Source organism: Staurois parvus, unplaced genomic scaffold (genome assembly GCF_062004578.1).
Source record: "Staurois parvus isolate SC_StPar_1 unplaced genomic scaffold, SC_StPar_1.0 ptg000047l, whole genome shotgun sequence".
Classification (NCBI taxonomy): Eukaryota; Metazoa; Chordata; class Amphibia; order Anura; family Ranidae; genus Staurois; species Staurois parvus.
Genome location: NW_028317843.1, coordinates 3,663,557 through 3,951,914, shown reverse-complemented (window position 1 = coordinate 3,951,914; position 288,358 = coordinate 3,663,557). Strand labels below are relative to the sequence as shown.

The window sequence follows — 288,358 nt, the reverse complement described above, 5'->3', positions numbered from 1 at the left end:
AACACAAGACGCATTAACTTTCTTCTCTTCAAACAACAAAGTATTGCAGGAAGCTATCGCTCGGGCCCAGGAGGACAACAAGAAGGCGTTTAACAAGAAACAAAGAGGGGATCTGGTGCTGCAGCCCGGGGATAAGGTGTGGTTGGCAACAACCAACTTGAAAATGCTATGTCCTTCGAAGAAATTGGGACCTAAATTTGTGGGGCTTTTTTGTGTGAAGCGAATGATCAACGAGGTGGCATATGAGCTTATCCTTCCTGAAACGTTCAAAATTCATCCAGTATTCCACGTGTCCCTGCTTAAACTAGTGATTCCAGATGCCTTCCCAGAACGAGAATCCAGGCCTCTGGAGGCCATAACGGTTGAAGGACAAGAAGAATTTAAGGTGGAAACGATCCTGAAGTGCCGAAGGAGAGGGGGGCCAGACCCAGTTCCTAATTAAATGGAAAGGCTATGGTCCTGAGGACAATTCCTGGGAACCAGCCCTCAATGCATGCGCAGTAGAGGCCGCAGGTGCATGCTTGGCACCAATGACAGTGCAGGGCGCAATATTTAAACGGCCCTGAGCTGTCATTCAGTGCCTTCTGGTCTATCCTGTATCCTGTATTTGCGAACCTGTTTCTTGTAATGTGCTGACCTGGATTGTACCTGACCCTGCTGTATTCTCCTGCCCAGACCCTTGCTTTGCCTGACCTCTCTCCTGGATGCCCCTTATTGGACCTGACCTCCTGTTGCTGACCTGGCGTGTGACCTGACTATTCTCTGCCCGCTGCTTTGTACCGCACCATCCCCATAGTTACCGACCCAGCCTGCCTGACCCTGTACGTGCTCAGCCATCCATCCAGCCATCCATCCCAATGGGGTCTCCCAACCTCCTCATATCAGGCTCTTTCCCGTGGGAGCCCCTGGCGAATACCCCTACCACTGACGGGTGTCCTCAGTAGCCACGACCTGGTTTCAGGGTACTCCAAGTCCATCCCCACCATCAGGGGCCCTGGTGAACAAGTACTCTGGGGCTTAGATTCCATGCGCTGGGGACGCCTGATCAGTGGAGTGCTAGTGGTACCGCCGGGCGGTCCCTTATAGTCGGAGCCTGGGATCGAACCTGGGCTTTCTGTGGGGAGAGACAATGTTTCTTCTCACTTAGCCACCTGGAATGCTGGACAGCTCCCTTGACAATTCTTTGGATGATACTGCCGTGGCCCTGTTTTTTCTTGAACCTTGAACTCCTTGCTCCTCCCATGAACTTCCTATATAAGCCATGCCTCTGCACTTCCCCTTTGCCAGATTATTGTGCCTTCCCAGCCAATATCCTGCTTACTCTGCCTGCTTCCGTCTACAGCTACGTTACTGACCTTTGGCTTGCTACTGACTATGATTCTGCCTCATCCTATCTACTACCATTTGTGACCGACCCTTGGCGTGTGACTGACTCCGCTTCTGTTTGATCCCTGAACTGTTTGATCCGCTTTTGGCTTCCAGCCTATTCATTCCCTGGTGGGGTGATCCTGAGATCTGCGACCTGGCATTCACATGCAGCCAAATCTTCACCATTAGGAGCTCTGGGGAAGAGCGGAGGATGCTTAGACCCCGCACCTCAGGTGAGCCTGCGTCATTCCCAGGGTGGACCGCTGGTGTACCAATCCTGCTGGTTTCAGGTAAGCCTTACAACTGCTGTAGCAACTGGTCTCTGAACCTGACCCAGACCGTGACAAACTGTTTTGGTGTTAATTTTGGTGCTGTCCACGGGTGTGGGAGAGATTGTCACTCCTGGCTCTGAGGTTTCTTATGTTTCCCCAAATAAGAGAAAGGTGTTGTGATTGGCTCACAGCTATTACATAATATCTGGGCCAATCATTGAACCCTGTGCCATGTGATTAGTTGTAGCCGAGCACAATAATAATCAAGCTCTCATTAATGAAAGCTATTGGTGAGAGCTAAAACTCTTGCTTTTACAAGCAATCATCACTGTCATAAGCAATAATAGTGTAAAAAAAACAAAAAAACTCTGATCACCCCCTCTCCCCCAGAGTAATATGGTGACACTGAACTACTCTGATGACAGGATATAAAAAGAAATGTAAAAAAAGTATTAAAACATTTTTTATGTATACATTATTTTTTTTATTTTTATTTTTTTAACATAAAATCATTTTAATGTCATCAGTCAGTATCCCTGATCACCGCCACACCACTCAAAACCAAATTTTATTTAATTTCTTAATTTTACAAAAAAATGTGACAAACCATTACAACTTCAGAAACTTGCCTTTTTACCAAATACCTCAGACTGTCTACTTTCCAAAAAGGGGTCATTTAGTACTGTCCTTAAATCTTAGGGCTTCAAGAAATGAGGCCAACAGTTAGTACATCAGGACTGATCAACTTTCAAATATATATATATATATATATATATATATATATATATATATATATATATATATATATATATATATATACACCGTATTTGCCGGCGTATAAGACGACCCCCAACATTTCCACTCAAAATATAGAGTTTGTTATATACTCGCCGTATAAGACTACAACCTCTTTCTTTTTGCTGGTGCCATGATAGGGTTGATAGGGGTTTGACTGCTGGACATTTTCTATGCTGTATTGTACTGTACAATGGTGCAGTACTGTGGTTGGCTGTATACAAAGCCTGATTGGATTGGTCCCTGCTCCCTGTCTGCCCTCCCTGTCTCCATGTCACTACCATGTCCCTGCATCTCCCTGTAATTGGCACTAGTGCGCAAGTCCGCATGTGCGAGCTCTGAGTAGACAAGGGGCGGGCCGGAGTGCCGCTGCTTCCTGCCGAGCAGAACGGGCCGGTCAAGCCGAAAAGGCTGGCACCCCTGTATCGCTGCTGATGCTCGCCACAGCCACGCTGATGACCCGCCACGGCTGGTATGTAGAATGAGGTGGGCGGGCATCGGGAGGCCACTATGGGCACCGGGCGAGTATCGGAAGGCCACTATGGCAGTATGGCAGCTATGTCTATCCCAACTGAAGTGCACCCGGCGTATAAGACGACCCCCCCCACTTGGAGGCATGTTTTTCAGGGCAAAAAAGTCGTCTTATACGCCGGCAAATACGGTATATATATATATACTATAACTTTCATACAGACTAAATAATATACACTGATTTGGGTTATTTTTACCAAAGAAATGTAGCAGAATACATTTTGGTCTAAATTTATGAAGAAAGATTATTTGTTTGCAAAATTTTATAACTGAAACTAAGAAAACCGTGTTTTTTTTGTTGTTTTTTTTTTTGTTTGTATAATAAATAAAAAATCCAGTGGTGATTAAATACCACCAAAAGAAAGCTCTTTGTGTGAAAAAATGTTGCATGACCGCGCAATTGCCAGTTAAAGTAGCACAGTGCTGAATAGCAAAAAAATACTCTGGTCATGAAGGGGTAAAACCTTCTGACATCAGGTGGTTAAAGCTCAACTCCACTTTTGGAATAAAAAAAAAAAAACGAAAACATCTATTGTCAAAATGCACGCCTCCTTTCTGGCGTTGGCCCTATGAGAAAAAGTGAAGCTAGTCATTAAAGTGGAGTTCAAGTCAAAACTGAAAGATTGAAAAAACTGAAGGGTCAGTCTCCTGAAGACGTCATTCTGACAAAAAACGCCAGTGGTGGCTTGCACGTGAGGTCATCAGGCATCACGAGGCCGACTGTGATCGCCATTTTTTTTTTCTTTCTATACTGCGAGCTATCAGTCTGCTACGTTTTTTATCTTTTAATGTTTTAATTTTACCCGCTGACTTTGTGGGATGCAAGATTCTGTTTTCTTCTTGCTGGACATAATCTTTTTGAGGATTTAAATAAATGGTGTGAAGACTTCTATACCTACTTCACCATAGAAGTGCACTCTTTCATTATTTTCTCTTGATGAATTCCTGCTGGAGCCTTTATGCTGATTTGATGACATCAGTGGAAGAAATTTAATTGGCGTGTTTGACCATTTATAACTTAATGGTCCAACATTTTTGATAAGAGGTGTCTGGTAGCAGGGAGCATTGGGTGTTGGATTTTGTCTGCATCACGACACATCTAAGGAACAATTCTTTGCACAGAATTTGAGGTGGAAAGTGTACCTCTAAACATGTTTATACTGGGACTTACTGGGTTCACATTCTTCATGATGAACTGTTTTTTTTTTGTTTTTTTTTTGCACCTTAAGTTTCACTGATACATTTGCACTTTATACTTACGCACTTTAAATTTTTTCTGTTTACAAACGGTTTATTGAATGGAATACAAAATACAGGCCAATATCCAATAGAGAGGTCTTACATTTTCTATCCATATGACAAAGATCTATTGACGACATAAAAATGAATGCAAGGCCAAGAAGAAAAACAAAAAAAACATAAATTGGAAGAATAAGGAACTCAAAGCCATATAATGCAATGACTGTATGACAAGAATATATAATAAAAATTATGACTACGTATTAACAAATCTTGGTAAATGTGCGCTGTATATTAAAGTATAAGAGATTGGGCTGATAACCATAAGTTCAAGGTAGTTGGTCACAGATAAGCATCCAAGGGGTCCCATCTAGTGGCAAAAGCTGGGATAGAGTCATTCAAAGTATGGAAGACAGGTTCCATTATCATGATGGAATCAATTCTCGCCAGAATTTGAGAAAATGGAACCACCGGAGATCTCCAGTTAGCAGCTATTGCCCACACACAGGATACATAAAAGATGTGGATTTTTCTTTGTACAGTGGGTGGGATTCCCACAATAGGAGCAAATAACAAACCATTAGAGATATTTAAATGTATAGGGTGACCTTTGATTTCAGAGGACATTCCCGAATACGTTGCCAAAGTGGAGTGACTACATTACAGTCCCAAAAGATATGAAGGAATGAACCCACTGTAGAACAATCACGAAAACAAGTGTTGGGTACTGCGCAGACCATAGAATGGAGACAGAGCGGAATGTAATACCAATGAGTGATAAGTTTCAAGGCGGTTTCTCTGAGATAGATTTTGTACACTTGCAGAGATTTGTTAACGTAACATTCCAGTCCTGATCTGACAGTGGCAGATTGCACCCCCATTCCCATTTAGTGAAATAGAGGGGTTTTTTAGAAGTATAGGAACCCAAGAGTTGTTTGTAAAGTTGGGAGTTAAGATCTTTACCTCTAGGGGAGCTATTATACATACTGTACATTCATATTCAGTGGGGGAATGCACTTTATACACTTTATTTATATATTTGAGGATTTGTTTACATTTAGCATTCAGTTTTTTTGCACTTTATTTATGCATGTGGAAATGTATCTATTAAGTTTACATAATGCTGCTTTTTGTTATATCAAAATTTTAAATTTGCCCATGATTACTATGTTAAATATCTTTAAAGTGATTCTAAAGGCTTACTTTGTTTATAGAAAAAATAACAAACATGTTATACTCACCTGGTCAGGGCAGTGGTTTTGCCCAGAGCAGCCCGGATCCTCCTCTTAAGTCCCCCGCAGGCTCTCCTGGCCCCTGTTGGGTGCTCCTACAGCAAGCAGCTTGCTATGGGGGCACCTGCTGCTCTGTGTTCACACATGGAGCCAGGGCTCAGCCCCCTCTTTCTTTTCATTGGCTCACTGGCTGTGATTGACAGCAGTGGGAGCCAATGGCTCCTGCTTTTGTCAATGAGAAAAGGGAGTCCTGGGATAGCCGAGACTCCAGTGCACATTGCTGGATTGAGAGGGGACTTAGGTGAGTATTGGGGGGGGGGGGGGCTGGGGGAGCTGCTGCACACAAGTTTTTTACCTTCATGCATAGAATACATGAAGGTAAAAAACCTTGAGCCTTTAGAACCAGTTTAATTTTGATATTATTCATTTTCAGACTTGATGTATGTCTAGCTTAGAAAGACTAATCTGACCTAGACAATCCGCAGTCCTCTGTTCTTTACCGACAACTGTTTGCCTGTTCAGCTGAATTGGGCAGCTCACAGATACTTCCTGAAATTGTTGTCTGTTTCTGTTACACAAATCCAGCAGAGGTTTAAGTGAGCCCACCAATGACCTTCCCAGTCCTGCCCAACACTGCCCCCATCCCTCCTAGCCATTGGCAGAATATGCATCAGCTCCTCCTTTCTTCTTCCTAACCACATGGAAGGAAAATATATTTTAAAAATATATTTTGACATAATTGAAATGCTACAATTTTGGCCGTATTCTCTCTCCCTCTCTCTCCCTCTCTCTCCCCCTCCCCCCCTCTCTCTCTCTGTCTCTGTCTGTCTCTCTCTCTGTCTCTTTTTTTTTTTTTTTACAAAATATATGTCTTTAAGAATACAAATCTACATTTTTGGAATGCATTTACAAATATATGTAAATATGTTAAAATTACTTTTTTATGTTAAAAAAAACTGAAGAATATATTTAAAAAATATATATTTTTAAAAATAAGCAATTTATTGAATATGGCCAAAATTGTAGCATTTCAAATATATGCCAATATATTTGGGAAGAATATTTTTAAAATATATTTCAAATATATTTTTCGTCCATATGGGAAGCCTCATTTTGGCTTGGAGCTTTGACAGAGAACAGCCATTGTAAGGAGAAGTCAAAGATCACTGGGCACAGGTCACCTCCTCACACCTGATTTAAACCTTTAATTGCCGTACTACTGTCTGCATTGCATGGCAATCATGGGTTTAAATCAAGTGGTGAGGAGGCCTTTCACTGAATGTTTCATGCTTGATAGATACTACACCTACCAACCATGACAGGGCGTATAACTCCAGCTGCAGCTGTGACATGTGTACACACCTGGTCATTGCAGCTAAAGGGGGTGCGGTGGGGGTGGTAAAAACATGTCTTAACTATGGAGATTTACCACCTTCCAAACTGCAAATGTAAATGAACCCTTACTGTTCTGAGTCCTCTATAGGGCTGCTTGCACACTGATATGCTGTGGTTTACCTGCACCGAAGGTGCAATGCAGTGCATCTGCGACATTCCTGGGTTAGCTACACTTTGCCATAGACTTCTATTATATCCTGCAGGTGTGGTGCACTTTCTGAAAGCACACCAACACACTTGCATTCAGGAGTTTTGGTGCACATTCAGGTAGTGCACCAAACCTGCTGGATATAATAGAAGTCTATGGCTAAGCGCAGCAAACCCGCAGGAAAGCTGCAGATACACTGCATTCGCGATGTGGGTAAACCGCAGCACACCAGTGTGAAAGCAGTCCTATACTATTATGCCCAGTGTATTGCTTCATACTGACCTGAAGATCTCTTCTATCTTGCTGCTGGCATGTCTTTGGAGTCCGCTAGCCGGGATAAGAGGTGGAGTGCAGTTGGTATCACCCCGCATAGGACAGGATCCAGTGCTACAGAGGAGGCATCAGCTTGTGTGGCTCTTGCTCTGTATTACAGCTCCAACCTTACAAGTAGTCCCTCTGCATTGCACTTTGTTTGATTCTCTGGGATGGTGGACCAGCAAGCCCAGACAATGATCTACTTGCTGTGCGTTACACTCCCACTACAAGGCCAAGTCACGTGAAGTTTTCTGCTTGCTGTGCGTTACACTCACACTACAAGTGAAATCATGACGTTTTCTGCCACTACAAGGCTGAATCACGTGAAGTTTTCTGCTTGCTGTGCATTACACTCCCACTACAAGGCAGAATCACGTGGAGTTTTCTGCTTGCTGTGCATTACACTTCCACTACAAGGCAGAATCACGTGGAGTTTTCTGCTTGCTGTGCATTACACTCCCACTACAAGGCTGAATCACATGAAGTTTTCTGCTTGCTGTGCATTACACTCCCACTACAAGGCAGAATCACATGGAGTTTTCTATTTGTTGGGTATTACACTCACACTACATGGCGCAATATACTACAACAATTACATGGAGTTTTCTGTTTGTTGGGTATTATACTCACACTTCAAGGCAGAATAAGGTGGATTTTTCCACTTCCTGTACATTACACTCCCACTACAAGGCCAAGTCATGTGAAGTTTTCTGCTTGCTGAGCGTTACACTCCCACTACTAAGTAGAATTATGTGGAGTTTTCTATTTGGGTATTACACTCATACTATAAGGCAGAATCATGTGGAGTTTTCTGTTTGTTGTGTATTACATTCACACTACGAGGAATCAGGTGGAGTTTCTGTTTGTTGGGTATTACACTCACACTACAAGGAGGAATCGGGAATCAGGTGGAGTTTGTTTGTTGGGTATTACATGTACACTACAAGGAGGAATCAGGTGGAGTTTTCTGCTTGCTGCGTTACATTCCCACTACAAGGCAGAATCACGTGGAGTTTTCTATTTGGGTATTACACTCGCACTACAAGGCAGAATCCTGTCACTAGCCTTTAGTAAACATGCCCACTTGGTGCTCCTAGATTCAGAAGGGAGAGGGAATGAAGTCATGTGATAGTCAATGGATACTGGAAAATAAAGGTATAAAAACCTGGAATATTTATCATTTTTGGATATGAACTTAGCTTGCATTAATGACTGCAGGGGAGAATTTAAGTATTATGCTTTCCTTCCTCTTTAAAGGTGCAGAAAAAAATAAAGTCCAGACTTGCTTATTGCAGCTGGAGACTTTTCATATGTATTTTTTATAGTGTGATCACACTTTTATGTTGGGTCCTTGACCTAGCGGTATAGATATACATAGATTCGCATTTATGGCACTACATCCTTTGCTTTTAAAGTGGTCATGTGAGTAGCTTTTCATGTCTGCATAAATACTTTTCTGTTACGATAAATATACAGCCACAATTTTGAAGAGAGTTGTACCATTATGGATATAAAGCAATGTTTGAATGTGTTCCCATTCCGAGATGATGTCATTGGTTTGCTGAAGACAGGAGGAAGAATTTCCAGAGTAGCCCAACCCCCCTCCCCCCCATATTAGGCTCACTCGTAATAGGTCACACGGAGAGGCTGCAGCACGGGGCTGACTTGTGTCTTACAGGGTAAGTGTTGGGGAATTGGCCATGCAGAGCAAAGCAGCAGGTTCACTTAAAGTGGTTCTAAAGGCTGAAGGTTTTTTGCCTTCAGTCTTTAGAACCACTTATCCCCACTTATATGCATCCCCCCCTTATACTCACCTGATCCTGATCCAGCGATGTGTATGAGAGCTAAAGATCTCCTGGGTCTCTACCTCCTTATTGGCTGAGACACAGCAGCGGGAGCCATTGGCTCCTGCTGCTGTCAATCACAGCCAGTGAAGAGAGTGGGGGGCTTGGCTGAGCCATGCTCTGTGTGTCTTATAGACACACAGCGGTGGCTTGGGAGTGAGCACGCTTGCTATGGAGGCAGGGGGGAGGGGCCAGGTGTGCTAGCGGGGGACTCAAGAGGAGCAAAACCATTACACAGAGCAGGTAAGTATAACATGTTCATCATTTCAATAAAAAAATCAAACCTTTAATATCACTTTAAGATATCTATCCCTACCATGTGTAGATGTACCTGAGTAGTCAGATATAAAACAGGGTGAGTTGTTTCTCTAAATGTAAAGAATGGTCACTCCATAAATATCTGAAGTACTATATGCTTTTGTATGTGTTGGACATTTTTGCCCTTATTTTGTTTCCTTTTTATTGAACATGAAATAAGGTCTGAACTAAAGCAGAGGTCAGTGTCAATCATGGGGGAAGATGTTGGTGCTCCTTGTTTGTTGTACATACATAACATACCTTCTCATAGGTGTCTGGACAACTTAATGCTAAATGAAAAAGCGTCACAGTGACACAACTTTTTGTTTTCCATGACCTGCATGAATATCTAGTCAGTGTCTTATAGTTATGTGAAATATGTGCTTTGTCTTATCTTTATGTGCATCAGTCCAAATAGTAACCCATTGTCACCCATTGCTACCTTATCACAACAATTTGTATTAATTCCCACAGTCTGAATCTGAGGCCTAAAATAAAGCCATGCTTCTGATAAGATGCTGTTACTACAATGGAAAGGTCATGTAGGTTCACAGAAAGCTGTGTATGTGACCTAGGTGTGCTGTACAAGTTCTGTGAATAGTGTGACACCTTAGTAGTTTTTCTGTGTTCAGATAGGTAGTTGGTTAATTTTTGTAAATGTTTGGTTTGAAAAGGATTGCATTACAATATGCAGTGTGCCTTACCAGCTACAGGTGCTGCCATACATCATTTTATTATTAAACCGGACATTCCACGCAAATGGAAGGTCCAATTCCCTGCTCAGCCAACATGTAAATAAAATGGTTACATTAAGGAAATAACATTTAAAACTCCCCTTGCTCCCAGCTTCCTAGGGAAGAGGAGTGAGTGACATCAGATTAGCACAATAACAGTGCATAGAGAGCTTCATGGAATGGGTTTCCATGGCCGAGCAGCTGCATCCAAGCCTTACATCACTAAGTGCAATGCAAAGTGTCAGATGCAGTGGTGTAAAGCACGCCACCACTGGACTCTAGAGCAGTGGAGACGTGTTCTCTGGAGTGACACATCACGTTTCTCTGTCTGGCAATCCGATGGACATGTTTGGTGGTTGCCAGGAGAACAGTACTTGCCAGACTGCATTGTACCGAGAGTTTGGTGGAGGGGGGATTATGGTGTGGGGTTGTTTTTCAAGGGTTGGGCTTTGCCCTTTAGTTCCAGTGAAGGGAACTCTTAAGGCATCAGCATACCATGAAATTTTGGACAATTTCATGCTCCCAACTTTGTAGGAACAGTTTAGGGATGGTCCCTTCCTGTTTCAACATGACTGTACACTGGTACACAAACCAAGGTCCATAAAGATGAGCAAGTTTGGGGTGGAGAAACTTGACCTCAACCCGATAGAACACCTTTGAGATGAATTGGAGCGGAGATTGCGAGCCAGGACTTCTCGTCCAATATCCGTGCCTGACCTCACAAATGCACTTCTGGAAGAATGGTCAAACATTCCCATAGACACACTCCTAAACCTTGTGGACGGCCTTCCCAGAAGACTTGAAGCTGTTATAACTGCAAAGGGTGGGCCAACTCAATATTGAATCCTACAGACTAAGACTTGGATGCCATTAAAGTTCATATGCGTGTAAAGGCAGGCGTCCCAATACTTTTGGCAACATAGTGTATATACATCGTTTTATACCCTAACAAATAATGCTGCAGCCTTGGCTCATATGAGCCTGCCCAAACACTGTGTGTAGGGAAAGGGTTCTTGGAGATGTAGTTCTTAGGAAAAAACTGACCAAGATCACCCTGATGATCACTCATCACAGGATATGCTCCTGCAAGAATTGTACAAGCTCGGGGGGTGACTGATTCTTGTCACATAGTTTGGGGACGGGCGCTTCTGTTCTATTTGTAGCTGGTAGTTATTCATAGAACACTTCTGTCTTGAATGTATGATGTTAAAATAATTTGAAAAACTGTTGGAGATGTCTGTATGTTTATCCCACATTTCTATATAGGACACTTAAGATTTTTTTTCTGCCTATCTTTCAGCCTTAAAGAACTGTTAAGAGCAAAACTAACAATGTTAATGGAGAGACCAGCTGAAGGTGCACTGCAAAGGTATGGAGTGGTTTTCTGAGGCCTGAAATTCAAAGTATATTTGTATTCATTATTTTTCAAAGTATGCTTCTATAGAGGTCCATCCCCTGAAACTTGTTGGCTGTACTTTATTCAATACATTTTTTTTATTACTATATCTCTAAGCTACGGGACCTTTTTTATAACAGGCCCTCCTTATTCCTAAAAGTGTTTTCTGTTGAGTGGTCCATTCATCGCAGGAGGCCACATTCCATACTGTTCCTTATCCCAAAGTTACTTCCACAAAGGAAAAATATATCTTTTTTTATTTACATAAGCTATACCATAGTACACTCCACTAACAATTGCAAAAATGTGAATAAATAACACATTTATTTAATATTTATTCACATTTTTGCAATTGGTAGTGCAGCACGACACCATTTCTGATTTGATTTTATTCTCTGACTCAATGGTATGAGTATGTGTAGAGAGTAAGTGAACCACTAATTTTCAGTTTTTATTTACACAATTTTTATTATTTTATTTTCACTATTGTATTGATTTTACTGCAATTTTATTAGTGATAATATTTAAATATTTATTAACACTTAGCATACACCATAGAAGCTCACAAGACCCCACACTTTAGTATACCATAGTACACTGGGCAGCACAATGGCTAAATGGTTAGCAATTCCACCGGGCACTACTAGGGTCGTTGGTTCGAATCCCAGCCACGGCACCACCTGTCTGGAGTTTGCATGTTCTCCCTGTGCCTGCATGGGTTCCTCCGGGTACTCCGGTTTCCTCCTACACCCAAAGACATGCTGGTAGGTGAATTGGTTCCTGTCTAAATTGGCCCTAGTATCTGAATCTAAGTTAGGGACCTTTAGATTGTACACCCCTTGTGGGTTAGGGACTGATGTGAATGTACAATATATATGTAAAGCGCTGCGTAAATTGACGGCGCTATACAAGTACCTGAAATAAATAATACATACTGTGCACTACAAAATACCAATACAATATACCATAGTACACACTGTGTACTGCAAAGCACATCTTCCTGACCTTGTCCTGCACTGGATAGTTTAGCAGTCTGAATATACTGTAACCTGCTGATGCTTGGTTTAGATAAGGAAACAGGTAAGGCAGGGGCTAAACTAAGCACACTATATTTGGTTGCAGTTAAATTTTCTTTTACGTTTAGAGATTGAATTCTTATCTGGATTAAGACTGAAGTTTGTTGATCGAATTACTTGCGTCTTTTGTCACCTTTTGTGTGCTCTGCTGTGTTTCACAAATACCGATCCTAATATACTGTAAGCGGGAATATTCCTTGATATTTTCATTTGTACCGATAAAATGCAAGGTGTGATCTGGTACCCCTCCCCTATACAAAATTGCTGCATAATATTTGAAAAATGTACTTTTTAAGGAACAATGTTGATTATGTTCTTGACTTACCCCTGTTGTTTACCAGCAGTGTCTAAGTGAGGGTGTTGAGCCACTCTGAGAATTATTCCTTTGTTCTCCAGTAATCCTGCCGGAAGAATAGTTCCTTGGTCTCCTCTTCAGTTAATGAACTCAGAAGTGCTCAGCTCAGAACCTGACACCTAGCAACTACATAGGGTGCTTGTTAGCCCATTATGATCGCAATAAAATTTAATAGGATATTAAAAAGTGTTAGGCCTCATGCACACTTCCGCTATCAAACACAAGTTTTACTAGTGTTTGACTTTTTTTTTCCTGCACCTAAATGGCCCTCTGTTAGTCTGTGTTCAAGCACACATAGGCTTTTAGATGCAGTTAGAGGTAGAAATCTGAAACCACCAAAATTGTGCTCAGGAGAGGAGGTTTTGGGCTTGATGTGTGTAATCGTGTTTAAACTCGCATATTTCACTAGACACGTTTAGCAATTGAGCATTTTTTTTTTTATTTCAGTGGCCAGAATAAAATAATATGGTCTGGCCATAAACTCTTTTGCAACAATGCGGCTCATGCACATTTTTGATGCTGCTTTTCTCCTGCTAGAAAAAAAAAGCATTTACCAAAGCCCCAGTGTGCATGCAGCCTTAAAAGATTGAAATTAAAATAAGAATAACCGAAAGAAAAATGTACAAGCAACCCTGCATGCACACACCCAAACATAAATGAGTGCACTTGTGTATTTAAGTGGTGACTGCATCACACATGTTCAAGTGTTACTAAACTCCGGACCCCGCATTCCCTATATCTGGTCTCCCACAGTACACAGAACATGGAAATGCAATTATTTTAGTAAATATAAACTGCCAAATACCTTTTCTCATCAGCTGTATATAGCAGTCTTGTGACCTATCAGTGTCCAGCAGAGCACTGGTTAATCTTGCAGGAGGAGTTTTCATTCTCCCCTGATTGTACTATGAGGCTGCAGGAACCCACTCCTTCATCTGTAAACCCATCACTTCCTCTTTAGGTTCCACCTCTTCCTATTAGAGCACAAGCTCAGATGTTGGTTTGAGACTGCAGACATAGTAAAGGAGATGGTCAGAGACTGCAGACGTAGTACAAGAGATGGTCAGACTGCAGACATACTACAGGAGACGGTCAGATACTGCAGACATGGTACAGGAGATGGTCAGAGACTGCAGAATTAATACAGGAGACTGTTAGATACTGCGGTCATACTACAGCAGACGGTCAGGGACTGCGGTCATACTACAGCAGACGGTCAGGGACTGCGGTCATACTACAGCAGACAGTCAGGGACTGCGGTCATACTACAGCAGACGGTCAGGGACTGCGGTCATACTACAGCAGACGGTCAGGGACTGTGGTCATACTACAGCAGACGGTCAGGGACTGCGGTCATACTACAGCAGACGGTCAGGGACTGCGGTCATACTACAGCAGACGGTCAGGGACTGCGGTCATACTACAGCAGACGGTGAGGGACTGCGGTCATACTACAGCAGACGGTGAGGGACTGCGGTCATACTACAGCAGACGGTGAGGGACTGCGGTCATACTACAGCAGACGGTGAGGGACTGCGGTCATACTACAGCAGACGGTGAGGGACTGCGGTCATACTACAGCAGACGGTGAGGGACTGCGGTCATACTACAGCAGACGGTGAGGGACTGCGGTCATACTACAGCAGACGGTGAGGGACTGCGGTCATACTACAGCAGACGGTGAGGGACTGCGGTCATACTACAGCAGACGGTGAGGGACTGCGGTCATACTACAGCAGACGGTGAGGGACTGCGGTCATACTACAGCAGACGGTGAGGGACTGCGGTCATACTACAGCAGACGGTGAGGGACTGCGGTCATACTACAGCAGACGGTGAGGGACTGCGGTCATACTACAGCAGACGGTGAGGGACTGCGGTCATACTACAGCAGACGGTGAGGGACTGCGGTCATACTACAGCATACGGTCAGGGACTGCGGTCAGGATACGGTCAGACACTGGATAGACAGGATACAGGATATGGTCTGCCAAACCCGCCCGAAACCTGCCTCTTCCTCCTCCCTTGTCCGAGCACTGCCAAGCCTGTCTCCCCCAACCGAGCACTGCCGAGCCTGCCTCCACTGCCCTAGCCCTGCCCGATCACTGCCTCCCCTGCCTTAACACTGCCGATCCTGCCTCCCCCGCTTGAGCACTGCCTAGATTGCCCCCCTTCTCGAGCACTGCCGAGCCCGCCCTCCCACCTGAGCACTGTCAACACTGCCTTCCCCACTCGAGCACTGTCAAGACGTGACTGGTCCCTTCTACCTGGGGGCGGCACAGCCCCACTCTGAAAAATTCCACCTAAGGCAAACACCTTGTTTGCCTCGTGGCAGATATGCCCCTGGGAATAACAGGAAGTTGAAGCCACCATCAATCCACATGTAACATCTCACTCTCATTGTGTTTAGCTTGTTAGTGGGCATGCAGGAGGAGGGAGTTGGCTGTTCTTTACTACTGTGCAGGGATCCCCTATTGCCCAGGGGCCCCATGAGTTGTCAGTCCGCCCCTGCTACTGTGTATATGCCCACATGTGTGACTTGATAGTCGCTTAGGCTGCTCAGATGTGATCAGGGAAGGAATATTCAGCATAGAAGCACACTGAGAACTGAGCATGTGCGCTAGCTGCAAATGCTGCCCTGCAGAAATCCCAGCTGCAGTGGGGACATGGACAGGGGAGAGGAACAGTGAACAGCAGGTTGAACCAGAAAACAAATCCCATAGTCACTGAGTGAGTATGGTCAGCATGTAACATAGCATTTCTTGATAGTTTTTTTAATAATGTGGGTTTAATTAAACTTTAAGGCTTAACATGTTTGGTATATTATGTAATAAATGGGTAAGTACATTGTTTGTCCACATTCATTTTAGTATATCCATCAATTCATTTTAGTATATTTTTTTTTAAGGTAGATTTATTAAAATAATGGTAAAATCATACAAACAATATGTGAAAAATTGCATATCAGATATAGCCACTTGGTACAATAATCGATGTGACGTAATGGACCCTATGTCACCTGAAAGGTGCCATCCAAAGACCTAGACAAAGGCTAATGGGTTTTTTTTAGGGCGACCCTCTTTCTCAGAGCCAGATGAGGAAGAGGGTTGTCCTTGAAATCTCTCCATTGCAATCTCCAAGTAATAGGCCTTTATTGCCTGTTTAACCAATTGCTGACTGCCAATTGTACAAAAACATCCTTGGTTCAATTGGCTATAACAGGCTCATGGCTGCATTGGGATGATACCCTTCAATTATTTAGGTTTCACATTTCTGCTTTAACAGAAAGTAGGTTGGGTGGATGTTTTGTACTTTCTACCTTATCTTTTGGTAGCACTTACAAGAGATATATAGATGTCTTAACACCTCTTGCAGGTGCTGTAAAAGTTGTATAGTTATCCAATCTACTGAGAAATGATAAGCAGGTTAAACATCATAATGTACATTGTTTTCCCTGCTGTACTTGCTATTTCCTGAACTTGAATGACTCCTTTTTAATACTTTTTTTTCCCCCCCATCTTTTAGATGTAATTAACGAGAAAGGACTAGAACATGTTACAGTTGATGATCTGGTTGCAGAGATTACTCCCAAAGGCAAAGGTGAGTCTTATCTTTGGTCTGTACACCCTGGTGCAGTTTGTATGTACACTCACCAGCCACTTTAATAGGTACACCTTGCTAGTACTGGGTTTGACCCTCCCCCCCCCCCCCCCCTTTGCCTTCAGAACTGCCTTAATTCTTCCTGGCATGGATTCAACAAGGTGTGGAAACATTCTTCAGAGATTTTTGTCCATAGTGACACGATAGTATCACGCAGTTGCTGCAGATTTGTTGGCTGCACATCCATGATGCAAATCTCTTGTTCCACCACATCCCAAAGGTGCTCTATTGGATTGAGATCTGGTGACTGTGTAGGCCATTGGAGTACAGTGAACTCATTGTCACGTTCAAGAAACCAGTTTGAGATGATTTGAGTTTTGTGACATGGTGCTTTATCCTGCTGGAAGTATCCATCAGAAGATGGATACACTGTAGTCATAAATGGATGTACATGGTCAGTAACAATACTCAGGTAGGCTGTGGTGTTTAAATGACTCAGTTGGTACTAAGGAGCCCAAAGTGTGCCAGTAAAATATTCCCCAGACCATTACACCACCACCACCAGCCTGAACCGTTGATGCAAGGCAGGATGGATTTATGCGTTTATATTGTTTACGCTAAATTCTGGCCCTACCATCTGAATGTCACAGCTGACTCATCAGACCAGGGCACATTTTTCCAATCTTCTATTGTCCCATTTTGGTGAGCCTGTGCAAGTTGTAGCCTCCGTTTCCTGTTCTTAATTGACAGGATTGGCACCTGGTGTGCTCTTCTGCTTCTGTAGCACATCTTCAGGTTTGACGTTTTCTGCATTCAGAGATGGTATTCTGCATACCTTGGTTGTAACAAGTGGTTATTTGCATTACTGTGGTATTTCTATCACCTTGAACCAGTCTGCCCAATCTTCTCTGACATCAAGGAATTTTTGCCACACAACTGCCACTCACTGGATATTTTCTCTTTTTAGGACCATTCTCTGTAAACCCTAGAGATAGCTGTGTGTGAAAATCCCAGTAGACCAGCAGTTTTTTTTAAAATACTCAGACCAGCCCGTCTGGCATCAACAACCATGCTATGTTCAAAGACACGTAAATCCCCTTTCTTCCCCATTCTGATACTCTAAACTTCATCAAGTCGTCTTCACCACGTCTAGATGCCGAAATGCATTGAGTTAATGCCATGTGATTGGCTGATTAGCAATTTGTGTTACCAAGCAATTGAACAGATGTACCTAATAAAGAGGCCGGTGAGTGTATATACACAAACGGGTCACTTCTGCACACTCTAGAAGATAAAAATATATCTGAATGCAGTTTAATTCAGCTAAACCACTTACACTAATTTGGTATAAGAAAGAATAAGTATCAGTCTGCACTTGCCTTGGGTGTTAAGTCAATTCATAGTCCAATAGTGACAAAGAGAACTACTATTGTGAGTTGCCAATTTTGTGGAAATAAATTTGTTTTTATTGTTGCACTTAGATGGCGCTGCTTCTCTCCATTTTATAAAATAGCTCTACTTATGATTGTGAATAAATGTGTACAGTGGGTAAATAAAATAACCCCCTTTAAAATGATCACATTATGGTGCTTTGAACCCTGAAATGAAGACAGTTTTTTTTGTTTTATCCAGCTGTATTTAGTGCAACGTATAACATCCAAGTGAAAAATATAACACCAACATGTCAGAAAAAAAATCAGAATCACTGAGTTGGAAAAAGGATCACCTCCGTGTCAGCATTTTGTTGAACCACCTTTTGCTTTAATTACAGCCTTTAGTCTGTTGGGATAGGTCTCTACTAGCTCTGCACATCTAGACTTTGCAATATTTGCCAACTCTTCTTTGCAGAACTGAATTTAATGGTGACTGTTTGTGAACTGTCAATGGGGTTTGACTAGGCCATGCAAGGACATTCACCCTTTTCTCCTTCAACCACTGTGTGGTCATTTTTGCTGTGTGCTTTGCGTCTCTGTCTTGCCGCCTGTCTCCACCGATGACTCATCAGGGACCATGCTAACAGCTGAATGTTAATGTTAAAATTTGAGGAAAAAAACAGCTTGGGGTCCCCCCCAATCCATACCAGGCCATTTGGGTCTGGCATGGATTTTAACCCCTTTACACCGGCCGCACATAAATGTGCGGCCTCCTGGCCTCTGGGTCTAGATGTTGAGCGGCCGCACATTTACGTTCATGTAACAAACATTGTAAGCTCGAAAGAGTAGGGCCCTCAAACCCCTTGTCTTTTGTCTTGTTACTGTATTCTCATGTACTGTCCCCCACTATAATGTACAGCGCTGAGCAAACCTTTTGGCGCTATACAAATGTATAATATGTGCTGAGAGCGCGTGCTCCCAGCACACGTGCGGTACTCACGGAAGGGTCCTGGTCCGCTGTTTCGATCGGGACCTTTCCCGATCATGTGACCGCCGTGACGCGTCACGGCGGTCACATGATCTCTAAACCACACCCCACCTGCCCCACCTCCTGGCGTCTGAAACTCTTAAAGGGCCGGGAGGCGCAGGCAGGAAGGGGTTAAGAGCAACCCCATGCCAAAATGTAAAACACATGGGGTCCCCTCCAAAAAAAAACTATCCAGATCTTTAGGTCTGGTATGGACTTTGAAAGGAACCCCACGCCAACATTTAAAAAAAAGTCATGGGGACCCCATGTTGAGGGCATGTGGCCAGGTATGGTTCAGGAGGGGAGGGGGGTAGCACTTGCTTGATGCATGCTGGGATAAGGGTCTGGTATAGATGGGGGGGCATCTATACCAGACCCTTATCCCAGCGTGCATCAAGCAAGTGCTACCCCCCTCCCTCCTGAACCATATCTGGCCACATGCCATCAACATGGGGGAGGATGTGTGTGGGTGTTTTTTTTTTTTTTTTTCCCCCCCACAACTCCCATGTGTCTCTGACTAAAATAATTGAATAATACCCTTGCTATAGGTGTAGTTCATTTATAAGCCTCACAAAGCCTAACTGGAAAACTCTCAGGATGTTTCTAAGTGAGGCCTAGTCATTGCTGCTGAACTCCACCATCACAGGAGTGAGCTTTTTCTCTGAATCAAAGCCCCTCACGTGCTCTTTCTGTCCCAATGCAGTAGCTCTGAACACAGCATCTGAGAGCTCACTCCTGTGATGGTGGAGGTGAGCAGTAATGACAAGGCCTCACCTAGTAACACACTGGGAGTCTTCCCGTCAGGCTTCAGGAGGTATGTAAACTATAACAAGAGCATTATTCAGCTTTAGTCAGGGCTGCACAGTTTATCTACAGACACCCCTTATCTGCATAGGCAGCTTTTTGGTGAACTATCTCTTTAAGGAACATGTACCTTACAAATCAGAGCCCATTCCACTAGGGTTGTTGGGCATTTCGGCATCAAGCAGCCAGATTTGCAAGGCCATTATATGGTCCTCTTTTCACACATTTTCCAAGTTCTACCAGGTGGACTTTTAGGCCTCAGCTGATGCGAGCTTTGGCTGTAAGGTGATTCAAGCTGTAATCTGAGTATTCTGTTCAGATTCTTTAAACCCTTGTGTTTCTTTTGGGCCTGTTGGCAGTTCCATGTTGCTGTTTTGTAGCTCACTCCTCAATTCTATTGCTTTGAGATGTCCCATGGTGTATAAATACCAGCCCTTTGTACTGTACGGTTAAGATAATAGAAATTTTGATTTACCTGTCCATTAGAGTACTGTACAGGACTGTGAGCGTCTTGATCACTCTTTATTGCATGCTAAAAAAACTGAAGCCTTATGGAGCAGGCGGGGTTATGAGATTTTGCCAGTGTGTAACAACCTGAAGGTAGTAACATAGTGTATAACCCATGGTTTATTAAATACCAATCCTGTGTCCTGTATGCCAAGATAAGGAATTTATGGGTAGGTCAATTTTTCCTATTCTTTTTTTTTTTTTTTTTTTTTAATGTCTCAAAGTTTCTTACATGGAGATCCTTCCAGTAACAGCACTGTTGCAGGCTGGCAACACTACTCTTCTATCCCACAAGTAGCAGCAGCGTTGTCAGCTTGCCATGTGTGCTTCTTCAGTTACCTGTTGGGCTTCCTGTTTGATGGCTGCCCAATGGCAAACTGAAGGAGTGCACATTGCAGGCTAACAATGCTGATTCTTCTATCATAGCCTTTTGAAAAATCTTCTATCCAATGTTTCTGTGTAGTAACAAATGTTTATGTGTTATTCCTGAGAACTAGTCATTGTTTTCCGGTATAAGCCCTGGTGCCTGATAGTGTGAAGAAGGAGCTTCTACAGAGGATAAGAGCGTTCCTAGCCCAGAATGCCAGTCTCTAGCCTACCTTTGTGTTTTTCATGTGAAAAATGTTGTTTGCACAGTTTCTTTTCCATTACCATTTTTTTTTTTTTTACATAATTTGTAGCATGTTTTGACAAATTAAAATTATACCAAATTCATACACTTTTTTTCTCTCTGTACTTCTTAAGATTATACTTAAAATACCATTTTATGAAGGTCATTTTCATTCACGTGTAGCAGCTCTTTTTATGTACAATCTCAGCTGCTGTGCTGCCTCATAGCAGACATTCAAATTTAGATTTTGTACAATTGCTTTTTGACAATTTTGTTTTACTTCTGTTGGGCAACCCAGACTGAAACGGTTCTTCCCCAAAAGCCTTACTATCTTGCTATTTGTATACTGCTACCCCAACACCCAATCTCCCTATTGGAATGGCTAGAGAAAATTGAGTGGTGGCACAAGTTGTGCATAACTGTTAAGCATGTGGACAGACATACAACACTGGACTCAGGGTTGTACATTGGTACTCAAACACATGTTTGTGCTAGTACCATCATACAACAATTGATTTTTATGTGTGGCTGTACACAACAGCTGTATATTAGGGCCATATACACCTGTGTGCATGGTCCCTAAAAAAGTGACTTTGGCCAGACTAAGATGATGCCATGAGTCTAATGCAGTCAACAGAAGGCAGTCCCTGCACCCCCAGTGATCGGACTGCAAAAATGTAAGGGCCCTTTCACATTGCAGCCTTCCGTTGTGATCAGCAGGAGATCTGTCCGCTGATCAGAGCAGAGCAGAGCGGATGACCAGTCCTTGACCATCCCGTTTCTCCAGAACAGACACGGACAGACCACGCTCTGCTCTATACTCCGCTGTCTGTTTACACCCCACTGTCTCCAATCCAGTCGGCTCAAACAGAGGAGGATGCGGTCCTCCTCCATTTTTTATTTTAGTGGGCCTGATCAGACCCAGAGGTAGACAGGTGTAAACAGACTTGTGTCAGTTCATAGGAATGCATGGACCATATGATCAGGTTCACCTGAAAAACTGACAGGTGGACCTGATCAGATCACCAGTGTGAAAGGGCCCTATCTTTCTGTAGCAAGTGGGATGCAGCAAAGATTTATAAAAGACTTTAGTGATTGGGTTTATATAAATTGTTAGGCCTCCTTCAACCATTTTCTGACTGGGGTACATAAAAAACATCCTGTCAGCAAGTGGTTTTACCAAGATGGTGGCTGCAGCCATGACCCTGGTACTTTGTTGGCTGGAAAAAAAAAAAATCTGCTGTCTTTATAATCACTTTTACAGTGCTGCGAAGAGCCGCCATCTGCAGTTATTTTGAGGCTTTCCTGTTCATCTGGAGAGCCCAGAACTGCAGCAAACAGTCAAGGAGGCTTCCCACAGAGGAGATGGAAGAACATCAATTCCCCCTTCTCTGTGACGGATGAACCTGTAACAATGATTTTGTATTTTCTGGTTTCAAAGCTGTTGCCAGGGAAGCAGCTAATGAAGGAGTCTAATAGACCTCTGATGTCAACAAAGAGTGCCTGTCACCTGCCCAAAGCTATCACATCGGTACCTTGTTACCAATAAAGATAAATGGTAAAATACATAAATTCAATTATTTGTTTATTTTCTAAACATTTAATTTAACAAGTTTAAATGCACCCCAATTCTGCACTCATACACACAAATGCAAATGTATGTGTAGCTCTGGTACACATATGTAAATGGTGATTGCACCACACATCAGAGTGAGAGTGATAATTCTAGGGTGCTAATTCACGAATAACTCCAAATTGATCACCTGTGAAGACTTTTAAAATGTCACCTATAGATGATTTTAGGTACTGTAGTCTGTTGCCAGTTCACACAATTGGGTATTTTGTGTTTGGATGCACTAGAATTCTTTTGTGTAGTTTTTAACTGAAAACTTGCATTTGATAAGTGTCTGCCCAAATATCGCGTGCATTTTAAATGCTTTTTGTTTCAGTAACAAGTTCATAATGTGCTTATTTGTACAGGTGAAAGAAAAAATGAAAATCTTTTGGAAGGACAAAGGTGTCAATTAATTTTAGATGTTCATGGCCTACATGGACTTGAGAATGGTTCATGACAGCACGTTCTACCATGCGTTTTATTTCTGTAAGAACATTGGGGCCCTCACCCAGGTGCATGCAGAGAATGGAGATTTAAACATTTGTCGAGCTCCCCATAGCAGATATATTGCTATAGGGCGGCTGCGCAGTGCAGAGTCGCATATATAAACATGATTCTGCACTTCCTGGTCACGAGTGTTCATGTGCACTGCTGGAGGGCCACAGTTGCCCACCCCTGGGCTAAGGGGAAGATTTGTAACAAAAAGTAGATAACGCTATCCATCCTCTGTTATTGCTCAATACAGCAGCCGGCATTTTGGGGCCCATTCATAAAATGAATGCTGTGGTGTTGAGTCTGCAGTAGTTTACTACATTCTCTCTCTACTGCGTTAAGCTGTCGTTGGAGGAGAAAGCTGGATAAAGTGAGGAAAAATAGCACCCATGCCAAGATCGGATTGGTATTGTGTGTTCATTGAGTAGCTTTTCCTCTAACATTCTGTTCCAGAGGACAAGTGAGAGAGAAGCTTCCCAATTTAACTGCTTCCCCACCACCCTGTAGCAGAACTGCTACAGAGCAGCAGGGCTGTGCAAAATCACGTGTACAGTGTATATATAGATAATTTTGCATCTCCAGGTAGGGAAGTGCGCCGCCCTGCCAGAGCCACCATTGGCGGCTACAGTTGTCGATCACTGGTTCCCGGCCAGAGCTTCCCCACCGGCACCCAACGTTCGCCAAGGAACACTGACAGAGGAGAGGTCTGTATACAAACACAGATCTCTCCCCTGTCAGCACCAGCATGTTATGTTATGCTGAGCAATACAAAGCAGCATGCTTGCATAGTAAAGCACACAGTTAACCCTTTGATTGCCCCAGATGTTAACACTTTCTTGCCCAGTGTCATTAGTACACTGTCAGTTTTTTTTTATTAGCACTGATCACTGTGTTAGTGTCACTGGGGATGTCAATGGCAGTTAGTCAGCCCCCCTCCCTCAGTGTCAGAATGCCTGCCACAGTCCTGGTATAATTCGCTGGTCACCGACCATTACTAGTGTAAAAAATGAATAAAGTTTATACACCGCCAATTGTAGACGCTGTAATTTTCACATAAACCAATTAATTTATTGGGGATTTTTTGTTAGAAAAGACATATAGCAGAATACATTTTGCCCCGCATTTATGACAAAATGTGAGGTTTTACATTTTCTAATGGAAATGTTATAAAGCAAAAAGTCACAACTATTTTTTTTTTTCTTCAAAATTGTCAGTCTTTTTTGTTTACAGCGCAAAAAATAAAAAAATGCAGAGGAGATCAAATACCACCAAAAGCTCCATTTATGGAAAAAAACACAAATTTAATTTCAGTGCAGTATTACATAACCTCGCAATTGTCAATTAAAGTAACGCAGATACGTATCGCAAAAAATAGGCTGGTCAGGAAGGGGGGGTAAATCCTCTGGAGGGCAAGTGGTTACCTTAAGTGGTAATCTTAATTTTGACAGGTGTCCCCATTTGTAAGATTTTATGCTTTTCCTGTTTCAGTGACTATCAACTTTCAGATTTTTCCTCTTTCTGTACTTATGACAACACTCCATGGGACAGGAAGTAAGAGCAAATTTCCAGTGGGGGAAAAAAGACACTAATAAAACCTGAAAGAGTTCCTAACCCTTCTCAGATTTAATTAAAACTTCAAAAATATTTTTGATGGGTTCCGCTTTCATATAAACCCAATTCGATTCTGAACTTTTGAGTAGTTTTCCTTTTGATGCAATAATGTAAAATTGGACTTCTGATGTAAGCAGTGACATTTGTTTGCACATAACAAGTCTTATTGATATAATCAGTGACCTGTACTGAAGTATATTTACTATTAATACAAAGACAGTGCTTCAAGGCATCCAGTGAAATTGTGATTTTAATGCATCTATCTCAAATATTATTTATAAATAGAATGAAATGGATAAATTTGTTTTACAAAACACATGCCATGCGGGACATGCTGGTAGTTGCATGACAGTTCATAACGTGTGACATTTACAAGCCGTCCCACCCAGGACTGTTATTATTAATACAAGATATTACGTATTTTCACTTTCAGCCAATCAGCACTGCATTCCAGTGTCATTGCATATACAAGGTTCTGGGTAAAACTTCACAACCCTGCACAAAGGTAATGGGGTCACAAGAGAAAGCAAAAGCGTTTGTGTAGTTTATCCATTAAACCTACGTTTAGTCAAAAAATGTCTTAAAAAACATTAGCACAAGGAACATTAGCTACAGTCAGTGTGAAGTGTTCCTTGTTCTGATGGATGCAGAATTAGTTGAAAGCTTCTGTCCTCAATCCTGCCCAATGAACCTGTCCTATACACTGACTATGACCAGTCTTTCTACCCCCGTTCTGCATTCGTAGAAGCTATATTATAGCTTCTATGAATGAAAAGCGATCTATGAATGGATTCATCCACCTGTCCTCCATTCATAGATTGCATTTCATTCTTAGAAGCTATAGTGCAGCTAATGAATGGAGGAGGGGGAGTGGAAAGGGCAGGCAAGATTATGGTGGGGGGAATCAGAGGATGGAATATTTAAACTAATTCTGCTGCCTTTAGCACAAGAAACATATCACATCATCTATCATATATTAACTATAAATAGTGTAAAGTCCAGTAAATTCAGACTTTAAAAAGTATGTGCCAGAGAAGCTGCCATTGCTTAAAGCTAGCTATGTAATGCATTTCTAGTGTATAGATCTGTTGCTGTATAAATGATACATATTGATGATAAAAGAAATCAGTGGAAGGACCAGAAGCTACTTGAGTATATATTATTTAAATAATAAAATTTGACATACTGATCCCAGCTTTCTTTGATCAAAAAGTACCTTTTAGTACAAAGTGTAGCACTACCACTGAAGGAACTGCTTGGCAATTTGGGTTCTCTGTTCTGCACCTCAACTCCAAGAACAACCTCAGCCCCTCTAAGACACCCAGTTGGATGAAAGTTACTGCATGCACTTATAGGAACACAAGTGTGGATACCTTTTTACCTTGACTGAATCAGTATGAGGAAGTAGACACAAGACAGTTTCATGGTAAATGAACTCAATGTATTGGTATGAGTAAGAATAGTGGTTTGAGCATAAATGAGCATACAGAAGGTAGGCTCAGACACAGTCTGTTAGATAATATATCGTATTTTCCGGTGTATAAGACGACTGGGCGTATAAGACAACCCCCTACTTTTCCTGTTAAAATATAGGGTTTGAGCTATACTCGCCGTATAAGACTACCCCTCTTCCAACGCACACCAAATAAAAATGAAAAAACATCAGATTTGATTTCAATATGGTATGCTATTTCAGTATGGTATTCCAATGATGGGACACTATTCCTCCCACTGATACCAATGATGAGGCACTACTCCTCCCACTGACACCAATGATGGGGCACTATTTCATCCACTGACACCAATGATGGGGCACTATTCCTCCCACTGACACCAATGATGGTGCCCCATCATTAGTGTCAGTGTGTGAGGAATAGTGTACCATCATTAGTGTCAGTGGGAGGAATAGTGCCCCATCATTGGTGTCAGTGGGAAGAATCGTACCCCATCATTGGTGTCAGTGGGAGGAATAGTGCCCCATTAGTGTCAGTGGGAGGAATAGTGCTCCATAATTGGTATCAGTGGGAGGAATAGTGCTCCATAATTGGTATCAGTGGGAGGAATAGTGCTCCATAATTGGTATCAGTGGGAGGAATAGTGCTCCATAATTGGTATCAGTGGGAGGAATAGTGTCCCATCATTGGTATTACTGGGAGGAATAGCACCCCATCATTGGTGTCAGTGGGAGGAATAGCGTCCCATCATTGGTGTCAGTGGGAGGAATAGCGCCCCATCATTGGTGTCAGTGGGAGGAATAGCGCCCCATCATTGGTGTCAGTGGGAGGAATAGCGCCCCATCATTGGTGTCAGTGGGAGGAATAGCGCCCCATCATTGGTGTCAGTGGGAGGAATTGCGCCCCATCATTGGTGTCAGTAAGTGGAATAGTGTCCCATCATTGGTATTACTGGGAGGAATAGCACCCCATCATTGGTGTCAGTGGGAGGAATAGCGTCCCATCATTGGTGTCAGTGGGAGGAATAGCGTCCCATCATTGGTGTCAGTGCGAGGAATAGCGTCCCATCATTGGTGTCAGTGGGAGGAATAGCGTCCCATCATTGGTGTCAGTGCGAGGAATAGTGCCCCATCATTGGTGTCAGTGGGAGGAATAGTGCCCCATCATTGGTGTCAGTGGGAGGAATTGCGCCCCATCATTGGTGTCAGTGGGAGGAATTGCGCCCCATCGTTGGTGTCAGTGGAAGGAATAGCGCCCCATCCTTGGTGTCAGTGGGGAGGAGGAATAGTGCCCCATCGTTGGTGTCAGTGGGGGAGGAACAGTGCCCCATCGTTGGTGTCAGTGGAGGAAAAATAGTGCCCATCGTTAGTGTCAGTGGGGGAGAGCAGCGGCTGCTCCTTCTTTCAGATTTTCGCGGGGCCGCTCGGCTCCGCCTCCTGGCTGGTGATTGGTCGGCTGTGTGACTTTTCAGTGCTGGCACCCAATCACCGGTGAGGAGGCGGAGCCGAGCGGCCGCGCGACCATCGAACTGAAAGGAGCAGCTGCGCTTCCTGGACCGGATCGTAGTGGGACCGGGACTGGGACCGGAGCCAGGTAAGGTACAGCAGCCCCTCTGCCCACCCCTGTACTTATTGTCCGTTGAAGGAGGAGGGGGGGGCGGCGCCACGCAGCCCCTCGAAAAAGTGCCTCCCTGACACCGGCTCGCCGTATACTGGCGTATAAGACGACCCCCGACTTTTCAGAAGTTTTTCTTGTGTTGAAAAGTCGTCTTATACGCCGGAAAATACGGTAGTTACTATGCTAAAGTAATTTCAAATTGAGTTCTGTTCCACTAGACTGGGATTAAAGAATATGTAAACACTCACCTTGTAAAACAACCCATTCAGTTTAAAATAAAAATGAAAGGCAAAACATTTGTATATACATATAAATACATTGTTTTCCTTTTTTATAAGTGATCATATAATATCTGTTTTCAGCTGCAGTTGAAAGGAGCAGGCAAGAATATGCAGTAAAGCTTGCTAAATATTTTGCAATGTATACTGTATACCTGACCTGGAAGGGATGTTTTTTAAAATTAAAACTGGAGTTTTAAGCAGATGTAAACTCCTTGTTCAAACACTTTATTGATTTAAGGGTATAGGACAAACAGCATGGTGCAAAGTCATTTGCAATACAGATAAATTGTATTTAAGGACTAAGGGCCATAGGGGTAATTCAAACATTGCAAATGTAAGCGGGGAAAAAACAAAAAAAACCCTCAAACAAAAGTAGGGAAAAGAAGAGGGGGGGGAGAGAAAGAAGCAGAGTGTGTGACTTCCAAAGGGGAAAAAGGGGGGCATGGGACCGGACCAAGGTACTGGACAACCCTCCGGGAGAAAGGGGTGTTAGGGAAGAAGCAACGATTCATCAAACCCCTGTGGGAGAAAGTGATCAATCCAGGGGGACCAAATTGACAGGAATTTGGGAATGGTATCTGTGATGGCAGCCTCCACTTTGGCGTGTATCATGGCCTGTGTCACCTTATTCCGAACCTCCAAAATGCAGAGTAATGGGGATTTCCAAGATTTAGCTATAATTTGTTTGGCTGCGGTTGTGATCTGTAGAAAAAGCTCAAATTGGAGTTTAGAAATCGAAGAGGGTCGCAGATTGAGTAAGGCGGAGTTTGGAGTAGGTGACAATGGCTTTTAAAAACATGTGGAAGATACTGTCCCAGAAAGTGTGGACAACTGGACAGGACCACCAGATGTGAAGAAATGTACCTGTCATCGCACAGCCTCAGAAGCAGTCTGGAGAGTAACCAGGGGTATACTTTGCTATCCTAGCCGGGACTAAATACGGGATAAAACCTTGTAGTTTCTACCGCTACTACATTCTGTGAGGAAGATTTGGTCACCTGCCAGCTACGGTCCCAATCATCAGGTGTCAGCTTGGAGCCTAAGTCCCTTTCCCACTTGGCAACATACGGAGGGCCGGAGGAGGATTCAGGATTTGTGAGCAAGGCGTAAAGGGCGGAGATGAGGCCCCGTCTATGCGGATCTTTCTTACAAGCGCTTTCGAAGATGGTCATGGTTCTAACGGAGCCAGGGGTAGTGGAAAGGGGGGAAAAGAAATGCTTGAGTTGAAGGTAGCGAAAAATTTCAGATGCAGGTAGGGAGAAAGATTCCCGGAGGGATGAGAAGGATTTAATACCTATATTAGACAAAAAGTGGTGGGCTTTAAGGAGATTTGCAGAGGACCAAAGGGAAAAAGATTTCTGAGATGACCAGGCAGGAGGAAAGGCTGGATTGCGGAGATAGGAGAGAAGGGGATTGTGGGGTGATTGGAGAGGGTAGCGAGATTTGAGCCTAGGGTAGAGAGATTGGCCTATAGTTAGACCAGGCTGAATCATCAGAGTGCAGTTTCAGAATCATAGTTATAATAGCCGAGATAGTTTCTGGCTTAAAAGAATGGCCCGACAAAATAGCATTAAAAGCATTAGTGAGGACGGGAGAGAGTAAGGGAGCAAATTTCTTATAATAAGACGCAGAGAGGCCATCAGGGCCGGGATGTTTTCTAATCTTAAATTCTTTGATAGCTGACAGGGTTTCAGCAAGAGTGATAGGCTTCTCAAGGGTTTCTAGATGTTGTGCAGATAGAGTAGGGAAAGAGACTGGCGAGAAGACTTTTGGCACGTGTTTGATCAAAGGGCTCAATTTGAGAATAATGGAGTGCTAAGTGTTTACGGAAGGTGTGGAGTATGCGAATTGGATTACTGGTATAGTCACCGTGGGAAAGTTTGAGGTGAATGGGTTTAGTGGTGCGGTCTAGTCTACGGAGTGAGAGAGTTAAGAAGGTATCAGGTTTGTTAGCCTTAGTGTAAAATTTATGGCGGGATCTGCGAAGGGATAACTCAGCCTGGTCCGATTAAAAAAAAAAAAAAAAGGTCAAGTTCCAAACAGGAGTGTTCAAATGCTTTGCGGTGGGAAGGGGATGGATTAGCCTGAAACAGTAAATGGGATTGATTGTAAGCTGCCTCCAGGCAGAGGCGTGTTTGTCTTTTTTCTTTGCTGAGGAAGGACAACTTACTAATGCAGAGCCCTCTGAGGACAGGTTTGTGAGCTTCCCACAATAAAAGTGGGGAAATATCAGGAGTGGAATTGATAACAAAGTAATTTTTGAGAGCATTCTCCAGGTCAAGACTGTGTGTAGGGTGGTAAAGTAGATTTTCGATAATCACCCAGGAACCATCAGAGGCTGGGGGGGACAGGGAAGAAAGAGACATAAGGACTGCGCAGTGTCTGACCATGGTATGGGAAGGATGTCAGAAGCGAGGAGTCTAGAGGAGGTGCTAGTGGTCACTAGAATATGATCAATACGAGAAAAGGAGTTGTGGGGGTGGGAGTAGTGAGTGTATCTATGCTTTTACTGGGTGGAGTTCCCTCCAGGAGTCCACTAAAGAGTGGTGGTTTAGAAGGTGTTGAAAAGAATTGGGGGAGGTAGGGGGGAGGTAGAGATTTGTCAAGGAAGGGGTAAATAACCTGGTTTGAGTCTCCGCAAATCAACAGGGTGCCGCTCTTGTGATGGTCAATAGTAGTCAGCAGGTGGGAAAGGAACGGAAGGGAACCCTGGTTGGGAGCATAATAGGAGACAACCGTGACTGGAGAGTCTAAAAGAGATCCCAAAAGGATCAGGTATCGGCCTTCTGGGTCTCCCAGCTGGGAATGAAGTACAAACGGGGCCGTGCGATGGAAATGGATAAGAACACCTCTACACTTGGTTGTCGCGGAGGCAGTAAAAACTTGCGGGTAAAGAGGGCCAAAAATGTGGGAGTAGAAGTAAGAGTAAAATGCGATTCCTGTAGGCAGATGATATGTGCTTTTTGAGACGCAAAAAAGCGAAAGGCCTCATGGTGTTTTTGGGGGACATTAAGATCCTGAACATTCAGGGTAAGAATGTTCAGGGGTCCCATGGTGGTAACAAAAAGATCTCGAAAAATAAATGTGGCTGGGGTTGAGTACTAATGGAACGGTCTCAAGGGGGAGGGTAGAAGAGGAAGAAAGGAGAGATAAGAGGGAAGAGGAAGTCACGCAAGAAAGGAAAGGGGGAGAAAATGTCAGGGGGAAGAGGATAGGAGGAGAACAGCCTGGCTTCCAGGACTGGGGCAGAGCAACCAGTCAGGGAAGTCAGGAACAGCCCACAAAGTGCGAACAAAATGATACCTCATGGGCTGGTAGTGAGGGCGCATTGGCAAACATAGAGGAGAAGCAGCATTAGAAAAAAAAAATCAGGCTTACAGACACCAGGGGAGCCGGAGCCTGTATCTCTCTGGGTGGAGAAGGAGGAGTCTGGGAATCTGAGCATGACAGCAAGAGTAGAAATAAAAAGGTGCAGGGCTGGGATGGAGTGTCTGACATGGTCAGATTAGAGACCATCCTATAACCAAAAGGAAGAACCAACAAACTCAGCCAATTTTGGCAAAAATACCCAAAAGAAGAAGTAACAACATTTTTGGTAATAAACTACACAGTAGGCATTACAGTGAGTAATAGGGGAACTAACCCCAACAGCAGTATAGGAAAACCCCAGCATACAGACATCAGGGAGGCTTGTGCCAGAAGCTCCCTGGGTAGCGGAGGGGGAGTCTAAGTACCCGAGCACACCAGTGGAGGATTGAGGATAAGGGAGTCAGGGTTGGGATAGCGTGCCAGGTGTGGTCGGATTCGAGACTAACCAGCAGCCAAAAAGGGAACCAACAAACGTAGCCAACTTTTGGCTGTAATACACAATAGAGAGAGCAACAACATCATTAGGTAGCATACTACACAGTAGTCATAACAACGAGTAAGGGGAGAGAAATGACCCTAACAACAGTAGGAGCATAATGTAAGGCACATGGTCAAGGGAAAGAAGCCCCGCCAGGTAGGCAAGTTGGGACAGGGGCTGATTAGGCCGGGAGGCTACATCAAGGAGGAAGGCCAGGAGGACCGAGCCCTTAAAGAAGGGTAACAAGGAGGCTACACCGGGGATTAGGGCTAGGGGAAAAAATTTTCAGGGACGATCATAAAGGGGATGTGAATCAATGGGGGTGAGCAGGGAGTTGGGCCAAGGCGGTCAAGTCCCATAGACTGCCAGGGTTCCAGACTGAGCCTGGAAGGATTGCAGACGACAGGAACATGAGTCAGTCCATAGAATCTTGAGGTGCAGAGGCAGGGGAGAAAACATCTGCGCTTGTGGGTGTTGAGTGGATTCGATACTGATGTGGTTAGGTGGGACTTCTGGGGCGAGCAGGAGGCGGATCTTCTGCGTGACCCCTCCAGAGTGTCCTGAGGAGGGTGGATATGGAGATGGCGGAGTGTGTCCAGAAGGTCTTCTGCAGTTCTGCAGATAAAGTCCCAGGACTGGTGGTTGAATCGAACTGCAAATGGAAAGTTCCAGCGATAAGCAATTCCATGTTGTTGAAGGAGTTGCAGGTGGGGTTTCATGGCCCGTCATTTAGCAATAGTGGCGGGACATAGGTCCTGGAAGAGCTGATAGGTGTGGCCCTGAAAGGACAAGGTGCTAGCTTTGCAAGCCGCTTGGAGGATTTGTTCCTTGGTGCGGAAATAATGAAATTTGGCAATGATGTCACGAGGGGGATCATTTGGTTTGCGTGGAGCTAGGGCGCGATGTACCCTGTTTAGCTCAAGGCGGTTAATCGGGATGGCGGGGGACAATTCCTGGAACAGGGCCGTAGTGGTGGAAAGGACATCAGTAATGGCTTCAGGGAGATCCCGAATGCGGATGTTGGAGCGATGTGCCCTATTCTCAAAATCCTCCAAGCGAGATTGAAGCATTAGGTTTTCATCTCGCAGTGCCTCAAATTCATCCGTGTGGGTGTGGACAGTGGCATCAAGGTTGTCTGCCCTGTGTTCTAGGTCAGATGTGCGGACCCCAAGATCACGGATTTCTTTAGATAGTTTGCTGGTGATGTGCATTTTCTCAAATTGCTTAAAGAGGATATGTTGTGTAGGGTCTGCAGTAGGGGAAGGGCTAGGTGTCCCCTCTTCAGTGTCAATGTAAGACTCAACTTCCGAGATGCTGCCAGCAGGGTCTGTCAGCAGGGCTGTGTAGGAGAGGGAACGTGCCTGTGCGGTGGAGCCGGTGGCCATCTTGGATGATGCCCGAGCCAGGGCTTCCTTGATGGGTTTTACCTGAGGTTGGTGTTTGGCGGCACCCCGGACCATCGCGTCGGGTTCCGGGGGTCCAGCTGATGAGGCAGGTGAGTTTGTGGAGCTGAGTAATGGCGGGAGAGGAGTCTATGAGGCTACTTCTCCCCCTATGCAGCGGAACCTCAGGTGAGCATATGCAGACTAGAGATCCCGCGCATGCACACTCCCAGCAGATGTAAACTCAATTTAATAATACAAAAAAAACAGTGACATTTAGTAGTACCCAAACAATCCTCTATTAGGGACTATTTAACTATTGCACATCAAATTAAATCGATCGGCTGTCAATGCACCAAAATGGTCGAAAAAATCAGGCTATGGTACATTACTGTGCATTGTGGCACACTGCAACACGTATGTGTTGCTTTAGTGCCTATGGATATAAATGGGCCCATAAAGTTGCACTCCAGGCAGAATTACAAAAAAGTAATGCAGCTCTCTGTTTGGCAGAAAAGACCATAACTCCCCCTCCCAACTTTTTAAAACTCCTCTTACCTAGTTTTGTGAGTTATCATCAAAATACATAGTCACACATCCAGCAAATACAGCATTGTCCTGCAGCAATCCCCCAATCTGCCTCTGCTGGGACTCATGACACAATCTTCTTTACAACATAAACAAAAAAAGGAAGCACTGCTAGCTGAAATTAATCAAATTGTCATACCCTGAGCATCTAATCAAACTATTTCACACTTTATCAAATTTCTTAGGACAGTTTCTACTGGCATAGGTTAATTTGTACAGTGGGAGAGTACCATTAACTGCAGCCTTCCAACCCGAACACAGTGGGGGGAGCCTGTGATTTCCACTTAAGAAGGATCTCCCTTTTGGCATAATAAGTAGCGTAAAAGACAATTTAGCACAAGTAGCGAAAATGACAGTTTAGCATCCACCAAGTCTGAGAGGCCAAGCAGTAGTATGAGGGGATCAAGGGGAACAGACAAACTTCCTACAGCACTAATAGCGTCCACCACACCTCTCCAAAAGTGCTGTAACCCGGGACATGACCAAAACATATGCAGATAAGAGAAGTGTCACACCTGGGGCACATGGCTGATCTAGATGGATTTAAACTACTATTCTTTGTGGAGTATAATATACCCAGTGAATGAACTTTAGCTGAAGGAACCGATCCCTGGCAGAAATCATGGTGGGAATGAACTGTAGCAAACAGTCCATCCTAAAAATTTGTTATATAGGGAAGTCATCTTAGAGGTGGTTAAAGGAGACAAATTGCAGTATAATGAAGACAGAGGTTTAGGCAAATCCTCCACCAGCAACGGGCCCTCTTAAGGATCAGATTGCACAGTAATCGGGCAAGGGAATTGAGCAGAAATAGCATGGCGCAGTTGTAAAAATAGAAAAACGTATTATTTGGTAGAGAGAACAAACGTTTAAGAACAATAAAAGATAAACGAACACCTTGTGGCATATTATGTCTATGCACTAATACAATATCAAGCCCATAGAGAAAGATCAGGCACAATGGACAGATGAGGGAGGTTGGGATTGCCCCACAGTGGGGAATGTGGAGAGAAAATACTGTCTACCCCATACTGTGCTCTGGCCTGATGTCAGACCCGCAGGGTCATTTTCATAGGTGCTGTGATGTAAGGGCTCGAATTGGGACCTCGATAAAGGAGCTTGCTGATCTCAGCATAAGAGCCCAAGAGAGTCGCCCAGTAATATACCAAAAAGTCAGGGAAGGCCAAGCCACCATGATTGAAAGGTAAGCACAGCGTTGTCTTAGAAAGCCTGATTGCCCCCCCCAGCCCAAAGAAACAAGGAGAGCATGCTGTCCAACTGGTTAAAAATGGAGATGGCAGAGGAGGTCTGTCGAAAGATGTAGGGATATTTAGGTAATAAAACTATTTTCAGTAGATTCACAAGCCCAATGGGACTGAGGGGGAGTGTGAACCACACTGCGCATGTATGTTGGAGACGGCCAAGAAGTGGGAAAAGGTTATTTGCAATATAGAAAGAAGGATCATGTTGTACCTCCACTCCCATATACCTACATTTGGATACTGTCTCTAAAGGAGCAAAAGGGATGAGTAGACAGATACCAGGGGTGAGAAGGGAGAGGAGAGACTTGTCCCAATTAATCCAAATCCCTGAAAAAGCACAAAAGGTGTTAATAATTTCTAGGGCAGCACATAAAGAGGCATCATGGTCACCAAGATATAATAAAGTATCATCTGTGTACATAGAAATCCATTCCTTCCAATCACCCGCCGGCAATCCCCTAATGGTTTCATCTGATCTAAACATACGAGCCAGAAGCTCCAAATCCAGGTCAAAAAGTCCTGGGGAAAGGAAGCAGCCCTGCTGAGTCCCCCTCTGGAGAGCTAAAGGAGGAGACAGAGTTCTACTTGTATGGACTCTAATTGAAGATGAACTATACAAGCAACAAATCCACATAATAAATATCATTTTTATGGTGGACCTCCCATAAGTACACCCATTCCACCAAATTGAATGCCTTTTCGGGCATCTAGGGATACAACCACTCTAGGATTTCCCTCCAAGACCATCCTCGAGATGCTCGTGAACAGTCTGCGAATATTTATGTCTATACGCTTCCCAGGCATGAAGCCAGTTTGATCATTGTGGATCAAAGTAGAGATGACACTACTCAGTCTCCTAGCCAGAATTTTTGAAAGAACTTTGGCATCAGTGGTAAGGAAAGAAATGGGGCAGTAGGATGCGCACTGTTCCAGATCCTTTACAGGCTTCAAAATAATCACTATCACAGTCTGTAGCATGGATAGGGGGAGTAACCCAGAGTCCAATGCAGCAGTCAGTGTTCGGTGGAGATGGAGGGACAAGTTGGTCCACATACACCTTATAAAATTCTATGGGCAGGCCATCAGGTCCTGGTATCTTGCCTGATTGGAGATTCATAATAGCCTTTTGGACTTTGTCCAAAGAGATCAATTCCTCCAGTATGTCCATTTTGCGCAAGCGAGAGAACTGGGCGATCTATGGCATCTAAATAATCAGATAACTCAGGGTAAGAATAGTCAACTCTGGAGGCATATAATGTACTGTAATAGTCTATAAACTGCTGATTAATCAATGCCAGGTCATGCAAAAGGGATCCAGCAATGTTTGTAATGGGCGTTTGTTCTTTCGCCAACCAAACCAACAATTTCCCATTTCTGTCGCCCACTCGAAAATGCATTGTTTCTGATAAAGAAGTGCCTGTCTCAAGTTTTCATTCTGAATAAGGAAAACTTCTCTAATAGCTAACTGCAAGGCGTAATGTATTATAGAGTCAGGATTGAGGGCACACTGGGCCTTCAGCTCCCACACCCCTGGCAGTCTGCAGTCTCAAGCTCCAGCTTGTGCCTATTGTGTACGCCCTTGATGAGAGCCTGATATTGGTTTCTAGTGTAGGCCTTGAAGGTATTCCAAACCACCTCTGGAGAGGCATAATTAGAATTTAGAAGCCAATACTACATCAGTGCCTCTCCAATCGGAGGTTCAACATCTGGATCCATGATTCAATAGCGGGATAGCCTCCAAAGCCTATCAGTGGGGGAGCCAGAAAGGTGGGGACGCAAAAGCACAGCAGTGTGGTCAGATATACCTTATTGTAGGAGAGAGATTTCCAGGACCTGCACCAGCTTGGAGGCACTAGCATAGATAAGATCTAATCTGGACAGCATTTTTATGGGTAGACACGTGACAGCTGAATACTTCTACCGCCACACATATTTGTTTTTTTTTGGTATATCTTTATTAATTTGTATAATACAAATTCACTTTAAACCAACATCATGCAGTACAAAATTTCCATACTTATTTACATCCCCCATCCCTGTATTTACCCCCCCTTCCCCTCCCACACCTACCCCCCTCCCCTGGCCGCATTTAAAAGATGGAACAATATCATATTTTTATATTGCTTCACCGAAAGCTCTGACTTATAAAATAGGCAAACCCACGGGTCTGTCAGTACACTAATCTTCTGAATCTCCTGTATGTATTGCATTATCTCCCTCCAAAACTCCTGTATTTTAGGACAATCCCACCAGATATGTGCGATTGTGCCCTTACTCCCGCATCTCCTCCAACACTGGGGTGAGACCTCTGGCCTTAGTTTATGCATCACATTAGGTGTAATATACCATCTTACTTGACAAATTCATTTCAACTATATTCATATTCACCGCTCCATGTATTAAACTAAACATTTTATTTTTTTGTTGCTCATTCAGTTTTGTTCCAAGCTCCATTTCCCACTTCTCCAAAAACCTTTTTTATGCCGGTCCCTCTATTTCAGTAAGGATCTTATAAATCCTAGACGTAATGTGTTTTTGTATTCTATTTGTACTATACAATTGCTCTAAAGGATACATTTCTTCCTCGGTCCTTAGTGGTTGTGGGAGCTTTGCAACAAAATGTCATATTTGATAATACTGCCATTCATCCAATGTGGAAAATATTTCTTTCTTTTTTTCCGAATCGTGTAAAGAACATAAAACCTCCTTCTTCACAATATCTTTTAAACATGCATTTCTATCATTTATCCATTTCCCTGAAATATTATCATTCCTGGGTGGGAAAAACTTAGTTCCCACCAACGGGATTGACAATGCGTTAAACTTCCAATCCTTCTGCCTGTGCATTTCCTCCCAAATCCTAAATACATTCCATGTAAAAGTGCTTGTGCCCTCATCCCAAGTGCAGAATTCCCGTGGCATCCAAATAAACTTATCTAATGGTGCCTTACTAAGTGAACTCTCCATTTTTACACAACCTTTCCTCTGTGCATTATATAACCCATTTTTTGTTACTGCATAAAACTTCATATTTAACTCTTGTTTTTTTGTTATTCCACACATATCTGAGTATAATTTTTTGGAGAATCCTAAAAAAAAGACCCCGTTAAAGATATTAGAAGCATATTAAATTTGTATAAAACTTTTGGTACTGTCATCATCTTAATAATATTTATCCGCCCTATCCAAGACAGCCTTCCCATGGAGGCTTTCCTCAATTCATCCTTTATTTCATTTATTAATGGGACATAATTTGCCTGACATAGATTTTTATAGGTGATGTTAATTATATCCTATATACCTCTTTTATCCACCTCATCTTTCTAGGCCCAATTCCTAATGTTCTCATGGTGTCAGTCATAAATCCCCAATCTACTCTATGGAAGGCCTTTTTAGCATCAACCGATTAAAATTATTCCCATGCTCTTTTATTCTTTTACAGGATAAGTATAGTTCTTAGGCCATTGTCCTCTCCCTCTCTATCCGGGATAAATTTTACTTTGTCTAGTATCTTCACATACAGCTTTGTATCAGCATTCAACAGAGATATAGGTCTATAGCTGGCACACTGAGACCAATCTTTCCCTTCCTTGGGTATCACTGTGATATATTCCTGCAGCGATTCCTCCCTCATCTCTGTCTCCTCTCCCAGTGCATTTAGTGTGTTCTTTAAACTTCTTATAATATCCCACGATTAATCCATTGGGTCTGGGGCTCTTTTCTTCAGCTGTACTCTTTAGTGCTAAGTTGACTTCTATTGATATTAAGCTATCTAAAGCTGTTAATCTAGCTTTATACAATCTAGGTAAACCGGCCTCCTTCAAAGAAATCTGCCTCTTCCCCCTCATCTCTTTTTCTGATGCCTTCTGGTTCTTCCCTTCTGCTCCATATAGACTGCTATAGTATCTCTGGAGTGTATTGGCGATGTCGGTAGTTGAATAAATCATTTGACCTTTTTTCGTTTTTAATTTTATCTATAAAGTTCCTTGATTTCTTTTCCTTCAACTTATTCATTAGATATTTCCCTGGTTTATTCCCCCACTGATCTTTCTTTTGAAACCCAAGTACATATTTTCCTTGTTTTTTGTTCCATATAATCGTTTAACTCTCTTTTTAATATTATCTCTTGTTGTAACTCTATATTTATTTTCTTTTTATGTAATTGTTCCAGCTGATGTAGTTCTTCCATTAATACCCTGATTCTTTTTCCCCGTTCTTTATCTCCACCCCTATTGCAATCAGCATACCCCTAATATAGGCTTTATGTGTTTTCCATACTGTGGTGATAGAAACCTCCTCGGATTCATTTAACTAAAAATATTGATCTGTTTCCTGCTTTACTCTTGTTTCAACTTCCGGCTCTTGTAAAATGGGCTCATTTAATCGCCACATATTTATTTTATTCTGTTCCCTTCCAAACCGTAGTCTCATAGTGACAGGGGCATGGACCGATATAGATATTACATCTATATTAGTTTTCACCAGAGACTCCAGAAGTCTATGTTCAGTCAACATATAATCCAGTCTTGAATATATCCTATGTGCCGCGGAGAAGAAGGTATACTCTCTTTCCCTTGGGTGTTCAATCCTCCAGGAATCCAACACATTGATTTAGCTTTTTTTTAATATTCTTTAGACTCCTGTCTCCCTCTCTCCAGGCGCACGATGAGGCATCCATCTCTGGGTCCATGCAAAAATTTAAATCACCTGCCACAATCATACTACCCCTTTTAAAGTCTGTAAGTTTTGCCAATATTTCTTCCAAATATACTGTTTTTATTAGGGCAATAAATATTTGCTAATGTACACTCTTCCCTGCAGGTTTCTTCTTAGAAATAAATAGCGACCTACTGGGTCTACCAGCTTTTCATCCAAAGTAAACTTTATATTTTTTCTAAAACCTATCGCCACTCCCTTTGCCCATCTTATTCGTGAGTCCGCATAATACCAGATTGGTAGATATTTAGACTATAGCTTAATATTTTAAGCCTGGGATATATGTGTCTCCTGGAGAAACACCACTTCCATAGATCGTTGGTATATTTCCGTATGTCTTTTTGTTGGAGTATTTAATCCTTTTATGTTATATGTCATAAAGTTAACTATATTCCTTCCTCCCATTTTTTTCTGTTTTCCTCCATGTATCTTTTGTGGGGGTAGAAGTAAACAAAGTTTTGGAACAAGAAGACCTTCCCTTTTTTCCCTTCCTCCCTCCCCCTGCTTCCCAACTTCCCCTCCCCATCCCTTCCTCTTCCCCTTCCCCTCCCCTTGAAGACTCCAATGACCTATTTTTGGTCCTTGAATCAATTGTGACCTATAGGCACAGTTGATTCCTTCTTCTGGGTAAGACTCTAACCACGCACGCCCATTGAGACCTCAATCTATCTTATTTAGATCTGAAGTTTGACAGCATGTTTGGCCTCCCTATTACCCGCCATGGTGCTTCATCTTCTTCCCTCACCTGCCCAATCTTCTTTATTACAGTTCTCTAGCCTGTCTAATACATATTTTCCCCTAACCTAAGGGCCCCATTTAGTTTGTCCTTGAAGGAGGAGTATTTTATCCATGAGGTATTTCCAGACGGATGGGAGGAATAGGGCTGCAGAGGGAGGTGAGAGGGGAAAAAAAAGGGGTATATTAAGGGGGGTAGGGAACACCATATTTGGGCCCACCACCTCCCAGATCTCCATCACCTCTCTTCCACGCTGTTGCCCCCCATCTGCCTATCTCTTTTTAGAGACTCTGCCATTTCTCCTCATCTAATCTTATATTCTCTTTCCCCCCTGCAGACCACCCACTAATGTCTAAAGTCTGTAATTCTAATTTTTCACAAAAGTAATTTAAATCTTCTGTGAATCTCAGTTTTGCCAATTTCCCGTCCTTCCACCAATCAAGCATGCGGATATTTTTATTCCTCATCTGATCTAACAATGGTTTCAAAGATCTTCTTCTAGCAAGTGTCTCCTGTGCCATGTCTGCAAAAATTTGCACCTTCGTCTCTCGATACTTTATATCTGGCATCCCGCGTAACTTCTTCCAGATGTTTTCTCTATCTTCATAGTGGTAGAACCTTACTATCACATCCCTAGGGGTATCTGATGGAACTTTTTGGGATCTTCTTATCCTATGCACTCTTCTATTTTCAATTGCTCTGTCTCTCTCCTTCCCATTATTGGATTAAACAATCTTCTCGTAGTGTCCCTTAGATCTTCTCCTTGAGGCATTTCTGGTAAACCTCTGATCCTTAAATTACTCCTTTTGTCTCTGTTTTTCTGATCTTCTAATTTATAGGATAACAATCTCTGTTATTTTTTCCTTTCCATTTGCTCTAATTTATTAATTACTTGCGCTTGTTTCTCCAATTTCCCTTCCGTTTCTTCTACTCGTGACAGGACTTGATCCCATTTCGCTGGTGTAAACCTGCCATTTCACTCTTTATGGAATTTTAGAATTTTGCAAACATATCAGCGATTTCCGCTTTTGTGGGCATTTTTAATTTTGCTTCTTGCTCCTCCTTATTTCTTTTTCCCCCTTTCACTCTCCAGCTTTGAGATTTCTTTCAACTGATTTCTATCCAATACCTCAAAAGATCATCTCACTTGACCTCTGATACAATTTTCCTCTCCATGACTTTCTGAGGTTAGTTCCACTGAGCTTTTCTCATGCAAAGGCATGTACTTTTTTATTGTACTTGTGTTTAAGTTCCTTTGACAGATCTACTCTTCATATTTCTCAAGGTGTGTAGAAGATTATGGTGCTAGGTACAGATTTACTTTTCAAATAGAGTCCTGAATACACTGTCCCATCCACCTCTGAGACCCCCAAAACACTGATATTATATCCTTGTGTCTCCCAGCCTCCACAGTAGCATACAAGGATTCAACTTTGGGGATTTACCGCCTCCTGCTGTTTTTGTGGTGTTTACTCTGGCTGGCCGTCGGTTGTTCTTTGTTTCCTTCCTGGGTCTCACAGCCTCTCATTTGGTGTTTGTGGGCTCCCAGGCCTGGTGGTCTCTGCCTCGGGTTTCCGCTTCTTATCTCAGGACCTGCTCTGCAATGCAATCTTCTTGTGCCATATACTGTCGCTGTCCCCTCTTCTAACTCTTCATCTCCACATGGAATCCATCACACTGTAGAGGGGATAAGCCAGGGGCCCATTAGAGAAGAAGTGGAGAGACTCCGTCCTCCTATCTCCGGCCCTTGGCTCCTAGGCTTCCCTGCCCGGTCACCTGCCGGGTCACGTGGGTCCTCCCAATCCTCCGCTCCTCTGCTGGATCCTTCTCAGCCTAGTGACAGACGGCCACCTCCTGTTCTTCTACTGCTTCACATCTCTCTGTCCCTCGGATCCACCAGCTGCTCAGGACTCCTTCACACCAAGGCTTCTCCACGGCAGGACAGGCAGATGGAGGAATCAGGTAAGAATCATTACTCGGCAGGCGCGGGAGCTCCTAGCCCATGCTGCCATAGAGCACCATGCTCATGCCCTCCCCAAACCTCACTTGAGAATGCACACATCAATGAATTGATACAACTTCGCCCGTGAGAATGTCTAAACATTTGTAATTGCAACAACTTTCTGGGCAAAGGGGTGCATTATCTGACAGAAATGCAGGAGTGCCAATATTTTTGGCCATGACTGTATATGTAGTTTCTTTTGCTCATAGTTTAGCCCCTCCCTGGTGGTTCATGGCAGCTGGCATACAGTGATCGTGCTCCACAACGAAAAAGCCGAAGAAGTTAGCTCAGCTTTAAAGAACCTCATTGTCTCGCAATCTTGGACCCTGAGCTTTGCGGGCAGTAGCATGCTATATGCAATTCCTTTTGCTCATATTTTAGGTTTAACATTGTCAGAAAATCTGTGCTGCCTCTGTGTAGCCACAGAAAAGCCTGGCAACATCACATGCTTGCTGTTTTCATAAAGGAATTCACCCTGAGGTCTTAATCATGATAATTCAGCAGTTTAAAGATGAAGGTACGAGGGGAGCCCCAGGGGGTCCAGGGACAGCTGGCATTTGGGGAGCCCACTCCACAACTAAAAAGTCAGAGACGTTAGCTCGGGGTAAGAGAGAGTGGAGTACGTTCTTGGTAAAGCAAGGTGGGTCAGCACCCTCAGCTCTCTTAGGGAAGCCCAGGATGTGGAGATTATTTCTCCTATTGCAGTTTTTCACATCTTCTGCCCTAGCTTCTAGGGCCTTGACTTTGATTTTAAACGTATGCTGCTCGGCTGCGATACAGCCTTGGAAGCTGTCGAGACTGATGTCTGTCTGATGATGTTACATTTTTGTAGTAAGCACCATCTGGCAGGTGTTAATTGCCACCATAACTGAGGCGAAGTCCACCTGGTCTGGTGCAGGAGAGGTGTCCGAGGCAGTCTGCATGGCCATCTCAAGCGAACCAGTAATCCACAGCTTCACACAGCCAGAGGGAACTTGTGGGTGTCCTGCGTGCTTACCGGAGGTTGGGGGTTTTCCCTTAGGCATCCCTAAGATGGCAGTAGTAGGTAGCAAGGTGTTCGGCAACCAAGGGTAGTCTCAGCACTCCTCAGGAAGAAAGCAGGATAAATATAGGTGGCAGAGCTCTCCTCTTTGGATCTGATCTGGTCGCCATCTTGGACACACCCTCCTGTCAGTTTGTTTGTCATCTGTTTCCCAATGGGCAGATTTACCTTCACTTCCTGCCCATTAGCCAAAACAGGAAGTGAGAGGAAATCCCTGCAAGTTTAGGGAATCCCTCGGAGTCCCTCAAGTCCCCATTACTAGTGTCAACTTATTATGTTTCTGAGAACAACCCAAAATGTGGGTTTTTGCTTTTACTTTCACTTTCAATTATGTTGGCAAAAATGACGAAAAGAGAGAGGGAATCTCTCTAACAGGTACACACACAACAATGAAAATCTGACAAGTGTTCTAATCCATTTCCATTTATGGACAATTCTGAATACCGTAGTTTTTCACCATTCTATGGTCACACGCAACATTGAGGTGTGAGATGTTTGGTATCTATTTACTCGATGCAACCTCATCTTTTACATTTTACCCAGAAAATTTGATTATATTGTGTTTGTTTGCACTAAAATTCATTTTAGTGTAATTTTTCTTGTAAATATGCATTTGATAAACAGCTCTGCAACACAAAAAATACTGAATTTAACATGTATGTGAAAAATTAAGAAATTTCCCCGGACGCAAAGTGGTTAAGTAATTGCATAAACGTTTCCTAAAAAAAGTTACAATGTATATAACTGACGTGGAGACCTGACTGTTCTGATTTTCTGAGAAAAACAGGAGTCACACTTTTATTATATTGCAAAATACAATAAATTGCAAAATAAGCAGCTCAGAGAACAGTTAAACTTACTGTATGTTTCCTATATAACCAGTGACCGAACAAACATGAAGGACATTCCTTCTCGGAAAAGTTCTAAAATGCATACAGAAGTTGTCATACGTCTTGTTTGCTTGACCTAGTCTTGTCTGCAATTGTTTCTGTAGAAAGGTGGGTGTCAGAATGAAGGTGACAATTCCATATAAAATCTGAGATAAACGAAGATGAAATAGAACTTCATTTAGGGCACTTTCACACCAGGTGAACTTTCCCGGAAACGTGCAAAATCGTCCCTTTTGCTGCACCACACAAAAAAGTGCTGCCTTTTGCAGATGGGCATGGGTGCCAATAAACATTGACACCCCCATGCATCTAGCAAACATGCAGGTATTCATGCCCGCCAAAACGCATGGTACTGCAGCACCATGCATTTTGGTGCAACGCAATTCACACGCACAGGGAATTACAATGAAATTCACACGCATAAGGCAGCCCAATTAAATTAAAGGGTGGCTCTAAAATGCAAGACGTGGAAAATTGCAAAAAAGCATGCACTCTTGGGCTCACCTACTGGTATAAAGAAGCCATTAAATTTTACAAATAAATAAGTCAGACCAAGCAATGTTTTCCTATCTTCTATTGTGCAATTTTGGTGAGCCTGTGCGAAGTGTAGTCTCCATTTCCTGTTCTTCGCTGACAGGAGTGGCACCCGATGTGGTCTTCTTTTGCTGTAGCGCATCAGCTTTAAGGTTCTATGTGTTGTGCTTTCAGAGATGGTATTTTGCATACCTTGGTTGTATCAAGTGGTTATTTGAGTTATTGTTGTCATTCTATCATCTTAAACCAATCTGCCCATTCACCTCTGACATCAACAAGACATTTTTCTCCACACAACTGCAGCTCCCTGGATATTTTTTTTTTTTTTGGACCATTCTTTGTAAACCCTAGTGATGGCTGTGCATGAAAATCCCAGTAAATCGGCAGTTTTTTAAATACTTAGACCAGCCCATCTGGCACCAACAACAGTGCCACGTTCAAAGTCACTTAAATCCCCTTTCTTCCTCATTCTGATGCTTGGTTTGAACTTCAGCAAATTTGTCTTCACCACATCTAGATGCCTAAATCCATTGAGTTGCTACCATGTCATTGGCTGATTAGCAATTTGTGTTACCAAGCAATTGGACTGGTGTACCTAATAAAGTGGCCGGTGAGTGTATTTTGGATAAATTAATATTTATTTATTTCATTGGTGAAAGTGCTTTGTTTTATACTTTTGTTAAATTTCCAGTGGTATTTATACACTTTATTGATAGCAGCTTCACCCTAAGAGATACGGATAGAGAGGGTTCTATGGCACAGATTTACGTAGCCTCCCTGACGGTATTCCCTAGCGTAACTTGGGGTAAAGTTTCAATACCAAAAGCGGTAACCACGAGCTACACTCGGGCTTACCATGCGGCGCTGCTCCGGCATCTGTTCTTCACTTACCTTGTCCTGCGCTCCCGCGATGTCCCTCCTGCAGTGTCCCCGGCAATGTAATCCGGCGGATACCGGCATCTGTCTTCTGGGTTCCGTCCCCTGCGACATTGGGACGTACGGGGACGGAACGGCGGGAAATTTGAAAATGACAAAAAGTGACATTTGCTCAATACACTAAAATCACATAGTAAAACATTACTGTATCAAACCATTTCACATACATTGTGTCCCGAGTCCTTTGTCCTGTGCCCTGCCTGCATTTTTACTGTTCTTTCTGCCTGGAAACTGAGAAACATCCATGGTGTCCAAAACGTGTCCCTTTTAGGTCAAAAGCGGTTTTATACCAGCTAGAGAACAGCGATAGTAAATCAGAACCACTTGCAGAATTGAGTGATAATGATTTGTGGGGAAATTCCTCATCAGACACTGAAAACGATTTTGCGACTTTGCTCAGCGATGTGCGAACTTGGCGCTCTATTTCAAATTTCAGTGTTTTTGGTTTGATTATATTCTTGAATGTATTATTATTATATTATTTTTTATGATTATTTAATAAATTATAATTTATGATTTCGTGTTTCAAATTTTATCATACTCGGAATGTTTACTAGACTCTTGTTCCGACAGATTTCAGTGAGTTATTCCTAAAAATTACAGGACTACAATAAAAAAAAATATTTATTTCCATGCAAAAAAATGTACCGCTTTGAGCACAGAAATATGGACATAATCAGACCGCTAGGGAGGTTAATGAATTAACAAAGGATTATAAGTGGCCGTTCACATATAAGCAGATTGGATACGGTTTGAACCACATCCAATCTGCACAACATGTGAAAAAACATTGCTTCCTATGATGCCTGTTCACATATGTCCGGTGCACTGGTGGTGTGGATTCAATGTAGATTCTTTGAGGTTTTTTATAAAGAGCCATGTCGGCTTTCTGAGCAGTGTCCTCAGGTTCAGGTGTAAATTACAAGCTATTGATTTCTATGGGAACCATTTCTTAACTGCACATGTGTGAACAGAACAAGATCCTGAGCTAACCCTGTCCTGAACCTGATGTAAACCTGATGTGAACTGGTGAACAACTATTATATCAATTAGCTGTGAAACTTGAGCATTAGCCTGGGTTCCCACTTGTGCAGTGCGGCATATCGCATGTAATTCGCACAGTAACTGCAAATTGCGCTGCATCTTTTTTTTGTGTGCACTAGAATTGGATTGCATGGGTATTCACACCTATGAGATCCGATTCTGCACATCACACTGCGTTTTGCTGACCAATTTCGGGGTGTTGTTAAATTAACATACACACCCGCAGTGGTTCGCCTGAATGGGGTGCAATTGTGATGCAGTGCGGAATGCACACAGAAACCGCTGTGAATTTCGTACCGCATCAGTGTGAACCCAGGCTCAATCTGCACCGCGCATGTATGAATCAGCTCTAAGGGTCTGTTCACACCGGAACACGTGTTTCATGTGCCTTTCTCGCACTGCATATAAATGTAATGCCCTTGCGAGACGCATGCAAGAGCCATTAATTGTTATTGGCACCCCAAACGCATCTCACAATCGCAGCGTGTTTGCAGACACCAAACAGCATGATACTGCAATACATGCAGTTTGGTGCAGTGCAGTCTGAAAAAGTAGTACTTGTACTACTGTTTGCGTGGTTCCGTGTGTTTGGCAGCTCATTCAAACAAATGGGATGTCAAAACTGGAACATGAGGGACCGCATGGGAATGCATGTGTGAACAATCGCATTCCAGTGTGAACTGGTCCTAAAGTAGAACCCTGGAATTTCTCTATTTTGGGCTAATTTTGCCTCAATGTGCCCCAATTTTTCTTATTTTATTAAAGTTTTTTTTGGAGAATATTGGTGGTACTGTGAAACAATTGGGATCTTTTTACTTTGCTGATTCCTTTTATGTAACACATTTCTGGTTGGATCGTTATTTAGTTCAGTATGTGTAACTCCTGCATCTACCGTATGCTTACCTGAGAAAGGATTCTGTGTTGTGCCAGACTGTCACATGTGAAGTATTATTATTATTATACAAGAGTTATACAGCGCTTTACAACATAAGGGCAGACAGTGCAATTACAATACAGATAATTACAGGAGGGATCAGAGGACCATGCTCATTAGAACTTACAATCTAAGAGGGAGGGTTAAGAGGTACAAAAGGTAATAACTCTAATATACAGTATACACTGCTCAAAAAAATGAAATGAAAACACTTTTCAATCAGAGTATAGCATTAAGTGAATTAAATTCCTGGGATATTGATCTGGTCAGTTAAGTAGCAGAGGGGGTTGTTAATCGGTTTCAGCTGCTTCAGTGTTATTGAAATTAACAACAGGTGCACTAGATTATTATTATTATTATACAATATTTATATAGCGCCAAAGGGTTTGCTCAGCGCTGTACAATAGCAAGGGGGACAGAACATGAGACAAAACGGTAACAATACAATACACGAGGGGCTCGAGGGCCCTGCTCTTTCGAGCACTAGATGGGCAACAATGAGACGACCCCCAAAACAGGAATTGTTTTACAGGTGGAGGCCATTGACATTTTTTTTTTTTCTCACAGTTTTTCACTAGTTTTGCATTTGGCTGGGGTTAGTGTCACTACTGGTAGCATGTGGCGATACCTAGACCCTACAGAGGTTGCAAAGGCAGTCCAACTCCTCCAGGATAGCACATCAAAACGTGCCATTGCCAGAAGGTTTGCTGTGTCTCCCAGCACAGTCTCAAGAGCATGGAGGAGATTCCAAGAGACAGGCAGTTATTCTAGGAGAGCTGGACAGGGCAGTAGAAGGTCTTAAACCCATCAGCAGGACCAGTATCTGCTCCTTTGTGCAAGGAGGAACAGAATGAGCACTGCCAGAGCCCTACAAAATGACCTCCAGCAGACCACTGGTGTGAATGTCTCTGACCGTACAATCAGAAACAGACTTCATGAGGGTGGCCTTAGGGCCCTACGTCCTTCAGTGGGCCTGTGCTCACTGCCTTGCACCATAGAGTTCGATTGGCATTTGCCATTGAACACCAGATTTGTAACATCGTTCAGCATGATTATTTTGGTGGTGGGTCAGTGATGGTCTGGGGAGGAATATACATGGAGGGAGGCAAAGACCTCTACAAGCTAGACAATGGCACCCTGACTGCCATTAGGTATCGGGATGAAATCCTACGCTGGTGCAGTTGGTCCTGGGTTCCTCCTGGTGCACGACAATGCTCGTCTTCATGTGGCGAGAATATGCAGACAGTTTCTGGAAGATGAAGGAATTGATACCATTGAATGGCTGCCACACTCACCTGACCTGAATGCAATAGAACACCTCTGGGATATCATGTTTTGGTCCATCCGATGCACCTCAGACTGTCCAGGAGCTCAGTGATGCCCTGGTCCAGATCTGGGAGGAAATACCCCAGGACACAATCCATTGTCTCATTTGGAGCATGCCCAGACATTGTCAGGCATGCATACAAACAAGTGGGGGCCATAAAAACTACCGAGTACCATTTTGAGTTGTTGCAATGAAATGTCAGCAAAATTGAATAGCCTGTAGCATAATTTTTTCACTTTGATTTTCAGGGCGTCTTTGAATTCAGTCCTGTGTAGGTTGATAATTTTCATTTCCATCAATCGATCGGGCATCCTTATGTTCCTAACACATTACCCAGTCCATATCAGTATAGATATCCAGCACGATATTTTTCCCCATTGAGATCTGATGTGTTTTCAAAGTGTTCCTTCAATTTTTTTGAGCAGTGTATATGATACAAAACGGACCGCCTGACGCCCTGCCTGGGTGCTTCCGTCAGAGAACTGCTTCCTCGCCGCTGGGACACAGGACCAATGTGTTTATAGCTGGGTATTGCACCCAAGAACTAGACGACACTAGCTTAAGTGCAACTGGAACGGTTTATTTAACAGAAATACAGGTTTTTATACTCTTCAAAAATAGGGACAGTTCCCACATGAACAATAAAAAGAAACAATACACATTGGGATAAACATTCCACATTGATTAGGTAAGGAGGTCAAGTTGACAAAAGACTAATCCCATCAAGTAGGAACCTTCAAGAAAACTAGCCAATAGATTGAAACAATAGGAGACTCAAATAACTCAATTAACAATGGGACACAACAGTAAACACATCACACCTTAATACCCTAACACACCCTAAAAGATTACAGCAAGAGACTTCAGCATCAAGTTATTTTGAGCGGATTATATTAACATCTATTTAGAGTCTCTGAGTGTAGGAGGAGGGTGTTGAAGCTGGTTTGGGCACAGAGACCCCAAGTCTGTATCCTGGACCTCCAGTTCACAGAGTCTGTGTGTTTTGGGGAGAATGGACTTGAATCGACTTGACTCTGAAGTAAAACTACTCCAAAAGGTCCCCCAGCCACACACCTCCGAAAGAATAGAGCACCCTCAAATGGCAGGAACCATAGTCAGTAGGCAAGAGGCTAGCCTGCAGTCTTCTCCAAAAGACCTTGTTCCAGTTGGGTCTGTCACAATATATATATGAGTGGCCTTCAAAAAGTTTTTGCACTTTTACATAAGTTTCGCAGCCATCTTCACCACAGAGTGACAACTCTTATATTAAACTGCAAGGTCATCCGGCTTGCTAGATTAATCACATGACACTTTCAGAAACTACCAGTTACTACTCCTCTCGCCCTCACCGTTTCTAATGAAAATAGATAAAAGTACAGAAACATTTTGAAGAACCCCCTTGTGTGCGTATGTGTATGTATGTATGTATGTATGTATGTATGTATATATATATATATATATATATATATATATATATATATATATATATATATATACAGTCAGGTCCATAAATATTGGGACATCGACACAATTCTAACATTTTTGGCTCTATACACCACCAAAATGGATTTGAAATGAAACGAACAAGATGTGCTTTAACTGCAGACTGTCAGCTTTAATTTGAGGGTATTTACATCCAAATCAGGTGAACGGTGTAGGAATTACAACAGTTTGCATATGTGCCTCCCACTTGTTAAGGGACCAAAAGTAATGGGACAGAATAATAATCATAAATCAAACTTTCACTTTTTAATACTTGGTTGCAAATCCTTTGCAGTCAATTACAGCCTGAAGTCTGGAATGCATAGACATCACTAGATTCTGGGTTTCATCCCTGGTGATGCTCTGCCAGACCTCTACTGCAACTGTCTTCAGTTCCTGTTTGTTCTTGGGGGATTTTCCCTTCAGTTTTCTCTTCAGCAAGTGAAATGCATGCTCAATCGGATTCAGGTCAGGTGATTGACTTGGCCATTGCATAACATTCCACTTCTTTCCCTTAAAAAACTCTTTGGTTGCTTTTGCAGTATGCTTTGGGTCATTGTCCATCTGCACTGTGAAGCGGCGTCCAATGAGTTCTGAAGCATTTGGCTGAATATGAGCAGATAATATTGCCCGAAACACTTCAGAATTCATCCTGCTGCATTTGTCAGCAGTCACATCATCAATAAATACAAGAGAACCAGTTCCATTGGCAGCCATACATGCCCACGCCATGACACTACCACCACCATGCTTCACTGATGAGGTGGTATGCTTAGGATCATGAGCAGTTCCTTTCCTTCTCCATACTCTTCTCTTCCCATCACTCTGGTACAAGTTGATCTTGGTCTCATCTGTCCATAGGATGTTGTTCCAGAACTGTGAAGGCTTTTTTAGATGTCGTTTGGCAAACTCTAATCTGGCCTTCCTGTTTTTGAGACTCACATCTTGTGGTGAACCCTCTGTATTCACTCTGGTGAAGTCTTCTCTTGATTGTTGACTTTGACACACATACACCTACCTCCTGGAGAGTGTTCTTGATCTGGCCAACTGTTGTGAAGGGTGTTTTCTTCACCAGGGAAAGAATTCTTCGGTCATCCACCACAGTTGTTTTCCGTGGTCTTCCGGGTCTTTTGGTGTTGCTGAGCTCACCGGTGCGTTCCTTCTTTTTAAGAATGTTCCAAACAGTTGTTTTGGCCACGCCTAATGTTTTTGTCATCTCTCTGATGGGTTTGTTTTGTTTTTTCAGCCTAATGATGGCTTGCTTCACTGATAGTGACAGCTCTTTGGATCTCATCTTGAGAGTTGACAGCAACAGATTCCAAATGCAAATCGCACACTTGAAATGAACTCTGGACCTTTTATCTGCTCATTGTAATTGGGATAATGAGGGAATAACACACACCTAGCCATGGAACAGATGAGAAGCCAATTGTCCCATTACTTTTGGTCCCTTACAAGTGGGAGGCACATATGCAAACTGTTGTAATTCCTACACCGTTCACCTGATTTGGATGTAAATAACCTCAAATTAAAGCTGACAGTCTGCAGTTAAAGCACATCTTGTTCGTTTCATTTCAAATCCATTGTGGATTGTGTATAGAGCCAAAAATTTTAGAATTGTTTAGATGTCCCAATATTTATGGACCTGACTGTATATGTTGTGTGTGTGTACATTGGAAATATATTCATATGGTACACAGGTTAGTACAAGGCACACGTGTTTGAGTACCTCCACTCTGCATTAGGTGCAGCGTGTAATGTATTATTGAACATTATAAGAATGTTTTTATATTTTAAAAAAATAAATGTGTACTTGTGAGCTACTATGGTGTTTGTCTAAACTATTACCATTAATTAATTTGACAAAACAAAACACAATATATGATACACCTGTGGTTCGCTGGCACTCACACCTGCTCATTAGACAGTGTTCTGTGAGAAAATTAAATATATAAATTGTGCCGCGCTCCTGTGTATAAATAATTACAATATTCACTATTTCAAATTACAATTCAAAAAATAAATAAATAAAAAATAAAATGATACAGTCAGGTCCATAAATATTGGGACAGCAACACAATTCTAACATTTTTGGCTCTATACACCACCACAATGGATTTGAAATGAAACAAACAAGACGTGCTTTAACTGCAGACTGACAGCTTTAATGTGAGGGTATTTACATCCACATCAGGTGAACGGTGTAGGAATTACAACAGTTTGCATATGTGCCACCCACTTGTTAAGGGACCAAAAGTAATGGGACAATTGGTTTCTCAGCTGTTATATGGCCAGGTGTGTGTTATTCCCTCATTATCCCAACTACAATGAGCAGATAAAAGGTCCAGAGTTCATTTCAAGTGTGCTATTTGCATTTGGAATCTGTTGCTGTCAACTCTCAAGATGAGATCCAAAGAGCTGTCACTATCAGTGAAGCAAGCCATCATTAGGCTGAAAAAACAAAACAAACCCATCAGAGAGATAGCAAAAACATTAGGTGTGGCCAAAACAACTGTTTGAAACATTCTTAAAAAGAAGGAACGCACCGGTGAGCTCAGCAACACCAAAAGACCCGGAAGACCACGGAAAACAACTGTGGTGGATGACCAAAGAGTTCTTTCCCTGGTGAAGAAAACACCCTTCACAACAGTTGGTCAGATCAAGAACACTCTCCAGGAGGTAGGTGTATGTGTGTCAAAGTCAACAATCAAGAGAAGACTTCACCAGAGTGAATACTGAGGGTCCACCACAAGATGTAAACCATTGGTGAGCCTCAAAAACAGGAAGGCCAGATTAGAGTTTGCCAAAAGACATCTAAAAAAGCCTTCACAGTTCTGGAACAACATCCTATGGACAGATGAGACCGAGATCAACTTGTACCAGAGTGATGGGAAGAGAAGAGTATGGAGAAGGAAAGGAACTGCTCATGATCCTAAGCATACCACCTCATCAGTGAAGCATGGTGGTGGTAGTGTCATGGCGTGGGCATGTATGGCTGCCAATGGAACTGGTTCTCTTGTATTTATTGATGATGTGACTGCTGACAAAAGCAGCAGGATGAATTCTGAAGTGTTTCGGGCAATATTATCTGCTCATATTCAGCCAAATGCTTCACAACTCATTGGACGTCGCTTCACAGTGCAGATGGACAATGACCCAAAGCATACTGCAAAAGCAACCAAAGAGTTTTTTAAGGGAAAGAAGTGAAATGTTATGCAATGGCCAAGTCAATCACCTGACCTGAATACGATTGAGCATGCATTTCACTTGCTGAAGAGAAAACTGAAGGGAAAATCCCCCAAGAACAAACAGGAACTGAAGACAGTTGCAGTAGAGGCCTGGCAGAGCATCACCAGGGATGAAACCCAGCGTCTGGTGATGTCTATGCGTTCCAGACTTCAGGCTGTAATTGACTGCAAAGGATTTGCAACCAAGTATTAAAAAGTGAAAGTTTGATTTATGATTATTATTCTGTCCCATTACTTTTGGTCCCTTAACAAGTGGGTGGCACATATGCAAACTGTTGTAATTCCTACACCGTTCACCTGATTTGGATGTAAATACCCTCAAATTAAAGCTGACAGTCTGCAGTTAAAGCACATCTTGTTCGTTTCATGTCAAATCCATTGTGGTGGTGTATAGAACCAAAAATGTTAGAATTGTGTTGATGTCCCAATATTTATGGACCTGACTGTATATATACTTATATCTAGTGTATAAAATACAATTATCTTCTGCTTATAACATCATAAATAAATACCGCATACTGTGCTGGTGACAATAGTAAATAGTGATAGTGATAAAAACAATATATATGAAAAAGTGCTCATAGACAGTCCTCTTTCAATTTAAATTATGATGGTGCAATCCCATAATCCACGTGCAGTGTGATTTTATTATGTGCTCACCTCAGGTTTTGCCTTATAAAAAGGCAAAACTAGCTTTTTGTCCTTATAGGACTGCTGGGATGATCCTCCTGCTTAGGATATTCCTGATGGCAAATGGAATGATTATGCTCGATCTTAATCCATCTGGGATCTCTGGAGTGATTATGCCTGCTGCTGATCAGGATTTGATGGCTGGATGGATATTTCGCTTTTTCTTCCAAAGGTCTCCTTCCTCCTATACTGATTTCTCTCCAATATATCACAGGATGATTGTATGAAGAAACAAAACCATCATAGTGCTTTATCCTTTTAAAATTAAGGCTTTATTTGCTGCTGCAAGTTCCATACAGAGTTTTTAGCATAGGCTTCAGAGTAAGGCAGTTTCAGCCCTGATATCCCCCTGATGAAGTCACGTGACCCAGTGACGTAACGCGTAGGGGAGGGGCTCTGACATCACGGCATTGTCTTGGACACAGCACAGCACGGCAAGCATAGCAGAAACTGCAGGACAGGCTGAAACTGCCTTACTCTGAAGCTTATGCTAAAAACTCTGTATGGAACTTGCAGCAGCAAATAAAGCCTTAATTTTAAAAGGATAAAGCACTATGATGGTTTTGTTTCTTCATACAATCATCCTGTTATCTGAATAAAAACACTTTGTACTTAAAGCAGAGTTCCACTCACTCTGTAAAAAAGTAAGTGAGCAGCTACAAAAACTGTAGCTGCTGACTTTTAAAAAAACAGCCACTTACCTGTCCCAAGATCCCGTGTTGCCCCTGCCTCAGCCTGTTTCACCGGCCGCCCTGTATTCTAGGCGCCGGCATCTTCAGTGTGGGCACCCAGCTGTGACAGCTTGCGGCTTCACAGCCAGGTGTTCACTGCGCATGTGCAAGTAGCGCTGCGCTTCCTGAATGGCCCTGTCATCTTCTGGGACCTGTCACATATCCCACAAGACTTTGGGGAGGGAGAGTAGGAGGACAACTTCCGTTTCTGATCACGTAGGTAATCGCAGCAGAAGTGGAAGCTGGTACCTCTCAAATTCGGGTACCCGTTCCCCCCCCTCCCCCCCGCTCCCCAAAGGTGCCAATCCTTAATGGGGAGCGGGGGATCAATCTTTAAAGCGGAACTTCCCCTTTTGGGTGGAACTCTGCTTTAAGGCCCCTTACACACGGGTTGACCAATTGGGCCAACCTGTCTATTCTTCAGGCAGACCCACTCAGACAATCCATTGTTCTCTAGGGGGGGGGGGGTGGATGTAAACAGACATATGTCCGTTTATACCCACCTGTATCTTATCCAATTTGATCTGCTAACAGAAGGATGGGGGATCCTTCCCCATTCGTCTAATGGACACTAGTAGAATATTGTTTAACAACAACACCAGGTTGCACTTCAGACTGTCCAGGAGTTCAGTGATGCCCTGGTCCAGATCTGGTTGGAAATCCCCCAGGACACCATCCATCATCTCATTAGGAGCATGGCCTGACATGCATACAAGCACATGGGGGCCATATAAACTACCATTAAATAACTACCAATAAAGTACCATTTTGAGTTGCTGCAATGAAATTTCGGCAAAATGGACTGGCCTGCTGCATCATTTTTTCACTTTGATTTTCGGAGTGTCATTGAATTCAATCCTCTGTAGGTTTAGAATTTTCATTTCCATCCAACGATGGGGCATCTTTATGTTCTTAACACATTGCCCAGTCCATATCAGTATACATATCCAGCTTGACATTTTTTCCCCATTGAGATCTGATTTGTTTTCAAAGTGTTCCTTCAATTTTTTTGAGCATTGCAATAAATGTTAACTTTTGGGTTTAATCCTGCTTTCATCCATAATATAGATTCTGTACAATAAAGATGTTGTTGGCTTTTGATATATGTGTTTATTTTTTCTGGAAGGCACATTAAAGTCCCATTTTTTCCCCCATCCGGTTTCTTTCGGGGTGGAGATTTGTTTGGTTTGATTTCAATACAGGGATGGTGCCTACAGAGTGATCTGAAATTGATATAGGACCCCCCCCCTTTTTGGGGTTTTTTTTTTTTTCAGTATTCACTACACAATCAATGTCACTGCTGTAAAGGCTTCTATCTTCACCCAGTCTTCCTTCTGGGTTAGCAAGCTCTGGCCATCTGACTGGCTGAGACGTGATGACGTCACTCCTGCGCATGCGCACAGGAGTCACAGGCCACGGCACACTGCTCTGAAGAAACAGCACTAGCATTTTCCAACTCTGCACATTTGGGAGAAACTAATTTGACCTACAGGTAGAAATTATTATAAGCTTACCTGTAGGTAAAAATGAACAAAGTGGGTTTATAACCACTTTAATTCAGCACTAACAAGTGTTAGTGTGCTTTTTGTGTGTTGTGGTGTGATGCGTTAGGCAGCCCATACAAAATGAATGACCTACAATGCAACTCAATGGGGTTGATTTACCAAAGGCAAATATGCTTTGTATGTGCAGTTGCTCCAGAGCTTAGTAAATGAGGGAAAGCTCTACTGACTTCCATCATCCAATCATGTGCAAGCAAAAATGCTGTTTTTCCATTTCTCTTGCATGTGATTGGGTATTCTTTGCAAAGTGAAGCTTCATCATCATTTACTAAGCTCTGGAGCAACTGCACTTGCAATGCACACAGTCCATTGGCCTTTAGTAAATCCACCCCGATGTTTGAAACGTGTGAATGGGCTCAACAAGTGCAGTACATATGCATGGGTCCTTCTGAGCAGTTATACATTTTAAATAGACCATGGGGTTGATTTACTAAGGCTCCATTCACACTTAGGCGTTTCAAATTGCGGGCAGAATCGCCTCGATTTTGCAAGCGATTTGAAAACGCATTATGGATATGTAAAAACATGCGTTCCAGAACCATTTTAGGGCATCGCGCATCCCGTAATTTTGTTTGTGCGATCACAGCACACTTGTCACAAGGAAAATTGCACCATGATCGCAGCAAAAATGCCCCGAGTTTTCAGGTGCCATTGAAATGAATTCCTCCCGCAATTTGAAAAGCTAAGGGCTCTTTCACACGGGCGTTCCGTATGTCCGTTTTTCATGTGTCTGTTTATGGATGAAAAACTGACACCTATGTATTTGTATGGACTAGCAGATGTAAATGGATGATCATCCGTTAACATCCATTTTTTTTTCCAGAAGAAAACCCTATTTTTCTTCCGTTAAAAAAAAAGGGAACGGGTGAAAAACGGATGTAAATGGACATATAGTCTGTTTTTGCATCTGTTATTGCATTGGTAAAGGATGTAAAAAAACGGCTGTAAAAACTGACGAGAAACTGATGAGAAAATGATGAGAAACTGATGAGAAACGGATCAAAAACAGATGTAAACAGATGAAAAATGGATGTAAACGAATATGAAAACAGATGTAAAACGTGCAGTCTTGACCCGTGTAGCTCCAATTAAAAGAAAAAAAACTGAGCTGATGAAAAAAAAACAGAACGCCCGTGTGAAAGGACCTTAAGTCCCTGGTCACACTGGGTGTGACTTGGCATGCGATTTGCATGCCATACGACTTGAGAATCGCATGGCAATTTGCACCCTATTGTCCGCAATTAGGACTTGGTCAGTGCTGCACCGATTTCTAAAGTACTGCATACTCTACTTTCGGTGCCATTTGCATAGACATCCATGTCAAATGTCTCCCAAATCGCACCTCAAATCAGCATGTCATCCGACTTCACTGTAAGTTGCACAATTTCAAAATCAGGATTGGTGTGATCGGGGTGTTAGTGTGAATGGAGCCTAAGGCTCTGTTCCGAATGCGTTTTTGCAGTAACGCATTACAGTCCATTTAACATGGTTTCCTATAACATGTTCACATGTATGCTTTTTTGAGCTGCTGTGTTTTTGGAAAGGGTCAGGGACTTTTTTAAAAGCAAAAAGCAGCATTTTTGCTACAATAGATGTCAATGGAGAATTTGCTGAAATGCATGGTAGTGCGTCTTTGCAGCGTTTTTGCCACATTTCGCAATTTGCATTTTTATTCTGCCCCGCAAAAAAAATTCCACTTTAAAAAAAAAAGAGCTGAATAAAATGCAAAACGCAGTAAAAATACATTAAAACGCATCAAAAACGCTTGTAGAAAAACACAAAATGACCTGCAAAAAGCACTGCAAAATGGACAAAAAGCAAACTGCATAGGTGTGAACGGAGCATCAAACTGGAGCGTACCAAATCTGCTGATGCTGTACATGGTAGACAATCAACTTCCAGGTTTTTGGTCAAAGCTTAATTGAACAAGCAGAAAATAGAAGCTGATTGACTCCCATGCACAGATTTTGCACTCTCCAGTTTTAGAAAATCAACACCTTTGCCCATTCAGGAAAAGTGACAGATTCTCTAACACCTCTGTTGCATCGGGTGCAACTTGGCATGCAATTTGCATGGCATGCGACTTGCAAATCATATGCCAAGTCGCAAACTATTGTCTGCTATTACAGCGGTCATATTGGTGCGGTTCCAACTGGTCGGAATTGCACAGATTCCTAAAGTAGTGCATGCACTACTTTTGGTGCAATTTGCATAGACACCTGTGCAAATCGGCAATTCACCTAACTATGAACTTGTGCAACTTCGCTGTAAGTCGCAGAATTTCAAAATCGGCTTTGATGTGATCGAAGTGTTAAAGGAGTGATCCCTCACCAGCTGATACTCAACTTCTGAGACTTAAATACAGGGTTCCTCTAGATACAGCTGTGAGCCTACAAATGTAATACACAAAAAAGATTGCACCAATTAACTCTGCAAGGCTAATGAATGTCCTATTAGAATATAAAGCTAAATGTTTAATTATTCTACACTCTTCCAAAGGTCATACCATGCATGCAGATTGTAAAAAGTGAATAGGACATTTGAGAGACGTCATCAGTGGTACAATGACAATGACAAATTCCATAAGTGATGTGAAGCAGTCACTGTGTCTGTTCGATGCCACGGGGAGCAGCAGTATATATACAGACAGATGAGTAGCGTGTCAACAACTCAACAAATCTATTATCCAACTCAATATTTCATTCACTTCAAAAGGCTGAATTCCATCAGATTTACACTGCCAGGTAAGAGGACTATTACGTGTGTGTATGTATATATATATATATGTGTGTGTGTGTGTGTGTATATATATATATATATATATATATATATATGTATGTATATATATATATATATAATATTTATTTATTTCATTTTTTTTCAGCAGTATTAAACCCAAAAGCAAACATTTATTATATTGCAGCGTACCAATTCTTACGTATTATTGCTACATTATTTTTCTTTTTTCAGGCTCTATTTCTTTTATTTTCACCAGTAAGTTTGTTGTTTTTCAAAAGAACAGGCTTTACTGCAGAGGTAGCAGTTAGAGGGGTGACCCAAACCATTTACTACTGACAGGAGTGCTACCAATGGTCAGTTTAATTTAATTACACTGTTCAACAAATTTTTATTTTTTGCCAGTTTTGGAAACAAAAGGATCGATTTCTTAATGAATTTCACATTCTGAGTTCAAATATAACAATGAAATTTGTCAATTGGCTCTAGTTTTTCTGTAAACGGAAAGTTTTCTACTATAGGCGTAATGACTACATAATGCACAATAATTATATAGATAGATGTCTTTCCACAAATATAAAGCAAGTGATATTGACTACATAACAAAGCCTAAATGGCATAATATATTGCATAGGATTACCAAGAAAAATTATAGCCATAAGCTAAGTTGAATCATTTTAATACTTAGGATTCTCACTAGTTTTGTCTTCAGTTTGTGTCGGTTTTGCTTCTCTTGGCTTTTCTCTTGTATTCGAGGAAAGGGCTATCTCTTACAACTGTCCAGCAATAGTCAGCAAGCATTGATGGGCTCCATTTACCTTGATATCTTTTTTCCATAGCTGCAATGTCTTGATGGAAGCGCTCTCCGTGTTCATCACTCACTGCTCCACAGTTTGGTGGGAAAAAATCCAGATGCAAATGTAGAAAATGAATTTTTAAAGACATGTTGCAACCCAGATTTCTGTAAGTCTGGATGAGTTTTTCTACCACTTTCTTGTAGTCTGGTGTTTTTTTCCATTCAACCATTGCTCCAGTGCCGTCCCACAAGAATTGCAGCATATATGTGGTGCCCAGCTCTTGTCCTGGTCTCCTATCTTGCAGCCAGAATACAAGTTGTAGGCTTTCTTAATCATTCCTGTTATCCTCCTTTTTTGTGAGATAAAAGTTATTTCACCGCAGATATAGCAGAAATTATCTGCTTTATTCACACAAGTTCGAGGCATTACTGAGTAGCCTATATAAGCATAAAACTAAATGTAAAGACGCTGTCGAACTACAATCAGCTACAGATACTGCAGCTTTTATGCAGTGAAGTGATGCAATTAAAGGCTAATATTGCATCATCTCAGTATACATGCAATTTTCTATTGGTCACCAGTATCAATTGCGCAAAATGCAGCTGAAGTTGCATCATAATTTTGAATGGCTTACGTCATTAGATGGGTGAATATATCATGGAAACTAGAGCCAATCAACATTTTTTAGGGTCATTTTCGTTTTCAGCACCCCAAAATTATGTAAGATTAGCTAATTTTATGCCCAAAACTTTTTACCTGTTGAACAGTGTTATTTAAAACTTGTATCCTAAAATGAAAAAAACTTGTTGTAACTGCTTATAAAGTGTTAACAGAAGTTTGGCTTCAGTTTGTTAGTGTATCTAAATCTGCTAGTTCATCTAACACTTTCCCCCCAGATTGACAGTGCTGAAAAAGAAAATTAATACTGCCACCACATCTAATGATTGGTATGCTGCAATATATTACATTTTTGTTTTTGGGTTTAGTACTGCTTTAATGACAGGTACTTGGTGGCTTAGTGCCATCATTTGTGGGCTGAAAAGAAATACTTTGGTTTATTATTATTTTTCATATTTATCCATATATATATATATATATATATATTATACTATACATGTTTTCCCAATAATCTTTGACATTTGTTTATTCTGACTAAAATGTTTTTTGTTATGAAAATAAATATTTTATGTTACTGAAGTAAGTAAAAATAAATTTTCATAGAAACTTTGCATACTCAAACAGCATGCAGTTACTGGAGCATTGCAGCATATAAGTGTACTGTATGCAAAAAACGAAACAACAATACCAATGCTAATTGTTTTATTTTTTACTGTGGCATTTGTCTTTTTGCATAAAATGTAAACCTCTGAGAACAAGCTCATCCACTCCATCAGTGGTTAATGACCATTTTGCTTTTTTAGGAGAAGTAAATATATTGTTGTTTCTGCTTATTGCTGGGATATCAGTAGGAATTTGTGCCGTTTATATGCCTCTAGCCATGGGGTGGGCCAGTAATTAAGCATGACATTTTGTTTGGAATGGAGGATGTTTGATTATCAAGGATTAGGGATTGAGTGTTTTTGAGAGTACTTACAATTTACTTATTTTCAAAAATATTCAAGGCTTATCTTTGAATTATTTCATTATCCTATTTGTCTCTAAAGCAGCAGCAAAGTTAAACTATAAGCTTACCCAAATGTTTCTGATGTATTTTAAGCATGCTAAAAGACCCACTTAATTCCTCCTTTACGTAGGAGACTTGTACAGCAAATTGCTCTGCCTGGGTTCCCTTCCACTAGCTGTGGCTATTAGACAGCCAAGATAGTCTCTTATGTTTGAATTTCGTTTCATGTATTTTACAATAAGCAGAATGCAGTAGAAGGAGTGTGTGGTGTGGTGCAAAGGTAGAGCCGGGAACAAGGAGGTTGTGTTTTTGCAGTGGCTAAGTGATATGAAAAGACACTGGGTGAGCCATCTCCCTTGGAGCCACCCAAAACTGATTGTTGGTTGCATTGATTCTTTAAGAAATACTATTTCTTCTTTAGGAAAGAAAATTGCTCAATTCGCCCATCAGCAGAGTAACTGTTGATGGTGGAATGCCTCCCGCAGAGCTATTGTGTTCTCTTGGCTGGAGCTTGGGGGGGGTGGCTGTGGATACATGGATCCATCCCTGTCGGGGGAACACAATAATTGCTTGCTAGAAATCCGACATGATAGTTGTACCCAAGATCGATGGATCAACTTGAGTACAATCAACCTGTGAGAAACTTACAGAAAAAGAACTAGTTGTGGACTCAACTGGAATAGGGAATTTTTGAATACTCAAGAAAAATTAATTCAAACAAAGGAGAAGACAATCACCTTCTCCTTTGTTTGAATTAATTTTTCTTGAGTATTCACAAATTCCCTATTCCGGGTTGAGTCCACAACTAGTTCTTTTTCTGCAAGTTTCTCATTGGCTTGGTGTTTAGGGACTTCCAGAATACGCATTTTTGTTTGATAGTATATATATTTTTAGGTACCTTTGAGGCTTCTTTTTGGAATTTTTCAGTACAATCAACATGCCCATACATTAATCGAATCTAGGCCGGTTATTGCTAAACCGATTAGAACCATCTATGGCTCCTGCTCTTGCCCCTGCTCCAAGTTCTCTCAATGGATACGTCTACTGCAGAGCTTAATGTATAGTTGAAGACAAATCTTTTTTTCCGATTTTGATAAGAGGTTTATGGGCCCCAAAAGGTGAGAAAATGGAATGGTGTCAGCAGAGGTGCCCAAATATGAAGGAGAAGCTGCGAAATGGATTCTCCATTGATTCAATTGTTATTGCTCACAGAATAATATAAAACACCGTCAACACGTTTCATGGCACTACACTGGCCACTTCCTCAGGATGGTGCATAAAACACTGATAAACAAAAAAATATATATGTAGGTAAAAACATATATAAAATGTATGTTTGTGTTTGTATATATATGATCTCTTACAATGGTTATCAAATTCAAATGATCAAACCTCAATAATACTCCATAAGTTCACATAGTAGTCAGAAGAACAGTCTGACAAAATATGAACAATATGTAAACAGGTAATATAATAATAATAATAATAATAATATTATTAATAATTTACATTATATAAGTAACTCTTTAAATTTCCACATGAAATTTAGTTTTGGATAGAGTGGAGAGGAATTGGAACACAAAGTCAGGTTTTTGTTTTGCTGTCAGTGTCCCAATTATGGAGACTCAACCTTACTATTTGTCTTGCTGACCTTTATCGCTGAAAAAAATCCAAAATTTAGTCACCAGAAGAGTAATAGAGAGGAACTCTTCCAATAGAGGGGAATTCTTCCAATGGGGATCGTGGTGACTACCAGGAATTCCTTCACTTTGGAGGGATTTCCTCTTACTTCCTGTTGTGGGTATGGGGCAGGAGGTAAAGGGAAAGCTCTCCAGTGGGGCACAGATGGAAAAAATACTCGAAAGAGGTAATAAATTCTCCCTTCCTATTTTCATTTATTAGGAAAACATTTTGCCTTCAGTGCTCCATTTTAAACTTTAAAAAGGTATGCCTATAAGCCAGAAAAGCCTCTTCCTTGTCCCTCTCTGATCAGGTTTGCATATGTCTCTGGGGCCTGACTTTCTGTGACTTCATGACTAGGCTCTGCCAACAGCCATTCCACTGTCCAATGAAAATACCTCATTGGCCAGTAGGTGCTCTTTTATTGGATGTAGGATTTAAAATGGAGCTGGACCCATAGGGTTATCTCACTGGTATTGCTATCCTAAAGTATTGATGTTGATGTAAATAATCTGGTTCCTGGACAGGCAGCTTCTACACCCTAGAGGGTCTCTGCTGTCTCCTTGACTTAAATTGTAATGTAACAGAAATTGAAATTGAAATGCCACACCACTACTGAGAGGTCCAGACACAACTTTATTCCAAAAAGCCTTTGCCTAACCTTCCACTATTAGAGGGCTTTTTTTCTGTGTGGCCATACAGTTGCCTTTTTGCAGTATCATGAAATGTCCTTAATATAACTGAAGGCAAAACTTTTTTTTAGTTGTGGATAGAGTGAAGTGGGATTGGAACAACTTTAAGGTGTTTATTGCTGTTTGCGTTCCCGTTATGGTCCTAGTGCCTATTATCAGCAAAAGTGTGAGTGAAGGAAAATCCCAATTTTTCACCACAACAGGAAAAGAGGGGGAATTTTCTAACGAGGACACTAGTTCTGGTGACCCTTGTAGCTACCAGGGATTTCCTCTGACTTCCTGTTATGGCTATAGGACAGGAAGTTAAGGAAGCACAGATGGCAAAAAAACTGACAGGGTTATAGCCTACTCTTAGTATATCCAAAATGGAAAATAAAGTTTACATTAATGTACCTTCTAAGAGTTGAAAGTCCACCATCGTCTGCTTCCACTGTGGCTCTGAAGAAGGGCATGCAAACATTTTGGCTACTCATTCCCCTAAACCCAGATAACAATGCTGTTGTCCAAAGTTGCCCCCTATGCTCCTTCATCCAGAGTGGGGGCACTATAATACAGAAGGTGTGTTACCAGCCAGATCACCAGGTGAAACCAGAGAGAGAAAGCCTAAGAAAATAAAACGAATGCAGCCACCACATCTAATGATTGGTAAACTGCAATATATTACATTTTTGGTTTGGGGTTTAATACCGCTTTAACTACAGCAGGGGCTGTGGGTCTCCAAGCAGGCCTTGAAGGAAAGAGCTTAGACTCAGTGCCAGGATAAGGTCATCCAGCTCCCAGGGCAAAGATGCCAAAGAGCACCCCCCCCCCCACCCCCCCATTCATGATGTGCAAGCTACACCCATCAGTCACTCACTTGTCTCCTGTCAGCCTTGTAACAGAAGGAAGGAACCATTGTGCCCAGGGGCAGCCACCCTTCCCACCTACCCCTTGTCCTGGCCCTGTGTTTAGAGTGCCGTCAAGAGAAATTAGTGTAAGATTTTTTGGGGGATGCCTGTAGTGGGTTATGATAATTTTTTAAAAGAGATAATGAAATAAACTGACCTAAAACATCTGTTTATTGATATTTAATCCTAAAAAAAATCCCCAAAAATATAGGAAAATATGAAAAACGGTAATTTTTTTTTCTTTCAAAAGGTGATTATTTGGTGAACTTCTTTTCTCTGCTAGACTTTATCTCTGTTCCTTTTCCTCTTCTTGTTTTCCTGTTTTTTTATGGTTTGGGGGGATCTGGGAGGCGTCTTCCATTTTTTTGGCCCTCTCTAGATCTACCTTTCTCTTTCCTTCCATATACTTTGTTTATATTAGACCTATTGTCTACCATTTATTGTTGTAATTTTACAGGTCTGTGATTCTCAGAGACAACATTGCTTCATGAGGGCTTGTCTCTCTGTGTGCCTTCTTTATGTTGCTTTTTTGTATGTATTTCTTATACCTCTGCATGTAATTGTGGGCCTACTGGCCCTATGCCTTACGTAGTGTTGCTTAGACCCTACTGCGGGTCTTATATGGGTATCTCTGTGTCTGTTGTATGATGTCCCCCTTTTTTTTGTTGTTTGTTATCACTTTGTATCATATGACTTGTAATGGTTTGTATGTTACTTTCAACAAGCTTAATAAAATCTGGTAAAAGAAAAAGGTGATCATTTGGCAGTAATCTGCAACATCAATCAAATGCAGGCACCTTTTTGTGTATTTCCCAACACCTCAGTATAGCTGAAACCCAGACCATCTAAATATGAAAATACTGACTTTAGGAATCAAAGTTGAAGGATGAGATGACCCCTCCTGCCACCCAATGTAACTAAGTTATATGGAACATGTCCATCATAGTGAGGTGTAGGAGGGGGAGGTCAGTGCTAGACACTGCAAACAAAAGGAAACAAATGAGGATGTTCCAGCCTTTAAAACAGACAAATTATGGATGATAAGCCCAGCAATTATCTCTGCTGTACTCAAATGGGATATCTGTAAATATATCCTGGTGCAGATGCTGGAGGAAAGGGCAGGGTACTTTACTGTAACAGTGCTTGCAATATGCACCCAGGACAATGGAGCACATGTAAGTGATTGTCATTTCTGTGCATGGACTATGGCTGTATAAGTCAAAACTTGTGTTTTAAATTTGACATTTTGCCCGTATTTGATAGCTTTGGGTTTTCTTTTCTAGCCCGTGGCTGGTGGTGGGCACTGAGTGGCAGTACCATGCATCTGGTGATATCTCTTCTCCTACTCACCATCCACTATACACGTAAGTTTGCAAAATAATTATTTTTGTGGCTTTTCATTATCAATATGAAAAAAGTGCTATTATATTATTAAATTCTACAGTACATAATAATCAAGAAAAATATAACAATAATAATATATTAATAATACTTTTGTAATAGATATACTTTTTAATTAACTGTTAAATAGTACTTCTTTATAATATGTTCTATTTGTTATAATTTTTTTTTTTTGCCCCGGTACTTACTAGTAAAATATATCCATATAGAGTTTAAAGTGGTTCTAAAGGCTGAAAGCTTTTTTACCTTCAAGCATTCTATGCTGCTATCAATCACAGCCTGTGAGGCGGGAGGCAGACACCACTGTGTCTTATGGACGCATAGAGCGGGGCTTGGAAGCAAGCACACACCAGTGCCCCATGCTTGCTATGGGGACATTGCTCAAGGGAGAGGAGCTGGAAGCACCGGAGGAAGAGGAGGATCAGCGCTGCTATGTGCATAACCACTGCACAGAGCAGGCGGGTATAATATGTTTGTTATTTAAAAAAAAAAAAAACAAGCATTTAGTATCCCTTTATTTTTACATGCATATATGAGTATATGTGCATATACACATGTAAACACTGTATGAAACATACTCTCGTTTTTTTGCACAGAAACTTTCTGCCACAAAAATCTGGTATTCATACATCAGTAACGTGCAAATTTGGCAACTGACAATAAAATAAAACATTTGTGTGTGTGTGTATATAATTATAGTATTTTTGTTATTAGCACTACTACAACTTCTACAACTAGTATTTTTTTTTAATTATTATTATTAAGTTAGTCATTTAAAATATTTTACTGTATTTTATTTTTTATTACAAATTATTTCTAAACTTTCCTAATCACTCTGATTAGGAAATTAATTAGTACATACTTTCTTCCCAGACCAGAAAGATACAAATCAGGGTTTGGTCACACTGGCCATGTTATTTTCCGTTTTACAACAAAGGCAAAATGCAGAAATGTTTAAATTGATCACTTTTTATATACAGTATATGCATTGAATTGCAGCACTTATGAAACAATCTGATATACTGCATTTTGGAAACATTACCTGTCAGAACCTGTTCAAGTTGATTGAATGAGATCCTTTCAAAACAAAGTGTAGTGCATTTGAATCTGCATGGGTATGCATGTCATTTCAAAGCACATTGCTGCCTATGTCATAGTGTGAAGGAACCCGGAGTTGATCCAGATCTTTGATGTCAGCACTAATCTGTTGCATTAGCATAAACCTTTCTAATTTAGTCGGCTGGTCATTGATAGATTTCATTGCTCAGAAACAAGTGTATCCACATATGATCCTCTGAAGTATACTTCAGATATTAGAGCATGACAGGCGATCTGATCCCTCTAATACAATTGAGAAGCAGTAACAAGAATAGTTAATGCAGACTTTCAGAAGAAGTAGTGGGTGAATCAAACATAAGTGAATTAACGCATGCAGACAAAAAAGATTTTTCCCTTACACTCACGGTAGTCATTAGGACATACATTATATAGGGAAAGATTTCCTAAAACTGGAGAGTGCAAAATCTGGTGCAGTTGTGCATGGTAGCCAATCAGCTTCTATCCTCAGCTGGTTCAGTTAAGCTTTGAAAATAAAGCCAGGTTCACATCTGTGCATCCTTGAGGGTTGCCTTTTGCACAAGCACGAGAGCCCATTAATTTGAATGGACTCCCGTGCCCCGGGACGCAGGGAAGAAGTACCTGCACTTCTTCGGAAATCGCAGCCCGCACGGGAACTGAGGTTCCCAGTACGGTTGCGATTTCCAGTGTGGACGGCGTGCCATTAGAGTTAATGGCACACGCCCGCGGGTCCCGCATTCCTCTGTGTGGTTGCAGATATTTGTACGGGTCCCACAGCAGCACCACCTGCACAGATGTGAACCAAACCTAAAACCTGAAAGCTGATTGGTTTCTATGCAGTGCTGCATCTGATTTTGACTCTCCAGTTTTAGCAAATCAACCCCTTACCTAAGGTTCACACCTAAGCATTTTCTACAGCGTTTTTCAGAAATGCAGTACAGTCCATTTAACACGATTTCCTATGTGACATGTTCACATCTGCGCGTTTTCACCCTGTGCATTTTTTGGAAAGGGTCACGGACTTTTTTGAACACAAAAAGTTGCGTTTTTCGTTCCATAGACTTCAATGGAAACGCTGCAAAAAACATGTATTCCGTTTAGCTGCATTTTAAATCTGCCTAGCAACAAGAAATATAAAAATAAATGAAAACCAAAACGCATCAAAAACACGTAAAAAATGCAGATGCAAAAACGCAATGCAGAAACGGCTCAAACGCAACCTGCATAGGTGTGAACCTTGTCTTAGAGTTGATTTATTAAATGCAAATAGGCTGTTCACTTTGCAAGGGAATTTTCTCTTTTCAAAGGAATTTTCCCTTAGCTTAGTGAATAAGGTAAAACTGCTAACTTCCATCATCCAATCATGTGCAAACCAAACTTCTATTTTTGTTTTTCTTGCATGTGATTGGGTATTCTTTTCAAGATGAATTTTCACCTCAGTGGGGACACAGACAATTCTAAAACATGGGAGGGGTTTTTATCCTTCCATTTTCTACCCAAAATTTTAAAAAATGTTAGCTTGAGCCTGGGTTCACACTGATGCGATGTAAAATTTGCAGCGTTTTCAGTGCAAATTCCGCATCGCATCCCGTTCTTGCGAACCTCTGTGGGTGTGTATGTTAACACCCCAAATTGGTCAGCAAAATGTGGTGCGATGTGCAAAATCGGATTGCATAGGTGTGAATACCTATGCGATCCGATTCTAGTGCGGACCAAAAAAAAGGTCCTGCACCTTTTTGGTGCGGATGCAGTGCGATTTGAGCCATACAAAATGTATGGCTCCAAATGCACTGCACACAATTTGAATGTGATTTGCACAGGAATGCAGTTCATATGCGATATACCTCACCGTACAAATGTGAATCCAGCTTTAGACTCGTTTTGAATCACTTTCTGTTGCTCTGATCCCTGCTGCAGCTGCCTCAAAAATGTCAGAACTTCTAAGCACGGGGAAGCAATACACTGCTCAGTCTCTTGGCAGTCATTGTCAAGTCTTAGTGCAGCCACATGGAGGGCTGAGAGATGTCTATAGCTGTGTGTAGCTACCAACCACCAGGTCAGCTGCACCGAGAATTAAGATGTTTAACAGGAGTGGGGAGGGTCAGTTAAAGTGTTACTAAACCCACAACAGTAAAATCAGTCTGTATATGCAGTAAAACATGCTTGTTATACTCACTGTGGGTTAATCCTCTGCCTTGTGTAAAAAGGCTGCTTGATCCTGTCTTCTCTGATCCTCCACTTCTTCTACTGTCCCCAATCCACCTGCTGAAAATTCTGCCAGGCGGAAGTGGTAACCATTCGGCCACTGTGCTGCCCCATCTCTTGTTCTGTAACATTCCCTGTCTCCAGTCAGTGGTCGCTGCAGCACAGCCATGTCTTTGGGCATGTGGAAGATGTCTTCTCTACCTTGGTCTAGAGTACAGTGATGGGTGAAATTCCCACAGCAGGGGCCATTCCACATCACAAGTATCCCATCATACCTTTTCTTCCTATCCCACAAATAACCCACCATGAAGAATTTATTTATTTATTACAGGAACCTATATAGTGTGGTCCATTTACCCAGCGCTTTACATTAATATTGAACATTCACATCAGTCCCTGCCCTCAAGGAGCTTACAATCTAAGGTCCCTAACTCACATACCAGCTCTAATTTAGACAGGAACCAATTAACCTACCAGCATGCCTTTGGAGTGTGGGAGGAAACCAAAGTATCCAGAGGATGCCCAAGCAGACACAGGGGGAACATGGAACCTCCAGGCAGATAGTGTCGTGGTTGGGATTCAAACTGACGACCCTAGTGCTGCCAGGTGGAAATGCTAACCACTTAGCCAATGTGCTAGAAGGAAAGAAGAAAATCAAGTGGAAAGAATTAAATAACATTAGTAGTTATTAAATACAAGACAATCAAATAATAATTGTATCTTGCAGTGATAAAGAAATCTTAGGTTCTATTTTTTTTTCTAGTGAGCTGCAGATTTCTAACTGAAATGTGCAAAGTGTCCACAATACCCTAAGCAGAGAATGAACTAAAGGACTTCTAAGGTATCGTATGTACAAATATTCATATATCCATATGTATTTATTTATCAACTCATAAAAACAAAGTACATATACAATCAATTCGGTAAAAAACATAAACAATGCTGTTCATCATACATATAATTACTCATTGAAACACATTATCTCCAAAAGGCCCCAAATACATGGGGTATATACGTAATTGGATGCAACCCACTTTTCTATTTTCTCCGTTCAATGCCTGCTTCTCAGGAAATGGTTTGAGGTAAGTATTTCATGAAGAGCAGATACAGGAAACATAAGTAAATATATACACAATTAAACTCAGGATAGCAACCCTGTTGGGAATTATTCTGCACTTTCCAACATGGGATCACAGAGGAGGGACCTAGCCAAAGGCCAAGGGGATGGGCAACTTTAGTGAACCATATATTGTGCTTAGCCTGTTTGTGCACCAATAGAGGACCTGCCAAATGCCCAGACAGTCATGTATATATTTACTTATGTTTATATGTATCTGCTCTTCATTAGATACTTACCTCCCACCATTTTCTGAAGAAGCAGGTATAAACCCAAGAAATGCTTTCAATATAAAGACGGGCGTGGGTTGCATGCAATTATGTGTAAAAATCATGTGTTGGGGCCTTTGGGAGATAATGGGGGAGACTTACTAAAACTGGTGCACACAAAATCTAATGTAGCTCTGCATAGTAATCAATCAGCTTCCAGGTTTTATTGTCAAAGCTTAACTGAACAAGCTGAAGTTAGAGGCTGATTGGTCTCTATACACAGCTGCACCAGATTATGCATGCATCAGTTTTAGTAAATGTTCCCCAATATGTTATAATGAGTAATTATATGTATGATGAACAGTGTTGTTTATGTTTTAACCAAAATGATATTATATGTACTTTGTTTGTAAGATTTGATAAATAAATACATATGGTTTTATGAATATTAGTACACATGGTACCTTAAAAGTAATTTAGTTCATTTTTGGTTAGGGTATTATAGAGTTATGTTGAATTAGGATGTTGGTACCATTTGAAGAAATTGATATGGATTTGACATTTTGCTTATCTTAAACAAAATGTACATTAAAATAACATATAAGGTAAAAATCACATCTACGGTCTCTTCCCCCCCCCCCCCCCCATTGCATTTGTTCTCCTACTGCTTGGTGCCCAGTGTGAGAAGTCTGTGCGTAATGCAGATCGTTTACACCTTTGACATTGTTTGATAAACATAGACATACCTTCATGTAATCTGATGGTGGAAATGCCATGTACCATGACTGCTTCTCTTGCCACATCAAGTCTTGGACGTTTGTCAGTCCTAGACCGTTTTGCTTTTAGTTTTTCAATTTCAGAAAGCAAGTCTGACTTGTTTCCCATGTTGTTATAAGATTGTATTCTGTTTAGAGCACTATACTGCCCTCATGGCATGTAACTATATGTACAGTTGGGCAGCCATTTAAACAACCTGAACTCTACAATTAAGCAGAAGAAACTGGACTTTTCTTGTATTTACATTTGCTGAATGTGTTCTTTATATTATGAAGCTGCAACACATTAAAAAATTGAGTATAAATACTAAAGTATCCATACAGAGAACATTACAAGGGACAATCATAAAATACTAACAGAGGTCCTGGTAGGAAAGCACGCTCATTGCAAAGTACAAGGTGAACAAAACATTGTGATATATCTAACTGAATATATACAGATAATCCTGCTAACAGGCAGTGTACCTACAAACAAGTAATGTCTCAGGCCTGAGTGTTAGAAAGAGGACTACTGGAGACATGGACATATGGAAGATGGAAGAAAATTCTTCTTCCTACTGGAGTTTCTTATGCATTTCCTGCTGAAATAAAAACCACTATAACTATAAAAGATCAGTATGTGGCAGCCATGAACTCAATACTTATAATATACAGCACGGCAGAACAAGCACTGTAAACATGTTATCCTTTCTTCCTTTACAGATGGAAAAGTGATGGTCTCTGAAATCATGCCATTTTATGGCAGTATGAATGGAGCAACAAGACTTACCATCAAGGGGCAAGGTGAGTATAGGGGGAAAGGAGCTGGCACAGGACAATAGCTTGTTATAGCTAGAACTGATCTTTGTCTATCTGTTGTCAGGTTGCAACATTGAATGTGGCCAAAAAAAATATCACTTATTGCTGCAGATTGTTGATTTGACTCCTTAACAGTCCACATGTGTCATTTATATTATTATTTATATTTTCTAAATAGAGCAACACCTTATAAAGAAGGTTTTTTTTTTTTTTTTTTTTTTTTATTTGGGATTAGAGTAATTACATCATGAGTACAGATGTGGGAGGAGGAAACCCAGCATGCACTCTCCAGAGTGAACTGCAGCAAATCCACTCATCCCACCTAGCAGATTATGAGTTATTGATAAACCTTCAACATCAGATACAAGTAGAAAAGTATGAGCCACTCTTTATTAACTATTAAGTCAAAAGCTGGCTGCACATTTTTCAATTTGAATGTACTTTCTCTGGACCAGGAGTACGCCATTCAACCATCATGATTGCCTTGCACTATTCCAGAGTGACAGGTGCACTTTAAAACTAGCTATAGACATAGCACATTGCCCATCATAATTTTTAAAGGTTATTTCTTATGACTATTCTTTGTTATAAAAGATCTTCCTATAACGAATGAGATAGCAAAAGAACAATTCCTCAGGGATTCCCATGGTTATTTCACAACACATGAAATGCACAAGTAGGCATGCCAGTGGTGATCGGCTATAGTACTCTGGAGTTTGGCAGCATAAAGCAGTTTAGTGGTGGGTTATCGAATGAAAGTGATATACTCATACTCATAAATGAATAGCCCTAACTGTACTTCCACACTAGATGAATAGATGAAAAGTCACTTTTTGTCATAGGGATGAGCGAAACGTTGTGACTCAGAATTTACACAGTTTATAGCACATTCCGAGATGACCCTTTAGAGAGCAAATTTAAGCAGTTGGTGAAATGAAAAAGAAATCCCAACCAAAACATTTTTTTTCACTTTTAGAATGGGCACGGCGAAGGGTTAAAATCAAGGTTGCATTCACCATAATGTCACTAATAGCTTAGCACCAATGGCATCTGAAACAATGCAATATGTAAATGGTTCTAATACTAGCTATAAGACCACATCCAGAAATTTATGATCAGTGACTAATACTGTGAATGGGATAAGGCTATACAATGTGAACCTTAAGCTTCAATTTTGGGAAAATTACTCTTTAACTTACTTTTTTGCATTTTCTATATCGAGAAATCCTTTGATTGTATTGTTTTGACCTACTGGACTTCAATATGGAAACATCAGGCAAAGCTCCATGGAAAAATTGATCGCAATAAACCCCCTTAAATAATAAAAAGTTTTCCCAAGTTGACATAACCATTAGCTCCACTTTAAGTTGAACCTGTATCCAGGCCTCAGACTATGCACACAATTGGTTGATTTATTAAAACTGGAGAGTGCAAAATATGGTGCAGCTGTATATGGTAGTCAATCAGCTTCTAACTTCAGCTTGTTGAATTAAGCTTTGACAAAAAACCTGGAAACTGATTGGTTTCAATGCAGAACTGCTCCAGATTTTACACTCTCCAGTTTTAGTAAATCAACCCCAATAGTGTTCTGAAATGCACTTTAATACAAATTCTCAATCACCTCTACAGCTATAGGCACCTCTGTGAAATTTGTCTAAAGAGTTTGCAACAGAGACACAGAGATATCAGCAACATTCAGTCATGAGTCTCTCTAATATAAACACACTGTGGGTGTCTGGAAGCTGATGGAAACCGACTCTAGGATCTTTGTTGTGATTACTTTACATTAAAAGCAGCTAGAGAGATCAGGGGTACCTCGTTTTAGATCTCTTTTACTGTTTGTTAGGAAAACATAAATAATTTAAAGAGTAACTTAACCCTGCCTAACCCCTTTAAAAAGGAACCTAACCCTGTCTACATCATACATCCCAATGACTCTCGCATGGAGAATCTTTAAGAGACCTGTGACGTGCCTGTGTGTGCGTCGCACCTCACAATGTCATCCTGGTCTAGGCTGGCATTTAAGAAACAAACAATACATAAATATATACAATTTTTCCCATTTTGAATACATTTTTGGGGGGGAAGGAGAGAGGACCTTCTTGGAATGAGTAAAGTTTCACTTTTAATGTCCAATGTCTGAGCAAAGGTGCACTTGGAATGGGGCTTTCATTTTTAGGCCTGATATGTCATTTATGCAAAAGTTCTTTCTGGAGAGAGCTATTTTCATACATTTCTAGTGAAAATAGCCTATATTTTCCAGACCTGTACTGTGTCCTCAGGTAATGTGTCATATCCCTATTGTTCCACTTCCAATACTGACAAGATGAGTCACAGAGACTTAATTGCACAAATTTCCGGAAGTATCACTTGAAATCACCTAGGAACCCATCTCTGCAAAAACTAAAAAACACCCTCAATATTTAATGTTTCTAAATGAACTGTCAGGCTTCATGTGTGATTGGTAAAATCTGAATAACCCAAACATACATGTTTTTTGTATCTTTGTATTCATTCTCCAGGCTTTGCAGAAGCCAACCAGTTTGACTATGGAAATGGTAATACCAACCTGGGAAACCGTGTCCAGCTTGTCTCCTCCACCCATTCAATCCCCTGTGATGTGGAGAAGGATGCAAGTCATGCAACACAAATAACCTGCTACACCAGGTATTTTCTACCCAATATGCACTGCAAACAATGTAGCTACACATATAAAATTCAGCTAGGTATTTCAGAAAACCTAGGTAGCATACAGAAAGGTTACACCCCTATCATGTTATTACATCTCCAGCTGGAAAAAATTCCCTTAAATTCCTGTCCTGGAGAAACAACAGGAAATCTCCCCAAAGTGAGGGGAATTCCTACCTTAAACAGTTGTCACACAAATATCTGTACCCATTTGATGATTTACCCTCACCTCTTACTCTGGGGACAACTCTAAGGCCTCATGTACACATAAATTCCCCTAGACGTTAAGCTCTCCTGGCAGCAGAAAAACACTGAAGGTGGCAAAAACGAATGTAAATGCGGTACTCAGTTTACCCGCATGAAGAGTATACCTTATGGTGCTGTTCTAAGCTATAGATGGAAGAAAAAGGAACCACACCGGCAAAAGAGAAGAGGGGAGCATGAGTCCGAGGAATTCCAGCTTCAGCCAATACAAGTGGAGGGATGGACACTGCTCAGCTGACCCCAGGAGTCCAATGTTGAAGAATGACCTCAGCTGCTGTTCTGGCTACGCCTTTTAGGCACCCTCAGAGGGAGTGGCAAGAATGGCGGCTGATGCCATTCCTCAGCATTGGACTCCTGGGGTCAGTTGAGCAGCATCCAACCATTCATTCAGTTTACCCACCTTTAGTACGTGGACGTTTATTCATTTGATTGGCCAGAGTATTTTCCATTGACGTGAATAAACGGCTAAACGTGGCTAGCATTTAGACGCGTTTACATGCATTTTTTATCCAAACTGCTCCTCTCCTGAGCATGATTCTTCTGCGTTCAGAAGATGAATATTTAACTGCCACTAAACTCTGCTGCTCCTAAACTCTGGTAAAAGCCTATCTGTACGTGGACACATAAGCTTTTACTGAGTTGAGTTCAGGGGGTTTGGCAAAAAAACGCCAAATCTCCAAAACTCACGTTTAGGAGTAGCGGTGTACATGAGGCCTAAAACTTGTATCAAGTATCTGGAAAGAACTTTCTGCACTGACAATATCAAAACAATCAGCTTCTTTCATTGTTTCAGTAATAATAAAAGGGAGAAGCTGTTTGTTTCTGTAGGTACAACAGAACACAACTGTATGTATATTGAATAATACCAGATTTCACCAGCAGGTAGAGATTTTTATTTTTATTGGAAATTGCCTTTAAATAACTGAAAGTAAGTTGCTGTATACGTGTTTGAAACATATACTGTATACGGACTCCTTTTCCTGGTAAAAAGCAGAAATTTAAGTGATACATTTATAGGCAGATGCAGGTATTCTTCTTTCTACAGGGGAAGGGGGAGTCTGTTAAGGGAAATTGTCTCCTTTGAGCAATAGCACTGCTATCAATCTGCCCTGTGAGGGGGGACAGAAAGGAAAAGAACCTCTGATCTCGTGCACATCTCTGGATCGAGATCGGGCTCCGGTAAGTATAAGAAAATGTAATAGGGTTGAAAACCTTTAAGGCTTTACAACCACTTTAAAACAATCATAACCTGGTAATTGGATTCTGACCCGCTCCTATTAGAGGCATTGCATTAGGCTTTAGGGTAGGTACATTGCTGTTTTACTGGCTGTGACAGTTTTTACTGCAATTACTGTATGTTTTTTGAAGTACAAATGTACTTGTAAATTTTAATAAAAATAGTTTTCAAAAACAAAATCGTAACCTTGAAGTAAAATCTTATTTTTTTTAAAATAACAAGCATGTCATACTTACCTGCTCTGTACAATGGTTTTACACAAACAACCCCTCTTTATGGGTCCCCCATTGCTGCTCCTGGCTACTCCCTAACCTGAGCGGAATGCCTGCCATAGCAAGCCACTTGATCCAGAGTCCATAAGCACACAGAGCTCAGCTGGGCTCCGCCACCTCTACACTGGCTGTGACTGACAGCAGACGGAGCCAATGGCTCCCCCTGTTGTGTCTGAGCCTATGAGGAAAGAGAGAGCCTCTGCTCTCGTACACAGTGCTGGATCAAGATCAAGCTCAGGTAAGGGGGGGAGGGGGAGCTGCACTCAGAAGGTTTTTTGCATTACTGTAGAGAAAGCATTAAGGTAACAAAAACTTCAGCTTTTAGAACCATTTTAAAGGACCAAGGCTATTTTTGCATTATCCTTTTTTTAAATCTCTGTCTGAATGGTGAGGATCCTGAATTAATGATATATTTTCAGAATATTACAATAACATTTAAAATAACTGTTTTTTAAGCGCACTGGTATCCTAACAAAAAATCACGGGTAAGAACATGTAGCATACATATTAAAGATGTGCACTTTTATTTTATTTATCCTGTTCAACGAACGAGCACACTTTTGTCAGTAAATATTGAAGAGTGTTACTTTCTCCAAACAGGCCAATGCCAGCAGATTACTACATGGTGAGAGTGAGTGTAGATGGAGTACCTGTTGACACCAGCAACATTTGCTATGGTTATTACCAGTATTGGTGGTGTATGTTGCGGGTAAGTGGACAACAATGTTACCTATGCTTTGTGATTTGCAGAAACTGGATCGTGTATGAGTGTCCTTCCAGCCAATGTATGTGAAGTGGTCATCATAGAGCACTAATGGTGTGATCCTCCTGTGCTCCTAACTAAAATACCTCTTAACCTTTGGGAGCTGCTAACACCTAATCATATACCATGTGACAAGTGTAAATCAGAAATGCAATGGTGCAACACTGACTTAATAATAAAATTAAACTATAAACTATAAACAATAAATGTGAAAATAAACGTGAACTTTATCCTTGGTGGTACTTAATAGTAAAATATATTATTAACCAATGAATTCAACCAAGTCCAAATGGGACTAGAAACCAGTGTACAAAGTGTACTGATCCACTAGGGATCACATGTGATATCAATAAGTGCTGTAATCAACCAGGTCCAAAAAAGGACTAAAATAAAGTGTGTAATGTGAACTGATCCACTCAGGGATCCAATGTGATATTCAAAAGGTGAAAAAGACCATAAAAGTAAAGAATATTGTAAATAAATATAGTCCAAATGGGACTGGATAAAGGTGAAAAGCAGCAAAAAGTAAATAAAAGATGAACAATGAATATAGAAGTGTCACAAATCCCTAAGTGCCACTCAAACACAGCAATCCATAGAAAACATCATTATCCATGTTCATGTGCCATGTATTGTCCCCCCTATTGTACAGCGCTGAGCAAACCCTTTGGCGCTATATAAACTCGTAGTAATAATAATAATAATAATAATTATCCCATAAATATGGATAATTTAATCAACCAAAAATATTAAATATATATAAAAAAACAAAACATAAAAATAAAAAATGCTTTTATAAATCCAAACTCCAAAAATGTGGCCAAAAATGCAAGGTATGAAAAAAAACGCACAAAAAAATGAAAAAACATGTCAGAACAAAATATATAATAAACACTAAACAAATAGGAAGCACATACGTAAAAAGTTCAAAGGTGCACAAACGCCAAGTGATCCAATGACTTTTCCAAACGTGCAAGTGATAAGGTGGATGTGCATGCCAACCAATGCGAAAGATATCCCAAAACGGCTAAAATGCCCCCTCACTTCCTTGCAGCGACCCAAACGGGCCAAAACGCCTGTAGGATCATAAAAAAGATCCTCAGCGCCAAGAAACTCCTCTGTGGATGATATCCACTCAAAACGAAGGTATCCTCTTCAATAATATACGTTTTCGATAGCAGGGTCCTCTCCAGGTAAGTATAGGTGTAATACAGCTAACTCACGTTAAAAGACATTAAAGAAGATCTTCCATAGTGTAAAACCTTTTTTGATCTGTTATAAATCTTAGTAAAGTCCAAAAATTCCCACTCACATTTTCACAGTAATGTATATGTATTTAAACAACATGCTATGGGTGTACTTGCATGGGTTTGGGTGTAGCAAGATGGCGTTCGCGCTGGAAATACGAACATGGTGACACAGTGCATGGCTAATGGTAGTCATAGACATTGAAGCAGACTTGACTGGAAGGCCTCATCTGGCCACCAAGAGGTATGTCTATCAATAAGCAGTCCACAAAATTGGAATGGAAACAGCGCCTGGTGTTGTGCATCACAGCACGGGTAAAATAATGGGTGGGTAAAGCAAGATTTACAAACTTATTTGATAAATAATTATGCAATGAAAATGGCCAGATTGGGTGATGCTCAGCTCATACATATATAGCCAAGGAAAATACCAGTAAATGTGAATGCAGACTGGTCGAACTTGAACATTCATTAGAACATGTCTTTCTGATTGCTTGTATTGCATCCAGACATACTCAGCCATGTCATAGGGATCTCCCAACCAAAAATAGTTTGACATTTCCTTTGCCTGCCTTCTGGCAGAAAAGCTGAAGACATAATACAATGTCTGCACGTTATGTTTAAGGAGATCTCTGTAAAATCAGCCATGCAGCATAAAAGTCTGGCCATGTTTATCTCCATCCTGTACATTGTCTCTATGTTGTCTTTGCTATTATATTCTTTACCTGGACTTATCTTTAGAATTTTAAGCTTCCCTTTTGTGTTGAATCAAAGAGACAGTCTAGAAAATTGTGGGAGTTCCTTGTTGTGACTTTGCCACTATGAACAATCTACTGGCTTCTTATATTTCTTGGGTATTTCAGTAGATCCTTTCCTCCTGTGTGTCAGGGCACAGTGAGACCCATCTTCTCCTAGGGCCCATCTGCCCGACATACATTGCATGGAGTGTACACCACTGGGTACGGACTAATTGGTTTCAAACTTCACCTCTTCTCTAATCTCTTTTTTTTAAGCTGTAGTATAGTATATTCTTTCAAGCGTGGGTTTGCAGACCTAACTACATTGTAGGTTTGCGTTCCTGCTGATTGATTACTATGTGAGCTCAGAATTCAGTTACAGTATATATTGTTATTGTCTTGCCACAGTAATAATTCTTCCTAAGATTTATTTTGTATTCTATTTTGTATTTCCATGAGCAACTGTTAATACGTTCTCTTTTCATTTTTAGACTCATATGGACTTTACCCCTGTTATAAATAGCATATCACCTTTAACAGGACCACCAGGTTTGTAATATATTGTTAAAATTTAATTTTAGTTAACCATCTAATAAATACAGTTTTTGTTGTTTTCAGGGAGATAGGCATATGTAACAGGGACCCAAATTTTAATAGACCCCCAGCTCTGCAGCAATCCCTTTTACAGAGACCTGTGCCATTCTAACACAATAAAGATAACCTGTCAGCAATTAAATATGTGTAGCACCCCACTAGTTACCTACCCCTGCTCTAGAAACTTGAGAAGTTTTTAGAAGACAATGGGTGGGGGTGAAGAGGGGTTGTGGCAGGTGCAGCACCCTTTGGTGCCTAGTGCGCTGTGGCATTAGAAAAATTATGCAATTGTTGTTTCTTTGTTTGATTAGACTGACTTTACTCTGTAATTCCTCCAATGCCACTCTATGGATGCAGTAGGTTTAAAGAGCACACCGAATACTTTAGTTAACTTCTTTAATAACTTCAATCTTCTTCATATAACTGCTTACAATGGCTTGTTTCATTTATCATACAGTAGCTTATTTCTTTCATATTACAGTGGTTTGATTTGATAGCTTATCTCGATAGGTTCAATAGATTCAATAAATTCGTAAGTTCGTAAATTCGATAGATTGATAAATTCACTTGGATTTATAAATTTGTTAGATTACTCTACAGTGACTTGATTCGTAAGTTCGTAAGTTCGGTGGAACTACAAGTAAACACATACAACAGTTTTTACATACAGATCTACCTGCATTACTAAACAATAGAGGAACACACAAGTGCATTAAATACCTATTTGGCCTTCTCTGCTTCCATAAAGCTTTTCTGATTGGAACTGTCTGTTTCCTCTTCTGTCTGGTGAGCATGTGTCTCTAGAATATACTAGCAGGGAGTTTTACACAGGCACAAATGTGAAACTGGCTGGGATTGGTTAAGGCTCTGTACAGTGTGAGGCTGTCTGTGATTGGCTCACCTTTAACTAACTCTTAAAGGCATATTTTCCTTTTCTGCTTCTGCTAACCCAATGAATATATAAATGTCATATAACAATCAAAGACATAAATTACAGCAATGATTCTGCTTTTGGCTTTAACATATATACTATACTAAGGTTATTGGCAGGTTTGGTATACACATATATGTGAACCATATTAGCAACCTAGGACTGGTCTTAGCTGGCCAGCTACAGGGGTTGATCTGCATACTTGGCCAATCCCCAAACAGGAGGCTTGGCATGGGGCCAGGACAGCCCTTAAATATGAGAGATGCCTGACCAGTAGTAGGAGTGGTATCAGGTGGAATATGGAGTGAGGGCTGGAGTTTGGAGCCTGGGAGGGGGCCCAGGAGAGGGGCCTACCTGCAGGCAGGAGCTGGGTGGGAGTATTTCTCAGCCTAAACTGCCCCCTGAGAGAGAATAGCCTTGGAAACAGGGAAGGAACCAGCCCAGCATAAGGCATAAAGACAGCCACCAACCCACAAGCTTGCAGGAGAGGACTGAGTGAGTAGTCCCACACCTCCTGGGCCAGGTGAGGGCAGTAAGGTGACCAACCCAACTAGCTCCTCGATTGGGGCTGCTTTTTCTACATTGGCAGATTCTGGTTCCCCTTGCTCATGGATTCCCTCAGGCAGCTGGGTGAAGAAGATAATTCATCTGGGGTCTAAAGTGCTGGAGAGCTCTCAAAAAAGAGAATTTTTTTCTCTGGACTTGTACATAGTTGCTAAGGAATTGTCCTCAAGTTGCAGTTCCTTGGGAATCCCATACATCCCTCAACCTTATCCAAGTTCAATACCCCTTAATAAGACACAAAAAAAAACAAGCTCAAGGGCTGTTTACTGTTTACCAGCATGGATGAACAGAAATGGTGTATCATATATGTGACAGAATGTTCATTCCAGTGAGAAAGGTGCATGTTCCCATCACAAAAGACAATTTTTGCTGCTCACCTTATAAATATGACCTCTGAACTAACAGGATGGTCATATAACGCTTTTCCTACTCAGGGTAAAACCTCCCAAGAGGAACCCCCTGTCCAGACCAGAGCTGGTGCCATTGGGAGTTTTTACCCTGAATGGGAAAAGCATTATATCACCATTCTGTTAGTTCAGGGGTCATATTTATAAGGTGAGCAGCCAAGATTGTCTTTGGCGATGGTAACAAGCACCTTTCTCACTGGAATGAAAATTCTGTCACATATATGATACACAATTTCCGTTCATCTGTGCTGGTGGTCTGTTTTCATATGAGGATATCTGTATTGGTGGTCCACTTCCACATAAGGATATTATGAATTTTGATGGTCTAATTTTGCATGTATCATTTGTTTATTGTATTGTGCTGCACTTTTTTGGTATTTATGTGGGCGGCACAATGGCTAAATGGTTAGCATTTCCACCTGGCAGTACCAGGGTCGCTGGTTCGAATCCCAACCACAGCACCACCTGCCTGGAGTTTGCATGTTCTCCCTGTGACTGCGTGGGTGTCCTCCGGTTTCCTCCCACACTCCAAAGACATGCTGGTAGGTTAATTAGCTCCTGTCTAAATTGTCCCTAGTATGTGTATGTATGAATGTGAGTTAGGGACCTTAGATTGTACACCCCTTGAGGGTTAGGGACTGATGTGAATATACAATATATATGTAAAGTGCTGCGTAAATTGACGGCGCTATATAAGTACCTGAAATAAATAAATAATGTCTTATTTCTAGGTATTGTGAAATTTGCCATTCAGTGTTCAGCTTGTAATTGGTCAGTTTTAGCTATTTTACCTAGATTGTGCTGATTTGTTTCTATATTCATTATGACCTATACATTAATGAGGACCTGTATCTAGTGCCCCGTTACCAAGCTCCATGTTTAAAGGCTTCTACACCCAAAAATAATATTTCGGCTATGCTTGGAGATGTGAAGACTAAATCACCTCTTTTTCCAAAGACACTGCCGGTGACATGCTGTTAAGTTCCTAGCTTCATCTTTCTGCTACCATTATTGCAAGGCTGTTCTGGGTGATTTGTTTGCATTTGATTTAGGTATGGAGAATGCAGCAGGAAGAGTAACAGTAGAGTCAAGAAACTCCAATGAATAAAGTATAACTAAAGGAAAAACCTTTTTTAGTTTTGGATAGAGTGAAGAGGGATTAGAGCCCCTGTTAGGTTTTCATTGCTGTCTGTGAAAGGGAGATTCACTCTTTTTATTTGTCCTGTTTAACATTATCACCAAAAGTGGAAGTAAAAGAAAATCCCAAATTTTGGTTGTCAAAAGAACAGGAATAGATAGGAAATCTTCCAAAGAGGGCCCTGGTGATTACCAGGGATTCCTTCACTTTGGAGGAATTTCCTCTAACTTCCTGTTTTGGCTGTGGGAGAAGAAGTGAAGGGAAATCTCCCCAATAGGGTACAGATGGTAAAAACTGACAGGGGTTCTAACTCTCCCTTATTCTATTCAAAATGAAAAAAATAAATGTTTTTTCCCTTTTATTTCTACTTTAAGTCTACCTGCGTATGTGCACAAAAATGAAACATTGGTCCAAGGTACAATGACTAGTGCTTGAAGTATAACTTTTGAGCAGATCATGATTAACAACCTCAATACCAATATATTTCTTCATTCCCAAAAAATTGTAATAAAAAATTAGATCACTTTGGGGTGTTTACTTTCCAAAAAGGGGTCAATTGGGATGTTTGTACCATCCTGGTGTTTTTATTTTAACAGAAAGTAAGGGAAATAGTTTATTTCAAAATTATTGGTCATTTTTCCTTTATATAGTAAAACATAAAAAATCCAGTGGTTATTAAATACCACCAAAAGAAAGCTCTATTTGACTCAACAAAATGTATATAAATTTCATTTGGGTACAGCGTTGCATAAGCATGTAATTGTAAGTCAAACTAACACAGTGCTGAAAACTGAAAAATGGCCTGGTAATGAAAGGGCACATACAGGGTGGTACATTTAGGGCCAGAGTTAGACCTGGAGGGCCCAGGGCACTTAAGGTTCAGGGGGTCCCTCATACACAGAGTTGGTTTACATTCTCAATGACAGTCACAGATTTTCAAAATGCATGACACAATGTCATTCTGAGGTCGTGTGTGTGTGCACACACGCAGTCATTGGCTACATTAAGCGTTCTATGCCTTCTACATTAAGTGTTCTATTTGAGCTACCAAAATTTGTTTTTAAAACATAAATCTATAATTTCAGAGTAAAAACATTTACAAATGATGGCAAGAAAAATATTTCTTCCCAAGATACATTTGATAAAAGAAAGTAATTGTTTATTATATATTTTATGTTTCTTATTTTATATATTTTATTATATTGTTTTATATTATTTTTGTATAGTGAGGCCCCTTCTGTCAAGGGGGCACAAGACAGTTGCCACTTTTGCTCCCTTTTAAATCCAGCACTGGATACATTAACTACTTGCCAGAAGCTATTGCCACCTGGATATATTGCTGTGTAGCCAGACAGTAGTGCCCCCAATACTCCTGGGCCCCATGATATTTGAAGGCATAGTCCAAAAATATGGAATTTTACTTCCTATCTGTAAATCATATTTTTTGCTAGCTAATCATGGTTGTATGGCATATGTTCCAAAAGATTCACTATGTTTACTATATGACAGAACATGTGTTTGCTTTTGCAGGTTCCATGATCACCATTGTTGGCAAAATCTATACTGATGTCTATGGCAGTAATACTGCTTTGAGCTCCAATGGGAGAAATGTCAGAGTGCTAAGGTAAGGATTATATCTTTTCATTCAGAACCTACAATCCATTAAGCTGTAGGAGCTGGAAACTAACAACAACTGGAGGTTAAAAAAAACTACAATTCAGGATTCCCTGCTGGAGGGACCCCAGTGGAAACATCTTCACCTCATCTCTGAAGTGACTGACAGAGAGAGACCAAGCCCAACTTTTCAGCTGAATTTTTTTGTGTCATCAGGTGACGGGTTTTTCATATATTGCAACAGAAAATTCAGTAAAGATAGGGGGAGATCTTGCAACTGTAGTCTCAGATATCAGTGAGGCCCTGATGAGGGATCAGACCTTGTCCTATTCCACTGAAAATGGATAACGTCTGTTTCTTATTCATGCTTTTTGCTTATTCATTAGCGTATTCTATTACATGTTGCTATTATCAGAGGGTGATCAGTACAAAACTTGAAAACTTTCAATAATGAAACAAATTAATTTGGTTGAATGTTTTGGCTTTTCTGCTGGAACCAACCATTCCTTTTTTAAGGTGATTTCTTATTGAATCGCCAATTTAGCTCAGTTATTTCTGAATATGACAGTTCTTTAATTAAATGATCAATGTGTCGGTTGATTATATGTGTAGCACTATCCTCTTTAGGGCCACTGGATTTGTTTTGGGTCCCTCTGAACTCTGCATGGTCAGGCAATATGCATTTTCCACACTTGCACATTGTGCAAGTCCTTGAGCTGGCTTTTAGTTGTTTTTATTAAGGGGTTAACAACTTGGGTGGGGTCTAGGGGTATATGGGATGCTCAGGAGCTTCAAACCTGAGGACAAACGTCTTAGCAAAAATACTATACAAAAAGGTGGATCAAAATTGCCAACTGTCTCTGTTAAGGAGCACTGAAGTCCCCTTGGTGTACCTCCTGAATTTATCTTCTTCACCCAGCTGTGCTGAGGATATCCCTGGGCAAGGGATTCCAAGATCTTCCAGTTAAGTAGTCCCGGATGAGAACTAGTTGGGTCTTGCACCTGATCCCCCTCTCCATTTATCTGGCCCAGGAATGTAGAAGTACTCACTCTGTCCTGTGCTGTTAGCTTGGTGTATCGAAGCTGCTTTCAGGCCTTTTGCTGGGCTGTCCCCTTCCCGGCTGACAGGTTGGCCTCCCTAGGAGATGGTGGGACAGTGGAGATCCTTCTGTCCAGCAATCAGCCTGTAGGTAGGTTCCCCTTCCTGGGTACCCCCTCCCGGACTCCATACTCCAGCCTTCCTCTCAGTCCATCTTCCACCCTACTCTGCACACTGCTCCCCAGGTTTTGCCACATTTAAGGGCTGTCCTATGTCATCATGCCTGGCCTCCTGGGGATTGGCAAACATCCCTCAAACATGCAGATTTGGGCCTCCTCCCCTCCTCCACCTCTTTCAAAAAGTTCTCTGAACTTCTGGAACAGTGGGGGGGCTCCAGACCTGTAGAGCCTCCCAGCCTGTACTGAGGTGAATTCACTTTCAGGTTGACTCATCCCAGGCTGCTACCCAGACTCTAACTAACAAAAAATCCTATTTAGCTTACCTAGAGGGCATTACATATGTGTTAGGACAGAATTAGCCTGATTAGGACACGGATGTAAGCAAAGGTTGGGTGATATACTTCTGATGTCATCACCAACCAAGCACAGATGAGAACAGCACTTGAATCCCCCATTAAAATAATTGTTTATATTGTATAGCATTAGCCCCTGTTCACAATAGCACAATTTGTTGTGTTTGCCATTGTGCTGCCATGCACAACAATAGAAATCTTATTATTCTCTGTGGTGCCTGTTTACATCAATGCAACATGCAGTGCAGTGCAATTTCTGAAAAGCTGCATTTTGGTGCTTCTTTTGGTGCCAGGCAGTGTGTTTTTGGCCCCTTACACTTCAATAGGAGTGAATGAATGTGTATTTTGGTGTAGTTTTGTGTTTAAAAGAGCCTGAAAAATGTGCATAAATGTACTATGAAATGCGCACTGAAAGAAGCGTGAATATGCAGCAACAGTAGTGTGAACCCAGGTTTATTGCTATTAATATACATATGTATAATTGCATTGTCTTACTTTCCAATATTATTATCTTCATTAACTTTGATTAACTTGTTATTTCACAGGGTTTATGCTGGAGGAATGCCATGCTTGCTGCTAGTACCCAACTCTGATACACTGTAAGTTTGTGGCCACAGCAGATTTGTAAAAAGAAGGAAATTGTATTATTAAGAATATGGAATAAGCTCATTTTAAAACAATAAATTTACCCAAAATTGACACTCAAAATTGAATTGGAGTCGATTGTGTGAATGACTTACTGCTGATCATTATCTATGGATGGGGAGGACTGGCTGGACAAACTACAATAACTAAAATTGTACATAGGTGACACTTTAAAAGCCTTTACAGGTTATTGATTTAGAGTTAATCAAAAATCATGGCCCTAGAATTAGTGCTCTCTTGTTAACGTTTGCAGTGAGACCTTACATGTGTGGTGCAATTGCTGATTACAGTTGCTTGAGGGACCTACAGGTGCGTTTGCATGTATGTGTAAGCACGGGGGGGAGGAATGTGGTGCTTTTATTTTTTTGTTTTATTTTATTTGCATTTATTTATTTTACACATTTGTTTTTTTTTTTTCACTCTATTGGTTTCACAAGGGGGCTAGCAAGCACGCATGTGTTAGTTTTGGGGCTTTGACAGGAACTCTTTACAGAGATAACGGGGGTCTATTGGACCCCCAATGTCTGCCCTGCCTTCCAAAGCAGCTAACCAAGCAAAGATTGTGCTTGTTTATCTGCTTCCTTGGCTGTTCAGCTCTGAAAGGAGAAGTGACAAAATTGTCATCACTTCCGTATTCATTTGTCACATAGGAGATCGGGGAGCTTAAGTTCCTTCATCTTCTCTGTGTGAAGCTGCCTTGACCATTTAGTGCAGTCCCAGGCTCCACGGACGGGAGGGGGGGGCTTTGCAGCACTGTAATTATTCACAGGTGTGAAGGTGCAGGAATTGAGCTGATCTCAGGTGTGAAAGTGAAGGAACTGGGTTTGTCTGGGGTGTGAAGGTGAAGGAATTGGGGCTAATCTGAGGTGTGAATGCATAGAAATTGGAGGGATTTGAGGGGTAAAGGTGCTCAAATTGGAGCTGATCTGAGGTGTGAAGGTGCAGGAATTGGAGCTGATCTGAGGTGTGAAGGCGCTGAAATTGGGGCTAATCTGAGGTGTGAAAGTGAAGGAATTGGAGATGATCTGAGGTGTGAAGGTGTACGAATTGGAGTGATTTGAGGGGTAAAGGTGCTGAAATTGGAGCTGATCTGAGGTGTGAAGGTGCAGGAATTGGAGCTGATCTGAGGTGTGAAGGTGCAGGAATTGGAGCTGATCTGAGGTGTGAAGGCGCTGAAATTGGGGCTAATCTGAGGTGTGAAAGTGAAGGAATTGGAGATGATCTGAGGTGTGAAGGTGTACGAATTGGAGTGATTTGAGGGGTAAAGGTGCTGAAATTGGAGCTGATCTGAGGTGTGAAGGTGCAGGAATTGGAGCTGATCTGAGGTGTGAAGGTGCTGAAATTGGGGCTAATCTGAGGTGTGAAAGTGAAGGAATTGGAGCTGATCTGAGGTGTGAAGGTGAAGGAATTGGGCTGATCTGAGGTGTGAAGGTGAAGGAATTGGGCTGATCTGAGTTGTGAAGGTGAAGGAATTGGGCTGATCTGATGTGTGAAGGTGATGGAATTGGGCTGATCTGAAGTGTGAAGGTGCAGGAACTGGGGCTGATATGAGGTGTGAAGGTGCAGGAACTGGGGCTGATATGAGGTGTGAAGGTGCAGGAACTGGGGCTAATATGAGGTGTGAAAGTGCAGGAACTGGGGCTGATCTGAGATGTGAAGGTGAAGCAATTGGGCTGACCTGAGGTGTGCAGGTACAGGAATTGCGCTGATCTGAGGTGTGAATTAGAGTGATCTGAAGGGTGACGGTGGAGGAATTGGGTTGATCTGAGGAGTGAAGGTGTAGGAATTGGAGTGGGGTGAGATGTGAAGGTGCAGGAAATGGGGGAATCTGAGGTGTGATGGTGCAGTAATTGGGCTGATCTGATGTGTGTAGGTGGAGGAACTGGATCTGATCTGAGATGTGAAGGTGCAGGAAATGGGGTAATCTGAGGTGTGAAGGGGGAAGACTTGGAGTGATCTGAGGGGTGAAGGTGGAGGAATTGGATCTGATCTGAGGTGTGAAGGTGGATGAATAAGAGTACAGTGCGCGTGACTTTCACTATATGCAAGAGTTAAGGAAGTTAAGGCATAGCAAACATTAAAAAAGGTACCTAGTACAAAGTATATAAAAATATATACGAGGAGATAACAAGTACAATTATAAAATTGTTTTTAAAAATGAAAGGTTGGCTTTAATAACAAGACTTAATATTATAGCATTAAAATGCAGCTTGTATTTTTTTCTGTAGGTATGGATTACAACTGGAAAGCACATATAGTGACTATGGCTCCATGATATGCCATGATACTGGCAGTTATGTTGGTAAGTTGTAGATTATTGTGACTTTTTCTTGTGAAATGTATTTATATAAGCAGGCTTTAATTATAACTAACAGCAAAACTTTTTTTTAGTATTGGATAGAGTGGAGATGGATTAGAACACATCAGTTTTCATTTTTGTATGTGCCCCCGTTAGGGAGATTCTCTCTCTCTATTTGTCCTGTTTATGATTATCATTGAAAGTAAAAGTAAAAAAAATCCCAAAATATTAGGTTTTCCCTAATAGTAGTCAAGAGTAAAAGTTCCAATGGGGACATTAGTTCAGGTGACCTGGGGGTCCCCAAAGAATTCCCTTAATTTTATGTTTATTTATAACCCTCCCCTTTACTCTATCCAAAATGAAAAGAGAGGTTTTGCCTATAGTTCTACTTTAACCAATGTTGATTTTTTTTTTTACAGGGCATCACAATATCAGCTTTATTTTGGATGACCATTATGGACGGTGAGTTGCATTCTACATTAAACACTGCAGCTCACATATTGCCTTCAAGAGAGAATGCTGCATATCAGCTCTACTCAAGATACTGCTAATTTGAGATTGGGGAAAGTAGGGACTCCTAGATGCCAGGTATGAAATAAATGCCTGACCTAGCCAAAATGGGCAGATTGGAAGACTAGCTCTTAACAGCTTTGGGTTTAATTGAAAGTTATGGAAGTGTCCCTGATCAAAAATTTTTCATTACCATTGATATTTTAATGATTGGCACCTTTTGTAGCTCTCCAATACATATAAAGGCAATTACCAAAACCTCAATGGTATAGCCCTGGACAGACCTGTCAGATATTTTTTTACTAATAATTTGCTAGTGCTATGCGACCTATACTCTGGGTATTTTGTTGTCAGGGCTGTTCTTGTACTGCGATCTACAGTATATGATGAAGGGCTGTTATTGATGGTTATGCATTGCATCTCTTCATGTCTTTCATGCAATGATCTGTCAATGCTGGAACAAGATCATCTAGTGCCTAGGGCGAAGACCCCAAATGGTGCCCCCCCCCATAGAAACATAATGTGTCAGCAAACCCCCCCCCCCCCCCAAAAAAAAATAAAAAAAAATGCAAGCACTATAGGGGACTACAGATGGTTACAGGATCGCAGACTGCCACTCTGCGGTGTTTACTTACTCACCCCCTACCCACACTCTTTGCTGGGAGAAGAAGGGGGAGGGTAAACAAATGCTGCACAGTGGGGATCCAGGAGAGCTGCAGTGGCAGGAGGAGCTGGAGGGAAGAGAGAAAGCACAACCTGTCCCTCCTCCCAGCTTTTTCCTCCTCCCCAGATCTGGCTTGTCTCCTCCAGAGCTAAGCTAACAGCAGTAGTGAAGCTACTACTATCAGCACTCCTGTCAGCATGTAGGTAGGAACTCTCCATGCGGTGCCCCCCTCCCACATCTCACTTGATACCACTGCATCCAGGGCAGCCGCCCCACCTGCTCTCCCCTATTGTCCCGGGCCATGGTCTATATTGTTTACTTATGTGCTCATTGTCTTTGTAGATACAAATTTTGAGGAGCTGTTTGTAAAATTAATAAACAGATTGAACTAAAAAGCAAAAAACAAACATTTCCAGACTAGTTTGCACATGCCAAACAAACTACACTCTTGGGTGCTTTTTAATCATTTTTCTTACAGCAGTTGCTCAGCAAGAATGTGAAATGCCCTGTCTAGTGTACATACATCAACCATAAATAGTGATTCTAAATAAGTTTATGAAAAATAATAATGAAAACACTGTAAGGACATTGCAATGCTTACCGCTCTCTAAAATTTAATCCGTGGTGGATCCCTTTTTAGAGGTCTGTAGAGCAACATCTAGTAGGCATTCAGGAGGCTCTATTGAAATGACTGTTTTTTGGGGGTTTTTTTACTGTTGAATGGCAATTTTACATTGTGGGTCTGCACTGCAAATGCGAGCCAAGCATTTAGCTAATAGTAGCGGTGCGGCCCAATTGATCTCAATGGACAAATTTGACAGGCAGTGTTGCCTGTCAAACTCTGCAGCCTGAGTCAAAATTACCAGGGCCATGAAGCAGAGCATTGCAGTTGTGGTATGTGTACAGCCTTGTTATGCTGTAGTGTTAGAATTCTGGTAGGCAGCCAGGGAACTGTAAAACTGTGGCTCAGCCACCTATTTTTACCTTCCTCCTGGCCGCCAGTGTGAAAGAACACAGAGTCCTAGTCACAAATAAAAAATGTTCCTGAACCAGAGTTTTTTTTTCTGTGATTTAGCAAAGTACTAGCTGTCTTGACACATGCAGGTCAATTTGTCCTGTATAGACCCATTATGGGAAAGCAGATACATCTTGTGTGGTCCTGAAATACTTTTTTTCTGCGTTATAGGAGTTTACCGAGTCAATCCACATACTTTGTATCTTCCCTCAATAAAATCAGTATGTTCCAGACCTACGCAGGTAACAAAAATAATTATTTACCCCTTTCATTAAACCTTTATTTAAAAACCAAACAAAAAACATCTATCCTGTACTCTATTATCCAGAGGTATCCGGGATTTTTCCTGCTTCTGGAAGTGTGCAAGGAGGCACAGTGATCACAATCAGTGGACAGTTCTTCGATGAGACTGACTTTCCAGCCAGAGTCCTTGTAGGAGGTACGTCCTAAATATTTATAGACTACCAGGAAAAGTGATTTAGAAATGCTATTGTGTGGGCAGCACAGACTATGGAATTGTGCCCTTTATACTATTGTACTAGTACAGCAACACATCATGTGTGCCAATATTTAAAGAATTCATTTTAGCATGATGACAGTAATATACTATAACACCAGTTAGTTCCAAGGCATTTGATATGGATTATGGGTCAGTACTAACCAGCAATATCACCCTACAGGGAACCAGTATTAAAAAAAACCCCAGCCTGCCCTTACCTGCTGTGTAGATATGAAATGCCAGTCCCTTTTACCTACCCTTTCTATTCTAGTCAGGACTTTTTTTCTCAGAGAATAGGTACAGGAACTTCCCCCTTCTGAGTGATTCTTTGTCTCCGCCCCCTACCCACCTCTGAGCACCATTCCTTGGTTCCATCTTTACCCAACTCTGAACACTGTCCCTTGGTTCTACCCCCTACGCACCTCCATTACCACCCCTTTTGGAGAATACAGAAGCAAGTATCATTTTGTGCTACTAAGCAATTTGTATGGAATTTGTTAATGATAACAAGAAAGACAGTAAAATTGATCCCCTGTATTGAGCAACAATAGACCCCACCCCACCAACAATAGACTCCCCCCCAGCAACAATGAACGTCCCACAACAAAAGACCCTCTTCAGCAACAACAGATCTCCCAGCAGCCAGCAACAATAGACCTCTCCCTCAACAGTAGATCTATCCCAGCAACAATAGATCACCCAGCAACAATAGAAACCTATGCAAAATAGATCCCCACCAGCAACAATAGATCCTCAAGCAACCAGTATCATTAGAACCTCCAGCACACCCCAGCTTTCTATGCCATTACATACATTCAGTGCTGGAGGTGCGGAAACTGCATTCCCCCATGTTCCTGCTGAAAAAAGCCCTGACTCTGGTCAAAGCTATTTCCCATTGCAGCCTATGCTTAGATCCTATACATATGCCATATGCATAGTTGTCAACAGTCCCTAATTGCCCGGGACAGTTCTGAAAATCTGACCCATGTCCCAGTCTGCAATTGTCCTGGGTAGAATCCCGAAAATTGGGGAGGGGGGGGTGTCGTAAAGTCGGAGCAGAGGACTATGGAGGACAGAGGCAAGCCTGCCACCCAGATGGAGCAGAGAGGCCAGCTGAGTGAGTGGGTGAACCAACTGACTCAGCCAGACAGAGCAGCAGCCAGCTCCATCTGTCGCCAAGCTCAAGTCAGGTAATTTAAATGCCTGCTCTAGCTGTGCATGTGATCTGGGGAGGGACTTTGTGCCTGCCTCTGGGGGGCTGTAGTCTTTTCAGTTTTGTTTTGTTTTATTTTTGTTTGGGGGGGGGGGGGCATTAGTGGGTGGTATAGGCACTAATGTTTGATGGGGGCCTTATTTTTATTTTTTTTAAATATTTTTCATTTTTTTTATGTAGCATAATTTAAAGCATGCCCATTTTTTTGTCACTCTTTGTGCGCCTCATTTCTATAAAATTCCAGTTCCTCCACACCCACAAATGAATACCCCCACCCTTAACTATCATAATCCTCTGCCTACACTGGCTTTATAGACATACAAAAACAAAAGTGTCCATAAAATTTATTTTTGTAATGTTGGCAACTATGCAAGGGCGCTGGTGACAGCTCCCGTAGTTCATTGATCTTCCTATACTTCAGTAACTGCCTGCCCATACGGAAAAGTTCAGGGGTGGTTCTAGCTCAGAAAAAGAGTCGAAGGATCATCTGCAAGTTGCAGGAACAACTGGGGCAACATCCAAGAAGGATTTGGCTGGGAGGCTCATGGAGCACTATTAGCTGGTACTGGAATGAGGCATCCAAATAGCTCATGACACAGTGAGTAGGCCTATGAGAGAAATTCTGGGGCAAGAGGCTGTTGCCAATTTGCAACCTTTTTCTTACTGGAGGAACTGTTCCAGACCTGCTGCCAGGGTTGTTTCCAGAGTGGGATTCCTCCTGTGCTGAGCTGTTCATAATATTCTACATAGATTTTTCTATAGAAGGTACAGTTAGGTCCATAAATATTTGGACGAAGGCATAATATTAGATTTTTCAGGTATTTACCAAAACATATTCAAGCTATAGTAATATAATGGATATGGGCTGAAAGTGCGCCCTCTCAGGTTTAATTTGAGGGTATGTACATCCACATTGGAGGAAGGGTTTAGGAATTACAGCTCTTAGGAGTAATCACCCCCCTTTTTTCAAGGGACCAAAAGTAATTGGACAATTGAATCAAAAGCTGTTTCATGGCCAGGTGTGGGCTACTCCTTTGTTATTTCTTCATCAATTAAGTAAGGTAAAAGGTGTGGAGTTGATTCTAAGTGTGGTATTTGCATTTGAACCTACATCATGCATTCAAAGGAGCTGTCCATGCAAGTGAAACAGGCCATTGTAAGGCTTCAAAAATGAAACAAATCCATCAGAGATAGCAGCAACATTAGGAGTGGCCAAATCAACAATTTGGTACATTCTGAGGAAAGAAGAATGCACTGGTGAGCTCAGCAACTTAAAAAGTCCACGGAAGACATCAGTGGTGGATGATTGCAGGATCCTCTCTATGGTAAAGAGAAACCCATTGGCAACATCCAGACAAGTGAAGGACACTCTTCAGGAGGTGGGTGTATCATTGTCAAAGTCTACAATCAAGTGAAGACTTGACAGGAGCAAATACAGAGGGTTCACCACAAGGTGCAAACCATTCATAAGCCTGAAGAATAGAAAAACCAGATTAGACTTTGCCAAAAAGCATCTAAAAAAGCCAGACCAGTTCTGGAAAAGCATTCTTCGATGGATGAAACTAAGATTAATCTGTACCAGAATGACTGGAAGAAAAAAGTGTGGAGAAGGCTTGGAACAGCTCATGATCCAAAGCAGACAACGTCAACTGTAAAACATGGTGGAGGCAGTGTGATGGCATGGGCATGCATGGCTTCCAGTAGCACTGGGTCATTGGTGTTTATTGATGATGTGACAGAAGACAGAAGCAGCCGGATGAATTCTGCAATGATTAGAGATATACTGTCAGCCCAGATTCAGCCAAATGCAGCAAAGTTTATTGGACGGCGCTTCATAGTACAGATGGACAATGATCCAAAGCACACTGCAAAAGCAACCCAGGAGCTTTTGAAGGAAAAGAAGTGGAATATTCTGCAATGACCGAATCAATCACTTGATCTCAACTGAATTTCACTTGTTGAAGGCAAAACTAAAGACAGAAGGACCCACAAACAAAGAACAACTAAAGACAGCTGTAGTTAGAGCCTGGCAAAGCATCAGAAAGGAGGAAACCCAGTCTTTGGTAATGTCCATGGGTTCCAGACTTCAGGCAGTCATTGCCAGTAAATGATACAAAACCAAATATTAAAAATGAACATTTTATTTATGATTATATTCAATTGTCCATTTACTTTTGGTCCCTTGAAAAAGGGGGGGATGGCTACTCTTAAGAGCTGTAATTACTAGACCATTCCAATTTGGATGTACATACCCTCAAATTAAACCTGAGAGTGTGCACTTTCAGACCATATTCATTATATAACTATAGCTTGAATATGTCTTTGGTAAATACCTGCATTAAAACTAAAATTGTGCCTGTGTCCAAATATATATGGACCTAACTGTAACTGTTCTCCAGATAGTGTCATCATTCAAGTTTGTTTAGTTCTGGGTATCCCAATGCCCATCCCAATGACTAGCCCAGCTCTGCAAACAATAAAAGCTACAAAAGACACTATCCGCTTGCTCATTGTGTGAAAAACTGAGAAAATGAGGGACCAGCTTAAAGTCTGCGCTACAATTATTTATGGATAAGTGTACTGCCAGCAAAGGTGGGAACTTATATCCTTTGAACGTTTCAGGCTGTAGTTCAACACACAATGCTGTATGACTAGCATGTTTTTGGGCATTGGGAGATGAAAGGCCAGTTGTTTAAAGGCTAAGTCCACATTTTAAAAAAATGCACATATTTGCACAGGAGAAAAAAATGTGCATTCATTTTTTTTTTTTCCCTGGGAGCCTACCATGCATTGCACACTTGGATCAGTGGATTGCGGATACAATGCCAGGCTCCTGCAGGCACTTCTTCCAGCTCTATGTCTGTACCCAGTTATAATACATACAAAATTAAAGTATTACTAAACCCAGGACCCTGCATTCACTATATATGGTCTCCCACAGTACACACAACATGGAAATGCAATTATTTTAGTAAATATAAACTGCTAACTACCTTTTCTCATCAGCAGTTAGAGCAGTCTTGTGATGTTTATCAGTATCCAGCAGAGCACAGGTTAAAGCTTGTAGGAGGAGTTTTCATTCTTCTCTGATTTTTCTATGAGGCTGCAGACCCTCTGTCTGGATAGCGCTGATTGGCCCTGTGCTGACCACATGCATCCTTCCAGGAAAAAAAAACTCTCTTGCAATACACACCAAACTGAGCATGTGCAGCCTCCCCCCCCAAGGCTCTGTTCTATCATCAGCTGGATTGGGAACAGTAGAAGGAGAGGATCAGAGAAGACAGATCAAACATCCTTTTTACACAAAGAGTAGGCTTAACCCCTTAGGTCTCACAGTGAGTATAACAAGCATGCTTTACTGCATATACAGACTGATTTTACTATTGTGGGTTTAGTAACACTTTAAACAATTTATCCTGAAAGTTATATTAACCCAAGTTTCCACTCACCTAATGGGCGTTTGTCACCGTAACCAAGAACTAAATAGTCAAGAAAAGAACCCTGTGACAGGGTCACCTGGATAGAGAGCAGTTACTGTAAATGATAATCAGTCATGGCTGGGTCTATTCAAAAATAATTGCATTTTACTAATAGCCCAGAAATGTATAAAAAAAATCACCTTTCTGTTGGAGAGCTGGAAAAAGTGTCAATGGACAACAAATGCGGGGATCACTGCACTTTGAGAACTACAAGTCTGTCCACTGCGGTAACAGATGGCACTTGTAGCTCATTCATTCGCATGGGATCTCTGTTGGGGAACCTCTGCAGATTGTTGATGCTTATACTGTACTGTATAATAATAATCTGTTGTCAAATGTGCAGAGGAGTAAAGCACAAAGCTGCAAAGCTTTGGTAGTGATTACAGGTGTCACTAGGCTTTGCATTTGCAACAATACATAAATCATAAGACTACATGGACTAATTTATAAACATTTTTTTTTTAAAAAAAGAAAATCACACATATAAAGTTCAACTGTGATCATAGTTGTTTGGCTGGAATTCCACTTTTGGATATGAATGATTCACAGGGGTTGTTAAGGGCAAATAGGCTGTTTTCTTTGCAAGATAATTTTCCCCAGAGCTTGATAATGTTGCAAAAATTCACTTTGCAAAGAATACCCAATCACATGGAAGGACAATTTAAAAAGACAGTATTTTTGCTTGCACAGGACTGGATGGTAGAACAGCACCTCATTCACTAAGCTAAGGGAACATTCCCTTGCTAAGTGAACCACCTGTTTGCCATCAGTGAACCAACCCCAGGATATCTTTGATATATTGCAGCCTGAGGTGATTGTAGCCGTATTAGTGCATTTGCGACAGAAACAATTGAGTACTATCCGTGATACTTTTTTATTTGCACTAACATACAATTTTGAGGACAAGCTTTCGGAGTATGTCCCCTTCTTCAAAGTCCAAACATTACTATTACAAATCACAAAGTTTAAGCAGAATGTTAGAAGGGATTGAGAAAAAAAAAGGCTACAGATAAGATACATCAAAATATATTGCAGCAGAACTCTGGTATAAAATAAAGATCTGTAACAAGTTTCGTTGTGTTCTGGCTGTAGGTCTGGAATGTCAAGTTTTCAGTCTAAATGATACAACAATCCTTTGCAAGACGCCACCAAAGCCGTCTGTGCTTCCTTCACTCTTTTCAGGTATGTCATGTCAATAGGTTTTTGCTGAGTAAACTAAACAGTAGAGTTTTCTTTGGGGTTAACATCAAACAAAAGTTGTTAGTTTCACAGTTTAGCAGTCTTCAAGTACTATTTCTGACCTGTCTTTATAAAAGGTGAGAAGTGTTTATATAAGGAAAACTTTTACATGAAAGTAAACTGTTATTTTAGAAAGAATGCCAAAGGAAAATACGCAGACTATGGGGAGGGTGTGTGATGGGAAAACACGGTGATAGCATGCAGAGATCGGAGAGAAAAAAAATTACAACAAAATTAAACACAAAAGAGAAGATATTGATTAAGGGCCCTTTCACATAGGCATACCGATTGGGTCCACCTGTCTGTTTTTCAGGCAGACCCGATCGAACCCCCCAGCCTCTTTTATGGATCGGTGGGTGTCAACGGACATGTGTCTGCTGACACCTGCCGACATCTGTTCCAATCTGCTAAAAACAGATGGATGGGATCCATTCCCCATCCACCTGGCGGATTGGATGGCAGTCGGGAGTAAATGAACAGGCATTCCATTTACATCCAACCACCCACAGAGGAGAGCAGCCTGTGTCTGTGTCTGCTCTGCGGACGCGGACAGGACATGGACCAGACATCCGCTTGCTCTGCGGGGATCTGAGCAGGTGGACTCCAACGCAGCTTGCCTCATGTGTAAGGGGTCTTAGGCTAGGTTCTATGTAGGTTGAAGATGATGCATTTTTTCAGCAAGTTTTGTGCTGCGTTTTGTATTTTTAAATGCGTGTTTGTTATGCATTTCGCATTTTTTTGGCTAATAGGAATGTATGACAGTTCTGTTCATGTACTGCGACTTTGAAGCCACTTTGATGCAACTTTACACTCTCTGGCACTCAAGTAGCATCAAAGTTGCATCAAAGTAGTGTAGAAACAGGGGCGGACTGACCATTTGGAAACTCGGGCACTGCCCGAGGGCCTGGGGTCAGTAGAGGCCCCATGAGATTCCCCTGGTACCTTTTTCATAGGCTTTTTTGAGTTTGGGCAAGGACACAGGGGCCCCATGATCCCCTATTGCCAGGGGGCCCCATGAGTTGTCAGTCCGCCCCTGTGTAGGAACCTTTATGTGTCCAAAGTCGCATGTTAGGGTTAGGGTTGAGGACTAGGGTTAGGGTTAAGGTTAGCAGTAATCATTAGGGTTGGGGTTAGCGGTAATCGTTAGGATTAGTGGTAATTGTTAGGGTTAGACCGCTAACCCTAACACTAACTCTAACCCTTACCCCATCTCTAACCCTAACAATTACTGCTCATCCCACCAATGACCACTAATCCTAACCCTAACAATTACCGCTAATCCTAACACTAACTCTAACCCTTACCCCATCTCTAACCCTAACAATTACTGCTCATCCCACCAATGACCACTAATCCTAACCCTAACAATTACCGCTAATCCTAACACTAACTCTAACCCTTACCCCATCTCTAACCCTAACAATTACTGCTCATCCCACCAATTACCACTAATCCTAACACTAACAATTACAGCTAACACTAACTCTAACCCCATCTCTAACCCTAACTATACCCCCTAACTTTAACCCTAACATTTAACCCTAACTCTAGGCCTTAACCCTAGCCTTAGCCCTATTAAATGCAGAACGCAATCTGCTGCAGGGAAAAAAATCCCTGACCTTTTAAAAAAACACAGCAGCTCAAAACGCACAGATGTGAACTAGATCCATGGGAAACCATGTTAAATTGACTGTAGTGCATTTCTGCAAGATGCAGAACGCACAAAATAACCCATAGGTGTGAACCAAGGTTAAGCATTGCATTACAGACAATCCATGGATAAGAAAATTTCCAATATGGGAAAAACTCAGCTAAAAAGTTTTATGTTGGACAGTCAAATATATCCAAAATAGTTCTGCAAAAATATTAATCCAATTAGACAACTCATGCAGGTATTACACCGTGCCTGACCTCACACTACCAGAATCCAGCATGGTTTGGGATCCATTCTTAGATAATTTATTCTTCTTTCAAAACTGACCCATTTTTAGAACTGTGCGTTTAAGTTTTTATTCATCATACACATCAAATATTTGTTTTTAAACATTTAAAACAAGGTGTTTCTTTTATGAAAAAAAGCTGACACTGCAACCAAAATCAAGGCAGCTTTTTCTCCTTGCTGGGTGTGTTATCTTTAGCAAAAAACAGAAAAAGCAAAATAGATGCAATCCTGTACAACCCAATGACAGATGAGTTTATTCCAAAAGGCGTCCCGTCCAGGGGTGTATTTACCACAAGGCAAACAAGGCATTTGCCTAGGGCAGCATTTTTCAGGAGGGGCAGCACTGCTCCCTGGAAGAAGGGACACACAGCATGGGGACCAGGTGGGATCTGAGAGAGACTGCAGGCTGCTTGACAGTGTACGCAGAGCCCCACTCTCATTCCCGGGGATGTCTGGAGCTATGAAAGTGAGTGTCTTTCTCTCTCTTGCCAGGGGGGGTCGGCTGGTGTATGGGGGTGATGGTAGTGGAAGGTGGTGTTGGGCAGTTTAAGTTCTCTTTGCAGGGAGGGAAGGGGGATGGTGTTGGTCAGTGTCAGTCTTTCTCTGTGGGGGTGGGGGGGGGGTGATGTTGGTCGGTGTCATTCTCTCTCCATGGGGGGGAGGGGGGATGGTGTTGGTCAGTGTCAGTCTCTCTCTGCAGGGGAGGGTGGGGGAGAGGGAAAGTGGAGTCGGTTGGTGTCAGGCTCTCTCCGTGGGGGTTGGTGTTGGTCATTGTAAGTCTTTCTCCGAGGGGAGGGGTGAGGGGGGGTAGTGTTGGTCAATGTCAGTCTCTCTCCTGATCGGTGTCAGGCTCTCTCCATGGGGGGAGAAGGAGGGGGGGGGGTAGGCCAATTTTTGTGTTGCCTAGGGCAGCACAAAACTTAAATACACTACTGGTCCCGTCAAGACTCCCCCACCTGATACGTTTCACACAGCCCACCCAGATTATTAAACTCATCATGGATGAAACACATTAGAAGGGTGGACTTTTATCAGTGTGTGTGTGTGTTTTGTACAACTGTGGAATGAACACACCCTACTTTGAATGCCCTGGAGTTCATCTATTTTTCCTTTTTTTGGGGTGCTTCTATTGCACTGGTTTTGCATAACATTTTTTTTAATGGGTGTATGAGGACAGAAGTGTCTTCAGTTCAGACTGCCTCTCTCTATTTGAGAATCCATACAGAGCTGTGCACAGCAGGGAGGGAAGTATGTCACTCCTCTGTTGTTCAGCTGTGTGTGTATTTTGACCTTCAGTTGTTCAGCTCTTTGAACAGGCTTTTCCAGCTATATTGTTAATGTTAGCCAGGTAAAAAAAAGTGTAAATGAATTCCAGCTGCTGCCTGGAAACAGTATGGTATATTTGTATGCAATATTTCGCAGCATCTTGATGGCAAAAAAAAAGGTAAAAAAAAGTAACCTTAATACTTTTAATACAATCTTAATACACTGGGAACAAATTACGAATACACTGTGATAATTCTTATATTCAGTAAAAATATTAATTATTTTTATTGGTTTTATGATGTCAGAAGAGAGCTATTTTACCTAGTATTCTTAAATAAATCGAATTTTCACTGTATAAGAATTGTAAGGGGGTTATTTACTAAAACTACATGGTGGTGTCTGTGGTGCAGATCTGCATAGAAACCAATCAGCTTCCAAGTTTTATTGTCAAAGCTTAATTGAATATGCTGACTACCATGCACAGCTGCACCAGATTTGCAACGGTTTTAGTAAATCTCCCCCATAATGTCTACTGGATGATCTCAGCTTAGAAAGCAATAGGAATGGCTCCAGTCCTGCCATACAAGCAGCCCAGTACAGGAATCTCTGGCTAGAAAAGCTCTCATGTGACACTACCCTTATATTACATATAATGAGAATATGAGTTTTGGATAAAGTGACTAATTAGAGCAAGATATTAATAAGATTCACACTTCATGCGAAGAGACATAGGGCAGGCCAGGATTACCAAAAAAATATTTTTTTCTATACAAAAAAATACTTTTTCCGTGTTATGTAAACAATGTTGCTCCAAGGTCCATTATATCACTAATGCAGACCATAGACGAGTCGTTTATTGGCTGAATTTTCGTCCACACAAAAAAACGGCCGATGATAACGCCGTTAGTGGGGCCAGCCCGTCGGCCGTTTTTCCCGGATCTCCTCATTTATTTTTATCGGTCATGCTGGAAAATCCGTGAAAACGGCCGTTTTCTGTGGACATTGGTGGCAGCATCGGCAACAGGGCTGACCGATTTTTCATTTATCGGCCGAACATTCGTCCGATAAACGGCCCGTCTATGGCCTGCCTAAACCATACACCAATAGAATTTCATTAGAAAATGCAACATTCTTTCAATCTGCCAACAGTTAGTGGGGTCAAAGCAATGTTAGTTTTCAACTGTAATTACAAGAACATTTGTAGTGGCAGAATGGGAATTTTGTTCTTAAACAAATGAAATTTTAACTGAATGCGGTTTTCATTTGAGAAAAATCATAAGAATTGTAATTAAACCTGTTTAATGCATCCAAATAGCAGGTCTGGATGAAATAAATCAGTTGACAATTTTTCAGAATTTCCATATGAAAGTTGAACCAATACAGTGGGGCAAAAAAAGTATTTAGTCAGCCACCAATTGTGCAAGTTCTCCCACTTAAAAAGATGAGAGAGGCCTGTAATTGGCATCATAGGTAGACCTCAACTATGAGAGACAAAATGAGAAAAAAAATCCAGACAATCACATTGGCTGATTTGGAAAGAATTTATTTGCAAATTATGGTGGAAAATAAGTATTTGGTCACCTACAAACAAGGAAGATTTCTGGCTCTCACAGACCTGTACCTTCTTCTTTAAGAGGCTCCTCTGTCCTGCACTCATTACCTGTATCAATGGCACCTGTTTGAACTTGTTATCAGTATAAAAGACACCTGTCCACAACCTCAAACAGTCACACTCCAAACTCCACTATGGTGAAGACTAAAGAGCTGTCGAAGGACACCAGAAACAAAATTGTAGACCTGCACCAGGCTGGGAAGACTGAATCTGAAATAGGCAAGCAGCTTGGTGTGAACAAATCAACTGTGGGAGCAATAATTAGAAAATGGAAGACATACAAGACCACTGATAATCTCCCTCGATCTGGGGCTCCAAGCAAGATCTCACCCCGTGAGGTCAAAAATGATCACAAGATTGTGAGCAAAAATCCCAGGACCACACGGGGGGACCTAGTGAATGACCTGCAGAGAGCTGGGACCAACGTAACAAAGGCTACCATCAGTAACACACTATGCTGCCAGGGACTCAGATCCTGCAGTGCCAGACGTGTCCCCCTGCTTAAGCCAGTACATGTCCGAGCCCGTCTGAAGTTTGCTAGAGAGCATTTGGATGATCCAGAAGAGGATTGGGAGAATGTCATATGGTCAGATGAAACCAAAATAGAACTGTTTGGTAGAAACACAACTCGTTGTGTTTGGAGGAGAGAGAATGCTGAGTTGCATCCAAAGAACACCATACCTACTGTGAAGCATGGGGGTGGCAACATTATGCTTTGGGGCTGTTTCTCCGCAAAGGGACCAGGACGACTGATCCATGTACAGGACAGAATGAATGGGGCCATGTATCATGAGATTTTGAGTGCAAACCTCCTTCCATCAGCAAGGGCATTGAAGATGAAACATGGCTGGGTCTTCCAACATGATAATGATCCCAAACATACCGCGTGGGCAACGAAGGAGTGGCTTCGTAAGAAGCATTTCAAGGTCCTGAAGTGGCCTAGCCAGTCTCCAGATCTCAACCCCATAGAAAACCTTTGGAGGGAGTTGAAAGTCCGTGTTGCCCAGAGACAGCCCCAAAACATCACTGCTCTAGAGGAGATCTGCATGGAGGAATGGGCCAACATACCAGCAACAGTGTGTGCCAAACTTGTGAAGACTTACAGGAAACGTTTGACCTCTGTCATTGCCAACAAAGGATATATAACAAAGTATTGAGATGAACTTTTGATATTGACCAAATACTTATTTTCCACCATAATTTGCAAATAAATTCTTTCCAAATCAGCCAATGTGATTGTCTGGATTTTTTTTCTCATTTTGTCTCTCATAGTTGAAGTCTACCTATGATGCCAATTACAGGCCTCTCTCATCTTTTTAAGTGGGAGAACTTGCACAATTGGTGGCTGACTAAATCCTTTTTTGCCCCACTGTATCTGACCATGTTTGGCCAGCTTTACAACAAGGATAAAGTTGACATAGCCTCTGGCTATCAAGCATTTGAAACATCAGAGTCTATTGTTTTTGTCAGGCACTCTCTGGTAGGTCATCAGTGTGACCACACAATTACAGTGGAAGCAGAGTAACCTCCCAACTTTCTGAGATGAGACAGAGGGACACCTTTTAACACAATGCATGTAGACAAACACACCCCTGACATCTCTCCCCCTATTTACACAGACCACAAAACATTAACACACAATAGTGATTGGTTAAATCCACACTTTTTTATGGCTGGCTTTTCAAGATAACAAATGCAATAATTTAGAGCATTTGGGTAATATAGCACTTTAGGTAGGTAAATATTTCATTATCATAGAGTTCTATACATAAAACCAAAAATTGGGTAATAGGCAGGTGTATGCAAACATCCTGGCACCTCCTGGACACAAGTATAACCCTCATCTTCGCTTTGTGGCCCTCTGCGCTTGTTTGAATGAAGCCTAAAAAAACCCTTTATTTTATTTGAAAATTAATTTGTCAATAACCGTTTTAAAAGTTTTACAAGTGAAACTGGAAAATACACATTTATTAATTTTTGTAATTATTTGTATTTTAAAATATACTGTATATAGCTCATTCATTTTTGAAAAACAATATGACCAAAGAAAACCTTGTGCCCTCCCCAAAAAATAATGTATGACGTGTATAATAAGAAATGACAAAGTCATTGCCAAACAAATAGGCCCATAATAGAAATTTGAACATAGCTCTGGAGCTTACAGGTCATTCAGTAGTTTTTGTATTTGTGTTCCTGAAAGGAAGTGCGGAAATGTGAATTCTTGGGTTGACGCAAGGGCATGTTTTGAAACTCTAAACCAATGTGTTTATTGTGCCTTTTTCCCCTCTTTTAACTGATTTTGACCGGAGTCTTTTTTTCCAGCTGTTTTAACTTCAAAACGTTTTTTTATTAGGAAACCGAGGGATGAAGATGGAGAGGTGGAATGGCACTTTTAACCTGAATAAAGCTTTGAATTTCAATGAAACATCCACTGGCTATCTTGGCACCACCTGGTTTGATGGGGCTTCCAGGTCCTGGCCTACAGAAACATCCCCTTTTATTGCTCGGTTCACTGGTTTCTTGGTACCCCCAGAGACAGATTACTACAACCTGTATGTCAAGGGGGATGATAACTATATGCTGTACTTCAATGAAACAGGAGACCCAGCACACAAGGTAAAGTATACAGAGAACAAACTTATCTGTAATGTTGGTCACAAGCTTAACAATTTGTCACATGATAAAAAAAATAATGTGAATCTGTCCATTCTTTTCTAAGATTTCCAAACTCTGTTTATAATTTTAAAAATTTTGCTGGTCACTGTTTTGTTAAATGGAGATCTGGGCATTTTTGGCATCCTTTGGGATGAAGCAGGGAACCTTTGTCATTTAGGAACATCAAAGGATAACTAACCCCAAGAACCAAAATGTAATACATTGCAGCGTGTCAGTCCTTAGATGTGGTGGCTGCATTTGCTTTCTTTTTTTGGACTACAAACAATTTTAGCAAGTACTTTTTTCATGTAAATTATTTTTTTTTTTTTCCATAAAAGTTTATTTAGAAGTGACAACATGTTACAGGAAAATATAAAGAAATGCACAGACAGCATCAATCAGGTCATAGATACAGCTTAAACCAAAATACAGGAAGAAACAACATGGTAAAGTGCGACACTGTGGATAACAGAAGCATGGCAAATTACGGCAGAGATAGGCCTGTAGTACTCCAGGTTCAAAAATGTACAATAGAGAAGGTAATAACAGCTTACTTCCACCAAGTGAATATTGGCGTACTGGCCTATGCATGGAGGAAATGAACCTTCAGAGCCTAAACCAAAAGCAGTGCGCTATCATGAGGCCAAATGAGCATCGCAGTATAAGAGAAGATGTCATGAGTACCATTGACTATCCTAGAAGATATAAGCTAACCATACACCAAGTAATCCTGGATAAAATGAAGACTAAGCCTGATCGAAGACTAAGAGGTTGTCGAGAAAGAAAAGAAAAAAGGGGAATAGAAAGAAAGAAAAGGATAAGAAAAGGAAAAGAATGGGAGTCATAGTAGAGAGAGAGAAGAGAAAGAGGGGAAAAAAAAAAAAAAAGGGGGGGGGGGAGGGGGAGAGGGAGAAGGGGGGATAAGAGGCCAAAAAAAAAAAAAAGGGGGGAAGCAAGGGAAGCGAAAGGTCCGGGCTGCGAAGTGTGAGCTGCGAATTTAAACACTCACCAAAGCTAAGCAGGCAAATATAAATTACCGGAAAGGAGGTCATTACCACGCAGATTATGAAAGAACCAAGGGCATAACCAGAGGTAGGGCTGAGCTCAATCAGGTATCCCGACCCATGAGAGATCCGAATTCAGGGGTAGTTACAAAGTGGGTCCAGCAAGCCCAAACATGTGAGTATTTAGTTGGCATGTCAAGTGCAGTCGCAATCAGTTCCTCCATCTCCGCCACTTTGCTTATTCGATTGAGCCAATCGCGTATAGTTGGGGGGTGAGTGGAGCCCCATAGCACAGGAAGACAGAGTCGGGCCGCGTTGATCATATGCATCGCTAGGGACTTGAAATATTGACTCCTAGGAATGGGGGTATGATGAAGCAATAGCTGAGCAGCAGAGAAAACTATGGGCAAAGTGGTCACTGAAGTCACCAACCGGTGGACCTCCAGCCAGAATGGTTGAATAAGTGGACAGGACCACCAAATATGCAAGAAAGAGCCATCAGGTGTCCCACATCTCCAGCATACATCAGGGACAGAAGAGTTAAACCGATGAAGTCTGGAGGGAGTACGATACCATCTAGTGGCTAATTTGTAGCCATTTTCCTGCGTCAAAACATTATTCGAGCAGGAGTGGGAGTACATAAAAATGCGGTCCCAATCCGACTCCGATAAATCCGTCTTTAGGTCTCTGTTCCACGCACGGCAAGAGGGGAAAGAAGTGCAAGTCCTGCTGTCCCCTAGGAGAGGATAAATCTCAGAGATCAAATGCGTCCGCGGTTCGGATTTAGAGCATAAGGATTCAAATGGAGTAACAGGGCGAGTCCAATTATGGCGGGATTTATGGAAAAGCAGGAAGTGTCTAATCTGAAGAAAGGCCCAGAGAGGGAATTCGCGGATATTCAAGCTAACCTTCAGCTCCTGTAATGTTTTCACCTTGCCGGAGTGAAGAAAATGTTTTACTAGAATCTGATCGTGTGGCCAGTAATTTGATAAAAAATCCTTGTGCAACCCTGGGGGAAAATCTGGATTCAGGCGGAGCGACGTCAAGGGACTAGGAGAGTCTGAAACGGACGACGTTTTACAAGCCTTGCGGAAAACTTCTAACGTGGGACCTATCAAAGGATGGGAGAGGAGAACCTGAGGTGTGTGTTTCGGCAATAGCCAAGGGATCGATGGTAGGGGAGTGGGCGAAAAAGCCTTCTCCAAAAGGACCCAGTCTTTGGAAGCAGAATGAATGTGCCAGTCGACTATGCGGGAAAGATGACACGCCCAGTAATAGCGGTGTAGGTCAGGGAGCCCAATGCCCCCGCTGAGTTTGGGACGAGTTAGCTGAGAGAACGAGACCCGCGGACGCTTGTGATTCCATAAAAAGAATGAACATAGTTTCTTACAAGAAGCAAAGAATGTCATTGGAAGTAGAATTGGCAAAGTTTGGAAGAGATAGAGGAGACGCGGAAGTATATTCATTTTAATAATTGCAGCCCTACCAAACCAAGAGAAGCAAGGGCGATGCCACTTGTTTAGGTCTTCCTGTATGACTTTGAAAACCGGTACAAAATTTTTGGCATAAAGGTCGTCCAGATTACGGGTGAGATGTATACCAAGATATGGAAGGGCATCCCTCACCCACTGAAATGGAAAATGAGATTCACAGAAGGAGACGAGATCAGTGGGAAGGGTTATGTTGAGGGCGAATGACTTTGAAAAATTAATTTTCAGGTTCGACAAAAAGCGGAAAAAAGCAAAGTCTTTCAGCAAACTCGGTAGAGTGGTGCGAGGGTCAGCCAAAAAAAGAAGGATATCATCCGCATAAGCAGCAATTTTGTATTCTTTGTCTGCTATCCTGATCCCCTTAATATCTGGATTAGCGCGAAGTTGTCTCAAAAGAGGTTCAAGGGAAATGACGAACAAAAGCGGGGATAGGGGGCAACCCTGACGAGTGCCATTTCCAAGGCGAAAAGGGTTTGATAAGTGTCCATTAACGCGAACTTGAGCTGTAGGGCCCGAGTATAGGGTCATAATAAAGTTCAGCATTTTCTCGCCCAGGCCCAAAGCTACCAGCGATCCCCGCAAATAATCCCAAGCAATCCTGTCAAAGGCCTTCTCAGCGTCCAATGAAAGGAAGAAGGCCGGAGAGTTTGATTTGCAAAGCCAGTGTTGGAGATTAAGGGCCTTGATAGTGTTGTCCCTTGCTTCTCTACCAGGGATAAATCCCACCTGATCCAAGTTAATGAGGGATGGGAGCAAAGGGAGAAGTCGGTTAGCAAGCATCTTTGCAAACAACTTAATATCCACATTTAGCAGGGAGATGGGTCTGTAATTAGACACCTGAGAGATATCTTTACCGCTTTTGGGGATGACGGAAATGTGTGCTTCCAACAGCCTATGATGTGGCCTAGGGGACTGAGAAAGAGTATTGAAAGCGGAAAGAAATGGAGTACTCAGAATGTCCAGAAAGGATTTATAATAAGCCGCAGACAAGCCTTCAGGACCCGGACTTTTGCCCGCTTTCAACTGCCGTACTGCGCACTGCAATTCGCTTAAGGTCAGATCTTGGTCCAGCGATAAAACCGTCTCCTCAGAGAGAGCGTTTGGACCATGAAGACGAAGAAATTCAGAGATTAGGGACACTCTAGGCCTGTCAATGTGCATCGGGGGACGTTCTGGTGGAAGATAATAAAGGGACTTATAAAAATGTTCGAACTGAGAGGCAATATCAGGATTGGATGTGGCCATCACACCCCCAGGGCCTCTTATTTTATGTATAGTCATATGGGAACGTTTTTCCCGAAGAGCCCGAGCTAGAAACCTCCCGCTTTTATTGGCAAACTCATAATAAAGCTTGTGGGAGAGGATGAATCTTTTCTTGACCACTTTGCCCAGCTCAGTGAGAAGTCGCAAGCGAGCATTTGTGAGTTCCGAAAGAGTCGATGCAGCCAGAGTCTGTTTATGTGCCCTCTCCAAAGAGCGTATCCTATCTGTAAGTAGCTGCAAACGTTGCTGTCTGTCTTTCTTACGTCTCGTTGCTGCCGCTATAAGGCAACCCCAGGTAACACATTTATGAGCTTCCCACTGCGTAAGGGGGGAGGTATCCGAAGAGCCATTTAAAGAGAAATATTCACGCAGATCAGAGCGAATGTCTTGTTCTATAGCACAGTCTGCTAGAAGCGAGGCGTCTAAGCGCCATAGCTTCGAGCGAGCAAATTTCTCCGGGAGCCGCAAGGTTACGGTTATGGGGTGGTGATCGGAGAGGACCATCGGCTCTATAGAAGCAGCATGTAGAAATGGGAGGTCCGATTGTGACAGAAAAAGGTAATCAATCCTAGAATACTTATTGTGCGGCGGAGAAAAGAACGTGTAATCCTTAACAGTGGGGTGGAGTGTGCGCCAGGAGTCATGTAATTGCAAGTGTTGCAACTGCAAATGTATCTGCCTAAGGGCCTTAAAAGGCAAAAACGAACTGCCGGAGGAGGAGTCTAGCAATGGGTTTAATGGGACATTCAAGTCCCCCCCCAGTATCAGCATACCTGATTGAAACTCAGCCAAAGTAGCAGCAGTCATACGCATGAACGAGACCTGTTTGATATTGGGAGCATAAATGTTGGCAAGTGTGATGGGTCTGTTGGAAAAAGAGCCCTTTACAAACAGATATCTGCCCTCCGGGTCAGCAAGGGAATCCTGTAGCACGAATGGAAGATGTCTGGCAAACAGGATAGCCACTCCTTTCGATTTAGCCAGTGGATTGGTGGCATGAAGAACAGTAGGGTATCTGAAGTTAAAAAGCTTGGGTATGGAGTCCCTGCGAAAATGCGTTTCCTGGAGGAGGAGTATATCCGCCCTTTGCTTATGCGCGTAAGAAAGCAACATAGATCGCTTTTCGGGAGTGTTCAAACCCTGAACATTGAGTGAAAGAATTTTTAAGGACAGCAGTCCCGCGTTAGAGGCGGGAGAAAGCATGACTGTCGAGCTTGTTCGCGGAAGCCTGATGACACAACTGCAAATGTGCAGGGAGGGAGGAGAAAAGAGAAAAAAAAAAAAAAAAATGGGGGGGGGGGGTGGAGTAGGAGAAGAGGGAGAGAAGTAAGGGGGGGGGGGTAGAGAGCGAGAAAAAAAAAAAAAAAGAGAAGGAGAAAGAGAACTCCCAAGAGAGAGAAAAAAAAAAAAAAGAGAGGGAGGAAAGGGGGGGAAAGTACTACACGGCTCGGGGAGAAGACCAGCTAGTCCACGTATGAAAGGAGAAGTACAGAAAGAAGGAGGAAAAACAGAAAAAGAAAAAAATTAGAGCCAAAGAGAGAGAAAAAAAAAAAAAAAAAAAAAAAAAAAAAGGGGGGGGGGGGTGAGAAAAACGAGAGAGAAGAAAAAGTAGAGGAGAGAAAACTAATAATAGTAGCCTAATGTAGGAAGTCAGTGAAAGCTCACAGAGCTCACTGTGTGGGGAACGAAGTAAGCGTTGAGCCAAGAGTGAAGCAACCGCCGGCCGGTCGCCTTGTAAAGTGCATAATCAAAAAGACAAAACTAAAGGAGGGTGAGTGTTGAAAAAGGGGGGGCTCAAGCAAGGCATGTAATACTGTGTACAGTAAAGGCCAAGCTAAAAGGGAAAAGACCTTGGACAACCCCAAGAGGTGATAAGCCAGGAGGCGTATGCGGGTGCCCGCGGCGGGCACGCTGGCAAAAAGGGGCAACAGTGACGGGATAATAGGTCACAGATATTCCATTATACGGATTGAGAAGATATCGAGGGGCTAACCAATCCTGCACGAGGACAGGGCAAATTATATCCGTATAAGAACAGAACCTACAGGCAGGATATGTAAAACAGTAGATCTGTGAGAGGCCGTAAGGAGTAATACAGGCTTATCAATTAAAGAAGCAATAATACAACATAACATATGAACAAATGCCATACAGGAAAAACAAATTTCAATTTTCAATACAAAAACTGAGGTCAGGAGAGAACCCTAGAAAACAGTATACCCCAGCTTCAGGCATCCGTACTACTCAGGATCCCCAGACTCAGTGCCAGAACTGTTACCCCGTGGAGACGAGCTCATCTAATTATAGCAAAATATGGAACGGATTCTACCAAAACCCCTGTGACACCCACGAGAATGAGCAGCACCTCTCCCATAACCAATGCTGAAAGGAGGGGGGGGGCACACCCCCAGGACTGGGGGGAAGCATAGAGCCCCAAGACAGCCGTAAGCGCTTACATAAAAGCAGGTCACAGGGGAGTACACCAACCGGCTCCGTGAGGCCTCAAACAAAGTGCGCAGAGGTGATGGTCATTCACGCGGCATTGTTCAGAATGTAACAGGGCTCCCATCAATCCCCTGGCAGCAGCAATGTGAGGTAGATCCCTCTCCCCCCCGTCCCACCCCCCTCCCCCTAAATAACAACTGCCCCTCATCAAAATCTCGTATCTAGTGCAGAACTCAAAAAGGATATCAAAAGTAACCACGGGTATCATATAGAGCACGTGTCCGAAGCAGGAGCAGAGGCAACTCCCTCCGGTCAAATAGACCCCAAAAGGCTGCAAAAATCCTTCAGATGAAGCCGGGTCGCGGCCTGGGCTTGTAGTGCAGTACAAACTGGAAGGAGCCGGCCTTCCCGAGAGCTTTCACCAAACCGGAACAAGAGGAGCTTAAGACAGGAAGTGAACCGGGCACCCGGAAGGAGATAGAGACCCCTGCCGTGGGAGCAAGACCATTCTTCTTCAGTAGGCAATATACTGCGTGGAGATAGCTCCACGATGCAATAGGCGCAGAGATCCAGAGCAAGAGCAGTAGGCTTGTTAGAGCAAGGAGAATCTGCAAACCAATGGGGTGTATACCGGGTGTCGATCTTGAACAAGTCTCCTGACCTGTACGCTAATAAATATCACCCCAAAACCTGGGGAGGTGGCATATCACATGGATGACTAAAGCCTGCGGGAGCGACTGTAACGAGGCAACAGTAACCGTTGGGGCAAACCAGTAGAGCCCTACTCAAAGCAAAAGTAGCTGGCCAATCACAAATCAACAGGAAAACTGGAAAAACGGAGGCTGAGAGCCTGCTGGTGTAGCGGATCATTGGTTCTCGTGCCGAGGCTTCCTGTGCGCCGGGGAGGCCGTGGGACTGGAAGTGTCCATAGAGGCCCCTGCAGAGAATCGTGGAGGTGTCGAAGGGACCATCCGGCGCCGTCGCTGAGCAGGGTTAGGCCCGCCCGTTGCACCATCTTCAGCTCTCAGATCTGGGGCATGTGGCAACCTCATAGACCCGTTCCAATCGGGTAAGGCAATCGGAGGAATATCCAAAGCAGAGCAAAAAGATGGCAGTTCGTCAGGAACACGTAGGTTGAAATTACGGCCATTCACTTGAGCAGAAAGGCAGAACGGAAACCGCCATCTATAGGGGATGTTGCGCGTGCGGAGAGTATCCAATAGGGGGCGCAGCGCCCGCCTTTGTTGCAGGGTCAGATTGGATAGGTCCTGATATAGCTGTATCTCCGCCCCCTCATAAGCAAGATGTCTTCTCCCCCTGGCGCATTTGAGGATATCCTCTTTAAGCGGGTAACTTTCAAGACAGCAAATTACGTCCCTGGGAGGGTCTGTGTCTCCCCCCCTAGGACGGGTTGCCCGGTGTACACGTTCAATAGCAATCATGGTTGAAGGTGGGCGACCTAGGAGGTCATTAAAGATAGCTATTACCGCTTTAGGGACATCACAAGGTTCCACTGATTCAAGAAGGCCCCGGACCCTAATGTTGCGTCTGCGTCCACGATTGTCTAAGTCCTCAATGTGTCTATAAAAATCTCGAATGGTCGACACGTGTAGCGCTGATTGTTGTTGTAAATCAGAAATTGCCGCCTGATTCTGCCTGGTATCCAGCTCCACCCGCTCCACCCTTGTGCCCATAGAGCGGATGTCATCTCTCAATTCAGTGAGGGCAGAGGTTAATGTGGTGGTTAAGGTGGTCTTTATATCAGCTGCCACAGCCTGGAGGTCCCTTAATGATAGGGAATGTGTAGCACGTGAGGAATGTGAGGAATCCAGCTGTGGCACTGTGTCCAGCACAGCATATTCGGCTGTGCTTGCAGAGCCTGTGTCAGAGACTGCAGAGGGAGGGGGAGAGGGGGAGGGAGCTGGAGAGGGAGAGGGCTGCGGCCCGTCTTTCAGCTGGGAGCGGAAGAGCTCCTTTATATGCCTCCCCTGAGTGTTCTGACCCCGCGGGGACCGCGATCTGGCCCCAGAGGGTGCCCTGTCGGTCTTCCCCATAGCAGAGGGGAGATGTCTCACCCGTCAATGCAGAGCGGCAGCAAGGTAGGACCTGGCCGGCGGGAGCTCCGTGATTACGCGGCCATCTTCACTCGCGGCTCGGCCACGCCCCCTCATGTAAATTATTAATCATATCATCCCCCCCCCCCCGTGCAATGGAGGTGAAAAAGAATGAGCTGGAACTCCAAACTAGACCCACACCTAGTTCAGCATAACCCATGGGAAGGTGTCAAATGATTGCATCCTCGCCGACTCAATTAGCTGTGGAAGGGGCATTCCCCACCCTGCAGCTGAATGTACACAAAGAGGTGGGGATGCTTGTGATTTCATTGACCAAATGTGGCCACATGCCCCATATTTGAGCAAAGACTGACCTAATTTGGCCATGTGACAGATTCTCACAGGTTCTGCTAAACTGGGTTATTACTGATTTCAGACCAAACATAGCTCCTCCCTATAGATATAAATAAATTTAGGTGTGTTTGAAGTCCAGCCAGGGTGACAGCCATGGCTTTTTCCATAGATAATGCAGGAGTAATAGCCATTCTGGGACAAGAAGTGTGTTACTGGCAGGATCACAAGGTGAAAATAAAGGAAATAAAGCCTGTGACGAATAGATAAGGCAGCCACCACATCGAAGGACTGGTAAACTGCATAATGCAGTATTTAATTTTTGTTTTGGGTTTGAGATACACATTTTTTTTAATAACCCATGGCACTTTTCTCTCTCATGTGGGGTCTAATTAGAACATTTATTGCACTGTTTATTGGTAACTGTGAAAACTAAGATAATATGTTAAGAAATAATATTAAAAATCATCACTATTCATTGCAAAAATACACTCACTGGCCACTTTATTAGATACACCTTGCTAGTACTGGGTTGAACCCCCTTTTTCCTTCAGAACTGCCTTCATTCTTCATGATATAGAATCAACAAGGTGTTGGAAACATTCCACAGAGATTTTTGTCTATAGTGACATGATAGTATCACGCAGTTGCTGCAGATTTGTTGACTGCACATCCATGATGCGAATCTCCAGTTCCACCACATCCCGAAGGTACTCCATTGGTTTGAGATCTGGTGACTGTAGAGGCCATTGGAATACAGTGAACTCATTGTCATGTTCAAGAAACCAGTTTGAGCTTTGTGACACAGTGCATTATCCTGCTGGAATTACCCATCAGAAGATGGGGACACTGTAGTCATAAAGGGATGGACATGGTCAGTAACAATACTGGCCGTAGCGTTTACACAATGCTTAATCGGTATTAAGGGGCCAAAAGTGTGCCAAGAAAATATCCCCCACACCATTACACCACCACCACCAGCCTGAACTGTTGATACAAAGCAAGATGGATGCATTCTTTCATGTTGTTTAAGCCAAATTCTGACCCTACCATCTGAATGTCGCAGCTGAAATCGAGACTCATCAGACCAGGCAACGTTTTTATAATCTTCTATTGTCCAAATTTGGTAAGCCTGTACAAATTGTAGCCTCCATTTCCTGTTCTTAGCTGACAGGAGTGGCGCCTGGTGTGGTCTTCTGCTGCTGTAGTCCATCTGCTTCAAGGTTCAATGTGTTGTGCGTTCAGAGATGGTATTCTGCATACTTTGGTTGTAACAAGTGGTTATTTGAGTTTCTGTTGCCTTTCTATCATCTCGAACCAGTCTGCCCATTCTCTTCTGACCTCTGACATCAACAAGGCAATTTTGTCCACACAACTGCCGCTCACTGGATATTTTCTCTTTTTTAGACCATTCTCTGTAAACCCTAGAGTGTTGGTTGTGTATAAAAATCCCAGTAGATCCACAGTTTTTTAAATACTCAGACCAGCCTGTTTGGCACCAACAACCATGCCACGTTCAAAGTCACTTAAATCCCTTTTCTTCCCCATTCTGATGCTTGGTTTGAACTTCAGCAAGTTGTCTTCACTACCTCTACATGCCTAAATGCATTGAGCTGCTACCATGTGATTGGCTGATTAGCAATTTGTGTTACCAAGCAATTGAACAGATGTCATAAAGCAGACAATGAGTGTACGTAATAAGTATAATGTATTAAAAAACATTTTTTTTAAATAGTCTTTTTTAGATGGAGTGGAGAATGATTGCCCCAGTGGGGAGGTTCTCCCTCTCTTTTCATGTTGATGGCCTTTGCCACCAAAGCAGAAAGGGACAGGAAACCAAGTCACCAGGGCCCGGGGAGAGGAATCTTCCAAAGGTGACAACTGTTGTGGTGGCAGCTTCCTGAGAAAGGAATTTTCCTCACTTCCGTTGTTGACCGCACAGAGGTGAAACCAACAAATATTACATTCTTCACTCTATAGATATGTCAGATATTACCAGAACTTGCATTTACTGCAAAAGCAGATCATATCCAGAATGTGTCAGCCAATAATGGCCATAATGGATTTGTTTGCAACCTACTAGAGCCTCGGAGAGCAGGTAACACATAGGAGTTGATAAACTAAAGGCAAATAGACGGTGCACTTTGCAAGTGCAGTTGCTCCACAGCTTAGCAAATGAGGGGAAGCTCAGCTGACTTCCATCATCCAATCATGTGCAAGCAAAAATGCTGTTTTGTTTTTTTTTTCCTTTGCATGAGATTGGGTATTCTTTGCAAAGTGAAGCTTCACCTCATTTAGTAAACTCTGGAGCAACTGCACTTGCAGAGAGCACAGTACAGTCTGTTTTCCTTTACTAAATCTACCCCAAGGGCTTCATGCACGCAGCACTTGAAATTATTCCTATCTATGCTGGATCTTTTTGCCAGGAGCATGCAGAAAAATCAGGCGGGAAAAAATAGCTTGTTTTGACATGTCATGCATGTCTATAGGTGTTTGGCACTTTGAATCTCATGAGCATGAACTTATTCTACTAGCCAGAATAATTATCTATTCTAGAAACTGGACTGAATTTACAGGCATATGTGCATGCACGTCTATCCACTTATGTGCATACGTTATGCCAGTAAGCCCCGCTCCAAATGTCTGCTGGGGCCATTTTTTTTTCATACTCCTAAACGCTGCTCTAAAATATGAATCTAAAAGCCACAATGTGAATGAACACATGTGCATGGCTGAATAAAGCTGCATTCAAAAAAGAAAAATGGCTCTAAAAGTGAAATTTTTTCTGCCCCTGTGCAGTAAGCAATACAGTCTTGACAGGAGATCCAACTCTTTCCTGACCTATCCAAAATTACAAAAATTTACTATACAAACACTGTAACTCCTAAAGTGGGAACTTTACTCTCTAACCCCTGGTTCACATATCCGCGTTCCTGCAGTCCGCATTTTGCGTGGGCACGAAAGCCCATTCATTTGAATGGGCTCCCATGCCCCGGGACACGCAGGGAAGAAGTCCCTACACTTCTTCTGAAAACACAGCCCGCACGGGAACCTCGGTTCCCAGTACGGTTGCAATTTTCAGTGCGGGCGGCGTGCCATTTGAATTAATGACACCTGCCTGCGGGTCCGCATTCTTCTGTGCGAGTGGTGCGGCTGCACGGATCTGCAGCGGCACCACTCGCACATATGTGAACCTAGCCTACGTAAACATTGGCTATTCTATCCTTATGCTGCTAGCATTATAAAATAGATAGGAAGGTATATTATATTTACTTGTTTTAACCTTTTTTTTTTTCTACATTTCGTCCGTTACTTCCCAGTTTCCTGACCTAAGTTAATGATGTCATACATCCCAGGAGTCTTCAGGAGGGAAAGAAGGGCTTTCTATGCTAAGCACACCCTCCTGCTTGCATACCGGAGCGAAGTGCAGATAGGTTCCAAGAAGTAAATGTTACATGAATCATCTGCCCTTACTCAAGATGGCCATGGGAATGGGAGGGGGTGTTCAGAGTGATTTCTCAGCAAATTAAGCATGGAAGCATGGATCGATGGATGGATGAGTTTGCTTTGAATATTAAAAACAAATGAATTAGCATTTTTGGTTTGTGGTGTTCAGATCCAGTGTAGTTCTGCTTTAAGGCTCAAAGTGAATCCTAAACCCTACCCTAAGTTAAATACTCAAGCACCCCCTTCAAAAATTGCATTTTTACCACGTTTTGCTTGGCTCTTTTTTCTTGTTGAAGTGGAATTTGTTTTGTTGCTGGACAGAATAAAAATGCAAAATATGGCAAAAACGCACTACCACTCATTTGAGCAGCTTCTCCATTCAGTTCTATTGTAGCAAAAACGCTGCTTCTTGCTTTTAAAAAAGTCATCACCCTTTCCAAAAATGCAGCAGCTCAAAAAAGCATAGATGTGGACATGTTCTATGGTTAAATGGACTGTAGTGCGTTTCTGCAAAAAGCAAAATGCACTAAAAAATGCATTGGTGTGAACGGAGCCTTAAACTTTGAACCCTAATCCTTAATGCTAACCCAAAACTATCTCATAAGTTACCTTCTTCCGAATGTGTTGGAGACCCCTTTGCCAAGTGGCTGCTGAAAGCTGTAGGTTGAGTACCAAAAGCTACCCATTCTAAGGATCCCAGATCCACTTATGTTCCTTTTTTGAAACATTGTTTGTACCCCTTATATAGTTTTAATTATTTACCGCAGAACCAATAAAATTAAATACGATTCTAACAGATTACTTTCTTTCCTGTGTCAGGTGAAAGTGGCCTATGGTGGCTATACAACTTCCTACACCTCATCTTCCTCTCAGAAATCACAGACTTTCTTCCTCCAGAAGGGAAAACCGTAAGTGTGTGTTGGACCAATAGATCTGGGCATGCAAACAATTTGGTGCATTTTTAAGATTAGTTCAGAATTAACAGTTAAATTGTTACATGTATTGTTCTAATAGCAGCTTACAGTATATAGATACTTGAGTTTGTTTTATCGAATATTATATCCTGATATCCCCAGTGCAGCGAGACTTATATTGGGAAAGAGAGGGGTCTCAGATGGAGCCAGTCAGGATCTGGTGTAGTGCACATGTGCTTTATCTACATCTACACACAGAATTTACTGAAAATCCAAAAATAAGAAAAAGTATGGGAATTTAAAGTGCTTGTACTTTCTGGAAGGAAACAAATGCAAGATGTAGGTAAAATTAGATTAGTTTATTGTGCATCACGTATTAAAAATGATAAAATAAAAACTTTTCACAATCAAGTAAATGGTGTAGCCATCAATAATAATTAAATAAATAAAATAAAAATAAATCGTGGTGCAAAATATTAATACCACTTGCCCTCCGGAAGAGATTACCCCCTTCATGACCAGGCCATTTTTTGCTACTGCGCTACTTTAACTGACAGTTGCACAGTCATGCAATGCTGTACCCAAACAAAAATTATATAATTTTTTTCACACAAATAGAGCTTTCTTTTGGTGACATTTGATCACTTCTGGGTTTTTTAATTTTTTTATTATATAAACGAAAATAGACCAACAATTAAAAAAAACAAACAAAAAAACCCCACTATTTTTTACTTTTTACTTTCTGCTATAAAACATACCCAATAAAAAATATAAAAACATCACATCTCTTAATAAATGTTGGCCAAAACGTATTCTGCTGCATGTTTTTGGTAAAAAACAAAGTGTATATTGATTGGTTTATATGAACGGTATGGCATTTACAAACTTTGGGATATATACTGGAAATTTACAAATTACAAAAATGTAAAAATATCAAAACTCTTAATAAATGTTGGCCAAAAAGTACTCTGCTACATGTTTTTGGTAAAAAAAAAAAAAAAAGTGTATATTGACTGGTTTGTTTGAAAGTTATGGCATCTACAAACTTTGGGATATATACTGGAAATTTTATTTATATATATATATATATATATATATATATATATATATTTATTTATATTTAGTTAGTTATTTTTATACTAGTAATGGTGGCGATCAGCGACTTATAACGAGACTGCGATAGTGCAGCGAGTAATCTGACACTAACTGATGCTAGAGGGGAACTGACTAACAGTCACTGACATCACCAGTGCCAATATTACAGGGGGCAGTGCTAATAATATGCACTGTCACTGCACTAATGATACTGGGCAGGAAGGGTTGACATCTAGGGCGATCAAAGGGTTAAATGTGTGCATTACAAATGTTTCTGTGTGAGATATATACTGCTTTCACTGGGGATCTAGTTGTTTTAATTCTCTGCAAGGAATGAACAAACAACAAGATCTCCTGTCACAGAGCACAGCACTGTGTTGTTTACGTTTATAGAGCTGTGTTCAGTGAAGATCAGAGCGGATCACCGGGTGCCAGTGATCAATCATTAGCTGGGACACAGTGATCGGTATGTGTTGTGATGAAACACAGCAGAGCCAGGTTGGCTGGAACGCGCACGCACCCTCTGCCTGAGCGCTGAGCGCTCAGATATTGTACTAGGTACGTAATCCAGAGCAGGGCGCTCGCTCGGCCGCCTTTTAACTAAGTTATATGGTCGGCAAGTGCTAGGATATGACAGAAAACCCTGTGTGTAGCCCCACCCACAAAAATAGTCAACAACATAGCATGTTATACTTCACATAAGGAAGGAAAGAGAAGTATTATCTCAAAATAATTAGTAGAATGTTGTGTTGACGGAGGGTGAGGGGGGCACATCTCAAGATGTAAAAAGCTTCTTCAGGAGATATCAAGGTGCTAATAATACTACTGTGTTGTTGGGGGGGCACTTCTCAACACATTTTTACCATAAATGGTATATAATGATGAAACATACTGTACATCAAATCTAAAACATAATACTGAACAATTTACAAAATTAAAACAAGTATTACTCACAAAAGCAAAAAACAAGACTCTGTAAAGTCAGATGTACAGTAGCGCTGTACAATGCAGTACCAGGGGAGGAAAAGGGGGACCCCAAATGGCGATGGCTCCAAGGAGGTCAAGTGGGCACTGAAGAGCTCAAGCTGAAGGGTTACCACACCTTCATGCTCTGTATATATAAAATCCAAATAAACCAAAAGTTATATAGGGCTAGAAGTCAGTTTCAATACACACAAAGAAATCCATCCAATGGGGACATGTTGAATAGGTGCAGTGTGGTGTGGTAGACAGCAAACACTCAAAGTCCCGATTCCAAAGACTGTTGTACTGAAACAGCAAGTTAACAGCACAAACAGGCCTGGCAGGAGGCTCCCCTGTCCGATGCCTCTTACAACCATGCAGCAGATTGACAGCGGTCAGAAGACTCAGGGATGCCGACAGCATCTGCCACAAGGAGTGTACTGTGGCCTGGTCAGTCAGACCCAAATGTGAAGCTTCCTGAAGAGGTAGACGTAGTCCCTGCTCTTTCCCTACTCCACCGAAACGTCTTTCTATCACCGTCACCACTGTCAGATGGGGACCTATTACTAAACTGTCCACTTGCATAATGTGCACCAAACGTAGGTGTCAGAGTCTTAAACAGACTCTGCTTGACCAAATATGGCCACCAGGGTCACATGGGGCATGTGCATCCAATTGGATCACTGCTTGAGTAACTGAGGAAATCCTAGAGAAACACATATTCTCTTAACTGCTTCTCCCATCTGCATTGTCACTGTGGACGAGCACCACCTGCAGTGGAGAATTAAGACTGCACCTGCCTACAGGCATACCGCTGTTGGAAGGATCACATATATCTGATGTTCAAGTGATAGGGTAAAATCTCTATAAATAAAGAAATAAGTAAATCCAGGTTGGACCAAAAAATCTAACTAAACATCATACTGAGGTATGGACCTAAGCAGAAAAATAACACAAGGTATAACATATACGAGGGGTGACTGAAAGCCCCTCGTAGTTTTTTCATTCAAGCGAATACACTGATCAGCGCTGCAAGCTCTGGTCGAATGTGGGTTTTCCAGCAGGACTGTTCACCAAACGCCGGTCGTTACACCAACATCTTTTGAACAGACAGTGATACACACATACTAAAATTCATTTGGTTCTTCATAAACTGGCCAAATTTCGGTACATGTATACCCAGTTTAAATATGCTGGGGTGAGAGCATTTCATCCACACTCCACTGATCGCGGTTGCAAAGATTTGAAAATTCCAATGCAAAGTATATTGAATGCACATTTTTTCATTTTGCAATATGGGAACGTTTATTATTTTTTTTCCAAAGGTGGAATTTTCCTTTAAGTCAGATAATCCACCTGATAGATATGTCCATCAAATATGACCCATTGAAATTGTATAATTGCGCTCACAAATAGTCAGCCCTCACCAGGGGCGAACTGACCATTTGGAAACTTGGGCACTGCCCGAGGGCCCAGGGCAGTATGGGGCCCCATGAGATGCCCCTGGTACCTTTTTCATAGGCTTTTTTGAGTTTGGGCAAGGACACAGGGGCCCCATGATCCCCTATTGCCCGGGGGCCCCATGAGTTGTCAGTCCACCCCTGGCCCTCACTCACTGGTAATGTAGTTCTGAATCCAGTTCTAATGTGTGTCCTGCCTGGCACAAAGCCCTCCTTACCTGCCTGTGAATATCTACCTGGGATATTACAACTAAGCGGTAAAACTGGACATATACTATCAGTTCCGTGACCATCCGAACTTTGCAATGGGTGTGAATATGATCCAAAAGAATCACTCAAAACCTGGCCATACACTGATCAAAGTATTGTTTTTGGGATATTAGACGTATCCTATGACTTACACAAGGAAGTAAGGACATGGACTCCAGGGGTCCCAGATTTTCTCCATGGTATCAAAAACAAAAAAAGGTTCATGCATACTATGCGTTTAGCCCTGTTGCAAAATATTCAAATGTTTAGGTTCAGCTGGAAGGCACAGGCACACCATCTTACCCAGCTGCTGGCAGCCTGTGAAACTCAATGAGAGGCTAAAAGCTGCTGTGCCTGCATGGGGCTGGATGGTGCACTGAGCGGTACTAACGTTTAAGGCAGTATGCATGACCCCTGACCCTCTGTCTGGATAGTGCTGATTGGCCCTGTGCTGATCACATATGCACTCTTCCAAGGAAAATAAGCAGCACACACTAAACTGAGCATTTGCAGAGTGACTCCTAGAGCAGATCAGCAGATGGATTGGGGACAGTAGAAGAAGGGGAGGATCAGAGAAGACAGGATCAAACAGCCTTTTTACACAATGCAGAGGATTAACCCCTTAGATTCCACAGTGAGTATAACAAACATGTTTTACTGCAAATACAGACTGATTTTAATGTTGTGGGTTTAGTAACATTTTAAAGCGCAACTAAGCCCAGTGCCAAAATTGTAATATACTGCAGCTTATAAGTCCTTAGATGTAGTGGCTGCATTAGTTTTCTTATTTTCAGGCTATTTTTTCCTTTACTTGTACTTGGTGATTCTGCCAGTAACACACTTCCTGTCCTAGGGTGACAACACTCACCTACTGGACTGTATTAATGGAAGAGCAGTGTTGTCAATATATGACAGGACTACATTGTCACCCTAGGCTGCTCTCCTGATTAGGATTACAAACACAACCCCCCCCCCATTCATCACCATTACATGAGGAGGGAAATGTTTTGTAGTTCACAGAATATCACTGGGAAAGCTTCTAGTACACAGAAAGTTACAAGGACACCAGATTGCTTGGAAAATCAATGGGTGTTTTTCTGTACTTGTAGATAATGTGCTTAGGCTGAAAAAACAACTAATACAACCACCACATCTAAGGACTGGTAAGCTGTAATCCGGGCCGGTGCCACTGGGCAAGCTAGGTGGCCGCCTAGGGCAAACTGCCACTTAGGGGTCCCAGGGTGCAGCACAGGCCAACACTCTCTCTGAGTATGACGTCGCCACGTCATGAATGATCCTCCAGCTGAGAGGAGGGGCAGCAGAGGGGAGGAAGAAAGGACAGAAGAAGATGCCCGGTGTCTGCAGACAGAGTAGCAGTTGAGCTGGAAATATTTTATTAGATAAAATCTTGCAACCAGCATCAAAATTTTCTTACAAAAAGGTATAAAATACATATATACAAAATAAATAAATAAATACAAAAAACCATACATCTGGTCATAAACAAAGAAAAACCCTATCTGGTTACAACATCCTCCTAAAACAAAAAATATCAAAACACACCATACTACTAACAAACACAGAGTAAAGGCCAAGAAACATAGATCTTCAGATGCACATAGCCTTTCTTCAAAAAGCTCTTGTCATCAAAATCGAAAGGAGTGAAAACACAGAGGAAAAAAGAACAGAATCCTCACCCAGAGTTCAACAGACCGCGGCTACAGACCGGATATTCCTCCACGCCTCTATCCAGGTCCTTCGCCGCTGCCTGTCTCTCTCAAGACACCCGAATTTTCCCAACCTCACCAAGGATGTCATACACCACCACCGAGACAGGAAGAATTTTCTGCCGAATGGAAACCTGACACCGTGCGTTCCAAGTGTAGTAACGGACCACTAGACAAACTAAAAAAAGAGTGTCAAAATCAAAATCCACTTGTGTTTTGAAGGCCCCATATACCCACTCTGCATAAGACATGCAGTGCAGGAAGGGGATGTCTAGAGCCCTCCCCACCTCTTTGTACACCTCTATATTGAAAGGGCACTGAAGCAAGAAGTGGTCCATAGTCTCCACTTCATCCCCACACTCCGTCCTCGGACAACCACAGTTGTCCAGAGAACGGCACTTCAAGTTCCCTCTCACATATAGCCTGCCATGGAACGCGAGCCAGGCCTGGTCCCTAAACTTTAAGGGAATCCTTTCCATATTTATCAATCTTAAGCCCTCCCGCAGACTATGGCCTGGGTAATCCTTCAAGGCCAGCGGTGCATGAAAGGCAGTGGCCACGACCCTCTCCCTGAGGAATTTCCCAGGAAGCGATCTGACCTCCTCCGCCGTCACACACCACCGCCTAAGTATTTTCAAGCTCTGGGCAACATAAGCCGGGAGCTTACCATGCTTGACTCTCAGGCTTCTCACTGGCCCGCCACTCTCCCAACAGCTCAGAAAGGGTCTAAACCAAGCCCGAAACAAACCTACCCATGAAGGCGGCTTCTCTTTCAGCATATTACCAAAATTATGTTTTACAAACATAAAAGAGAAGAAAACGATCGGGTTGACCATCCCTAGGCCACCCTCCCGCCTGGACAGGTAGGTTAGCAGTTGAGCTGGAGCTCCTTCCAGTGTTCCTCTCAGACTCAGTCCCTTACAGCAAACTTGCTGGTGGCTGCTAATCACTGGGGAGTTCCAGTCCTTCTTTTCCCATTCATCAGGTGAAGCTGTGCCTGCTGAGAAAGGTAATGTCTGACTCTGATGTCTCGTGTCTGTGTGAGTGTGACCCGGCCAGCCATCCATCACATCTGCAATGTATCAATGAGTGATGACATCATCACGATCCCACAGCCTGCTCTTCTTTTTTTTGCAAATCAGAAGAAATTTAGCAGTTTCATGTTTTGTTGATTTAATAGTTTCTACCATTTTGTAAATTTTTTAATTTATTTATCTTATTTGGAGGGGAGCAAGTAGCTGGTCTTCCCTAGGGCACAAAATAGTCTAGCACAAACCCTGGCTGTAATATATTACATTTTCGATTCTTGGACTTAGATACATTTTAGCTATACTATGCATTGTGGGGTATCATAAAACTATGGGATCTTTGAAGGCTATTAATCTGACTAAACTGTGTGTAGGGTGTATTCTTCATTCTGGTATCTTGTTGATCATCTAGGTCACCCCTGAGTAGCCTCTCCTTGCACACAGAACCAATGGAGTAGGGGAGACTCAGGTATACCTTTATAGACTCAGACTGTCTAACTCTGTGTTTTGTATGTTTTTTTAGTTGCTACATGGAAGTCTACATACAGAATTACTACGGGCCTGCAGTCATTGATGTGGGTCTGTATCAACGTAATAGCTCATACACCCACGATCAAACACCTGATGCAGTGAATGAAGTCCAGAACATACAGTCTCAAGCTGATACAGTTCTGGAGCAGCAGGTGCTTTTTCTGAAATGGCATTTCAGTGGTTTTAATGTTTGCATAACAGCCAGGCAACTAGCATTTTCAGAAGGACAAATTGTCAGTGGAAGCCTCTGTGTTTGAGTCATGACAGGGTTCTGTACAGCAGTCTCTTTCAACCTTTTCAGCATGGAGAAACCCTTGAAATAGGTTTCCGGTCTCAGGGAACCCCTGCTAATAATTACTACATCTACAGCTCAAAGTACATTAGTATGGTGGTCATTGAGAAGAAAGCTCCTTACATTTGTAGTCATTGGGAAGAATCCCCTCTTACAGATAGCCAAAACATTCATTGGTGTCAGTGGTTACTTATCTCAGCTCCAGAAATTTCTTATTGCTAAAGCAACCCCTAGAAACCTCTGGAGGAAATCCAGCATTCCATGCAACCCTAGCTGAGATAGGCTTCCATATGGGGTATCTATATTGCAGCTTGCCAAACCTTAGATGTGATGGCTGCTTTTATTTTTTTCCCCTTTATTTCCACTTTGTGATCCTGCCAGTAACACTCTTCCTGTCCTAGACTGACAATGTTCACCAACACTGTTTGAAATACAGTATCTGTGCAGCATTGCTAGCTCACTGCAGGAAGTTAGGAACACCCTGGATTTCGGAAAAGATCAACAGGTATTTTTGTGCAGTGTTTTTAAAGAGACACAGTTCAGAGGAATCTGCATTTACTGGAAAGATGTGCTATATATATATATATATATATATATATAATATTTTGTAAATACAAAATATTATTGTGGCGCTCTATAGATGATTGTAAAATAAACGCATACAAAGTCCACATATTCCAGTCCTTTTATGATCACCATGTGAAATTACTTCATAATCATTTTTCAAAAATCACCATGTGAATATTCAAGAAACAATCTTCAATTGTGCTGTGCTCCCCTCTCAGGTGTGTACTCATCAGAAATATTTGCCTTCCATTCTCATGGTTGGCATTTGCGCATTTGGATAAATATTTCCCCAAGGAAAAGATTCTTTCTCAAGACACAACACGAATTCCTCCAAAGATGGCTCAGATTCTCCACGATAATAGTACCTCTGACGGATACTCCCAACAAATATTACATAGAAAATGAAAAATAGAGACCCGACATGGTGCAGTATCACTTAAAACTTTTTATTCTCTGCCCGAGAATATATATATATATATTTATATATATATATACAGCAGGTAAAATAAGTATTGAACACTTCACCATTTTTCTTAGTAAATATATTTCTAAAGGTGGCATTAACATGAAATTTTCACCACATGTCGGTAACAAGCCATGCAATCCATACATACACAGAAACCAAAATTCAGAAATTCAGAAATGAAGTTATGTGTAATAAAATGGAATGACAAAGGGAAAAAATATTAAACACATGAAGAAAGGGAGGTGCAAAAAGGCATGGAAAACCAAGACACCCGCGGAAATCTGTCAGTAATTAGAAAGCAATACTGCCCCTTGTCAGTGCAAATTAATATCAGCTGGTTCAGTCTCATTACACAAACATCTCATGATGGGTAAAAGCAAAGAGCTTTCTCAAGACTTTCGCAACATTACTGTTGCAAAACATACTGATGGCATTTGTTAGAGAAGGATTTCTAAACTTCTGAATGTTCCAGTGTTGGGGCCATAATCCAGAAATGGAAAGAACATCATTTCACCATAAACTGGCAATGACCAGGTATTCCTTACAAGATTTCTGACAGAGGATTGAAAAGAATTATCAGAAGCGTTGGCCAAGAGCCAAGGGCCACTTGTGTAGAGCTTCAGAAAGACCTGGAATTAGCAGCTACAATTGTTTCAAAGAAAACAATAAGTAATGCACTCAACTGCCATGGCCTGTATGCACGCTCACCACGCAAGACTCCATCACTGAAAAAAAATCATGTTGAAGCTTGTTTAAAGTTTTCTGCACAACATTTAGACAAACCTGTGAAATACTAGGAAAATATAGTCTGGTCAGATGAGACCAAAATTGAACTGTTTGGATGCCATAATACACACCATGTTTTGAAGATCAAATGGCACTGCACATCACCCCAAAAACACCATACCAACAGTGAAGTTTGGAGGTGAGAACATCATGGTGTGGGGATGTTTTTCAACATATGGTACTGGCTAATTTAATTTAATTGAAGGAAGGGTGAATGGAAAAATGTAGCAAGACATTCTTGATATAAATCTGCTGCCATCTACCAGGATGATGAAGATGCAACGAGGGTGGACATTTCAGCAAGACAATGATTCCAAACACAAAGCCAAGGAAACTCTCGATTGGTTTCAAAGAAAGAAAATATAGCTGCTAGAATGGCCCAACCAATCACCTGACTTGAATCCAATAGAAAATCTATGGAAAACACTAAAGATCAGAGTTCATAGAAGAGGCCCACGGAACCTTCCAGATTTGGAGACTGTTTGTGTGGAAGAATGGGACAAAATCACACCTGAGCAATGCATGCAGCTAGTTTCTCCATACAGGAGGCGTCTTGAAGCTGTCATTACCAACAAGGAATTTTGTACCAAGTATCAAATACATTTCATTGACCGTGTTCAATACTTTTTCTCTGTGTCATTCCGTGTTATTTCACAAAACTTAATTTCTGACCTCATTTGTTTTGGTTTCTTAGTATGTATGGATTGCATGGGTTGTTACTGACATGTGGCAAACATTTCATGTCAGTAGCACCTTTAGAAATATATTTACTGAGAAAAATGGCGACCTGTTCAATACTTATTTTAGCCTCTGTACATACAGTATAATAGAGGTTCTGTCTCTAACAATAGACAGGTCATTGCCTACACATAGAGCACTTCCCCAACATGCAGTGCATTTCCCTATATTTATTTTTCTTTTTATGGACCATGCAAGTACAGAAAAATTCCTGTTTATCTGCCAGAAATGCAGTCCGTTCCTGAGCCTGGGTTCACACTGATGCGGTCCAGAATTCACAGCTTTTTCTGTGTGAATTCGGCACTGCATCAGAATCACACCCCGTTCATGCGAACCCGCTGCGGGTGTGTATGTTAAGTTAACAACACCCCAAAATTGGTCCGCACAATGGGGTGCGATGTGCAGAATCGGATCTCATAGGTGTGAATACACATGTGATCCGATTCTAGTGCGGACTAAAAAAGGGTCCTGCACCTTTTTGGTGCGGGTGCAGTGCAATTTGAGCCATACAAAATATATGGCTACGATCGCAACGCACACAAATCGCATGTGATTTGTACAGGAATGCGGTGCGGTTCCTGTACAAATCATATGCAATGTACCGCACCACATTAGTGTGAACCTAGGCTAAGTTTCCTGTTTTTGACTGACAACACACAGCATTTTCGTGGCCTGAGAGACTGAACTACTCAACCACTTCTGCTCTCGGATATATAAAACATAAGCACCTTGAGAACAATTGTTTTACAGAAAACAGAAACTTTCCTGCAGGTACCCATGTAATTACGTTATCTTTTTTTTAAAGTCTTCATAGGATTGCGGTGGGAATCTACCTACATTATATGCACAAATTACACATGACCATGCTGTCTTTGGTGTAAACATAGTACTGACCTTTTTGTTGTGTTTGGTATTTTTATTCCCTCAGGTAATTACATTACAAAACTGGAACACAACCCAACAAGCAGTAAATGAAGTTCAGACAATTACAGTGACCAAAGATTGTATTGGTCCATGTTCAGACATGTATTACAAACTCATATTTGGGGCAGAAGAAACAGGTAAAAAGTCATGATTTATAATAATAATTTAAAATTAAAGTGTTATGATTTATAATAATAATTTAAAATTAAAGTGTTAAACACAAGGCCCATGGGCCGAATCCGGCCCTCCTGGCTATTTCATGTGGCCCTCGCACCTCTTCTGCAGCTGCGGTATCCCCTTCGTCTCTGCCCCCACCTTGTCTCAGGCTGCAGCAGAGAGGAGGACTGATCTCCACCAGCTTCTTCATGTAGCTGCAGAGAGGCTCATCTCTGCCCCCACCCCCCTGCTCCCTGTCTCAGCAGTTGGCAGCAGAGAGGAGGACAGAACTCCTCCTACAGATCCTTCTCCTCTCTGTGCAGCTGCAGCACCCCCTCATCTCTGCCTCCCCTGGTCTCAGCATTCAGCAGACTCTGACAGCTGACTCCAGCCTTCCTTTGATCCTCCTCCAGACCTTACTCTTTGTGATTCCTCGCTCTTCCCCGCAGCAGAACAAGGTAAGGGAAGTGCAGTGTGAGGTAAGGGAGGGTGGGGGATTCTTGACTTCTGATGGTGGGGGGGAGCTCTTGACAATTGATATAACGGGGGGGGTGCTCTGCACATCTAGTCTTACAAGGCACAACTGGCCTTTTGAGGGCAACCATAATGCTGATGTGGCCTGTGATGAAATTGAGTTTGACGTTCCTGATCTAAAACATACTGTATATATGTCTGAAATCTTGGACTATGTGCTCTGCCTACAACTAGATGGCTTTATCCACTCAACCACCAAAACCATATTTCAGTTTTTGCAATGTTAAAATGCACATTTTAGGCCCAAAGATTAGTTAAACCACCAAACATGATAGATTTTCTGAAAGAAAAGACTCTGGAGAATTAAAATGGTGGTAATTGCAAGATTTTTATGTTATACACCATTAGTGCACAGGTTTATGAAATGCACATTTTTAGTAAGCAAGCTAATTTAATGCACAGAAATACAATATATTACCCATTTTTTTAAATAAAATATAGATATGAGGTTGTGATGAAGAAGTAGATTCCCAAAATGTCAAGCCTTATAAGCTTTTACAGGGTATTACTTTTGAGTTAACCGTGAATGATGGCCCTAGAATGATTGCTCTCAACCCGACACTCATGGTTATATATAACATTAGTAGCACAACTGTCTTATTCATACGTAGGTGCACCTGCCCCATTCATTTATGTTATGTGTGTAGTTTTCCTGTAATGAAAATTGCTCTATGAATGGAGGAGGAAAACCTTTCATTCATCCACCCATCCTCCATTCATAGGGCACCTTTCATTGCAGGAAGCCATAGTGCAGCTTTTGTGAATAGAGGAGGGTGGGATGGAAAGGACTGGTATAGTTAGCACTTTTGAGTCCCTGTGATAGGTCCAGTGGCTTGTATTAACCCCTGCAACACCGGAAGATCACAGCTGCTGGGGTATCGGGGGGAGAGGAATTAAGGTTTCAACACAGAACAGCCACCACAACAAGGGACACTTTTCATTCAATGTAGGTACCCTTCTTTGTGCTCATTAAAAAAATGTTTCACTAAACTTCAGCTTTAAGTCATTTTCCAATGATGTGGAATGTTATGTTGCTGCAGTGGAACGTATTTAGTTTAAAAATAAAAAGCCTTTTCTATGTGCAATATTGCTGACCCCCCAAATATTTTAACACCAAGATCCAAGAAAGGATTCACATGCACACTGTTCAGGTTCAAAATACTTTATTAAGTCTATCGGAGGATTATCTCTGGGATGCTTATCCAGAGTTCAGCTTTAACTGCTTTAGGAACGCCCACAGTATATATAAAAGTACATGATCCAGCTTTTCTGGGTAGAGAGAATGTGTGCCAGTAGTGTATTTATGTTTTGTTCTACCCCAGGCAACACTAAAAATCTGCTGCACACACCGCCCGTCCACCTGCAGCCCCCCTTCCAGGAGAGAAAATCAGTGTCGCACCCTTCCTGGAGTCTGCTCTTCCACTCAGCCCTGGTGCCCCTCAGAAACCTCCATAGCGCAATCACCACCCAGAAACTGGTGCAGGACAACCAGCGTCCCTTCTTGGATCCACCCCCTTGAAAAAGGCCACCCAGGGCAAATACCTTGTTTGCCCCCGACATGTGCACTCCCTGCCTGATCTGTGCTGTCATTTGCTACAGCACAAGTCGGTCAGCAGGTCCCAGCCAATGATTTCTGGGTGGCACCTGCTGATCAGCTTAACGAATCACCGTACAGAGCCCTATGTTTACTAACAATACAGGGCTCTGCACAGAGAGCAGCAATGTGGCTGTGTTTTCTCCCTGCAAAGCAGGAAGAAAAAACACCCACATCTAATAGTAAAAGCAGCACATATTACACATTGATAGGCACACAGTTAACCCTTTGATTGCCCCTACATGTTAAACTCTTCCCAGCTAGTGTCATTAGTACAGTAACAGTGTACAGTATTAGCACTGATCACTGTTTTAGAGTCACTATTGATGTCATTGTCAGTTATTGTTAATCCCTGTCAGTTAGTATCAGATTGCCCGCCACACTATCACAGTCCCACTATAAGTTGATGATCACCGCCATTACCAGTATAGCGTCATAGCTGCAAAAATTCCATTCTATACACCAGAGTTTGTAGACACTATAACGTTTACACAAACCAATTATTATACATTTCATGAATTTTTTTACACTTTGCCCTACATTTATGAAAAAATTAGATTTTTTTTTTCTACTTGAATACTGTAGGTTTTAAAATTAGAAAGTAGAAAATATTGGTCTTTTTTAAAAATTTGTGGTCTTTTTTCTTTTTATATAATACAAAATAAAAAAAGCAGTGGTGATTACCACCAAAAGAAAGTGCTATTTGTATGAAAAAAATTATATAAATTTCATTTGCGTACAGTGTTTCATAATCACACAGTTGTCAGTTAAAGTAGCGCAGTGCTGAATAGTAAAAAAATACCCTGGTCATGAAGGGGATAAAACCTTCCAGGGCTTGAAGTGTTAGTAAAGTTTTTTTGTTTTTATGTTTTACCTACAGGTAAGCCTTTAATAAGACTTACCTGTAGGTACTGTAAATATCTCCTACATGTGCATTGTTTAGAAGACATTTACTTTAGCAGTGCTGTTGATGTTACTGGTGCATGCACACACTCCCAGTGGACGGTGTGCCATCCATTGAGACAGCCGTGCCGCTGCCAAGACTCTTGCCCATGTGCCGGAGTGACGTAATCGTGGCGTGACCAGTCAAATGGCTGCAGCCTGCGAACATGCAAAGAAGACCGGGTGAAGATGGAAGCCCCTAGTAGCCATGACAGCACTCTGCTGGTGGGCTTTGTTTTCAGGTCTTTCATAATGTGCTAGTATTCAATGTGTATTAGCACATTATTCTCTTAACATGCAGTGAGAAAATGTTTTGTTTAATTTTTTGCGGTTTACTACCACTTTAGGTGGTTAACCAGGGTTCCAATTGGTAGATCCCTTCCAATTTGCTCCAGAGCAAATGAGATTAGTTGCTGAATATTTATGGATGTTTGACCATTGCTGAAGTTATTTTCTGCAAAACATAGTAGAAGCACACTAATTATATAAGGTAATTAACTAAATATGATGTACAAGAAACAGAATATTGTTTTTTTACTGTTTTTAATACATTTCTATAATATTGTATCACTTCATTTTAATTTTCTAGATTTGTTGTCAGCTGATGCAAGTGCTGCAGATGTTCAGTCGGCATTAAATAAACTGCAGTCTATACAGCCAGATACAGTCAGTGTGGTTATGGAAACTAATGATAGCCAGAATGTGTATACAGTGACCTTCAATTCACAAAGAGGTGCGATATTATTGGACACTTCATGAGATTAAATCCTATATACTATATACTATATACTATATAATTATAACTGAAATCAAGACCTTTGCTCTTTTTCACCTCGAGCAGAGACCTTCATATGATAGCTTTCTGTTACCTAATCTGCTTACTCCTCAACTGTCCCTATATTGGTGGAATGGTCCACGTCTTTCTCCAGTCTATAGGTGGGAATCTTTTTGTCCTATTTTTTTATATTCTGTTTCTTCATCTTTTTCTTTCATTCTAGACTAGTGGGGAAGGTAGGTTCATGTTGTAGGACCATGCCTTTTTTAAAATATTTTTTTCTGTTATTTGTGAGTTCTCTATGGCAGTGGTTCTCAATCACTGGGCCACAGCTTCCCTTCTCCTGGGCCTCCAGGCAGTTGCAGATCCCTTAACCTCCTACAGTGCCTCCCAGCTACCATATTGCCCCCCAACCCCTTACAGTGGCCTACAGTTCCCCCAGGCCTTATGAGAGCCATCGGCCTCCATAGTGACCCCTACCCCCCAGCCTGCTGCAGAGCCTCCAGTCCTCCATAGTACTCCAACCTCCAACAATGTCCCATTGTACCCTCCAACCTCTCACAATGCCCCCCAACATGGAGGAACTCTTGAAATAACGTTTTGTTCTCGGGAAACCCCTGTCAATATACACAGCTCAAAGTACATTTGTGGTCATTGGGAAGAATACCCTCCTTTCAGATCGCTAAAAATATCATTGGTATCAGTGGTTACTTAATTTTGAGTTAGAACTTGCTCATTGCTCAAAGAACCCCTAGCAACCCTCCAAGGATTCAATGTAACTATGTTATAAAATCCATATCTAGAATTCAGCTTTAAACCTTCTTTATTAAATGTTTTCTTTGTGCTGTTTCAATCAACAGGAGAGTTCCCATTGCTTTCATATGACATTTTGTATGGAAGCAATATGACTGTGGATATTGTAGAGCAAACAAAAGGTATCTCAAACATGGAAACCTTCACGCTGGTGTGGGACAATGTTTACTCCAAAGCCCTGCCTGTAAATGCATCAGCTGCAGAGGTAGGTTGAATATATATACACATGAGATGTTGATTTAAATATGTGAAAATCTAACATACCTTAGCTTCTTAATACTGAGTCAAAACAAAAAAGGTTCTATATATAACCCTATCTCTTGACTTCCTGCTGTCCTTAAGGAGAAACTTCACCATCCTCAGGGTACATTTTGATCTTTTCTCCCTCTTTTCTTCTCCTCTGGGTTGAGATGAAATACCATACCCACACATCCAGTGATTTCATCTTCATTGCTGATGTTATCAGGAGGCTGACTTTCTCTTTTGGGCTCTAGCAGCCAGCCTTCTGATGACACTCCACTGCACGTGCTCAGTGTGTTCTAGATAACCCCAAGGCCTTCTAGGACTTGTGACATGGGTATCCCGAGAGGCTTTGGTCTTGAGGGATGTCATTCTTGCCTAGGCGAGAAAGGCCAAAGCAAGGTCTGCACTTTGGAAAAAAAATTTTTTGTTTTTTTAAATTAATGAAATCGTATAAGAGGAGTAAAATGCAAGGAAGATATGAAAGTGAGTGAAGGTCCACTTTTAAGTTTGTCCTACTCCTTGGGATAGCTTAAAGTGGTATTAAAGCCAGACACATGAATGTAATATATTATAGATGACCAATTTGTAAATGTGGTGGCTGTCTTTTTTCTTTTTTTAAGAATTTTTTTCCCCCTTTAATTTCACTTGGTGATCATAGGCAGTAGCACATCTCCTTCCTTATGGTGTCTGCACTCTTGATCGAGACACCTTTGGACACAAGTGTTGTCAGTTTTGACAGAGGGTAGTGTTAGATGCACTAGCAGATTTAGATGGACTTGGCTAACAAATTAAAGCCAAACTCCAGCTAGCACTTCTTAACCACTTGCCTACCAGGCACTTATACCCCCTTATTTACCAGGCCAATTTTCAGCTTTCAGCGCTGCCGCACTTTGATTGACAATTGCGCGGTCATGCAACATTGTACCCATATGAAATTTTGATCATTTTTTTCTCACAAATAGAGCTTTCTTTTGATGGTATTTAATCGCCACTGGGCGCTTTACTTTTTGCGCTATAAATAAAAAAATTGCAAAAAATTTGAAAAAAAAAAAAAGCTTCTTTGTTTCTATTATAAAATTTTTCAAACAGGTAATTTTTCTCCTTCACTGATGTGCATTGATGAGGCAGCACTGATGGGCACTGATAGGCGGCACTGATGGGCACTGATAGGCAGCACTAAAGGGCACTGATAGGAAGTACTAATGAGGTGGCACGGATAGGCGGCATTGATAGGCAGCACTAATGAGGTGTCACGGATAGGCGGCACTAATATGCAGCACTGATAGGCGGCACTGATAGGTGACACTGATGATGGGTACTGATAGACGGCTCTGACTGGCATCACTGCTGGGCACTGACTGGCGGCACTGACTGGCACAACCGCTGGGCACTGACTGGTGGCACTGACTGGCAGCACTGGTGGGTGGCACTGGTGGGCACAGGTGGGTGGGCACAGGTGGGTGGCACTGCTGGGCACAGGTAGGTGGCACTGCTGAGCACAGGTGTGTGACACTGCTGGGTGGCACAGGTGGGTGCATTGCTGGGCACAGGTGGGTGATCTGCTGGGCACAGGTGGGCGGAGCTAGTGGGCGCACTGCTGGGCACAGGTGGGCGGAACTTGTGGGTGGCACTGCTGGGCACCGATCATCAGGGCACTGATCATCAGTGCCCTGATGATTGGTGCCAATCCTCGCTCTGACAACTGCCGGTTCTCGGCAGTACTTTCCTCACGATCTGACAGCGTGAGGAAAGTGCAGCCGAGAACCGGCAATTGAATTTCCTAGTGATCAGCGTGTCATTGGACACAGCTGATCACATGGTAAAAGGCCGCTGTGATTGGCCTTTTACCACATCACGTGATCAGCTGTGTCCGCTGGACACAGCGATCACGGAGATCGCCGGGTGCGCGCCCCCTGGGGCACGCAGGAGAGCGCGTTCTGGGAGGACGTCATATGACGTCCACCCAGAACTGGCCGGCCGCAGTGCAGCCGTCATTCGGCTATCTGCGGTCGGCAACTAGTTAAAGCTCTTTTGGCCCTATTTCACTCTTGTTACCAGGGACCGACTGACCATTTGGAAACTCGGTCGCTGCCCAAGGGCCCGGGGTCAGTAGGGGGCCCCATGAGATGCCCCTGGTACCTTTTTCATAGGCTTTTTTGAGTTTAGGCAAGGACACAGGGGCCCCATGATCCCCTATTGCCCAGGGGCCCCATGAGTTGTCAGTCCGCCCCTGCTTGTGACCTAGATTCAGGTGACAGTGGGCTAAGGTCTGCTGTCAGTTGATGCCACTGAGCTGGAGAGATCCTAAGAGCCTAAACCAGCCGCTCCCACCCCCTGCACAGCCCAGACATCTGGAGGGACAGAGCACAGACGCTGACTCACAGTCTCCGCTTTCTGCTCAGAGCAGACCCAGCAACTGCATGATCAGTGGTCGTTCAGTTCTCGGTCTTTGAGGCGGCAGTGGACAGATGCAGCATCGGACCAAGTATCCACCTAGGTGAGTATAAATGTTTGTTTATTTTTTTGAAAATACAAACTTCTCTTTTAAAATACAGCAACAATTTTTTTTCTTTTGGCTGTACATAAATTAATTGAAGCTGACCACTGTAAGCACCCCGTCCTCAATCTTCTAACTGCCACTTTTGCTGAACTGCTTGATATTGTAAAGGAAGTTAAAAAATAACAAACATACTGGCTGGAACACCAGGTGCAAATAAAGGAAAAAAGGCTAAAAATAGGAAACTAATGTAGCCATCACATCACAAGAAGAATATTAAAAAAGGAAAATTGAATGTCTGAATATGACAATTTTTCTTTCCTGATAAGCTCCATGTCAGCGTACCACTAGTTAATGCTGATGTGGAGCCATCAGGAAAATTGAACATCCAAATATTTACCTCAATTTTCCTTTCCTGACGAGCTCATGTCATCACAAAATAGTGGTAGGCTGACCCATGGAGCCATCAGGAAATATTTGTTTTAAGGTTTAATATCACTTTTAAGATTGGCTATCAAGGGAATGGAATCCCGGGAATGCTTCCTTTCATATATCACCAGAAAATATTTCCTGTCTGTTTCTCCTGCCATCATCACAATTTTTTGCACATGCTTTTCGACATGCTTTTTGACATTTAGCATATGATATGTAGATATGATGATTAAAAGCCAATAGAGTATCTTTGCAGTATAGCCCAACCATTTCTTACAGCATTTCCCTAAAAATTGGACTTTAGGTGCATAAACACATTCACCACAATGTCGTCACTAGAATGAATCAGATCACCGTTTGTGCAAACACCCAGCTTGGAGGAACTAGCAATTACAAGCCATTATTTATCCTAAATTATGGAACCATCTTTATATTGTATTTATATGTAGTGGTCATCCCACATCAGTAAATCTTCTTGTGATTCATGTCAGAACAATTAATTTGGATAGTCTTTTTGTTTAATCCCTCTTAAACTTTTGCATCCCTATAGATCTTCAAGTTATTAACATAAACCATAGTAGGCGGCCCACTGATCACTATCATCTCCCTTTTGTAAAGTCAACTCAATTATGACTCAACACTGAAGTGACCATCTTAGCTAAATCCACCCTAGCATGGAGGTTTTAAGGGGAATGTCATTTTTTAGCAAACTGAAAGAAATGTGTAGCTTTACTGACTTCAACATTTAACAAATGTTGGTTACCTGGCAGTCACACTAGGTTATGGGCTTTATTACTTTCTAAGGGATTTAAATGTACATGAGATTCATAATCTGGAAATGTTGTGTATACTTTATTATGTGTGTGCAAGCCGCTGGATCAAAATGATAACCAGGTAGCTAGCATTTTCAGAAGTAGGGGCCAGCAAAGGCAGCCCAAATATCACAGTATCAAAGACTTTGCAAACTTTAGAACAGCTGTATTGTTGCCTGAGTTGTATTAGTAGCTCATTGATTGGTATCACTTGTTGCCTGGGATTGCTCATTAATAAACAAAGTTACACACTATATCCTTTGCACTGTAAAAATATTACAGTTGAAAAAGTAATTATAGTGGTTTTCCCATTTTTTTAATATTTAGTGTCTCTATGCTCTATGGGGTCTATTTATAAAAAAAATTTGCAGAGCCATTCATCCTGTGGAACTGCATGTACATTCATGCTGTGCGAATGGGGAAAAAAATAAAATGTTACTAGGTTATTTTCTCTCCAGGTCTAATGTTCTTCATTTATACAGAACAGAATGGATCAGGAAAATACTACATTATGGCCACTAGCTGGAGCTGATGATAATCAGAAATAAATATTTATGTACTAGTCAAAAGGGAAATCGCAAAAAATGGAGGAATTTAGAGGCACCGAATAAACAGAGAAACTTAAAACTAAAATATTTATTATAATTGGTTAAATGCAAAAATATACAGTGCATATAAAAACACAATGAAAATTGGTCCAAAGTCATAATTATGAAACAACAATGAGATGCAAAAACATAGCCATGCATATAAAACTCTGACACGTTTCAATTCTTTGGTGTGAATCTTCATCAGTGAATGTGTATCCCAATGGTACATTAGGACCAATAATTACATAGTAAACATATTTTTCCTAGAGGGGGAGGAGCAACTAGACCCATAGAACCAGTCAGGTACAAATCACTGAAGTACAATGGATGCTGTAAGAGTTTCCCCCTAATAATTTGTCGGGAAAAGTACTAATGGGACCTCCATATCCAGATAGATGGAAACCAAGAAAACTTGGTAGCATGACCATCAAGCCACCAATAAAAAAGGCAGCTCCAGAGAATAGTTGAGCAGCATATCCATTTGGTTGTCCCATTTATTCATTGGTTGATGGAGATATGGCTGGTATGTCTCCTCCTGTAACTTCATAGTCCTCCAACTTTCTAGTACTTGTAGCCACTTTAATGAAAGCTGTAGATTTAATATTATTGAAAGTAAATTTTGAAATTACAGTAGCATGTTAAAACTTATGAGATTTTAGTGGTTAGGTTAACATACATGTTCAGTGTATGTATAGTGCATGTATTTGCATACATTGTCAGTGTTTCTGTGTTTGGTCTTATACATATTCTTTGGCTCCTATATTGTGCCAATTGTTTTCTAAATTCCAATTTCATTTTTCTCACCCTTGATTTACTTGGAAAGTTGTAGAACTGAATTGTAATTTTTTACTTAATAACTGCCACCGGTATTATTATTATTATCTTTAAACTTTTATATCTCTTTAGGTCCAAACAGCTGTTTTAGACATGGTTAGTGGCAAATGTTCTGATGTAATTGCTAATCTAAAGGAAGGATCATCTGTCAAGTACTTCAGGAACTATGAAACCGATTCCACTTCGGTAATTTACATATTTATGTTTTAGTTTTCTGCAAACATTTGATCAAATTAAAGTGTTACTAAACCCTGGACCCTGCAGTCACTATTTCTGGTCTCCCACAGAACATGGAAGTGCAATTATTTTAGTACATATAAACTGCTAAATACCTTTTCACATCAGCCATTAGAACAGTCTTGTGACTTCTATCAGTGTCCAGCAGAGCTGGTTAACGCTTGTAGGAGGAGTTTTTTTTCTGCTCTAGGAGGATACAGAACCCTTGATCTCTGTCTGGACAGTGCTGATTGGCCCTGCACTCCCCCAAGAAAAAAAAACATCTCTAGCAATACACATCAAAATGAGCATGTGCAGAGTGTCTCCACACACTACGTCTTATCAGGAGATAAGAGGGGGCCACTGGAAGAAGGGGGGGATCAGAGAAGTCAGGATCAAACAGCATTTTTACACAATACAGAGGATTAACCTCTTAGGCTCCATAGTGAGTATAACAAACATGCTTTACTGCATATACAGACTGATTTTACTGTTATGGGTTTAGTAACACTTTAATGCAATACTCTTCAGTGTGTGTTACCCTTTATAAAACCATGGAGGAAGTAAGACTCGGTCATTACATATGCAATATGTGCTTCTTAGTGTCACACAATAGTTGTGCTGTTTTTCTCAAAGTAAAATCTATCCTTTTGCTCAGACTTTTCAAAAGCAATAGACTCATTGGGGGAGATTAATTAAAGTTGGTGCACTCAGAATCTGGGGCAGCTGTGCATGGAAGCTAATCAGCTTCTAACTTCAGCTTGTTCATTTAGGCTTTGACAATAAAACCTGGAAACTGGTTTCTATGCAGAGCTGCACTATATCTTGCAGATTTAGTAAATAACACCCACTGTGGCAGGGGAGGACTGGACTGGGGGCTAGTGGCTCTAATAGGAGTTACTTCAGCAGACATTGATCAGAGCAAGACCCACATTCAGTGACACATGTTCGGTTTTATAGTGCTTCCTGATCTTTATCCAGACCTGTTATCACCACTTCTGGTACAGGGGAGTCTTCCAGCACCAACCTCCTCTGTGGCTCCGAGATGTCATGTGACCGTATGCCGAGAGTTGCAAAGTATGCTAACACTGGTAGATGTGAAAATATGTGTCACAAACTGTGCTTATTAGAAACACCCTCCTCTCACCCACCTAGCACGGTACACTTTCTTTGGCCCACAAAATCTGAAAGGACCACTTGGTTGTGTTTTTCCTTCAGGTCAAAGGTTCCCAGTCCTCCCCCGTTATTTGACTAAATGATTTTTTATCTCCACTATGTATATTTTTTTGGTCAGGATGCAAACACATTGACTGAAATAACAATTATGTAAGAGCCCATGTTGATGGTCTTTTGCTTGCTTTAATGGGAATGCAAAACTCACTTTAAGCTGGCCAAATGTAGGTCAGAAAGAGGCCAACCGCAGGTAAAATGCATCTGTTAGAGCATTCTGAATTATTTCAGAAGTATCTCAAACTGTACTGTCAACACAAACCTAAAGCCCATCAACACAGACCTTAACAATGGAATGACCAGCTTTACCATTATCATGTACATGGACTCTCTCCAGGCTCCTTATTGCATGTAACATGGGAGTTTCCACCAAATACACCTTCCTGCCCCAAGTCTGTCTTCCTTGGGTTGTGTAAAACCAAATGTCCCACCTAAGTTTCAGCAAATTCTTGTCCATTGCTTGGTGCCTGGGACAGCATTTTATGAGCTTGGAAGATTGGACACTTGGTCTTTTACCTGTCCAAGAGATACAGTGACTCAATTTTGCTATAAACACACACACTCAGATTGAACTGGATGGACTAGTATCTTTCTTCAACCTTACCAATTATGTAACTATGTACCTTTAATTGTACACAACTGCCATTTTTTTAGTTTGCATGAAAGCTTTAGAGATTCTAATAAAGGTCTGTCTCTGGATTACCTGATCCACTTGAATCATCCACCTCATGTGTAGAAACTACGTTCTGTCACTACTATCTACAACAACATCCCTGCCCACACATACACATATGAAGAAGCCTGGATTATGGTCTCCCTGGCACCCAATTTCTACAGCCTACCTTATGCCAGAGAACCTCTTGCCACCACCAGCTGTAGCCCCTAATAGGCTAAATGCTACTTTAACATACACACGAATCAGCACTTTTATTTGTTGAACATGTACATCACAAAGCAGAATTCCATGCAAATGTAAATTTAAAGTTGTATTGATTAGACGTGCACTCTGGAAATTTTTGTTTTTGTTTCATTTTGGATGCATTTGTTCATTGAAGAATTTTTGTTTTGTCATATTCGTTATGAATATGACTCAGAATTTGCTTCGTATCTGCAGCATTCTTTTCGTATATTCGTTGGTCCAGGTGGATTCGAAAATGATTGTGTTTTTTTCAGAAGAGTGCTATATATTTAATATATTATCAAATCGGATGGTTTTGAATTGGAAGGATTCAATATTTTCGGGAGCTACTCCAACCCACCAAGAGAAATGGCATGAGCTGATTGGACAATATCGACTGACGTCATGTCCATCGAATTAACGAATAGAATGAAATTCAGATCCATTCGTTATCTGAACAATCTAACGAATTTGAAAATTGAATTAATTTTCCTAGGGGCCTGAACTACTATCCATCCTGTGACATCATCCAAATGAAACAAATGCATTACTTAATTTCGTTAAACATTTTTTGGGGATTCGTTGAAATTCATGACTATGTCCTTTCGGAGATTCTGATGAATGAAAATTTCCTCCGAAAAATAAATCATAATGAAACAAAACACATAAGTCTTATTGATATTATGACAGCATCAACAAAGAAATGGGAGGGCTGAAATAACTTTTCCTGGAGAATAAGCAGCTGCTGGAACCCTCCAGTGTCGGTCCACGTTGAAAATGTGTGTTAGAGTTCAGACTAGATTATAAAAGTAATCATGTGATCAAATGCCTAGGCTTTTGGTCACCTGAGGGAGCACTAGAGGGGAAACTGGATCAGCATTTTCTCCATGAAAAGTAGGTATAATAGCCTTTTTGTTATTCTCAATTTGTTCATTCCTGCAGACTGTTAATATAGCTTTATGTTAATATTTGGGTATAGGAACGCATGTTAAATCTTAAGTCATTTAATCTAAGCATATTGCTTTTTTATAGTCTTGGTATAAGAACTATGTGACATCTGAGGCTGAGCCATTCTGTGGACGATATTCCTTGAAGAATCCTAATCTGCTGTACAATTCAACAGAAGTGAAATCCACAACCCAAATGCCATATGGTCCCATTTCATTGACTTCATATAGAAAGGTACAAATGTAAACTGTCTATGTATTACATATACAGAAAAAAACTAATTTTGCATCTTTTATGTGATCATTATTTATTTTAAGGAGCCAACATATTTTGTGGTGCTGTACTTCAAATAATTAATGTGTAGTAGTCACAAACTTCAAAATATGCATAAACATTACACAAAAAGGGGTCTGTTTAGCTCCTGGGACCAAACCCCTTCGGGTCTATTATTAAGAAATTTATGGTGAGGATGTCTCAAGCATTCACAAAGCTATCACAAACAACTCATTTATTTTGCCTTATATGTTTATTTCTTATGATTGTCAGCTGTATCTAGTGACAATATTTTCCTGATTGAGGTATTTTAGGAAAATGCTGCATTATGGAGCTGTTGATTATAGGAAATAAAGATATTGTACAAAATATAGGCAATATTCACGTTGGCTGAGCAAATGCTTGAGTTCTTTTATAAGTAGATCCCAAAGGGTTTGGCCCTAATGAGGTCAAGCACATCTAAACCCAAAAACATAATACAATATATTGCTCCTTACCAGTCATTAGATGTGGTTGCGGCATTACTTTTTATTTTTTTGGCTTGTTTTCCTTCATAGTTACCTTTTGAGCCCACAGGTAACGCAATCCCTGTCCAAAGCTGACATCACTCGCTCATTATACTGCATTTATGGAGGAACAGCTATGTCAGTATAGGGCAGAACTACGAAACACCTCCCTCACTCCTCATCTCCATAATATAGGTGTGGAGGTGTTCTGTAGTTTACAACAGATAACTGAGACACCTGATACCATAGCCTGAGATTTCATTTCAGTCCAAAGGAATTAACAAGGGCAAAAAGCCTTCTAAAGGGATCAGCAGATGTTTTTTGTAATACCGTGGCCACATATAGGGATTGGCCAGCTGCAATATATTTCATGCTCAACTTAACCCAAACCTTTTGGTTAGTGCAGAGAAAGGTTAGAGCACCTATTAGGCTTTTTATTGCTTGATACTCCTTATAAGAAGAAGAGAGTGCCAGACTCATAATTAAAATCCCAGAGAAATTGATTATTCAGAAACCAACAAGTTTTGGTGACCCTTCCTTCAGAGCTAATAGGGGTGGGTATTCGGTATATGAGAGATAGACATGAGCAGAACGAAAAAATTAATTTTGTATTGTTTTTTTAAGTTACTGATTTTGTCTTGTTGCATTCATTAAATTTGGATGATTCATTTTCGTAATTCGTTTCATTTTGTTTCAATTTCAAATGGATTTGAATTTTTGGAAGTATTCTAATTGAATCAAAAACATTGAATCAATCCAAATTCATTGTGAAGAATAGCTGGTTGTTAAGGAGCAGGCAGCCGTCACATCCTTAACAACCAAGACTCATCTGCTGTCAGTGGGATTTCTAACTGACAGCAAAATGTAAACAAAATGTAAACAAACAAGCCTGGCTTTCAAAATAAAATAAAATAAAAAAAACAACATGGGGGTCCTTCCCTCTCAGCCCGTTGGGTGTGGTGGGGAACCCCACAGGAAAAAAAAAATGGCATGTGGTTTCCCCTTCTTCCCAAAAAAATCCATACCAGACCCTAAGGTCTGGTATGAATTTTAAGGGGAACCGCATGCCAATTTTTTTTTAAATGGTGTGGTTCTCCCCATAATCCTTACCAGACTCTTATCCGATCCTGCAGCCTGGCAGACCAGGAAAGGGGGGGGGAGACAAGGGAGTGTCCTCCTCCTAAACCATACCAGACCACATGCCCTGATCATGGGGGGGCTTTAACAAGGGTGCCCGCAGATCCCACTCCCCAAATAACAAAATAATACTGCCTACCAAACACGATACTTCCTGTCCAAGGACACACATGCCAAGTGACAGGTAGACATGGGAGCAGATGTAACTGAGTGTCCCCACCCCCATGTTTACCTGTCATTTGGCCTGTGGCCCTGGATGGCAGTGGGAGGCTTTGTTTTTTTCTGTGCTGGTCAGCATTGTTTTTTGGGTTTTTTTTTAAATAAAGGACTTGTCAAAAACTGTGTTTGTGTTTTTATTTACCTTTTGAGACTTTTTTTGGTGAATGAGTAGGGGTACTATGTACACCATATTTACCCACATGAGGGGGAGGGCGGGATCTGGGGGCACCCTTGGTAAAGGGGCCTTTCAGATTCTGATAAGCCACCATCCACAGACCTCCACAACCACCAGGGCAGGGTTGTGGGGAAGAGGCCCTTGACCACATCAACAGGAGGAGAAGGTGCTTGAGGGGGGGCATGTTGAGGGCATGTGGTCTGGTATGGTTCGGGAAGGGGGGGGTGCTTGCTCTTCCCCCACTTGCCTGGTATGTCCAGCTGCATGTTTGCATAAGTGTCTGGCATGGATTTTGGGGGGACCTTATGTATTTTTTTTTTCAATTTTGGCACGGGGTTCCTCTTAAAACCCATACCAGACCTAAGGGTCTGGTATGGATTTTGGGGTGACCTGATGCTGTTTTTAATTTTGGCATGGCGTTCTGCTCAAAATCCATACCACACTCTAAGGGCTGGTATAGATTGAGGGAGGACCCCCACTTTTTTTTTTTTTTTCTTTACATTTTTAATGCTATTCCAGATATAAAAAATTAATGCCAAAGATACCTAACTCCGAAATTCTGAATTTTGGAATTTCGGAATTCCTTTTATTACTTTGGCATTCGTTTTGTATATTCAGAATAGCTGGTTGTTAAGGAGTGGTCTGCTGCCATGTCCTTAACTATTTTTCATCTGTTGTCAGATGAAAAATTAGCAACCAGCTATTATTTAAATCAATTCTGATCATTTGTTTCATTTGGATGCTTTAAACATCTAAATAAACAAATGAATTTCATTGTTTCATTATAATTTTTTTTCGGATTCACTGAAATCTGTTACTACATCCGAATCTCCGATTAACGAAAATTTTGTTCGAATTTTGATTTGGAATGAAACGAACTGCACCTGTCTACTGAGAGACTTTAGGATGGGGACATTTTATATATAGCAAGATGGCTACAGCAGCTACAGTATATAGCCCAGTAAACAAGTTGGCTTGCTTTTGTGGATGCCTCTGATTGATTTACCTGGACTTTGAATCCTTGCTCTGGAGCTGTTTTCTTCCTATACATCATGCATCTGTCTGGAGCACATGTGTCAAACACAAGGTGCACAGGCCAAAATCCAGCCCACCAGGTCATTGCATGTGACCCTCGCACCTCTCTGACAGTGGCACCCCCTCATCTCCACCCCCACCTTGTCTAAGCCTTAGGCAGCAGCAAGGAGGAGGGAACTACTCCTACAGATCCTGCACCTCTCTGTGTGGCCACAGCACCCCCTTGTCTCCACCTCCCTTGGTCTCAGCACATTCAACTAACTCATGGCATGGCAGCTAATTCCAGCCCTCCTCTGGCCTCCAGACCCTGCACTTTCTGCTTCCCAGCTCTGCTCTGAACAAGGCAAGGGGAGTAAGGGTGGATGGGGGATTCTTGACTTCTGATGGTGGAGAGGCTTTTGACATCTAGTCAGAGATACAACCAGCTGTTGAGAGCAACTGTAATGCTCAAGTTCTGACATCCCTGATCTAGAGACTTTTTGGTTGAGAGCAGCTGCACAAAATACGTACCTTTTTTCAAATTCCTCCTTTATTTGAGGTCCATAGCTTCTCATTCTCAACATCTGCCATAGACTGTTATTGCTCTCATTCTCATTTTTTTTTCCTCTTCCTGTAAGGAGAGGTGGCTCTCCACTGGGGATGTAGACCAAAGGGAAAAACACATGTTATACAGTGAAGAAGGGTTGGAACTTTTGGCAATCTTTTTTCTTTTTGGTGTCTTTGCCTTCACGCCTCTGTGACAACCACCATTTTATGTGCTGGTGCGACAGGAGAACTTCCCCAAAATGAGGGAAGTGATCTTCTCATTCTCACCAGAAAAAGTGTTCCTGCTGAAAGATTTACTCTTTTTATTGTTTTGGTGACAACTGCAAGCTATCAGATAGGCCAAACTTCCCTTCTGATCAATTTAGTCTCGATTTAGATCAGCTTGGATCCAACTGAATGGGTCAGCCAGGGTGCAAAATTATTGATCATTTTGCATTGATCATCAACACTGTGATACTGTACTTTGGTAATTAATTTGAAAAGTGTTTGTCATATCAATCAAGTTGGTTGTTGACTTTAGACTGATTATTCCTGATATGTGCCGGCTGTGCCCTGTACTTGTATGAAAAAGTGTTCTGTTATCTGTGTATTGCTTCCTGTGTGTGAAATCCCTGGTGTTCCTGCCAGTCCCTCTACTTTCCTATTAAAAAATGACCACAGTAGGCATGAGAGCATAGCATGGTCAGTTCTCTAGATATGCTAAGAACTCAGGCTGTTCTCCTCCAATGAACAGACTTGTCCTGACACACCATCCTGCACAGCCATTCACTGGGAAGCTCAGTGTGCTGTTGTTTCTCCTCCCCCAGCTTTAATGTAAAAGAGAACAGAGGGAATGTGATCACTCACAAAAAAGGGAAAGGTATTTATAATTTTTTTAATATCTATAAACAAATATTTGGCATTACATTCCTATTTTAAACTGATTGAGTTGTTTTACAAAGTGATTGCTAAGAATCACTTTAAGTGACAGGAATTTACATCTTTGTTGTGTGTTAGCGTGCATGACATTGACGTGGTTGTAAAAGTAGTAGAGGTTTTTTTTTACCCTAATGCATTTTCTGCATTAAGGTAAAAAAACTCTCCACTAACGTTTGCCCCCCTCTTCCAAACTCTACATACTTACTTAAGTCCTCTTACTAATCGAGGACTGTCCCTTCTGCAGCCCGACTCTCCCCTCTACCTGGTCTCACAGGAGACACTGAGAGCAGCGACAGCCATAGGGGGCGTGGATTACCAGTGCTGCGTATGTCTATGAACACACACTGCCTGGTTCATGAACGTGCCTGCACAACTGTTCCCATAGCTCAAGGCTTGCTAAACGGGCACTTGGAACAAGAGGGAGTGGATAGCGCAGGTGGGGGACCACCATAGAAGAGGAAAGGACTGCTTTGTGCAATACTGTTGCACAGAACAGGTAAGTATAAACTTTTTTTTCATTTTAATCCATTCTTTGTTACATCTTAGTGCCATTGAGCTCTTGCAACTTCTTTACAGTCATTATCTGCCTACATGCACTCCAGTGATGGGCATAAACCGATAAATTCACTGAAGCCGGCATTAGTTTATTACAGCATTACTTCATTATGTGTGGTTAGTCCCATTCAGTGCTATGCCTACCCTGAAGGTGCCACCTACCAGCTTCCTGGCAGACCTGCTATGGGGAAAGGAACAAATGGTGTTCCATGAATGGAAAACCCCATCAAATGGTCACTGTACTTTCTTGGTTAGGTGTAGGCTTTGGTACTCCCACAAGGACATAAATGATTTTTCTCCACAATACAAAATTCTTTCTCACTTTTACCTGTCTGGGCTCTGCCCCCCCCCCTATTTTATACCTGCTACTAGGAAGGCAATGAAGACCCCTCGAGGGAAAAGCTAGAAGGTACCCTTAACCCAACATTAGATAAGATATACTGGTGCACAAATCCTTATAGCTCATACACAGATTTTTTAGTCTTAACCCAACATGGACACCAAAAGGGATCCTGCAGACAAGTGATGTTTCTGGAAGAGACCGGCAGCAGATGGTAGAGGTATAGATATGCCTTGCAGCAGCATTCATGGGTGAGCTGTAGAGATTAGAGTTCTGTTAGTGGAAGAACAGACAAGTATTGTTTGCAGCAGTCCAGGTAAAGTGATGCACAGATTTAGTAACAGGTGTATTGTTGAAATGGCAGAACCTGTAAATGCTCTGGGAGCAAGCAGTAAAGGAGATGGCTAATAAAAGCTTTTTTTGTGTCTTACCTTCAGCTTTGCCTTGCTTACAAGGGTGATGTCTTAAATCAAATTGCTATGTCTTTTCAATATGAGAACGATAGCTCCCCTGGAACAGTTTCCACCAAAACTGATCAATTCACCTACCAAATGGCTCAGGGCAGGTATGTTTTTATTTCTTTATTTAATAGCATGCGAAGCAGTTGCTTGTGTACTGTGATTAAAGCATATTGTACAACAGCCATACCACATGAGCCCAGTGGTTACAGAGTGTAAACTTATCACCACCTGTTCTGTCATGGTGCTTGCTTGGTAAGGCTGGCCATACAATTTTTTCATTCAATCAGCAGATTGACAGAAAAGAAAATGATTCCCCCATTCACACATTTGATATGGATGGGGTAATCCCTCCAACTAAGCTCTAGTATTCTGACTGCAGAAAGACTTTCCCGCTGTCACAATACACTTATCAGCATTGCCAGTTATAGCTGGTCGCACTGATTGAGAGAACATTTTCCAGCTAGCTGCTTGTACACAAATCAATTTGTGTACAACCAGCATGCCCAAACTTGGATCAAAACTCAGAAGGTCCCTGCTGAACCAGCCAAAGTTTGATCCTTGAATGACCAGCTAAAGTGAAGTCGCTCACATCAGAAACTAAAACACATTAATAATTATTTATTAATTTTGTAACACCCCCTAGGTATTATCTTCACTGCAACATATTACAAACAAGTTTCCTTTATGTGTTCTAAGGCACATTTAAAAAACTGATTGAAAGTAGTTCTATCTATGCTCTGATAGAATGACATTTAATTTGCTGACACATTGCATATCATGAACAGTTGCAATGTATTTTTTTCATCATCCTGTATACATGTACTCTTTCTGTCATCGACTGCACATCATTGCTCTGAAACAGCTTCGTGAGAGTGACAACAGTGTTTGTTGGCATTATTAGTATTATTATTTTACAGGATTTATATAGCGCCAACAGTTTGCTCAGCGCTTTACAATATAACGGGAGACAATACAGCAACAATACAGTTCAATACAAGAGGGTTAGGAGGGCCCTGCTGCTTGGAGCTTACAATCTATGAAGGAGGGGCTAGTGGTACAAAAGGTAATAACTGTGGGGGATGGACTGGTATGAGGAGTAGAAGATTCCATTATTAGCTGAGGGTAGGATAGGCTTCCCTGAAGAGAGAGGTTTTCAGAGATCGCCTAAAAGTGAGCATAGTAGGCGATAGTCTGATAGATCCAGAGGATGGGAGAAGCTCTGGAAAAGTCCTGGAGACAAGCATGGAAGGAGGAGACAAGGGAGCTAGAGAGCAGCAGGTCGTGCGAGGAGGGGAGAGTACGGTTTGGGTGATATTTGGAGGCATAGCCACTTGCGGTCCTCAGCAGAGCTGCAACACTGAAGCACAACTGCAAGACAGTTGACACCCATAACAAGAATAGACTGAACAAGGACATTTATGACAGAATTACTGCCTAGGAGAGTACTTGAGCTTAGACTTTCCTTAAACCTCAAGAGAGTTATTGTGACTCTTTCTTGGAGGTCACACTGCGAGACTCAGATCTACCTAAAGTGGTCTCCACCATTTATACTAAACTGTAGACTCATGGGCCTGCAACACCTAAGAGCATGGAAAACTGGAGGAATAAAGCAATGAGATTGCATGATGAAGATACGAAAGATATGTGGCTGTTTTCCATTCCAACACACTTAAAATACTGTAGCTGCTGACTTTTAATATAGGGATTCTTACCTGTCCAGGGATGCAGCTCTGTCCTCACACGGAACAGTTGTTCATTGGTCTTCGGGTCCAGGCCATGTTTACTAACGAAAGCCAGCTGTGAGTCCTAGTGAGGCACACTGAGCTTTTTGAATAGTCCTGCAGCTTTCTGGAACCTGGATAGGCTCTCAACTATTGACTTATTACTAGATTATGGGACTCTAGCCCCATCTGGTCTGTTAGCCTGCTGCCTGTGAGACACAGCTAGCTGAAAGAGATAGATCAGTTCTTTAATACTGATGTGGTGATATAGTCTAAGGGGGAGACTGTGAAATCATATGGTGTGGTTCAGGGGCGGACTGACAACTCGTGGGGCCCCCGGGCAATAGGGGATCATGGGGCCCCTGTGTCCTTGCCAAAACTCAAAAAAGCCTATGAAAAAGGTACCAGGGGCATCTCATGGGGATCCCTACTGACCCCCGGCCCTCGGGCAGTGCCCGAGTTTCCAAATGGTCAGTCCGCCGCTGGTGTAGTTCCCCTTCTTAACTGGCTAGCAGATGAGAGAGACACCTGCATGTTCTAGAGGGATCTTTATTTCTTGCAACAAGCACAAATAGACCAAGAATTACATGATAGATTCAGACTTTAACCTGCTCACCTGAGGTTCCCTTGGCACTGGATATTCCCTTGTTGGTAACAACATCTGAGTCTATACTGCATTAAACACTTAAAACCCCCTGGTCATTTTACACTTTCAATAATATATGTATATATATACAGTGAGTAACAGAAGTATTTGAACTCCCTGCGATTTTGCAAGTTCTCCCACTTAGAAATCATGGAGGGGTCTGAAATTCACATTGTAGGTGCATTCCCACTCTGAAAGACAGAATTTAAAAATAAAAATTCAGGAAATCACATTGTATGATTTTTAAAGAATTTATTTGTCTTGAACTGCTGAACATAAGTATTTGAACACCTGAGAAAATCAGTGTTAATATTTGGTACAGAAGCCTTTGTTTGCAATTGGAGGTCAAACGTTTCCTGTAGTCCTTGACCAGGTTTGCACACACTGCAACAGGGATTTTGGCCCACTCCTCCACACAGATCTCCTCTAGATCTGTCAGATTTTGGGGCTGTCGCTGAGCAACATGGAGTTTCAGCTCCCTCCAAAGATGTTCTATTGGATTTAGGTCTGTAGACTGGCTAGGCCACTCCAGATCCTTGATATGCTTCTTACGGAGCCACTCCTTGGTTATCCTGACTGTGTGCTTCGGGTCGTTGTCATGATGGAAGACCCAGCCACGACCCATCTTCAATGCTCTGACTGAGGGAAGGAGGTTGTTGCTCAAAATCTCAAAATGAATGGCCCCATTCATCCTCTCCTTAATACAGTACAGTCATCCTGTCCCCTTCGCAGAAAAGCACCCCCAAAGCATGATGTTACCATCCCCATGCTTCACAGTAGGGATGGTGTTCTTGGGATGCAACTCATCCTTCTTTTTCCTCCAAACACGACGAGTGAAGTTTAGACCAAAAAGTTCTACTTTGGTCTCATCTGACCACATGATTTTCTCCCATGCCTCCTCTGGATCATCCAGATGGTCATTGGCAAATGTCAGACGGGCCTGGACATGTGATGACTTGAGCAGGGGAACCTTCCGTGCAATGCATGATTTAAAATCATGACGGCGTAGTGTTCTACCGACAGTGACCTTTGAAACTGTGGTCAAAGTTCTGGGCTGATTCCTCACCTTTTTTATCATCAGTGATACCCCATGAGGTAAGATCTTGCATGGAGCCCCAGTCCGAGGGAGACTGACGGTCGTCTTTAGTCTCTTCCATTTTCTAACAATTGCTCCAACAGTTGATCTATTTTCACCAAGCTGCTTGGCAATTGCCCCGTAGCCCTTTCCAGCCTTGTGGAGGTCCACAATTTTGTCTCTGGTGTCTTTTGACAGCTTTTTGGTCTTGCCCATGGTAGTAGTTGGCATCTGACTGACTGGGGTGGACCGGTGTCTTTAAAGAGCTCAGACAGGTGCTACTAAGTTAGATTAATGAGTGGAGTAGAGGTGGACTTTTGAAAGGCACAGTAACAGGTCTTTGAGAGCCAGAATTTTTGTTGTTTCTTAGGTGTTCAAATACTTATGTTCAGCAGTGCAAGACAAATACATTCTTTAAAAATCATACAATGTGATTTCCTGAATTTTTATTTTTAATTCTGTCTCTAAGAGTGGGAATGCACCTACAATGTGAATTTCAGACCCCTCCATAATTTCTAAGTGGGAGAACTTGCAAAATCGCAGGGTGTTCAAATACTTCTGTTCCTCACTATATATATTTATTTAGTCTTCAGTGTGCATTCAACTCTTATTTTGAAATTGTAAACTTGACAACTTTCAGTTAACTAGAAAAAAAAACCTTAATACAATATACAGATATTTTTACATCAGTTTTCTAACAAAAGTTTAAAGAGGGGAATATACTGATACAATATATTTTGTAGTGCAATGCCTGCTTTCACCCTGCATGGGATAAGCAGGTTGGCTACATATAAATATGCTCTTCTTTGAATGTTTGGCCTTTGAAAATTTGAAAGTGTCCTCTTTTTCAGCTGGACATACACATGCATCGATTTGTTGGACCTTATAGAATCAAAGTACTCTGGAAAAAACTTCAACCTTCTTAATATTAGCTTAGTGGCAAACCAAGATTTCTATGTTGATGTTTTGTACATTGGAAAAGAGGTGACGACAAGCGATGTCCCAGGTAAATCCCTTTCCTCTTTCCTTTGTGCTTTCTTAAGTAAAAAATTTTGAAGCAATATTCTATAATTTCTGATTTAAAATGTAATAATCAAGCCAGCAATTAGTGTAAACTAACTATTTTTTATCTTTGTTTTAACTTCCTTGGGGTATAACAGAGCAACAGCAAGATTAAAGTTTTGGACAGAGTGGAAAGGGATTAGAAAGTTTGTCAGTTTTTATTGCTGTCTGTGTTCCCATTAGGGAGAGTCACCCTCTCTGTTTGTTCTGTCTACCATTCTTGTCCCAAGAAAAGTAGTAGGGAAATATTTTGATGGGGACACTAGTTCTGGTGACCTGGGGGTCCCCAAGCAGTTTTCCTTAAGAAAAAAAAAAATTTGCTACTTTAAGTCTCACACAGGGTCTTCTCTGCTGTCCAGGAAAATGTGGAATCCCCCACACACACCACTATTGCCCAGGCAAACTGTAAGGTCAACTTTGAAACATATTATCACAGAACTTTGCATCCTCTATGTATTCCCAGAATGTGTAAGAAGGAACATTGTTGGCCTGAATTGTTCTGAGGAAATCGCCAGCAGGTATCTTAACCTCCTATCCAAACTTACAGTCCATCATGGCCTTGGTAATGCATGGGAAACTCTACTTACGGAGTTCTGGGACAATAGTAAAGGCCCAAAGGACATTTGAACACTATCCAACCCTATTAAAAACACACAGAATTGTTTTGGTTAGAGCTGTTCTTAGATATAATTATAAATGCTTTTAAGCCTACCCAAAAGGGAAAATTAGTTCTCAATAAATGCAATTAATTCTACCTAATTTTAATGGGCCATACATCTTAAAATGCTATTTCAGTTTTATAGCAGGGTCGGACTGACAACTTATGGGGCCCCTGGGCAATAGGGGATCATGGGGCCCCTGTGTCCTTGCCCACACCCAAAAAAGCCTATGAAAAAGCCAATGAAAGGTACCAGGAGCATCTCATGGGGCCCCCTACTGACCCCGGGCCCTCAGGCAGTGCCCGAGTGCTCGAATGGTCAGTCTGCCCCTGGACCCTGGAGAGTTAAACTACCCGACAGTTTGCTTGAATACCTTAGGCTCTTATTGGGTGGTTTCTACTGAGTGCAAATTAAAGATACAGATATAAGTACTTCAGATTGCCACACAGGATTACACTGTGTGTAACCCCAGATATGGCATAAGTTGTAAGAGGTCTTTTTGGAGGGGGCTGTATGTATTCTGGATAACACTGGGGGAACTGGCAACAGTGAGATAAAATGCAGATAGTTTAAAAGGTCAGTTGTGTCAGTGGAAATTTATCTAAAAAACAGAAATTTCTGATTGCTCACGGAACCCCTAGCAACATGTGGAGGAACCTTAGTTGAGAAACCTTGGCGTAGATAATAGGCAATTATGTAAACTGGCAATATGGCCTTCTGTTGGTGGCCATGACAGTTCATTCATTTCTTTTGCATCAATAGCAGGCCTACTTTTGCATTGGTAGCAGCACCTTGGGAAAGAGGGCTTTGCTTCTTAGCATGCAATATTTATAAAATAGAACTCATGCGTGCAATATTTTAAGATTATCTACACTACAGAGAGGAGCTCAGACATGAACAGTGTCCCTTAGGACATACCATTATTTTCTTGAAATCATACTGGGGTTATGTAAGGTGTTCAGGTTAGATACAAATGTCAAGATAGGCAGCACCTATGTTGCTTTCATGACAGGTTCCTTTACACTTGCTCTTATACCATAACATTGCTGTTTATCTCTTTCTCTCCTGTATGTGACACAGTTCCCAGGTGGAGACCAGCTTTATCAAAGGATGGGATTGTGGTCAGTAAAATTAATGTGACCAGCACATTTAATACATCTGTAACCCAGCATACTATAACCGTAACACCATACAACTGCGGCTACAATTTTCCACTCTTTGCTGTAGGATTTGCTGAGGTACGTTCATAAAAAAAGAAATACAAATACTGTATATACTTGATTTTGAGATACAGTTGATCCATAAATAACGGCATGTGGTCAATTAGCACCTCACATTGCTATGTTTTTATGTCAGACTGCTGCCAAAGAACCATTTTAAGGTCCAGTTTCAGATTCCACAATTTTCTGTGTGGTCTCTCATTTAAAAGTGTTATTGGGTGGGCAACCCACAAGAGGATCACTGCAAATAATCTTATGGATCATCCAGAGCAGTGGTTCCATACCTCAGTCCTGAATTATCCCCAACAGGTCATGTTTTCAGGATTTACTTCACCTTTCAGAGGTTTCTTTTTTTTTAAAATCAATATCAATGGCCTGGTATTGGACAGTTATTTTATCTAAGGGACATTCCCAAAACATTACCTGTTGTGAGTACATAGGTATTGAGGTTAGGAACCACTGTTGTGAGGAAGGTGCAAAACCCATCTCAGGGTTCTATTTATTTTCCCCCAATTTTGGGTGGTGGAGTGCGAAACTAGGTAAGCTTTCTTCAGGTTCCCCAAAAAATCAGATCTTACTGCAGAAGGTATATACTGTAACTAATAGTAATAGTAACTTTTAATGTAAAAATATGTAAATGCACTTAAAAACATGGTAAAGGAGGAAGCATGTTGTGGGTTATACTGTGTTCACATGGCCCTCTGAAGCTCAGGATTGCTGGGGAAGCCCAGCTGGTTTTGGATGGAAAGAACGCTACAGCTCTGCTGACTCTGTGCCCAAGGAGGAAAAGCCACCGCTATCAGTGCCTACACATCTCCTAGATGACATCACACGCTGGGGGTGGTGAGATGCCTGTGCAGAGAGACACACTTTTCTGGGTGACTTCCCCTTTCATCAATCTTAGAAGACTCAGAAGTCTCAAGAGACTGAGGAAAGTGGAATTCCCCCAGAAACGTGCATCTCCCTGTACCAGCATCTTGGCACCCCTAGCATGTGACATCATTCAAGGGGTGTGTAGGCATCCTCCTTGGGCATGGAACCATCAGAGCTACCGTAGAACTGCAGCATGCTCTCTGTCTAGTCAGGCCTGGCTTCTCCAGCACTCCTGATCCTCAGGATGGACCTGTGGTGACATTGGCTGCCAGTATACCACACTACATGCTGTCTGCTTTACCATGTTTGTGAGTGTATTTATGTATTGTTTAATTAATCTATAGTTGCATATACTTAGTGCAATATGATCATTTTGCACAGGAATTCTCTCTTTTTGTTTCTTTTCAATGCATGATCCCAGAGCTCCCACCTCTGGTCATCTGGCAGTATTGGATCTTTACACCTTACAAGAGATTCTGGTTTCATTGGTTTACCCCTGAACCCTTAGTTCATTAGCAGGGCTTCAATATAGTTCATTTATGGCAATTTATTTTATTTGCAATAGGAAGCACTATTAGAGGCCTCATTGACTATAGGAATAGTAGCATCAAACTGGAACTAGGGTTGAGCGCCTGTTTTATCTTTTCCAAATAAATCAGATGGCTGCTCTAGAAGCAACTCTGTATTGCTCACAGGAGCCCCAACGAGTTTCCTGGGAGACTCAGCATTTATAAAATGCACCAAGCTGAAGGGATCTGTCCGGATATAAATTCATATTTGTCACAATAACAATAGTCTATCAAGAGATGCCATCCAGAGCAGTGTGCCCAAGCTGACAGGGAGGGGAACTGTTAGTAAACAAACAGTCCTCCTCCCTGATGCTCGGTAATCACCGGGCATCGGCGGGTAATCACTGGCCGGGACCTGGTGACTGACAGCCCATACCCGGAAATGCAAAATCACATATATATAACATATATATATATATATATATATATATATATATGTGATTTTTGCGCACCCCTGCCGCCCTGTAGCAGTATATCTGCTATAGGGCGGCGGGAAAGCAGCTAATCCTGCATTTTAACGCTTAATAAACTATATTTTAAAGCTCACTAGATAAAGTTTCCAAATTATTTTTTATAAGTTGCAATCAAGATATTTACTACTGTTTTAGTGACGTCTGTAAACATTTTGAAAATCACTTCACTTTGTCCCATGACAAGAGGAATACAGATAGCAATGATGATTCTCACCCTTCCCTTATCATTCCAATAACATATTGAAATAAGCATTGAGGATGTGCAATGTACAGCAGCCCACAGCAGCTAATCGTAGTTTAAGAGATTTCACATTACCTTTTCACTTTGTACAGTATATTTGATATTATCTTCATTAAGCCAGTAAGATTTAACATATAAATCAGCAATTCATATGGACATGTATTTAGTATCAAAAGATGGTTTGTCTATAAAATTAAAAAAAAAAAAAAGAAACAGAATGATTTGTCTCTGTTCTTCAATCTCACATATTAATAGGTCGTTCAGAAAAGCACGGATTCAGCCATCTATCAAGCATCAACCTGGACTGAAGGGACATCAATAAGAATCAACAGAACCCAAACAGCTTCTCCACCTGTTGGAGGCACATTCAGTATTGTGGGTTATGGGAAGGAGGTTCCAGGTACTGCCACTCATATTCATCTTCATTATTCTAGAAAAATAATGCATTGAGCTTTCTGAAACTCCATTCTAACAAAACATCACATTTTTCCTGTTTAAGCAGAGCTCCAGGTAAACAGTTAAATACAACAATGAAATGCATATAAGGAATCTGTTTTACCTTCTGTCCATTCAGTCCTCAGATTCACACAGCTCTGTCACACAAGGCAGGAGGCCTGACTTAATAGGTTATGTCCCTCCCCCAGACTGTGAGTGGACAGTGAAAAAGAGAAGCAGAAGACTGGACTGATTTCATCTGAGTTTAACTAAGCTCAGCTCTCTGTCCCTTTGCTCTCTCCTGCTATGAAGACTGCAGCACAACTGATTGTCTCTTCTCTCAGTCTGAGCTCTGCTGTACAGAAGACTGAAAGAAGCTAATATCAGGTCCAGTGGCAGACTGGCAACTCATGGGGCCCCTGGGCAATAGGGGTTCATGGGGCTCCTGTGTCCTTGCCCAAACTCAAAAAAAGCCTATGAAAAAGGTACCAGGGGCACCTCATGTTGCCCCCTACTGACCCCGGGCCCTCGGGCAGTGCCCGAGTTTCCAAATGGTCAGTCCGCCCCTGATCAGGTCACATTTAGATACTTATATTGCTTGGATTTAAAAATATATTTTATGACATATAATTTAATACAGAGCTGCATTAACTTGTGTCTTCTACACAGAATATCTGCCTGGAGTTTAGCATTAAAGTGGTTGGAAACTTTGTTTTTTAATGTTATCTACAGGAAGGGGCGGACTGACCATTTGGAAACTCGGGCACTGCCCGAGGGCCCGGGGTCAGTAGGGGGCCCCATGAGATGTTCCTGGTACCTTTTTCATAGGCTTTTTTGAGTTTGGGCAAGGGCACAGGGGCCCCATGATCCCCTATTGCCCGGGGGCCCCATGAGTTGTCAGTCCGCCCCTGCCTACAGGTAAGTTTTATAATAAAGCTTACCTGTAGGTAAAATGAATATCTCCTAAATGTGTACCATTTAGGAAATATTCTCTCTTCATTTAATCTGACGCATGCGCCCTGAAGGAAATGGCATACCTGTGTCGTTCCTTCAGAGCTGTGGCCCGGGACTCCTGCATGCATGCACAGGAGTGTTGTCGTCACAGCCTGGCCTGTCAGGAGGCCGGAGCTCGCAGACCCGGAAGGAAGACAGGTGAAGATGGAAGCCTCTACAGCGGTGACAGCTCGCCACTGGATGACTTCGTTTTAAGGTAAGTTTTACAAGATGTGCTAGTATGTGATGCATGCTGGCACATTATGACAATACCTTGCAGGGGACTTTTTTTTTCTTGTCTACAGTTTGCTACCATTTTAAAGTAGTTGTAAACCTCAAACATAAAAAACGAACAAAACATATCCCTCTATAGTGTGTACTTGTCTCAATTCAGTGTCATTTCTGTCTGCTGCCTTGTTCCTCTGCTATCAGCATGAGTCACTACTCATATGTTTTCCTGACATCAAGAGAAAAATGGTGACATGGGAGGGCACAGCCTGTGATTGACAGCTTCAGCTCTATTCCTGTGTGCTGTGTGAAGGAGGTGTGTTCCTTCCCTCCAATCGGCTCTCAGAGCTCTCTTTGCTGATGTAACTTCAGCTCCAGCTGCTTTTCAGAGCTCAGAGATCCTAGCTGAATTCTGCACTTTGAATGGATGTAGGGGAAAGACTGCTAAACAGGTACAACTTATGTAGGAGGATTTGTTTCATCTCTGCGTATCACCTGAGGATAATCACTTCATGGGTACATGTAAGGGTTTACAACCACTTTAAGAAAACTTGGCCTGCCAAGTGACATTACTGTGAATGCAGATAATGATGATGTTATCATGTTGTGTCTTTCAACATTGCGTTCATCAACTGGCTTCCGTTTTCTGTTTCTGCACATGGGGGCCTCCAGTGACTTGGATCCCAGTAGGCCCCCTCATGAATAGCCTTTATATCTTACATTCTGCCAGAGCCAATGCAGCGTTTCTACTTATCATGTTAAACAAGCAAAGAAAAGTGTATTTCCCAGATCATTTACCAGCAAAAAAAAACAAAAACAAAGCATACTGTCTAACAGTTTGCATACTATATACAGTACGTCATGGAGACTCTCTCAGACTAGAGATAAGTGGGCAATAGATTGATCATTTTTTGGATCATCAAAAAAAAAGAACCAATTCCCCCATCCGCACATTCAAAGTGGATAGCGGCATCCTCCCTGCTGTGCTATTGTATTTTGACAGCAAGGACACACTGAGCCGATTGGCAGCATGCGCTATCAAGGGGAAGTTTTCCAACATGCTTGTTTGAGAGAAGCTGATCATGAGATCAACTTCTCTCTACCAGGAACGGCCATAAATGGGTCAAATTTTGTCTAGTCCTTGCTGAATTGGATGATTTGTGATCAATCTATGGCCAGCTTTAGGACCACACAATACAGAGGCAGAGTGGCTTTCCCATAATTTGCAGTGTAATTAAAACCACTGTTTTTAATGCAAATTGTTACGCAGTGCAATTTTTTTTTTTTCTTTTTGCTGGCTAGCTAGGAAACACATTTGTGTTTTACTTGCTGTGCAAAGCCCTTCCATGCGCACCTTGCTCTAAAAGTTAGACATTGGGGCAGTTGCCATTTTTATTTACTTACATTGGCAGATGGACACTTTACACATATTTGGTTGCATTGTAGGTCTTCCTGTAGACATATCATCGACTGGTCTAAAGTCTGCCCTAGAAGCTATTCCAGAAAATGGTCAGGTTACTGTTTCACAACTATATAGCAGCTGCAGAGGATACGCCTGGCAGATAAATTTTGTGACAGCTACAGGCGATCAGCCTCTTATACAGGTAAGAATCTTTGTATGTAAAAGATGGTTACATCCTGTCTTGGTCAGTACCAGCCAGGTTCTTAATATCTCTTGGAATTTCCAGTGACACATTTTCTCTGTTGCAGCTTGATGTTTCTCTGCTGTAAATTCAGGTGTCACTGTGAAAATCCATTTTTGAATAATATATGGACAGTACAGTGGCTAAATGGTTAGCACTTCAGCCTGACAGTACTAAGGTCATTGATTTGAATCCCAACCACGGCACCTCCTGCCTGGAGTTTGCATGTTCTCCCGTGCCTGCGTGGGTTTCCTCCAGCTACTCCGGCTTCCTCCCACACTCTAAAGACATGCTGGTAGGTTAATTGGTTCCTGTCTAAATTGGCCCAAGTATGTGTATGTATGATTGTGAATTAGGGACCTTAGATTGTACGCCTCTTGAGCATTAGGGACTGATGTGAATGTACAATATATACTGTATATGTAAAGTGCTGCATAAATTGACAGCGCTATATAAGTACCTGTAATAAATATATTTTGGAAAATCTGCTGGAAGAATAGCACGTCACTTGAGTTTGCAATGGCAAAAAAATGGTAAATCCACAATCTATTTGGCATTATGCCTCACTGTATACCGCTTTCTTAAAGCTTAGGTTTATGTAAAGTAAAAAAAAATCAGCACACACTCTAACAGGATGTCTAAACGTTATGTCCAAACAACGTAAAAAAAAGTTGCAACACCCTGGTTTACTTTGCTCAAAAAAGTCTAGATAAATGTTAAATAAAAAGAAAGTCAGCACAATGGACAATGTAAGTATAATCCCTTGTGCTGATTTTTAAACTTAGGTTTTAAGAAAATGGTATACGGTGAGGCATAATGCCAAACATAACAAAAATTTTGGATTTACCCTTTTTTGCCATTGCAAAACCAAAGCCGTTCATGGATGGATTGAAATTTGTCTGGTTCAGCAGGCTGATTAGATCGACTTCAGTACAACCAGCCTGTCAGATTTGTTTGGTGCAATCACTGCCAGCAGCTATAACTGCCAGCAGTGATTATTGTATCCTGCCAGTGGGGAAGGCTCCCTGCTGGCAGAATACAATAGAGCTGCAGAAGGGATTTCCCCATCCACACTGATTGTGTTGATTAGGGAATCAAGCAGTTTTTTTACCAGGAGATCCTGGCAGTAACAGCACTTCCTGTTGATAGCTGACTGTACTAAGTCGCTGCCCTGCAATTGGCAGCAGTGTTATCAGCCTACTGTATGTGCTCCTTCAGTTGGCATTTGGGCTGCCTATCAGGTCTTCTATAGAGGCAGCCCAACAATTAACTGAAGGTGCTTGAATAGCAGGCTGACATTGCAACAAATTCAACAAATTTGCTTAGGAAAACTGTATACATTAAGCCTAGGTTCTCATATATGCAGCTCTGCAGGCCACGGTTTGCTCAGGCACGGCAGCCCATTCATTTGAATGCGCTGCTCGGCCTCATGAAACACAGACAAAAGGTCCTTGCACTATTTTTGGAATCGTAGCCCGCACGGGAACTGCAAGTACAGTCTGATTCCCAGTGCAGGCAGCATGCCATTAGGATTAATGGCACCTGCCCGCATCTCCTGCATTTCACTGTGTGGGTCGTTGCGACTGCGGGAAGAGGTGTCGGTCCCAGAGTGGAAACCACCCTCACCGAAGTGAACTAAGCCTTAGACATGATGCCAAGCATACAGAAAAATAGATAAAGGGCTTGTTCACATGAGCGGCAGCCTATGCTCTCTATGCAATCTGAGGTAAATCGTTTTTCAGAAGGTGTTTGATAGGCAGTGATGTCGCCTCATATCTGCCTGATTTAACCCTGTACATGCCACCCCACAGGTACACAGTCATGTGCATTGCACACGGTTGTGGCATTGCCCAATAGACCAATGCCTTCGAATATTACATGCTGTTTAATTTTGCCATGGGTACAGCCCTGAGTGATAGCATGCCCTGGTACCGGTAAGCAGTAGGGAGAAGTAAAACTGAGCCTCAACTGCCTGGTTTTAAGCCCCCCCCCCCTCCCCCTCAGCTGCACATGTCAACAAAGCCTTAAGGTTTGCATAAAGTTTAACGTTATCTAAAATGTGAAATGATTGGAATGAATGAAAGACAAACATTTATTTGAAGTTATATTTCTCTAAATGTGAGCCCTGTGTCTTGGTTAGATCAACGACTCATCCGTCACTGGATTAAATGCTAAAATGTATTCCGTAAAAGTGATAGGCGGAGGCCTGTTGCGTCAGCATATGCTTGGAGACTTTGTGAGGACACCACATAGAACACCTCAGGTATAACTACATTTATTACATATGTACCAGTTTAAAGTGGTATTGAAAAAAATTTTTTTTGCATAAGTACTTTAAGCCCTCTGCTTGACTGAATTCTTTCTGCAGGCTGTAATGGCTTTATTGAAGGCCACTTCTGGTTACCCCAGTGCTTGTTAAATGTTATCAATGCTTGCAGCGAGGTGCATGAGATGCTATGTAAACAGTGTAAAATGGACCCCGATGAGTTAGAGCTGTTCTGTGAATGGAGGAGAGCAGGGATGCAACTGGATCTCTTCACTGCCACAGCCACATCTCTCATCTCCGCAGTACCAAGAAATCCAGCAGTCTATTTAGGAGCCGGCTTGAAGCAGCAGTCATCCACACACACAGTATACATATTAATAGGACTATGTTACTTAAAAGAACAACCTCTCTAGCGCCTCAAAGGGGTCAATGCCAGGAAAAAAACAGGGAATAAGATGTATTTGTAGCCTTGGAGTAAAATCTTGGTAATGCCACCGTCCTCTGACTGGGAGATCAAACCAAAACTGGAAAAAGAAGCACACAGGTGGCGTAAACACCTAGCGCATTATCAAAAGTTTATTAACAATATAAAAACAGAAAACATACTCACAAAATGAGGTGCATGTAAAAGCCAATAAAACCACTACGATGGTCCAACGTAATGGCAGAGTGGTGAGGTTGGCCTGCTTATGTTACTTAGATCATATAAAACTTGAAAAGGTTGTAGCAATGGACTTTTTAGGTCATAAAGTGATTAGTACACAAGATGCTTATTACATAAAATCATACATTTTATTGTACATTTATTAAAAACATATATAGCATATATCCAATATTTTCATATGGGGTTCACAGATCTTTTTTCCATTTCAACATCTACATGTTAGCTCAACATGTTTCGGTTGTTTAAACATCTTCAGGAGCTCATGTGGATAGCATTCATAAATTGGGACCTGATCTCATAAAATCACAGCTTTTTTTACGGTTTGCTGGAATAGAAGGGTCGCCATTCATCCAGGGGATGAATAAAGAGACAGACAGAGAATCCCTAGTCCTTTTGCAAGAGACACCACAGATAAATAATGATGTGTTGATACCAGAAATTGTAATCCCTTTGGTTCCAGGGTCAGTCCATAGGGAGGCAGTCCGACAGGTATACCCCTATCTGGAATAGTGACCCTTCTGTTCCAGCAAACCATAAAAAAAGCTGTGGTTTTATCAGATCGGGTTCTATTATATGGATGCCATTCATTGCTACAACCTTTTTAAGTTCTATATGTATTATTCAGGATGTGGGCATATAGGACATAGAATTTTAGCATATATAATTTAGCTCCTGGAGTTTAATGAGGAAAGAGGAACTGAACCGTGGAAGCTGTGCTCAAAGTAAGGCAGGCAGAGGACAAAGAACTAGTTACCAGTATTGCCTGTGATCACCATGCAGCTAATCTTTCCACCATTACTTACCGTGCCTTCTTTTCCACTGTGTCTCTGTAAGGAGATGGCCATTTAAGTAGGGACAGTGTTTTCTTTCCTCATGGTAGAACCTACAGCAAAGTGACCAGTAAAGAGCAGCACAGTAGTGACATCACTAAATCTCACCCTGTATCTTCTAAGACTAGCAGATCCCATACTGCATATATACAGCTGTAGCTTTCTTTTTGGGGAGTTATGAGAAATTATTCTCCCCATACAGGATAGTGCACGTATCCTGTTGGTAAATTAGAGAACCAAAACTTTCACTATGTGGAAGAGTGGGTTTGATAACAAAGTTAACGATGCCTAAACCCAGGACAGGGCTTCTGTTAACTTCCCCTCCTGGGAAATTAATCAGTAATCTAATCAAAGTAATTGGAAGCAGAAGAACTACTGCAACCAGCATATACCATTAACCATAAGTATATAAATGCAAACCAATATATAAATAATACAAGCTTTCTATAAGAAGAGGTTAATAAATGTAGATATATCCAATGTAAAAATCAGTATTACCAGTAAAGGGCCATATAGTATACCTGGTGGAATTGTGCACATATACCAGGGTATATATAATTATTAATTGAGGTAGCTCTAGATGAATATTGCAGCAAAGTCCAAGTGCAGGGGCTCCTGATGATGATGCAGCATCTGTCTTTGTGTCAGGATCTAAAGTCAAGATCATAGGTCATATGATCATCCTCCATCTGTTGTCCAACCAGCCTGGAATAGAGTTTCTCACCAGCAGGAACTGTGGTGTGACACTGGAACTCAGAGTCAGTCTACCTACTCTGTGTTTTAGTCCCCCAGTAATAGTTTCCAATATGACATGCAACTAGACCACTAAACCTATGATCCCGACGTGGCCACTGGAGGCCTTACCTGGCTCTAGTCTATGCTTGTTATCGAGTCCTAACCTACAACTAGCTATAGAATCCTAGACCAGACGGGACAGGGTTAACTAGAATAACAGGTGCTACATATAAACTATATTGCAATAAGCAGGTTCACCTACCATAATACTGGAAGGTAACAACTAAACATACAGTACAGTAGCACAGGCCTAGCTGTCTCGCACTGTGCATATGAGATAAAACAGACAGGGAAGAGAAATTGAATATACACTCAGCAACTGCAGTTAGACTATTAGATCATACAAATTCTTGCATAATAGTCTCTTCTGGTCTGGAATTTAAAATCATGGACAAAACATGTGGCTGAGACTTTCTCTCTCTTTCCACTTTCTCCTTCCAGGGTTTTTTACCCAACAACCCCTGAGCCAGGAAGTAACATACACAATTAACTAAAAAACAAACAAAAGCTATTTACAAATTCAGACAGTAGAGGGCAGCAGATCCCTACACAGCTAAAATGTTGCAACAATGGGGATGCCTAGGCAAAATCACATACCAGGAAGGACACCCATATTTTTCAGAAGAAATTCAAAACAGAAGGTACATTATTCAGGACACTGCTTAGGCACAATAAACAATTCTAAATATAATATATAATTTGTAATATAACAAATCTTCACTTTTTGAGTGTCTCTCTAGCAGAGCCATAAAACCCAGCAGAGATATTAAGCCTTCCCCACTTTATCTAAAACTTTGGCTGGATATGGACTTGGACATGGCTATAGTCTGACATCTAAGCTAAGAGTTGGAAAATGTAGTAGATTTTTAAATATTTCACAGAAAGGTCCTACAGACTAATAGGCATGATCTTTGCATGGCTTTATGTTCCTACCATTCTGTTCCAGTGGCTGAACTACCAGGGTCGTAAAGGTTTCACTTGTGACAAGGCCCTGGCATTCTGCCACTGTGGGGGGGCCGCAGATGGCAGGAAGGGAACCCGCTGCAGAACATGTGAAAGGGTCCTGCTGTGGAACTATAATAAAGGGCTTGGAGAGAAGGGCCGCTGACTTGGAGGAATGGGGGCCCTTCATGGTTTCTTGCACCTGGGCCCAGAAGATTCTTGTTTCACCTCTGTTCTGTTCAATATCAGTAGTTCAACTTGAGCTCAACTCAAGATAATATGCCTATGACAAGCAGCAGGGTGGTTCAAAGTCCATTGGTAGATGCCCTTGGCTAGCATCTCTGATATCCTAAGTTCAGTTCTCTACAGGACATTGTTTTCATTAAGTATTGACGTAAATGGCACATAAAGAACTGCTGATTTTTAGTGTAAATAAATGACTATGTCAGTACATTTATGCAAAGTAAAACACTGTCCTGTATACGGAGAGTAAAAGCATTATCATGAATGGCCAAGATTGCACAAGATTAGACACATGAAAATAGAATCTGACAATTTATTGGCTAAATTGGTTGGTAGGGCCATAACATGCATGGACTCTCTATGGTGTCTAATCTTCATTGGCTTCCACTAACCCAACGTATAAAATTCTAAATACTAACGACAGCTTACAAATTCATCCACAACACTGCTCCTAGCTACATCACCAACCTCATCTGAAGATATCTTCCTCTCTATCTCCCTCATCACCTCCTCCTACGCTCGCTTCCACCAGGACTTCTCCAGAGCCTCTCCCATCCTCTGGAACTTCCTACCACAGTATATCCACCTCCACCTAAGAACTGTACTTGAATCACCTCCCCCAGATCATCCCCCGCAGCTATCACATTTTGTATCACCTCCCCCTTCCTTTAGATTGTAAGCTCCACGAGCCGGGCCCTCATATTCCTTCTGTACTGAAATGTATTGTAACTCTACTGTTTCCCTTATATTGTAAAGCGCTGTACAAACTGTTGGAGCTGTATAAATCCTGTATAATAATATAATAATAATAATAATCTCCACCTATAACAGATTACATGTCATCATTCTACAGGTTGAAGTCTACATCAATGGAATTCCATCAAAATGTACCGGGGACTGTGGTTACACCTGGAATGTGACTGGAACTCCAAATATAAGCTCTATTAGTACAGGTAGAGTATTCTGTACTATTTACCTTTTATGTAGTTTCTGTTCCAGCTCTACATATCCCTCAAAATCAGTGGTTCCCAATGTGTGTCCCATGACACATTTAGATGTTGCGGCAGAATGGGTGATTAGTCGGCCGAAAGCCCAACTTCAATCTGGAAGAAAAAAATGCTTGTAGAGAGAGGCCACACTGCAAGGGTAATTTTCATCGTTTACAGAACATAGCTTATGCAGTCATGGGGCCCCATTGGCTATTACAAATTTGTGCAGCTTTGTAGAATGATCACTAAATTTATTGTTTTTCATGTAGGCCCTTTGGATCCCCTCAGAAGTTTGGCTGAAAAATGCCTAGTTAGCAGCCCCCATGCGCTGACTCGTTGCTAGTCAGGATATGGGGGCTGAATTTAGGATGCTCACTCTCAGCCTTGCAGGAGTGAAACCCAATGGTTTTCACATCCTAGCAACATGGCAGGATGTGAGGTTGATAACTAGAAGTTTTTCAGCCTGGCTTCTGAGGGGCCCCAAGTCTCCTACAGGTAAAACTGTAACATTTATGATTCTACAAATCTACTGGGGCCCCTTGACTGCATAGGTTATTTTCTGTAAAAGGTGAAGTTAGCCTTAAACCCTGGCCTAAGACATTTTCAGCCATGTAACTGTAATTTTTAAAATGCATTAGCCTCAGCTGAAAATAATTGTCACTTTTTATGAAAAAAAAGGATACTTATCCTGTGCGCTAGCTTTGTTAATAGAGCCTATTGTGTTTAACCATATTAGCCAGGGAAATAGGCTTTCAATTTTTGTCATCAAATCCTCACATGGGCTACGTTTGCACTTGATACTATTGACCATGTTGTGCTACAGTTGATGCCAGGGGCGGACTGACAACTCATGGGGACCCCGGGCAATCGGGGATCATGGGGCCCCTGTGTCCTTGCCCAAACTCAAACAAGCATATGAAAAATGTACCAGGGGCATCTCATTGGGCCCTCTACTAACCCCGGGTTTCCAAATGATCAGTCCACCCCTGGTTGATGCCCCTGTGTGGCAACGGAGAGGCACCGCAAAAGGATGTTACTTGCAGTCAACAGAGCAGTAATAATCAACCTAACAAATAATAGAAAAAAAATATTAGTGTCAGTGGATGCAATAATTACCCCCAGCATTGGTGTTAGTAGTTTCAATAATAACTTCCAACACTGGTGTCTGTAACTGCAAAAATAACTCCCGTTTTGGTGTCAGTAACCACTACAATAACCTTCATACATAGAAACACTAATTCCTAAAGTGACACTAAACTCCAAATATACATTCTTAGCTCAAAAAAGTATCCTCTATTGCTCTTAGCCTCCTCCAAATCTCCAAATTCCTTTTTTTTTTTTTTTTACCAATGTGATCTGACTTCCTGTTAGAGGGTGGCTACGTTGGTTCTCCCTGGTCCCACTCTATTACGAAATGTAGCCACCCTCTCTTGCTTAATGCCTTGCTGCACTATGAACTATGGGATGTGTAGTGTGCACAGAGCAGTGCACATGACTGTTCCAAACAAACGTAAGTGAGAAAAAGGTAGAGGTTTGGGAGCTCACAGATGATGTTACAAGAAGGCAGAAAAACAAACTAAGAAATAATTTCATGAAAAATAGACTACAGGGTCATTAAGTAATACATATTGATTTTGGAGAGTAAGGATATCATTTAATGTCGTTGTAATATTTAGTATGTTGTATAATGATCCAGTACTGCATACATTACAATATGTCCAATGAATTGCTAATTTTGCAGACATATTTATTTTTGAACACTTTATTTTAGAGTGGAATGGAGATGTTGAAGTCCTTATAATAAATGGAACTGGATTCTCAAACAGTATTGGAAATGATACCACTTCTGTTACTATTGGCAATATTATCTGTCCCATTCTTAATATTACTGGTAAGTCATTAAATAAACAATGAAAGCAAAAGCAGGAAATCAACACAAGTATTAACTACACGGTAAAAAAAAAAAAAAAAAAGAATGAAATTTACTAATGTTGGATTTTGATTTTTTTTTAATTACTTTTATTATAAGCCAATGAGATCAGATGTCTGGTACAGAAGGCAAGTGCGGGGACCTTTCCGATCTCAGTGTACATCGCAGGGGTTGGGCTGGCGGCGTTTTCTGGTGGATACCTGACCCTTACCCAAGAGCTGTCTGTCTTATCCATCACACCTTCTTTGGGAAGCTTAGCAGGTAACAACAGAACACAAAAACGGAGTTGGTTTATAAATGTAGCACTCACCCCCTAAAGGGCCCACTGTTAAGGTCCCAAGGTTCCTTCCCAGTAAGTGCATTAGCAGCCAGGCACACACTTGCTGTCACCCTTTGGCTCAATGAGTAGTCTAGGGGTATGCTTTTTCTGATGCTTAATTGAGTACTGTCCGTGATACTTTTTTTTATTTGCACTAACATACAATTTTGAGGACAAGCTAAAATAGAAAAGTATCACGGACAGTACTCAATTGTTCCTGTCGCAAATGCATTAATACGGCTACAATCACCTCTGATGCTTTATTGAAATCTTAAACTTGGATGGGTGCAGAACAACTGTGGGATACTCCAGCAAATGTAGGTAGCAACTTGAGGACACATATCTTAAAGATTCTGAGCAAAGTCCTTGCATAAGCATAAAATGGGCTGAGCTACACAGGCACACCATGGACAATGTCCACTTTTAAGCACAAGGTGACTCTGATGCAAGAGGGACAGCAGCAGCACACAATCACTGGGATCTCACACACCGGTCTGTACTCACTAATATCCTTGGATAGTTCAATACCTCCTTCCAGTATCTTCCAGATACCTCTCCAGTGAAGTCTCCAGACCAGATCACCAAAAAGAAGCCCCTCAGTTAACTCTAGCATAGTTCAGTAGAATAGGCCCCCCATTTACCAAAGCTGGGATCTCGATGTGCAGTAGAAAGCACAACTGGACTGCCTAAAATTACAGCAGCCCTTCAGGCTGGGTTCTTTATCTCCTGCACAAGAACCCTTCTATTCCAAGCTCCAAACTATTTATGCTCCCTCCCAGCCACTTTCTGAGCACCATTCCATGGGGATTGGCTGGGATGCATAAATATTTAGTCTGCTGATATGACTCTCCTAGCCCACTACTTTCCAGAATCCTCCAGAAGGCAGGGGGACATAATCAAGCCTCCAACCAGTGAGACACAGAACAGCCCAAAATAATCACAAGTTGCTCAACTGATTACAGTAGAATTAAGAACTAAATATACTTAACCTTGCACCTATCTAGGAGAATGCTACATAGTAAAGAAAACCTGGGATAAAATGGGACAGCTAGAACAAATCAGATTCCTGTTATGATTTACAAACTCTGAAGCAATATAAATCTGGCCCCACGTTTCTTACCAATGAGCTAGCATCAGATATTTTATTTTTATGTTAAATGCTTCCATGCTAAGTAAATATGAAAATGTAAGGCTTACAGGTATTTATAACCTCCCACAGAGATCCCAGTTTTTCCCATGACAGTGCCTCCATCTATTTTTTTCTCTTCTTCTCCACAAGGATGGAAACATCTTTAGTTAGGCATCACTGAGGGTCACCTTCTACATCCTGGACTGAGATTTGGGCTCAGAGATGACACAGTTATCTAAGTATTGGTGCCTGTGCAGTGTTTGGTCTTGTAACAAATTCTGACACACATCAGTCCCTGCTGCTTCAGAAGCTAAAATGCTGCAATCTGATCATTGGGGGTAAGGAGACTGAAGAAATGCTTCCTCCCACCTGCAACAGACTGAGTACCTGATCTCAGCCTAGGCAAAATGACTTGACCAAAGTTGGATTGCTTTTTTAAATTAAAAAATAACCAACTTTTTAAAATTATATTGAATTTTTGCTGTTTGTGACAGGAATTTATATAATAATGCAAACAATATTTATTGAATGTAGAACAGGCTTTCTCAAACTTTTCTACACAGAGGAACCCTTCAAATAGCTTTCTAGTCTGAGGGAACCTCTGCTAAAATGACTGTATCTACAACTCATGATACTTTAGTGAGATGGTCAGAGGGAAGAATACTCCTTACACTTCATTGGGATCATTGGGAAGAATTACCCCAGATAGCTAAAAAAGATCAGTGGTGTCAGTAGTAACTTAAAAAAACAACAGTAAGAAGGCTCACTGACCTAACGCATATCAACTATATAACTTTATTAAATAGCTAAAACTAGTGATATACTCACAAACGCGTGACATTAATAGCCGTATCATAAAAATACAAATGAGACTGCTTCCAGATCCACACCACTAAAATGGTGACATGGGAAGACCGTTCAGCGCCCAGTGTGGCTTATGTGTTTTAAGAGGCAAGCCCTATTCATCAGAGCCAAACAGGCTTGCCCCTTGAAACACATAAGCCACACTGGACGCTGAACGGTCTTCCCATGTCACCATTTTAGTGGTGTGGATCAGGAAGCAGTCTCATCTGTATTTTATGATACACCTATTAATGTCATGCTTTTGTTAGTATATCACTAGATTTATCTTTTTAAGTAATTTAATTTTTATATAAGTAGTACAGTGGTAATGCGCTAGGTTGGTGTGCCCTCATTCTGTTGTTTTTTATTGCTACGTGAAAGGATATTCATAGTCCTGAGAGGGCAACAAGACATGTTGGCGCCAATCCAGTAAGCCGGAGAAGTAGATATTACATCAAGCTCAGAAGCATCACACTCAAGCACAAGAGATTGTTTCTGGAATTTGTATTTACGTCAGTGGGAATTTACCTTGGGCAGGTATTTCTCTTTGCTGAAGGAACCTCCAGCAACCTTTGGAGGAACCCTAGGCTTCCATGGAGCCCTTGTTGAGAAACCCTGCAGTAGACCTAAAGGCAACACCTTTTTTCCCATTAGAGTAAGGATGGGTTATGATCCCTGTCAGTTTTTTTTTTGCCATCTGTGTCCCATTGGAAAGATTTTCCTTTACTTCCTGTCACATAAAAACAACAGGAAGTGAGAGGAAATCCCCCCAAAGTGAGGGAATGCCTGGTTGTCACAAGAACAAGTGTCCCCATTAGAAGATTTCCCCTCTACTCCTGTTATGGGGACAACCCACAATTTGGTATTTTTTTTCTCCACAGAGGAACCCTTCAAATTGCTTTCTAGTCTGAGGGAACCTCTGCTAAAATGACCATCTCACTAATGTATCATGAGTTGTAGATACAGTCAGAGGGAAGAATACTCCTTACACTTCATTGGGATCAATGGGAAGAATTACCCAAGATAGTTAAAAAAGATGTGGTGTCAGTAGGAACTTAAAAAAACAGTAAGAAGGCTCACTGACCTAGTGCATTTCAACTATATAACTTTATTAAATAGGTAAAACTAGTGATATACTCACAAATGTGTAACATTAATAGGCGTATCATAAAAATACAAATGAGGCTGCTTCCAGATCCACACCACTAAAATGGTGACATGAGAATAACTTTTAGCATCTGGTGTGGCTTACATGTTTCAAGGGGCAAGCCCTCTTCATTAGAGCCAAAAAAGCTTGCCCCTTGAAACACGTAAGCCATATTGGATGCTGCAAGCTCTTCCCATGTCACCATTTTAGTGGTGTGGATCTGGAAGCAGTCTCATCTGTAGTTTATGATACACCTTATTAATGTCATGCTTTTGTTAGTATATCACTAGCTTTACCTTTTTAAGTAATTTAAGTTTATATACGTATTACAGTGGTAATGCGCTAGGTTGGTGAGCCCTCATTCTGTTGTTTTTTAGTGCTACTTGAAAGGATATTCATAGTCCTGAGAGGGCAGCATGTTGGTGCCATTCCAGTAAGCCAGAGAAGTAGATATTACATCAAGCTCAGAAGCACCACACTCAAGCACAAGAGGTTGTTTTTGGAATTTTTATTTATGTCAGTGGGAATTTACCTGGGGCAGATATTTCTCTTTGCTAAAGGAATACCAGCAACCTCTGGAGGAACCCTAGGCTTCCATGGGACCCTTGTTGAGAAACCCTGAAGTAGAACTAAAGGGAACACTTTTTTACCATTAGAGTAAGGATGGGTTATGATCCCTGTCAGTTTTCTTTTTGCCATCTGTGTCCCATTGGGAAGATTTTCCTTCACTTCCTGTCACATAACCACAACAGGAAGTGAGAGGAAATCCCCCCCCCCCCCCCAAAGTGAGGGAATGCCTGGTTGTCACAAGAACAAGTGTCCCTATTAGAAGATTTCCCCTCTTCTCCTGTTATTGGGACAACCCAAAATTTGGTATTTTTTTTCCCTTTTGGTGAAAGGTAAAAATGACAAATAGAGAGGATGAGTCTCCCTAAAAGGGCACAGAAATCAGTAAAAACAGATGTTCTAATCCCTCTTGATTCTATCCAACATTAAAAAACAATTACCTTTAGTTATATGTTGTACTTTTAATTCTCAGGGAACAAAAATCCATTAGTTTATATATGAAAATATGCAGAAAAAAATAGAAACAAAAAATCTAGAATGCTAGCAAATGTATACTATTGTCATGTCTGTATTATAATACAACAGTTTGTAAAATAAAATGCAAATCATCAGTAGCTGCATGCATTCAGTGTGATGGTTACACTGCCTTTTAGGGGGCACACCGATGACAATTCATGGCCGGGGATTTGGCGGTGACTCAGCGGTGGAAATTGGTGGCAATGTCTGCACTATTAACTTCATCAACCTGACTATGATTCAGTGCAGGACTTCAGCGGTAAGTAGAGGCTGTGCAGAGGTCTTAGTTCCTGGCAGGCCCATATTTGATGGTGGAACAGTTAGGCCCTCTGGATATTTCAAAAACTGATTAAGCAGCAGAATAAGCTGGGCCTATGTAACCATGCAGCTTTAATAACTCAGGTTAGCCAATAAAGGGCAGCTCATTATTGTGAAAGAGATCTTATTTTTTTAGTATAGGTTCCTTGTCTAAAGACAAATCTTTGCACTGACCATATCAACTTAACAGAACCATTCTTTCATTTTTACATTTCGTACAGATATAATAACAATGAGAATATTAGTGGATGCTTTGGCTAACAGAAATGTGGGGTCTATTTATAAAGGAATTTGTCAAGGCATTCATTCAGTTGACTCAATTAATCCCAGTCATGTGCCAAATGCAGCCCACCAGGCCATTTCATGTGGCCCTCGCACCTCTTCTGCAGCTGCGGCACCCCCCTCATCTCCACCCCCACTTTGTCTCAGCAGTCGGCAGCAGAGAGGATAACAGAACTCCTCTTCTAGATCCTTCTCTTCTCCGCGCAGCTGCAGAGAGTCTTTTCTCACCCTCCCCCCCCTGGACTCAGCAGTCAGCAGCAGTGAGGAGGAAAGAACTCCTCCTACAGATTCTGCACCTCTCTGTGTAGTTACAGCATCCCTTCATCTCCACCACTCCTAGTCTCAGCATTCGGCAGACTCCAGTCCTCCTCTGGTCCTCCTCTAGACCTTTCATTTTCTGCTTCCCAGCTCTGCTCCCAGCTTCTTCCCGGCAGCAGCACAAGATAAGTGGAGTGCACTATGATATGAGGGCGGGTGGGGGACTATTGGACTTCTGATAGGGGTTGGGCACTATTGGACTTCTGATAGTGGGGGGGAGCTCCTGACATCTGATGTAAGGGGGGGGGGGTGCTCTGGACATCTAGTCTTACAGATACAACTGGCCCTTTGAGAGCAACTAGAATGCTGATTCAGGCTACAATTAAATTGAGTTTGACACCCCTGGTTTAATATGTGTAATTTCTATCATTGTCAGCTCCATCTAGTGGTCATAGTGCAGTATCTTACAGAAATACCTAATTCAGGAAAATACTGCATTATGACTACTAGATGGAGCTGACAATCATAGGAAATACATATATTTGACACATTACGTGGATTAATTGTGTCATCTGTGCAAATACTGTAGCATTTCCACAGCAAATTATTTATAAATAGATCCTAAGCAATGTTTTCTTTAGATACTTGCATTTAAACAATATTGATACAATACAGTGGCTTTGGCCGTGCAGAACTGGGGTCATCAGTTCAAATCCCAAATATGACAATACCTGCATGGAGTTGGCATATTTTGCCTGTGCTTGTGTGGGTTCCCACACTCTAGACATGCTAGCAGGTTAACTGGCTCCTTTCTAAATTGGCACTAGTATGGGTGGTAAGGGCTTAAACTGTAATTCCCTCAGAGAACAGCGACTGATGTGAATGTACAAAATGTTAAGCACTGGAATTAGCACTGAATTGTGTTAAATAAAAACCTATGTAGCACTACCCCCGTAGGAGTTGATGAAGATTTGGTTCCCCCCTATAGTCCTGCACAGCCAGGCAACAGACATTTTCCACTGACTTGCATTCACAGTCAGTAAACAGTCCTTGAGCTTGGTTTTATGTTCTATTAATGGGTGTTAAACTTGGATGGGGTAAGGGGTGTATGGGATGCCCAATGGAACTGCAAACTGAGGAAAAACTCCTTAGCCACTATGTACAAGTCTTTACGCAGCAGAAACTCTTCTTGGAGAGCTCTCCAGCCTCTCTTGGTGTACCACCCCAGACCCAAGATAATCCTCTTCTTATCCAACTGCCTGAGGGAATCCCTGGGCAAGGGGATCCAATGCCTGCCACTTAAAATAAAACAGTTCTGGGTAAGGAGCTAACCAGGTTTTCCACCAGGGTGCTCTTTTTCCCTTAACGGGCCCAGGGGGGTGTAGGACTATTCACTCAGTCTCAGTCCTGCGAGGCCTTGTACTGGGCTGGCTCCTTTCCTGGCTCTACAGGTGGTCCTCGCTCTGGGGGTCTGTGGGGTTGAGTGATTGTCCTTTCCTGCACCCTGCCTGTAGGTAGGCCCCTTCCCACTGCACATCAGCTTCCTCACATCTTCCACCTGAACTTTCCCTGCTACTGAGTAGGCTCAGTCATACTTAACCCGGCCTCCCGGCCCTTTAAGGATTTCAGAAGTCAGGAGGCGGGGCGGGGTTTAAGGTCATGTGACCGCCGTGACACGTGGTCATGGCGGTCACATGATCGGGAATGGTCCCGATCGAAAGAGGACACCGGGACCTTTCTGTGATTATCAGACATGTGTGCTGGGAGCGTGCAGGGCGCGTGCTCTCAGCACATATGTTCTTTTTTAATGGAAACGCAAATGTGCGTCTGCTCGGCGTCTAGGCCCAGACGCCGGGAGGCCGCACATTTGCATTCGGGCAGCGTGAAGAAGTTAAGGGCTGCTCTTGTCCCATGCCAAGTATGCAGACCAGTCCCTGCTCACCCCTGCCCACTGCTTCTAGAATCGTCTCCAAGATTTCAGAGCAGGGGGAGGTATCAAGGAACTGATCTGCAGAGCCTCTCAGCCCTGACCCGAATTTGACCCAGCTGACTATTGCTCAGGCTGCTACTCAGCCCTCCTGACTAAAAAATAATCAGCTAGCTCCCCCTAGCTAATTAGTAGAGTGCTACACCTATAATAAATAAAATAAAACCATTGACATAGCTGGACTTGGCCTTCCCTCCTGAATTATGGCCTATTGATAGGAAATCAAAACTGTATCATAAGAAATTCCTTTTGTACTTAGCGGCCAAATGTGGTATTTTTTGTTTTATATTAATGAAAAACATTTGACCAGCACGAGAAATAGCCTAACATTTTTTTTGTTCTGTTGCACAAAACAAATGGACATACACTTTCACTGGGTGAACTGCTGTGCCCATGTGTTTTAAATAACATCTCCCATTCTAAAATTCTCAGACACATATATCATATTGTTCTTATACATAAAACTGACCAACACACAACTAATTTCTAAAACTTTATTTGCAGGGATCTAATGGACTCGCTGATGTTGCTGTTTTCACCGGTGGCTTTAATAGCACCTTACCGAATGCATTTGAATTCACTTCGGTCTCAGCTCCAACTATAACCGGAATCAGCCCTAACATCAGCAGTGTTCTGGGTGAGAACAGAAACTTGGTTCCTTTTTACTGTATTTGTTATGTAAAGTATATATTCTGTAATCAAATCAGAACAAATTATTTCTGATAATAGAAGTTTTAATAAGTCTATCTGCTTTTTTACAGGTAACACAATACTGACTATTTTCGGATTGAACTTTACCAATGCATCAGCAGACAATGCTGTATTCATCGGAAAATCGTCTTGTAATCTGATAACGTGGACACCGACAAACATTACATGTGTCCTTCCTGCTCTTCCTCCTGGGACCTACCCAGTCCTGGTTTTTGTGGTAAATTGGGGATTTGCAGTTTCCAGGTACTTTGGCAAAAATACCATTGAACCTTGTGTGTGGTGCTCACTGCAATTGGGCAAAATTGTCTCCTTTCTCTTCTTTCTCTTCTTTTCCATGGAAATTTTGGGGGCTGCTGTGATATCTGTTTCCCCTTGGATTCCTGTGTTTTCCCTAAGCACAAATTAATGTGTGGTTGAGCTATGTTTTAGCACAGCCCCTCCTTAAACTGCAAGGGCAGCAGACAGGGGTGTTTACATGCCATGGTTGCAATGCTTTGCAAAAATGATTGCTTCTGTACTGCCTGACAAACATGGCTCATTTAAGTGAATGGGCTGCAAATGCCCTGCAACCACATGTAATGCACACAGTCATAGTACGTTGGTGCAGCATTTGCGGAGTTAAAACAGGTGGTGAGGAGGCATCATATTGCCCCCTAAATGAACACCAGAGGGTGTATCTCAGTGCAGCAAGTGAAATATTAATTAATAAAATAGGCTTTTTCTAAAAGCAAGAGTTGTCATCTCAGGGACCCAAGCCAAAAAGAAGCTGTTACTATTCCTCTGCACAGTGTTTACATTGACTGTCATTTTTTGCCTTCCTCCCTGCTTTGCAAATCATCACTGATCTGTTCTTTTGCAGTTAGCTAATCTTCTCTTGAGGCTCTGTATCTCACAGCTTTTCTTATACATATTCATTAGAGGCAGGGATTGAGGCCAGCCAGTGTATTCCCAAAGAGGAGAGGTAACTGTAGTTAGGGAGGCTTGACAAACAGGTGTTACTGCCTTAAAACACGTAGCCACACCACCGGCATCTGATGTCATCCAGACTCTATCCCATGCTATCATGCTGGTGGCTCTTCTCCAGATTACCCTGGATCACTGCTGCTCAGCTTGGGTCCCTGAGATGATCTCTTGTTTTTATGATATGTCTTCTTTTACTCTACTAAATGTGAGTGAATCATTTACTGTTTTATTATTAAATACTTATCTTTCTGCACTTAGATGCACCCTCTGATATTAATTTCCTAAATTACAGACAGGGGCGGACTGACCATTTGGAAACTCTGGCACTGCCCGGGGGCCCGGGGTCAGTAGGGGGCCCCATGAGATGCCCCTGGTACCTTTTTCATAGGCTCTATTGAGTTTGGGCAAGGACACAAGGGCCCCATGATCCCCTATTGCCCGGGGGCCCCATGAGTTGTCAGTCGATCCGTGATTACAGATACCCTTCAATTTTCTGAGGAGCTGCTTTGAGGATAAGCAAGCTAGCCTGCAATCTATATGGACTTATGAACTGTGTGCTAAGCCCTTATTACTATTGAGGCCAGTTTTTTATTTTTGTGATCATATCACCTCTTCACCACCTGTCAAATGCCTCAAAAAAGCAAATTAGACCACTTTTCAGAGGCCCTGCAGTGTAGACACAAATCTAAACATAGCCTAAAGCTGAACTTAAAGCTGTTTTATCTGTCAAACAATTTGTATTTTGGTGCATCCATTCCTGAGATTTACACAATTCTGCCACACCACGTGGTACTGCTTGGCAGGGCAGTGGTTTTCTGCAGCAGTTTCTGCTGTAGTTCAGTAACACAGGACTGGACAGTGAAAAGAAAAGCAGGAGTCTGAGGAGCTCATCTCTTTGTCACTCTGCTCTCTCCTCATATCAGAAAGCTGATTTCAGTGCAGAACAACTGATTGGCTGTTTGAACTGCTTCTACCTCCCTCACTCTGAACTCTGCTGTACATGGAAATGTTGATGTCAAGTTAAATAATAAAAAAAATATGAAACATCAGCTTAAAAAATATATTTAAAGATGTTATAATGAACACAGAGCTGCATTAACCATTCATATCAGCCTGGAGTTCAACTGTAAAGAAGTGCTGAAGAGAATTCACAACTATGCCAGTTACAGGCAAAGCAACATACCTTTCTATCCTGCCTCTACTTTTTCCTCCTAGCCTCTGACAAAGTTACCATGTTTTGTGTGGCATTGCTCACTGTGACTCCTTTGCCAGTTTTTACCTGTTTCCTGCATGCTCCAGGGCAGACACCTTGGTCAAAGTAATGTAGAGCACCTCACTGATCATTGTGTTACCTCTCACAATATCTTCTATTAAAGGGATAGAGAAAGTAAGTCACAAGGTTGCATACAACTATACAAACTGAATCTTGATATACAGTTAATGGTCAACAGTGCCGACTTTCGTATTTCTTTATCTACAAGTTTCCTTTAACTTTTCAAAATCTGCTGCACAACAGAAATTGGGCTGAAAGTGGGAGTGGTCACACCATGAACCAATTAGGCACTTAGCAATGCACAGTGCTGTCATAGTATCATATTTCAGGCCTGAAGGCTGGAGTGGCACTTGTGTAGGCAGCTTACAAGAGAAAGAGCAGACCTTACCAGTGGGGTGCGCACAGTCAAATGGGGGAGTGTCAGTAGAATTTGGAGTTTGAGGAGTATAATATGCTTACTGACTTCTGTTCTGATTTCAGCATGGACGTTAAGGCATCAATAAAGTACATTCTAGTTGTGAACAGCATCTATCCAGAGTATGGATCAGTGTATGGAGGATCTCAAATCACATTGAGAGGATCTGGATTCAGCTCTAACCCACAAGATATTCTCGTACAAATTGGTAAGTTATAACACTGTACGAAGAAAAGTTGTGTTACATGGCAACGTTTTTAAACTTTAGGCAATCCCAATCTCTCGCTGGAAGGGTAGTGTTCACAGTATGCAAAAAACTATAAAATGAGAAATTCTATATCCATGCAAGTAGAACTTCCCCAAGGAGGTCAGCAATGTCGGTGCATTTATTTTCTATGATTGTACATTGCATTGATTTATTCTCATGCAAATATTACACATTCATAGTCCTGAAATACATTGTTGTGAGAGACTTGTGAATGTTGCCCATCAAGATAAAGTTCCATGGTTTTCTGGAAATCTCCCCATCAGAAAGTTCCAAAAAGTTATTCTTTGTCCAAAGTTTTGAATTGTCCATATTTGTCAAATAATTACATTTAGGAGAATCTGTCACTTTGCCCATTCATGGAAAATTAACAGGTTCTCTTGACAAAACACACCCCCAATGATACCTTTAACTTGATCCCCTGCCACTCCATATGTCTGTAGAAGCAATTGGTCCAATCCTTGTATAAGCTGTGTTGGCCCGTGTTGGAGTATATAATGACTTTCTTCCCATGTAAAAATGTTAAGACTTGGTGATTGGCAGCTCAAATGCAATCAGTACATTATGGCTAAAAGGGTATATGTAAACAAGAGGTCCCTCACAACCTGAAGCTTCTGGTGTCTCAATGGGCTCCGACAAACAAGGAAAATGTATTCAAGGGGTGGTGGGACTTAAATGTTGGTTCAAACTGAACCTTTCCAAAACCGAGCTCCTGATTTTCCCCCCAGCCCGTGCGCCCCCACCCTCTCCATCACGACCAACAACGCCACCATCAGTCCCACCCCACAAGCCTAGGTGTCACTCTAGACTCAAACCTGTCCTTCCAACCCCATGTCCAATCATTGGCAAACTCATGCAGGCTCCACCTTCACAACATCTCCAAAATACGTTTGTTCCTAACCCCAGACACTACTAAACTACTTGTTCACTCCCTTATTATCTCACGTCTGGACTACTGCAACTCCCTTCTCACCGGCCTACCTCATCGCAGACTATCCCCTCTTCAGTCTATCCTGAACTGAGCGGCCAGACTCATCCACCTCACCAACCGCTCCGCTTCTGCCACCCCCCTCTGTCATTCCCTCCACTGGCTCCCATTAAACGCATTAAATTCAAACTACTAACATTGACGTACAAAGCCATTCATAACGCTGCCCAAAACTACCTCACCGACCTGATACCCATATACCACCCCACCCTTAATCTTCGCTCCTCAGAAGACCTCCTACTTTCTAGCTCCCTGGTCTACACCTCCCACGCCCAACTGCAGGACTTCTCCAGGACTTCCCCCATCCTCTGGAACTCACTACCCCAATCCATCAGACTGTCACCTTCCCACCTCACCTTTAGGCGCACCCTGAAAACCCATCTCTTCAGGGAAGCCTACCCCACCCTCACCTAACAGCTGATCTCCTCCTCTCCTCCCACCACTCCATCCCCCACAGCCACTTCCTCCTGTACCACTATCCCCTCCCTTCTAGATTGTAAGCTCAAAAGAACAGGGCCCTTGAATCCATCGTGTTCTGTTTTGTTACTGTATTGTCTCATGTACTGTCCCCAACTATAATGTAAAGCGCTGAGCAAACCTTTTAGCGCTATATAAATATTGTATAATAATAATAATATAAGGTTGTGAGAAGAAGAAAAAAAACACTCAGAGAGCTCACTGGCTCAGGTTAGGCTGCACAAAAAAGGATACCCTTCAGTGGGTAACCAGCAGGTTACCAGAAAGAAAAAACAGATTAGAAGGAGCACCGGATCAAACATTAAAGAGTCCAAACTGATCTATTGGTCTGCATTTAAAAAAATTAAATGAGTTTCATCAAGTCTTCAGTTAAAGTTTGAAACTTGATTGGACACAAAACATGAGCATCAGTGGGTGGGTGTTCTGTCAAGAGAACCTGTTGCTTTTCCCTAAATGGCCAAAATGACATATTCTCTTTAAAGGACATATTTCCTTGATACATAAGTAGAACGCTAACTTTTTGATGGAAGCCATTGCTAGTTGTTTTTCATTTGAAACCTTGAAGTAAGCTTTTATTTTTCATAATTTGAAAAATGTATTTCATGTTGTTTGTCATTCTCAGGCTCCCTCCCATGCAATGTCTCTTTTAGCTCAGACACTATGTTGACCTGTGTGATTCAGACACCTGGAAAAGTCTTTACTGTCACCAACGAAGGAAGCAATGCACGTAAGTGGAGTAGGGTTGTCAATAAATATGAGACATACATGAAAATGGTAATTCTTTACACAGGTGACCTCACCTATATTCTAGTTATTCTTTCTTGCTTTCATTTAAAAAAAAGTATTGCATTAACATAATTTTGTATGTATGCACTTTTCTTTCACCAAGGTTTAATGACTACCTTGGTCCATATTTAGGAGTCACACTGCTTCTGGCACAAAGGGCTGTCTTTAGGCAGGCATTATCCTTATTTATTTTTTAATCATGTTCTTGATTGATATGATGAAAAGTAATACTTTAATGTGCCATCTCTATATGAAAAGCTACACCTGGTATATACAGTGCATAACGCACAAGTCTGCAGAAAACATGCTTTCATGCCAAATGAGCTGCAGAGAGACTGGTGGCTTCTCTGAGCTGTCCTTTTCTCCTTCCATTTCAAGAAAAATCATATATCCTAATAGCTTGGTTATATTGCCAACTTAGCTTGAGTCTCTGAATAGGAACAGCTATGCAAATCAGCCAGTCTCCTGTGCCCACCCTGCATTAGGATCATTCTGTTGTGTTTGTGCCCACCTCCATCTTTGATGGCTATGACACAGAAAAGTAGGAGAAAGTGGCCACACAAAGCTCTATGGAATTATTCCACATGGTTTGTTCCTGAGAAATTGGAACTCCATAAACAAGTGTCTCTATCACCATAGAGCTCTTATTTACCTGTACCATGTCCTGTGCCTTTGATATTTGCTCTCTTGAAGGACATCTGACACTCTTTCATGAGTGGCAGATCATTGGTCCCCCACTGCATGCTATGGTTCCTTCTTCCTGCCCTTATCTTACTATTGTATGCAGCAGCCAACAGTTGGAACCACAGCATGCTGCAGGGGAAGCACACATCTGACATTTCCAGAAGTGTGTCAGATGCTGAAGATTTTTGGTCATCTTAAAAAAAAAAAAGCTCCCTACAAAGAAAAGAGTTAATACTTTCCTGTCCTGTGGTCCATGCTTTCTTTGCTATCTTGAAGAGCTAAAATGGGTGAAGAATCTTTAGCATCTGACATTCTTTCAGTAATGTCAGATGTCTTCCCCACAGGAAGTCAGTTTTGAATGTGAGAGATTACATTGCTATCGCTGCTTCTTACATTATTTTCTTTCAATAGATTTTATTAATTGTGAAAATTACATCCAATTAAGGAAGTACAAAATTTGAGTAGTATAATGCAAGTTAAATACAGAAACTGATAAACAAATTCCATCCAGTCATTCATTTGCATAGTATTGCCATTTGAAATGTATCTGTACAGAAGCTCACCATGTCAGTAGAAACATTATGAAATAAAATATAGTAAGTATATATAGGGTTCAACAGAATAGTTTGTACATTAAGTTGTTCAGTTGAAGCATATTGTAATAAGCCAATGAGGTGGCATTACAAAAAAAATAGAAAGAGGCCTTAGTCCTTTGTGTATTTTTCATTACAAGCTAACCATAGAACCCAAACTTGTCTTTCCTGTAGGTAAGAACCTCTATCTGATGTCACTTAAATTTCATAGGTATGCTGTGTCTGTTCTGAAGAACATCTAACCTTGATGGTATTGTGGGTATGTTCCATAATCTAGCTAGAAAGAGCCTGGCTGCTTGGAGCACATGTATAGTCACTTTCGTACTGCAGGGGGAATCCAATCATTGGTCAAGTTCAGTAAGGCTAGATTTGGGGAAGGCAGAATAGGGAATCCCACAATATCACTTATCAAGGAAAAGACATATGTCCAAAAGTTAATAACATGAGGTCATTCCCAAAATATGTGTAATAGTGAGCCTTCCATCCCACAGTCTCTCCAATAGTTTGGGGAGGGGTGCCCCTTTCTTACTTTATTTTGGCTGTAGTGGTCACCATTCTCCTGTCTTGGAGAAAATGGCAACTGGAAGGTAAAAAAAAGAGTTTCTGTGCAGTATATTCTCTCACACTTATCTTTGTTGTTAATCTACCTTTTGCATCTGGTAACATCATGTGTTTTATTTTAGCATACGGTGCTGGCTATGGTTGGTCTCCATCAACATTGGATATATCTGTAGGTGACACTGTAGTCTGGACATGGAACACTCAGTCATTTTTAACGGGTATTGGATATAGAGTATTTTCAGTGTCAGGTCCTGGCAAACTTACCTATGATGGTCATGCCTTCAACAGTGGGACTCGAGTGTCTTCAGGTTTGTGTGCGGTTCATCTATTATTATAACAAACTATCAGCTGTCTTATAGACTGAATGTGGAATATTTTTTATGCCACTAGCTGTGCTGCCTAAGGCCCCATGCACACTGGGTGTTTAGCCCTGATACACAGTGCTCTGGCATTTAGCTGCTAAACACCAGAGCCCCATTCACCAGGGCTAAATACCCAGTGTGCATGGGCATTAGTTCTGTTCTGCTGGACTATAGAAAAACACTACTCCCACTCTTTCTATTGATTTCCTGTGCAGTAAAACATCTACTGCATTGAGTCCCATGAGCCCGCCCACATTTTTTGTGCAGAGAAAAGGGACCATTGGAGGTGTAGTTTTGGGGGACATGCCTACATAAACACTGACCTATCGTATCATTTTTACAAGCCCAGTGATGATGTCACAATTGTAATAAAAGTGTTTTTTGCTACAAGAAAAAGGTCAAAGAAAAATGAATACTGGGACATGCTATGAAGGGGGAGAGAGATGCATGGCGGTAAATTTAAGACATGCTTATACAAATCATATTTATAAAAATATACCTAGCATTTACATTATGTCCTACTGGGAATTGCATAATTCAAAATTCTGCATTTAGTTTTTATGATGATGCTTTAACAGAGTGTTCTTTTTCTTAGGTATCTTTTCCTACGAGTTCACATCTCCAGGAACCTATTACTACAGCAGTGGTTACTTAAATAATGGACAGACATTATACATGCAGGGGGTGGTCTTTGTCTCTCCACGCAAAGAAACCATCAGTGCAGTACAGGTGACAATTGGAGGAATTGAGGCTGATTATGTGCCAGGTAAGTCATTTCGGAACCAAACTAATATTTGCCTAGCACTGCTATACTCACACCACTAGAGATGAGCACACTAGTGATTTGGTAGAAATGGACCTAAAGAGTCTTTTATTATAGAACAAAGCGGCACTGGACCTTTCCATTTGGAACACCATGCTCCAAAGGGAATGTAGCCATCGTGCCCCTGAATGACCTCAATTTACCTGGGAGAATTTAATGGCAATCCCACTTTCAGGGCCACTAGGCCATTTAGGGAGAGATTCTTTGCCCCCTGTGACATCAGTGACCAATAAAGATTTAGTTTACATCTTTATTAAATACTTTAATTTAATTTAGAACCAGGTGTGCAATCTACAAGTTAGAAGTACACTTATTCCTTTGAACTGCAAATTGGGTTTGCAGGTGAAGCAAATTGTCAAATCCCTATGGAGCTATGGAATTTTGCAAATGCCAGCTTTGCTGTGCGTTTTGATATCATAAATTTGTTCCATCTTCCCACTTCAAACAAGCTCTTGTTGCAACCAGGGGCGGACTGATCATTTAGAAACTCGGGCACTGCCCGAGGGCCCGGGGTCAGGAGGGGGCCCCATGAGATGCCCCTGGTACCTTTTTTTTATAGGCTTTTTTGAGTTTGGGCAAGGAAACAGGGGCCCCATGATCCCCTACTGCCCGGGGGCCCCATGAGTTGTCAGTCCACCCCTGGCTGCAACACCTTATTTCAACAAGAGATGGCTATGGATACAATCACCATCTACATATTTATTTCCTGTCATAACTAAGGACCTGTGGGAAGAGGCATGGACCTACATGGACTACAACATTTAAGAGTCCTTTTGCTCTGTTTGCTACTCTAATTTTTTCCTGTATTGTACACATTGCATGAGATTTATTCCTTGTTTGAAGCTTTGTGAATTGAGCCAATAGACATACAAGCAGACATTCAGATTGAATCTATTTATTCAAAATATAGAAATGTACAAATATATATATATATATATGATCAGACTTGTGTGTATTGTTGTTTGTTCAATTTATATTTGGATGTTTCTGCAGCTCTCCTTTCACCTTCACCAGCTGCTGACTGTGTCACTCCAGAACCTAGTTGTCCACAGCTGGCTAATGGTACATCAAGTAACTATTCTATCTGGTTTGGGTATTCCAACTGTTACTCACCTTCTGTTACCAGCATTACACCAACCTCTGGAACAATTCATGACTCCATAACCATACTGGGTTCTGGCTTCAGTAACATCACATGTGCTAACCAGGTAACTAGCTGTAGGAGACCAACAGAGATAGATAGATAGATAGATAGATAGATAGATAGATAGATAGATAGATAGATAGATAGATAGATAGATTGATCTTGGTCTTAGTATGGCAAACATTGCTGTGGTCTTTCAGATTCTAAAGGGTTCGTCGACCTTAAATTCAGCTCTGGGTAGTTGTCGGTGCTCAGTCTCTCACCAGATTTTTATATATCGCAGGTTTGTATACCTGATCCTCCAGATTCCTCTTCTGTTATAGCCATTATCAGAGAGTAAGATCACGTATGTATGTAGTGTATGCAACAAGAGGGGGAATGGATGAAATCAGTTGGGAAGATCTTGTTACTGGAGTCACCAAGAGTTGGGAGAAAGCTGTGTCTGCAAGATCCACCAACTACTTCAATTCATATTTTTGCTTTTGGGTAAAATTCCCCCATACAGGGATATGCTTTGAATTCCCATGTGGGGGGATACTATGCAAAACATAATATGTTAGTAATCCAGCTGAACCAAGCACATTACTCTAGATCCGCAGCTTTCAGTCAATAATAGTGATGAGCAGAGTAATTTAGGCAAATTTTTATAGAAGGGGAAAAAAAGTTTTGCTCATTGAACAGCATTTGTGAACTATTCTCTATTATTCTATATCTAGAGGGTGTAGATTTTTTTTTGAGTAGGAGGAGGAAGGAGTATGCATCTATGTTAGTGTATTTCATGGTGTGTTTTTTGTATTGTTTCATTCTCCTTTCTATATTTTATTTTATTGTGTACTGTTTCATCAAACATTTTACATTCTTTTTTTTGTGTCTGTGTTTTTGACTGTCTGTGGTTTCTTTCAGTGCAAAAAAGTAAAAAATAATCCTAATGAGGACCATTTTTTTGGCAGAATAACAAATCCAGGGTATTTGAGTGGAGCTTCCAAAACCCTTAGGAACTATTTAAAAACCCATTGCACCCAAACAACAAAAAATCACCTTAATTTTGCCTTCCCTAATACCTCTAATGCAGTTGAAATTATTAAAAACTCTAAAGTTTCACTGAAATTTTGGAAAAATAAAACACTTTCCATTTTTCTCATTACTAGTCAATAATAATCCAAAGTTTCCCTCCAAGAAGAATATGCTGCATGGTCCATACATCAATACCTGGTGTTTTATCATTTTTTTATTATATTATCCAAGACAGATAGCATTGTGTAATAAAATGGTGAAACTTTTGAGGCTTGTAAACCCTTCCATATACCTGGTGAAGTGACTGGCCACTTATAATACACAGAGATGAATCATATCCTTCTACATAAGTTGTACCTGTTTAGAAACACATTAGAAACACATTAGAAACACTGTTCGCAATAGAAAGGCAGAAGACCTGAATTGGTCAAGTTCTTAGTAAATGTTTTAGTAGGAATGCCATCTTTACTGTAAACCTAATAATAAAATATACTTATATCTCTGTTTTCCCTAGGTCTTAGTTGGGAATTACCCCTGTATGGTTCTATCTGCTGATAAAACTTCAATAACCTGCAAGATAGATCCTCAGGACTCCATGAATATTGGAATTGCAGAACTTGTATCTTTAAGAGTGAACAACTATGGGAACGCTATCAATGCTATAAACCAAGAGATGGACAGGAGATTTGCCTTGTTGCCTCACATTGATTCCATCATACCGGACAATGGCTTTGTCTCTGGAATGACAAGAATAACCATAGTTGGGTCTGGCTTTTCAAACAACACCGCCACCACCATAACAGGTTTAGGCTGCAGCATGGTCTCAATGAATTACACAGCCATTATTTGTGACACACAAGCCAGTTATGCACACATTGTAAATGTCCAGGTGACAGTCAATGGATTTACAGCAGTGTGCATAGGAAGCTGCAACTTCATCTATACCAGCCCAATCACAGTGGTTGCATCAAGTATTTCCCCAAATGTGGTAGGAAACACTTCGACCGTGTTGAACATTTATGGCAGTGGATTTGGAGCAGACATTAATGACATAGCAGTTTATATTGGAGGTAGTGTGGCAGCCAGTGTGCTAGCTGTCAATGACACGGAAATTATATGCAGTGTAGATCCAATTCCTGCTGGCAACTATGTGGTTAAAGTTATCATCTCGAGTAAAGGTTTGGCCCAGAGCTCTTTGACCATAAATAGTCCTGCTAAAGCTGTACTCTTGACGCCATCTGGAAGTATTTTAGGTGGGACACTTTTGCAGATAGAAGGGAATGGATTTCCCCCGAGGAATACTACAGTGAAAGTTGGTGGTGCCTCATGTTTTATTCTGACAGTAACCCCTGGCAGTATCCAGTGTGTCACTCCTGCAAGCTCAGCCGCCAAGAGTGCCACAGTAAACATTTACATACCATCCGCATCCTATCCATCACTCAGCTATTCCTACTCAGAGGCGGACACCCCTACAGTAACGTCAATTTCTCCCAGCACAGGTATAATATTTTATATTTGGCATGCAAAGTAGATATAAAAAGATAAAAAAAATGTAATTAGATTTGTCAATAAGTAATAGAGATGCTTGAATCTGACTTGACTTCAGTCTCTCGCAATCCCTGTACATATAGATTGGGGAAAGAAGGGGCAGACAATAACTTGTTCTGCAATTCATATGTGCTGAAAGAACCAGCCTGACTGCAGCAGTGAGTAGAGTAAGCAGAAGGATGACACACCACTGTACTCTTGTTGCTCTTTCACTGTCCAGCCATAAGCTGGGGCAGGGATGTGACAAGGCTGAAAAGTCAGGTCACCAACTATGTTTTGTCTGAAGGGTTGTGTATATCTTAGAACCAGGGCTTTTTTTCAGTGGGAACATGGAGGAATACGGTTCTGGCACCTCCAACACTGAATGTGTGTAATAGCAAGGGGTGCTGGGGTGTGCTGGAGGGTCTATTGATTTTGGCTGCTGGGTGATCTATTGTCACTGATAGGAATCTATTTTTGCATGGGGGTCTATTGTTTCTGAGGGGTCAGTTTTTACTGGGAGGGATCTCCTGATGAGGGAGGAGTCTATTGTTGCTGGCTACTGGATTGCCTGTTGCTGCTGGAGGATCTGTTGTTGCTGCTGGGGGCATATAATTACTGGGGTGAGATTTTGTTGTGGGGGGGGGCATTGTTGCTGGGGGGGTCTATTGAGTAGGGGAATAATTGTTGCTGGCTGCAAAGGATCTATTGTATTTTACTGCTTTTCTTGTTATCATTACCACATTATATACAAATTACCACAAAACACCACATGACAAAATGATACTTGGTTCTGCATTCTCTAAAAGGGGTGGTACTGGAAGGTGGGTAGGAGGTGGAACCAAGGGAGGGTGCTTGGAGGTGGGTAGGGGGTGGAGACAAGGGGTGACTTAAAAGGTGAGGAGTTCCTGCACCTATTCTATGAGAAAAAAAGCCCTCCTTAGAAGAAACAAAAAACTTAAAATGAGCTCCAAGTGCCTGCAAGTTATAGTTAGTAAAGTTTTTGTTTTACCTTTCTCATACTTGTTCATATGGGCAGTGAGCAGCCTTGCCCCAGCTAGTTCCATTTGCTAATAACTTGTTAACATTTTATTGTGGTATTATTTGAGCTCCTATATCTTGTTGTTTTTTTGTATCTTAGATGGGTCTTACCAGAAATAGAAATAGTTTTGCAATTTTAAAAAAGAGCCTTACATTGACAGAATACGTTATAGTTTGATTGAAAAATTTCATTTAGATTTAGCAAGACTGTATAGTGAGGTCTTTCCAATAATAATTCATTGCATTTATATTCAATAGCCCAAACACAATTCTTTGGTAGACTTAGGATGTTAGTGGGTATGGCCAGCTTTAGACATATTTTTATATTTATTGTCAAAGTTTATAGTGAATCTGTGCTTTGCATGACAAGCAACAAGTTCACTTTAATTCCCTCCTCCCCAGAAGCACATACCTCCTCTTCACTCTCTCACCACTGCTATCTCCCGTCAGGAGCCATCCAAAATAGTGCATTTATTGGAGAGTTGCTGGATTAATAGCTTACATAGGGCTAGGAATGCACTACATGACAGCATTGATTGGCCCAGTACTGTCACATGGAGGGAGTCACATGCTCCCTCGAACCTTTCTTCTGTTCCCAGTGCTGAACAGAATGGTGAAGAAGCAAAATAAAGGTAAATATATACTGCTGGGGAGGGTCTCTCAGACAACAATAACTGTTTAATCCTTATGCTGCTAGCATTAGTAAATAGATAGGAGGTATATTATATTTACTGCTTTAAAACTTTTTTTTTTACATTTCTTCAGTTTTCTTCCTGGTTTCTGGCTTAGGCCAAAATTATGTCATACTTCCCAGAAGTCTTCATTAGTATTTTTTTTCTTTCATCTAGAGGAGGGGCTTTCTCAGCTAAGCACACCCTCCTGTCGGCATGCCTGAGCTAAGGGCAGATAGATTCCAGGAAGCAAATGCTACATGAATCATCTGCTCTTATGCAAGATGGCCATAGCTAGAAATGGCAGGGGGGTGTTTTTTAACCGTTTCCATACCGGGCACTTTTACCCCCTTCCTGCCCAGGCCATTTTTCATGTTTCAGCGCTCTCACACTTTGAATGACAATTGCGCGGTCATACAACATTGTACCCAAAGTAAAATTTTATCATTTTCTTCACACAACTAAAGCTTTCTTTTGGTGGTATTTAATCACCGCTGGGGTTTTTATTTTGTGCTAAATTAACAAAAAAAGACAGAAGGTTTTGAAAAAAAAAACACGTTTTTCTTTGTTTCTGTTATAAAAGTTTATAAATAATTGTTCTTCATAAATTTAGGCCAAGATGTATTCTGCTACATGTCTTTGGTGAAAATAACCCAAATTAGGATGTATTTTTTAGTTTGTAGGAAAGTTATAGAGTTCATAAACTATGGTATAGATCTGAATATTGATCAATCCTGAAGCACTGACGGCCAATCTAATTTCCTGAGGTCCAAGAATGTCAGAACAGTACAGATATCCTCCAAATGACCCCTTTTTGCAGAGTAGACAGCCTGACGTACTTCAAAAGAGGCATTGCAAGCTTTTTGAAGTTGTATTTTTTTGTAAATATTTTTCAGAAAATGAAAAAAATGAAAAAAAGTATTTTCACTATTTTTTTTTTACATACTGCCACCAGTGCAGTACAGCGTCATCATATAACTGGCATGGCGGTGATCAGGGACACTGACTGGTGACAGTATGAAAAAAAAAATATATAATTTGTTTTTAATTTTTTTTATTATTTTTAATTTTTTATTACATTTTTGTTCTTTTTTTTTAAAGATTTATAGCTGTGATTTGGCCACGGCTAATCACATGAAACAGCTGGGCTGTGATTGGCCCAGCTTGTGCATGTGATCGCTGTGACCATTCACAGCTAGACACAGTAGCATACAATGGATGGCATGAATGAGGCCATCCATTGTATACAACTGTTATGTGACCTGCTGTGATTGGTCACAGCAGGTCACATGGTACCGGCAACGGGGCTGGTACTCAGATCTGTCATCGGCCGTGTCCGAGGTACACGGCTGGTGACAGATCACCCGGAATGCTGAGGGATTTTGCCGGCCACCAATCGGGCATTGGCCGGGCGGCAAGAGGTTAAAAGTGATTTCTCAACAAAATAATGCATGGAGACATGGATGGATGGATGAGTTTGCTTTGAATATTTAAAATGAATTAAATAGCATTTTCAGGGTGTGGTGCTCAGATGTAGTTTAATTCTGCTATAAAGAGGTCCAGTTGTTTTGCTCCTAATGGGCAAAGTACAGATTTGCTTTAAAGATACATTTAAAAATACATTCAATGATTTATTTTTTTACAAACACATTACGTGATGTATTTTTATTTCTGCCTAAAATGAAGCTAGAAAAGATAAAATGTAATGAGCCAACTAATTAATAATAAGAACTCATGCTAAGCTCATACCTAGCATATTGTGTGTGAACATGCATTTGGCACATTTTTTTATCGCTACACACAGGGAGCCAAAATGTGCCAAAGAAGCTCCTGCGCCTTTCCAAGCTTCAAGCTTTGTGCCTTTTTAACTGCTTGTTTTGGTGTGTTTTTTATGTGTTTTGATGCGCATGAAAATGCACCTTTGCTTCCCGTTTTTGAGGTTCCATTAGCAATGAATGGTACTGGAAGTCTGATACATGGTTTTGGCTTTTGCACACTTTCATGGATTGCTCAGATGGGAATGGAGCCTACTGTCACTGTAAAAAAATCTGCAACAAAATTTCCATATAACGAAACCCTTGGTTCTGATCCATTATGTTTTGTAAATTGCCCTCATCAATGAACAGTTCATAACTGTATATCTATTGTACAACCAATGCAAATATCTAAAGCTCTTTCAAATGTCTTATTTACTAACAGGGCCATCAGGAACCACCATCTCTGTTTATGGCACACGGTTTGGTTCTGATGCCACAAATGTTACAGTGACTATTGGAAATGCCACATGTATCATCAACTTCATATCAGATACTTTACTGAACTGCACAGTGACAGACCACTGGGGAGGAACATTCCCAATATTGCTACAGAATAAGAAAGGCTTTGCAAGATCCAGCGCAGCATTTACATATGAACTGAGTATGACTAGCATCTCTCCAAACCAAGGTGAGTGCCATGAGCAGTTGGGGGCTGCTGGAGAGACCTAGGAAGTTCTAAGGCTGGGGCTAGAGTTACTGAGGTCACGTTATTTTTATTCTGATGATGAAAAGTCAATTTCAACTCCTGGAGACTACATTGATAGTGATTCTTCAAAGCGATTTGGGTCCTATGTCTCTGCAACTTGTGTATGGTTCAAACTTTGTTACTGTATCGATCAATCCATCCATCCTAAGTAAAGCTGGTTGTCCTCTCTTTCAATTCTGTCTTTTACAGTCAGCTGATTCTTCTAATATATCCAGACATCTTCAGTCTAGTCATCAAGGCTTCTAGTGAAAGAATCTATTTGCTTTCCTTACTCTCTCCAATATTCTTAGAATTCTTTGCTAACACAGAGTGACATAAAGACCATAGCCTGGACAAATCTAATCTTCATTCTTATAGACAGATCAATCTTTTGAAAATGTTTTCTAGGTCTCTTATTCTTGCTCTTTCAAGTTCCAGTCAGTGTTGTATTTCTTGTCTGTGGATTTTTTTATTGTCACTAATTGAAGGAAGCACAGTCTGTCTACTACCTTGTTGGTAAAACCCTAGTTTTACCTGAAATCTCATCTTTTCACTCTCTTTTTTAACTTTCAATATGAGGCTCTTGAGGTCCTCTACATTTTCGGCTATTAGCATAGTGTCATCAGCATATCAAAGACTGTTGATGCTTCTTCCTTAAGTCTTGAAACCTGAGGATCCCCATGATGTCGATGACCAACTTCTCTATGATCATGTCCATATACGGTCAATAAGTCACTCGGGAGACCCCTCTCTTTTGTTTACAATGCAGTGGCAGGGACTAGGAGATGTTGTTCAGTTGGAGTGAAGTGACAGGATTGGACGTGTCAGTGGCACTTGTCTTCTATGTGGGAGTCGTTCACTGTGATTATTATGGTTCAATATGTTTTTGTTTGCATTTTCTTCAAGACAATAATGTGTACATCACAAGAGTACGAGGACTTTCTTGTCCATGTAAGAAAATATTTGTTGACAGTAGAGTTTGAATACACCTTGAGTTAGAGGAGCCCCCGTGAAATCCTACAAGGGTAAATGCCATCACTTAGTGTGAGCAGTCGACAAACAGGGGTTTCGTTGAGAAACCCAAAAAACCAAAACCAACAAAATAACTAAAGGAGAAGGGTGATGGGAAGGAGTGGCGGTTGTGGGTTGAAGCTAGGCATCCAGGGGAAGAAATTTGTTAAAAAGCAAGCAGAAGGGAGAGGCAAGGAGGGAAGCAAGAAGTCTTTCGTGTGACTGATGTCCTACCTACATCTATTGGAATTAATATTGATCTGCACTGCTTGAGACATAATTAACAGTGGATTCACATTGTGTTTTTTTTTAATGAATGGACTTTTTAAAAAAAACTGTGTGTGGTGTGTTTTTTTACCTCCCTTTTGTGAATGACTAGGGGTACTCCATACTCATTCACATAAGGGGGGGTGGTATCTGGGGTTAACCTTATAGCTTTCCACCCACAGACCCCAACAATCCCTAGCCTAGTATTATAGGGAAGAGACCCTTGTCCTTATCAACATGGGTATGAGGTGCTTTTCTAGGGAGGTCTTCCCTGGCAAGGTATCCTGCTAATGTTGGGAGCATGTGGCCTGGTGTGGTTTAGGAGGGGGGCTGCACATTCTCCCCCCTTTTCCTGGCTTGCCATACGACATACTCAGACATACACATATGACAAACAATACTGGTAATTTTCATGACTTTTGTGCAAATGCTCAGACATTCACAAAGCACATTTTTGAGTAGCATTTATTTATTATGAAATTAATTTTTGATTAGTATTTATTATTATGAAATTATTATGCAGCCAATTATTTATTTCTTTATTCTGTTTAGGAAGCTTTGGTGGTGGATTGATACTCACTATTGCTGGCTCTGGGTATGATAAGATGCTATCCAAGGTCCTCGTCTGCAGCTCTGAGTGCAATATAGACCAAGTGAGAACTAATGCAAGCTTCCTTCTCTGTGAATTGCCTTTGAATAATAGTAAGTGACTGAACTACTCAACAAATCAACCAGCTGAACACATCACACCTACAACTTCACTGAAAAAGATCAGCAGAGCATATTAGAAATGCTTACGTGTTATTCAGTCTTACAGATGATATGCCATACTTCATAAAATGATTATTAACATATTTGTGTATGCAACAATATTTTTCTCAATATTTCTCATATCCTAAAAGACAGTAAACCATATTAAGTTTGAAAATCATTTTGTGGAGTAATGCTTATTACTACAATATTTTGTTAACAGTTGGCATGTAAAAAAAAAAGATGATGTGTGCCAAATAAGATTTGGAGAGGCAAACATTTAACATAGATCCAGTGGCGTGTTTACAGCAAGGCAAACAAGGCAATTTTCAGGGGAGCGGCGCTGCCCCCTGCTGTTATAAGGCAGTGTCTTCCCCAACAAGCTCATCTGAGCTCCCTGATTCCCCCGCCAGCTTTCCTGCAGGTTCTCCACACCTGCCCCTGCACTCAGGACCGGTTCTCCTGCCCTCCAGCAGGAGCATGCTTTCCTCTCGGGGTGCTGGTGGGGTGGGGGGCACCCCGATTTTTGTGTTGCTTAGGGCAGCACAAGGGAAATATGCACCGCTGCATAGATCCATTTATTTGAAATTGTTCACAAAGATGCCAACACATTTCATGAATAAAATACACCCCCTTCTTCAGGGCTATAAATCACATGAAGCATAAATGAGATTATCAGTAAAAATAAGACCAACATCATCTAAAAATGTGATTATATAATTAAACAATAATATAGTTTTTAAAAAATGAAAGAGATAAAAGTAAAAGAAAAAAACACCCATAAATAGATGAACATGTATATAATTATAAAGAATACAAAATATGGGGGTTATTTACTAAAACTGGAGAGTGCAAAATCTGGTGTAGCTCTGCATAGAAACCAATCAGCTTCCAGGTTTTATTGGCAAAGCTTAACTGAACAAACTGAAGTTAGAAGCTGATTAACTACCATGCACAGCTGCTCCAGATTCTGAGCGCACCAGTTTTGTTAAATCTCCCTTATTATCTCTAATTATCTCTATTATCTATACACACTCACTGGCCACTTTATTAGGTACACCTTGCTAGTACCCAGTTGAACCCCCTTTTCCTTCACAACTGCCTTAATTCTTCATGGCATAGATTCAACAAGGTGTTGGAAACATTCCTGAGAGATTTTGGTCCATATTCACATACTGTTGCCTTTCTATCACCTCGAGTCTGCCCATTCTCCTCTGACATCAGCAAGGCATTTTCCTTCACACAACTGCCACTCACTGGATAGTTTCTCTTTTTTGGACCATTCTCTGTAAACCCTAGAGATGATTGTACATGAAAATCCCAGTAGATCAGAAGTTTTTTAAATACTCAGACCAGCCCATCTGGCACCAACAACCATGCCAATTTGAAAGTCACTTAAATCCCCTTTCTTCCCCATTCTGATGCTCGGTTTGAACTTCAGCAAGTCGTCTTCACCACATCTACATGCCTAAATGCATTGAGCTGCTGCCATGTGATTGGCTGATTAGCAATTTGTGTTGCCAAGCAATTGAACAGGTGTACCTAATAACGTGGCCAGTGATTGTACATAAGCAAATGATAAACTAGGTAAGTTTACCACTGTGGAGTTTAATAAATTAGACACAACTGGACTACACTAAACTTGTTCATTCAACATCACAGTTGTACTGTAATCTGATATTTGCCTTTTTAATGTGAAGAATTTTAATACAGATGTCTCACAAGTTTAAATAATATGTAATGCCTAATGCTGAAGGAGCTTATTTGCTACCTCTTGAACTTTTAAAAAATGTGTTTTGTTATATCTCTTGGATAAGTGCAAAAATACCTGTTGAATCTTCCAGAAATCTTCTGGTCTGAAAACGTCCTGCACTCTTGGCCGCTTCCGCACTCAGATATTTCATATAGATAATATATTTCAGATATGTTATGGACTACAGAACCCCTCCTTCTATGTTATGGCAGAAGTGCTCTGTAGTTCTAACACACTTTCTGTTCTAGGGTGACAGTGCAGTGAGTAAGCGTGGTCACCCTTTGACAGAACGTGTGCACTGGCAGGATCACCAGGCAAAAATAAAGCATGCAAACAAGCATGCACATTAGGAATTCAAAGCTTCAGAACTGCATAGGTGTTTTAGGTCAGTGGCTCAGAAAGCCATTGGAACACTATGGCAGCCAGTCTACTGTCATTTACAGGAATAGAGATAGGAACAAAAGCCTCTGTACTTTCTTAGAACAGGTTTAAATATCTCTGATATTGTATCAAAAAGTTGTCAATATGCAATATGATGATAAAATACACAGAGAAGTGATAAACAACGAGGTTATTTTTTTATGTCTTTTTTTTCAGATACAAACGCTACTTCTCAGATCTGTGATGTTGGTGTGAATAACATAAACAGTACTGTCTGGATCAAAAACTCTTTTACCTACTCTACTGCGCTAACCCCTCTTATATACGATGTTGCCCCCAAGAGAGGAGGAACCGCCGGGGGGACCAGACTCACCATCACTGGATCTCAGTTTGGGTATGAATTATACTTGTAATACTTTCTAATGGCCATCACTGCAAGCTGCTTTCTGCTAATTAAAGTTTTCCACTGTTTACCAAGCCAAGAATTATAAGTTCAATTCAGCAGTGTCATCTGGTAGAGGCCGAGCTGACAAGATGGCTTCTCTTACACCTCCTGTCCAATACCACCTGGAGCTAGTGATAGGGTGTAACAGGACAAGGAGTGGTGTGATGCCTGCATGGGGGGGCTGATACAGTGGGTGGTCTGATGACAGTTTTGGAGGACTGCTAGGATGCTCATAGTGTAACTTGTGCAGGGTTCTGGCAGGTCGAGCAGGAAGACGAACCAGGGCTAGCAACAACTGAGTAGGAGCAATACTGAATAGGAAGGCAGAAGCTACAGGAGATCTGGAGTCAGGAGGTAAGCTTGGTCAAACACAAGATAGTGCACCCATCCACAGCAGGTAATCACTCCATGTGTGAATACATGTAAATGGCTGACAGTGTCTGCCTGTCCTTGATTTGTATGAGATTTCTTTCCACAGCTGATTGGAAATACCTGCTGCAACAATACACTGATCCAGGTGGTGTACAGCACTAATCAGCCGGGTGCATGGGCCCTAAAACTTTAAGAAGCTGCTATATTTAAGCAGCATGCTGGATAAGCAGACCATTATTCATACACAAAGTACAGCACTCTGGGCCCTCAGTGATTGGACGTGTCCCATGCATAGTGCTCAAATTAAACTTCACAGCCCCTCCTGGGGTGAATGCTACACCATCATGCTCCCTGTGCCTTAATACTAGTACAGAGGCTGCAAGTTGCAAGCATGGTTCATTGCACTCTGACAATATGGGCTCAGTCTAAGGCAGTGGTGGGCAAACTGCGGCTTTCCAGCTGTTGCAGGACTACAAGTTCCATCATGCCTTTGCAAGTCATAGCTGTAACTGTCAGTTTTGTAATGTTGTAATGCCTCATGGGAAATGTAGTTCCACAACAGCTGGAAATCCGCAGTTTGCCCACCCCTGGTCTAGGGGATGTATTTTTAGAATTTTGTTTGCTGAATAACACATTTTTTGCTGAACAGGAGAGGGGCTCAGGGATCAGGATACACCTGTAGCACCCCCCTAGTTAGCTTGGGGAGCTCTAACTCAGTTGTTAGTCAGGAGGGTTGAGTAGCAGCCTGGGTGCAATAGTTAGCAGGGTAAAATTGTGGTCAGAGCTGAGAGGCTCTGCAGACCAGCCCTCTGGAATTTCCCCCTTGTTCTAAAACTTTGGAGAAAGGTCTAGAAGCAGTGGGTGGATCTGAGGAGAGGCTGTACTCTTACAGAATCCTGGCAAATCCCCAACAAGAGGCGTGGCAGTGGGCCAGGATAACTTTAAGAGTAACTGAGCCTGCTCAGCTGGAGGAGAGTTGGAGTGTGAGAGCAGGAGAGAAAGAGAAGGATGTGAAGCTGGAGGCAGGAGCCTGTGAGGGGGCTCAGATAGAGAGGAGCTCACCTGCAGACAGAGGACCTTGAAAGAAGGAAAGCTCAGGACTTCAATGGCCCCCTGAGAAAGAACAACCTGTGAGGCAGGGAAGGAGCGGCCCAGTTAGAAGACCTGGTAGCAGCCACCGACCTACCAGCAGCACAAGGGAACGACTGAGTGAGTAGGCCTGCACTCCATGAGCCTGATAGCGGAAGGAGCACTCTGGAAGGAAACCAGATTAGCTGCCACCCAGGATTGTCTTATTGTTTTAAAGGGACAGGCACTGGATCCCCTACTTAGGAATTCCTCCAGGCAGCCAGATATGAGGGGAGTCTGGGGTGGTACACTGGGAGAGACTGGCTAGCTCTCCAGATGAAGATTTTTGTTGTACAGACTAGTAAATAGTTTCAGGGTGTTTGTCTTCAGTTCCAGTTCCATTGGGCAACCCATACATCCCTTACCGCATCCAAGTTCATAATCCCCTAATAAAACATCTAAACAAGCTCAAGGACTGGTAAATGTCTCTTGGATGCAAGTCCGATTGGGAAATGTGTGTGCTGTGCAGGACTATAGGGGGACCCAAAATTTTGGAACTCCTAGGGAGGTAGTGCTACACATCAAATAAGACCAGAAGTAAAAGGACAGCTTCTCATTAATCTTTTCTCAGCAGCCTTCCCTGGATGTAGCAGGGGATGGCCAGTATATCTAGGACTCTATAAGAGCAGTTCCAGTCCATATACTGTATTATCCTCTGGCACTTAGTTCCCTTCTAACACTTGCACACCCTAGAGTCCACAGCAAAGTCTTTACTCACAATGTCCCAGGAGCTGTCTGCGGCTCAGCATTCACAAGTACTTCCTCAGTGAGGGAGACAAAAGATCCTTCTCTAGGCCAGGATTCCAGGATGATGCCCTCCAACAAATAATCCTTTAGCAATCTTTTCAAGACCCTCAGCCCAGCACCTACTGCAATTTCTTCCCTCATTATCTATCTCCCAGGGGGAGCAGCCCCAAAAGACCTGGAACCCTCCCTGGAGAGGAAAAAACAAGTCTGAACAGGCCTCCCAAACATTTATCACCTCCTCAGCTACCTTCTGGATGCCCCCTTCCAGGGATTGGCTGAGGCTTGATAAATATTCATAACCAGATATTTGAATTTCCCTGCCCTGTATTCTGGAAGCTTCCCCCAGAAGCAGGTGAGAGAAATCAAACACCCAGCTTGGACACTCTGACCAGACAAAAACAATCAATTACTGCTCCACTGACCACAGTGAGGCCAAAAACTAAATTTATATAGTTATATATACTCTATATACCAAAAATAGAGCTCATGAGCATGGAGGGTTGGTATCAGTCTAGTGTGTATGTATTCTCAAAGAAAGAAGGGCTTTGCTGCCCTCAACTGGCTGGGGCATTCCAGAAGCCAACTGCAGAAAACAAGAAAAAAGAGGGTGCAGTGGCCTAGTGCATTGTTCCAAGGGAGTTTAATACAACTGTTAAAAACATAAATATACTCACAAACAAAGGAGAAATACAGCGGTTTGAAAATGTTCTATCAACAATCGCAGTGGTAGGTAAGACCAGGATGGGTATATATGCCAGGTGAACACCATCCGGGATCTGCGCTTGCTTACACGTTTCAAGGGCAAGCCCTCTTCCTCAGTGCCAAAATGTTTTTGGCTATGAGGAAATGAGCTTGTCCTTGAAAAACAGAAGCCAGTGCAGATTCCCAGACGGCGTTCACCTGGCATATATACCCATCCGGGTCTTACCCACCATTGTAATTGTTGATAAAAACTAAATTTAGCCTAGCAGCCTACGTAGAGAAGGGTGCTACATTGGTAAGATCATTATCTTTGAATCAATTATAATGTTAAAAGTTGTGACTTTCCTTATCGTAGAAGATACATGATTTATGGTGTCACGATCAGGTTAACATTAGACCAGCAGCTATTTTGTCTGTTTAAACAGAAGCTCAGGGGTTGACAGATCACCCATGGGAAACCCAGGACACCTCAAAGGGAAGAACATAGAAACAGGTGAAAGAGGGTAATCAAACAGTATCAGGAAAAAGGAAGAATGAACAGTTCATTTGTTATAGGCAGAATATGTTATTTTCACAAAGTAAAATAAATGGAAATGTCTAGTGATCAGAATTTTTCTTTTCTTTGTAGCAATAATGCCTCCCATGTCACTGTCACAATTGCTCAGTCCCCGTGCATTGTTCAGTCAGCTAACGGCACACAGATTGTTTGCATTACCACAGCCCATTCCCCTTCAGAAAAAGCCAAGGTCCGGGTGAACATTGAAGACCAAGGAGTAGCTCTAATGGTAAGATTTTACATGAATCAATATCTTATGACATCCTTACTATTAATAACACCTACTACCCTGTAATACGTCATAGACTCACTATTAAGATTCTCCCTCTTAGATTGTAAGCTCCACGGAGCAGGGCCCTCCTAACTCTCATGTATTGAACTTTATCATTGCTGTATTGCCTCCCTTTATATTCTAAAGCACTGAGCAAACTTTTGGTGCTATATAAATCCTGTATTATTATGATAATAATAATTATTATTATTATTAAGGTATAATTAAAGGCAAAACTTTTTTTTTTAGTTTTGGATAGAGTGGTGAGGAATTAGAACACTTATTAGGGTTTTTTTTTGCTGTCTGTGCCCCTGTTAGGAAGATTCACCCTCTAGACTTGTCCTGGTTACCTTTTGAAAGTGAAGTAAAGAGAACCCCAAATTTTGGATTGTCCCCAGAAAAGTAATAGAGGGGAAATTTTCCAATGCGGACACTAGTTCTGGTCAAGGAATTCCCTTAATTTGCTGGGATTACCCCTTACTTCCTGTTTTGTCTATGGGATAAGAAGTGAAGGTAAATCTCCCCAATGGGCCACAGCTGTAAAAAAAAAACCTTACAGGGATTATAACCCTCCTTTACTCTATAAAAAAACAATTCCTATAGTTCTACTTTAAATAATAAAAACTATTCATGGCAATGCTCTTATGTGTGCACTGTAGAGGAAAGGGAGTCATGGACAGAAGTGGGTTCTCTAGAGCCAAGGATTTACCAGTGGATGATGTCTTTATACCCAGATGTTTGGCAATGGAATCTGTATTATTGTTGTCATTGTGTTAGTGAATGCAGTATAACATGCCTCACTCTTAAACCAGTAAACAGAGAAGGTGGCAGCTCATAAGTTGAATGGGACAATCCTGTACAGATACAGAATACAAATGGTTTCCTAGCATCATACATGGATAGACCTTACAGAACAAGTGTCAAAGGTTCCAAGAAGGGCTTATAAATTGTTGGTGCTATGAGTTTTAAACTGTTAACTTTGTTTAGATCTGTTAACTTTAAGAGCACATTTTACCCCACGTCACCCAAAAGAATGGTAATGCAGGAACCACAATGTTGTCCATTGCAATGCGTTTCCTATCAAATGGCATCCTAATGCACTATTACTATGTGGTAAACCACTGCAACAGACCATAACACGCATGACGTGTTATGGTGCACTGCATTAAAAAGAAGGTCCACATTTGATTTTTCATAAGCATTCACAATAAATAAGCTGCCTTGATGCAGTGGGCCCTAACAAAAATGTGATGATCATAGAAATAATACTGAATAATAATGGACCATTTAAAAAAAAAGGAAAATGGACATTTAACTTGCTTCAATGGGCAGCATTGCTGCTGTTCTTATATACAAGTGCTTGAAAATATGTGAAGCAAAGTTATTGTTTACAGGCTAGACTCTGAGATAAAGTTAAAGGATAAGTTCACTTTTACACAAAAAATAATAAATGCACAATTTTGGCAGCTAAAAAAATGTGTATTTATTATTTTTTGTGTTAGGAGCCCCTAAAGTATTATACCAGCGATCAGCAGATCGCCAATGCCATACAGGTCATCTGCAGACTGTCAATGTGTCTGCTTGCTTGTACATCCTGAATCTATGAACTACCACAGCGCTCACAGCGCATTCTGGAACATAGACTTTCTGGCTATGTCACTGGGACCTGAAGGTTTAGAAACTTGGTAATGAAGTGAAGTTAAAACCCCCCCTACAGGCCACAGACCTTCGTAAAAACACATTCAAACTCTTCCCTATGCTATCCAAAAAGAAATAGCTTTTGGCTGAGATAGATAGATAGATAGATAGATAGATAGATAGATAGATAGATAGATAGATAGATAGATAGATAGATAGATAGATAGATAGATCTTAAAAGAGGGATAATTGTGAAGAACAGGGGAACAGAAAGATTTAGTTGCAAAAAGAGACAATGAAGAGCTAGGCAGTCTATAAAACCCCTCTCCGCAGTTTAATATGTTGGATTTAAAAGTTCCTTTTTTGTTTACATTAATGTGTAAAGAAATGCCCGTAGCAAAAAAGAAAGAAGAAATGGCGCAGGGCATACATGACTAGGTCCAGAGTGGGGAAGGAGGAACAGAAAGGGTTAAGGCAGATCCAAAGGGTTTGTTTTGATAGTGGGGGTATTTGGTTGGTGGAAGGTTGAGAGTAGGTGGGGTTTCCTGCACCTTAGGGTGGGGGGTTTCAGTGAGGGAGCGTCAGTTGAGCTGGAAGTCAGGAGTGTGAGCTTCCCTCCCGCCCTCCCTGTTTTTGGTGAGTATTGGTCCCTCCAGGTAAAGGGGGGTTATGTTGGTTCCTGGGCGGTTGTTGGTCTTTGGAGGCGGTTCTTATCTTGGAAGGTAAAAACAATGGTGTGGGACCCATCGGTGGTATGGGATGCCCGGGGACATTCCCAGTTAACCAAGGTTTAACTGGAATGTGGTGGTGCTGCACTGCGGACAGTATGGTTGTCTCCGAGTTGGTTGGTTGCGGCTGGAGGCCTAGTGTATATGGTTGTCCGCAGGTGCATTTCGGATTGTTTGGGGGTACCTTCGAAGACCAACAACAATTCTTTGGGTTTCTGTTATAAGGAATGGTTGGTGTATTTAAATTTGTGTTGTTAATAAAAGGCCATGTTGGCCATTTACTCCAAAATTGGTGTCATGTGTTTTGTAAGTATAATTGGTTAAGGGGAAAGGGGGGTTTGTACGGAACGGTCATGGTGGTAATGGGGAGTGGACAAGCCTATCTCTGGTGCAATAGTCATGTCATTTTCATGTTTGTCTGTTGCAGGACAATGCTGACTTTTTCTACATCGATGTATGGTCCTCTATATACACCTGGGGAGGAGAATCTCCCCCAGATGAAGGTTCAATGGCTATCATCACTAAAGGACAGACTATCCTACTTGACCAAAGCACTCCAGTGCTGAAGATGCTACTGATTCAAGGTAGGGTCAAGCCAGTATTCGAATGTTCATTAAGTCCCGGTAGACTTTTCATTTTTTGTATGGTCATAGTGGGTATATTGTGCATCGGAGCCTTCTCCCATATTTCAAGGAACTCTATTCAAAATATGCTTTACCAATAGCTATCTGGGTATACACAGTATGCTTATAGATCAGAGCAGGATGCTTACAGAATGGAGTTAAGTCCTTGATGGGACCCAGCTTAGTTTGAAAAGTTAATGAAAAATATGAGAGAAAAATTGTACGCTGCCAAATGTGAACAAAAAAAAACAACAAATAACAAAAACCAAAGCAAAAAGTATAACAAGCTGCTGCAAACACATGATATACAGTTGCAAGAAAAAGTATGTGAACCCCTTGGGATTACGTGGAGTTTTGCATCAATTGGGCATAAAATGTGCTCTGAACGTCATCTAAGTCACAACAATAGAAGAACACAGTCTGCTGAACATAATACTACACAAACATTAGATGTTGCCATGGTTTAATTGCACATAACATGTAAACATTCACAGTGCAGGGAGGAAAAAGTATGTGAACCTTTGGACTTAATAACTGGTTGACCCTCCTTTGGCAGCAATAACCTCAACCAAACATTTCCTGTATTTGCAGATCAGACCTGCACAACGATCTGGAGTAATTTTGGACCACCCCTCTTCACAAAACTGTTGCAGTGTAGCAATATTCTTGGGATGTCTGGTGTAAATCGCTCTCTTAAGGTCATGCCACAGCATTTCAATCGGGTTGAGGTCAGGACTCTGACTGGGCCACTCCAGAAGGCGTATTCTGTGCTGTTGCAGCCATTGTTTTGTTGAATTACTTGTATGCTTTGGGTCATTGTCCTGTTGCATCACCCATCCTCTGCGGAGCTTCAGTTGGCGGACAGATGGTCGTACGGTTTCCTGCAAAATGTCTTGATAAACTCTGGAATTCATTTTCCCATCAATGACAACAATCCGTCCAGGCCCTGAGGCAGCAAAGCAGCCCCAAACCATGATGCTCCCTCCACCATGCTTTACAGTGGGGATGAGGTTTTGATGTTGGTGTGCTGTGCTTTTTTTTCTCCACACATAGTGTTATGTGTTCTTCCCAAACAACTCAATCTTGGTTTCATCTGTCCACAGTATATTTTGCCAGTAGTGCTGTGGAACATCCAGGTGCTCTTTTGCAAACTTCAAACGTGCTGCAATATTCTTTTTGGACAGCAATGGCTTCCTCCGTGGTGTCCTCCCATGTACTCCATTCTTGTTTAATGTTTTCCTTATTGTAGATGTGTCAACAAAAATGTTAGCATGTGCCAGAGATTTCTGTAGGTCTTTAGCTGACACTCTGGGATTCTTCTTTACCCCATGCAGCATTCTACGCTGTACTCTTGCAGTCATTTTTACAGGACGACCACGCCTAGGGAGAGTAGCAACAGTGCTAAACTTTCTCCATTTGTAGACAGTCTGTCTTACCGTGGACACATGAACATCAAGGCTTTTGGAGATACTTTTGTAACCCTTTCCAGCTTCATGCAAGTCAACAATTCTTGATTGTAGGTCTTTTGAGAGCTCTTTTCTGCGAGGCATGGTTCACATCAGACAGTGCTTCTTGAAACCAGTAAACCCAAAACAGGTGTGTGTTTTTTAAGGGCAGGACAGCTGTCAGCAACACATCCAATATCATCACACTGATTGGAGTCAAGGTTGTCTCACTCCTGGCTCCAATTAGCTCTGGGAGAAGTCATTAAGCTACAGCTTCACCTACTTTTTCCTCCCTGCACTGTGAATGTTTACATGTTATGTGCAATTAAACCATGGCAACATCTAATGTTTGTGTAGTATTATGTTCAGCAGACTGTGTTCTTCTATTGTTGTGACTTAGATGACGTTCAGAGCACATTTTATGCCCAATTCATGCAAAACTCCACGTAATCCCAAGGGGTTCACATACTTTTTCTTGCAACTGTATGTGTCCATCCCATGTAAAAAAGAATATATTAGTGAAAAGTGCTTTGCTGCTCACAAATCATATAAATATAAAAAAATCATAAAGTGTAACAAGCAATATATAACAACTCCAACGTGAAAAGTCCACACAGAAGAAGGAAAAAGAACTCTTCAGAAAAGAACTCTTCCTACTGGTGACTGAAACCACAATCCCAGTGCTGTAAATCTTCAAATCATCACCACAGTGAACATGAGGTATAGGGGGACCCTCACCTTCTCATATAGACCTGTGTAAGAAACAGGTCAACCAGACATCTCCCCTTCTAGTGGGGGTTTCCCCTCTGTGTATGTAATCACTGTATCCTGGCTGGCTCTGTGGGTGGAACTCAACAACCATAAAGAAAACCATAGTGCAGCACGCTTCTTAAAACTTCATGTAGTTTATTAAAAATATATACATTCACATGGTAACCATAATTAAAACGCAGTACAAATCATGTAATCACCAAGAAGAAAAGTCCTAATAAGCTGAACGGTGTTCTGGCTCTGATGTCACCCGGCTCCTCCCCACGCGTATTGTCACGCACCACGTGACTTCACCCCTGATGGTTGTAGTTGTTGAGTTGAACCCACAGAGCCAGCCATACCGTTGACAGCTGCATTTGGAGGATACAGTGGTTACATATGAGGGGAGGAATATCCACAGAGGAGACATCTATTTCACTAATATTTTTAGTTTGACAAGTTGTGTAGTACAGTAAAGTAGACTGACATATGATTGCTAATATGTAATGTACTTCATTGGGTAGTGTTTTATTAGACTAGTATATATTGTGCATTCTGCTTTGGTGCAGTTAGGTAAGTAGAGTTTAATATGTATACCTGTCTTTTCACACCAGGAGGAACTCTGGTATTTGATGAAGCTGACATTGAGCTCCAGGCTGAGAATATTCTTATCACAGATAATGGTGTTTTGCAGGTATGGCAGACCACAGAGATACTACATTATAAGAGGATCCATGTACTTAAACATGATTGATTATAATAAGTTTGGTTTGCTTTATGTTTATATTTAGATTGGAACTGAGGCTGCCCCATTCCAGCACAAAGCTATCATCACTCTACATGGACAAATACGCTCCCCTGAACTACCTTTGTACGGGGCAAAAACATTGGCTGTCAGGCAAGGAACTTTGGATCTTCACGGTAAGTCACATTTTATTTTATTACATTTTATTGAAATAGATCTCACTAATATAACAAAATGCATAGAAGTCCAATATCAACAGGATAGCATAAAAGATATCTTTGCATGACGTAGTTACAGTACTTAATATACTGGATTTTTGTTTTAATATTAGGGCAGTGATTAATACATTTAATATGCAGAAAAATACAGCAAAGGCTAATTCCAACCCCTGTTGATGTTTTCCAGGTATTCCAGTGCCGGTAACTTGGACCCGTCTGGCGGAAACTGCAGAGGCTGGAAGCTCTACTCTGCTTCTACAGCATAGTGTGACTTGGAAAGCTGGGGATGAAATTGTGATTGCATCAACTGGACACAGGTACATGCGTCATTATTCTTCACCAGTCACATCACACACCAATGGAGATTTATAAGGTGCTATTCAATTTACGTGCAGTAGATGTTAGGCATCCTATAATGACAACTGTAGGACTGGAGCTCTGTGTATTTAAAAAAAAAACTCACAGGATTCCCTTCTCCATTGAATCTGAAATCAAAGTGGAAGAAAACACTTAATGGGGTTTATTTACTAAAACTGGAGAGTGCAAAATCTGGTGAAGCGCTGCATAGAAACCAATCAGCTTCCAGGTTTTATTACCAAAGCTTAATTGATCAATTTGAAGTTAGAAGCTGATTGGCTAGCATGCACAGCTGCACCAGATTCTGAGTGGACCAGTTTTAGTAAATCTACCCCAATGTGTCAAATGGCATGCAAGTAACATTGTCAGTAACTAGGATTAACTTCACATTTTGATTACACAAAAATAACATAAATCTCGCACTAATGTAGCTAGCTTGTATATTTGTGCTTTGCTACATTTATATAAATAAATACAATAAAATCCTTATGCTTTTCTGTCAGCTGTTCTGCTTTTAACTATTTTGTGTAAGGTAAGGCCTCGTGCACACAGCATACTACACAGGGGCGGACTGACAACTCATGGGGTCCCCGGGCAATAGGGGATCATGGGGCCCCTGTGTCCTTGTCCAAACTCAAAAAAGCCTATGAAAAAGGTACCAGGGGCATCTCATGGGGCCCCCTACTGATCCCGGGCCCTCGGGCAGTGCCTGAGTTTCCAAATGGTCAGTCCACCCCTGATACTACAGAGTACACCCATACGAGGGCCAAATTGCCAAATGAAATGGTGAAATTGGGAGCAGTGGCTGTCTCCATGCAGCCACTGTGTCTCAGTTGAATTATTTGGGTTTGCCTGCGTGTGAATGCATGGTGCACCTGTGCAACCATATGTGGGTAAACACGGCCCTCACATGGGTGTATGCTGTAGTACGCCTGTGTGAACAAGGTCCAAAACTAAGCAATGAATATCTTTTGGAAGCTATAATGGTACCTAATTGATGATGATTTCAGTGAAGGGAGTAAGAAGAAAGTGAGTAATTACCTTTCCTGCCACCAAGTTTTTACTGAAACAGAAGTGTTTTAGAAGTGTTGGTCTATTGTGTCCTCTGCAGCACTCAATGGCTCCTCCTGCCAATTTCCACATCACTAGAGTGTCCTGTAGTGACGTAGAGGTCAGTGAGAGGAGCACATGAAAGCTAATGGGGAAGCAGGAGATCTTCTGGAAGTGTCATTTTCTACACAAATATGAGCCTGCAATTCCTATTGATTGGTGCTTCTACAAACATTTGTGAAAGAACGGGTCGCTCTCAGGAGCTCGGTGAATTCAAACGTGGTATCATGATAGGTTGCCACCTGTGCAATAAGTCCATGTGTGAAATTTCCTTGCTACTAAATATTCCACAGTCAACCGTTAGTGGCATTATAGCAAATTGGAAACAACTGGGAACAACAGCAACTCAGCTACCAAGTTATAGGCCACATAAAATGACAGAGCAGGGTCAACGCATACTGAAGCGCACAGTGCGCAGAAGTCACCAACTGTCTGCAGAGTCAATTGCTAAAGACCGCCAAACTTCATGTGGCCTTCAGATTAGCACAACAACAGTGTGTAGCGAGCTTTATGGAATGGGTTTTCATGACCGAGCAGCTGCATCCAAACCTTACATCACCAAGTGCAAGGCAATGCATCAGATGCAGTGGTGTAAAGCACGTCGCCACTGGACTCTAGAACAGTGGAGACTTGTTCTCTGGAGTGACGAATCATGCTACTCTGTCTGGCAATCTGATGCACATGTCTTGATTTGGTGGTTTAATGGAGAACAGTACTTGCCTGACTTCATTGTGCCAAGTGTAAAGTTTGGTGGAGGGGGGATTTATGGTGTGGGGTTGTTTTTCAGGGGTTGGGCTTGGCCCCTTATTTCCAGTGAAGGGAACTCTTAAGGCATCAGCATACCAAGACATTTTGAACAATTTCATGCTCCCAACTTTGTGGGAACAGTTTGGGGATGGCCCCTTCCTGTTCAAACATTCCCATAGACACACTCCTAAACCTTGTGGACAGCCTTCCCAGAAGAGTTGAAGCTGTTATAGCTGTAAAGGGTGGGCCAATTCAATATTTAACCCTACCGACTAAGACTGGGATGCCATTAAAGTTCATGTGCGTGTAAAGGCAGGCGTCCCAATACTTTTAGGCAGTATAATGTAGATATTTATAGATAGCTTTAGCTATACTTATTGTAACTCTGTGCTTAAGAAAACGGTTTGTTAACTGAAAATAGGATCATGAATAAGATGGAATATTAAAGAAACATTTATTTGATATGAGTAATTTCTACTGTTCTATATGGATTTTTATTTATAAAACAATTTGCACAGCATTTATAAATCATTGACAGAATCACATTCTGGTGGCCATATATAAGAATTATTTTCCCAATAGGCATAGCCAAAGTCAGAACGAGAAGATGACTATACAATCCATGTCTGCGGATGGCAAAAGCCTGACTCTAAGTAAGCCACTGGTGTACCAGCACTTAGGTATATCTGTTACCTTGCCTGATGGAACAGTCTTTGAAGCTAGAGCTGAAGTTGGTGTTCTTACAAGAAACATTCTGGTTCGAGGTTCCACCAATGTAGAATGGAGTGACACAATACCAGCCTGTCCAGATGGATTTGATACAGGTAATTTATTAATAAACATCAGGAACACGGTGTGCAGCATTACCCTTCACCAACAAGCACATAATTACTTGGTGGTTTACAGGTAATTTATTGTTTTCTATAGCATTTGTTTTAGCCATGTTCATCTCTTTATGCATTGTCCTGTTTTTTTTAGAGAAATTCTCAAGTTTAGGTATATGATGAGTGTTGGGTTAGATCATGTGCAGACAGCAGTGGATTTATGTGCATCTGTCTGACAGAAATACGTGGCTTTCATTGCTTCACTCCTGATTACACTCACAATCTGCTCATGTGTGGCCTTCATACTTCTGAGCCACTGTCCCTAGGGATGCAGCAAATGAAAGTCAGTAAAATGAATTCCTTATCAATGTGACTGCCATGCAACAAGCATTTTTAGATGTAGTAGTTTTGCAGTGAAACCCTACATTATTCAGTACATGACAGATTTTTAAAAACTCTTTTCCCCTCACAGTCTGTTTATTGCTATGCCCTGTGCTGAAGATACATTAGTAAATGTCCTCACCTTAACAACCAGCCAGCACTTTGCATTGCTGGTGGCTCTCAATTCCAGCTGTCACTAACAGCTCTGGTCCCCTCTGACTATCAGGAACCAAACAAAACTGTTCTCCATCAGCTATGATATAAGTCAGCTATTATATAGTGATCACATGCAGGCTGAAACCTTCAGAGGGATTGGCAAGAGCATCTATTTAATAGCATTATTATTATCAGATACAATTACATTTACAATATTTGAAAAAATATAATAATAGATCTGACGATCAAACAAATGTTTATGAAATACAATTTTTTCTACATTTTTGTGCCTTTATAAGCCTATACTATAAAAATGTGTAGTGTTATTGACAAGTTAAGGAAGCTAACGTTGTAGAATTTGCCCTCGTTATCAATGACCTCTGGTAGTGAAAGGCTCAACTAATTTGTAATCTCCAGGAGTATCTAAACTTAACTCTTCATAAAGTCCTAGAGTCACCTAGAGATCATTGACACGGGTGGAGATGAAGCACCCTTCTAATGTAGAATAGGCTGCTGGGTAAATGTAGTTAGCTCCACTGTAATCAGAGGAGTTAGGGGTTGATTAGTTAGGGCTGCTCAGTGTCTCACAGGCTGCTGCTCTGATTGCTTCCTCCTGTCTTCTAGAGGATTATAGAATCATAGTGGGAGGAAGAACAGGGCATGCATCGTAAATATTTATGGGACTCGAGGAGGTATGCCCAGTGAGTGGTGAAAGAGTCCATAATTAGTCTGAACAGCAGAGACAGAGTTCCTTTGACAAGTCCTGCAGGAGGAGCCCCCATTCTCAAGATTGAGTCTAGGCATCATGTTGGGTCAGGAGAAGCTCACTGGAGAAAGCCAAGAGGGGTGGGAAAGAGTCCAGCTTTCCTATGGTGGTGTGAGTCTACATCTACCTCACTAGGAAGAGCCTGGTGGAGATCATCAAGAGGCAACCGATGATCTTGTGGCTATGGGAGTAAATGACCCCAGTGTTTAAGAATGGCGATTGTGTATCTTTTAATCTCTGAAAGGAACACTAATCACCGTCGGCATAGAGGTCATGTGGGACATTCCTTTTTCTACAAGTGCAGCCAGAGAATTGGAGTCCTCAGGTTATTCACTTCTACAGTTTATTGGGGTATCCCATGCTCCCTCACCTTATCCAAGTTCATTGCTCACAAAAAACCCCAAAAAGAAATCCCTAGACGTCTCTTTGGAGCCAGAGAAGGCTGAAAGCGCAGAAAATGCTGTATGCCTGGCTGTGTGTGCTCTAAGAGGGAAATAGGTCTATATTCACCAGGGGCTCTTTAGGAGGTGTGTTATATATAGTTCCACCTCTGGCACCTCCCTCTTCCATCTGCAATTGGTTGAGGTGCCCACTGAGGTAGAAGCATCCATAGACTTGCTAATATGATCTAAATACAGGGAATTCAATTGTTATGGTAATTGTATGGGTTTTGGAACTGTGCATGTCTCTCTTGCTCTTTATACTGCCTTATTGAACACATCTGAAAGTGTGTCATGTCTTGTTCTAGGTGAATTTGCTACACAAACATGTTTCCAGGGAAGGTCTGGAGAGACAATAGGAAGTGATCAGTTTGGCGGATGTATAATGTTTCATGCACCAGAGCCTGACAAGCTGCTGTCCATTGGAAGAATAGAGTATGTGGAGGTAACCGATATGTTCCTGGGATATTAGGGATATGTGTACATTTCTACCCTTAAACTCTGTACTGTATACGCTGTGAGTTTTTTTTTTTTTTCCTTCAACCAGTGAGCTGAATGAGAAAAAAACTCAGATTCCTGCATCCACATAAGCAATATGGATGCAGGGAGCTCCCCGACTGTGCTATTGTATCCTGACAGCGGATACTCTCCTCCAGTCAGAATACACTGAACGGGGCTGCATCCATTGGTTGCAGTGGCTGATTGAATGCTGGTTTTCTTTGCAATAATTTTTGTTTTAAAAAAAGAGATACCAACAAAAACACACAAACTACACATTCTACGAATGCTGGGTTTCTAGCAGGATCATTCAACACAGCAGGTCTAACAATCCCGGAGTTCAGCTTCAAGTTCACCTTTAAATATCTTTTATGAGTGGACTAATGTTACTAATAACATAAACATCTCAGAACAGAAAAATAAAACATAATAAATATACGGTATGTCTTTCAGGTTTTCCATGCAGGTCAAGCTTTCCGGTTGGGACGTTACCCTATTCACTGGCATTTAATGGGTGATGTCCAGTTTAAGTCATATGTACGAGGCTGTGGGATCCACCAGACCTACAACAGAGCAGTAACTATCCACAACACTCACCATCTTCTTGTTGAACACAACGTCATTTATGACATCATGGGAGGAGCCTTCTTCATTGAGGATGGCATAGAACATGGCAATGTGCTTCAGTACAACTTGGCAGTATTTGTCCAGCAAAGTACCAGTCTACTGAACGATGACGTTACACCAGCAGGTTATTGGGTAACAAATCCCAATAACACCATTAGGCACAATGTAGCTGCTGGTGGCACACATTTTGGTTTTTGGTACAGAATGCATGACCACCCAGATGGTCCATCCTACGACTCAAACATTTGCCAGAAACGAGTGCCACTTGGTGAATTCTACAACAACACTGTCCATTCTCAGGGGTGGTTTGGCATATGGATATTTCAAGAATATTTTCCCATGGTAACAGGATCTTGCAGTTCTTCCACACCATCTCCTGCTGTTTTCAAATCACTGACCACATGGAACTGTCAGAAAGGGGCTGAATGGGTAAATGGAGGTGCTCTTCAGTTTCATAACTTCACCATGGTAAATAATGAAGATACAGGCATAGAAACGAAGAGAGTCATTTCAGATTATGTTGGTGGATGGGGTGAGACCTATGGAGCTGTCCTTAAGAATACCATCATTGTAGGCCATCTTGATGAACTAGGACTTGGCTCCAGTTATTGCACAGCTAGGGGCATAACTCTGCCATTCGATGAAGGACTGACGATATCATCAGTCAAGTTTATGAATTTTGACAGACCAAACTGTGCAGCGATTGCAGTGACATCAATTACTGGAGTGTGTGGTGACAGGTGTGGAGGATGGAGTGCAAGGTTTAATGGAATACAATATTTTAATGTACCAAACAAGGCAGGATTCCGGTGGGAACATGAAGTTGTTTTAACTGATATGGATGGGACTCTTACAGGTAAAAATAATTTATTTAAAATTAGGTTATTGCTAATGATTATTACCTAGAGCCATGCCCAAAACCTGAAGAAGGTGATCGAAACACACAATGTAAGCATAGAAATTACCCACCTCCCTTACCCCCAAAAAACTAACATATATGTAAAACTTATACGTTATATAACCAAAAATTTGTGGCTGCCCCTCCAAATTATTGAATTCAGTGATTTTAGTCAAGGGTACTGTTGATGCTACTACAGCATACAAAGACATTTTACACTTTCAACCTTGTGGCCACATTTTGGGAAAGACCCTTTTTTCCTCCACTATGATTACTCCCCAGTGTGCAAAGCCAACTCCATAAAGACATGGTTTGAAAATGTTGGTGTAGAAAGGCACTAGCCAGCTCTTTGGGCTAAGTGGACACACACTTTAAAATCTTGCAGAAAGCCTTCCAAAAAGAGTGGGAGCTGTTATACTTGCCAATGAGGGTGGGGAGAGACTCCATATTCAAACATCAAGTCCAACAAGTTTATATAGGTGTGATGATCAGGTATCCAGAAACCTATACAGTATATTTTATTTGGAAATGGTCAGATTCTCCATCAGCTTCTCAGCAGGGTGGTTACCCTGAAATGTAGTGTGTAGAAGCCAGTGCTGGAATCAGAAAGGTTGACAAAGCTGCTCTAAGCTTTTCCTACCTTTTTCCTACAGTGAGTAGGTAAAAAAGGCTCTGAATATCTGTATCCCACAAGCCAATCCGAGCATTTTCAGGGTTAAAATCAAGGAGTTCATAATGCTTTTATATTTCTTACAAATTTGAAATTATGAAATACATTTTTCTTCATTTAGGAAATGCAGGAGCAAAAGTGGTACCAGCAAGCGGGCTGCTTGACCCATCGCAGTGCAGTCAACATAGTGATTGGAGTGCTGGTTTCCCTGGTTTTGTCTGTAACTCTACTGTCAGTTTCCACCGACTGGCATTTAATAACCCATCTCCATCTTCTCTTCTCTGGAAAGATGTCATAATTTCCAATTCCTTTGGTGAGTCTTCTGGTATATTGGCTTTACACAATAAAAAAAGACTCCTAGTAAGTGCTAGGTAATCATGTAAAATATTCCCAATAGCTGCATGTGTTAGGTTTAAAGCTTTTCTTTTTATTACATTGTCATTTCTTTTATATTTTTGTTCCTTTTATTTTCCTTATCCTTTTTTACTTATTTTCTCTTATATTGCTTTATTTACTTTTCATTTTCCCTTTGTTTTCTATTTCCATTTCCTTTACATTCCCTTTTTCAGCACTGTCATGTTCATTTTTTCTTTTTCCACTTCCTTTTTCTGTTTCTTTTTTTTCCTTTTTAGTTACTATTCCTTTTCATTTTTCTTCTCTCTTTCACCCCCTCCCTTTTAATACTCTTTTGACCAGATCTCAGTATTTTTTCACCCCTAATATGTTATATTCAATTTAGGTCTCACTGTTGTTCCCTGCTTACATTTACGTTTAACGCATAAGGATGGATGGATGGCCTTACTGCCTAATGCTAATTCCTTCAATTGGTATTTTAGAAATATGGATTTCATCACAAATATTTCATACACTGCCACTTTTTATGGATTTAAGGTAAACAAATATAGTTAATTAGCAGTTAAACAAAATGTATAATAAGAACTGTAAAGCTGCATTCACATTAGCCTCCCTCATTTGGTTTATTTTTCTTTTAAATAGGAAGTACCTGGGAAGTATACAAACACTTTGTGCTCCCCATTTGCATTTAGGCACATTCAGAGTATCTAATCTGCCCTTTGACACACAAAATTCTATATCTTTAACCATTTGCCGCCCGGCCAATGGCCGTTTGGCGGCGGCAAAAGTGATTCTGCATTCCGGGTGCACGCCATTTGGCGTGCTCCCGCACATGCTCAGTTCGCGCAACTGCAGAGCGGCACAGCGGCGCGATCTGTCAGCGGCCGTGTACCTCGGACACGGCCGATGACAGATCTGAGTACCAGCCCCCGTTGCTGGTACCATGTGACCTGCTGTGACCAATCACAGCAGGTCACATGACAGTTGTATACAATGGATGGCTTCATTCATGCCATCCATTGTATACTAGTGTCTAGCTGTGAATGGTCACAGCAGGTCACACGCACATGTCATGTGATTAGCTGTGACCAAATCACAGCTAAGCACAAAAAAAAAAAAAACTGAATGAATCGATTTCATTCTGGTAAATGCTTGCTTATAGCAAAGTAATTCTTTGCTATAAGCAAATTGTGTAAAAAAAATAAAAATAAAAAAAATACTGATCACTTCCCCAAAGTAGTACAATGTTACTATGGTAACATTGTACTACTTTGGTCACAGTAAAATATGAAAAAAAAATCTTAAAAAAAATAAAAAAAGTAATAAAAAATTAAAAATAATAATAAAAAAAAAAATATATATATTTTTTTTTCATACTGTCACCAGTCAGTGTCCCTGTTCACCGCCATGCCAGTTATATGATGATGCTGTACTGCACTGGTGACAGTATGTAAAAAAAAAAATTGTGAAAATAATTTTTTTAATTTTTTCATTTTCCGAAAAATTATGACAAAAAAAATACAACTTCAAAAAACTCGCCATGCCTCTTATGAAGTACGTCGGACTGTCTACTCTGCAAAAAGGGGTCATTTGGGGATATCTGTACTATTCTGACATTCTTGGACCTCAAGAAATTAGATTGGCCGTCAGTACTTCAGGATTGATCAATATTCAAATCTATACCATAGTTTGTGAACTCTATAACTTTCCTACAAACTAAAAAATACATCCTAATTTGGGTTATTTTCACCAAAGACATGTAGTAGAATACATCTCGGCCTAAATTTATGAAGAACAATTATTTATTTGTAGACTTTTATAACAGAAACAAAGAAAAACGTGTTTTTTTTCAAAATTTTTGGTCTTTTTTTGTTAATTTAGCAAAAAATAAAAACCCCAGCAGTGATTAAATACCACCAAAAGAAAGCTCTAGTTGTGTGAAGAAAATGATAAAATTTTAGTTTGGGTACAGTGTTGTATGACCGCGCAATTGTCATTCAAAGTGTGAGAGCGCTGAAACGTGAAAACTGGCCTGGGCAGGAAGGTGTAAAATTGCACGGTATTGAAATGGTTAAATACAGCTAAACTGAACACACCTAAACACAGGTAAACACATGGGGAGAGATTTACTAAAACTGGAGCACCCAGAATCTGGTGTAACTGTGCATGGTAGCCAATCAGCTTCTAACTTCAGCTTCAGTTCAATTAACCTTTGACAATAAAACATGGAAGCTGATTGGTTTTCTATTCTAGAGTTGCACCAGAATTTACACTAGCCACTTTTAGTAAATTATCCCCACAGTGTGTATTTAAAGCGGTAGTAAACCGCCACCAACATAACATTTAAAAACTGGACCCCGGTCTTTTTTCCATGTTCATAGACTGACTCAATGAATGGGCGGTGCCACGATTACATCACTCTTCTGCGTGTGCGCAGGAGCCATGGCACGGAGCTCTGAAGGTATGGCACGGATATGGCCATCCCTTCAGAGTGCATGTGCCAGTGATGGCACCATCTGCATGCTTTGTGAATATCTCCTAAACAGTGAATGTTTTGGAGATATTCACTGTACCTACAGGTAAGCCTTATTATAGGTTATTGGTACAAGTTAAAAAGGCGGACTTAACTGCCACTTTAAACTAATTAAGTAGCACCCTCCTAGGTAGCTAGGGGGAGCTACAGTCTAATTTTCAGTTAGAAGGACTGAGTAGCAGCCCAGATGTAATAGTCAGAGGGGTCAAATTTCGGTCAGGAGATGAGAGGCTCTGCAGATCAGCTCTCTGGAATTTTCCCCTGCACTAGAGCTTTGGAGAAACCAGTGGGAGGGAGTGAGGAGTGGTTGGTTTGCACTCTAAAGGGATCCTGGCCAATCCGCAACAGGAGGCTTGGCTTGGGGCCAAGACAGCCCTTAAGAGTGACTGAGCATGCTCAGCAGATAGGAAGAGGAAAGGAGAAAGTTCGGGTGGAAGATTGAGAAGGGAGGCTGGAGGGTGGGAGCCTGGGAGGAAGTCCAAATGGAGAGGGGCTTACCTGCAGGCAGGGACGTTGGAAAGGAGGAAAGCTCAGCGCCTCATTGGCCCCCAGAGACAGGACCACCTGTGCAGCAGGGAAGGAGTGGCCCAGTTAGAAAGCCTGGTAGAAGCTACCAACCCATCCACTCATAGACAGAGGACTGACTGAGTAGACCTACACCCCCTGGGCCAGTAAAGGGAAGGAGAACTCTAGTAGGAAACTGGATTAGCTGGGACTGTCTTACATTTACAGTGACAGGCACTGGATCCCCTGTCCAGGGATTCCTTCAGGCAGCTGGATTAGGAGAATCTGGGGTCTGGGGTAGTACTACAGGAGATGTTGGCTAGCTCTCTAAAAAGAGGATTTTTGGCTAGGGACTTGTACATTGTTCCAGGAAGTTTGTCCTCAGCTGCTATACCCTTGGGCATCCCATACACCACTTACTCCATCCAAGTTAAATCCCCTAATAAAATCCAAAAAACAAGCTCAAGCACTGGTTAATGTCTCCTGGATACAAGCCTGTGTTGAAGTTGCGTGTTACCTGACTGTGCAGGACTTTAGGGGGACCCAAATTACAGCAACTTCTAAGAGGGTAGTGCCATGTTTACATGCATTTATATGCATTTGGAAATGTCCTATATGCACATATACGGTAAATGCATGTATGTGATAGTGTGAATGAGGCCTATGAGTGTTTTAAAGAGGTAATATAGAATACCCTTAAGTAGAGCATTTTATTAATAGAATGACACTCTAACTGAAAGTTAGAACTTAGGTCCAGTACTAAAGTGGTCACTGAGCTCCTATTGAGATGTACCTTTCTAAACTTGGCCAATGACTGCTACAAATTGCTAATACATAACATTCAGTCTTGCAAAGCTGGTCAGGAAGAGTTGTCCAGATCACTACTTGAGGTAGCCCTGAAGCATTCCTTTTTGTAAAACAAGTTAGAAATGGCATCTCCTGCTTTTGATGGGTTCCATTTTAAGAACTTCTTTACAGTCCTACAGATTTACTTCATGTCTTGTTAAGGTGTGTCTTAAAAAGGTTTTGTTATTTAAAGCTGAATTATAGGCATGGACTATTTGGCACATTTACCATGGTCCATCTTGGAACAACCTAAGTATGTGCGTATAAAGCGTTCGTAATCAACCCTCCTCTCCAACTTGTTCAATCAGAGGACACTTTACATTCACTGAGAAAATTGTTCTCTCAATTGCCAAGGGAGGGACTTCCTATGTTCACTATTCAGCAGGTCAGCTGCTCAGCACAGGCTGCAGAAGCCAGTGGCAATCACTGGAGTAGTAGTGCCTATTACAGTGATTTCCAGCTTCAACAGGGATCAGCCAGGTATTTCACATACATACTTATGTTCGTCCAACCTGGATCAATGCAACTATAAAAAACAGTCCACGACTAAACTTCAGAACATAAGAACGCATCTCCTGAGTCTGATATTGGCTGGGAAGTTCATGAGCTACTTTCATTTTATGAGATTACTATACTTGCTCTGTTACAATGAAAATCACCAATATGCTTTAAGACAAGTACATTGGAAGATTAGGCACTAAAAAAAGGCAACCCCATAGCACATAGTTTCTTGTACTGCAAGATTTGTTACCTTTTCTTCCTCAGAAAGAGAAGCGACCAGACTGGACTGTGAACTCCCACTTTTCAAAACTTGCCTCAGCAGGCTTTCTAATTGTCCAAAAGAGCCAATCTAATATTTGCGTGACTAGTTTGACAATATGAGCTGATAGCTGGCTAATAAAGCCATCAGGCAGCAGACAACCAATAATCAAACAGAGGAAGAAAGGAGTCTTCACAATTGTACTATGCTACCTTTAGTCCAGAGATTGTATTTTTTTTAAGAAACTGCATACTCAAACTGTAGAATTCTACAGTTGCGTGATTTTAGTTGTATTAGGAGAGCTATTGTTCATAATTGCTGCACTATATTACATTTATTATTATGTTATGTTTTATATTTTTTTCCAGAGTGAGGACTATGTGATGATATCACACAACCTAACTCAGCAGCCAGATATGTTTACAATAACTGATGTGCGTAATGGGTCCACACAGCCTCTGAGCTATGATAACAATACTAATGGAGACTGGTACTTCAATGACAAAACAACTACTCTGACCTACCTGGGTAGGTGTACATTTACAGTAGTTTGGCTGCCAATCAACTAATTTCCAAGCACGTCTGAGCAATTCCATTTACAGAAGTTTTACTGCCAGTCAACTGTTTTGCCAGCAATTATAAGTGATTCAAAGTCTACCACTGCATGACGCTTCTCAGCTTTGACCTCAAATGTCTATTCTTTTCAATGGGTTTCTGAGGCCAGACGGTACCTGGGTTTACACAGCCTGTTTGAGTTGTGTTACTTAAATTGCTTATATCCTCAAGAATGAGTAACATAATTTTTTTCAAGAATGTTCAATAATTTTTTAAGTCATTAGTGGGGTCAAATAAACATTTGTTGTTGACTGCAGTGACAATAAAATTTGAAGGTGCAAGATGGAAAATGTTTCTGGGTTACACAAATTTCTGTCAGTGTCTGTGTTTTTTTGTTTGGGAAAGTCCAATCATTCCAAAATCAAATGTTACAAGCAAACAAAACGTTGAAGTACTTTCGAATGACATTTGTCAAGTCATTGAATGTTTTGAGAATTTGCGTACAAATGTTTGTAAGACTTTTTACATGAACAGTTGTTTGACAATCTGATGCCTCGTGGCCAGCTTTGGTCTATAAGGTTAGGATGGACAAAGCCCTATAACTATTGGGAAAAAATCTTGCCACCAAAGTAGGTAGTCACTGTGGTCACATCCATTTTAGTGCTTTCTTGCATGAGCTGTTAAATGGGAAAACTGCAAGTGATTTTAATGTCTTTTAATTCACGTATGATAAATGCATTTCACAGCATAGATCACTATGAAATGATGGATCTCAGAAATATGTTTGTGTTTCCATTTACACAGCATACCTAAAAATATTAAAAATAGGTCTTACCTTCCTAGTTATTTCTTTGGAGCAGACTCTATGGGCAGCTTCTATAGGATAGATGGCAATGTGAAGATAAGGGATAGACTTGAGAAACAGTTTTTTTTTTGGCATTAACAAAAAAAGCAGAACACCCCTTGATTGGGACAGACAATGTTCAAGTCTAGTTTACAATGGATAATGAAACCTGCCAGCACAATACAGACTTAGTTATGTTAAACATTACTCCATAGTCATTCCCTAATATTACAAAGCTAGGTGGGATTTTAAGCCAGTAAAAAAAATATTTTTTTCTTAAGTGTATTAACAAAATATGCAGAATACAAGCTATGAGATATATACTCCCTTGTTATGGCAGACAGTGTTCAAGTCTGGTTTACAGCTGATAATGAGATCTGTCAGCACAGTACAGACAAGGTTAACTATTTTAAATAATACTGCACAGCTCTCTAATATTACAAAGCTGGGTAGGTTAACCCCTTTGTGCTGAAAGTACGCAAATATGCAGTATCTCAGTGGGTGGGCCTTGACTCCGAGAGGCCACATATTTGTATACCAAATGTAAATAGACCTGTGCGTGCCCTGTGCGCTCCTGGCACAGTTACCAGCGCCGAATGGAAAGCTCCAGATTTATACTTGTGATTGGGAGCTTTCCGATCATGTGACCCCATCTCCTGGCATTAGAAACCTGTGCTGGGAGGCTGAGCATTAATGGGTCAAGCAAGTAAAAAATAATTTAAAAGGTAAGCAGCATTTTTTTTTTTTAAATGTTACACTTTAAATTATGCTACATTCATGGGAACATGTGACAAATATAAAGCAGGCATTATCCCAATTTGGCTGAAAAAGTGGAAATATGTTTTAATTGTATTTATACTTGGCAGATACTGTAATTTAGGATTTTGTAGTAATGTACTAGTTCTCAACAATTAAAGTTTTTAAAACAATGACCTGACTATTTAGGTATATATATATTGAGGGGAGAGAGAGAGGAGAGAGAGGAAAGAGGGGGGGAAATAGAGAGAAGGAGAGAGAGACAAGGAGGGGGGAGAGAGAGAGGGAGGGGGAAGAGAGGGAGGGAGGAGAGAAGGAGAGAGAGAGGAGAGAGAGAGATGGGGGAGAGAGGAGAGAGAGAGAAGAGAGACAGAGAGAAGGAGAGAGAGATTTAAACAATACCATGATTTTTTGTAGTGTCTGGAAAACGCAAGCTCCGCAGACGTGCAGTGGCAGGACAGGTGGATACAACCATGTCTAACACAAATGTCAACTTGGTGGTCTATCAGTGCTACTTCAAAAACTGCATCGCTCCTCTTCCTTCTCCTCCTCCTACCATAGCACCAACACCTACATTGTATGAGTAAGTATGAGCAAAAACAGAGATTCCTCTTCCTAGAAACAGCATGAGAGTTTGTCATTCTTGTTTACGTTTTGTTTATTAAAAAAAAGAAAAGAAAACATACTGTAGATGTTTTTGTGCTTACAACACAGTTGGAAGTTTCCCTCTCTTCCACCATTCTGTTGGAAGTAGTTAAAATGTTAGATTGCCCCTCACCAACTTATACGGTAATAAAAACCTCACAGAAGTATTAACCTTGTACAGAAAAACTGACGAGTTCTATGGGTTACTTGAGCTCTGTTACAGAGCATACACTAAACTTACCTGCAACATACTAAAAGTACAAAAAACAGGGAACTCTACGTTAGTTGCATATTAATTAAACACAGCCTTAGGGTCACCTATACTATTAAAGGATATTTCCATCTGCACACAAATTTAAGAAAACCCCACTAAATGATTTTGTTCCCATTCACACACAGCATTCCTAAGCATTTTAAAAAAAATCTTTCTTGCCTTTTTCAATATTTCTAAGGAGAGATTGTCATGGCTGATTCTAAGAAATTCTGGACAGTCTCAGATGGATCGAATCTCAGCCAGTTCAGCATGGATGGCTGAGATTCAATCCATTTATGGGAAGCTGGTTGTACTGATGTCGACCCATCGATTGGCTTCAGTACCACCAGCCTGTTGGGATTTTTTGCATGTGGTCACTGCCGGCAGCTATAACCACAGTCAGTGATTGTGTTCCGCCGATCGGGAAGGCTCCCCGCCAACAGAATATGATAGTGTTGCAGGAGGCATCCCCCCATCAACACTGACTGTGGTTGGTATTATTCCACTTTGGCTGCAAAAGTGGAAATACTCCTTAAGTCTAAGTTCACACCTATGCAGGCTGTGTTTGAGGTGTTTCTGCATTGCATTTTGTGTTTTTGCACTTGCGTTTTTGACACATTTTTGATGCTTTTTTTGTCATTTGTCTAGTTGCTAGGCAGATTTAAAACGCATCAAAAATACGGCAAAGTTGCATAAAAAATGCAACAAAAACGCGATACATGCTTTTCTGCAGCATTCCCATTGAAGTTTATAGAACCAAAAACGCAATGTTTTGTGTTCAAAAAACTCCCTGACCCTTTTCAAAAAACACACTGGGTGAAAACGTGAAGATGTGAACCTTTCCCATAGGAAATTATGTTAAATGGACTGTACTGCGTTTCTGAAAAATGCAAAACACTGCAGAAAATGCTTAGGTGTGCACCGGGGGTAAGCAGGTTGGTTAGTAGGCCCCTTAATTGCATACTCACAAACATTTGCAAAATACTCACAAGAGATGTACGCTTGTCACCTAGTTATTGTACTCATCTCTGGTGAGGCCTACACTATCACTTTACAGGGTATGGAAAATTGTGCTTTTTAAGTGTTTCCTGAGCTCAGTCACTGACCACACTGAAACCTTTTAGAGGATCTAGCCTCACCCTTTGGGGTTGATTTACTAAAACTGAAGCGTGCAAAATCTGATACAACACTGCATGGTGGCCAATCAGCTTCCAACTTCAGCTTGTTCAATTAAGCTTTGACAATAAAACCTGGAAGCTGATTGGTTTCTGTGCAGAGCTGCACCAGAACTCTACTGCTACAGCTGGGTGCAAAGTACCAGATTTTGCACTCTCTAGTTTTAATAAATCAACCCCTATTCTGTTCCAAATTAAGAAAAAGTGGATGCTTGAATCTTCTCAAAATGAGAGGCTTAAAGCATATAGAAATGTTGTGTACATGGGGATAGTTGTCAGTTTTTTTTTTCAGTTTTTATCAATAGAATAGGAATTATGATTCTACTTTGTGCCCAGCTGTAGCAGTAGAGTTCTGCTCATTGCTTATTATACAGCCTATTGTTTCATAGGACTACAAATATTTGTTTTTATCTCCAGTCTTTGGTCTAACAACTCCTTCTGGCATTCATCTGTTGAAAACAATTATACTGTCCCAAAAAATGGATCAACTGTCATCATTCCTGCAGGTAAAAATTTTATAATTTATACATTTATATAATTTATCATTTATAAATAAAAATGTTATAAAAATGTTATAATTTATATTTTTCTATTGGAGCATGTCTAAATCTGTGATTTTGATGAGGTTTTGTATTTACATTTTCTACATAGAGGTCCTCCATGCTTGTATTTTACATTTGACTGTGCTTAAAGTATATGTAAATCCTCACATTGTAAAACAACCCATCCAGTTTAAAATAGAAATGAAAGGCAATTGTGTATAGATAAAAAAAAAAAACATTATAAATACTTTTTTCCCCTTTTTTTATGTGATCACATTCCCTCTGTTCTCAACTGCACAGAGAAGTGAAGATGGAGAAACCGCAGCACACTGGTCTTCCCAGTGAATGGTTGAACAGGGGAAGGGGGTTGTCAGGAAAAGTCTGATCGTTGGAGTAGAGCACACTGAGTTCCCAGCACAGCCAGAAAACTGGCCATGTTGTGCTCTCATGCCTAGTGTAATCAGTTGTTATTAGGAAAGCAGAGGGACTGGCAGGATCACCAGGGATTTCACACACAGGAAGCAAAAGAACAGAATAGTATACTTTTTCTTACAAGTACATGGTACAGCAGGCACATATCAGGAATATGATGTGTTGGGTTTACATACTCTTCAAAAATGAACAGAGAAGCAAAAAGCCACAATTGCATGTTTTACACAAACCTTAGCATATATGCCTATGTTTGGTCTTTTTATACTTTTTGTGTTCACTTTACTTGATGTTCCAATTAAGAACCGCAAGCAGAAAGGACCTCTATGTGTACTGACATTCTTGAGATACAGGCTGGTACTCAAATAGCAGGAGGGGTGTTAGTATGCAGGCCCATGACTTTGATGAGACCAGTTCAGGTTCCTGTTATCTGTACTTGTGTCAGAAGGGTACCAACACACAGGGGCGGACTGACCATTCGAGCACTCGGGCATTGCCCGAGGGCCCGGGGTCAGTAGGGGGCCCCATGAGATGCCCCTGGTACCTTTCATAGGCTTTTTTGGGTGTGGGCGAGGACACGGGACCCATGATCCCTTATTGCCCGGGGGCCCCATGAGTTGTCAGTCCACCCCTGCCAACACAACACATTTATTGTCTGAAGACACATTGGGGGGAATTCACAAAAGCTGTGGTGCCACTTTTCTAGCGTTAATCCTTTTTGTTAATGCATTGTGCCAAATTCATGAAACATCTGCAACACTTTTCATTCCAACAGCGACTCCTGCACCAAATTCAGATAGTTCTAGAATGCTCCACTTTTAAATTGTGTTGCATTGAATGCTCCGAATGGAAAAGTGGAGCTAATTAAGACCAACTCTCTTTTAGCTTTCAGAGGAAAAAACGGACTCAAACTAATTTTGCAAAAGTGTCTCAAGTGCATTCTAAAAGTAGTGCAGCATGAGCCAAATCCAAGTTCTAGACAGGTACATGAATTGGGCATATTTTTACCACTTTCAGAATGCATGAGAGACGCTTTCGCAAAATCTGCTTGTGCCAGTCTTTAGGGAATTCCAAGGAGTGTGTTTCATCATGGAGTGCAGAAAGTGGGACAAAAAGAATTTACCCAAGTACTATCTGGTTGGTTTACATATTTGTTCACTTGTGATAAGGCAATTTTCTATGAGTGAATGATGAAGTTAAACAACTGCAGCTTAGAGAAATTACAGGATCCTGTGCCCTGGTACTTGATAATGGATCTCCGTGTGATTCATTGTAGTTAAATGCTCCTTCAACCCTAGTTTTTTTTTTTTTATAACAGCAGCAGTATCTGGGGAGGATAAATGTTCAACCCTGCACTAAAATGTGGCTACAAGGTTGTGTAATCCTTAAATATTTTGCTTCTTAGTTAAGGGAAATTGACGTAAATCTAGTTTGTTGTGTGAAGAACACTGACCACAGCTGGGGCTGTTAAACATGTTGTTTTCCTTCTTTTTCAGGCAAGTGGGTTGTAGCAGATATAGACATCCCCTATTTGCAGAAACTTATCATTTATGGTAAATTGGAGTTAAAAAACCTCACAAACAACTCAACAGCAGGGTCAACACCCTCCTTTAAAACAACAGTCCTCAGTGCCACCTATATATCTATACAGGTAAGGAACTGACCCTGCTCTTATAGGGGCTTCAGTGCAGTTCAGAAGCAGAACAGAGACATCCTTCCATTCCTATCAATAATTGCTGGACACCTTACTGTTAGGAATTCCCCCTGTCCTGGAATCCTTATATTCTTATTTCTATATTATCTCTGTGCTGCGCAGCGTCTGGGTGTGGCACGGGCTCGATCGCGATCGGGCAATCAACATAACCAACACACTCAAGTAGGATACAGGAAGATTGCAAAGTTTATTACGTACATTACAGCTTATAAAGGCAAAAACCACAAACCCAAATTATCCAATAGTAAGACAAACTCAAATTATCCAATAGTAAAGCGTACCTTTAACTTCTACCCAGATACTAGACAAGGTGCACCTTTTCTTAAACTGTTAAAATGTTAACCTCAGTCAGTACATCCTGCCATTTTTGGCTGTGTTCCCAGATCTCTTATCTGAACATCTATCTATGTTTTGTACGATATTTTGAAGACACCTGCAGTCTAGCGTTCTTCCTGTAACATTTTGCGGTTGTACTTGTTACAATTAAAATTTTCCATATAAGCTCGAAAATAATGCTGGCATGTCTTATAACATTTACTTAAGACATAATAATTTCATCTATTTAAAGCATCACTCTAACTCTTGTCACAATGCAAGCATAATGAATACAAAATGGTATACCTGAATCAATAGCCCTAGCGCATATTCCCACACCTTACTATTACACCTGCCTATTAGTCAGTCAAATAAAGAATAACTAAATAAAATCTGCACTCGAAAGTGTACCCTTAAGAGCTTACACGTGTAAACATGCAACATCATGGCTATCATAAATTGAATATTAAGGATGTCTTGGCAACAGCGACATCCAAGGTACTGCATCTGATTATTCTGAAGAACAAATAGTTCTTATAATTAGATTTCATATTTGAATGCTGGTTATCAGTTTTCAAAAATGGCCATAAGAAGTGTTTATGGAACAGACTAGGCCATATAGTTGATATATAAAATAATATTATCCACTTAAAGATGATTGCAAGTAGCCTTTATTCAAAACATACTGTATATTGTTGCCAATATCCATCCTCTTGCCACATAGGGATCTTCTACATACATTCACCATGGTTCTTTTAGTCACGCCAAAGGAGATATAATATGAAACCCATCAAAGGTGTGAGCATTATTCTTTTTGATGTAATTGGACAGGACAGAATAGGCAACCAAATCTTATAACACATATAGCTTCATTCTGAGTACTTCTGGAAATCCTCTGAGGGTTCTGTGACTCATGTATCAACTGCTTGAGTTGTATATAGTCTTGGCTATGATATCCTTATTGCTCACACCTACTAACCAAGCATTACATATGGGGGAGTTCAACAGTGTGATATTAAAGGTGACACAAATTCATATCCTTCCACATGGTAAGCAATATCCAATAGCCATGATGCATCTGGGTGCCATATTGGAGACCCAGGAGAGTGATGTATGCCAATGTCACATAGGATGATGCATTTCACTCCACCCAGAGCTTCATTAGGATCTACCTATATGGGTAAAATATGTGGACATTTCTCCAAATGATTCAGTTGAGGTGTTTCAGATACTGTTAAGGCAACAGCATACAAGGCACAATAGGAAAGTGTGGTAACTAACCATGTGACAAGAGTATGGGAAAGGCCCTTGTTTGTTCTAGCATGACTGTGACCTTTAGCACAAAGCTAGTTCTATAAAGACATGGTTTCATGAATCTGGTAAGGAGGTACTCAAGGGGCCTACATCAACCCCTGACCTCAACCCTTTCAGGACACCTTTAGGATAAATTGGAATGCCAAACCAGATCTTTTAGTAAAATTCTTTATTTGACCTTGCAAGTGCTTTTTAGTCTGGATGGGCTTAAATTCCTGCAGACATATTCCAAAATCCTGTGGAAAGCCTTCCTAAATGAGTGGAGGCTGTTATAGTCACAAAGGGGGCTGGAGAAAAGGTGGGATAGGGTAACTCTATATTAATGCTCATGATTTTGAAAGGAGATGTCCAACAAATTCATGTAAGTATGATGATAAGGTGTCTACAAACATTTGACCATATAGAATACTTTTCCTTTTGGATCTTTTGTGCTTTTTATTTTATGTGAGGTTGCAGGAGAAGTAATGCTGGCCATAAATGTCCTGATAATAGCAAATGATGCCCCCATTTTTGAGCAACATATGTGATAATCTGGTCTTTTATGACATTGAGTGCCTCTGGTGACCAGGACATTACACATCAACACTTTTCAACTTGTAAAATCTGAATGTGAGCAGGCTAGACTTCTCTAAGTGTACAATTACAGTGGGCCCTGAAATGCTTGAATTGAGAGATATTACCTCACTATCTAAATCCACTTATAGATTTATTTACTTTTATTTGGACTAACCCTGGAAGGTTCAGATATTCTAGTAGCTGTAGGTATCATTTATGTTTTTTATTGGCTTTTTTCAGGGTGGAAGTTTAGTAGCAGGAACGGAGACTGATTCATTCCAGGGAGAACTACATATTATATTAAGAGGAAATCATTCAACTCCAGAATTACTATTGCCGGATGGACCAAATCAAGGATCAAAGGTTCTAGGTGAGTGCCGAATGACCTCTATATCACTAAATACATTTTTATTTCTTATACTGACTTGTTTTTCAAGTTGCAACATATCATAAAAATGCTGCTATTTTTCGTTTGTAGGTGTATTTGGAAAACTTGATCTTCATGGGCTTCCACGAGCTGTATATAGGACTAAGCTGGCAAATACGGCACCAGCTGGATCACAGTACATCATCCTAGCAGAATCTGTAGACTGGCAGGTATGATTTCATGATAATTGGTAAGGATGACAATAAATTTATTGTCAAAAAATAAATTCAGCAAAATAATTCTCTTTCCTTTTTCGTACATCACAGGACACAGAGCAGGCTATTGATGACTATGTGGGTTCTAGGCCACCTATAGGTGAATGGACACTGGCCGACCAATCAGAGAGGAGGTCCTCCTATATATAACCCCTCTTATACAGGAAGTACCTCAGTTTTTTCGCCAGTGTCTGTAAGGTGGATGGTCACTAAAAGTGTTGCTGTGCTCTTAGAGCATACCTGAAAGTCCAGAATGGTTCCATTAGAGAATCAGGAACTTTCATCTGACCCATTCAGAGGGCTATGAGCTAAAAAAGATGGCACCCGAGCCTTGCTGGATAAGGAGAAGAATCCTTGAGGTTTTGCCTGTAATTCAGCTACTAGACCCTGCGCAGACAGAACCCTGTGCAGTTGTAAATCTGACCAAGGAGCTTCCAGTGGGGTGTTCTATATGGGTCCAAGGTGGTAGCCCCTCAGCATGGGAGTCCTTGAAGGTCTGTATGACAATACCCGCCATGATGGGTGAAGGTTGGTGCTTGACGGAAGTCAGGGACCTGCGGCAGGACTGGTATGATATCTCCTTTTTTTCTCTCTGTAAAGAGAAACAAACAAAGCTCTAATTTGGAGGGAAAACAAGAAGTTTTGTGACTGAGTTTCCACATTGGGAGTCCTCACTGTTGTTCCCAAAATGTGCTTGCTCTTTTTGTTTTCGGCCACTAGAGGGAGCGCGGCCTGAAACGGAACTCGGCCATATTTTTTTTATTTGGAGGCCAGAGCACATGTGGCTGCTGCTGCTGAGAAATATCCTGTGACCGGGACACAGAGCGGGCTATTCAGTAGAAGCACATGAGTACTCCCGTGGACCAGTCAGCCAGGAGCCGCCCTCGGTGGCTCGTAAGGCAGTATTTGCATTGAATGTTTTTTTCAGCACACTACTTGCATAGCTGTATCATGGTGATCTCTGTTACTAGTGGAGCTGCACAGGTTTGCACTATCTTAAGTAATGTTTTCCTGAAAGCGAAGTGGGGGAGGTGCAGCAGGAAGGGGCACTAATGTGCCACCGCCAGGTCCTGAGGATTCTAGCCGAAGGTTTGCTGTAATATCCTCTCCTGACAGGCCAGAAGCGACTGGGCAATCTGAGATGCTGTGTCTGTCTGGCATTGTGGCTGCTACTGGGGCTTCTACCTCAGCATATGTAACCAAAGATGATCTTGCTTCAGACACATTAGACTGGATGTCACACCACTTCCTCAAACTCAGTCTATCCAAAATTGAGCTCATAATATTTCCCCCCCTCCTGACTTCTCTGTCAAAATCGATTGCTCAATTATCAACCCATCTCCACATGCCAGGGTGCTAGGTGTAATCCTGGATTCTGAACTATCCTTTTGGCCCCACAGCCAATCAATGTCCAAAGCTTGCCACCTCAACCTCTGCGAAATCTCCAAAATATGCCCTTTCCTAATCAATGACAGCACAAAGCTCTTAATTCATTCCATGGTGACCTATCGCCTCGACTACTGCAACTCCTTTCTCATTGGCTTACCTTTACTTAGGCAAATCCCTCTTCAATCCATCATGGATGCTGCCAGACTCGTCCACCTTACCAACCGTTCAGTGTCTGCTATGCCTCTCTGATGATCTCTCCAGTGGCTTCCGCTCACCCAACAAATTAAATTCAAAATACTAACAGCAACTTACAAAGCCATTCACAACTTGGCCCCCAACTACATCACTAACCTAGCCTCAAAATACCAAACTAAGTGTTCTCTTCATTTCTCCAAAGACCTCCTGCTTTCTAGCTCTCTTGTCACCTCCTCCCATGCTTACCTCTAGGGCTTCACCCTAGCCTCTTCCATCCTCTGGAACGCCCTACCCCAATCTGTCCAACTGTCTCCTAAAGTAAACATCTGCATGTGCAGCCTAGATGGTCAATACATAGCTGTCCATCATGCTTTTCAAGGGTGATCTCATGGTAAAGTTGGTCAATACTGAAACCTTTCAAAGGACAAACCTTGAAATACACGCACAGTTCCCTGCATAGGACAGCTGTCATAATTTAAAACAGTAGCTACCTTGTGTACATGTATTCATGTATGTTCAAAAGCTGTAAATGGGCCTTTTTATGGGCTGGCTCCACACAAACAGTGCTATGATTCCATATTTGGGTGCATTTCAGTGCATGCTATCATATGTTGAAAACACAATGTAACATGTCTAGGCCCCTTGTTGCACGTCAACAAAAATTGACAAACCCGTTTTTCTACAATGCTTGTTGGTGCAACTCAAATGAACTAGGCTCATTTAAAACAATGGCTGTCCCATGTTCATGCATTGACGTGTAATCGGATCCAGATGATGGGTTCACACCAAAGGAAGGTACATACAGTATAATGAGATGTAAGTCTGTAGGAGGGAAATAACTCACAACAGGATCTGACGTTTTACTCTGTGTATTGATTATCCCATTCACAGCTATAAGTCTTTTTAGCCACATTCATAATTATTAGCACGGTTCATATGAATGTAAAGTTTACCTACACATATTGTTTCTTCAGGTCGATGAGGATATTCTTATAACCACCACCAGTTATAGTGCCTGGCAGACCGAAACCAGGAGAATTATTGCTGTGTCACCTGACCAGAGAAACCTCACTTTAAATGTCTCTCTCACTTTTAACCATGCCGGTAAGACGTGTGACAAGGCTCATTTATTAATGAGCTCACCCAAACACAGGATCCATCTAGCTACATTAAAAGTGGGGGGGCATGATCGTACGTAGATCTTGTTCCCAACACATGATGAAGCATTTATAATATCCAACAAGATCTCATAAATAACTCTCCTTTATTGATATGCAACATTAAAAACAACAACCAGCCTTTCAGCACAATCAATACTTAGGCAAGTTGAAAGGTGCTGCTGTTGTTTTCAATGTTGTAAATTAAGAATGAAGAGCTTTTTATGATAACATCTTATTACTTCTGCTAGATCTCATCGTTGTCTACCTTCACTGCTCTTTTGGTCTTGCACTGTGATTGCCTGCATGCTATTGAATCCTCGGACTAATCAATACCTGCATTTTGTAAACTAACATGCACTTTTGACATCACTACACTCCCGATTTACATACAATGCAGAAGCATTGAGGGGCATTTATCAAAACTCGTGCAGCCAAAATCTGGAGCAGCTGTGTATGACTGTCTGCTCCCAGTTTTGATAAATTCCCCTCATTGTGTTTACAATGATCTACTACAATCCTATGGATTTGAAGGTCAGGAACTCATTGTTTCAATGCATTGGCTTAATGCTCAGCTAACAGCCAGACGTTTCAGCCTGAACCCGGGCATAGTCCTGTCAGAGCCGCTGATTCCTGGAGCTAATTTAAAATGGCACTTGAAACTCAAGTGGTTAAAGTTGTAAATCCACAATTTTTCTTTTTTTCATAACAAACATTATATAGTTACCTGCTCTGTGCAATAATTTTGCACAGAGAAGCCTGACCCTACTCTTCTGGGGTCCCCCCTCAGCGCTCATTGCTCCTCCCCTCTACCAAGTGATCATCACAGCAGTTCTCTTGCTGTGGGGGCACTTGTTCGGGCTCACTCCCAGACTAGGTTTTGTGTGTCTATTGACACACAGGGCGCAGTGTGGCCCCGCTCTCTCTACTAGCTATGGTTGACAGCAGTAGGAGTCAATGGCCCCTTCTGCTGTCTCTGAGGTAGAGAGCTGCTGCTCTCATGCATATCATTGGAATAAGATCAGGCTCAAGTAAGAGAACTAGGGGGGGGGGGTGGAGCTGAATTCAAATAGTTTTTGTTCCTAATACAGAGAATGCATTAAGCTAAAAACCTTCAGTCTTTAGAACCGCTTTAAGGCAACACTCACATCCTACCATGGTCACCAACCAGTGCACCACTATGGCACACTTTGGTGCATGTTATTTGGGAAACTGTCCCTTTCCTAAAGAGATCAGCTGGTTGTGTTTGCCTCCAAAGCAATGAGGTAATGAATGAAGATAAAGCATTGTGTAATGATTGAAGGTATTGGGCTAAAGCAGTGGTCTACAAACTGCAGCCTGGGGGACAGGTATGGCCCTTTGCTTGCCTTTTTCCAGCCCTTGGGGCACTAGTACTCCCACTGACATCACAAATTGGGAACTATCCTCCCCATAAGGCCCCATTCACACTATTGTGCAGCTGGAATGCTTGGTCCCACTAATTGAGTTTATTTGTTTTTTTGCAATTTTGACATGATTCTGAGTGTTGCATAGGGCAGCCCATTCACTTAAATGGGCTGCCCTATGTGAATTTGTTGCCTTTTCAGTCAACAAGCTTCATGCAATTTTGAAAGGTACAATTGTGTTTGGGGTACAATTAAGCTTAACGGCGCCCAAACATCGTATTACGATTGGCTACCAATCGTTTTGGATTCGTGAGCAGAATTGAGGATATTCTGCCCACAATCCCAAATCTCAAGATGTGAACGGGGCCTTATATCAAAGATGGGGAACTGTTTACTCCCTCTGACTTTAGGACAATTTCTACCCCCACTGGCTACAGTCTGGCCCCCCTTAAGACTAAAGGACAGTAAATTGGCCCATGGTTTAGAAAGTTTGGAGACCCCTGAGCTAAAGCATTAAGTCCAAACTGTGGCTTATACCAAATTTTCACTTTTCCCTACACATTTACTTCAGCTGTATCATTACTGGAATCTCAAAGACCTTTTCTTTTGGTGTTCTCCTTCTTCATTTCTGGGGTCCGACTCCCATGTGAATGCTTTTATGCACTCTGTAAAAACTTGAATACATTGGGGCTATATAAGTATGGAAGTATAATGCAACAATAAATATACTAGACATGATTCAAAAGTCATATTTGATAGTCTTGTTTTCTACAAGGGTAATCATACTTGATGTATTATTTCATGCAGCAAACACCTATCAAGTACCCAACACAAACCTGACTTACACTCTGGCAGCAGATGTGGCTCTGCTCACTAGAAACATCAAGATCATTGGAGAGGATTACCCAGGCTGGTACCAAGAATCATTTGGAGCTCGAGTTCTTGTCAGCACATTTTCAGCCAACCAAATTAGCTATACTGGTATGCTGAATATGAATACTATTCACTTGATATATTTTCATTCTTCATCTTTTATCTACCACCACAAAAAAAGCAACCATTATAAATGTGTTTCTTAAATTATATTTTACTCTTTGAAGGAAGTGCAAGAATATCAAATGTAGAATTCTACCACAGTGGTCAGGAAGGTTACAGAGACCCCACAGACCCCCGCTATTCCTTAGCTTTCCTCAGTCTTGGAGAGGTAAGTGTCTTATAAATGTCTCTAAACATATCTACTCTGTGCCCTTAAACACTGGCTTACTGGCCTAGCCACTTTTCCACCAGGGCAAGTTTTAACAGTTTTATATAGAGCACAGTGGCTAAGCGGTTAGCATTTCTGCTGGGCAGCACTAGGGTCATTGGTTTGAATCCCAACCATGGCACTACCTGCACAGAGTTTGAATGTCCTCCCTGTGACTGCGTGTGTTTCCTCTGGGTACTCTGGTTTCTTCCCACACTCCAAAGACATGCTGGTAGGTAAATTGGCCCTATTATGTGTATGAATGTGATTTAGGGACCTTAGATTGTACGCTCCTTGAGGGTTAGGGACTGATGTGAATGTACTATATATATATATACATACATATATATATATATATATATATATATATATATATATATATATATATATATATAAAGCGCTGCATAAATTGACAGCGATATATAAGTGCCTGTAATAATAAAATCAGCATTTTTTGCTAGAAAATTACATTAAACCCCCAAACAATTAAAAATTTTCTGAAAGCATAGGACCTGTAGAGTAGAAAGGTAGCAATTGCAATTTTTTATGTTGTATGACATTTGTGCAGATGTTTAGCAAACACCTAGGGGTTTGCTTGCCTAAAGGCAAATTGACTGTGCACTTAACAGTTGTACTTTGCAAGGACATTTGCTTCAGAGCTTATTAAACTTCACTTTGCAAAGAACACCCAATCACATGCAAGGAAAATAAAAACCAGCATTTTTGCTTGCACATGATTTGATCATAGAAGTCAGCTGAGCTTCCCCTCAATTACTAAGCTCTGGAGCAACTGTGCTTGTAAAATGCACAGTCTATTTGCTTTTAGTGAATCAACCCCTATTTTCAAGCAAAAAACCACTGAATTGAATTTGACTACACATAAGTAAAATATAATACCCATTTTTGATAAAATATAAAAGGTGGGCCTGAGTTGAGTAAATAGATACCAAACATGTCAAGCCTTAAAATTGCATGTGCCTGGCACAAAACTTGATACACAAAAATTTCCATGAGTGACACTTTAGAAGATTTTATGGACCATCAATTTCGAGTTAACTGTGAATAAAGGCCCCAGAATTACTGCAAGACCTCGCATTTGTCATGCACTTTGCATGTATGCCTGGGGCGTCGGGAGCGCTTTAAAATTTATTTATTTTTTTCATTTAACTTTATTGCTGTCATAAGGGGACTAAGAACCTCCCTCTGTGATAGTATGAGCAGGTGACAGGTTCTCTTTAAGGAGACATTACAGGTCTATTAGACCTCAAATGTCTCCCTGCCCTGCAGCTAATCAAGCTCAGATATTGTTTGACTTTTTCTCCAGTGACACCTGGTCCTCTTCACTGCACTGAACTTCTAGCACTGCAAGGGTTAAAAGCTTCTGCTTTAACACTGCAGGACATTGAAGAAGGACCTATCAGGTGCCATCCCTTTTTGCTAAAGTCCTTTGTTTTACAGAATGTAGCAGGTTGTCTGAATGGGGGAGGGGCAGATGAATGACACAATGCTCTCCCACATTTAGTGAACATGTTACATTCTGCAAAAACAGTGCAAGACTTTTGTCAATGGAGTAGAGGACAAAAAAGGGGCAGGTGTCTGTTGGGATCTTTTGCTCATGGTGATATCTCTCAAACATCAGCAGGAAATCTGCATTGCTGATCTCTGACTTACTTTTATGTTTAAGTACCACAAAAAATACCCACTGAGCCAGTGTACATTTACAGCAGAGAATTTCTAAAACAGAGGGTATGGATTCCTCTTTTTCGTTATAAATAAACAATTGATTCCTTATTTAGGATAGAGGGTGGAGAAATCATTCTTTAAGTCCCTCGACCAACTGCACTGTAGACCAGTGGGTCTCGATGTACAGATACAGCCCACTGTTATAGAGCCATTCAAATTGCATACAGCTGTTTTAGGCTTTTTGGCTATCATTAGTACAGAGCATGGAAACAATGGTTTCAGTGGAGCAGTGCTTGGGGACCAACAGAAATAAATAACTAGACAGGTTAACATAATGTGAACAGACAACTTATTCTAGGAATGGGGTTGATATGCCTCAAGGGCACACAAAAATTGCAAATAGGTCCCTTTTGGGTAATTGTTTTTTAATCATTTTGTCTGAGAAGATACCTACAGTATGACTATCCCAAGACTATTTAAATTTTCTTTTGATCCAAGCATGGACTATGGGAAGTCTGCACCAGGCATACACTATGGAAAAATAATTAACATTATTCATGAATTTGCCTCCTGCTTTACATGTCTACAGAGGCCGCCAAAAATGTATAATATCATAATAATGAATATATTGTATCAAAAAATAACAGTTTAGCTATTGTAGAAACCCAAGTTTTTTGCTTTTTCTTTTAGGTGTTATCCAATGAATCCTATGTCAAGGGATGTGCCTTCCATAATGGGTTCTCCCCAGCGATTGGAGTTTTCTACACAAATGGACTTTACGTTGATGACAATGTTATTCATTTCACTGTTGGAGAAGGTAAATTCTATTATATATATATAATAGTAATAATAATAATCATCACAAAAATAGTATTATAATAATAGTTCAAACAGAAATGTATAAAAAGATATAATAGATTGGCACTGAAAACAGGGTTTTGATTATGCAGTCCTAATAGCTGCATGGTGAACAGATGAATCTACTGTATAGAGATCGGTGATCTTTATGAGTATTTATTTTGGTGTTTTGGTATATTATCATCACACATGCATGGAACTTTGGATGCATACGTTTTTGGATTTGATCAAAATATTTCATGAAATATAGGAGTTAAATAATCCATATCGGTAATGTTTAATATATTATGAATTTTAAAAAAGCTTTTGTATCTTTTGTCACAAAGGTTCCAATATCTCAAATATTACGTTCTGGAGGTTATTACAGACATCTGTAAAGTACTAGATTTTTCTCTTAGAACATAAGTTATTTCTTGCCCCAGCATATTCAGGAACAAGTTGCTCATTACTGCACAGTACCAGCATCATGTGACTAATAATAGGAAATTATCTTAAACAAAATAGCCAACCATTTTTTTCTTTTGTCTTCATTCAGGAATTAGAGTGTTGGGAGATCGGGTGAATGTGAGAAGAAATCTTGTTGCCCTTTCCGTCTGGCCTGGTACACACGCTGGCAAAATGGAAGCCACTAACACCTTGTGGCATGCAGGAATAACGGTTGGTATTTTGTGTTCTATTGATTTATTTGCTTGGTGTCTTTTGATGGTATTTAATCACCACTGGGTTTTTTTTATTTATTTGTTCTACACAAAAAAGAACGCTGAATTTTTTTGGAACAAAAACCCACATTTTCTTAGTTTCTGTTATAAAATTTAGCAAACCTAAATAATCTTTCTTCATAAATTTAGGCCAAAATGTATTCTGCTATATTTCTTTGGTAAAAAATAACCCAAATCAGTGTATAATATTTAGTCTGTAGGAAAGTCATTCATATATATATATATATATATATATATATATATATATATATATATATATATATATATATATATATACAGTGGGGATCGAAACTTTGGGCACCCCTGCTAAAAATTTGTATTAATGTGCATAAAGAAGCCAAGGAAAGATGAAAAAATCTACAAAAGGCATCAAATTACAGATTACACATTCTGATAATATGTCAACAAAAGTTAGATTTTATTTCCATTATTTACATTTTCAAAATAACAGAAAACAAAAAAATGGCGTCTGCAAATGTTTGGGCACCCTGCAGAATTTATAGCATGCACTGCCCCCTGACCAGATGATGTCAATCTCAAAGGTTTTAAATGCCCAGACTCATCTGACCTTGACCCAACAATCAGCACCATGGGTTCTTCTAAGCAGTTGTCTAGAAAACTGAAACTGAAAATAGTTGACGCTCACAAAGCTGGAGAAGGCTATAAGAAGATAGCAAAGCGTTTTCAGATGTCAATATCCTCTGTTCGGAATGTAATTAAGAAATGACAGTCATCAGGAACAGTGGAAGTTAAAGCAACATCTGGAAGACCAAGAAAAATATCAGACAGAACAGCTCGCAGTATTGTGAGAAAAACAATTCAAAACCCACGTTTGACTGCACGATCCCTCCAGAAAGATCTGGCAGACACTGGAGTTGTGGTACACTACTCCACTATAAAGAGATACTTGTACAAATATGGTCTTCATGGAAGAGTCATCAGAAGAAAACCTCTTCTACGTCCTCACCACAAAAATCATCGTTTGAACTTTGCAAATGAACATATAGACAAGCCTGATGCATTTTGGAAACAAGTTCTGTGGACCGATGAGGTTAAAATTGAACTTTTTGGCCGGAATGAGCAAAGGTACGTTTGGAGAAGAAGGGGCACAGAATTTAATGAAAAGAACCTCTGTCCAACTGTTAAGCATGGGGTTGGATCAATCATGCTTTGGGGTTGTGTTGCAGCCAGTGGCACAGGGAACATCTCACGAGTAGAAGGAAAAATGGATTCAATAAAATTTCAGCAAATTTTGGATGGTAACTTGATGCCATCTGTGAAAAAGATGAAGTTAAAGAGAGGATGGCTTCAACAAATGGATAATGATCCTAAACACACCTCGAAATCCACGGGGGATTACATCAAGAGGCGTAAACTGAAGGTTTTGCCATGGCCTTCACAATCTCCTGACCTCAACATAATTGAAAATCTATGGATAGACCTTAAAAGAGCAGTGCATGACAGACAGCCCAGAAATCTCAAAGAACTGGAAGACTTTTGTAAGTAAGAATGGGCAAAGATACCTCAAACAAGAATTAAAAGACTCTTGGCTGACTACAAAAAGCATTTACAAGCTGTGATACTTGCCAAAGGGGGCAGTACAAGATATTAACTCTGCAGGGTGCCCAAACTTTGGCAGACGCCATTTTTTTGTTTTCTGTTATTTTGAAAGTGTAAATGATGGAAATAAAATCTAACTTTTGTTGACATATTATAAGAATGTCTAATCTGTAATTTGATGCCTTTTGGAGATTTTTCCATCTTTCCTTGGCTTCTTTATGCACATTAATACAAATTTTTAGCTGGGGTGCCCAAACTTTCGATCCCCACTGTATATGTATATATATATATATATATGTATATGTATATATATATATGTATATGTATATATATATATATATATATATATTCAATAATTGATCAATCCTGATTTCTTGAGGCCCTAAAATGCCAGGACAGTACAATGACCCCCCTCCAAATGATCCCTTTTTGGAACGTAACCATTCCAAGGTATTTAGTAGAAGGCAGTTTTTTGAAGCTGTAATTCTTTTTGAAAATTAAGAAATTAAATAACATTATGTTTTTCTCACATTGTTTTTTACATACTGTCACCAGAGCAGTGCAGCGTCATCATATGATTGGTGTGGCAATGATCAGGGATAATGATTAAAAAAAAAAATGATTTTTAAAATTTTTATATACTGTGACCAGACCAGTGCAGTGTTACCATAGTGACACTGAACTACTCTGGGGTGGTGATTAGGATTTTTTTTACACTATGACTGCTTATAACAGTGATGATCACTGTACTAAGCAATAATTTTTATGAATGGTATCTATTTATGTGCCATTTGGTACAATTGTGATAGTTGTGAGTAGCCACAGCTATCACATGGTACAGGTGGGCTGTGATTGGCCCTGTCTGTACCATGTGATTACTGAGATCACAATAGTGTACAATGAATGGATAGGAATGAAAGCCATTTGTGTACATTTGAAATGTGATCAATGTGATTGTTAACAGCGATTTTATGGTACTGGGGCCGGCCCGGTGCAACAATCTGCCGCTAGAGTGTGAAGGAGGCATGCACCTGGAAGACGTTATATGATGTCCACCCAGCTATTTTTTGTTACAATAGGCCAAGCAGGAGGTAGTTAAAGTATAAATATAGGCAATGCCTTCTTTTTGGACTTGAACCGAGTGGATGGATCAACCAGCCTTCCCATAGATGGATTGAATCTTGGCTGGTCCCTGCTTAGGCAGCCGAAATTCAATCCATCTATGGCTGGCTTTACTTAATAGAATCTGATGGGGGTTTTTTTACCTTCACAGCAGCCACAAACTTATTATCTCAATTATATATTACATAGAAAATGTATTGAACTTCACATACTGTACATTATTTTGTTTTGAAACGAAAGCTTCTCAAAATTGCCGTAAATATGACAGAACTCATGAAAATTTTTAGATATGGTTTGACTTTATGTATCTATTTACCACTTGGGGAAGGTCACCAAACTACTCCTCAAATATCTTTTATATTAAAGGCAAATAGACTATTCACTTTGTAGAAGAACTTTGCCAGAGCTTAATGAAAGAGGTGAAGTTCTCCTGACTTCTGTCATCCAATTATGTGAAAGCAAAACTGCTGTTTTTTTCATTGCATGTGACTGAGTATTTCTTGCAAAGTAAAATAATGAAATTTCATCACATTCACTAAGCTCTGGAGAAAAATTCACATGAAAAATATAATTTCCCTTGCTAAATAATCAACCCAATGAATCTTGTCAAATGTAATTATTTATGTGTGTCTTGGTGTTTCCATTTGACGTGGTTTGTGGCTGAAAATTTGCAATTAAAGTTTGTATATGGAGAACGACTTACCAAATGCCCTAATTTCTACCAAGGTTGTGCTGTGTTGTGAGTTAAACGGTGTCATACAAAAATATATCTTTTTTTTATAATATCTATTTTTAGATCAATGAAGGCACTGACATTGTACTACAGAATAATACGGTGGCGGGATTTGAACGAGCAGCATATCGTATTAATGGTGAACCTTGTTCAGGTGAGAATTAAATTTGTATATTTTACATAGAAAAACAAAGATTTCCTTTAATATTATTATTTTGATCAATATGATCTGAGCTTCACTGCTCCAAGTCTAATTGCCAAGCCGAAACTGAGGGAGTTTGGTGGGCAAGGATCATCATCCACCAAGGTAAGTTCCAACACCATCCAACATCGGAGCTTATCCACGGTGATCTTCTGCAACATGAAGACCGAGAAGGAGTGGGGATGGGATATTATACTTTGCTAGAAGGGGCTGTCAGGAGGCTCTGAATGATCAGTTGATAAATGTGTTTTTAAGGCCCTGCCATGAACTAGATCACACATATAATGTAGAAAACTTGTTCAGTGGAGTTGCCCTTTAAAACCAGCCATCAGAGGTTAAACAGTTGACTATTTTGTTGTTACAGGTCTCTCTAATCCTGGTCCAGCATGGAACAACAATGAAGCTTATGGTGGGTTATATGGTATCTACATGAATGCAGATGGCCTTCCAGTGTGTTCACTTGTGAGAGGGTTTTTAATATGGAAATGCTGGGATTATGGAATCTACACCCAGGTAAGTTATAGACGAACAGCCTTACGTGTGTGTCATATGTTGTTGTGAAACATGGTCTAGACTTTGATGTTTGTGTTGTGTTTTGTAGACTGTCTCCTCATTGAAGATCTCTGATGTGATCCTGGCAGACAATGGAATGGGTATACTTTCTTTAGTCTACACTCCTCCTTCAGTTTCTCATGAAATCTCCAGTAAGACTGTTCAGATCAAGGTATGAAAGTCAATCATCAGATACTGGAATTTTCAATGATGTATGTGTTAATAAAATAGAAACATGTCTAATAGAGATTATTAATATTTATATCCTCAAAATTCCATTGAAAATGGGAGATTTGGGCATTTTTTTACATTATGGCAAAATGCAGAAAAGTCTTTGGGTAAGGTGAAATAAAGATGATTTTTGGTGGTTTGTAGGAGAAAAATGAGCTTTAAAATGCTCCTGTGGGTTACAGACGCTTCCTCCAATTGTCTTTCATGTGTTCTTGTGCCAAATATCAGCCGCTTGTTAAACTAGTTATTTTACTTTTTTAAAGAAAGGAAAGGTAAAAAAACACAGTGCAAAAAAAAAAATTAAAAGTATATTTTTTTATAAGCAGCTTTATTTATATGAGCAAAATCAAAAGGTTCCACTTTGCCAAATGCAAAAACTGTATTTTTACAACAGAGTCAGCGTCAGTTTCACCAAAATCTTATGACCTTATCTCAAAACTTCAAAAAATCTATAATTTCGTTCAATCTCTGTGGGAACAAACAGTCCAGTTTATTTGTAGTTAATTAAATAACATCAAATGACATTTCATCTAGCTTTACTTAGAGAAGCTAATATGTGGGCCAAAATCTGCCACCCTGAAAAATATTTTGTATATGGTCCCCTTCTCTCTTGCATCATGCTGCCAGACTTAGAGGTCTAGTTTTCAATGTTTTACCCAATATTCCCAAAACTTTTAACAAGATTTACCCATTTTTCACATAGGATACAATTAGAAACGTGAGTGAATCTTGGTTGGAAATTGTGTGAATCTTGGTTGGAAACTATGTAAATCGTGGGTGAAAACATTCGTAAATAGACTTCTTAATTCTTATTTGAAAGGAACAGTCTTGAATATGATTACTAGACAAAAAACTAGATTTTTGTTGTTATTATATTGCTTTCACTTAAAGCAGAAGTTCAGGATTAAAAAAAAAGAAACATGCATACTCACCAAGGTAGATGCAGCATTGGTGCGATGCTGAATGTGTCCCCCTCCAACTCTAGACCAAAAACTGAGCGATCACAGACCACTGATTGCTCAGTTCAGGTCTTCAATGAACAGAGAACCAGTGGCTGATAGTTCTCTGTTCTGCCCCTCCAGCACTTACTGGAGTGCCAGGCTATGGAGGGGTTGGGAGCAGCTGGCTCAGACTCTCAGCAATGCGATGAGAGGCTGAGTTAGCTGCCGGTCAGGAATCTGGATGGATCCCGACTTTAAAACAGAGATCCCTCCAGAGCCAAGACCAGCTGAGCGTACTTTAGCTTGCTGTCAGCTGAACACAGGTCACAGGAGTGCATAATTAAGTGCAGGCGATTAAGCCCCCCCTGGAAGCCTGGCCCAAAGCCTTTCAGTTAGAAAACCCCACATCCTGCTTTGTTGCTTGGATACAAAATTAATTGATTTTTCACTCCAGTAATGCTGGGGGTGAGCATATGTTTTTCACGTCCTGGCAATAAAGCAGAAAATGGGGATTGCTAACAGGACGTTTTTCAGGCTTCCAAGGGGGCCAAAATAGCTTACAGGTATGACATTAAAATTAATGAAAATTTTACAGAGCTGCACAGTTTTTTAACCACTTGCCACCCAGGCCGATTCTGACATTTCTCTCATACATGTAAAAATCATCTTTTTTTTCTAAAATATTAAGAACCTCCAAACATTATATATTTTTTAAGCATAGGCCCTAGAGAATAAAATGGTGGGTGTTGCAATTTTTTATGTTACACAGCAGTTTTAGAAACACAATTGTTTTGAAAAAATACACTTTAATGACTTCTAGTGCGCACAAATAAAATACAATATCCATTTTTTTATTAAAATATAAAATATAATTTAATTCTAAGTAAATAGATACAAAACACCTCACACTTTAAAACTGAGTAAGCCTGTGGAATGGCAACAAATGATGGTACATTAAATTATACAAAGGCAACGCTTTAAAAGCCTTTACAGATTACCAGTTTAGCATTAGTCGGGCACTAGAATTATTGTGCTAACTCTGACATTTGCAGCGATACCTTACATGTGTGGTGCGATCGCCATTTACATATGCATGCAGGACCTACATATGTATAAATAAAGAACCAGCGCCACGGAAATGATATAACACAGCTGCAAAATCTAGCCTATAAACTTATAGGATATATAAAACTTCAAAAAAATATAGGTTGCGCTTAAATAATTGCAAAAGTATAACAAGAAAATAAATAACAAAACAATAAGAAACAATATTATAAATCAAAATAAAATCCAGCAAAAACGAAAAAATGCTAAAGTTCAAATAATCAATGTCCAAAATAATTCATCACCAAGTAAATCCACCACCAAAAATAATTAAATAGAACTCACCATAGTAATATGCTGATTGGTTTTTCAACAATCAGCATATTACTCTGGTGAGTTCTATTTAATAATTTTTGGTGGTGGATTTACTTGGTGATGAATTATTTTGGACATTGATTATTTGAACTTTTGCACTTTTTCGCTTTTGCTGGATTTTATTTTGATTTATAATATTGTTTCTTATTGTTTTGTTATTTATTTTCTTGTTATACTTTTGCAATTATTTAAGCACAACCTATATTTTTTTGAAGGACCTACATATGTGTTCGCATTTGCACGTGCGCTTGGGGGCAGGGGTACTTTAAATGTAACAAAAAGTGTATTATTTATTTTATTTAAATTTGTTTTTTTAACACTATGCCTTTACTTTTTTAAACCCGCTTTATTGCTGTCACAAAGAATAAACATCTCTTGTGAAAGGTGGGGCCATGACAGGTCCTCTTTATGGAGAGATCTGGGATCTATTAGACACCATATCTCTTCTCTGGCCTCCAAAGCATATGATGAAACCAAGATTAGTTTGATTAGATGCTTTGTAAAGCCGGTATTGGCTTTTAAACATCAAACTGAAAACGGATGTGATGAATTTCTCGTCGCTTCCAGTTTCAGATCTTACAGAGAGGGTGCAATGACATCAGTTCCTCTCTCTCTGTGTAGTTCACTAGATGCCGCCAGCTGGAGCAGACCCAGGCTCCCTGATAGGACGGGAAAGCTTGGGAAAAGCAGTGGCAGGGGGGTTACCTGTAGAAGCAATTGAGTGGCTCTATAGCTGCAGTCATCATCCCAGTTTAACTTCTTCAACCCAAGGTCATCATATGACATCTTTCGGTGGGAAGTGGTTAATACTTACTGCAGCTCTTTGACGGCATAGACTATTTTCTGGAAAAGGTGAATTTAGCCTTTAAATATAGTCAGTAATTCTCCCATACATTCTCCCGAAACTTTTACATTTATCTTATAAACATGATATTTATATAACTAAATTAATGATGCCAATTTTAATAATGCCCTTTTACAATAAGCTGTTTTGTCTTTTTTCCAGAATTCACTGCTTGTTGGAAGCAGCCCTAACTTTGATTGCTCTGATATTCTCACAGACAGCGACTACAACATCCTATATTCCAAACAGCATCGCAGTCACAGACCTCTGACAGGTAAACTTCAAATTAATAGAGCCACATAAATAAATATACACTGCAGCACCTGGAACAATACAATATTACTGAAAATTCTAAAAAATTCCAAAAGATAAAGAACTATTAAATACATATATAAAAATGTGCAAATCATCAAAATAAATAGAATACATATCTAAAAATAAGAATATAAAAATTATTAAAAGATGTATAAAATGCGTATAAAAAGATCCGAGGTATTAAAAACATTCATAATCTTTAAAATACTCTAAAATCGCGATCTTTTTATACGCATTTTATACATCTTTTAATAATTTTTATATTCTTTTAATCCTCTGATGTTTATGTCCTAGATTTTGCACAGTATTAACTTTGACTTATTTTGATAATATTCTATTTTATATATGTATTAATTTCACTGTACGTTTACAATTTGACCATGTGTTTATTTTACTTTATCTGACCATGTATTGTATTATATATTTTTTATTGCTATTTATATTATATTGCGTAATTTAACATCCTATGATGTTCTAACTGGGAATTACCATTCAGTTATGCATTTTATTTCATAAATTTCCTTGCACATAATGAAGGATATGAACAATGTAGTCATATATATGTGCATATAGGGTGGGCTCTGCATACAACTCATGATATGCTCATACATCATATTGGTTTCTTTTAAGGGGCATAACGGATCCCATACAATGAATTCATAATTCGATATTTCCCCTATATTGTACTCCTCTGTGGAACAGTAGCCATCTGTTTCATCTTATTACTGCCATTAAAATGGCGCTGCACTGTAGTATACTAGTTTGCTGAATACAGTGACTAGTAAGCGCTCCCGCGATCCACGGCAAAATGGCGCCAACGGACCGCGCATGCGCCAATAACCGGTAAAATGGCGGCCGTAGTATACCAGTCTATTACATGCAATGACTGGTAGACGCTTCCGCGATCCACGGCAAAATGGCGCCGACGGACCGCGCATGCGCCAATAGCCGGCAAAATGGCGGCCGCGCCAAGCAGAATTGGCATTTAAAAATATAAATAGCACTACAATGGATGTCCCTGCTGTAAGCCCTTTCTCCCTATGACTATGTGCTTTGCACGAAACGCGTCAGGGGGCTACAGCAACTGGACATCTGACCACCGTTGGTGGCCATCCTGAACACATGGCTCTCCGTGTGAGTGCCATCATTCGCAGTGCCCATACAGCAAAATGATGACCCCAGGTGGTGATACATGCTAACGCGACCAGGGAATCCTGCACGCTGATGAGCCTGGACGGTGAGTTATGGTGTGATCTGACCTGGAAACAGATGACCTACTTATTGCTGGATGACGCAGGATTTCATATTGCGTATTTCAAACGCACTTCTGGTGAGTGCGTATTTCATTCATTTTTGAATCACATCATCTATCACTCCTGGATCAGGACACCCGCACATCTGGAATTGTGATCCCTCAGGATCCACACGTTGTTATCACTTTGAACTATCTAGTCACTAATAATAATCACCATTAGGTGATATTCTCCTGCACTTGCTGATATTGTATCATACAGTATATGCCGTATATATTAATAATTTTAGCGCTGCACCTATTTACTGTGATATATATTGTACTGGAGGTTTTCTTATGGTTACCTTTTTGGTGTTTCAGCAGCTTAATCTTTACTTTTTAACGCTTAGGGTAGCGCTCGCTTAGCATCCTTTTAATATATTCAAGATTGGATTATGTAAAGATAGAACATAGACTTCTGGAGTCTTTAGTTAAGGCTGACTTTGATGTGATATCAATCTCAGATCATGCTCTGTCACAGTGAAACTGTGTCTACAAGGGGAACGGAATAGGATAAATATGTGGTAGTTGAACGAGACACTCCCACAGGATCAAGAGACAGAAACGAGGCTAAAAAAAGAAATTGAGCAATATTTTCAGTCAAATGAGACTGAAGAGGTCTTGGTTCCAACAATATGGGAAGCACATAAGGCTTATATAAATGGTATCTTGACCTCCATAGTCATATAAGAGGTATCTTGATCTCCATATGGGCTGAAAAGAAGAAAAGGCGGGAGGAGAGTATAAGATCATTGATAGAAGAACTGTAGGAATTAGAACAACTTCATAAAAAGAAGTTAGACACAGATTTATACCAAAGAATATTAAAGTAAGAAGAATTAAAGGATTTAATGGAGCAAGAAACAAAGAAGGTGTTTAATATGGTGGCAAAAGAAAGATACTAATTGGGGAATAGAGCAGGGAAATATTTAATGAGAAGATTAAGGAAACAGAAATCAGCAAATTTTGTGGAAAGAATTAGAGATGAGACAGGTGATATGGTTTATTCAACCACTGCAATAGCCAACACATTTCAAAAATACTCTAGTAGATTATATGATGTAAAAGGGAGTTGTGATGAGAATGGAGTCATTAATGGCATATATTACAGTTATCCCCAAAAAAGGAAAAGATGTGTCCCAGTGTGCAAGTTATAGACCAATTTCGCTATTGAATATGGATACGAAATGATATGCAAAAAGATTAGCATCTAGGATGAAGGGTTTAATGAAGGCGTGGATACACCTGGATCAGGTGGGATTTGTCCCAGGAAGAGAAGGAAGGGATAATGGATTAAGATCATATCTCCTTTTGCAGAAGAGAAGTCCCCAGTGCTATTCTTGTCGATAGATGCTGAGAAAGCCTTCAACAGAGTAGACTGCGAATTTATGATGGACACATTAGAAGTAATGGGGATAGGACCTAGAATGATGCAGTGGATAAAAAATTTGTATAGCTACCCATCAGTTACATAGTTACATAGTTAGTCTGGCTGAAAAAAGACAAATGTCCATCCAGTTCAACCATAGAAAAAAAAGTTATAATCCTATACCCACAGTTGATCCAGAGGAAGGCAAAAAAAAACCCAGCAAAGCATGATCCAATTTGCTCCTGCTGGGGAAAAAATTCCTTCCTTCCCTGAGCCAATCAGATAGTCCCTAGATCAACATTACCTATAAATGTTAGTATCCAGTTATATTCTGTGTATCTAAGAAAGAATCCAGGTCTTTTTTGAAGCAATCCACTGAGCTAGCCATAACCAACTCTTGAGGGAGTCTATTCCACATTTTCACAGCTCTCACTGTGAACAAACCTTTCTGTGTTTGGAGATTAAATTTCTTTTCCTCCAGACATAGAGTGCCCCCTTGTCCTTTGTGATGACCTCAGGGTGAATAGCTCTACCTCGAGTTCACTATATGAACCACTGATGTATTTATACATGTTGATAATATACCCCCTAATCTCCTCTTCTTAAGAGAGACTAAATTCAGTTCCTCTAATCTTTCCTCATAGCTGAGCTCCTCCATGCCTCATATCAGTTTGGTTGCCCTTCTCTGTACTTTCTCCAGTTCCCCAATGTTCTTTTTGTGAATTGGTGCCCAAAACTGTACTGCTTATTCCAGATAAGGTGTTACTAATGATTTGTACTGGGGTATTATGATATCTCTGGAGTCTATACCTCTTTTAATACAAGAGCCTATAGCCTTTTTAACTTTGGCCGTAAGCCACATAGGTTCGATTTTTAGCCTTTTAAACTTGTTTCCCATGGGAATATATTTTGCAGTGTTCACATACAGTCTTTTTGAAGAACTCTTTCTGTGTTGTGTTCATTAATGCCAATATTCCCTCCCAGTCTAAGGGTTGGAGAGCAGCTCTCAGCCTTGGAAAATTAGCTCTCTTGAAATTGAGTATTTTTATTTTTACTGTATGTGCTCGTTTCCTGTCATGCCATCCATGGTATACAATTATGTTGTTAACTCTGACTGGTCAAAGCAGTCACGTGATACAGATAGGGCCAATCACAGCCCATCTGTATCATGTGATGAGCTTTGCCCAATCGCGCTAATCACAACAAAAGACTGAATGAATCAGTTTAATTCCGTAACAATGATTGCAAATATCAATGAAATACCTTGGTATTAGCAATCATAATGTGTTAAACAAAAACAAATCCTGATCACTTGCCCAGAGTAGTTCAATTTTATTATGATAAAAAAAAAATTAATAAAAAAATAAAACAACTGAAGAATGTGAAAAAAAAAACTTAAATTATTATTATTTTTATTTTTTTTACATACTATCACCAGTCAGTGTCTCTGATCACCACCACACCAGTTATATAATAATGCTGTAGTGGACTGGTGACAATATGTAAAAAAAAAATTGTGTTTTTTTTTTTATTTCTACATTTTCCAAGAAAATGTTACAAAAAATTACAACCTCCAAAAAACTTACCATTCCTCTTACTAAATACCTTGAACTGTCTATTTTCCAAAAACGGCTGATTTGGGGGGTATTTGTACACCCTGGTGTTTTCGGACCTCAAGAAACGAGATGGGCTGTCAGTACATCAGGAATGATCAATTGTCAGATATACAGTTGTGTTCAAAATAATAGCAGTGTGTTGAAAAAAGTGAATAATGCTCAAAAGCCTTCTAATAGCTTTTATTTCCATACACACAGATGCATTGGGAACACTACACATTATTTTCCAAATCAAAACATGTAGAAAAATACAGTATATCAAATTTGTGTTGTTCCTCTAAAAAAAAGTGAATGTTCAAAAAAATAGCAGTGTTTGTATTCTTCTTTACAAACTCAAACATTCACTATATAAACTGAAAAATGTTTGAAGATTTTGCTTTCCTTTGAATCACTTAATGAATATTTAGTTGTATAAGCACTGTTTCTGAGAACTGCTGTACATCTGTGTTGCATGGAGTCAACCAACCTCTGGCACCTGTGAACAGGTATTCCAGCCCAGGATGATTGGACTACATTCCACAGTTCTTCTCTATTTCTTGGTTTTGCCTCAGAAACTGCATTTTTGATGTCACCCCACAGGTTTTCTATTGGACTAAGATCCGGAGATTGGGCTGGCCACTCCATAACGTCAATCTTGTTGGTCTGGTACCAAGATGTTGCACGTTTACTGGTGTGTTTGGGGTCGTTGTCTTGTTGGAACACCTATTTCAAGGGCATTTCCTCTTCAGCATAAGGCAGCATGACCTCTTCAAGTATTCAAACTGATCCATGATCCCTGGTATGCGATAAATAGGCCCAACACCGTAGTATGAGAAACATCCCCATATCATGATGCTTGCACAACCATGCTTCACTGTCTTCACAGTGTACTGTGGCTTGAATTCAGTTTTTGGGGATTGTCTGACAAACTGTCTCCGGCAACTAGACCCAAAAAGAACAATCTTACTTTCATCAGTCCACAAAATGTTGCGCCATTTCTCGTTAGGCCGGTCAATGTGCTCTTTAGCAAATTGTAACCTCTTCAGCACGTCTTTTTTTCAATAGTGGGACTTTGTGGGGGCTTCTTGTAGATAGCTTGGCTTCACATAGGCGTCTTCTAATTGTAACAGTACTCACAGGTAACTTTAGATCTTCTTTGATCTTCCTGGAGCTGATTGTTGGCTGAGTCCTTGCCATTTTGGCTATTCTTCTATCCATTCGAATGGTAGTTTTTCGCTTTCTTCCACGTCTTTCAGGTTTTGGTTGCCATTTTAAAGCATTTGCGATAATTTTAGCTGAGCAGCCTATCATTTTTTGCACTTCTTTATATGTTTTCCCCTCTCCAATCAACTTTTTAATCAAGGTACGCTGTTCTTCTGAACAATGTCTGAAACGACCCATTTTCCTCAGAATTTCAGAGAGAAATGCACTGTAACCAGCATGTACAACATTTGCTGCCTTCCTTCCTTAAATAAGGGCAATAATTGCCACCTGTTTTTCAAAGAATGAATGACCTCAGTAATAGAACTCCATACTGCTATTATTTTGAACATGCCCCTTGCAATTAGTGATTAAATTACACAGAATCAGCAGCATGCATGTCATGACTGTTGGGTCTGTTGGATTTCTATTACTCTACTACACCTGCTAGTAAATTATTTGCCATGTAGAAATATCATTTCTACCAAAAACAGTGATTGATCAGGTTAGTGATGTCTGACAGCTATTATTTTGAACACAACTGTATATACCTTGATTTGTGGACGCTCTAACTTTCTTACAAATTAAATAATATGCACTAATGTGGGGTAATTTCACCAAAGAAATGTAGCAGAATACATTTTGGCCTAAATTTATGAAGAAATTTTATTTATTTGCAAAATTTTATAAGAGAAACAAAGAAAATGTGTTTTGTTTTTCAAAGGTTTCAGGGTTTTTTTGTTTTATTTAGCAAAAAATACTCAGTGGTGATTAAATACCACCAAAATAAAGTTCTATTTGTGTGAAAAAAATGATAACATTTTCATATGGGTACAGTGTTGCATGACCACACAATTGTCAAAGTGCTACAGCGCTGAAAGCTGAAAATTGGCCTGGGCAGGAAGGGGGTAAACGTGCCCAGTATTGAAGTGGTTATATTTGCCAGATTTTAAGAGATTATTATTTGGTAATACTATCATTGGTAGTAGATTGGGTATTCCACAACAGTTTTGGATGTTGTCTAACAATATTAGTATATTAACACAGAACATATTTAGAGTATGGGAAGTAATACACAGACAAATGGGATGGAAATATAACTCACCATTACTGCCACTTGTGGGAACAAGTTTTTTTGCACCAGGGAAAGAGGATGTATCAGGAAAATGGATAAAGGATGGAAATGCACAGTTAAAGGATATAATGGGGGAGGGGGAAATATGTTCTTTTCAGGAATTGAAGCACAAAAGGAATTTATTTTACGTTTTAGATGAGTGGCAATATTTTCAATTAAGACACTTTGTAATGGCACTTCCACAACCAGTAAGGACAGTAAAGGACCTGCATCCATTTGAACAGATGTTGAGTACGGGTACTTCACAGAAACACAGTATCTCTCATATACTGTATATAAAATACTTACAGAAATGTCCACATCTACCTCTTCACTGTTTCTGGAGAAATGGGAGATGGAATTTGGAATTCAATGGCGAAGAGGAAGTAAGAGAAGTGATGCTGCCATGTTCAGCACTGATCTCTTCTCCCCTCTTTTCTCTGTCACACAGGGAAGGGGGAGCACAAGGAAATTAAAAACGTTTTTAACCTTAATGCAAGCAATGCATTAGGTTAAAAAATGTTTTTAGGTTTAGTATCACTTAAATGCTTAGTCATAGCAGGCTGTTGCCTGTTGTCTTGTTTTTTACATATATGGTGGTGAGCAAGGCCCTGCACATATATGAGACTTAAATGAACCTAAGTGGTATTTGCTCATTGATGGACACATATTGCAAAATAAAGGTTTTGCATAGGTCACATCAAATACCTGCTTAACATATAATAAGTTGAATATTCATAAACAAGCCAGGTCATTACTATGTAATATGGCATCGATTCTTATTTATTTTAGGTTTAATCAATTAGAAACATAAAACATTTAAGGGCCTATTGTGTATTCTGTATGCTGTGCATTAATGTGTAATCTATTAAAGTGATACTAAACTCACACTTTTTTATTTACATAATCTCTTCTCTTTCTGTATATGGATATGCCTTGCTATAGGGGGCGCTCTGCCGGGGGGTGGTGCCAGGACCATCGGCAGGGGATACAAAAAGAAGAGGATTGGGGCTGCTCTGTGCAAAACCATCGCACAGAGCAGGTATAACATGTTTGTTTTTTTAGTCACTTCCCGCCTTGCTGTCACCGGCTGTATACCTTGGACACGGTCAATGACAGATCTGTGTACTGGCCCTGTTGCCAGTACCATGTGACCTGCTGTGACCAATCACAGCAGGTCACATGACAGTTGTAAACAATGGATGGCTTACTTTTATGCCATCCATTGTATACATGTGTGTCTAGCTGTGAATGGTCACAGTGATCACATGCACAGGCTGGGCCAATCACAACCCATCTGTGTCATGTGATTAGCTGCCGCCAATCACAGCTATTCACAACAACAAAAACAGAATTAATCAATTTCATTCAGTTAAATAGAAAATGAAAAACGTGAGTGCTGATCCTAGAAAGCAGCTAAACACTCTAAGTAACCAATAAATACTTATACAGAATAATATAAATAAAAGTGCAGCGCTAAGTAATAAATCTGAAAATTGTCCACTGTAAGTCCAGTTCATATCAACGTGCCAGGTGACAAATGGAAATCCACAATGGTGATCCGTGAGGAAGTAGCAGAAATGCACACTCACCAGAAGGCGGATATATATAAGCAGTATATATCAAAAGCTCATGGATCCTCGGTCAAGAAGAAACAGGTCTGGTCACTGTGGATTGGCCTTTCCTTTCCTCAAGGGTGCAGAGCAAAATTGTTCCTCCTCTTAGGTGGATGCTTGAATTCCTAATAAGGACTCTGCAAAGAGGTACTCCTCCTTGCTGTTCTTTCACATGTGTGTTTCTCTGTGCTCACCTATATATATATATATGATGACGCTGTGCTGTGCTGGTGACAGTGTGTAAAAAAATACTTGTGAAAATAATTTTTTAAAGTTCTTAATTTTCCAAAAAATTACAACTTCAAAAAACTCGCCATGCCTCTTGTGAAATACGTTGTATTTTCTACTTTGCAAAAAGGGGTCATTTGGGGGATATCTGTACTGTTCTGACATTCTTGGACCTCAAGAAATTAGATTGGCTGTCAGTACTTCAGGATTGATCAATTTTCAGCTATATCCCATAGTTTGTGAACTCTATAACTTTCCTACAGACTAAATAATAAATACTGATTTGGGTTATAAAATACTGATTTTCACCAAAGAAATGTAGCAGAATACATCTTGGCCTAAATTTATGAAGAACAATTATTTATTTGCAAATTTTTTATAACAGAAACAAAGAAAAACTTTTTTCAAAATTTTAGGTCTTTTTTTTGTTAATTTAGCAAAAAATAAAAACCCCAGTGGTTATTAAATACTGCCAAAAGAAAGCTCTAGTTGTGTGAACAAAATGATAAAAATTTAGTTTGGGTACAGTGTTGTATGACCGCGCAATTGTCATTCAAAGTGTGAGAGCGCTGAAACCTGAAAATTGGCCTGGGCAGGAAGGGGGTAAAAGTGCCCGGCATTGAAGTGGTTAGTTTTTGTTTTTCACAAGATATGATATACATTGTATTTTCTCCACCAGGTGGCAGAAGTGGCATCTGCTGGCCAAGCTTTGTCTCTGGTCATAACGCGGCACCGCAGCATCCAATGGCAGGAGTAATGAGCTACAATGCAATCGGTGGACTAATGACTGTGGAAGGTAATCATTCATAGGACCTTATACATTCATAGCTGCTCTTATGTTCTTATGCATGTTTTTTATAATTTAATTGGAGCTGAAGGCATAAATCAAAATCTCAGTTACAGAAGGGCTAATTTACTAAAGGGAAATAGGCTGTTTACTTTGCAAGGGAATTTGCTCCAGACCTTAGTAACTGAGATAAAGCTGTGCTGACATCCAGCAAACTGAAGTATTTTATTTTCCTTGTATGTGATTGAGTATTACCTTAGGGTCCTTTCACACGGGTGTTCCATATGTCCGTTTTTCATCCGTCCATTTACAGATGAAAAACAGACACCCATGTATTTCTGTGGACTAACGGATGTAAGCGAATGATCATCTGTTTACTCCATTTTTACATTGGTAAGGTTGCTTTCACACTGGTTTGCCTCAAAAACACTTGAAAAGCTGAACATCCTGGTCATGTGGTATCTTACTGCATCCGAGTATGCGGAAGGATACTGCGTATCATTTTAAAAAAAAAATGTAATTCACTAAAAAACTCTACTAAAACACTGCATGAGTTATTTTATTAACTCATGCGGTATTTTAATAGTGAAAACCATGCGTTAATGTTTCAGCTGTCAGCAAGGTTCCCAGCTGATAGCTCAATGTAAAAAAAGAACTGAAGGCAATTAAAAAATAATTAAAAAACAGCGTGCCCTCCCCCCTTCCATCCATACCAAGCTCTTGGGGTCAGGTATAGATTTTGAGGGGAACCCCCATGCACCCCCAAAAAAATGGCGTGGGGTCTCCCCCACAATCCATATCAGACCCTTATCCGAGCATGCAGCCCGGCAGGTCAGGAAAGGGGGGACGAGTGAGCGCCCCCAACCCACTCCTGAACCATACGAGGCCACATGGGGGGGTGCTCTGTGGCGGGGCCCCCCCAAAGCACCTTGTCCCCATGGCCGATGGTTATGGGGGGTCTGCGGGTGGGGGGTTTATCGAAATCTGGAAGCCCCTCTTTAGCTACCGCCATGTGAATGAGTATGGGGTACATGGTACAGCTACCCATTCACAAAAAAAACCTGTAGTGTGAAAAAAGACAGGAGACAGTCTTTGATAAGTCCTTTATTAAAAGAAGGAAAAGGAAAGAATGTCCTCCGAAGTAGATCCAACACCAATCACAATGCCCGCTGCCGCCGCTACCCGAATAAAGAAAGATAGAAGGCTCTGTTCCCGATGCTGGCTTGACAATTCTTAAATATGTAAAGGGCGGGACCATTATGCATGTGAGCCCACCCCTGAGTGACATCATTAACCCAGCATGTCCCGGTTAATGATGTCACATGGGGGCGGGGTCACACAGGTTTTTTCACAGTACAGATTTTTTTGAATGGGTAGCGATACCATGTACCCCATACTCATTCACATGGCGGGGGCTGAGATCTGGGGGCCCCCTTGCTAAAGGGGGGCTTCCAGATTACGATAATCCCCCTGCCTGCAGATCCCCATACCATAGCCCAGGGTTGTGGGGAAGAAGCCCTTGTCCTTGAGTGACATCATTGACCCAGCATGTCCTGGTCGATGATGTCACATGGGGGCAGGGTCACACATTATTCCAAAATGAATTAAATTCATTTTTTTCCTCAACATTCTAAAAACAATACCCCATAATGACAACATGAAAGACGTTAATTTTGAAATCTTTGCAATTTATTAAAAATAAAAAACAAAAAAAACCTCAAGTACATAAGTATTCACAGCCTTTGCTCAATACTTTGTTGAAGAACCTTTAGCACCAATTACAGCCTCAAATTGTTTTGAGTATGATGCTATAAGCTTGGCACACCTATTTTTGGGCAATTTCTCCCATTCTTCTCTGCAGTACCTCTCAAGCTCTATCAGGTTGGATGCACAGCCATTTTCAGATCTCTCAAGAGATATTCAATCTGGTTCAAGTCTGGGCTCTGGCTGAGTTGGCCAGTAGGCACTCCTTTGTTATGTGAGATGTTTGCTTAGGGTCATTGTCTTGTTAAAAGATGAACCGTCACCCCAGTCTAAGATCCAGAGCGCTCTGGAACAAGTTTTCATCAAGGATGTCTCCGTACATTGCTGCATTCATCTTTCCTTTGATCCTGACTAGTCTCCCAGTTCCTGCCGCTGAAAAACTTCCCCACAGCCTGATGGTGCCACCACCATGCTTCACTGTAGGGATGGTATTAGCCAGGTGGTGAGCAGTGCCTGGCTTCCTCCAGACATGATGCTTGTCATTCTGGCCAAAGAGTTCAATCTTTGTTTCATCAGACCAGAGAGTTTTGTTTCTCATGGTCTGAGAGTCCCTCAGGTGCCTTTTGGCAAACTCCAGGCTGCCATTTGCCTTTTACTGAGGAGTGGATTCTGTCTGGCCACTCTACCATACAGTACAAAAATGGCCACTGCCCCAGTCTATAACTGGCCTTCACAGCAAGGAGCACATGGAAGGGTGACGCATGTCACACAACAAAAAGGAAAAATTCCCAGCTCAGTTTGACAGCCAGCTTGCAAACAAACCGAATTAACCTGTCTAACAGTATGCATTAAAAACAGGGGTTTAGTTGGCACACATTTGCAAATACATTCGTAAGCTACAGAGCCTCATCACGGCACCCCAGTATTCTGTAGTTCCTAACTCTCCAATTTTAAGAGCCCCCATAGTAGAGGTACATGTATTTAATGGATAGACTTTAATGGATAGATTCTAGTATATAGGAATGATTGGTGGAGTGCTGCAGAGATGGTTGTTCTTCTGGAAGGTTCTCCTCTCTCCACAGAAAAATGCTGGAGCCCTTTCAGAGTGACCATCGGGTGCTTGGTTACCTCCTTGCCTAAGGCCCTTCTCCCTCAATCGTTCATTTTGGCCAGGCATCCCGCTCTAGGAAGATTCCTGGTAGTTCCAAACTTCTTCCATTTATGGATGATGGAGGCCACTGTGCTCATTGGGACCTTCAATGCTGCATAAAGATCTGTGCCTTGATACAATCCTGTCTCAGAGGTCTACGGACAATTCCTTGGACTTCATGGCTTGGTTTGTGCTCTGACATGCACTGTTAACTGTGGGACCTTATATAGACAGGGTTATGCCTTTCCTAATCATGTCTAATCAACTGAATTTCATACAGGTGGACTCCAATCAAGTTGTGGAAACATCTCAAGGATGATCAGTGGGAACAGGATGCAGTAGAGCTCAATTTTGAGTGGCATGGCAAGGGCTGTGAATACTTATGTACATGTGGATTTTTTTTGTTTTTTATTTTTAATAAATTGAAAAGATTTTTAAAAAATTATCTCACGTTGTCATTATGGGGTATTGTTTTTAGAATGTTGAGGAAAAAAATTAATTCAATCCATTTTGGAATAAGACTGTAAAATTACAATATGCTGCAAAAGTTAAGCGCTGTGTATACTTTCTGGATGCACTGTATATACCTGCAGCAGTTTTTCCTCATCACAGGGTCTCTTTAATGAATGCATAATTTAATTGAATTGATTTTGTTATTTTCCTGGAGCCCATTTTAGTGTTCTTTTGATTATTTTATGTCACATATTTATATATGTCTTTGAGTGTTTTATGTCTTTTACTGTCAAACATTTATCAAGAGCGTTTTTTCATTTTCAGATACAATATTTGTGGGTTACAAAAATGTGTGCTCTGGAGAAGCCAATGTGATGTTCATGACCGATCCTGAAAGTGAAGACTTACAGCACCCCATAGAGGTCTCCAGACTGACATTAGTGGACACTACAGAGGACCAGAAAGTCTTCATCCACAGGCCAGACGTGAAGTAAGTTCATCCAACAATAATAATGATTCCGCTTCACAATTCTCTTAAAGGGTCAGTCCACCAGTGTTTGATAGTTGTTGGGAAGATAAAACACCTGGTTTAAACTTTAACCCTTCTGTCATTGACGTCTAGGTGCCAGAGCACCTGTGTCAGCATGTATACATAACTTGGAAATACCTTATACCTCTTTGACCTATTTGCCTACCTAAATAATATTTAATTGTATATATACAGTGGATACTGTATTTATATTGTGACAACTAGCATCAAACGGTAGAGCTTTTAAGAACTGAGCCACTCACTTTTCTTCTTTTTTAAAGGCTTTTCTTGTCAAATTTTATTAAAAGAAAGATTCAAAATGGTTCCATAATTCAAAATCAACGTTCCCTCGCAGGGGGTTTTAAGCAATTTTCTCTCTTGAACAAACATGCAGCCTCCTGGCGTACTCTTGCATTGCTTCTCTGGCCTTAAACATTATGTCTTTGTCTGTCTCCTACAGACAGTTTTCTCACAAACAAAAACTTTGACCTTATGGCTTGCAACCCCTTGCTGCTCTGGCTCCCACCTCTCTCCTAGGTAGAGCCCTCCTGACTCCTGGGTGAAGACCTCCTGTCTGCCAGAGTGGAGCCCAGAACCATGATCAGGTCACTCCTAGAATCCCAGCACAAACCCAACCCATATGTGTGCTAGTGGTTCCACAAAACCTGATCACTATGAAATCTCCAAGCTCCAGGTGGTCCCAAAACAGACTTTACTATAACAATAAGGAAACTGAAAAGCCAGTTTCCTCTGCATGACAAAAGTTCCCAGGAGCTCTTCAACCTATCTAGAAGAAAATCCTGGGACAAAAACTCTTTTAGACCCTGGCAGGGCAATGCACTACTAATATATATATATATATATATATATATATATATATATATGTATGTATGTACTGTATGACTTTTATGTTTTTAAGTGTTTTAATAAATACCCTGCACAGTTTTGTTTTTATTATAGGCTAGGCTGACAAGTGCAGAGGAAGTAACATTTTTTTCTTTTCTAATTGATTATTATTCTTGATCCAGGGGTGGACTGACCATTGGGAAACTCGGGCACTGCCCGAGGGCCCGAGGTCAATAGGGGGCCCCATGAGATGCTCTTGGTACCTTTTTCATAGGCTTTTTTGAGTTTGGGCAAGGACACAGGGGCCCCATGATCCCCTATTGCCCAGGGGCCCAATGAGTTGTCAGCCCGCCCCTGTGGATCATTTAACTGTCAAAGTCGAGAAGTATGTTAGATCTCACTGTAGGGAAAAGTAGGGGCTGGCTAAGCCTACCATGTTCCACATATAACCAAAACATCACTGATTGATGAAATGCCTCCATTTTGTTTTCTAATGTCTTATAGTAAAAATTTAGTAATTCACTTTATTGAATCAATCATTTTTCAATTTATTCACTGATGCAACATAATGAAGGGGAAGCACTGGTCTTTGCCTTGCCGTCTTAAAGGTCAGAGTGACAATGTCACAATTAGGAAGAGGAGAAGATAGGGTACATTTCTATTGCAACTCCTTTCAAGACATCACATGCTCTGTACTGTACAACACGACACAATTGAGGCGCCATTCACACTGTGCTGAGTGGATTGTAGGTGTTTTTTCAAGATTTTTTTTTTCATGCATCTTTGAATGTTTTTTTGAGCAGATTTGCAAATATTATAGGAGTTTTTTCAGGAGTTTTTCATTTAGGCGAATTTGCTGTGGCCAAGAGAAATAGAAATAGCTGCTGTCTGAGCTGCAAACGCCTGAAAAAACACTTGAAAAAACACTTGTAAAAACGTTTAGGCATATTCCACTCAAGTCTATGGGGACAAAATGATCAGATTTGCATGAAAAGAAGCGCAATTCCTCTTTTTGCGACAGGCATTTTACTACAGGTGACAGAATGCTCAAGTGTGCTCAGTGTGGAAATAATGGTGTTTTACTTGTTGAGTGTTTTTGAGCGTCGAGCTTCGAGCTGAAAAACACTCAAGTGTGAATGGGGTCTTAGACTTCATATATGACATTTGAACTTTTTGTTTATACAAATACAGCAAAGCGAACCCATCAGACTGTGTGGACATGACATGTGATGCAAAGAGGAAGACCCTCTTGAAAGATCTTGATGGTTCCTTCTTGGGGCAAATAGGTGCTGTGGTACCACAGTCAGAATGGGAGTGGAATGGAGACAGGAGATATGGACTTGGAGATTACCGAATTCCGACAGTGATGCTGACCAGTCTCAATGGAAGCCGAATACCTGTATCACAGGTAGCTCCCTATGAAGGTAAACATTTCCATATACCAATCCATTAGTCTGAATAATGACAGGTTACTTTTGCTTAAAGCGGAACTTCACCCAAAAGGGGAAATTCTGCTTATTTGCATCTTCTCCCCTCTTCTTTGAGATTTGGAACTTTTTCAGGAGGGGTACTTGGCTTTGACAGGTACCCACTGCCACTTCCCGTCAACTCATCTCAATGATCCCAGCAGAAATTTGGTCCCCCTCTTTCCCCCACAATCTTCTGGGACCTGTGATTTGTTCCTGCAGGAACATTCATAAAGTGCAAAGCTCGTGCATGTGCAGTGGGAAACTGGCAGTGAAGCCGCAATGCTTCATTGCCGGTTTCCCTTAGTTAAGATGCCGGCTCCTAGACCCAAAGCCTTCTAAAGAATCGCCTTGGGTGAGGACAGCACTGGATCCCTGGACAGGTACAGTAAGTGTCCTTATATTAAAAGCCAGCAGCTACAGTATTTCTAGCTGCTGACTTTTCATTTTTGTTAATGGGGGGGGCTGGAGAACTGCTTTAATTGGACCAAAACACCATAATTCAGCTGCGGGTTGTGTTGTAGGTAAAATCAGGAATCAGGACTCCTGGTTACAGCAAAGTGGTGAAGGTGCCAGTGGACCCTTTTTATTGCTCTCACCTGAACTCCTGTGTCACTTTATTCATAATGATTCGTATAGATAGTCATTGTAAGTTCAAAATAAAATGATATTTCTCTTTCATTGATTTTGATGTGTTATAATAATGCTTCCATCTGCTTGTCTTTTGTTAAGGAATCATCAGAGATAGCACTTGTGTGTACATGTCATCCTGGGAGGCCTATGAATGTTTCAGACTTAATTATGAGATGCTTGTCATTGAGAGCCTGGATGCAGATACAGAGACACGGCGTCTTTCCCCAGTAGCTGTGTTGGGAGATGGCTATTTAGATCTCATTAATGGTATGGATATCATACTTCAGCTGTTATACAGATTAAAAAAAGAAATGTACATTTTTGATTGGCTGTTGCAGGTAACATCTCTTTCATGTCACTTCTGTTTCATACAGCTCTCAGTTATAATTGTAGTCTACTAAATACTCATATACAGTATCTTACCATCAACTCTTACGCTAGCCATATGAAGGTCAGTTTTTTCGTTCAACTAGCGGGTTGAACAAAAATCTTACCTGATTCCCCCATGCATATACTTGATGTGGATGTGGGAATCCTCCCTGCTGCGTCATTGTACTCTGACAGAGAGGAGACTCCCCCGCTGTCAGAATACAGAGATCAGCGCTGCAGTCTATAGATTGGTAGATCAACTTCTGTTCAACCATAGTGGCAACACATGGATTGAAATTTGGCTTGTCAGTGTTGAAATGGCTGAATTTAGATCCATGTGTGGCCAGCTTTAGTCTGAAAAACACAAAGGAGCAAACAATGAAATCATTCATGTGGTTAAGCATTATACTGTTATATCCAATGCAGTCTTTGGGCTTTACGTAAAGCCCAACTCTGGAAAAAGTCAAACTGCCACCTTGCAATGAAGCTACCCCCACAGAGCTAGTACTAAATTCTCTTTTAGTTCTAGGGGACCGGGAAAAGTACTTTTACTTACAAATCCTCCACTCCCCTGGCAGATGGTGCTCCCGGGAGCTCCATGAAAGAAAATGGTCTGCTTATTAGCTAACACCGTAAAAAAGGCAGAAAATACATTACATCCTAGCTTCTGGTGTTGGTGATGACACTGGGTGTTCTCATAGGATCCTGGGAAAGCTGAGGATCCCAAACCCTTCAGATATAGACTCCTATATTGTATTGGTACATATTTTCATGAGATTTGGAAACCCATGGTACAGCCTGTTGATGCCTCAATTAGATTTATACCCTTATGGTGACATGCAACACTTTCTCTGCAGGCCTCATGCATTAAAGTGTCAGTACCAAGAGCAGTGATTGTTTCCCCATAGCCACCAATCAGAATAAAAACTGCCATTGAAAATACTAGTTTAAATATGAACATTGGAATCTATTTAAAGTGATTGTAAAGCTTCATTTACAAAAAAAATGTCATGTCATGTGATATTTACCTGCTATATGCAATTTTTGCACAGAGCAACCCCAAACCTCCTCTTTCGAGGTCCCCCACTGGCACTGTCCTTTCCTCTACTTGTCCGCACCCACTTGCTAGGGGACAGATGAGTTGCAGAGTCTCCTGCAAGAAGATAGGCAATGGAGAAAAGCTGCTACAGACTGGCACAATGCTGGTTTAAGAACGGTCTCACTTATGTGTTTAAGGGGGGGGCTGGAGGGAGCAACATTTGAAAAGTTTTTTTTTTTTACCTTAATACCTTTACAACCTTTTGAAAATATAAAATTTACTGTGCTCATGACATCTCCTGCCCCATGTTTGTGTATTGTGATGGTTATCTATACAGATAAATGCTTTGGTCTTCTTACAGGGCCCCAAGACCACGGCTGGTGCAATGGATATACCTGTCAAAGAAGAGTTTCATTGTTTCACTCCATAGTGGCAACAAACAAGTCATTTGATATATATTTCTCTAGCATCAGCCCACAGAAAATGCGTCTTAAGCTACTCAACACAGACGACTCCAAAGTAAGTTCACCAGCAAGAGGGTTATATACCAAATGTGCATGATGTCTCCCATATTGACTGTTAAGGCTGACCTTGCTAAACAGGATACATAAGACTTTTTTTTGCCCCTGTGCTTACACAGAATCTTGAAGTGTCAGCTGGACCCAGTAAATGTGTCCAAACTGTGCTCATTATAATGAAGGATCTGTACTCATGCCATGTCTATAGAAGATCTCAATATATGTTTTTAGCAGATGCTGTAGCTGTACTGATGGCTCTACGCCTTCCCATACTGATTAGAGAGTATTTCTACAGACATAGAAGATGTGCCATATTCTAATAATGAAATATGAACCACAGTTTTTGAAGCCACAATGAAGACAGGCCATTCTCAACCTTTTTACTCCAGAGGAACCCTTGAAAAAAAATTTCTGGTCTCTGGGAAGGCTTGCTAAATGTAATTCATTGGTGAGCAGTGGGAAAACATTGGTGGTAAAACAGCAGCCATATAGACAGCTGAACAAATAATTGGTGACAAGCTGCTAGCTCCTAAAGTCACCTTTACTGGAGAAAATGCTGCTCCAGGCTCCTTCCGGTGCTACTCACAGAAACAAAATCACAGGCATATGAAGTGGTGTCTGTTGAAGGGTACAATCAATATTCATCAGAGATCATGTGAACAAAATCCTTGTTTTGTTTTTTTTTAATTATGTGCACAACATTGAGGAGAACATGGAGAAAGGTAGGTAGTTTTAGATATTTTTATTACTTTTTATTCAGCTATCCCAGCAAGACTAATAACCTAACTTTAATGCAGAACTTCCCCCCCCCAAACAGAAAATAGCCAATTAAAAGATAAAATAAAAAGAAGCATTTGCTGCAATACTCACCTTCAATTCAGCACTGTCCCCTTCAGTAATACTTTCTCATCCCTAAAAATCAGTAGATGTCCTCAATCCAAAGGGTTGAATGATGACCGGAGACCTCTAAACCCCTTCATCTGAGCTCAGACTGTTATGAATTTGTCTCACTTGGATTGTGGCAGTATGCCACCTAGACTTAGAGTATTACAGTATTGCATAGCATTCACACAGCATTACATGAATACTATTCAGTTCAGCAGAGGAAGGACCCATGATGGCACTGAATTAGCCAGAAGACCCTTGGAAAGAATTTTGAATTGAGGAAAAACTAAAATTAGACTAGACCTTATAACTTTGGCAACCTTTTATGACAAGGGAGTTTATTTAAGGATCTTCATCTTTTATATTTACACCTTGACACTGTCCTATTGGATACGTCAAATTTTCATACCAATGTCTGTTTTCTTTTAGTCTGTTCGCGTTGGAATCTACTTTTCAAATCCCCAGCGTCTGGATGTTTATGTGAACAATGTCTATGTAAACCCAACTAATATAGAATGGAAGGGATCTTCTGATTTCACTCTCAAAGCTCCAACCTACCAAGGTAAATAAGTATGGTTGATCACTAATTGTCAGAGATCCAGGTATGACCAGAGATGTGTGGACTGACACAGGGAACAGCAGGCTTCAGAAATGATGAAATAATAATAAAATTTATTAAGAGCTGCGCAAATATACAAACGCAGTGCAAACAAAAACCAAACCTTAAACTAATATTAATATGTACAAGTGTAGTCAGGGCTGGAGAGGTGGAGTGGTCAGGCAGGCCGGGTCAGGAATAATCGGGCAGATAAGGTACAACAGGAGCAGGCAGGAGAATGGTCAGGAATAGCCGGGGTTGGTGCAGGCGGAGTTCTAGCAGAGTCAGAGTCAAGCAGGCAGAAGACAGGATACAGGATTAGGACAACAGGGCACATGGGAAAACACCAAGGCACTGATTGCAGGCCTGGTACTGCTTAAATACACCTCCTGCAATCAGCCTCAGGTGATGGCTTGATTGCAGGGGTAAGATCCTGGCTGCTAAAAGCACCCGCTGGCAAGCACCGGTACTGCAGCCCACACAGCAGGTGAGCCCCAGCACCACCAGCGATGAGTCCTTTCCTGACACTAATGCTCTCACAATGCAGGTAGTATTAAGGTGGCATTGGGAGAATCTGTCATGAAGCAAGTATGGAGGGAGGATTCCATTGTTTACCACCTTGTGAAAATGCCAGCAATCCAGCTGTCATGGTGATGCTCTGGTTTCAATACTTTTAGTCATTATCCTGGAACAGGTATAAAACACAAGATATATGGCACAATCCCTGATCATATAAACAATTCCTTCTATAAAGGATGAAACATAAAGCAAAAAATTAAGAATAACATAAATGAAGATAGGCTAAATAAGTCCATATAGTCCATAATCATAAATATAGTCTATAGTAGAAAATTAACACAAAGTAGGCATGGTGGTTTCCAACTTCACTTCCGATTCTGTGCCCGACGGTGATCCCGGAAGCTGTGTCCTCCAGTGAAAGTGCGGAAGTCTGTTCTGTTCTCCGGTTTTATCCGGTTTAGGTTCAGTGAGCCACTGCTAATGTGCCATCCCGGAGTGGAAAACGATATCACCTTGTGTACCTTCCTGGAACAGGTATACATGGAAATGCAAAAACACGCACAAGAAGGCACAAACACCAAGTGCATTCTCACCATACAGCTTTAGTTAATACTAAGAGACAATTGCATACTCACAAACATAAGTATCAACAGGTGTATCACATAGAAACTTCAGCTACATAGTATGTTTGTGAGTATGCAATTGTTTTTTTGTATTAAGTAAAGCTGTATGGTGGTACTGCACTAAGTGTTTGTGCCCTTCTGTGTGTGTTTTTGCAGTTGATGGAAGGGCTTTATCAGATTGAGCATTATGTTTGAACACCATTAGGAGTACGTCTTCTTAAGCTCCTAAGTGTTATTTATACTTTGGTGAAAGTATACAAGTGAAGGCAATGTGATGTCACAACTCTGACCTATGTACTTGTTTAAGGTGACCCAGAAGGTGTTACTTCTGTGCAGTCTTCATGGGGGCAGTAAGGGAGTGGGCCGTGGGATGGGTCTAGTGCATCATTGGAGCTGGCTGTCTAAGATGGTGGCGTATGACCTGCTCTGCGATACCCGAACAGCGAATCGTAGAGGGACAATGCTGGCCTCACTGTGCAGGGGAGTATGTGCTTTAAAGCACTACAGCACTACAGGTAAGTGGAAAAAGGGGGGTGGAGTTGAGTACCACTTTAATAGACCTAACAGAGTGAGTAAGAAATCTATGCTAATAAGAAAATCATGTTTCCATATCGGGGAAGTGATTTCACACAAGAGTATTCCCTAAGTATTATCACTGCCCTACAAAGGAACTACTATATTACTAGAGCCCTGCCTATACCAACATGGGATACCCACTCCTCCCCATCAGGTGATTGAAGGTCATGTCCCCTGATCAAAAAGTTTCCTACTGCAGAGGGTTCCCGCTGCCACTGTACCTTATCAGTTCATGGAGCACACAGCTCTAAATGAACCATGTATGTCCTGTTCACTCTTAATAATGATTTCTAATTACAGAGATGCTTATCGGACATTAATAAATGTCTTTGTGCGAGTGAACCAGCCGAAACGAATTCCAACTCATACATAGTGAAAAAAAATGTACGACTGGAAAACCATAGACAATATTTTAACAAAATATATTTTCTGGTTTCTGCTTGAAAGGTCAATATATGCCACAGCTGAATTCTTCTGTGCTTGGAGAAAACTTCTTTGACAGAGACTACAACATGATGTATGTCCTGGTCCGAGGATCCTACCCAGTGGAAATACACACATCTCCCCTCATTGTTCTTGCCTTTAATCTGCCTGCAATGACTGTGGACCAATTTTACGGGGATAACCTTGTGAGGAACCTGGCACTGTTCCTGAAGATTCCTGCCAGCAAAATTCGTATCACAAAGATAATTTCAGAGGGATCCAGACGAAGGAAGAGAGCAACAGGGGGACTCTCTGTTTCTGTGGAAATTTCAGATCCGCCTGGAGAGCAGATGAACACAACTTCCAACTCCACAGGTAAAGAATGGTCATAGGGAGCTCTTTAAAGTGGTTCTAAAGTCTCAAAGTTTTTGTTACCTTCATGCGTTCTACTCATGAAGGTAATAAACCTGTGTGCAGCTCCCCCAGACCCCCCAATACGTACCTGAGCCTGAACTCGATCCAACGATGTGCATGAGAGGAGGTGCTCTCCTGGCTTTCTCCCTCTTCACTGGCTTAGACACAGCAGTGGGAACCATTGGCTCCCACTGCTGTCAATCACAGCCAGTGAGGAGAGAGTGAAGGCAAGACCGAGCCACACTCTGTATGTCTATGGATGCACAGAGAGGGGCTTGGGAGCAAGCACGCACAGGTACCCCATAGAAATCAGCTTGCTATGGGGGCACTCAGCATTAGGGAGGATTCAGGAGTGCTGGTGGAGGATTGGGGATGCTCTGTGCATAGGGAATTGCATAGAGGAGGTAAGTATGACACTTATTAATATTATTCACTGTAGATACATTGATGTGGTGGATTATGTCCCTAGTATTGTAACTATTTGAATTAAAATAGTTTATCTATCTGTCTGTCTGTCTGTCTGTCTATCAGCTGTCTATCTAGCTTTAGGCTATATTCACACTGTTGTGCACTTTGGTGCACCTCAACAAGACACCTACGTTGCAGTGCACTGCGATACGTGGTAACGCACACCCCATGTTGGAAAAGAAATGTTGCATGTGCTTTTTTGTCTGCTTTTGTAGCCTATACAAAATGAGTTTGCTGCCTTGATGCAATGTACATTATTGTGCCCCATATGGCACATTAACATATTGTATGTGCAATAATGCCACGGAGTGGACAGGTGTCAATGGAACTGGTCTTTCAGTATAAATCAGCTAAACACATTCCAACTGCATTAAAAAGAAATGTGCATAGCATACTGTTTGTTGTCATTAGAAAGCAGCAACATTCTAAGTAGAAAAGCTTGACTCCTGCCAGCATGCTGCAGATAAAACCTTTGTACTCTGTGTGGAAGCAGTGGTCTCCCTGTGGCAAACCACGATGCACCTGCTCTGTGTAAAATATGTATGTACAGTAGAGCATAATGCACCACGGCATAACACAACGCATATATCAAGCGTTGTATTGTGCTGCTTTATTTAAAAAAAGGACATGTTCACTTTTCATCCATTTTTGTGCATTGGCAGCCCATTCATAATAGAAATAATGTATGGGGAATGCATGGAGAGAAAATTTCCCCGATGAGACAGCAGAAAAAAAGGAAACTTGTTAGGAAATGTTACCCTTTTACCCAAAATGCAAAAAAGAAATTTGTGGTTTTAGACATACTTTAATCCTGTATAAAATAGTAAGTGTGAAGGCACAATACACACAGTAAATGTGGCCCACTGAATAAACATCATGAGGTCAGCAAAGCAGACTGCACCCAATAAAGTCTGGATGTAGAGTGGGTGGACATGTAATACTTTATATAATTCATAGTAACTTTGTGATATCTACACTACACATTGTTCTCATGTCTGCAGTTGTATGCACGTATAACAACCCGATGTTAAGTATTTATTTTGTTATGCAGGTGATCTGTTGTACTCGGATTTCCAGTCAATGAGTCAAAACCTGGCATCAGCTGCAATCAATGGAAATCTCAGCAGTTACCTGAATGTCACAGTTTCATCACTGTCAGTGTCTACTCCTGTGCCACCTCCGAGTGACGCAGCCTGGAGCCAGGTAATACCAGTAATTGTACTGATGGATTATGAGTTTGATCACATCTCCCTGTACTATTCAGCAAGCAAAAACCTGGCCTCAGCTGCACTCAGTGCTTCAATGTAATCAGATACCTGAATGTTAGTGACAGTGCTGGCCATTCTTTAGGTCTGGATTTCATATGGCTTGCCTGAATCTTTTATTGGTGGCCATAGTGCAGGGAAACATTACAGATAATGGCACATTTAGGCTCAGTTAAAGCTCAATTCATGTATGTTTTATACCCAGGCAACTATAATGTGATAAATAAGACACATAGAGGTCCTGGTGGATTTCACATACTGTAGGTTCAGGCCACTAATCATCCAAAAAGAAAGGTTAGCCACACTCGTCATGTGCTTTTTATTGAAGCATATACACTGTACACATCACACAGGAAGGGGGAGGGGAGAAGCAAGAGAGAACGCGTTTCGCACTCAGGCTAGCACTTGATTTTAACCTTTGAGCCAACAGGAGGAAGAATGGAGCAGAGCACCCAGCCTGCACAAACTATTGACCACTGCTCAATATCTGGCTTCATTTATTAAATCGTAGAAAACAAATGTCAACTGTCCCAATCTATAACTGGCCTTTGCAGCAAGGGGCACATGGAACGGCAATGTATGTCAAACAACAACAGAGAAACATTCCCAGCTCAGCTTACCAACCAGCCAGCAACCAACCGAATTGTCCTGTCTAACAGTTCAAATTAAAGACAGGGGTTTAGTTTGCACACATTTGCAAATATTCATTTATTTGATATCAAAAAATTTAAAACATGATGTGTACAGTGCATTTTTGACAATTTAAGCATATGAGGAGTGCAGCTGACGCAGACCTTCCTTTTTGGATAATTAGAAGGTGACACCTCAAAAAGAGATGTAAACAATCATAGAAAATATTTAACATATATCTAAAGCCAAAAAGTGTATGTTTCATTTTGAATGAAGTTTTATTAACCTCTGCTAGTTTTTTTTCATCTATGTCCCATTGAGAGATTTTCCTTCGCTTCTTTTTATATGAACTACAAATTGTGAATTTTCTCTTATTGTTAGTGAAACCCAATGGTGGACCTAACCCAGTGTTTCTCAATCTCTTTTTTCAGTTGCAGCACCCTTAGAAGGTTTTCAAATTTTCAATGCACCCCAGTCTAAAATGCAAAAAATGTGAATGTTACTTGTAATGTGAAAGCTGAGCCTTGTAACATGCACATAGCTACCTTGATGAAGTCAACTTTAGAAACCCCCCCCATCATGTCAGAGTCCCCCCATCCTTTCCTCTGATGTGCTGAGTCCTCTTAGCACATCGGAGGCTCCCCAATCACACAGTCCACCCATCACAGCAGCGTGGCAAAGGGCAGGCGGTGAAGCATGTCTGGAGGAGATGGACCTTCCTCCTCTTCTAAATGCTGAGGGAGGGCCTGCATACCATCATGGATCATAGCCATGGTGTTAGTAGCGGGCTGCCACCATCATAGCAATAAATGATGTTGAGTACCATTGACCTAGAGCACCATTGGATATTATAATGATGGAGGCCAGCCTGCCCACACCAGGGAAACTGTTAGGGATCCGGGTATGACCCGAAATGTGTGGACTGACACAGGGAAGTAGCAGGCTTCAGGAACACAGGCGTAGTCAGGCTGGAGAGGTGGAATGGTCAGGCAGGCCGTAAGGTACTGTCAGGTGCCGCCTGGCAGTGTCTCTAGCAGCCCACAGCATGGATTTCCTCGGGGCGCGGAGTCTAACTCCCAGCCTGCTATTCACCAGGGCCCCTGATGGCGGGGATGGACTTGGTGCAGACTGGAACCAGGTCGCGACCCCTGAGTGCGTCCGGCTGTGGTAAAGAGTATTGGTAGGGGAGTGCAGGAACGGAGTCTGATAGGAAGAGGCAGGCAGACTTACTAAAGGTGATCCATGCGGGATGGATGGATCGTCGGGTGAAGTAAGCGTAGTCAGACATGCCGGGTCGGTATAGTGCGGGCAGCGTGGTACAGGAGGAGCAAGCAGAGAATGGTCGGGGTCACAAGCCAGGTTCAGCAGGTAGCGGGCAGCGCGGTACCAAGGATCAGGCAGAAGGATGGTCAGGCAAGCCAGGGGTTCAACAGGAGACGGTCAGCAGAGGTCAGGATCAAAGCAGGGTCAGCAACGAGACAGGAACACAGGATACCAGGTACAGGGGCTCATGGGAAACATACACCAAGGCCCTGATCACAGGCCTGGTCATTCCTTAAATACACCTCCTGCAATCAGCCCCAGGTGTTGGCTGACTACAGGAGCGAGCTTCTGGCTGCTGAGAGCACCCGCTGGTCAGCCCTGGTACTGCAGCCCACACGGCAGGTGAGTCCCACCACCAGTGCTGAGTCCATTCCTGACAGAAACTCATTATGTTAATCGAGGGCAAACTGGATCCTGTGCTAATGGCACCGGCACCCCAGGGTGAGAAACATTGCTCTAACCCACCATCACTCTAAAACTAAAAGGTTTTTGCCTTTAGATACAGATAAGCCATACTCTTGCATAGCTGCTTTATTAATTTTGACCAGGGTGGGAAAATGCAAGATCTTCATTCAGGTTTTGTTTTACATTTGCACCCATGGCTTCCTGTCCCAGGTAACAGGTGTCAGCAGAAGATGATGTATTTGTATTGTAGCTGTACTGTCTCTATTTATATTGTAAAGCACTGCGCTAACTGTTGGCGCTATATAAGTCTTGCATAATAATAATAATGATGTAAAAGGAAATCTTTGTATGAAAAAGTGAGGAAGACTTGGCATCTGTATATTCTTTTATTTTTCTCTGTGTCCCCTGTTGGGTAGATCTCCCTCATTTGCTTCTCCGATAACAGGTGCTTTGTGTATAAAAAGTGTAGAGCAGTGTAAAATAAATGCTACATTACAAAAAAATATATTTTGTACATTAAATGAATATAAAGGCTGAGATAAATATGTACAGGGCTAGTGATGTATTGGAATACACAGTGAAAAAAAAATGTTATGCATTTTAGGTGGCATCGGAGCCTGTTGTCAGCAGGAACCAGACATCATCTACTGGAAGCTATCTGGCTACAGTATCATCGCTGAAAGTAATTGTTGAACCTGTGGCTGGATTGCCAGGACAGATTCTGTCACAACAACCATCTATAATGGCTGTAGACTCTAATGTAAGTGTCCTATAAACTCTGTTTTATTTTCTTATTCCAGGTATTTACAGTGTATATAGTGCCGAATTTACGCAGCACTTTACATGTTCTACATTCGGGGGTATTGCAGTCCCCCTCCGCAGAACGGTGTTACAGCATTTCCAGAAACCAGATCCAGCACAGAGAACTCTTGGTACCCTGCCTTCCCCCATTATATATTTATTACAGGGAAGGTAGCCTTGGTCTGAAAAGCTTGATAAACAATTTACCTTCTTTGCTACTGCCTAGGTCAGCTACTACTGACTAACGTAGGCTGCTTTCACACTGATCCATTTTTCTTCTGCTTTTCCATTAAAAAATGAATATTATTATACAGGATTTATATAGCGGCAACAGTGTGCTCAACACTTTAAAATATAAAAAGAGACAATATAGAAACGATACAGTTCAATACAAGAGGGTTAGGAGGGCCCTGCTCCTTAGAGCTTACAATGTAATAGGGAGGGGCTGGTGGAAGAAAAGGTAATAGCTGTGGGGGATGAACTGATGGGAGAAATAGAAGATTTGGTTATTAGCTGAAGGCAGGATAGGCTTCATTGAAGAGATATGTTTTCAGGTATTGCCTAGAAGTGGACAGAGTAGGTGATAATCAGACAGATTGGGGCAGAGAATTCCAGAGGATGGGGGAGGCTCTGTAGAAGTCCTGGAGACAAGCATGAGAGGAGGAGACAAGGGAGCTAGAAAGCAGGAGCTCTTTGAGGAGCAGAGAGGACTGTTTGGGTGATATTTGGAGACAAGATTGGTGATGTAGTTTGGGGCAAAGTTATAAATGGCTTTATATGTTATTGTTAATATTTTGAATTGTATTCATTGGGCAATGGGAAGCCAGTGGAGGGATTGGCAGAGAGGGATGGCAGACATGGAACAGTTGGTAAGGTGAATGAGTCTGGAAGCAGCATTCATGAAAGACTGAAGAGGGAATAACCTACGATTAGGTAGGCCAATGAGGAGGGAGTTACAATAGTCAAGGTGATAGATAACAAGCGAGTGAATACGTTGTTTAGTGGTTTCAATGGTTAAACAGGGACATATTTTGGAGATGTTATAGAGGTGAAGTTTACAAGATTTGGACAATGATTGGATTTGCGGCTGAAAGCACACATGGGAGTCCAAGATTACACCTAGTACGCTGGCATGAGTTGAGGGACTGATGGTTGTATTATTGATCTTGATGGAGAAGTCAGGGGAGGGGGCACGGGCTGGAGGGAATATTATGAGCTCAGTTTTAGAAAGACTGAGTTTGAGGAAGTGGAGTGACATTCATGCTGATATGTCAGTTAGTAAGTTAGTAATGAGAGAGCAGACTGAAGGGGTGAGGTGAGAAGTAAAGAGATAGATTTGTGTGTCATCAGCATAGAGATGGAACTTGGAGCCAAGGAAGCTTATCAAGTGACAAAGAGAGGAGGTGTAAATGGAGAAGAGAGGGGGTCCAAGGACCGAACCTTGGAGGACCTCTACAGCAGGAGGAAGTGGAGAGGAGGAGACAGCATTTAAGGTAACACTAAAGGAGCATTGTGAAAGGTAGGAGGAGAACCAGGAGAAAGCAGAGTCTTGCAAGTCAAGAGAGTGGAGTTTTTGGAAGAGGAGGCGATGGTCAACAGTGTCAAAACCTTACATGGCTCAGAGTGCTGACCCTCTTCCTGACAATGTCAATGCTGCTGTGCAAGGGACTACAGAGGCTGATTTAAAATCAGGTTCAGAAATACATGCTAGTTCAGTATAAAATAAATCTACTTTTTTTGTGAATACAAAATTTAAGTAAATATGTTTTGATTTCTACGCTTTCTTTGTAGGGCAATTGTGTTTCCGTGAGCACCAGTTCATTGTCACTAACAGCAAGACTGAAAGATGCAAATAACACCTACGCCAGCAATGGACTGGCTGGAAATACTACCATATTGTTTGACAGTTGCTGGGCCAACTACACCGACCTTGTTCTTGAACTACCAGGTAGGAGCAACAATTAATACCTCTGCTTCTGTGTGCATCTAAAGGGCATGTGGTAAAAGAAAAGTTCACAGAAAACAGAGGAAACAAAACACTTACCTTTCCTGCTACCCGTACCACTTAAAGCTGGCATTACAGTCGAAGATTTCTCGATCAACACAAACAATGTGGATGGACGAATCCCCCTGTCCTATTGCATTCCAACAGTCGCTGCCAGAATACTTGAACACTGCATGCAGCTTTTGTTGCAATACTCTACCTCAATCTTGAACTTTCCTCTGTAGTACTTTCTCTCTGCCACTAGATGCTGCTCCTTGGTTGAATGACAGCCAGTATGATACAATTCACTACTTGTAAGCCCAGGCTATCATGGACCTGCCCCTTGGGGGTGTGTCATAATGCAGCCAGGGCTAACAGTACTCCTGGACTGAGCAGTATTAACACACCATTATCATTCAGTTCAAGAGGACTGTAGGGAAATTAAAAAAAATAATAAATATATATATATATATTTTTTTTTTTTAAAATACAAGTGAATCACTTCAAATAGGGGGATTAGCCCAAAAACTTTGACTTCTGCAGATATGAGACATTGACCAATTTGTCTTCACATAATTGGGCACTGTACTATTTTTGCATTGTCTTTTTTTTTTTTATAAAGCCCCTTAATAAGGTCACTTTTTTGTCTTGTTATAATCTTTTCTTCTTTCCACTACAGGTAGTGGATACACGCTGGAATTCGAACTGAACAATGTCTATGCTCAGACCAGGTCATTTGATGCCAAAACCTTAACACAAACAACTACTCCATCATCAACTACTCCATCAACAAATGCTTCATCAGCAACTATTTCATCAACAAATGCTTCATCAGCAACTACTCCATCAACAAATGCTTCATCAGCAACTATTCCATCAACAAATGCTTCATCGGCAACTAGTTCATCAACAAATGCTTCATCAGCAACTACTCCATCAACAAATGCTTCATCAGCAACTATTCCATCAACAAATGCTTCATCAGCAACTACTCCATCAACAAATGCTTCATCAGCAACTACTCCATCAACAAATGCTTCATCAGCAACTATTCCATCAACAAATGCTTCATCAGCAACTACTCCATCAACAAATGCTTCATCAGCAACTATTCCATCAACAAATGCTTCATCAGCAACTATTCCATCAACAAATGCTTCATCAGCAACTACTGCACCAGCCCAAGAACCCGATGATGGGTATTCCATCAACAGCCCCTTCCAGAAGCTACTTGTACTGGTGATCACACTGATTACCATCACACTGTTTATGGGTAATCTTTAAGACATATTGTCTTACTGGTGAGTTACATTTTTATCATCATTGTGAGAGACTAAATGAAATAAATTATATATTTTATATATAATTACAATGTAATAGTTCTCTAATATTATTATTATACAGGATTTATATAGCGCCAACAGTTTGCGCAGCGCTTTACAATACAAGGGAGACAGTACAATTACAATACATTTCAGTACAGAAGGAATGTGAGGGCCCTGCTCGTGGAGCTTACAATCTAAAGGAAGGAGGAGATGATACAAAAGGTGATAGCTGTGGGGGATGATCTGGTGGAGGTGATTCAAGTACAGTTCTTAGGTGAAGGTGGGGTAGGCTTCCCTGAAGAAGTGCATTTTCAAAGATCGCCTAAAAGCAGACAGGGTGGGGGCTGACCGGACATGCTGTGGTAGGGAGTTCCAGAGGATGGGAGAGGCTCTGGAGAAGTCCTGGAGGCGAGCGTGGGAGGAGGTGATGAGGAAGCTAGAGAGGAAGATATCATTGGAGGAGCGGAGTGTGCGATTTGGCCGATATCTGTGGATGAGGTCGGTGATGTAGCTAGGGGCAGTGTTGTGGATGGCTTTGTAAGCTGTGGTTAGTATTTTGAATTTTATACGTTGGGTTATTGGAAGCCAGTGAAGGGATTGGCAGAGAGGGGCAGATCGGTTGGTAAGGTGTATGAGTCTAGCAGCAGCATTCATAATAGACTGAAGGGGGGATAGCCTGTGTAACGGTAGACCAGTGACTAGGGAGTTGCAGTAATTGAGGCGGGATATATCCAAAGCGTGGATAAGTTGTTTTGTGGTTTTATTGGTCAGGAAGGAGCGGATTTTGGAAATGTTCCGGAGGTTGAGGCGGCAGGATTTAGCCAGTGAGTGGATGTGATGAAAAGGTTTATTATCTTAAAAGAGCTAAGATGAAGTCTAAGCACATACACCAGATCTTCACCAAAGCACCCGCAAGGAGTGATGGACTTTACTGGTGGGTGTAACTGGTTGCGACTTTAAGACACACCTGTGCAGATAAAATTGTACAAGTCTAGTTTCCAGTGCTCAGGTGAATCACAGTAACCTCTCAACACAAGACATATGTTGCATAGTTTGGCTGAAAAAAGACGGAAGTCCATCCAGTTCAACCATTAAAAAAAAAAAAAAAATAAAAGTTATAATCCTACACCCACAGTTGATCAAGGGGAAGGCAAAAAACCCAGCAAAGCATGATCCAATTTGCTCCAGCAGGGGAAAAAATTCCTTCCTGATCCCCTGAGAGGCAATCGGATATTCCCTGGATCAACTTTACCTATAAATAGTAACCAGTTATATTCTGTGTATCCAAGAAAGAATCCAGGCCTTTTGTAAAGCAATCCACTGAGCTGGCCAGAACCAACTCTTGAGGGAGTCTATTCCACATTTTCACAGCTCTTACTGTGAAGAAACCTTTTCGTGTTTGGAGATTACATTTCTTTTCCTCCAGACGTAAAGAGTGCCTCCTTGTCCTCTGTGTTGACCTCAGGGTAAATAGCTCTACACCGAGTTCACTATATGAACCACGGATGTATTTATACATGTGATCATATCCCCCCTTAGTATCCTCGTCTCAAGAGAGAATAAATTCACTTCCTCTAATCTTTCCTCATAGCTGAGCTCCTCCATGCCTCTTGTCAGTTTGGTTGCCCTTCTCTGTACTTTCTCCTATTCCCCAATGTTCTTTTCGTGAATTGGTGCCAAAACTTAAACTGCATATGCCATATGAGGTCTTATTAATGATTTGTACTGGGGTAAAAATGATATTTCTCTCTCTCTCTCTGGAGTCTATACCTCTATTAACCACCTCCCGTCCGGCCGTTGTATATAAACGGCCGGACGGTGGCACTGCAGGGTCGGGTGGCCGTCTATAAACGGCCTCCCCGCACCCTGCTTGTGCGCACTCCCTGGGAGCGTGCAGCACCGCGATCCGATGCCCGCTGTGTCCTCCGGACACAGTGAAACACCGATCGTCGGACGGGACCTCTGTACGAGGTCCCGATCATGTGATCACTGATTGGCCAATCAGTGATCACATGCAAAGTAGTAAGCAAAATGTCACTTCTGACATCATTGCTTACTATGTGTGAAATCTGTGAATGATCACAGAGGTCACATGGTACAAGGCTATTCACAAAAGCCTTGTACCATGTGACAAGCTGTGACCAATCACAGCTCACTCAGTAATTCTCAATGAGTGCAAGAATGCACACAGAGAGAAACAGAAATGATTGATTTTACATCCTATATGGGTGTAAAAGCAATCAGTGTAAAAAAAAAAAAAAAATCTTCATCACCCCCCACAAGTAGTACAGTGTCACCATGGTGACACTGTACTGCTAGGGTGACAGTATGTAAAAAAAAATAAATAAATAAAAAATAATAATATAAAAAAATAAAATAAAAATGTAAAAAAAAATGTTTAAAAATTATAATTTTTGCTTATAAACTAATTTGGATTTTTTTTTTTTTACTAAAAAGATAACAGAATAAATTTTGGCTAAGATTTATGATGAAATATTATTTATTTGCAAAATTTTATAAAAAAAACACTTTTTTTCAAAATGTTTGGACATTTCATTTACATAGCAAAAAAAATACAAATCCCAGTGGTGAATAAATACCACCAAAATAAAGCTTTATCTGTCTCAAAAAAATGGTAAAAAATTCATTTGGGTACAGTGTTGCATGACCAAAATGTGATAGCGCTAAAAGCTGAAAATTGCCCTGGTCAGGAAGGGGGTAAAAGTGTCCGGTCTGGAAGTGGTTAATACAAGAGAGGATTTTGCTAGCTTTAGAAACCGCAGCTTGGCATTGCATGCCATTATTAAGCTTGTGATCTACCAGAACTCCCAGATCCTTCTCCATCATTGATTCCTCCAGTTGTACTCCCCCTAGTATGTATGATGCATGCATATTCTTGTCCCCAAGTGCAGAACCTTACATTTATCAACATGAACCTTATTTGCCACATAGTTGCCCAAATAAACAGTGCATTGAGGTTGGCTTGTAAGTTGGAGACATCCTGTAAGGACGTTATTCCACGGCACAGCTTGGTGTCATCTGCAAAGACTGAAATGGGATTTTTAATCCCAGACCCTATATCATTTATAAATATATTAAGCAAGGGTCCCAACACTTGCTTAATATATGTGTGGGGAACTGTGTCAAACGCTTTTGCAAAATCCAAGTATACCAAGTCTACCACCACCCCTCTGTCCAAGGTTTTGCTCACCTCCTCATAAAAAGAAATCAGATTTGTTTGACAACCTCTGTTGCTTAAAATATTTTTTCCAGCAAGAACTCATCTATGTGGTCTTTTATTAAACTCTCCAGTATCTTCCCAGCTATAGAAGTTATACTGGTAAAGATTATGACCTCTTTGTAAATATTGGCACTACCTTGGCCTTACGACAATCCAGTGGTACTATGCTAGTCATTAACGAGTCCATAAAAATTAGAAAAAATGGCTCTGAAATGACAGAGCTCAATTCTTCAAGGACCCGTGGGTGTATGCCATCCGGTCCAGGTGCTTTACTCACCTTTTATTCTGTCTAAATATTTCTGGATCATATCAATTGTGAGCCAATGTGGATCATCTGGAGCTGTGTCGATACTATGCCCATTATGGACAAGAGAGCTCCCCCAAGCTCCTTTGTGTACACCGAGCTGAAGAAGGTATTTAATAAATTTGCTTTCTCTTTGTCCCCAGTCACTCACTCTAGATTATTATGTAAAGGGCCTACATGCTCGGACCAGACCTTTTCACTATTAATATATTTGAAGAATGTTTTGGGGTTGGTCCTGCTATCTATTGCAATATCAAAAACAGGGACAGGCACAAGGTCAGTGCAACTGAAGTCTGTAACTGGAGAAACCGACAAACAAACAGGACCTAACATGGACTGGAAAGTGTCCAATTGCTCAAGCAACGGGTGTTAAATACAGCTAAATAGTGAAGCTGATTGGCAGGTTGGACAAGGACTGGTCGTGTAGGTGCTATATCAACCAGCAATGAAATATGGCCCCCAGTCTAAAACAAAACAGGCAGCAGTAAGGTCAGAGAGACCACATGGCGATAGAACCACAAGTAGCAGATCAGCTTTGCTGCCGATCTGTGACAACATTTAGGATGTTGGACACTATGATAAAGAGTTGTTCCACCCTTATGAGCCAAACACCTCCTCTGATGTTCCTCAGCTTTCTGTCCTAAGATCTAAACACAGAGCAGCTCATGTTCAACACTCTTTTAGCTTTCTTTCCTACATTTTCTTTTTTAATATCTTTCTATGTTTTCTGAAGTAAGATGCATGAAGAATGAACATGTTCCTTAATACTTTCACAGATTCTAGCTGTTATTCAGTAGCTTAGAGTTGGTTGCAATTTATTGTTTTTCTGTGTTTTATAGATCAGTTGGATCATCGAAGACAATGGAAAATGACTGAAGTTTACAGATGATACTTTTCTACATGTTATAGATCAACAATATCAATATTTACAGTGAGCTATGAAGTCATTTAATATAAATGATCAGTATATATTTAAAAATTAAAAAGAAATTTATCCTGGTGCATAGAAAATGCTGTTGTAAGAACATTATTACAAATTTCTTTAAAAAATCATATTGTATATGTACCAACAGTGAGTGGTACCATGGAAGAAAGTGTAAGAATAAACAAGGTTACAACTAATATTGACTGGCGCTCTTATGTAAAGCTGCTAAGCCTATTTTAAAAGGAAGTACAAGTTACAAATTACAAGTATAAAGGACCTATTCATGTTTGTTATTTCCCTGCAGTAAAACACTTGCACTTTACTGCAGGAAGATGCATTTCGAGTAGGACTCTGTGTCATTATGTTTTTGGGGTTGTATACGATATGTACAAAGAGAGATCACATAAATACTTAAAACATTTAACCACTTGCTTACCAGGCACTTTTACCTCTTTCATGCCCAGGCCAATTTTCAGCTTTCAGTGCTGACTATTTTTCGGTCATGCAACATTGTACCCATATAGAATGTGCATAATTTTTTTCACACACACAGAGCTTTCTTTTGGTGGTATTTAAACTCCACTGGGTATTTTATTTTTTGCACTATAGACAAAAAAATTGAAAAAAAAGTTTTTCTTTGTTCCTATTATAAAATTTTGCAAACAGGTAATTTTTTTCCTTCACTGATGTGCGTTGATGAGGCTGCACTGATAGGCAGGACTGATGGGCACTGATAGGCTGCACTGACGAGGAGGCACTGATGAGGCAACACTGGCGGGCATTGATACGAAGGCACTGATGATGCTGAACTCATTTGCAGCAATGATGGGCACTGATAGGTGGCACTGATGGGTGGTGCTGACTGGCGGCATTGACTGACTCCACTGACTGGTGGCACTGCTGGACACTGATGGGCGGCACTACTTAGCACTGATGGGCACAATTGCTGGGTGGCACTGCTGGGCAGCACGGATGTGTGCCACTGCTGGGCACTGATGGGAAGCACTGATGGGAGGCACTGCTGGGCATTGGTGGGAGGCACTGTTGGGCACTGGTGGGTGGCACTGCTGGGCAGCGCAGCTGGGCACTGATAATTAGTATCCTGATGATCAGTGCAGATGTCCTCTGTTTCGTTTGCCAGTCATCGGCAGTATTTTCCTCACGCTGTGAAAGCGTGAGGAAAGTGCTGCCGATAACTGACAACTGTATTTAAATTGTGATCTGCTGTGTCATTGGACACAGCTGATCACGTGGTAAAAGGCCGCTGTGATTGGCCTTTTATCTCATCATGTGATCAGCTGTGTCCATAGGACACAGTGATCATGGAGAGCACTGGGAGCGCGCCACTAGTGGCACACGGGAGGGCGCGTTCTGGGAGGATGTCATATGACACCCTCCCAGAACTGGACAACTGTGCTGTAGCCATCATTCGGTTGGCAAGTGGTTAATTAAGTAATGACAGATACAGAAAATATTAGAAAATATAACAATACTTAACGTAAGTTGCCGTTTCACCGTAGAGTCCCTGCCCGTTTTTTTTGCGGCATGACAGACCAGGTTCCTACGCATGCATGATTGCAAGCTCTGGTTTGAGACTGAGAACTTACCAGTTTTGGCTGTGGTAATATAGACCTTGAATATATGGAAATGGTTAACTCCCACTGCTAGCAAAATGACCTTCCAAGAAAAAAGAAAGGTGAGTGGGCTGGCTTGTCCATATAGTCACATTCCTTTGGTATGAGTTGGTATTTAAGGTAACCAGAAAAACCAGCAAAACCAGGATAATAGAGGCTTCATTAGATATTTGCAAGACCAACATTAGGCTAATTTTGTGTTCTATGTTGAGATGTGTGATTCCTGTGAATGATCGGTCCTCTCTGAGTTTGGATGTTAGGGGTTCAATAAGGAGTGTAAATATTATCGGGGAGAGTGGACAGCCTTGTCTGGTGCTGTTAGAGATGTCAAAGAGGTCAGATAATGTGCTGTCTGTCAAAACTCTAGCAGATGGATGTGAGTATAGTGATAGGATGGCGTTCAGCATCCAACCTGTGATACCAAATTTTTGACGAGTGAATAGCCAATGTATCCGGTCAAATTTCTTTTTCTGCATTCAGAGATAAAAGTAAGGAGGGGCATTTGGTGTTTTCTAAGTTGTGTAGGAGGGAGATAAGTCTTCTAGTCGCATTGGGTGCTTGGCGACCTGGGATGAAACCTACTTGATCTGGGTGGATTAGAGTGGGGAGGTAAGGGAGAAGTCTTTGAGATATGATTTTCTCATATAGTTTTATGTCGGTATTGAGTAGTGAGATTGGCCTGTAGTTTTGGACAAGCTGAGGGTCTTTGCCGGGTTTTGTATGGTTGTTATAATGGATTGTAACATGTCCTTGGGAAATGAGCTTGTTGTGGCAGCATGGTTAAAGAGTTTGGACAGATATGGGGATAGGTCTGTGGATAAGTGTTTGTAGTATTCATTGGTGTATTCGTCATTTCCTGGAGATTCGTTGAGTGGGAGTGTTTTAATGGTTGTTTCTATTTCCTTGGGCAAAATAGGGATAGAGATGGCGTCAAGTTGGTCTGAGGCTAGTTGGGGGAGGTTGGTCGTGTGGAGAATTCGTTGAATGGATGTGACTGTTGGTTGGACGGTGTTTGTGTCATTTTTGAGGTTGTATAGGTTTTGATAATAGTCTGCAAAGGCATTAGCTATATCTTGCGGGTTTGTGTGTAGGGAATTTGTGGACGGATGTTTAATTGAAGCTATTTTGGATTTTAAACATTTTTGTTTTATTGTTTTGGATAGTAGTGAGCTGGCTTTGTTAAATAATGAGTAGAATCTGGCTTTCATTTTTTGGAGATTTAGATCATATTTGTATAGTAGGAGGGATCTTAGTTTGTTTCTGTCTGTTGTGAGGGATGAGGAGGTTGCTGGGTCTGGGAATTTTTTGTTTTTTTCTTCGTTAGTTTTAATTGAGGTGAGGAGCTCATCTATTTGTTGGGTTCTATTTTTGGTAATGTGGGCATTTAGTTGTATCAAAATACCTCTCATGTATGCTTTATAGGTTGACCAAACAATGGGTATGGATATATCAGGTGTATTGTTAAGTTCAAAAATGTCTTGTGAGCATCTAGTATTTGTTGCTTGCAGTCTCGATTATTCAGCAAGGTCGCATTCAGGCGCCATATTCGGGGGATCTTTGAATGTTGTTTGCTGTTGAGGGAGATAGTGATTGGAGCATGGTCTGACCATGTGATAGTTCCAATCTTGGAGGAGGTGATGTAGGGTCCATTTATCGGTGATAAAGAAGTCGATTCTGGAGTAGGATAAGTGGGATGGAGAGTAGTAGGTATAGTCCTTTTCTGTACTGTGTTTGCATCTCCAGATGTCGTAAAGGTCGTTGGAATGAAGTAATTGGTTAAAGGACTGTTTTGAAGATCTTTTTTTGGATGAGGAGTCCAGAAGAGGGTTACCGATAATATTAAAGTCTACGCTGATGAGTAATCTGCCTTTTCTATGCTGAGTGATGATGGAGTTAAGTTTGTTGAAGAATTGAAGTTGGTTGGTGTTGGGACCATAAACATTCACCAGTGTATATGGAGCATCGTTAATTTTGCAGTTCAATATGTGGTAGCGGCCTTGTGGGTCTGATGTTTCAGAAATGAATTGGAATTGTAGGGAGTCTTTTATGGCTGTAATGACGCCATTTTTCTTTTTGGGATTTGTTGCCATGTACATTGTGGGGAGGTGGAGAATGTTGAGTTTAGGGATTTTGGATGAAGCAAAGTGGGTCTCCTGTAGGAATAGAATGTCAGGTTGTATGGAGCGGATTTCTCTTGAGAGTAAGGATCTTTTGAAGGGTGAATTGAGGCCCCGGACATTTAATGAGGTAATAGCAATCATTTTGTTGATTGTAGATAGGTAGAATCTCGTAGCGGTGATGTTTCAGATATTGTGGAGATGTGATTTTTTGCATGACGGAGGTGGTGGACCGTCAGGTATGTAGTTTGCTGGGTTTGGGTTGGTTATAGTTGTAGTAAGAGCGTTCACTTGTATAAGTGGGTTTGTTGGGAGGGGTGATTCTAGCGACTTTTGACTGGTAGATGGGGGTATGAACAGGGACAAAAAAAGACCTGCAAAAAACACAGGTAACATGTGTAGCAAGAACAGCTACTATAAACTGTGGAGGCACGGGTAAGCATGACTCATTCGAGAGCTCAAGCTTAAGACGAACTTGAAAGTTTTTAACATATTCGATCTGGGGCCGATTGCCAGCTTATGCTTTAGTGAGTGAGGCCCAGGGTGTTGGGCAAGAAGATAATAGATTTATGTGGGGGGTTATGACCGTTCTGCTTCCATCTGTTGTGGCCGGTTGGGTGTTGGTTGGTGGGAGTCTGCTGGGATGATGTTCCACGTTTTCAGTAATTCGATGCCTGCTTCTAGAGATTTGATTATGTAAAATTTACCTTGGTGTTTGACATTTAGTTTTGTAGGAAAGCCCCATTGGTATCCAATCCCATGGTTTCGTAAAGCTTTAGTTATGGTGACAAGCTTTTTACAATTGTAGAGTGTGGCCTTCGATAGGTCTGCAAACAATTTGATGTTTGCTTGGGCTGAGGGAATGGAGGTAGAATTCCTTGCTGTGATCATTGTTCTTTCTTTCACGTGATAAAAATGTATATGCGCCAGAGTATCCCTGGGGACCATCGCTGGTAGAAATGACAGTTTGGGGATTCAGTGTGTTGATCTATAGCCAATTCCATGTCTCTGAGGGCAGGGATTAGATTTTTCATGTATTGTTGAATATATGGGACAATGACGTCTGAGGTGCCGGATTCTGGGATGCCATGGAATTTGATGTTGTTTCGCCTGGAGCGATCTTCTAAATCTGCCAATTTGAGATTCATTTGTTTGATGTCGGCTTCTTGGTGTGTGTGTGCATCTATGAGGTCATTATGTGCAGTACACATTTCTCCTAGCTTGTTCTCAATATGGTGGATACGCTTTCCATGCATTTGAACCGTATTTGAGATTTGAGATAATGATGTCGTCATGTAGTGTTTGACGCAGAGAGAGGAGCATGTTTTTCATTGTAATCTCTGTGATGGGTTGGTGAGAAGCAGGGTAGGATTCAATTAAAGATGGAACATTTTCTGAGTTGTGGCTGAGGGAGAGGATTGTCTGTCAGGGGGTGATCCTGTGTCCAGTCTGGGACTGGATTTAGCAGGGCTGCTGGATGTGGGGGACGGGGGGGGAGACAACTCACTCGGGTCCCCTGGGTACAAAGATCCCTTCAGCCAGGCATCTGGGTGGTATGCTGTCTGTGATCCTGTGTTCTCCCCATGCTGTGCTGAGAAGCCGTTTGCTGTGCAGCCAGCGCCATCTTGGCTGCATGTTGCGATTGCAGGGAAGAAGCTTGTCATCTTCCCTGGATTCCCTGGGGTCTTGCGGCGGCGGGTCATAGCCCGTTTCGGATGGTGAGAGGTAAGGGAAGCTGTCAGTGTTACTGATACGCCCTGGGATCGTAGTGTGCCGCTGTCAGGCTGGCGGATGGACGGAGCTCACCTCACTGAGCATCCATCTTCGTGGCCGTCTGCTCATGCGTCCCCATTTTGTGTGCTTTTAAAGGAAATTTTCTGTTCTGAATGTTGCTGTCTTTGCATAATAAATTAACAAAAAAAGTCATGTATAGAGAACACAAAAGTGACCCTATAATATATTCCTAACATAGTGTGATTTCATATACATGAATGTTAAAGGGCTCTTAAAGGATACTCCTATAGAAGCTCTTCAGACTTCAAGCAACCGTTCTCAGATACACAGAGATTAAACAAATCCTCCTACTTAAGTTGTACCTGTTTATCTGCAGCTTTCTCTTATCCAAAACAGTTCAAAGCTCAGAATTTACACAGTATTTCTGAGCTTCAGAAAGCAGGGGGTGGAGAGCTAAAGTTCCACTCTTCAGAGCTCGGTGAGAGCTGATTGAAGGAAAGGGACACACACCCCCTTCACACAGCACACAAGCGCAGAGCTGAGTCTGTGAATCACAAGCTGTGTGTTGAAGGTCCTTCCCCTGTCACCTTTTTACCTTTTGGTGTCTGGAAAAGTCAGAAGTGATTCATGCTAATAGCAAAAGAACAAAGCAGCAGACAGAAAGGACACTTAGTGCTCTGGACTGAGACAAGTACACATTATAGAGGGATATGTTTTGTTCATATTTTATGTCTGAGGTTTACAAACAGTTCAAATGTAAACAGTGGCAAAAAAATTGTAAATGACCTTTTAATTGCTTCCTGACCGCCCTATAGCAGAAATACTGCT

At 41.3% G+C, this 288,358-nt stretch overlaps 1 protein-coding gene across 1 annotated transcript; it reads left to right on the top strand.

Moving 5' to 3' along the window:
- Positions 1-72,295: 72,295 nt before the first annotated feature.
- LOC149470394 (fibrocystin-L-like) lies at positions 72,296-282,242 on the top strand. The gene is made up of 78 exons (XM_089664463.1): positions 72,296-72,302; positions 72,845-72,925; positions 75,463-75,607; positions 78,002-78,110; positions 80,640-80,697; positions 85,313-85,406; positions 87,513-87,566; positions 89,841-89,914; positions 90,331-90,373; positions 92,272-92,342; positions 92,429-92,539; positions 98,384-98,473; positions 105,704-105,966; positions 118,879-118,967; positions 126,019-126,178; positions 129,804-129,936; positions 133,615-133,758; positions 134,661-134,818; positions 140,094-140,207; positions 143,398-143,547; positions 149,455-149,582; positions 153,772-153,926; positions 155,722-155,879; positions 158,273-158,417; positions 161,120-161,277; positions 163,457-163,579; positions 167,910-168,009; positions 169,817-169,936; positions 170,075-170,236; positions 174,634-174,755; positions 177,846-177,978; positions 178,103-178,295; positions 180,769-180,911; positions 183,056-183,160; positions 185,180-185,365; positions 186,015-186,185; positions 187,236-187,450; positions 188,915-189,899; positions 193,839-194,084; positions 195,972-196,121; positions 198,520-198,697; positions 202,326-202,482; positions 205,318-205,474; positions 208,323-208,402; positions 208,500-208,629; positions 208,859-208,988; positions 211,468-211,709; positions 213,761-213,897; positions 214,404-215,433; positions 216,267-216,458; positions 216,885-217,036; positions 221,511-221,670; positions 223,715-223,874; positions 225,788-225,876; positions 227,838-227,992; positions 230,480-230,609; positions 230,718-230,836; positions 233,440-233,569; positions 235,815-235,988; positions 236,108-236,211; positions 238,624-238,750; positions 239,327-239,448; positions 242,989-243,079; positions 243,492-243,640; positions 243,729-243,851; positions 247,277-247,388; positions 256,522-256,638; positions 260,261-260,426; positions 262,503-262,735; positions 263,510-263,677; positions 265,180-265,337; positions 266,651-266,783; positions 268,985-269,335; positions 270,894-271,045; positions 274,070-274,225; positions 276,058-276,214; positions 276,930-277,551; positions 281,960-282,242. Exons 1-77 carry the CDS (start codon positions 72,296-72,298, stop codon positions 277,532-277,534), a joined length of 12,972 nt encoding a protein of 4,323 aa, XP_089520589.1. The 3' UTR covers positions 277,535-277,551; positions 281,960-282,242.
- The last annotated feature ends 6,116 nt before the right edge of the window (positions 282,243-288,358 follow it).

What these genes read in the sequence shown, in the direction of transcription:
- LOC149470394 (XM_089664463.1), top strand. An exon ending in ACTTACCATCAAGGGGCAAG is followed by an intron (nt 72,926 to 75,462) that starts GTGAGTATAGGG and finishes TTCATTCTCCAG; the next exon opens with GCTTTGCAGAAGCCAACCAG. An exon ending in ATTATGGAATCTACACCCAG is followed by an intron (nt 243,641 to 243,728) that starts GTAAGTTATAGA and finishes TGTGTTTTGTAG; the next exon opens with ACTGTCTCCTCATTGAAGAT.